This window comes from Leptosomus discolor, chromosome 21 (genome assembly GCF_034619465.1).
Source record: "Leptosomus discolor isolate bLepDis1 chromosome 21, bLepDis1.hap2, whole genome shotgun sequence".
Classification (NCBI taxonomy): Eukaryota; Metazoa; Chordata; class Aves; order Leptosomiformes; family Leptosomidae; genus Leptosomus; species Leptosomus discolor.
This window is the reverse complement of record NC_141411.1, coordinates 1339224-1618493: the sequence shown is the minus strand read 5'-3', so window position 1 is coordinate 1618493 and position 279270 is coordinate 1339224. Positions and strand designations below refer to the sequence as shown.

The following is a 279270-nucleotide window of genomic DNA, read 5'->3' as shown; positions in this document are numbered from 1 at the left end:
GAGGGACAACTCGTTTTTTCCTTCGCTGATGAGGAAAAAAAAAAAAAAAGCAATGCTTAAAACCATAGAAAGGATTTCAGATTGTAAAGCTGCTGCTAATAAGGGGGGAAAGAGGTTGATGATATGCAACTGTCATCACAGTTAGAGTTAGGGCTCAACCTTCAGTTTGAGCTCAAGTTTGAGGACCTTCTTATCCAAACTTCTTCTCGTGACCGCTCTTGCTGGAGAGCAGAAGATCAGAGTTCCTCACCTGGAGCAAACATACGTTAGCTACCTGGGGTTTTCATTTTGTTGAAAACAGCATCTTTGTACGACATGTCACAGGGGGCTGGGTAGGAATGGGTAGATTATTCACCAAGAATAATTGAGCTGATACATTTCAGCATTTTTCTTTGAATAAATTATTTGCAAATAAACATTTTCATTATTCGACCATCTCTGATGTTCCATTAGCATTCAGTGAATTATTTATTCAGCAGCTTTTCCCATCAATCACTGAATAAATTATTCGCAAATAAATTATTCTACCAGCTTTTGCTTTAAAGATGTCCCTTTGAGAACAATAGCTTCCCAGAATAGCAAACAGGCGAAGGGAGCAATTTAAAAGGCCTGATTCTCATCTCAGTTGTCTTGGTAGAAATCTGGAGGATTATCATGGAAATTCCTGGCCTTTTTCTGTATTTACACGTCTGTAAGTCAGCTCAGATTGCAGTACGAGACTGCTCCACTTTGCGGAAGCCAGCACAAAAACATTCAGTGCCCTCCGAACCAAGTCTTTGCCTGTATCCTAACAGGCAGGTTCACTTCCAGCTCACGAAACTGAGCTGGATTCAAGTGACCTCTAATCAAACCAACAGCTCAGCTCCCGTAAGTGTCCAGGGAGAGACGGGCATTGTAGCACTACCCCAGATATCTCTTTCTCCCTCCCAGTCAGCCAGGGAGCTCCATTACCACACCTTCTTATGCATAATGCATTCAAATCTCGTCAGTACACCAAGCCCCAGTGTAAGTCTTGTTTGTGTCTGGGCCAAGGAGGATGAAAGCCTGTTAGAACTAAATGAAGGCTACATTTATGCCAATTTTAAGGAATAATTGAGGTGCAGCGCAGGGGAATTTGCTGAACTCCCCTGTCCTTCCAACAAGAAAGAGCCTCTTTTGTTAGGCAGCACAAAAAGTCACCCTCATTAAAACAAGCCATCTTTATCAAAACCATATGGAGGATTTATCATCTCACCCATATGTTGGTGTCTTTCAGAGAGATGCAGGAAAAAAAGTCAGGGGGAGACCAAATATAGAGCCCTTATTTCAGGAGGGCTAATTATCAAAGCACCATGATCCCCACGTTGATACCAATCATGGCAACACACGCAAGGTTGTGCCAGTTTTAATAACACCAACCCTACCTGGGCTGCCTAGTAGTATCACTGCAATAAATAATTGCTAATTTGCACTGAAAGAACAAATGAGACACAGTGTAATTGTATGAGGGGGGACAACTGAACAATAACATTAAGATATATAATTGACTTAATATCAGACGCTCTTCCCCCAGTGAACCTTTCTTCATCCTCAGAGTAATTGTGTAATGACATTTATGTGTAATAGACTTGTGACATTATAAATGACACTTATGTCAGGATTGTCAGGCTGTGACAGCCTCAGAGACAGCTCCAGTGAGAAATTAATCACTTCTGAGGCTTGAAAGTTGCTCATTTATTGCTGCCAAATAAGATCTTGCAAAAACAAGATCTTGCAATGAAATGTAAGCTCCCATCCACCTCACCCTCCGAGATGTATTTTCTCCCTACAGAAAATCCTCCTGGAGACCACGCAGTAACCGTGTCCCTCATTAACAGCAGCACTCTGCAGAGTCAGCCTACTCGAAGAACACCACCAAAGCTGTTATCATCTTCTCCGTTCCTTCCCCTCTCAACATCACAGCATCTTTTACCAGCTCTTACAGCGCACATACCTCTTTAAATACACGTAGGTGTTCTATATGCGTATATTAGCCCCTACGTGTTTCACATTTCTAGGACTGCAGGATGGAAAAGGGTTAAATTATTTGTTGGGGAGAAAAGGACATTTTGAAATGTACTGTACATAATGAATACAAAAAAGAAAAGAAAACCTTCTCCAAATCAGCGTAGGGGCTATTATTAGACTATCAAACTGTCATTTTTCAAAGTATTTCAATTGTCACAATTTTTTCTAATGGCTTCTAAAGCATTATCTAATGCCTGGGCCAAAAAAAAAACGAAGAGGATCAAAGCGCACTGAAAAGCACTAGTCAGAGCCTGCATGACAAATACGTGTTTGCAGGCTAAACTCTCCCTATCCCATTTGCCTTCACAAATATTTATGAACTTCAAGATGGCTTTATTTGTATATTATTTTTTAAAGATACAAGTGTCCTTAGGATTTTCATTTTCCTGGGTTTTTTTTAGTAATACGGAAACATGTTAAGGGAAAGGATGACCTGTTTGGAGTCCTTCAGCATTGCTGCTCTAGCTGCCACTACTGACACAGCCCAGTGGAAGTCCTACGGGCAGGCAGGGAGAGGTGGAAGGCTCCAAAAGAAAACCAAAAAGGTTGTGTTGAGGATGGAAGCAGCTGGATGGTAGAGGAGCAAACAAAGAGGAATATAAGGTGGATGCTGCAGGGACTGTCCTGCTAAACTCTACGAACTAAGAACATTTGTGTTCTGTATTTGGTGTACTCCATGGTCTGGGGGGGTCCGAAGCACCTGGGAACTGCAGCGAGGCAGTGGTGACTGTGAGCGGCACAGAGGGGCAGGTGCCCTTCCTTCTGGTAGCCTGGTACCCTCCTCCACCAGGATGTCAAGAGACACAGAAGAGATATTCCAGCCACTGCTGTGAATCTCCCTCCTCCTTTACTGTTCCCAGATCACATCGTTGCCATCTTGTTCTGTATTTTTAAAGAAGTTAATGAAGTTATGATGACCCTGTACAGAACCAAATAAAAGAGATTAAAATGATTGGAGTCACGTAGAAGTTTCCTGCAGGAATACGGAGGAGTTGCCAGTTCAGGTAAGACATTTGATCCATTGAACTTGCCATCTTTACAATCCTTGCACTTCGGCGAGGTCTTCAGAAGAAGGTTAACCCTCCCCACTGTGCTCAGCGGAAGGCAGTGCAGAACGGGGACTGGGGAGGGCAGCAAGTCCCTCCCGCACACACTGCAGTCCAGTTCCAACACAGCATCAGGCACCTTTTCCCTTTGCAAGTGTCACAGGAAAGAAGCAAAGAATCACAGTAAGATCAGCTTTCTACTAGTGATGTACAGAAGTGCCGCAATTTTCCCTAAACCTCTGTGTGTGTGCGCGCACACGTGTAATAGTCACGAGAGTACGCACAATCACAAGTGTGTTAATGGACATCTCCCCGCAGGACTAGGAAATGAAAGCATTCCAGTTTTCCCTTAAAGTTATTGCCTGGCTCGTAACTACGGTTGTCTCGCATCCACAGCGAGAGGCAGGCGACGCTCACACCCCTCTGGCAGAACCTCGCGGCGGAGGCTCACAACTGGCCACACATTTCTGACACGGAAGCCACACCGGTCAGGGCAGGATCCTCTGCCCCACCCCGGCATGAACCTGCAGAAGGTGCGCAAACGTCCCGCGACATAGATGTCCCTCTGGTGCAAAATCCTATAGCCCCTGGGTACGTGGTGCTCCACTCTCCACCCTCCCATCACAGCCAGCTCATGGGCTATGGGGTCACTGGTGCAGAGACTCGCCATCTTTCTCTCTGTTGCCTTCCCGCCTCCGTTCAGACCGCCTACCCGCAGCATCAGGGGCTGTGTCCTGCTCCTCGGATTTTGCTTTCCCCCGCAGCCCCATGCTCCTGAGCAGGCAGGAGGGCAGGGCAGCTCGCTGCCGCTCTTGGCCACTCCAGGCACCAGGCGCCACGAAAGGCTTCACCTGCAATCCCCCTCCTAATCCGCACGTAAGATCAGGCTGCTAATGGAACGTGTATTTTTTTTCAGCCTCAATGACAATGGAATTTACAAACTGATTCAGCTTAACCGAGTGTGACTGCACTAGACTAATTCCACATTCCTAATTAAATTACATTATTTTCTAGGTGGAGGTTTATGAGCAGAGGTGAAGAGTAATGATACGAGCAAGCCACAGAATCACATGTACACGTTAGACCCAAGGCTCTTGTCTAGATTGCAAAATGAGTTATTCTATTTGCATCTTTTTTAAATGTCACAGTATTTTCCTGTGTTTAATCTAGGGCTTGTTTATGCATAGAGTCATTCTCAGAAGAGGAAATGGGAGCTATTCAAAGGGAAAACTACAGACCTGACTGCAGAGAGGGAATAAGAAGTATCTGGATTTTCTCAAAACCACCACTTCCTATGTACAAAAAAGCTGCTTTAAAAACAGCAGCTTAGTGCTGCTAGATGAACTTCAGAAGTTATTGAACAGTGGTGCAGAACTGATGGCAGGGATAGGAAGAGGAGTCCTGAGGCTGGTCTCTCTGCCTATAACCACAAGCTGCCTCTGCTGGGAAGAGAGCCCAAATTCCCCGTCTGCCACCCACCTCCAGAAAGCCACACTGCAAACTCAGCCAGCTTTTCTGCTGATGCTTTCTTCAGTGAACAAGAGGTTGGAATCCAGCTTTGCATTATGGATGTGCAGAGGCAAAACATAGATTGCAGGCTTAGAGATTTTTCTGAAATCATAAACAAAAAGGGAAGAAATGCAAGAAGTGGACATGTAACTTGATGGCCTGTGAAACTGAATTGCCTTTTACAGGTCCTTACCTTTGGTGGACGGTGAGAGGGTTTGTCATCTTACGGGAGGTGAGTATTAAAACCTACCAGCGAAAGAGCAGATACTGGGCTGTCTGATTGAAGGTGAATATTCCCCAGGAGCTCAGGGAGCCTGGATTTCAGAGCAAGCTTTTACTTATTTGGTCTCTGCTGAAGAGGTCCAAGAAGTTTCAGACACGCTGTAATTTCAGCAGGAATGTGCCTTGCTTTGTAGATCACCAGCACTAGAGAGCCATAAATACCCGATGGGACGGCGCAAATATCCACATCCTGAATCACTACAGAGAGTGAGAAAACAGGCCAGTGGAAGGAAAAACTTTGAACCCATCTGGAAGCGTTGCATATCCCTCCAGCGCTGTTCAAGCCCAAGCTCTCTTCTCTTGATGCAAACTGTTCTCTGCAGTGGCCTATCAGGTATTGACAGTGAATCTGTCTATGTGGAAGTATCTGGATTTCACAGAAAACCAGTGTCATTTGATGGAACTGGTACTACAGATAAAATAAGAAAGACTGCAACCAAACTTTATCACCTAATAGGCTTTTCAAAAGTTGCAAGCAAGTTACGTACCCAAATCCTGTCTTATTTCAGTCAGGAGCTGAGGTCCTAATTTCACCACGTGAATAACAGCCCAACACATCCCATGCCACGCCCCCTCTCAAACTGTGGTTCAATTACCTAGAAAGATGATTGACGTGGATATAAAGGTTGCAAGTGATGGTGAATCTACTCTATTCCCTTAGGAATTTACTCCAGAGGTCTCTTCTCCTCATTTAACCAGTATGTCTTACTACTCAGACATCAGGTTTCGCAGCATCTACTTTCATTCCATTAACTGAGCTTCAAAACCCGCCTGTCTCACTCTTACTTTACCCTTTGGACCTGACAGAGAAGCGAAGGGCTATTCAACATCAGAGATTTCAACATCGACATTTGAGAGAAAGCACAGCCAAACTGAGCCAAAAATGACGGCTCTGTTGAAGTCAGCTGTGTTTCTGAACTCCTCTATGACAGTAAAGAAGTCAGAACCAAGCTTTTAAAAGCCCTAGGGATAAAACATATAGCCTCAAGTTATATATGTAATCATCAGAGAAATAACTCAGAAAAGGAAGTTGTCACCACATTTCAGCTCTAGTGTATTTAGTCTGCCCTCCTGTAGCTGCTGTTTCATACTTCAAATCACTCTGGCTACCTTCTTTGTAGCGTTTGCTTCCAATAAATTGATTTGGATGATCTACTGAGAATTAGGCAGATACTTCATCACATTGACTTGAGATCAAACTTAGGATGATATAACTGAACCTTTACGAAACCTGCAATCTCGTTTAGACAATAAATTATTTTGTTTATCTACTTAAGCATGCTACTGGGAGCCAAGCAGGGTAGCAGGAAAAAACCAAGGCACTTAAGCCAGTGTGAAGTTTGTAGGTGTAGCTGAAACAGAATTTTTAAGCTGGGGCAGGTGGGCAACAGTATGTATTTAAAATGGTATCTAAACCAGAACATAAGAATAGTCACAGCAAGCTTCTCCAGATGCCACAAGCATCACATAAATGCAGCATCACAGTAATAAGCATCTTTTTATGTAAAAAAGCATACACCTTAACTGTAGCCACAGAGAGCTGTATCACGAAGACAAAAATCTAAAGATGCAGATAGGTATTTAGTGGAAAGTACAAAAGCATCTGAGCAGAGCAGGTACCTAATTCTCATGCAAAGCCCCTGCACTTTCCAGAGCTTGAAAATTCAATACTTTTAAGATTCTGGCTGTAGTTCTTAAGTGCTGAGAAAGGAAAAGCAGCAATCAGCATAAATGAGAGTGGCTTTCAGAAGCCCAAACCACAAGGTGAAAAGAGGAATGGGCTGCAGGTTTGACAAGGGATGCAAGGGGCTGACCCTGGGGATGCTGCAAGTGACTCGATTCCTGGGGCTCCGGAGGGCTTGGCTGCGAGGGGCCACCCCAGCAGCTCTGTGTCACCCGCAGAGAGCCCCCCTTGCACCGCGCCAGAGCCGTGCTGCCTCTGGCCTGGACATGCAGGAGGAGAAGGAAAAGTACCTCTTCCCACACTCAGCAGCTGTCAAAAAAGGTGGGAAAAGCGCAGCAGGGAATTACAAGTGCGCCAAGCCCACAGGGGGGTGCTCGTAACGAACCACGGCAGGGAGCTGCCAGAAGCGAGTCTCCACGGACCACCCGGTCGGTGCCCGGTGACAGCCCACGCTGGCACTCGCTCTGCTCTAATGCCGGGTCCTTCCCCAACAGCTTCTACCAGGCAGCGCCAGGGAGAGGTGACCCACGAAGGCTCATGCTCCCATCCACCCCGAAGCTGCTCCACCCCACGGGGAAAGTGCAAGGCCCTTCAAAGAACCGTGCATTTTACCGAAGTAGTAACTGGGGCAAGACCCAAAATGAAATGAGTTCTGTGACTTAGTGTCTGTTCCCGTCATGATTTGTAGCTGGAATTTTCAGAAATGTCCAAAAGATGCAGACAGCCAAAGTGTTTCAGAAACTGAGTTAACTCATTTACACGTTTTAAAACTTGCAGCCATAATAATCCTTATCATCATATAGTACTGTTAGTACTAACCATAACAAGAATAACAATTATTACTGCTATTAGTTACCATTATTGTTACTGTTATTACTTCCTATAGTACTAGGGATCAGTTCAGCTAGGAGACAAATGAGCATCAGGCTAGGAAGGTAAACAGGAAGGCTAAAGACAGAAAGTGAACGCTAGAATAAACAATCCTATTCCTTTTTTTCTGGCAGCAAATGATAAAAGATATCCAGCTGTCCTAGCCCCAAGGAGGGGCATTAATAGATCACCTGATACGGTTGAAAAGCTTACAAAAATCTGGTTATATTTTTTAATCATCTTGCATTTTAGACCTTTAAAGTACAAATATGGATTTCAAACATATCAGGGGAACAAATTAACTTAGAAAAATGGCCGTACTTTCCAAGGTTGCACCTGCCATGAAATTGCTCCAAGTTTGCATTTTCCCTTAGTCTCTAGTGTGTCATTACAGCAGATTGATCGCCCTCCTCTCCCCAGCAACTCCCCCATTAGAGGGTTATTGTATGGAAATTAATGGGAGGCTAGAAACATTTCTTTCGCAGCTGCAGTAGTAGAAGTCAGTTTTGATTAAGCACTCGAAACCCAGCAGACTGGGGTGATCTCTTTGCTTTAGTTCCCTCTTTTATTATCACTGGTGTCAAGTTTTGTTACTTTAGCCATTCCCCTGGTACTCCCACTGCATCCTGGTGTAATAATAGGGGTTATTTTTTTATGTGCACGTCTATTTACTTTAAATATGTACAGACTGATTCTCACTGGTGCAAAGTCCCTTTACACCACCCTCAACACAGCCACGGAATCATTTATGCTCATTTCAAAGGCCTGTTTACGCTGGCTGAGTGCAGTAAGGAAGCACGGATGTAAATGACTATCAGGAGCGTGGATACACCTCTGTTCAATTACGCCAACAGTACTTATATCTGATGTCACATTTAATGTGTACCTGCTCTGTCTCTCATTCATCTTGCTCTTTCCTACCTGCCCAGTTTGATCCAGTTCCCACTGTCAGCTAGCAAACAGCAGACATACAAAGTGGCTCTTATGAAAAGAGCCCATATTTTTTAAAAGCCAGATATTAATCAAAGCCATGATGGAAGAGAGGTTGTAAGAGACTTGTAAAACGCATGACCAGCTACAATGCTCAGAGGACAGCATTCCGCTTCTTCTATTGTCCCGACAGTTTTTCTTGCAAGCAATAAACTTGGTGGGTATAAAAACATAGGGAGGGAAGTTCCTTTAAACTGATCCCACCACAAATCACGGAAAAAAAAAGAAACTTCACACAGAATTAGAGTCTTGGAGTTTGAAAAGGAAACCGGAGTCATTCCGACTGTCCGTTGCACCGAGCCACAGAGCGCAGCACGGGGCAGGAGTGGGGAGAGCTCTGGTGCTTGCACGTCCCCAGTCCCTTCTTTGCAGCTCCCTGCACGTGGCCTTCACAGAGCAGTGACACTTGCCCCTGGATGGAGCACACGTACCTCTACAAGGTGGGTTTACAACCTGCCTGCAAGTGTCACAACAGCTGTTGCAGGTGTCTCTTGACCTTGCTGCTGTTTAAAACCCAGAAAGCCTTCAGGTTCGGGGAAGGTTCCTGCGATGCACCGCAAGAACACTTCTGGTTTAGCAAAATGTGGCACTTTCTTGATCAAGAGGCGTGGATGGCTCTGGATGTTGGGAACGGCTCGTGTGTTTTTTTGCATACACAACAAGCTTAGTGACCAGACTGCCTACCTGCTGTTCACAATTCAGTTTTCCCTTCAATTTTAATTTACAAGTTTTAGAGTAGGAAATTTGTCTCCATTCCCCCCCCAACACAAAGCACCTAAATTACATGCCAATAACCACTGACGATAAAAAGCCAAGTTGGGCTTCCGAGCACACAGCACAAAGCAGTGCCCAGAAAGGCCAGTCCTGCCGAACGCCGAGGTGCCGTATGCCCGGAGTCCCTGCAGCCGTAGCCGAGTGCCAGGTATGCTCAGAGCACAGCAGATACAGCTCAAACCACGAGCAAGCCGAAAGGCGTGGCAAGGACCATGGCTTGGAGAAGTGATTAAATGGCACCTTTGGAGGGAAGAAGAAAAGAAAAACCTTTAAGGGATTATTTATAGGGCTCATAAAGGCACCTTTTGAATATCCATCAATCAAACAGTCAGTTAAAAAGTCTGCTCAGCACACAAGAGAGTAGAAGGAGTAAAGAAAATTGGATATGGCGTACATCTGAGATGCGCAAGCTATCATCCATAATCTTCAGCGAACTGCTTCAGATGTGAAGCACTGCAGTTGGGTGAACGGGATGCGAGCGGGACGGTGAAGCACTCAACAAACAGGTGCTTGGCTCACAACCGACGTGGCGGTTTCTTTCGCTGCCAAAGACAGGAAACGTCAGCAGTAAGTTTTAACAACCTTGGTAGGAATAATGGAAGACAGGAAATAATCTACACAAAAAAGGAACTGAAGATATTTGGGAGCCAGCCAAAGGGCCACAACATGCCTTTAAGGAGCAAATAAAACCAGGAAGACAATAACAACAAAGCAGCGGCTGCCTGCAGACAGAATAGAGGGTAATTGCTGGCTGAGCATATGGCCTGCTAAGGGAATAGAGAGCGAGAGGAGAGGAGATTCACAGGCTGTTACAGAGCTTACCAAAGCTGCAGGTCAAGAGCAATGGGCTCATGATGATCCCTGATTTTATGGCTGGTTCCTCTGCACCCTCGCTACCGCAGGAATAAACTGCCGTTCCATGGCAAACGTTTTTTCCTAGGACTCCACTCCACCTCTTTCTTTGTACTGGTTTTGCAGTGGCAGTCATTAAGTGTAGTATTCCAGTAGTTATAGCAGAGCAAGGCCCTTCCCAGCTTCCCTCGTTACCAGGAGGCTCACTTGGTCTAATTTAGAAAATAGAGGGGCTTTTTTTTTTTTTTTGAGAAGCAGAACCAAGAGACAGAAGCTGACGTCTGAAATACGGTTCCACCACTGCACTGCCCTCTGCTCGGGCAGCCTTTGGGAGCAGTCGCGTGGCTCATTCCAGCAAACAGCTACGCGAGGCATGGCTTTACACTTCTTTCTGATGTGACTTATATATTTAATGGCAAAGTACTGTACTACAACTCCCCATTTATCTTACTAAATGGTCCCAGAACAGCTCTGAGAAATTTATTTAACATGAAGACATCTATTAATTAATAAGCACATTAGTCAGCAATCAATACCCAGTTGATGATATTGTTTAAATTATACATGGGTAATACGGGTATGTTTCTGCCTTTCTCATCTGTTTTATGACATATATTGAAAATGAGTAGTGCAGAACAGCTTTGCATTGAAAAAAGTTTGATTAAAATTATTTTTAAATAGACTAATCCTATGAACATATTATATTGCATAGAATTAGCCCTGAGCATAGTCAGTTTATCACCTCAGTCTCTTCACAGTCCATTGATTAACCACAGACTGGGAGCAGTCTGTTCTCTTTACTGCGTTTGTATTTTATTGTGGTGATACTGTTATCTGTTCCAAAATCCTGAGTGAGGCATTCCTAGCAATTACTTCCTCTTGGTCTGCATAAAATGCGCAGATAATTCTCAGGCTGATCCCCTATTGCCATCTGTACTACTTGAAGACAACAGCAGCAACCTTGAACTGCAGACCCCTGTCCTCAGGGATGCTCCCAGACCACACGAACACTTGCACGAGCGTCTGCACGACAGCCTCCGCTGCGCATCCTGCACGCAGCCCAGCTCTCCAGGGCACACCTTACCATTCCCCTGGCACGAGGGGCTGGACTGACACGCTCCCAGACACACTCATTTTGCAAGATGAGCCCCCTGTGGCTCTCTGGGCCGTTCGTGCTCACCCAGGTACCTCAGAGCCTGCCTTTGGAGCAGCACAATTTGCTGTTCTGCTGTCCCAGAGGTGTGCTCCTCGTGCTCACGTTCCTCTCTAAGTGATAACCAGAAAGCAGCTTTGGCCTAGCAGCAAACCCAGATTTCTCTGCGATACGCACACACACGCACACTCAGTTACACTTTCCTTCAGAAAACCCAGTTACAAGATACATTTTGTTCTTGCATTCACCCCAAAATCTGCCTTTTCTTTTTTGCACAGGTCGAACAAGCCCAACTAAAACCCAGGACAGAATCAGTGCCGGTGCTGCTCCTCCGTGCAGTTCCTCCCCGCGCTGCCCGCGCAGCTCCTTCTGCTCCCACCTCGTCCACTCGCAAACCAACCCTCCAGGCCTGGCCCGGGCTGGGGTCAGTTGGGGCAGAGCTCCCGTTCCCGGGTGCCGCCCCGGGGTGGGTGCCGCTGCAGGGGAGCCCTGGCCAAGCACTGCCTTTCCTCGGCAAACCTCCTGCCTCGCCATGGGATTCACGAACCACCACCACAGCTGCTGGTTTTGCACGGCCAGATGACACCAGCCTAAATTTTCTCTTAAGCAGGGCTGCCATAAATGGGAATAACTTAATAGAACTGAAAAAAGTCAAAGGAATTATTCTGAGGGTTTTGTCAATATGGGGATTTGCTTCAGTCCTGCAACTACGGTTTAATAGAGCTTAAGTTCTCAGCCTGGGCATTCTCAAAGTGGATTAAAAAGTATTTATTTTACATTAAGAAGCAGTCTGCTTAAGTGTAAAGTTAATATATTATAATATTTAGTGCACTAATATTTATATTAAAATGTTTACGTTATATTAAATTAATATAAGCCATTTACACAAGTAGTTTTACCTGGAAAGTTTTAACTAAATTGGCTGAAGCTCATTTACTGTGTGTACACAAGCCCTAGAGCCAATGGGTTTACCACTAAATTATCACTCTGTGTAAGAACAGCGTATGTCCTCTCTTCCTACATACGCACCTTAAAGTTACTGGGTTTATTAGCATAGCTGTCAAAGAAAACTTTTGTCTGCTTTGCCTTCAGACACTGAGGACTGATACATCCCCATTTTTCTCCCAATTTCGGCACACGATAGCTACATGACCTCCTGACTTACAGCAGTATTTTTCTGTTTTCTCTTAAAGACAACGGTATTTATTTGTTGGCATCCTGGCAACCACCCTCCAGAGCAGAAAAGTATCTCAACGTGAAGATCTTTACCAGCCGATGGAATTACAAATTACACAAGCGCTCAGAACTTACTTACATTAATAAAAGTCATATTTTAGGGGCACGGGCTGGTTTGACAGACCAAATTAAAGGCGGGCAGAGGCAGCAGGGAGAAGGGGATGATGAAGACAGGGGTGTCCCGACAGCCCTCAGCTCTGTCCTACCAGCGCCGTGCATGAGAGGGTGCTCTGCTCTCACCTAACTCCTGTGCTCTTTCGGCCGCTGGGGTACCTGGGTTTACACTTCTCCTCGCTTTCAGCCGTGTCATGAAATGGCACAGCAAAACCGCGGGAGCCCAGAGCCTGCAGCGGGTCCCAGAGAAGGTGGTGAAGGAGGGTGTGGGAACTGCTGGATGGCAGAGGTGACCCCACGGGCAAGGAAGTGCATTTCAGAAACAAGTGCTGTAAAAAACAAAAAGATACTCTTCAGTCTGTGTAGCGCCTGTGTCAGAGCTACTGGGCTGAGCAACGAGCCCTGAGCGTTCCCAGTTCGTGCTCTACCCCTTACATTGTACGTACGCACAGACGCAGCACACTGAACCAGTTGCTGGGCGATGCATATCCAGAGCCAGTGAGCCTCACTCAAACACTGAGATTTTTGTGGGAATATTTACAGTTGTAAATACCAGATTCATTTCCTACAAATGTGTTCCAGTGTTTCTCTAAAACTCGCCCTTTTAGCAAAGGCTTTTACCAGTAAACCCCTTTGCTGCAATCTTCTTGGCACGTGGACTTGGACACGGACACTAACCCAGCCAAACAGCTTAAAAGCTAAAGTGAGCCTTCACAGAAGTATTCACTCAGCTCTGCAATTATATTACTTCTGCTTTGCAATGAGGAACATCCTTTGTCAGTAAAACTGTCCATGAGCTACAGGGACCAAGTGAAGCTCCCCCAGCCTGAGGAAGCCAGGCGAAGCTTCTCAGCTTCCAGATGGTTCTGCACACCCACAAATACACTCCTTGGAAAGTTCTCCTACAGCCCAATACAAAGCAGCACGTGTTCACCTGGAACCTCTGTGAACTAACGGGTTTGGCTCTGCCTGAACCCCAAATGCAGAGCAAAAACCAGCCTGTGTCAGACGACCAGAAGAAGGACTCACACAAACCCACGGCAACTAAACCAGAAACGGATTCTCAGCCACGCTGCACGTGTCTGGCTGCCGGATTGCTTATGAACACAGGCGGGATTTGTCTCTCAGTCATTCAGCCACCGGGCTAAAGCGGTTAGAGAGGACAGCGCAGCTGCGACTGCACACCCAGGCTGGGATCTCAGCTCTGCTCCAAACAACAGGCTTCTTACCTGGACAGCAGGACTGAAACGGAACCAGGAGCCCCAGCGCACGCAGTGCTGATCGTTAGCCGGTGAGCACAGGGCGGCTTCATGGCTTTACCTCGTCGACTCTGAACCATCACGGATCAAGCAGTTCTGGAGGTCAGCACAGGCTGCTGCAGAGGATGTTGCAATACCTGTGATAAAAATAAAAACATAATGTGTTCTGATAGTTGGATTGAAAATGAGCTTTAGGGTCTCCATGCATTGCTTTCTTAATGATGTGAAACATAATAGCCTCAACTGTAATAAAGATGAATTACTTTTTAATAAAATAATGAAACTCCAGTAAACACTCAAGGTTTATCACTTAATTTATCCCCAGTGCCCACACAGAAAAAAAATTTTTTTGCTCCCTCATTTTTAATATTCTCCGTGATTAGATTTCAATAACCCGCTCCATAGTAATGTGTGTCTCATTTCCCTGGACGGACAAAATAGGCCATAACTTCCTCTCCGTTAGAGCACTAATGCTGTAATTTAGAACTTCTGTCAAGATGAAAGATCTTTCCAGGGAGTTGCAGCAGGCCCATGGCAACACTTTGGCACAGTGCTGGATAATGAAGTTTTCATTATTAAATAAAGATATTTTAGGAATGTCATAACCCATAAATCCATTCTTCTACAACGCATCAGCACATTATTTTGTTTATTTCTCATCCGCTGACTCCATCCTGCCCCTCCCCACTCCCCTATTTTTTGGCTACCTTGCGAGCTCTCTCAAGTTGCCATAGAGATCAACTCCAGTACCTCTCCCTGCGGTCCTGGGGCGCAGGGATTGGATGCAAAGGCCGGAATGCTGATGGGGAGGGCAGGGGCTCCCACCCCTTTGCTGGCAGACAGTCAAGCCCTGCAATTTGATGTTTCCTGCAGGAAATGCTAACGTGGATCATCAAGCTCAGAAGCATCAAGAATTATGGAAAGAGGGTGTTTTTCAGGAGGAAATTTAGTACTGCTGAATGGTGCCACGCTGGCTTTCAGGTGAAGGCAGCAAGCGAAAGCAAAGGCAGATTTGCAATAAAAAAGCTTCCCAGCACTTAAGGCTCACTGAGATGAATCAGTAGATAGCAGCAGGGGAACTTGTTGTCTTCCAAAGACACGAGGAAGAAAATTATGAATTGCACAAAGACAGGCCTGCTCATCTATCAGAAAATCATGTTTGTTTCTGGAGTTTAGAAACAAACTGTAAACCCTGTCAGCACTTGAATCAACCAAAAATCATTTTCCCCTCCAGTGTTAAGCAAACAGGACAGTTCTGTATGACAGCACGAATGCTGTCTGTAGTGGTTTGCTAAGATCCTATCAATTAAAAAGAAAAATCTCATTTGAAGATAGTTAATGGATTCTGCGCTCCTACAAATACAAACCCTTAGGAAGGCAACATTTTGCCGAACTTGGGGCCTGTGCTGATCACTGCTCAACTAGTTGTGATTCAATTCATTGAAGAAAAACGCCCATTTCATTAGCACAAAGGGATAACCACTGGCCACAAAACACGCTTCCTGGAACTGTTCCATGAACTGGTTTGATATTACGTTAAGTTTAGAACTTTCATGCTGACACAATGCTTTAATTGTAGCCCTGATTTCACATCACTGGGCTCAATTCATCCTACCAAGGCTCTTCTCCCTTTCCTTGAGACAACCCCAGCGAATATCACCAAATCAGGAAGTTTTTTCTATTCGAACTAGATGCCAGCTTAGAAGAACATTCTACAACACAGGGGTAAAAGTATTTAGGATTTTGATCTGCTGCATTTTTATGACGGAGCACCCTTTGCCAAATTAAGTTGTTGCCTTCAGCACCATTAACAAAGGGTTCTGGATTCTGCAGAGCAGATGCGTCCTCTGCTGCTGCCAAAGACAGTAAGTACGGTTGCACAGGTAGCAGAGATGGCATTTGAAAGTAGCCGAGGATGCTACGCTGGCTGCCAAAATAAAATCCCATCACCACACTGGGACTTCAGAGCTTAGGGCTATCGGTGCGAAAATCCTACTTTTCCACATATGAGAACAGATGAATCTTGGTGTCCGTTCTTGGGGGGCAGGGGCAGGTGTGCTGGATAGGACAAAACTAGATGCAACCAAACGGAACAAGAAGCTTCCTGTGTTGCTTTGTTTTTGCTGGTGCTATTGGGACAAGCCTTGGTGGGCACTCTCTCTAGTATTATCTCATCGTTTGTGTTGTCTCACAACACATCCCATTCTTCTTGGGGATCCCCCTCTTTTAGCAGTTGTGGTTTAATCAATTTTTAATCTCACTTCCTCAGCACAGGTAAAGTTGCACAAATTGATTTCAATGTCAGTGCTGAGATATGTCAAGTTTCCAGAAGGGAAACTGTATTCCTGTGAAAATAGCCTCGAATTTCAGTGTAGTGTTCCCACGATAAAGCTCAAGAACAGCTCAAGGCAAATCAGGACCAAGGAAATGCAGCACGTAGATAAGTATCAGCATTAACATCTTACTTTCATCTTCCCTAAAATAAACAAATAAATAAATATGAAGGAAAAGGAAAGGAAGATAGTGCAAGGAGAGAATCTCCCCGAGGAACAAAGCTTGGGGAAATTCCAGCTCCCTGGCCACTAGGTGTCTGTCTTGACTCAAAATCATGACCTGGTCCGAGGGAGCCACAGAAGCCCGGCTGGGGGAAGCTCTCGGGTTCCCAGCAGCTGGCAGCTCAAGGACGTGCTTCCCATCTTCCCTGGTCTTTATCACATTGACACGGTTCTCAGTCCTGGCCTTCTCGGTCTCTCGTTATGGTATCGGCAGCACCTCTGGGGATAAAGTTCAAGCCCCCCTTGCTCCCCACCTCCAGGAGCACTGATCTGGCCGAGGTGGTTCTCACCGTGCACCTCGGGGTGGGTGGCTGGGCTGGAGCCCTGTGCTGTTCTTGGAAGCTCTTCTATTTATGGAAATTAACGTCTTTCATTTCACTTAATTAAAGCACCCAGGAGCTATCAGGCTTATGTTTTTCAGGAGATTAAAGTGTGCTTTTAAAAGGCAGAGAAGGGCCAAAGCCTGAAGCTTAAATCTGAACCAACTATTTAGTGGGAAGAGACGACATGACTCAAATCCCTGCTGCTGGGATTCAGCACTACCCCTGCTGAATTCTGAAGTCCAACTCCTACCGAGAAGTCTAAACTGGACAAAATGACACAGGAAACACATTCTGGGGTATGTTTCTGTTTCCACTACTAGCCAAAACTGTAAGTATTCAGAAAAAAGACAAATACAAATGACAATACAAACTACATTCCACTTTTCTGATTTATCCAGTTCTACAGCAATTCAAATATTCACCTGAAATACACATTCTTCATTTCACAGAAAAATTGTGTGATAAAATTCTACTGACACCACAGAAGTACAACTCATAGCAGTAAAAACAGAGAAAGATCGAACAGCTCAACCCCACTACTCTTCTACTAGACTGACTTACAGAAGATCGATTTGCGTAAAGGAAATTTGGAATTTAGCACAGGTACATGCTGGGAGTTAGGCAGGTGAGGCCATCCATCAGAACCTCAGTACATTCAGTTTCCACTCCATACCATTATCTAGTCGAGCATCAGGCTTATATTCTGATCTCATTCACAGCATGGCAAGACCAAAACCAATATTAGCACCGCAGGAGACAATGGACTTTTGCCAGTGCAACTGTGGTGAGATCAGCTTCGAGCCCTAGGCCGTTCTGCGGTACGAGTGGCTACCCCAGGCAAGCACCTAAAGCCATTTTAAAATGGCAAAAAGCAGCTACATGGACGATGATCTATTTGTGTTTTCCAGCTAGCATCAGAAATACCTAAATCTGATACATATACAACGTGGGGTGAAGAACTCCTTGCAATTTAATTCACCTAACCTTTGTGGGTCCAGAGGGTGCACACTAATGACCCGTTCACGTACAGTAACTGCTTTCTAGCCTGCCAAGCTGCACAGAAACACATCTGCCATTTTGACATTTTCAGTTTCTGTCTGATCACACTGCTGTCACTCCCAAGACTGTTACGCTACCCATAATAGACCGTATGTACAATAAAATGTAAATATACCCACAAAAGTTGACTTAATTTTGTAACTTCAAACTGCACTTAAAAAGGGAGCAAAACTGCTCTTGGCAGAAGGACCACGAGAAGTCATGCTTTCAGATACAGCTCATCAGCAGAGACAACACCATGAGACACACGCTTTGCCACTCTCTATTTCTTATCAGCCAGTAGCTGACTTTCCCCAGGGTTCCCCTTGAAAATGCCGCATGAAAATACTCCGTGGTTCCAGTTGGCCAGCTAGGCGTTGGAACAGAGAAACGAATCTGCTGAGCTAATGAAGCTTAGGTCAGAACTGTGTAAATATTGTACAAAAGAATTTGCAAACATTTGTTCAAATGTAGGCTTGGAATTAGTTTCAATAGCACCCACGAGTCATAACATCTCTTGTACGCTCTCCTGGAGAACTCACACAAATGAACTGTTGTTTAAAAGAATATTCAGACAAAGCATCATAAAAACACAGGCAAATACATGCTCAAATCTGAGCAGTTACGCAAATATTTCCTCTGATGACTAATGACACCAATGACTTTCATGCTATTTGTGAACTTGGGAGTCTAGAATATACCATGTGGAAAATAATACAGCTCAGTAAAAAGCAGTGTAGTTTGAGAGAGGTGTTCTTGCAGGATTTATTAGTATTTCTACTAAGATGCAATCCAACATCTTTCACCTGATTAGAAAGTCACTTCAGTATCTTTGGAAACTATTCCTCATATCACCCAATTTATCTGAAAGCCTCTGAATTCCTTTCTGCAGGAATCTCTATATCCCAAGGCTGTTGCACACATCTGTCGTGTTAGCACCTGACAGCAATTTCCTAATATCACAGCTTTAACAATGCCAATATTCCTCCAACAAGTCAACTGCCTACCTGAGCACTAGATGGACCAAGATGATGCAAAATCAAAGCAGGGCAGGTGTTACTATATAACAGACACCGTGCCTGAACAATATGGTACTTTTAAGGAACAAGAGGAGGTAAAAAGTGGAAGTCTAGGATGTCTGCAGAGCACTAGTGAGAAATCAGCAGCAAGACACACAGGTGGGGAGTCCGGAGGCCCCGCACATCGCGGAGGTCGGAGATGGGAAGAAGATGCACTGCAAAGAGCTTCTGCAGGGTTCTGGCAATCGCCCACCCGAAATCAAGCTCCTACTAGCTCAGCTGAGCTCAATAAACCTGACACTTAGCCAAAAGTCTTTGACAAGCTGGATCTTGAAGAGCAAGAAAACAACGCCCTGACAACATTTGTATTTGCATAAACATTATTTAATCAGTTCTGTGCCATCTCATTTCTACAGTAGGCTGTGCCCAGACAATTTCCAAAAATTAGTTTAAACGCATTTAATTCTGGTGGGAATAGTTTTCATTGTGACAGTTCCTGAAGGCTAGAGGAGAGGCTACGCCGGGACAAGTAGCACAAACATCCTGCTGCTGCGCTGCCATTTCAGACGTGGCTTGGAGAGACACTTGCATTCAGATGCAAGTTCAGCCAGCACCACGCAATGAATTTAGCAGAGGCGAGCTGGTGGATACTTTTATGGCAACTTCTCTTCCAGGATTTTGAGATAAATAACTCATTTCTAAGAAGCTATTCGACAGACATTAAAATTATGTATTGTGAGTAGTATCGATGACAGTTCCTGAGCTAGCAAATAATCCCTGGGCTTTCTCCAGGGCTTCTGCAGATATCGTTTCCAGAACATTCAAGCACATTCGACCTATGACACTGTGCTGCTTTCCTTGAAAGAACAGACCTTCCTGGCTTGGTAGCTGCAGTGGGAAAGCTTGCTAAGAGGAACTCAAAGCCTTTGAAGATAATTCATACTTTGGTCAACAAAAGTAATAACGTAGCTAAAATTACAATGTGCTCCAAGCACTGCACATTAAAGACCTTGCATTTTATAAAACTAATAAATCAAACATGGTAAGTGCTCAACTTCTGGCTAAATCTAGATAATAGGTGCAGCTTCACTTCCCTGAATCGCAGAGAGGTTATGCACTTGAAATAACTCTGCCTCCAAAAATCATTGAATCAGCAGTAGATTTTGCAATGTCTGGTCAGCCTGTTTGATGTTCAAAGATTCACACAGAACTGTTTACGATGAGAACTGATTACTGATCAAGAGTGGCCTCCTCTCCTTTCTTTCTCTCTCATGTCTGGCTCAGAGCATTATTTTGTTGATACAGACAGGAGCACCTTCTTCTGAAGCCACGCATTGGTGGTGACACCTTGTTGAAAAACAAACCATGTACATGTTCCCATATACAAAACAGGAGGGTTTTTTCTGACTTTAGCTAAGTTAGCAAATGTGTATGCAAAGACTGCCATCAACTTACAGATAAAAGTAAGGCTTTTAAGGACAGGAAGCTGATGCTTACATTTTCATGGTGTATCTAGTCTGTTCTCATGAGAATGCATAAGCAGCCTTCTCCCACCAACCTGAAAAAGTCCTGGAAAAGCAATACAAGCTAGGGCTAGTTTCTCGCTTTTTTCCCTTGCAACAGTAATAATATTGTACATATAAAAACAAGGAAGATGTGGTCTTTTTCCTTGAACGAAGGATGAGCCCTTTGCCTAAGGTCAGTACAGCTGCTGATCTAGGTCCAACTGCAACCAGAGAGTTCAGCCGGTCTGTGTTACTGACAGGTCTCAGCGGTACACATGTGGCTTCTCCGTGCTTCTAACACTGAGAAAGAAGTAAAAAAGAAAAGTACATGACTCCTTATGTTGTCACCTTGAACACCTTTTCACTTTCTTGCACCCTCCGATTCCGTATCGGCATCACAGGCGCTCGAGTGATGGTCGACCTGTGCAGTTCAACTTTTTGAAGGAGCCGGGGATCCTCAGCTCAACGGCACTAGAGAAGGCAGTGACAAACGCATGAGCAATGCAGTCAGCAGGCACAAGGGCTGCCACTGCACTCCTCCTAACCTGGCTGCATTTATGCACTGTCCTGCGCATCCTCCCGAGGTTGTGGATTTGCTTTGTTGAAAGCTGAAGTTCGAAACAAAGGGAATGGGGAATGGAAATTTACTTCCATTTAGCTGTGACTGGGTTTTATGTGGAAAATGCACCCCACCCTCTCTATCTGAGAATCAGCAGGAGCACAAGTCCCAGTGCAGTTGCTCAAGGGGAGATCTGCACTGTCAAATTGATTTGTGATGCGTTTGAGTTGACAGATTGCCTTGGGCAAGGGAGGAGGTGGGTTTGCAAAGGAAGGAAGGAAGGAGATTAAACCTCCATCAAAATGTGTGGTTACCTACTGGAGGGAAGGGGAGAGGCAGTGGGGGAGGGTGGAAAGTCAAAAAGCATATGAGAAAACTGCATTACCAAATAGGGAAAAGGTGAAAAGACTTTTTTTTACACAAGATCTCTGGCTTTCCAACCACTTCTAGCACAAAACTACACTAAGGCTCCACAAGGTGTCAAAGACTCTCCTACAAATCGGAGTCGAGCACCTTAAGAAAAGTTTCAGCAAGAACAGAGTCGGGAAGCACCAGACATCTTGATTTTAAACAGTAGCGTGCAGACAAGGCAGAAAAGCGAGTACGTCCTAATTGTCGGATAAGCCAAAAATGTGCAACTCCATCTGAAGCTGCCAGAAACTTTGGGACTGTTCAGTGGTACCCCTGAAAACAAGATTCCAAGTGATTCCAACGCTGTCCTCACGCTCAGAGAAGGGTAACACACTGTACGTGCTGGAGGCACACAGATATTCCCTGTTCTGGAAAAAATATGTTGTTACCACTAAGGCAAATCTGTATGACTCTTTCTGGTTGAAGGGGCATCCAAAAATAATACCTTGAATGACACTGAAATCTCAAGAAAAAAATCAGTATTTTTTTAGTGTTGTGCCTGCAGAAAAGTACATGAGCATGATCTCAGAGGAGAAAAATTAACAGCTCCTCCTTCATGGCCACACACTCGAGTATCCCCAAATTTGGCTTATAAGACTTGATCTGCGATTGAACCAAATAAAAACCTGAAGTTGTTTCCATCAGGTGGTTAAAATGCAACCACCACACAGGTCTGTTCTTCATTCACGCATTTTTTCAGGTGTGGCATCTGTCACCATCTTTGAAAATGACGGGGATGAATATGGGCCCCGGAAAGGATTGTGAAGCTGCTGGGCTCCTTCTTCTGTTGGTGCAGTGTCCTCTCTCTCAATGGAAGCAAGTTACTACTGGATGTTAAACGGGGTTTGATTTTCAGCATTTCTGTGGGTAAAACCTTCACTTCTCTGGGTACATTTCTACATCCACAATGCTGAGCCTTCTCTGGTTCGTTCCCTGTGAGCGGCACTTCCACTCGCCACACCACCATGAAGATACGCAGGGTACAGCACAGGCAGCACAGCAGATTGTCAAGAACACATGATGTAGCATTATGAGCCATGAAGCCAAACAAAAAATACCTATAGCATAGACAGGGAAAATTTGAGAACCCTATGGATCCATCTCACACCTTCTCTTAACGCAGCTATCAAAGGATGTCACACATGAGGTATTACCAAAAACCAATACCTATCTAGAAAGACACAGGCTTCCCTTATGCAAGGAAGTCAATAAATTTAAGTCCCAAATTCAAAATATGAATGTTTCAGTAACTCCATTCCTGCTCCTAACTCCCCCAGCTGGCAGAGAGGATTACGACCTACGGCTTCCATTCCAACTCCATCCTAACGATGTGTCCAAACGTGAATATAATACCTCATAGGAGTCTGGGTTACAGGTACCTCTGGGGTTTTGCTGTGCATTTACTGGGAAAAGGGCAAGGAGAGAGACTGAAATTGTCTAATGGAAATGCAACAGATATTATGCTTGGAACGTCCTACTTCAGTAACTCAGCTGACTACACAGGCCTAGCTAGAACATAATCATCCTGGAGGGAAAATGTAAATATGGGATTAAACAACAACAGAGAAAGATCATTTAGAAATTCAAATTATCTATTTTGCTTTTATTTCCATTATATTGCTATGTAGTAATTTCATATTGGTAAATATGAAAATATTATTACCCAACCACTATTTTTTCCATAATAATTAATTACTTCCAATTCTTATTCTATTGCACATGCACTAATTCAGTTATATTCTAGTTCAGCTCCTGTTGAAAATACACATTTTGTGCTAGTCTGAGGTTTTAGTGCTTCAACATATTTATTTTACATGGCTGTGCACTGATGTCCCTCAATTCCCTATTAGATCATCCTCATAAATCGCTTCTTTATTACTCATCCTAGAATTCATCCAGTAATTTACTTTTAAGATAATTGTTTGTAGTTTTGTTTTCATGTAAAATGCTAGACTTTGTAACAGTCCTGTATAGCAACCATCTTTTCCAGTAGCTAAACAACCTGAGACAGAGACATAACAGACATTCCTACGCTCTCGCCATGCCTTAGCTTCTTTCCTCAGCAAGTTATTATTAGTAATTAATGTTTTATGTATTTAAACTGTCAAATATGTTGACATCTATTGCTATCAACAGCCAGATAAACTTGTCCAAGATCTTATTGACATTTTACAGCTGTGTATTTGGTACTATCTCTACTGATCTTAAATCCATTCTTTGTTACTCCCTCCAATGCTTCAAACACTCTTGCAGCTCTCTGACAGTAACAGCACAATCAAAAAATTGCTACAGACTATTTAAACTTTCTTCATCCTGATGCTTTCACAATCTCTGCTTGTTTTTTTTTTTTCCCAGTGGGATGTAAAGAGAAGCAGAGATGGAGTGTGTAAATCCTGTTACAAGCTCTGCCTTTTCAGCATTAAACAGGAAGCTAATAATTTTACTGGAATTCTAAATTGTTGTACAGCCAAGAGACACCTTGAGGAATAGATATATATTTTTTAAAAGGTCTATGAAATAATATATATTTTCAAATTCCTCTAAGCAGCTGAGAAACATAAAATTCTCTGAAAAAAATTCAAGTATTTATTTTTCTAGAACTCATAACCAATACTTTCTTCCCATACCCTTTATGCAAAGGATAAACATATCAAAGACAAGACAGAACAAACCAAAAATGGGATTTTACAGATCAATGTAAGAAGGAAGCACCAAGATGTCCAAAGTGACTACAAGGAACCACCCCAATCTGTGTTTTGAAATCATACTACTTAAATATCATGAAGATGAGAATGAGGGCATGGTTTTAGAAAGTTATCTTGTCTACTGAATACGCTGCACTGAAACACCCCCAGTGGTAACTGCGACCAAAGCTGGTTAAGAGAAGGCCGCCTTAGGTAAACTTGCCACCAGTGAACGCTTTGGCATGACTGCCCCATAGACTTAACCCTTCGAAGACGACAAGGATTTCGCTCCTCCCGACACTATGACCAGGATTCAGTTCAGATGCTGGTGACACGAGGCTGTCTGGGAGAGGGAGTTTCAGGGGCAGGTCCTCAGCTAGGTGCCAGGACAACTCTGACCCGCAGTTTGTTTCTATTGATCACAGTTTCGGTGGTGGCTTGTGAGGGAAGTCATTAAGAACTGGTAATGATTGCACGCTGAAGGATTACCTCTTAAAACCATGAGGATCAATAGAAAAATCTTTCTGCTAAAAGTTCCATTGATAACTTAAGACCCCAAACACACAGCGGCATTGTTCTCTGTCTCAACACCCAACATTTTTCTTTTTAATTGCCCGGTGAATTAAAACTTTTGAAACTCCTTAATTACTGGATTTATACTTCATGAAAGGATCACTTGTAATTATAGGTTGTTTGGGGAAGGGGGTTTCTCTTTTAATTCTAATTGCAAATAATTGTCGGTAAAACATTTTTGAACATTACATTTAGAACAAAGATGTATCCTTTGAAGTCAATATCTGGTTTATACCTTTCTGCAAAGGGGATGCACAAGAAAATACGCCTTGCTTCTAGTAATATTAACTTATTATTATGGTAGCCATTGCAGCACTTGATCAGAGAGCTAGACCTTTCTGTGCAAAATACACCAGGAAAATAAAATGGATTGTCCCTGCTCAAAGAGATCACAAGGCATTTACAGGGTGATTCAGCAACAGGTATCAAGCAAAGAAATAAACAAAGAGGAGATAAGCACTGAATCAGTCCTGGCCAGTTCACAAAGTATCATTTTCCATACTCTCATTTTCAAGTCTCCTTACGCTGTTTTTAAACGACCTGTCACCACCACGAATCACTTTTAAGCAGGGATGTGGAAGGAGGCACTCTATCACTGTGGATTGTAGTTCCCATGGGACCACTCAATCCGGTCTCCTGGAAGAATGAGGCTTTCAACCATCGTTACATTACCTGCTTATACAGGGAGAAGAGTTCTCTGGGTAAGAACCCCACACTTGAACACAAGCATTTCAAGGGACAGGAGAACTTGAAACAAGCCACCGAAGGCTTGGGAAACATCAATGCAGTTTGGAAACCTTGACATGAAGTACAGAAACCAGATGGTTTAGAAGTGAGTCTGCTCTGGTAATCTCTTTGAAATTTGTACTTAGAGGAAGGCATGAGGAGCTCTGGAGGCTGTACACAGAGGCAAATTATGTGTTTATTTAGACAAGAAAGAGGCCAATTAAAGACAGTACAGCCTGAAAGGAACACTGCTGCCTATACTGTCCCGAGAAAAAAAAAATAAGGTGGATTTGTTCCGGGGAACAATTTATTTCTCTCCATTTTCTACCAGTAAAGTATGAGGCTATTCAAAGACATTTGATCATTCTTTTCAGTAAAATAGTAAAATTATTCAAGATGACTAGAAAGATTTGGGCCTAGGCTTGCAAATTTTCATTATTTTCTCCATGGCCTTGAGGCTGTGATTCATCTGTCTAAACGTCTGGATCTAAACTAGTCACCTTAGGCTCCCTTGGGAGATAAGAGAGAGAAATCAGCACTTGCAAGGTGTGATTCATCTCATCCTAAGGTAGACATCTAAAACTCGTCCCACGAAGGGCCCTTTGGAAGCATCTCTCTCCATCTCAGTTGAGTATAAGCAGAGCCTGGGCTACCCAGCCCTGCCTGGCCACTACAGAGACCTCGGGGAAGGGAACTTCAGACTTTTCGAGGGGTCAGACTTTTCCTGACTTAACGTCTGTTTTCAGACGAGGAAATGCGTATGTGCCTGTGGTAAGAACAGAGACAGCCTGAAAAAAATACCCAAACCTGTTAATTTACTTCTGAAAAACAGAAAGAAAATCAGTCTTCTTTCATCTCCCCTGTTTGATTGTACTCCTTGAAATCTCTGGAAAATCAAGTTTTGTCACAACTATTGAATAAAATACCTTTCCTTGTTCTTGGCTGCTTAAATTTCAGTAGCCAGCCATCATCCCTCTACTTTATTAGCTCTCTGACAAAAAAGGAAGTCAAGGTTTTCTGGATCTGATTCCCCCCTATATCCTAGATTAATGTATCCTAGATTGTTTGGCAGAACTAATATTAGTTCGACTGTTCCTGGAATATCTCATCTGTAAAATGAGAGGAGAAATCAATTCAACAGAACACCTAGGGGAAGAGAACAGGAGAAAAGGACTCCTTTGTAAAAGAAGGGTTTGCCATGATGAGGAAACAAGAAAAAATTCAAATAAGGGGTTGTTTTGACAATATGCCTTTGCCTGTAGGAATGCCCATTTCAGGAAGCCTGACAGTTATGATACAGGCGACTGGCTGTAGGAAAGTAGCAGAAAAAAAATGGAAAAAAAAATACAGCAGAGAGAAAAGAAGGCCAGTGAGAAATAATAATAATGAGAAAAATGTCACATTAAATTTTGAGAGCAGCATCAGCAGCTGCCTACACCTGGAGGGTGAATGAATGCAGACGGCGGCCAGGGCAGCATGCTGCGTCTTGTGAGCATTCCTGCGGCGAAGGCAAGTCCCTGCAGCCCCGGGAACATTCCACCGCCCGCCCTCCCGCCCTGCACACGGCACTTCCAGCTCTGCTGCTTTTCAAAAAGAAATAAAATACACATATGCTGCTAACATGGCCTCAGCCCTGCGCTTGATGGTTAGCCGGGTCTCCTTAGACATCCTGGAGTAGCACCGCAGCATCTCCTGGTTTTCAGATAAGGCGGAAGCTGCAGAGGAGCAAGGCAGAGCCCTTGCAGGACAGCAAGGTGGGACAGTGTCCTGACCCCCCGAGCGACCTCGGCTTCCATCAGAGGTCACACTGACTTTGCATATTCATTTGTAGGAGAAAGAACAATGCGCAGTGGTTTGCTCAGCCTGTTTCACCTCTGCACACACATAAGGAAGCAGAGGAGACAATGCAGCAGCTGTAAATGATCATGGAATGCAATCATTAAAAGATAAAATGAGCCTTTATTTCCTACCCCGTGCTTTACAGCCCCCTCTGCTTCTCTGCTGTGAGAAACTTTGCTCGATTTTTAATCAGCTACTGACCTAGATGTGGGCTGCACCTCAAGAAAATGTTAATAAGCACTTCATTATCCTGATGCTTACTGTTCCGTGTCTGTTCCTGGGAACACAGCACATTCACTCTCCAGTACCTTATCTATATCAAAAGGGGTCTAAAGCACACACAAGGAAATCTGATTAATCTCAGGACTCCACCAGTTACAGTTCAACGGGATCAGAGCATCAACCAGGAGCGTCGTCTCCTTGAACTGCTGCGGTCTGCAAATTTCCACAATGCAACTTCCAGGACCAGCCTGGTGCAGAGTTAACCGGGTGAATTTGTCTTCATGTATTCTCTTAGGATCCCCAGCTTGTACTAAAAAAAAGCTGGAAAGAGTAGACGTATGTAAACAGAAAGCAAGTGTATAAAGGCTCAGTTCAGCAGATCTGTCTTTGTGCTACCTCCTTCCAATTCTCATATGCTGCCTGCTGAGCTGACAAGAGGTGTACTGGAGCTAGGGCTGGGGTTTTTTCTTCCGCCTCCTGTTGTCTTCACAGAATTTTAGAATATGCTGCCAGATGCTCATTCATGCCAGAGCAGGATGAGTAATAGTTTCTTCATTCCTAAATGAGCCCCTCTGATTCATGCTACGTGCTAGTCATTTTCTCCAAACGCCGAAGGAATCAAAGTTTCTCATGGGCCCCCTGTAGAAAGATTAACATGCTAGCAAAAGCCTGATTGGGAATGTGGGTAAATAATGCTGTTTTGTGTATTTGTTCTTCGCCTGCAGTTCTTCCTCTCTAAGCAAAGCCCATCAGCATTTCCATGGATATTACATCCATTATCATAATGAGTATGAGGTAAATCTTGCTCACCACCTTCTTGCTAATTCTGCCCTGACTGTGCTTCTGCAATCTTCACCAGATTGCATCTTCTGTAAAGCTGCAAGAGCTGTAGTTAGGAGATCATGTCCAAAGAAGCCTTAGGTTCATATGCATTGCTTTACACATTTTTCCAAAGAAAACATGCACAGAGGAAACTCATAAAATGTCTGCTCTTTCTTATGTTGCTTCAGAACTAAGAGACTTGTAAATCACTGCTGAATGGGATGCTATATGCTTTTCTGCCTCTATTATGTATTATGGGGAAATTAATAAGTAATGGGATTTGCAAGATGAAAAGCAAGGAAACCCATAGGGTAGGTGATGGAGAGGCATAATTTAAAAAGTCAATGAAAGGTTCTGTTAAATCACAGTTAAATTACACTGATATTCACCAAAGTCCTGTGGTAAAATGCTTTTTTCATAAAATATTGAGACTCCTTTCCGCAATGACAAATGAAAGTTCCCACAGTCCCAGAGGATCGAAGAAGCTGGAGACAAGCCATTTTTGTATCATGTGAGCAAGACAACATGGTGTGCCTTCAGAGCACCATCTCACCATGCCCCAAAGCTCCTTTCTGGTGCACTGATCCTCAGGACAGGTTCAGAACATGTACAGCGTGGGTTTGAACTTCCCAGGATATGTCCTCTCCCTTCTCACCTCTTGCTCCTGACAAATTTGGTCACATTAATTCAAATATCCACATAACTTGCCTTTAGGCTTTCGTAAAACCAGGCCTGTTCTACTCCCTTAGGTCCTGCCCTCGCTCTGCATTTTTGAGGGAAAGGGAAGCTCTCGGAGCTACCCTCCACATTCTCTGCAGAGGTCTGCAGGGTCATCCAGCCATCCATCTAGTTTACTCTGCACACTACTCACAGTAGCGAGTGATCTCTTGCTTCAGCATGTGCCCCACAGCACAGCACGGAGCTTGTCAGCGCAAGTGAAATGTAAATACCCCTCCAGGCATTCCCCTGCAGTCCTTCCCCTTCCTGCAGGTACATCGGCCTCCAAGTCTGGCATCACGTCTGCACAGCAACGTACCCGTGTGAATGAAGTGCTGTGTCGGAAGTTGGCGTTAACGTCATTTTACCTTTAACCACACTGCTGTTGTAGGTAGTACCAGATAAATCCATTGATTTTTACAGTTGTGCCATGTCATCAGCACAGGCTGGTACATAAGCTTTCTCTTGCTTGTCTCGCAGACCAGAAATTCCTTTCACTGAAACTTTAGAAGTTTTGCACTTGGAAAACCGTTTTATCAATTTGGCAGACCAGGCAACGGAAAGGAAGGGAATTGAAGAGGGTCAGTACAACAGTATTGAACATCAGCTTTTTGATTGGTGAGAATGGCGCAATTCCCAGCCCCAGTGACAAGCACATGAGGGAAAAAGCCTGTCAGGTGAGCAAGTGCCTCAACAGACAGAACACAAATGCCTCTTCTTAACACCGACGGATTCAGAACCCCACTGGCTTGATCTTCTTCTCATTTACATCAGGACTCTTTACATCATTTACACGGCTCTACAGCAGGGTCCTCAGATTGCAGAGGTTATGTTGAATTCAGTGAAATAATGTCGGTTTGCGTCCTCCGCGGCTTTACCCTGTTGATGTCACAGCTAATTTGGCATTGCACAAGCAAGGACAGACTCAAACCCTCTCTTACACGCAATCTCGTAATATCTGCTATCTGCTAAATGAAGTCTTGTAGAAAATGGTTCAGCAGTGAAACTCTACCTTAGATCACATCATTTTAATGCCTTTTTTCTCCTCCTGTTAAAGCTTGGAAGAAGTAATCTCTGTCTTGTGCAGAATTGTTTTGCATTTTTGGATCTTGGGGAATTAGATGGGGCTAAGTAATTATCAGGAAACTTCCATGAGTTGAATAGAAATGGACTAAATGGGCAGAAAGCTACACAATGCATTAAGATAAAGAAACTAAAATTCAGGAAACGACTAAAAAAAATAGTCTAACCTTTCTGTGGGCTTTAGCCCATTTTGAATTCATTTGAATATGTATTTTAGAGGCTGTTTAAAACTGTCTGCTCGAAAATGCCAAAATACCTTTGTACATCAACGCTGCCTTTGACCCAAAGGGGAAGAAACCTGCCACAGATCTTTTCAAATATTTATAGACATATTTTCCATTTTGACCTTAATTTGAATTTCACATTTATTTCTAATAAAATTCCAACATCTCCATTGTTGGCCAAATCTACTGAAATACAGGAATGGGAAGGAGGAAATGAATATTGAGACAAGAGTTAAAATTTGGAAGGAAATTTTGGCTTCACGTGAGGGTATGAGCAGAGGCAAAGTACTTCTGGAATAAGTGAATATGCCACAGTCAAGCACACGGATCCACCAGAAGCCAAAGGTGGCAGAGTGAGCTCACAGGACGGAAGCCATCCGGAGGAAATTCAGGGGCAGAATTAGCGCTGCCCCGTGAGAGCGAGCACGTGCTGTCACAGGAAACAAGAGACCACAGAGAAAGTGAAAAACCACACGTAGAAAAAGACAAGTCAAAGATTCAGGGGACAGAGGCACACAATCTTCTGAGCAGTCTCAAGAAGTCGTATCCCCTGCTCTCAGCTTCATAGTTAAAACAAAACACCAATATTACTTTCCCTTCCAGCGTGTCATTCAGATCCAGACTGTGACTCCTGCACAGCTGCCTTGCTGGCTCTGACCTGTGCTCCGGTGACAGCACAGAGAAGGACGCCACCTCCAAGCTCCTCTAACGCCGACAATAAACGATTATGTGCCCTCCAAGTCCTTCACGTGGGGTACCGTCAGCAATTTATTGGGGGTTAACGATTACATGGGTACAAAAGCATGGCACCACCAGTGACATTGGTTACTCTACCTCCAGCAAGCAGTGCAACCAACACCAGATCGAGCACGGCTCCAGGAGATGAGGGAAATCAAACCAAAATTTTATGAATACAACTATTTGAAAAGTCATCACCTACAGACAGAAAGAGAGTTGCCTTCAGCCATTCACTCAAGCATTTCCTACTACTTGTCACATCTCTTTTAATGAAAAAAGAAAGATTTTTTTCTTCCTTATTTGAAGAGAGACAGAAGCTGTGCCCTTCAGGCAGACTGTGTGGAGGAGCGCCCATCTCCACATCGAGATGCTGCAGTGCCTCACTGCTATGGCCACTGCTTCTCCTCCGAGGTCCTGCATAGGCAGAGGCTGCCCGAGATCACACTGTCCCCACGAAAGACAACAGCGTGGGGAGAGATGAATGGGCAGTGAAACAGAAGGCGAGGAGGGAGAGACACCGACACGCTCACCGCGCCGCTGTGCCTGGCTGGGTAACGCAGGGCACAGCAGCTCAACGCGCAACCCTTTAGAGGGCCCTACACGGGTACCGTTTCAAGACAACTGATTTCTATATTGAAGAAAGGTGATCACCTTCACTAGCTCCTCCCAGGCAGCAGCCCTGGTAAATAGCGTGCTACAGCTGAAATTTGCTCTTATGCCAAGGGCTAACACAGCACCACACCCACCCCTCGTTTCAGCCTCCTCTGAGAGCTCCAGGTCCCGTGCAACCTCCTCCATACGCTTCCCACCACGGCCCAACAGCTCTGGGGGCCTTCAGTGTCCTTCACTGCAGGCTTCTGAAGATGCAGCCGAAATAAAGTCCTTTTACTCACGGGCACAAGGGAAGTTCACATAGATCTCATCTTAAAGCAAGTTATTTGTAAAGAGAGATCATCTCTTACTGGAGATGAAATGCCAGAAGCAGAGCATACAATGGCAACAGGGATTTTAATTCTTATTAAGTTCTGTAGTTTCATCACTTTTTACATTGAATATTTATGCAGTAATACAGCATTAGTGACTCCTCTGTCTCTAGTTTCTTCACAATACTGCTGTATTTTTTCCAAATAATTCCCCTGTGTTAAAGGTGAAACCTGAAAAAAAAACCCACCCTAACTTCCTACAAAAATTTTCAGTATATCTAACATTTCCTCTCACCCTCCATTTGGGTCAGCAGGTATCACACACGCAAGGCACAGATGAAGTAACTACACAGAATTTAAGCACGCAACTCTGATGCAGATTTAGAAATAAATAGGGATTTCTGTGCTACTGGAGCAGCAGAACTGATGCAATGGAGCCCAGCAAGGAGGTGTGTGTCGCCCTCGGAAACGTCAGGGAGCGCCCGGTGCTTCCACTGGGCCCTGCAGGGACGCCCATCGCCGCCCGCCCACGCTGGGACGAGCCGTGCCCTCCCCGAGCAGCAGCCTGGCGCTCTGCTGTTCAACTCGCGCTGAACCGCACGCCTCCCTGTTTCGTTACAGCCCGTAACATACGTGTAAACGCAGTCAAACGCTAATAAGGTCCTTAAGACAAAAAGAATTCGTTGATCAAATATGAATTAAATATTTCTTGCCGTAATTAACCAGAGCACATTTACCATAACTACAGTGAAAAACAAAACGAGGTTATGGTACTGTTTAAATGCTTTCCTCTAGTTTGTTTTATCCCTTATATAAGCACAGTGCATGAACTTACAAGTTGTTATTATTGCACTTATTAAAATTCACACCAATATTAATTTTAGAGAAGACTGAAAGGGATTAAAGTAGTAATTGTCTTACTGTCTAAAAATAACTGTCTTTCCAAAAGTAATCACCCCTCAACAAAAGTATCTCTAAGATTCAAGATAACACTTCAGTCTTGCAGAGTTATGCTCCTATTTTTGCAACAAAAGCCAGTGTCTACCACTTGATTTTTACAGTCCAACAGAGAGCAAATTTGCTTAGAAACAGCATGACAAGTGAGACTGAAATTTAGGAGCTTTACGACACATTTTTACTGGGTGATTCCACTTTTATCACACTGGCATTTTCCTAAGATGCTGTTACAATTACCCATTGTTCTTTCTTCAGTTTTCACTGGGGCAAATCCCAGCGAATTAGCAACTTTATATTACCCTTGTCACCAAGAGAGACATGCCGCATACTCCCAAGATGTAAATTTAGAGTGCCACCGGTAGCATCTCGAGAAAATACAAAGGCCTTATTCTTGTCTCCATCGTGAACGGCTCGCAATCACAGGAGCATAAAGACAACACAGGGGAAGACTAATTACAGCGAGGTTAGCGCTGCCTCAGGAAGGCGTATCGTGCTGTCCCTACCGCGCTCCCAACTCTACTGCTCACGTTAGAAAACTGCAATCTCACGCCGCTGTGGAAGAGACTCAGGGCGTAGAGCAGGATCAGGCCCCATGTTTTCATAATTGCTGCATGAGGTGTAACGTTAAAGTCTCATCCTGCTTTAATTCCAAGACACGCACACACATCCAGGATAGCTGTAGGGAATCTTCCCATTTCAAGGGACAAACGTGCAATTGTTTTTAATTTCATTTTCTAACGAAGACAACAAGTCTCTTTGCAACGATCACTGAAGGAGATGGGGCATTTTCCAGCCCTCATGCAGCACCTGCCAGCAGCTTCTCCGATATATTTGGATTGGCTTTGGATCCCCTCCGTGTAACCCCCAGTGACAGGCGTCAACTTGATTAGAGGGGCTCTATGTGCATGTGTGCTTAAAGGGGGCTTTCAATTAAAACTGTAAGAAAACATCGGCCAGGAGAGAGGTTTTCATTAGGGTTACATATTCTCTTATGTGTGTGCACACCTGATCTGGGAGGAGGAGGAGCTGGGTGTTGTTTTAAGCCTCCCTTTTCTTTTGTGCTGTGTCTGGGCAGGACCCATGTGTCTGGAATGCACCTTAAAACAGCCTTATCTCCAGAACCGATCATTACATGGCAGGTGGTGGAGCCTACTTTATTTTCTCATTTCTTTTCTTCTTCTTCTCCTCCCTCTAACTTCCCCCTCCACCCCAGGGTAGGAATTTCTGAACCTCAACCAGTAAACGTTGGGCGCATGGCTCACACACCTGGAATCCACTCCTCTCCATCATTGCTCCAACACAGAAAAATAGTGGGAGGGAGAACATGAAAAGCCACGACAGAAACACCATAGGCTACTCCAGAAGATGAATGCCCATAATATTTTAAACTTGCATAGAAATTTAAAAATTAATGTTAACTTGTCTTCCTATTTAGTTGCCCTAGTCCATGATAAAGACAAATTGTTTCACCTTCTAAAAATCAGCAGAGGCCTCAGTGACATAGTGCTAAAGTGCTAAAACGAGCGTTTACTACCCAGCTCTCCCAGCGAGTGCTGCTCACAGAGAGCTGCTGAGCATCCCAGGGGTACAGCTCAGTTCGGCACCACATTCTGCCTACAGCCCGAGCCAGCCAAGTCCATGAGGTTTAAGTAGGACAACTCAGTTTTGACCTGGACAACACGTAAAACGACCTTCCACCTGCTCACGATGCCCTGGAAAGCCTGACATATATAATCCTTTTAAAATACGAACACGTTTTGGTTCGGAGGTTTGTAATTGCAAGCGTCGGTTTAGAATCATTTACACATTGAGTGTAAACGGTGCATTTCTGCTGCACAGGCAGCCTTTCCCATATTTCTACACTGCAGCATAACCATCTTTAGCCTTGGTTTTCACATTTGCATCCCAACCGAGCCCGGTGCTCAGGTGCTTCATCTATTAATGCACAAATTTGTGTGCCTTGAACAAAGGAGGGGCAAGTGCTTCAAAGCCTGGACTAGTCTGACTATTAAGAACTTTTCAGATCTAAGATTTGGGTGCAGGATGGGCATTTGAATGCCATATCCTCCAATGTGCAACAGGTCAACACTAACTGTACCGTATCCTGATTGAGTTAACTTGAAAGCGCTGCCATGATCAGCTTCGTGGCACTGCCAAATTGCCATAGGGGACTGATAAGCAAAAGAAAATCTGTTGAAGTCACTGACAGTTATTTTTGGTTATTTTCTGCTTTGAACTTCCCTTGTCGCACATCTGGATTTTGACAGAGCTGAGCACGTCCGTAAAGACAGTCCACAGCACCAGGAAGGCAGAAGCCAGCCAGAGCCCCAGCCCCAGCACCCCCGTGGCCACAGCACCTTCCCTCAAACTCGGCAGCTCCCGGGGTGGATTTAGGCAGAGGAGGGCCTGGCGTTGTTGTAACTTGTGCAGCAACAAACCGGCACAGAAGAGCCTAAGGATTAGGAGTATGCAAAAAGGCTGCAACTGTATCACCCTTGCTCTGCCACCCCTGAAAACATAGCCCACAGTTATACTTTCTATGCTGGAAAACCCCAGAAACCACAGCACACGAGTAGCAGCAGAGCTGGAGGTTCTGGTTTAATTAAAGGAAGGGTTTATCACTTACAGAATTCTCGGGGCTGGAGGAGCAGGGGTGGCACAGAGCTCACTTTTGGAAGGGTTCAAGCGCCTCCTGACCCAAAGCCTGGGGGAGGACGGCCAGGCCTGTCAGGCTGTCTGCTCCCAGCTAAATCGTCCAGCCTGCAAACGGGTGCTGCGACTGCCCTGAAGGGAGAAGGGCGACAATGCTCTCAGCCTTTGCCTCTTCTACTTTTTTTTAGCATAAGGGCACCAGACCTAGTTTTCTCAATCTGGCTCGTAAAGTTACTTCAGATCTGTGTTTGAAACAATCCCAGGAATAAATGAATCAATGTAAGAAGCTGAACATACAGAGGCGTTTGGTTTTGTCTGATGGAAGAAGTCTGAACAAGGGATGAAAAAAGAAAGAAAATAGCTACAGACTTCATTTATCCACAAAACAAAAGTGAACGGTGGTAAGCAGCTGTGTGTGCCTGCACACATATTCCTGTGCACACAGCCAGAGGCCACTGAAATATTTCATTCTCTCCCGCATGTCACTGTGCCTCGTCCTTGCTTCCTTTATAAGCACTTACACTGAAGGCATTAATTGTTTGGGATGGGGGAGATCCTCACCTCTCAGAACGCCATCAACTTTGATGAAAGTTGTGGACCTGGACCACGTGTTCCTGAACCTGTGCCTTTCTTCTTTCCTACACTGTGTATTTGAGAAGAAAAATCTATTCCTTACACCTAACCGCACAACAACCACTCATCCACTCACGCTGGGCACCAATTTCAATCCAGAGGTGGGAGCAAACCCCTGTTTGTGCTGCATGTGCAGAGTCTTTGGGGATTTTCACTTAGTTTTATTGTTACAGCTGAAATGCAGAAAGAGAAATTCAAATCGGGGAAATGCAATAATCTCCGAGCCTGCTGTTCATCAGTGCATCACCCGTTAAAAAGCAGAGTCCTTTATTAAAAAGGACATGTCTTATTAAAAAGATATGAAACAAAAGTGATTTTTAATTTTATTGGGGAGACAGAGTCATTGCCAGAGACAGCCTGTGGCTACGTCTGATGATCAAGTCAAGAGGGAGGGCAGTGAAGCACTAACACAAATATGAAGCTAATAACTTTTTTACTCTTAGGGAAAGTGCCGTTCAATTTCTGGTGCTCCAGGCGTGTGCAGCTTGAGTGGAAATTTAGAGAAATTACACCCACCTGCTTCCATTTCTTACATCCAGGGCCAGATCTTCAGCCAGCGTAAATCAGTTTATCTCCATGCAGCCAGGCAGATTTATGCCAGCTAAAGATGTAGCCCCTGGTCTCGCACTTCAGAATAAGCAGCTTTAAAATACAAATGAGCACGAACCCCTTAAAATATTCTCCACTCATAGAACTCGGGAGGAAAAACAGACCTCCTGGACCATCATCCCACAGATCGTGCTGTCTTTGGGGTAATGGATGACACCACCCATCAGGGCGTGGGGGGGGGGGGGGGGTGTCAAGTATACATCTAAACCTGAAAATACTGGTACTAGTTTTTGGGTGGTGGGGGTTTAATTTATTGATTTTTATTCTTCACTATCACCTATTGGACCAATGTTTTATTTATGTATTTGGATACATGCAAAACTAAAAGGGATCGTTTCCCTTCAGGTCTGTGTGCCTGCTCTTAACCTGAGGAACTTGCTTGGCTGTCCACTACCTCTGAAGACGTATGCACCCACTGAACTTTTTTTGTACATTGTATTCCATACCTCTGCACGCTGGCAACAGGAATAAATGAACAACAGAGACACAAATATCGGTGTCTCTCCCTCCCTTACCAGACTTTTCTCAGAACAGACACAGAGCAAAGGTGAGACCACACCGCTGCTCCTCTGCAACCCACGTAACACTCCTCAGAGTCACCAGATCGCAAGCAAGGCCAGCCACGGGCAGAAGAACTGTTGCTTATCTGCAGCACGCTGCCTACGCATCACATGCACCCCTTCTCGTGATGACGACGAGATCTGAGCGTAAGGCACGCACGTGCTGAGCTCTGCTCTGTCTTTCCAAACAGTCACCTGAGCCCAGGCAGCTGCCACCAAACACTGCTCCGCCACCATCCAGCACACGGCCTAGTGCAGAGCTCCTCAGCGAGCCCCCGAGAGCAGCCCAGCTCACTGCACGCTCGTAGGCAGACACAGCGCTACACAGAGAATGAAAAAACTGTAAATAACAAATGTGGGATCTGGCGAGCCCGGTTTACTTTAGCTTTACAGCAGGAGGGAATACCAGCTTCTCAAAGTCAGTGGCTTTGCACGGTTTTGCAAGTACAGACAAAGAACAGTTTGCATGTGATTGAGAAACTGAGTATACCTGTAAGTCAGGGACTGATGTCAGGCTCCCTCGGCTGCTTGATGCCTCTGCTACAGTAATTTCAGAGCAATACATTGATGAAGCAAGTTGCTTCACGTTTGCTGCCTAGATAAAAAAGAAGTTAATTCAAAGTAGATGAGAATTTAGCTGTGGTATTGAGTGCTGCTGGATGTCTAGTGAAGGACAGCTGCTGCAACGTGTGAGTTGTGGACCTGCCGCACTCGTATTCAGATTTGTTTGAAAAGGGGAAGTCTTGTGAAATCAGAGGCAGATATTTTAAAACTGTAACGAAGTCAAAGACCAGCCAAGGACCCCATCCTGTCACCTTCAAATCCACGTGTGCAGCAGGTCACCTCGAGTCACTGGCCTGGCTCAGGGGCTGGTGACAGACTACCTGGTACTGGGGCACAAGGCACTGACATGGTACTAAGGAGGTTCTTTTATCTGAGCCTGGGCAGACAGGCAGTCACCTCCTGATGCAGGAACATCACTTGTTCAAGTCAGGTGAGATGAGCAGCAGCTGAGCCGCTGCTCCACCCGAGAGCTCGTGGGCAACACAGTGTGATCTGGAGAGGGTGCAGAGCTGGGTCCTGCTGCAAACACCCTCCTTGACCAGGTCTAAGCCCTTGCCAAGAGCCTGACAGCCCTGAGCAGAGACCACATCCCATCCTGATCCTGCCTCGACTCTCTCCAGTGTCAGCTGAAGATGTCACCCCCAGCTAATGCCATATTCAGCCCTGAAAAGCCTCAGGCAGAGGCAGGGTGTGGAAATACCTGCAGCGTTTCAGCTTGACTTTCTAATTCCTTGCTTTAGTAGAGATATGGAATAACTCCCTCAAAATGTATTCAGATAAAGGAGTTTAAATAGGGCAGAGTGGCGTCAGATAAAACTCTTGTTTTCTGAGAGGTGCCTTGAGGACAGCCTCAAAAGCAGGTTATCCCCCAGCGCAGCGAGTGGTCCCGGGACACGGTCCCTGGCACAGCCAGCTCAGTGCAGGCCAGCGGCGCGTTCCCCGTTTGCCGGGATATGGCTGGGCGCGCGCGGACAGGCTGTCAGGAGCGTAGCCGGGACAGAGCAGGAGCAAACCTTGCTCCCGAGTCCCAGACTATTCCTTAAGAGCCACAGGGGCAACCTTACGCAGGACAAGGAGACAGAGCACATACCCCTTCCAGTTCATGGCAGAGTCTCCAGCATCAGAGCCTTGCCTACACAGCCCTTGTGAGAAAAAGCATAGCTAATCCAGAGGGAGCACGGTTTGGGTGTGAACTGTCTTGATAGCTTTTAAGCTCAGCCCCTAGGGGCTCTGGCTGGGCTTTGAAGGGGTAAAGGAAGAATTCTGTACTTTTCTCAACGGAACGGAGGGAAGTGGGTCTTGGGTTTTTTTATAGGAACACCTACAATGTCTGCAAAATTACCTGCTGCCCAGCCCGAGCCAGGGAAAAAATCAAAACCCAAAACTTTCTAACTGCAAAACAGCTTTCATTCTTGGCTGAATTAGACACATTCCCCAGAGCAGCATCTATGTTTATATTTAACATTGGTTTCTTACACATCCAAAATTGCCCTCTCAGAACATGAAAATGTAAGATAGCATCAGAAAAGGCAAGCTAATGCCTCACTCAATCATTAATAGAACAATGACATACTGGGATTCTGCATAGAGCCCCTAGATATCAGGTCTGCAAACAGGCAGAATGTAAAACACAGTCTCACGTGGTAGGGATTTTGCTGAGAGTTAGAAATCTTCAATTTTTAAAAAGGCAAAGGGATCCAAATCAAACCTGAGCTGCCTCTCCTCCTTTGTCTCATTATAGTTGTCATCATCAAAAATCCAGAGCGAAGATGTCACCTTAGACACGAGAGCATGGGAATACACATTGCAACAGTAAATAATGCAAGAGAAGAATATTAGTACATAGCATCTGCTTTATGTGTTTTGCTGGTGTGATGCTGGAAGGTAATAACAGCCCATCATTTGCAAGCAGAGTACCTTGCAGCTCTTAATTTTTTTCCCAAGGTGTAGTCAAAGTTACTGAGGCAGCCCTGAAGGTATGCATCCCACACAGAGAGGCAAAAGACACTGGGAAAAGCTAAAATGGGAGCCACAAGCCCCCAGAGGTGGCAGCCAGCGCACTGACACTTTGGCTGCTACTAACACACACGGGCCATCCCTGTCCTGATTCAGCGAAGCACTCTGACATATGCAACGTAAACTACGTGCTTCAGACCTTGCCAACAGTTTCTTTATTGCCCCAGCTATCCCAGTCCGAAACCAGTGAAGCCTGGGCAGAGCTTGGTGCTACACTGATGCTATTCCTAACACAACCCGTTTTCAACTCAGAGCTCCACTGGGGTGAGGCAAGCTTGCAACTCGCCACCCGTGGGGACGTGTCTAAGTAACTACCCTGGTAAAAACATCACACTTCTAACCAAAATAATTAAATTAGTATTATTAGTGTTGGCTAGGCCTCAGTCCCTGTGACTTTCAGCAAAGTTGAGGCATATACTTTAAATACTTCTCGGAACCCTTTCATCTCCTGCTCAACTAAAGCCGCACATAGACGAATATTCCTCTGTTCCCCCCAATCTACATAAAGATCAGAACACCAGCTATTATGCAGAATGATTAAAATTATCCATCTCTTATTTTAATATACAGCTCTGAACAGAAAGGTGCAATTGTTCCCACACGCAGGAAGAGGGGAGGGAGCTGTAGGGGCACCCTTTGACAGCCCCAACTTGTGAGTTCACCCAAGCCCCTCCTGAGCCCCGCTGCCCTCCACCCTCCAGTACAGCCTCTGTACTGGAGAGTACACCTCCTCCTTGCGCTTTCAGGTGGGACATTGCACAGGGTTTGTATGGGGCCTCCCTTCAACTAGAATTTCAAAGACAGACACTTCCCCCCCCCCCCAAAAAAAAGAAGGTGATTTTGCCTTTGGAGTTGTCGCCTACAGACACACAAATGGAAACTAGTGGGTTTTCCCCTCAGCACAGCAAGCTTCAACTTTCAGACTCTGCCAGTCTCCATGTACACATTCCTAAATGCTGCCAGTACTTGACTTGGCAGAAGAATGAAGCTTCAAATTAAAAATTATTTATTTAAACATCATATAAAAGAATCCGGGTGTTACTTCAACACACCCAACTAAAGCCGGGGTCCACGCACACGAGTACATGCTATCCACAGCGGTGTCTGGATTGCCCCAGCTCTTCAGAAGCCACCGTACGTGGCACACCAACTGACCAAAGCCTGGCTACGCTCACATGCTGAGTCGTTCTCTTCAGATTTGAACCGGCATTTCCAGGCACAGCAAGCTCACACGCGGGGCTCGCTCACAGATGCCCTGTTAGCCTAGAGAGCATCGCAGAACAAGTCGAGACAATGCAAAGCTGAATAAGGCTCAAGAAAGGAGCGTTCCCAAAAGGCGTGTCCTTGGCCCAGGCTGGAATTGCTGCTCAGATAAACCAGCATGTACCTTCATGTCCGGGAAAGGGAAGGGCTCCAGTTACTCACAAACTGCACTCTGAGCTGCAGACAAAAGCCCAGGAATGACAAAGCCTGGCAGCTCAGCGTGCTGCAACAGCTCTGAGGAGCCGCTTACAGGAAGGTCTGTCTCTGACCCACCAGGAAGCAAGGAGCCCCCCACAAAGCGAGCGGGGCAGGGAGCAGGCACTGGGGATGAGCACCAAGGTCGTCATGGGGCAGGGGTTACGGGGGGGAGTTGGTCAAACCAGGGCCTGCGTTGCTAAGTCTGTCCTCAACGCGGTCACGTCTCCTGGGACCTCTTAATTCTGCACATCAAATGCTAGGAGAGACTTTTCCCCCAGCACACGGTCACAAGTAGATGCGTACTCAGTGGCTGCAGAAACTTTTTTAAAGAGTTGTTTCCTACTTCTAGTCAGTAAAAACGCAAAAAGAACCCAAAACAGAAAATGTATTTCTCGGTATTTTCAGCTTCCCTCAAGCCATAAAAACCCCACATCCTGACTACTTCACATCAGTAAATGGATTTAGAAAAAATATCAGAAAAGGCTAGACCATTACGAAAAATCCTCCAGCAGCCAAGGATACTTACCCAAACTAAACTCAAATTTTTCACTAGTACATTTTGAAATTCAGCTTTATCAGACTTGTGGTTTTATAAGGACAGAGTCAGCACAACTGCTGGTATTTTTGGTCTGTGAAAACATACACGCTCACAAGCAGCGACTGCACAACCCCAGTGCAGCAGTGCACACCATTTCATAAGAAACTTTAAGTTTCCCAGAAAACAATCAAGATGTCACAAGTACCAAACAACACCTCTTTATCTAGTAATTGTTTCATACAGACTGAGGGATCAACATTTTTCACCAGTGCAGGTATTTATTCACTACTTTAGACTGGCACACCCCTTTCTACAGAGCAGCAGAGCAAAGCTTACGATTTCCCCCCAAGCCTGAGCTCCACCAGGACAGCAAATCCACGACGAGGGGTCTGAAAGATGTTTGTGCCCTAATCCATTATTTGGCGCAGAAAGAGCACAGCCATGGCTGCACGGCTCTCTGCATTCCTCTTTAAAAGGAGCGTGCTGGCACATGCTAAAGGTAACAAAAGTGTCACTGCAGGAAACAAAACCTAGCCTGCACGGAATCACAGATTATTCAAGAACTAGGAGAAAACTGTATCTGCAAATAACGTCAGCCCTGCCAGTAGCGTTCCCATCCATGCCCTAAGTATGAAGATGCCAGAAGTCAGGCTTAGCTGCTTCTGAAACAGTAAGACCAGCCTCGCACACTGCAACACCCGCCTTACCACCGTGCTGTCCCGCTCAAGGTTAGCCTGCCTGCTGCAAAACTGCCTTCACGCTGCTTTGTTCCCCGAATTGCGAAATCTAAGGCTCTCCTCTACCACTTGCACGCTGACGGACCTGCCCAGGAATGGCCGGCTTGAGCCAGGCAACAGGATTGAAACTAGACCCCAACAACTTCGAGGAAAAGCTTTCTGAAAGAGCAGGCAGTGCATTTCGTTTAGGTGTAATCACCAGCATACTGACTCCTTCCTGAGGGCCGCAGGGCTTTGTGCAATTTTTGGGCCTAGGTCTCCTCTTATAGTGCATTTACATTAAATTACACAATTCATTTCTCTTCCTCAGACACGCTGCTCTCTTACGGTTCGTGCACCTACAGCTGTACACCCATAGTGCTTTCAAACCGGCTTGGCTTTACTGTGTATGGCTTTCCTGGTTTAAAAAAATTGTGCCTGTAGTCCACAGATTCCTTGGAAAACGAGCGATCCTCTGTCCCTCCCACCCACAAGAGTTATCAAATTCTTTAAAATGCCTGTTATTGTGGAATGTAACTTTTTAGTGTTGCTCTAAACTACAGAACAGGAGGAGGAATATTGCCTCCATATTTTACAGGAAATAGGTTTCTGCGTAATTTCATTTTCCATCCTGTGCTATGTTTCTCGGCACATTTTTATAGCATTAAATAACACAGATCTCTATAGACATGTATCAGTGTCCGTGATTCAGTCACATCAGCTTCCTGATACGTTCCCTCCTTAGCCCTGAACTTCTGCCATCAGTTATTCCACTTGGTTGGGAGCACGCAGCAGGCTGGGAACAGGCAAACAGGGCTCTTAAAACGCAGCTGCATACAGAGAGGTAGAGACCTCCACAGACCGACAGCTAAACCAACGGCAAATGTTTCTTTCAGGGCATTAGAAGGGCACTAAGGCATTAAAATTCACAGAAGTCCGAGATTTCATCTTTGCTGCTTAAAAGTTTATTCCCTGTGACTAGATGCCAAGATTGTTTTTCTTGCTTCATTTTTTTTTTTGTTTTTTTTTGGGGGGGGGGGGGGGGGGGTTGTTTGTTTGTTTTTCGCAGACATGACACTGGAAAGTATACTCCTTAGCAGCGCTCGGGTGGCTTTAGGCCACATACATCAGCTTAAAAGGTTTATTTTTAAATTACTGTTGCATTAGTATTGTCAGCAGGATGACACGTTCTGGTGCCTTGCTGTCAAACCAAGCGAGCAGACCCGAGCGTGCACCCAGAGTTTTAATTCTGAAGTGACCTGTGCCTGCAGAGTCTCTTCTGCCGGATGGCTCTGAGGCGTGCGGGTCTCGGACACACATTTCAGCACCAATATCTTGGTTCAATAAAGTTTAGACAGACTTTACAGCTGAAACTCACTGAAAGCAGTGAGTCCGAGCTACTCCAGCCAAAACACTATGTTAAGATCGGTTGTTGGTCTGAGCAATTACTCAAGTGTGGTTCGTGGAAGTTCTCACACACACCGATCCATTGCACCGTGCATAAAGCAGTTTGGCTTTTAGGGTTCCTCACAAATGCCAGACAGGGAGAAATGTGTTATTGCAGAACTGTAATAAATGCAAGAGGAGATAAATTGACAACCAAAGCTTGCATTTTATTCATCTTCCAACGCTGCCGGTTTTAAACCCAGATCTAAAGACCAAGCAAAAATTTAATAGCATATAGTTCAAGAATTACTATAAATTTCAGTTCTTGACCTCTCGCAGACGCAGAAAATGCAAGTAACCTTCCAGTAATTAAAACAGGGCCATTCTATCTTATCTTCAAAGGCAGAGGAGAAAAGGCCTGCTACCCTTAGAGCCTTGGGATACTGCTTTACAATTAAGGTATAATCAATTTCTAATCATTTTGTTTGGAGGTTGTTTAAGCCCTTCCCTTATGACAGCCCCTTTGGAAAGCCCTAGCAGAGATGAGGCAGCAGCTTCTGAGTCTCCTCACCCCAAAAGTGCTCCGGAGCAGCGGGACGAGCCAACATGGCCACGCCGCAGCTTCGGTCCCCGCGCAGATCTCGTCCCGGTGCAGCTACGCTGGCAGAGCGCGCCGGTTTGGCACAGAAATTAATGGACACCGGCACATCACCTAGCAAGAGAAGATACGTTGGGATGGAGGCACCTCGTTGTCTTCTCAAGCAGCTTTATGTCCATACCAGGTCACTTCAGCAGCACAAGTGCATCCTGACACCTGCACCATCGACAGCTTCAGACCCGGCATTTCGTTAATGCTCAAATTTATGTACTTTTTCAGCTGGTCCTGTCAAAAGTCACTTTTTTCCCCCGAACACAAACCTGTATCACATGAACACTGCTCCGAGGCTGTTATTTTTCTAGTTACTGAAACAGCAGAAGAGACCATCTTATCTACAGTTAAAGGTTGTGCTTCCTTCCTTTTCCTGGTTTAACACATCAGGATTTAGCTGGATAATACTTCATACCTCTGAAAATGTGCAAGCTTGAAACAGCAAACTGAAAAACACTATGGAAGAAACAGCGAGGTTTCCAATTTTCTACTTCACTGAAAAGGCAGAAAGATTCCCTCCACTGTCTCGGCACCAGCAGACGTGCTCTTAAGCCCAGCCTTAGTTTGCCATCCCCTAAACGGTGGTGAGAAATACAGAGCTAATGTGATGTGTCACCAGCATCCTTTTGTAAGCCCTGAGCGCTGTGTTGAAACATGGATGTGGCACCTAGAAGTAACAGTGCAGGACAGCAGGTTACAGCTTGTTGGCTCTTTTCAGTGGTGTCCTAAAGTGAATGATACCTTCTGAAGCAATCAAGTGAAGCCAAGCAAAAAAATATGTACGAATAGTTTTTCCTCAAAAACTTCCTTCTTTTAAAGAAGCAAATATTTTCATGGAAGTGTTTCTTGCTGCAAAGACAGAATCAAATCTCCTGGAAAACGGTTTTCTTCCTCCTCTATTTCCCATCCTCTCCTTTTTCTGCTTACTTTTTTTTGGTTTACTTCTTTAGTGATGAAAGAGAAGAACAAGGGGAAAATGGTAAAACCAAACCTAGACTAAAAGATTCTAAAGTCTCAATTACTATTTTTTTTCAGAAGTCATAACAGAATGAGCAGTCCAACGCTCCATTATGCTACCATGTGTTTATTTTCACACTGGTTCAGCTTGAGAGGAGCTCTGCTGAAAACAACAAGGCAAGACCTCTACCCCTGTGCAGGGAGCCCTCTGCAAGGAGCGCAGACTCCGCAGGTTATCCTGCCTTAGCACCTTTTTGTAACCTCTGCACTTTGGAAACACTACCTGCCATTTGCCGCGCACTCGGACTTCTCTGAGAGTAGCCACCGACCCCAGCTCCTCCGGCGTGCTTTGCCATAGCCCCCCCTCAACCTGAGGCGGCGAGAGCTTGGGCATGAAAGACGCCCTGTTCCCCGGATATCGCAGCGAGAAGCCAGGAGCCTTCCTGCTCTGCTGCGGGCTCATTCACACCGAGCTCTCAGGAAAGCTGCACAGGACTGCCAAGGGTACACACTGCCGCGGAATCGGATGCCTCTAAAGGAAGAAGAGAGCCAAACGTATTAATGTGGAAGAGCCAGGTACTTAAGCACGCTGCAGAACCAGGTGTGCTCGCTCATGCCAACTCCCATTGCCAAAGGGGGAATGGGAACAGAACAGAGGCAGCCTTATCTTCTCAATTTGGAAGGGAAAGGGAGAAAGTAAACTCGCACGGAGCCTGGGGATGGGGTGAAGACGACAAGAGAGGTTGATGCAATCAATTTTCTTTCCCCTGCAAGTTACAAAGGAGTAATTATGGCTGCGAATATTTGAAATAAAATTACTGGAACCTGTCATCAGTTGATTGACCCCTGTACAGATGTCTTGTTGAATGAGGGTATGATTAGAGTCTTGACTACATCGAGCCATTAAGGATCTAACGCCGTTTAGCATAGATGTGAATTTATTAGGACAAGTGCCCTGGAAACATTTTGGCACGTTCTGCCTTTTTCCTTGCAAGCTCCAGTAGATGCAGTCTTAAAGCTGCTATAGGTGCCCTATGTCATCTCAGAAACATCTGCTTGCCAGGGATGAGCAGAACTCCTCTGAATGGCAAAACACTCCGTGTTTCCTATACTGCTGTGATGTAAATGAGCACAGGCGTTGCTGAGCAGCCACCGTCAGAAAGCCAGGATACCCGTGAAAGCCTTTAAAAAGAACTAACGGTAATCGGTAATTCAAGGGATAGGTCTGTAGTCTCAAACAAGCGGCTAGGCAGTGGCACAGGGCCAAAGCCCAAAGAACCCTAAGCAAGTCCCAATTTTCTCCTTTTCTCTATCATTATAGAATGCAAAGACCATCTCTTACAAGCTTTAACTCTTAATTTTGCCACAAGTGTTTCTCACTATTCCAGCACTAAGCTTCAGCACATGCCCACCTCCAGAGACAGAAGCAGCTGAAGAAATGGACTGACTGACTAACGCACGTGCTCACGTCAGCGCTGAGCAAGACTGAACCGCGCTCCCGCAGACGACTTGCCAGCACTACAGGTCTCACTACAGCTATGGTTTGGGGAGACTGCAGGAGAACGAAGACAACTCCCTATGATCAAACACTGATTTTTGGCTCCACTTCAGAAAGGTTACAGGATGGTTTTCCTTTTATGCACGTGGGAGAGTAAAAGCTGCACAGGGAAAGGGTGCAGGACAGCTGGTTACGCTGCAGCACAGCGGAGTCGGAGAAACCACGCAAAAGAAAAGCAAAGCATGGTGTCACTCTGGGGCATTTTTCTGTGACGGGCAGCATTAAGAATGCATAGTCTGAGGGCTCCATTTAATCCTTACTCCTATGTAGGCAGTTGCTTTACAAAGATGTTTTTCACAATCATAAACAAACTTTGGAGGTGAACAGGGGAAAACCCTCAAGCAATTATTTCTCCACCTGCTCGTGGACTGAATTTACAGTGGGCAATTTCAGGAGACGTGGCCCTGAGCTTTCATCTGCTGTGTTTGATGTCTCAAACCTGCAGACCAAGTAAATAATTTGATTCCATTTATTGGACAAATTTAGAGGTCAAAGCTGACAAGCCTTCAAGACCACACAGGTTTCCTCCTTGGAAGCCAAACAGTGGAATGTGCCTTTCAGACACTGCAGGGAAGAGCCTTCATCCCCCGACATATTTCCATCACCAGGGTTTGAAAGCTTGCAGCAGCAGTTTTATGATGTGTTAGCAGCTTTTTTCGCCTAACAGGTACGTGTTGAAAGTTGAAGGGAACAGATAGTTGAAATGACTGGCTCTTATGGAACAACATGATGTTCCTACCCAGCTATCCATGCCACAACCAGTCCCACCACCCTCTCCTTGACAGTAGGTTTGTAAACTTTGAAAGTATTTGTTATTTTGCCGTAGCAAATAAAACAAAGAACTGATTTGTATCTAAAAAAACTACCGCCCTGGCTTCAATCTGTGCAGCAGTGCAAAATGGTGGAGAGTTTGGCTTCTTGTTTCACACAGCCCTAAGAAAACAAAAGCAAGCATTGAACAGTGATAACCTTCAGTATGTATTTCTCATGTGAAAAACACTGACTTCCTTTCCTCTAAAAGCATTCCAGTAGTCACATCTATAGACTGATACGCTCACCTCCACATTTAATATGTGTGGCAAAAAAAAAATCAGAACTTTTAATTCATAACTGTGGGTAGTCATGATGGGCACTGCCGCTCAGGGCAATTCGGCACAATCAAAATTAAAGCAGCAAACCTTGTGACCTGTGCAGGGACCAAAGCAGCCTGAATTTAGGATCTCTGGAATACCCAAGGAACAAACGGAAAAGCAGGATTCGTGGGCAGTCCTTACATGGAAAACAGCGTGGAAGGACGGCAGTAAGTCGTTAGCACTATAAAAAGAAATATTTTTTCTTTACTTAGTTACTTACACTCTGCTTCCCTGGAAAGGCAAACTAATCAGAACAATTTGATTCATGCAGATTAGGAGACTTAAAAGACCCACAAGTAATCTGCCTTCCAGAATATTTCTGCTAAATGCAAAGTACGGGCACCTCCAGCCCAGCCTGCAGAGCTCTCCCGCAGCAACGCTTTGGGGAGCTGAAGGGCAGACCCTGCTCTGCGAGTGCCGTGCCCACTCCCATGCGGCACCACCAGTGCCAGTCAGGTGGTTGGGCAAAGCTTTAAAAAAAAACAAAAAACAAAAAAAAAACCCTCAACAGATTCACGTCATACGCGATGCAACTCCAGGAGTCTCACTATGAACCAACTTCCTTTAGGGCTCGAAGGAACACCAGGGCATGGAAGCCCTCTGGCAGAGCATCCCTACGCTTGACAAAGTTCTTCCATCCAAATTCCTTGCAAGGAGATACCCCCACAGCAGGTTTTTGCTGATGAATTACTGGTTCAGAGGGATGGCATTATGACCCCAACCTCACAACACATTGCGTGCTCCAGAGCTAGCTCGGAGTGGGTTTTCCGGTTCCTTAGCAGCTCTGGAAAGGCAAAACGATGAGTTTCTTACACAGAAAGGCACATGCAGAAGGGAGGCAATTTGACCTGACGAAAATTAAAACGTTCTCCTTCAAAGCGGTCCCTCACAGCACCAATGCCTTAAACACAAGCCCTCCGAGGGCCAAGGGCCGCCTAGCAGCGCGCCCTGCTCTGCTGAGGTGCCCTCAGCGCCTTCCGCCCACCGCGGGACCTCGGGGGCAGGAGGGCGGCCCAGGGCCCCGCCGCACCCTCCCTCCCCACCCCACCCTGGGCTCAAGCCTCCGGCTCCGCCGGGCCCCGGCCACTGCGGGCCCCGGACCCCCGGGCGCGGCGGGGCCGCTCCCCGCTCCCCCAGCGCCCCGCCGGGCCGGGCCGGGCCGGGCGCCCCCGCGCAGGGAGCGCGGGCGGCCGCGGAGCGCGGGGAGGAGCCGCCGCCGCGCGCCGCCCTCTCCATTGGCTGCGCCCGCGGGAGAGCGCGGCCTCGTGAGCAGGCGCGCGGATAAAGACCGCACCTGCGGAGCGCACCTGGCAGCGGCAGAGCTCCCCCGCGGCGCGTGTTCGCAGCGCCCTGCGCGGCCCTGCGCGCCCCTCCGCGCCCGGGCGAGGCTCTGCCTCGCTGCCGGCCCGGCCGGGACAGCCAGCGCCTAGTGCCCCCCGCTGCAGGACCGGTCCTTTGCCTCTGGGTCACCTCCTCTGGGATTCTGTTCAAAAGAAGGACGAAACGGAAGAGACGAAACAGTCCCCGAATTTCGCTCTTTACCAGCTGTTGCCTTTAGTCTCCTGTCTCCGTAGGCTTTTTTTGTTTTTATTTTGGCTTAGAGTTAAGTAAAGCGGTTGGCAAGACGGGATGGGTACCAGGGTGGTACCTAGTTACCGAGCCAGGTGAGTGAGCGGGGTGAGCACGTGTGCTTGGGTGTTGTCGAGAACGGCGTGAGCTGGGGGAGCGTCGTGGCCGGGATTCCCTTTGCGCAGAGGCGGTTTCTTTGGAAGGCAGCTGCGATGGAGAGGAGATGCGGGGGGCTGTAACGCGGCGCAGTGACACCCCTCATGCAGCAGAAGTGCTGCTCGTTCCCTACCAACGTCGACGCAGCTGCCCTGCGCTATTTGGAAACAGAGGCCAGGGCCAGGAAACAGCTTTTAAAAGGACCAATGCAAACATCTTAAGCATTTCCTGTGGGCATTTTAAGTCATAAATATTAGCAAAGTTATTCAAAGCAGTAATTGACAGTACATGGAGAGATTCCCAAAAAAAAAAAGTATTTCCTAAACTGGCAAGAATTTTGTGGTTATCGTGGGCCTTCAAGAACAATGTAACTCAATTAGAACCCATGGAGTTGCTCTGGATTTACACAAGTGCAACGAATACCAGATGTGAGCAGCCATCTAAACTACCGTTTGTAAGAATTTAGCTTAGCTTCAATCAGTTGATTCTTCTCTCCATTTTCTATGCAAATCACTTAAAGTGTTCTCTCACCTATATAGAGATATCATGAAAAAGTGAAATATTTATGAAAGTAGCTGTATTTGTTATTTTTCTTTCTAGAGAAAGTTTTAGCTTGCATTATTTTGACGCATTTGATAAGTACTTTGAAGTCCCAAAGTCCTGTATTGCTGTGTGGCATTATGGATGCTGCAGTATGAGGCTAGGGGAGCGCTCTCCTGAAGAGACAAAGCTGATCTCTGGGGTTGGAGGAGCCAGGGGGATCCGGTTGCTTTTTTCCCCCCCTTTCTGCGGATGCGGTTGTTTATGCTGGCCATTGTGTGCCAGCAAAAGAGTCCAAAGGCCACCTCACTCGCTTTTAAAACAGAGAATCATGAGCTTTGTAAATGACTTCAGCTACTGCTATAAAATCAGGTTCCTCTCCAAGAGCAACGCACAGTAAAGCCAACCACAAATCTTATTGCTGTGTTGTAAGACTTGCTCAAAATCAAGAGGTACGTGGAGCCGTTTTCCCTTTAAAAACCAGTAGCAGCCAATTTCAAGCAAAGGAAAAGTGTGAGAGTAACAATGGAGTAAGGCAGAAAAATGGAAACCCCCGAACTACAGCAGAACAAGCTTTGAGTAGGAATGTCTCCTAGAAAAGTCCCAGACATAACACCTGGATCAGGTAGGGGCTGCAGAAGAATGTTGCCTCTGGAAGTCACACTTGGTGTCAGATCTGAGCTTCAGAAAGCAGTTTTTACTCATGCTTAATTTTAAATACAAGCTTATGTTACAGTGAAACAAATTATTTTATACTTTTCTAACCAGGATTATGAGCTACTGGCACTCTTGAGAGCACACAGGGCATTGCACTGAAAATTTCAATGGCTGGCAATCACCAGGCCTACAGCAAAATCCATTTAATGTAACAAATGCAATGAGCTTTGGCTCAGAGCATCCATCTATCTGTCTCTTAGTTCCCCTATAGACAAAGATATATAGAAACATTTGCTCACTCTAAAGTTCAGAGAAGTCCAGCACAATTTAGCTGACCTTTAAAGGTTTGCCACTTCTGAGAAAGCAGCAGATCTTTGCTAGTGCTCAGGCAGATGCAAAAGACTGCAGCCTGACTCTCAAGACTTCTCCCTAGGAAGATGCAAAAACCAAGTGGTATCACATTAAAAGGTTGATAAAAACTTCATACTGGTAACCTTTAATTTACTTTAAATTGGTTGTTGAAGACTGAGGGGTAGTTGGCCGTTGGAGGTGGGCCCCTGGAGCTTGTATTTCAAGTTTTTATTACCATTGTTTTAATGTAAGATCTTGTTGATAAGCACCTTTACTTAATAATCTGAGTTGTTCCTGAAGGAAGCCAAAGCCAGACTTGCAGCTGCTAATTTTCTCTCCTGGGCATGCTGGCTCCGTGAATTCCAGGCACTAAGCAGTTAATAGCCCCAAGGTGTGCGTTAGGCATTTATGGTGCTAAAGCCCGTCGTAACTTGCCTGATAAAAGGCATTTCAAATAAGCCAGGATTGCACAGAGGAATTTCAGTTGATGGGTTCCTGCCTAGGCCACCCTTTCTCAGGACTTACCCAAATGCTTTTAACATGTCTTGACAAAATGAAGGGAGAGGCTTCAGTGCAGCAGCAGACAGCAGGTTTATATTCAAAAGCAGAAGTGAGAGAGAAACACCTAAGCTACAGGTTCTGTTAAATCCTCTATCAGCACCTCCATAGTGGGGGCTTTTGTGGGTGGGCTTTTCTTTTCTTTAAGTACATGCAAGCATTTCAGTTCGTCTTCAAGTCACATTTTTGCACCCCCAACCTATCTTCTCCCAAGCTGCTTGTGCTTTTCCCAAGTACAAGCAAACTAAAAGTTGAAATATTAAGTTTTCCAAGTGCGTGGGAGAGTTGCCAAAGTAAATCTGAACTGGACCCTTCATTTCACTGGACACTTTGAAAGTGCCAGTTTCCCAGGTATCAGGCCTGGGTCCCTTAATTTGTCATCAGGTCCCTGTGAAGCAAAGCCACCCAAATTGGAAACAATATTTGCTGTTGCTTGCTGGGATATGGTGAACCTTCATTTCACTCATGGGACTGATGTATTTCAGGGTACATTTTTTAATGTTTTCAATTCTTTAGATGAGAAGCAACATGCAATGCTAAGTATATGCATCGTATTCAGACTTCAGTATTAATTTTACAGGTAAACTGGGATATATCTAAAAAGAGTGAAGCATTTCAATCTATAATTAGATTCCTTTGCAAGAATCTCAGAAACACCTTTACCACATAGATGCAGGGATAGGTTGGTTTTTTTTTTGGGGGGGGGGATATTTCTAAATCTTAATTTTCTTCATATTTGTCTCTTTCACAGATTGGAAGTTCTTCAGAAGAGGCTACACATCTTTTAGAGGGTTTGGACAGTGCTAAGCTTAACTATTTCAATTTTCCTCGCACCTTAGGGCAATCCCATAGCACACAATCCATTTCAGAGACCAGTAAGGTGTGTGCATGAGCAGTGGCAGCCTGGCAGTGCCATGTTGGGACAAGTGACATGTTCCTCGCTCTGCTACCTGCCCCTGCTTTACAAGAAGCCTGAAGCAAGCAGACTCCAATTGCCATATCAGGTGGGGCTGTGACTAAGTAAGATTATTTCTTCCCTAGCTAGGCTAAAGGGAAGCAGTAGCTTAACGCATTTGCATTATTGCCAAAGGTCTTTAAGAAGAACCAGCACCTAGAAGGAAATTGCCTACTGGCATTCTTTAGATTTTGCAAATTCAGGGGTTTAAGGCCCGAAGGGCCTATGGCAATTATCTTGTTGGACCTCCTTTGCAAAAGTCATAAAAGCTCAAACCTTTAAGCACTTAATTTGGAGAAGCTCCTGGTAGTTTAAGACCTTCAAAAGATGGAGAACTGCCCTATCCTTTGGTAAGTTGTTCCCACAGTCACCATTACAAAGTGTACCCAGTTACTTTGTTACGGGCTAAAATTAAAGTGAATGAAAAACACAGATATGGGGGGGGAAAGTGCAAATGAAAGCTTCAGCCCATAGCATCCCCATAAGCACTGGTGGTAGAGTTTCATGCCTCCTACATAAGATTCAAACATCGCAGGTTACCAGCTGCGCTTCCCTAAAAGGTACGTTAACACGCGATAAACTCGCCTGCGATTTCCGAGTGAAATAAGGACGATCCATGGGTTCTGTTGTCCTTCATTCCACCGGAGTCTGTCTCATACCTAACCAGATTTCAGTGGAGTGAAGCACAAGAGACATGGAGATAAATCAGCAACAAGAGGAACTGCTTCTCACTGACAGAGAAGGGAAACTGCATGGAAACTGGGATACACCAGGCATCCAAACAGAGATGGAGCATGTTGGGAAATGGAGAGGAGCAGTACACCAAGCATTTTAATAACCTGAGTATTTCTTGAAAGTCTCCAGTAAGAACCCATTTTGAGAATGTACTTTCTGCATAATATGTGAAGATTAAAAAGTCTAGTAAAGACCACAAGCTGCTTTCTGGAAGGCTTAAATACCTCATTAGTGGGAAATTAAACCCTAATGTGGATAAATTAGACATGTAATCTCATTGCTTTCAGTCACCTTCCCTCTAGGACAGTATATCCAGTAAAGAAATCAGAATGTAACATTGTTCTGGTGCACATACACCACTCCACCTTCCCTTGAGGATCCTTCTCTAAAGAACCACACCAGCAAAGCCTGCTTCCTTCTAACTCCCCTGCCACAATGCCTTCAGAATCTGGCAAAACTCCATTAAAATTTTAGGCCCATTTATTTTGTAATAAAATTAATGTAAATAAGATTCAAGTTGAGGGAGAATTTAGATTTTTCAGGCTGAGCACGAGCTAGAGCTTCTAAAGTGTCAGTGTAAATTCCTCAAAGGTTAATGCAGTTTAACATATTTGATACATAAAAGTGTCACATCTAACACTACTCATTCACCAATTGTAATTACCTTCTCAAAGTCCTCACCTCCCTGAGACAAATGCCCAAAAAAATGTCTGGCAAATTTAAAAAAAAAACACAAATAATGTCATCTTACCATCAGGACCTATTATTTGCTTCGATAGATTTAGGACCAGATTTTGAGAATTTATTGTCCCGTATTATTTCTCAGCTGCCTGCCTAATCCTTCTTCCCCCCTCCCATTTGACTGACTGCAAAAGCATTCAGAAACTACTTGCTGATGGCTTTGCTCCCTGAAAAGCCACCAGCCAGTTTCCACATACAGCGGTGCTGAGCTCTTCCAGTCAGCGATGCAAGTGCTCAAAGCTTCTGACATTTATTTCCAGGCTCATTCTTAAGCATAACACACACTGTGCTGGACAGCTTACAGAAACGGATTTCCCTGCTTAGTGTTAGAGTTACACTCTGTATCAAATCAAATCATTACAATAACAGGACCACAACATATTTTCAAATCAGAAGCTACCCAAGCCTATACTGTTTCAGTTTGCTGTACTTTCTTAGCCATCTAATACACCGTCTCTGTAGGTATCTTGAAATACCTAACAAAAAAGCTCCTGATATCTTTTCCTGAAGTATTTTTCTTCAGGGCATCCCAGAACAACTGAGACCTTAGCAAGCCATTTCTTAAGAGTTCTGGTGGTGACTAATGGTGGATGGTAACAAGAACATTGGCAATAAACTGGGGTTTTTCCCCTGTATCTTTTTTAGTGAGACAGAGGGCAAGTATCACATGTCAAGCATAAGCAGATGAAAAAATGCACCAGTTTGCTTACTTACCAATTAAGGGTAATAAACCACAGGTACCTCCATTCCCACTGCCTGGGCAGCCACAGGTCTGGAGGGCAGGACCCTGTGCTGGGAAGCTGCTTGGTTTTGCTGAAGATCCATTGAAGCACGATACCGCACTCGCTGCCTTCTTGCCCTTCCCTCCCTGACCGGCTTCAGCTTCCCACGTACAAGAGGCCTTAGTTTGTAGGGCACTGTGAGCTCTGTGGATGAAGACAGAAACATAGTTGGGTATTAATGATATGCTAGGGAATATTTACAGCACTACAAGTAATATATTACTTAGCCATTTGTTCTTTTTTTCTTTTTCCATATGAAGGACATTTTGGCTAACAGCTTTCCATACATTAAGGCAGTGAATATAATGAGACAGCAGACAAACTGCCAGAGACACACATTGCTATGGACAAGTCTTTGTCAATACACTGTGCAGTTAACAAGACTCCTCTAAGAGATGACAGGTGCTATGTAAATGCAAGCTCGTTATCAAAGAAACCATGGCTTGTTGCTCACACTGATGTAGCACCAGAGACAGAAAAAACCCTCAAGTTACTCTTTGGAGTAATATGTACAGTCTAAAGACTAAATATTTCCAGACCTTAGAAAGCAGCTGATGATATAGATCTGGCAATTCAGACAAGAAAAACCTACTTTCAGGCAAAAGGAATGTGATCAAAGCAAAACAGTCAAAAAAGTACCAGCCACAAGTCTTTGCTCGTGCATTTGGAAGCTGCTTCTTGGTGCTGCCAGCACCGGTACTTGGGGCATTACGTTAAACCTACACTTAACAAAGGGGCCTTATTAACACCAGGTATACCCACACAGAGGAACACAGCCCTTCTGTAGCTGCAACACCCACACGCTTTACTATTTGTGGGCTCACTCTCCATGACACAAAGTTTATGTGCACAGAAAAGCTTAAAACCTGGTGCCCCTTCCCGGTGCTATTTGTGAATACCAAGTGTCACTGCAGCTTGGTGAGGGGGAGCTGACAGCTCTGTCAAGATGGGTTGATTTGGGGCATATTTATTTGCAGTGTTGGTTACCAACAGCCTCAGTACCGACTTCACAGAGCACAGAAGATAAGCCAGACGAGGGCGGTAGCCGAGTCCATCAAGAGTCCTCTTTCTGGAAAAGGGCACATCAACAAGAACAGGAACCATGCCAACTGCTCTGACTTCAAAGACAGCATTTCTTACACTCCCATTACATGGACACACAAACCACAAACAAGCACTTTGACACTTGTGGCCTCTCGCCACGCGCTTTGCAACCCAGGAGCTGCTCCATCCCCAGAAAGGGCTTTGGCACAGAAGCCACAGCACAATCCTCTGTAGGTGCACGTCATCTGGCGTCTTAGCTGGTACAGTCAAGGAAAACGATTTCCAACAACTGCCCCAAGCAGGGCAGTGCTTTCACTCAGGAGTCATTCACTGGGCAGCACAAAACCAGCAAGTGCACAGCCACTCCAGCTTCCCTGTCAAAAACTAAAGCTGGCATAAGCTGAAAGATGCCTGAAATGGCATGAAACCAGGCTAGCCTATACCAGCAACATATCCATGCTTTTTGTCCTTTCCTTCCGTAGGGAGGAAGATAAGAAATAATACTATTGAGCTGAGCTGAATGCCCAGGGAGACAGACAGCTAGAAAAGCTAAAAGTTTTCCACGTTAATAGTTAATTTCAGTGTTGTGCCTAAATTCCGTACCTAAAGTCAGGTTTTCCCCAGCAGACAGCTAGGCCTCAACCGTCCTCTCAATACAAACCTTATAGCCCTTGGAGTTGCTTCAAATAAACATTGCCTTGTATCTGGTGTTAACTTCCCAGAGCTCTGAAGCAGAGGGGAGGCTTGGATGAGAGGCCCTTTAGAAACCCTTTACAAATGTAGATTTGATTGACTGACTGATTGAACTTAATTGCAGACATTCTCTTAATTGTACACTTAATTACTGACACTGTGTCAAAAGACTTCTGATGCAGCACCTGGAGGACAACCTTGCAAGTGCCAGTCAAAGCCAGCTGCAGAAGACATCAGGGAGGTGCTGCATATTGCTCCAGCTTGGAAGCAGAAAAATCATAATATTTTAATAATATACAATTAGGGCTTCACCCACCCTCAAACACGCGTGTGCACATACACACAATCACAAATCTCTTCACAGGGAGGGCATCTAATACATCAGGAACAGAAAAGAAACAAAGAGTGATAATTATGGGACCATGTGACGGTTCCACCCTTTTGTGGTCTCTCCTAATATCTACAGTATTGTGAGCTGCAGAGGGAGGGCAGTATGCCATTGGGTTTGGCAGGAGTGATACAGCTGCTGGCCATTCTCAATTTAGTAACTCCAGATTTTGTACGTTAAAATTGTAACCAGAAATAAAACCCATGGTATTTGTTCAAAGGTTAAAACTCTGAATATTCTCAGCAGTGATTTTGGGTCACTGCAGAGGTCCTCCTGAAAACAGCTACGCACAGAGCAAAGAGAACAGCATTCTTAGTTTGTAATAAGAAGCATCTGCAGGAACTCTGTGATTATGGCTCCTATACTTCTCAACAGACAAATCAGTATTTTCATGAACACAAAACTTAAATCCACGCTACAACAGCTTGCACGTATAGCGTGTATGATGAACAAATAAGCAAAAACTAATCTGGATGTCCGCATTTTTTCCCTCTTAGTATTTTTACCAATAAAGTCACATTTACAAAACCTTGTTATTAACTAGATGTGCTAGTCAATAAAAATGAGCAGCTGCAGGGTATTAGAGACTTCCACTACTGCTACATGCAAATCATTGTGGGAATCACAATATCAACACCGCATTTATAAACGTTGTAATGTTCATAAATAGGTAAAGGGCGAGCGTCAGGAGGATGGAGCCGGGCTCTTCTCGGTGATGGCCAACGACAGGACCAGGGACAACGGGTGCAAGCTGGAGCACAGGAGGTTCCACATGAACATAAGGAAAAGCTTTTTCACTGTGAGGGTGACAGAGCCCTGGCACAGGCTGCCCAGAGAGGGTGTGGAGTCTCCTTCTCTGGAGACATTCAAACCCCACCTGGACGTGTTCCTGGGTGACCTGCTCTGGGTGGTCCTGCCCTGGCAGGGGGGTTGGACTAGATGATCTTTCAGGGTCCCTTCCAACCCCTGACATTCTGTGATCCTGTGGTTTATCCTCACTACATTTCCAAGCAGTAGCTCTATTATTCCTGCCAAGACTCTGAACACAGAGACTGACCAACCCATAATTCTGATCTGGGTCTCAAAGATTTCCTGGCCAGTGGTCAGCTAAGGTCACTTATGAGGTCTGTGGCAGAACCGGAGCCAAGCCCTGGGTTAGTGACCGAGGGAAGGATAATTAGTGCTCCCCAAGGAGGTTTTTAGGGTCATCCCACTGCCCCATGCTGCCTGGCTGCACACTCCCATGCACGTGTTGGGAAGGAGGTGATTTTCTTCCCCTGCAACACGTCCTGCCTGTTGACACGTAGACCAGCAGAGCTCCACACTTCTGTTCAGAGGTACGAGAGGAGGTCAGTAGCCTCAGGTCAGTTATAGCAAAGGAATCACAGATGCAGGGACCAGTACGTGCTGCACAAGGGAGGCCAGAGCCACCCCTCGCTGCAGCAGCAAGACCTCTGCGTTAGGGAGGGGAAAGGCAGCAGCTGAGCACCAAGTGAACGGCAACAAGGCATTGAGATGCGAGGATCAAAGGGAAGCTGAATGATGGCAAGAGGATGAAAACGAGAAGGTTGTCTATTGCAAAGCACAGAGGCTGCAGTGGCATTTACAACCTGGGCTCCTGCCTCAGCAGACACTCTTCACACCCAGATGCATGCAGCAGCTGCTCACACATCTCGTTCAAGGCCACGATAAAGAGGCACCAAAACTCTCTAGGAATGAAGGACTGACAAGGATGTGGAGAGAGAAAATTAAACTTGTTGGAACACTGGTTACCAGTTACTGCCTCAATAGCTGGATCTGCCTCTGAAGCACCTCTTAGTCTAGAAAAGCCACAGAAACTGGCACAATCTCTGCTTCTGTTGAATCAGAGCAAGTCTGGAAACAATCTGGATACGCAGGGCTAGTTAGAACAAGGAACATCTTCCAGGAAGTAGTAGCTAGGGATTGCAAGCATCTCTAAAGTCAGGGTTATACAATAGATAGCATATCACAGAGCTCCTTTAAAGAACAGCCAGCTCAGGTGCTGATGCATAGCTACCTGCCTCTAAAAAAAAAAACCCACCAAAAGCTAGAAAAACAGAGCATACCAAAACTGTACAGACAACTAGCAGAGACAATCAGAATTGTTTTACACCCACATTAAATGCAATTTGCTCAAAACACCTGGAGTCTCGTTAATTTACCTGTGACATGTTGCTACACTTAATTGCCTTTGACAATTAGTAACATTTCAACACCTCCTTTAATGGCCCAATTATGAGAACACTTGTCTTCCCCACAGCAGACAGAAGAAAATAGATGGGTGAACTTGCAATGCAAACTCTTCTGCAGGTATTTTAATGAAGAGCTTAAAAAACAACCCCCAAAGAGGCCATTCTGATTTTGTTTGGCTCACACTGTGGATAGACAAGCTGCGTTTGCTCTGCTCTCTGGTTGGGGCCCTCCTGCTGCAGGGCTGTGACAGCCACTGCTCCGAGAACCGCGCTGTGAAATTAATTACAGGGCATTTGGTCCCTCCAATCCCTTCCACTTGATGTTCTATCGATCACTTCTGTATGCTAAACAAAGCGCATCCTTTGTAAAATATATCCTATTTCTAAACTGGGAGAGGCATGACGAGCATAGGAACACAGAACCACCTCTTCCTTCTACACAAGCTCCTGCCTATGTAATGGAAAATGTTTGCTAGACTAAAATTTTGCAGAATTACTCTGATGAAACACGATTGCAAGTGCTGGCTGCAGCCTGGTGGCCATTCTCTCTCAGAAACAAACAGATAACTTCACACACCATTTCAGGCTGGGCACAAATGCTGGGTTTGACAACTACATTGAGTGGAAGAGACTGGGGGAACCTTGCTGCTGCTTGTAAATTTGAACAAAACCCTGCTGATAAACACTGCAGAACTCAGATGTAAAATGAGAGCCTGAGAGGGAGCCTGACAGGTCCAGCCCCACATGCCGTGCTACTGCTGGTAAGTGCAAGTTCATTACTGGGCCCATTCTGCTCCAACAGCGGCGGCAAACGAGCGCACTGCATAAAGACAACTAGGTTTTGCTCACGTTTTCAGTTCTGCAACATGCATGAGGATTTTCTGTGCTTTCCTTTTTCCTCCCATCCTCACATCTTTTCAAGTTCAGTTCTGTCCCCAGAGACTCTCAGCTGAGCAGCACGATTCATCCTCAAACTCCTGAAACGCTGTTGTCAACTCCCGATTTCCTTTCAAATCTTTGCTTCCTCTCACTTTGGTACCTGCATTTCTCCTCCTCTAGATTTATTTAGTTTTGTGAAGTGTCTGGAGTTTCAGAGGTTTAAATTCTCCACCAGCATCAATCACTACAACCCCACTGATACCATCAAGCAAGCCTGACTTGCACCATGCACACCAGTGACAGACCACAAAAGGTTTCACTGAAAGCTTTCCAGCCATATCTTGCAGGGATTGTGAGGTCTCACATCACCAGCATAACAACTATCACTCTTTTGTATTTCCTTTTTAACAGCAGCTCTTAAATTATTTGGGTCAGGACATGATCTGGATGCTGATGAGCATTTGCTGACCAGTCTGTGCCCAGGCCCCAGATGGCTGGAGAGCAGCAAGCACCAACCCAGCTCCGGGAAGCACCCGTGGGGCTGGATGAGGCCACGCACTCATCCCGATACCATCCCTTTGATGCAGTTCTAGCCACAGGCAAAGCCTGCCGTGGGACTCGCCATCCAAAACATGGGGTGCAATTGTAACAACTCATTTCTACCTCTGATGGAATTTTCTCTGCTGGATATTTTCTTGCCAAGTGTACAAATTCCCAGGACAGCAGCCCATTCCGTCCTCCCTGCAGGGCAATGCCTCCAAGGAAGGGGATCCTGCCCTCACTCACTGTGATCTCCGTGTGCTTTCTCACCAGAGCTGTGTAAAACAGGAGCAAGGCAGAAGAAAACTCACCAGCCACAAAGCTAACACAACCTGGCTTCTCCCAAAGAGCCCCGGTAGTCTTAAAGCTGAAGAGTGTTTATGAACAAAACAATGTTTTATTAAACTACTACTACATTTTGATGGAATAGCATTTGGACTACACAGGAGCAGACACATTCCTGAAAGTAATTGGTTTTCCACATCTGCTTTCCTTTCTAATTGGACTAATTACTTCAGGGTAGGATCATGTTCACTACTCTCCAGAAAGCAAGAAACCTTGATTTACAGTGAGAAGAGCAGCAATTAGAGAGAATTAATCCATACGGCAACATCTAAATAAATCATATTATGAGAAGACAGCAATGTAATTATTGTGACTGGTGACTCCCTTGTGGAGAAACATCATCCTTAAGCCCAAATCAAGCAGCTCAGTTCTCCAAGGAATCCACCACAGCTCCTCCAATTTCACAGAGCATGTACTACCACTTTTATTTTTAAGACTAATTGAGGTGCATTGTCAGAAACAATAGGGTCTAACACTCCTCAGGCAGCTGAGAAAAATAATCAAATCCTTGACAACCCAGTGTTTGTCCTCTGAATCAAATGTGTGTTCAATAGCCATGGATAACATATGCCAGCAGCAGCTTCCAATCAACAGTGCATGCATTTTATGGGTGTAACACCCTCCACGATGAGCCAAGGCTTTTCTTACTCTCCAAACCCAGTCTGCCCCATCCAGAGGGCTGATTAAAAGGCCCAGTGAGGAGAACATGCTCAACTACGGGGGGTTCAGAAGGTGATCCTGCTCCACACATTGATAAGTTCTCTTCCTACTTATGCATTAGCAGTCTGGTCCTACCTTCTTGATGGTGATCAGACATTTCTTTGCTACTTTGGCAAGTAGTGAAAGCCATTTTACCAAGGCACAGCTCATTTCATCTCCTTGTTGTTAGTTCTGTCCTTGACATCATTCCCATCACGTCACTAGGAACTTTGGTGTTGCTCTCACAAATGCCTCCTGCCATGGAAAACACTACCTTCTTATCATATTTTCCTGTGCTTCCAGAAAAAAAAAATCCAGAATGCCTTTTTTCGGGAGGAGGAGATCATTTCCATGCATAAACCAGTCAGCACTGAATTTTCTGTGCAAGAACTCCATGGCTTAGGGTTTGCCATACCAAGAGCTAGCTCTGGCCATGGAGGCAGCAATAACCACTCCACCTCAGTCAATCAGCTCCTTTATATGGTTGTTCTACTTCCAGAATGTGTCTCTCAACTCTCACCCTCTGAATCAGTAGTGGGCATTCCCCATTTCAGAGGCACCTGCTACTTTCACACATCAGAGAGTCACATTGTCTTACACTGTCATATGACATGCATAAGCATGACAAGAATTAGTATAATAGGATGTTATACTTTATGTCCACAACCTGACACATCATAAATCCCTTGCATCAGAAAGCCAAGTCTCACATCCAAACAATTACCCTCTTTTAGCAAATGCTTGATCCATTAGGAATTAGGGTGATAAATCATCAGTTCAGAGAGGTGGAAACATATCCATCTCGATTTGCCATTCTTTTGCCACGGCAGATAAATACAATCATCAGTTACGGCGCCTGCTTGCTACAGGCAAGGGTCCATGATTTGGAGGGAAAGGTTTAACATTAAGCCTGGAAAAAAGCAAAGATTGTAGCTTCGTGGTTTTAAGCACACACATTTAGGAGCTCTAGGTGTTTCTGGTTTTATTTACTGCTACTCAAATCTTCTCTCCCTTTCCCTCTGAAAAATTTCCATTAAATCTCTAAATGTTTTCAACAAAAAAAAGAAAGAAAACTAAAATCAAATAAAAATTAAGTACCCTCTGCTCTGTGAGCTGATCCAGACTGTCAGATGTTTGCGTACATCAAGTAAGAATCCCTCGGGTCGGATTCCCTACACCTGATAACCTCCAGGCCATTTATATGCAGAAGAAATACACAATGAGAGTCAAATGCTGCACCTCACTCCAGTTCTTTCTGCACTCCCTGTGCGAGTGCCACAAGCGGTAGACATCTGGACTGCAATGACGGTAAGCAGCTCAACAGCTCAGAACAGAGCCCACCTCTGCAAATACCTGCAGAAAAGATTCAACGCAGTACAAAACTAGCCCCTTCAGCTTCCCCAGACTGCTTCATTTTTATACTAATAATTGTTGCATTATCCCAGCCTAGAAAATCAATAATGGAAAAATGGATCTGATTACTCTGGAAGCATGGAAGAAAGTAGAGAGTTTTAATAGATTTTAGCCCCATATATCCATAACAAAAATATGGATGCAGAATTATCAGAGGTCCTAAAGAAAATGACGACCACAGGAACCACATGCACACTAAGAAAAACCAAAACTGTACAAAAATAAATACAATCAAGTATCACAACAGTATAAGAACTATTTTGAAGGTAAGTGGAACAGCTAATAATTCACAGCCATTCTTCTTTTATCATTGTTCAGCTGAAGGATGAGAAGATTTTAAAACTGCAATTATCAACAATAGATTTGCATTGAAATAAGCTGCTTTGCTGCGTTCCTCACGCCTCTCCCCTCCTCTTCCTAAATAAAGAGGTGGAAGTAACAGAGAAAGCAACATCTTTAATACAACAGAGAACGATTTTTTTCCAAGAAATACCCATGCAATCAGATATACCAAAAAAATGAAGAAAAGTGGAGCCTGTCTGGGCATTTTTTAAAATCAAACCAAGTAGGACATTTTCTTTGTGTCAGGCTGGTCAAGTAAGAAAATAGGACAAACTCCCCCTACACACTATTTAGCTACAGTGACATATCTTGGTATCTTTTTACTCCTTCTAGCCAAGTTTCAGTTATTACTCCTTGTGGGCCTTTCTCATCAGCTCACCAGTAAGAGGAAGTCTTGCACAACTGGGAGTAGTGTAAAGGAAAAAAAAAAAAAAAATCAGATCCAAGAAACAAGGCTGAAGAGCCAGACTGGCTCAGCACGGGAGCAGGCAGGGAGAGACCTCGCTGCGCTTTGCGGAGAGGCCGCACTGTTCTTCCACCTCCCGGCCTCAGTCCTGCAGACCAGCGACAGCTCTTCTGACTATAACCTACCCCCCTTAAATAACCCAAGAAATTGAAATTTATTTTCTAGTAAAGGTATCACAGGCAAGATACTACCCGCTTTGGGTTTGTTTTTCTTTTCTGGTGCTTTCTTCCACCAATCTCCTAATAACCATGGATTAATAAACAATTACAAGGCTTCATTCTTACCGCCATGTAATTCCAAGAAAGGAAGAGCATCTTTCTGGAACATTATGCTTGAAAAACAAAGGAGAGCTTTGACTGTCAAGTCACTGATGTTCCCTTTTCACTTAAAAGCTTTCCAATTTACTTACAAATTATAGTGTTTTTAATGCAAATTAAGCACTAGAGAACATTCTTTCCTTCCCCCAGATTAGCAAGAACCAAATTGACCAAGAAAGCCAAACATGGAATCTGGAGGCAATGAATATTTAAAATAATGAGCCTGTTTAATTATTCTGATTGGTGAAGTATGAGGTTATTAAACGCCTCTGAACTGATGACAGGGTTTGAGCATATGGTTTTGCTTTCTGAACACAGAGAAAATGTTTTCTGATACTCTGTGTTCCAGTATTCTTTGCTGAATTAACTACAGGGATGAAATACAGCTACACACGCTCCGAGACCTTTGGGAAATGTCTCTTGCTTCAGAAGCAAATACCCCGCTGTGGAAGGCAGAGGCACTCCAGGAAACAGCAGACGAGAGCACACAATCAACCAACTTCTGCGCAAGTTACCTGCCTCACTCTAGCTACCGAGGGAAAAACAAACAAACAAAGTTCATGCAGTCCTGCTTTTGCTCCAACACCTCACCAAATTCCCATTTGCATGGTAAGCTTCCACCTACTATGCAGGAAAACCCGAAACCAGAGGGACTTAGTTACAAAGCTACACTGGACTGAATCTGACAAGAAAATACACCAAATCCTCTGTATTTCCCGTTAGTATCACGGTGAACGTTACCCAGCTGTTTGAACCCTGCAAAACCTTTTCAGCCATCAGGCCTCTAAATGCCCGTGAGTTCAACCAGCCAATTACGCCTTCTGTGCCAAAACCAGCTATTACGTGGCACTTGCCTCCCAAGATCCTGCAACGAATTACTGAGGAAAGCACATGCTGCAAAAGGAGAGCCTAAACAGGGAAAAGATGTCATGCCCAGAGACCCCAAACAAGCACACAGCAAAGTTATTTCCTTGCTCTAACACCAGGGTAAAGTTTTCCCTGTATCCATCTGTACAACTCAGTTAAGATATTACCAGCTTGTCTTTGCTCCTTCCCCACTGCACGCAACAGTTCAGACCCTCCCCTTTTATTTTGGGATTGAAATTCAGGCGTTTGTTTACAAATGCCCTCAAGGTCAGAGGTGCCTGTCTCCAGCCAAGAGGGGAAAGAGGTGAACAAGCTTCTACTGGAGGTCCTGATTTTTCAAGGTATTGAGCACCTGCTGCTTCTCTCAATTTCATGGACCTTTGAGTCGGCGCTTTCCACTTCCCGACAGTCATCCATGTAGGAAACCTAATTACTCTGAAATCATGAGCGTGCTTTGCACAGAACCGAGCTGAAGCTGTGACCCACCCGCTCTCCCTGTGATAATCTCTCCGCCACCTCCCTGTCTGGCTCCAGCAGCGACCTTCCTAAAAGACGGCAGTTTCAGGACCACGCGGTGCTCTCACAGGGCCCATCAAGAGGTTACGCGGGTGAAACAAGTTCACATCCCCGTGGCAGCTCATTCACACCTCTCGGTTCCTAATGCCATCTGCTCCTCCTCCCTGAACCTCTCTCTGGCTTTAGTCAGAGATTCTGGAACTTCTGGAAACTGAAGGGCAAAGAGGTGAACGAGCCCATCTGGTCCGTGCCCGCCGGCTTGGCACCTTGTACTTTAAACGTCGCTAATACCCAATGACTGGAGCACAGGGTGACTGCCTTTGCCCTTTGATGTGCACAGAGAAAGGTCAGAACCCAGTGGAGAAATTCACTGTTCTTGAGCTTTTTAGTATGGACTCCCATGCTCCTGGTTTCCTATGTTTTGGCTTAGTCAGTGTGCACCTGACTCCCATCTGCCATCCCACCCCTTGCACGGCACCAACTGCTTCTGTTCCCTCAAGGAGGAAGCTGGAAGCAGCAAAACACAAGCCGCTGTGATAATTACCTTGTCGACATCTTTCCTTCAGCTAGCACAGAGGAGCAGTTGGGGATTCATCCGAATTAAACTCCCCCTTGCTCTTCTATTTCCTCTTGGCTTCTTCAACTCCCAGGCAATGTCGTACCATGGGAAGAAACATCTTAACCCCAAGCCCCAGACAGGTGCTCCGAAACAGGACAGGGGAACGCAAGCACGAAGGGACAGCAGGCATTGCCATGGGGGCTCAGAACGACCAGACTGGAAACAGTTTCAGTTGCTGAGCAGATTTCACCATTATTTTGCCAAGTTTACAACTACTGACTAATCCCAAATGCTTTAAAGCAGCCTGGTGCCGAAGGGTTCTAGCCCTTTCCCCGAGACCCAGGCACTCAGCTGCCGTGCTGGTAACACCACGATGCTCCCCAGCACAGGCAGAGCCTCGAGTGGCCGCAGGCACCTAAAGCCAGGTCTGATGTAGTCCAGCTCTAGCAGCAAAACACAGCCTCGTGCGGTTCCCACCGAGCTTTCCCACCGCTAGCAGGGCCTGGCAAGTTTCCCCTCAGAAAAAGAGAAACAAAAAATTCAGGCTTCTATCTACATGAGCTACTGAATGGAAAAAAACCCACAAAACCCACAAAAGCCAACTAAGCAAACAAAAAGGAGATAAAAGCAGTTTGCTTTAAGGCAGTAGCTTTTCTGAAAGCCCACGGTAAATCTTTAAGATTATCAATAATGAACACATTCAATGTCTTTTTTTGTCGTCTTTTAAATCACTTCTTCCAGTGGAAAGAAATCAGTCCGGGGGGTTGTTCATATGCGAGCTGCATTTATTATCAAGGGATTGAGACTGCTAGAGATGGAGAGAAGTAAAATGAGCCTCGACAAGGCTTGGGAAAAAAAAAAAAAGGCACACTGCCACTTCATAGTCCTTCCTCCACCTATTTGTCACAGCACCCCAGTAATGAGCACTGGAATTCTTCTCTCTCTAATGACACTCACAGTGGTAGATGTTTTCCCAAATTTAGTCAAGTGACAATACAAAGTCTTTAATATGCAAAGGAGCCCTTTGTGTAACTCACCATAACTTTGGTGTCTTGTCATGCCTTACAGAAATTTCAGGAGAAACAAATTGCAATAATCATAGGAGCGAACAAGTCGGAAGGAACGTGTCATGGCAATAATGAGATCTTCTGTTGATTTTCATGTATGTGCAGACATACATTACACAAAAGCAAACATCGTTCCCTCAGTTCCTTATGAACCACAACAGCTCAGCCCCATGGAGGCCACAGGCACTTTGCACACCCCAGCAGCAGCAAACACAGGTGTCACTTCCTCACTCCCCGTTTCTCACCTGCCTCAAATCCAACTACTGTGCCTTAAGCTCCGTCTTCTATTCCTGTCACATTAATATTTTCCTCAGCTACTGAGGCAGTATGAAAACCACGGCTCACGCTCTGTGCATATGTCAGACATTAGCACGTTTACAAACCAAGACGGCTGCTTTGCAAGATCGTTTCCAAGCCACAGCAGAAGCGGTGCTGCCAACCCTCACGCTACGTAAAGCACAAGCTGGGCCTCAAACCGATGAAATGGGCTTTGCAACCACGGAATTGAAAAAAGAAACAAATTGTACATTTTAATGGGGTTTTGGGTTGGTTTTTTTTTTTTTGCTTCTAACTGCTACCTGCACTCCGCGTTTTCTCAGCCCACCGTGTACCAGTGACAAAGCGCAGCACAACTGGTGCCGGCGAGCGGGCTGTACACGGAACTTCACGCAAAGGCGAACTCTGCCGGGCGACTCCAACTGCAGAGAGAGGCGCGAACCCCGCGGGCGCTCCCGTACGAGCGCACGGTGAGACGCTGCCGCCCTCGGCCACCTCCCGCCCCGCAGGGCCCGGCGCAAAGCCGCCCTCAGCGCAGAGAGCGGGGCGCCCCCGCGGCGAGGCTGCGACAAGGGGCCAACCCCTCCCGCCCGGAGTCACCGCGGCGGAGCAGCCGGCGCCGCCCCGCCGGGCACCGCGTGTTACAACTCACGTCTCCGGGCCCGGTGCAGACCCGGCCGCAGACCCGCGCTGAGGGCCCTCGCCCCGGCCGCTCTCCGCCGGCGCCCGGGTCCCGGGTCCCCGCTCCCGCCGCAGCCGCCGGGTCACCTCCCCGCCACGCCCGCGCAGGCTCCGCACGCCCGCGGGGAAGCGCAGGTGACTCAGGGCGACGCACGCGGCAGCGGCCGCGAGGCCGGGACGGAGTTTCCCGCCTCCGGCTGCCGCCTCCGGGGCCGGGGCCGGTCCCGGTCCTTCGCTGCAGGCCCCGGCAAGGGCTGACGGGGAGGGACGGGGTGACAGCACGCTCGGTGGTAACAACGACCTGGTGTCATCGTTCTGCTGAGGATCCCCCAAACCTGCCTGTGCCCGCAGCGCTGGGTGACACCAGCGAAGGTCAGACCCACGGCAGAGACAGGCCCCGATGCTCCCACAGACACAGTTTATGCCACCCACCTACCAGCGCACTCTGAAATCCATTTGGGGTCCCCCCCTGCCCTATCAACCCAGCTTCCCCCTGATTTTGCCCCTCGCATTCCCAAGCAGCCTATAGCGGGACACAGCACCATTTCCCTTTTTTCCTTAAATGGGGAGGAAATGAGACAGACCCTCTCCTTCCGGCCTCTAATCCTTGTTAGAAAATCCTTCTGGCTAAACACTTCAAGTTAAAAGAATGTGTCATTTTCTCCTGATAATTTTTAATTGATCACATTTACAACATAGGTGGAGCTGCTTGGCTAGCAAGGGTCCTCACCAGACAGTGTCCTGTTTGTCTGCGATTTCCCTAAGGCATCTTTTAAACCATTAAAATTTACAAACAATGTGATTTCTTATTAACAGAGATTCTTAATTGCTTCCATGGGAAAAGAGTAGAGTTATTTGCATCTTCTTTCTTAGGGCTCCAGGGCTTTAGCGCAAACATTTAAGGATAAGCTTTCAAATGAAGCACAAGCAGAAGTACCGCTCCAGGCCTGGTCCAGGCTCAGATTTGGGGCTGGGATACAAATGGAGCCATCTCTGCTCCTGGCTTGCTTGGACACTCGCACATCCCACAAGGCCATTTTGAACCTCTTTGAGGCTGATTAATTTGACAAAGAAATGGTTCTTGGGCACATTCTTAGATGATATGTTACTGGCAGCTTACATCAAGCCAGCTTTCTTGTCCCCCCCATCTGCCAAAAGCTTTAAACCAGGGCAGCACCAGAGACCTCCATCTCCAGAATTTAACACCCAGCAGCAACATTTCAGGAGAACACCCCCTTTGAATCTACAAAAGCAGCCCTGTAGCTCGCAACAATCCAGTGTGGATCTCTCAAGCACAGTATATTACAGAAAGCTTATAGGCAAGTACATTCTTATTCCAACCAAGTACCTCATCATTTTAATGTGTTAATCAAATCTCCGCGGTTCAGGACTGAAGTCCTTGCATTCATCATCAATTCGAGATGAACCTATTATTTAGGTTCAGAAAATTACTCACTCAACACAATCAAGCGTTACTTCTCTGAAGTCTTTCTAATACGAGTGTTTTCATTGTTAAGAGCCCGGCAGCAGGTCTCCCTCCGGCTGGTCCCCCTGCAGCTGCTCCTGCGCCCTCCCGGGTGCCCGGAGCAGGTAGCAGAGACAGGGCAAGCAGCTGAAGAGCCACTAGCAATAAGACTTTCTCTCACTTCAAGTTTAGCTCTTCACCTGGAGCGCACGTCTGAAGCGGCCACTCCAACCAGGCCATTAGACCAATTTTAGCATTTTCTGTCTGCTAGAGGCCCCTTCGAAACCCCGCAGCCCTGCTGCGCCGCGCTCCCACACCCCCTGCCACGGGGCGGCCGCACAGCCTCGGCTCCAATACTCAGCAGAACTGAAACTGGAGTTTTCCTCACCCGTCTTTTTCCCAGTGGGGAGCTTGGAGGGGGCTGTGCGAGAGAACAGAAAAACATGTTGCCAGCTGTTAAAAACAACAACTTTCCCATGAGGCTTCTGCTGGCTGTCAGAGACTGGGAGATACATTACTTTAATTCACCGGACAGGCTCTGCCGGGCATATTCAGTAATGGCATCGGGAAAAGGCAGCAGCGAGACACCTACACAGCACCTGCCAGGGGAGACTGCTCAGAGTGACCCTGCTCCCTCCTCGCCCCAAATCCAAGATCCCCAAGGACTTGTAGGCAGTTTAAAACTGCTGAAAATTTTTCAACAGCAAATGGTGTTTCTCTAACCGAAGTGTTTGTGGAGAGTGTTGCATTCTGAGGTTTTTTTTTCACATAGGCTTATCTGTTCCTTTGATAAGTACTCCACCAGGGTTTTCAGATGCATCAGCTGTCTGTGGGAACAGATTTAAAGGAAGTACCTACATCTGAAATGGAAATCCCCAACTCCTCCCACACATTTTCCAAGGAGACCAAGCACTGCTTTAGCTGGTCAACTGCATGCTCTCTCAGTCAAAAACTTACAGCAAACAGCATCTAATTTGCCATAAGCTGATACATTTCACAAATGCCCTCTACATATAAAGACTAAAAGATAAATCCCAGGGCTATATTGAAATTGTGTCACCCAAAAGTCAGGAGTCTATTTCTTGGTTTTAAATATCACTGAGAAATAGAAGAGGATCCTTTTAGTTAATACTAATTATTATTCAGTCTATCATTAGAGCAACTGCACACACTTTAATAGATGGGTTGAAAAGCAGCTTTGAGTTGTTTTTTTTTTTTAATAGCTGATCCCATGACAAGTTGCCAAACTTTTCTCGTTACTGACAACTGGATCCTGTTAGTCTAGCATCTGCTTCGGCTCCAGCACCAAGTTCAGAGGGCTCCTTGTGCATGAGAGAGGGGTCTGTATCTAGGCCAGGCCAGGCATCTGAGCAGACTTCCCGAAAATTTGGGTAGGTAGGAACTGCTGCCCGCACAACGGCGGCAGGGGAGGGAAGATGACATTCTTTGCTTCCTTGGCCTGAACCAATTTTAATGATATTTGCAGAGCACCAAACTGCTCATCTTCTTTCCCGTATATCACAACATATATGCAATAAAATATTGTCAGTTGCAACATGTACCTTTCCTGCCCATAAGTATGCAATGGCTTAAGGGGCATTTTTGCACTTCGGACCCATCTATCAGGGTATGACAAAGAAAGCTGGGGCACAGAGAACGCTTTACAGGAGCCTCTCTCAAAATTCCCATCAGCTGATTCATGCTTTCATAAAACACTCTGCTGATGTCTCCTCAGGGCATAAGAAATGCTTATAAAATACCTATTGCACACAGGGATTACGAGCAATTTGGAGGTTTATTTTCATACGTAAAATTGATAAAAATCACCAAAAATTTAAAACATTCATTTCATGAAACATCAGTTTTGCAATTCCTTTGTTCTAACGGACAATGGTAAACAATGTTCCAGTGACCTCCAGTGGGGACCAGGGGAAAATACACCCATCCTCGGCTTGGTGCAGCAGGACTCTGTTTGCAAAACCTGGAGCAGCGACAGCGGGGCTGAGATGCCCCTGCAGCGGCTGCCCAGTTCCACTGCCTGAAGAACAAGCAGGCCAAGCGGTCCGAGACATCCTTCTTGGCACTTGTACCCAAGGAAGTTCAAACTCACCTTCAGATCCCCCTGACCAGCCTGTACGTGGCTCGGGTGAAAGCCTTCACTGTTCTGACCACAGGATAAGGGGGGAGGGGGGAAAAAATCCCATGGAGACCTTGCTGCTCTCTCAGCCTGGGTTCATGTCTTCGTGGGACACAGAAAACACAAGAAATCAACATGTGCCAACATGTGTGGAAAGCACATGAAACAACAGGTTGTTTGATGCCAGGAGCAAAGCAGCATTAACTCCTTTCAGCTCAAGAGCATTAGTCTACTGGAAAGAGGGACACTTCATCTGTAAGTAAGTTCATTCTTATGGTCTAAGTTCAGAATTATTCCATTTGGGCACACTGCTACAGCATCTTCAGTTGTTTTACCCTAAATTTTCAGTATCTCAAGACAGACAAGCCATGAGAAGTCTACAGAGACCCACTAACCTCTTCAGTCTCTCCAGTGGGGACAGGTTATCTGTGCCAAAGGTATGGAACACATGTGGTCTGCAAAGATCATCCCCATCAGCAGCTGCTGTTGTAAGACTGTGCTCCATCTTGTATGAAGCAGCCCAACCTCAACAAAAGCAAAAACGCTGCATAATCGTTCACCCTCTCTTCTGTCAACACAAGTCAAGATCTCTTACATCAGTCTCATTACCTGGTTATCTTACTAATGAATTCTGGAAGCAGGCATCAACTGAAACACTTCCAGTTTAAGATTAATCTCCTCCCTTTCTTTTGTTGGTGGGGGCCAGAAAAGGAGGAAGGTAATTTTTAAAGCAGAAGTCCTTCTTATCACCATCTGGCCCTGATGAATATGGGAAGAACTCTGATACATTAATAAATCCGGTATTATAAGGTAGAACAGATAATAGGAGGAACACATCAGTCACCAGTGGAGAAGCCTCTGCTAAACTGAGGAATGACCTTCAAATTAAAAAGAAACAGTAATAGAAGGGGAAATCCTGTGTCACATAATGCATATTCTGGCCCCGATTCAGGAGCCATTTGCCTTTAGTCAACATGACTAAACAAGCCAAAAACCTTCTCCTGATCTCACGTTTACATAGCCACCATCTGGGCCTGAAACCTGCAGCAGAGTTTATCTACAAGTGAATGGCCTGGGCCACCGTTCCTTTTAACACGCCTATAGAAACACACCGCGACTTCTGCGGCTTGTTGTTCTCAGAGGGACAAAATACCCACCGGCTAAGTCAGCTGGGCTCCGATAGCCACACACCCAGGTCTAGCAGTACACTGTTTTCTAAGTCATCCCCCAAAACTGAGCAGTGCACACAGAAGACTTCTCCCATACCGTATTCACTTTACACCATTTCTTCCTGATAGCACAAGAAAATTAATTGTGCATTTTGCCTGTTTCTTTGTATAATGAAAGAACTAACATTTCCATAAGAAATCATTTAATGTCTCAAAACATCATTCCTCACTGAAATGAAACTTCACGGAAGGGCAATTCTTCATCATGGAAAAAACCCCACTAACACTAGCGCAGGGTCTCTATTTGCTACTGTCTGCACAATATTAACGTAGAAAATAATGTATTGGCTTGAATCAATACTTCCCCGACTTCTCCATCCATCAGCCCCCCCTTCATTTGATAAAAGTCCCTCCATGTCACGTTCTCCTAGACTGATGAGATCACAGTGCCTCTTTCCAGCATGAGTGATGGCGTGTAGATGTATAATTGCCCAATAAATCACACCCTCTGGATCAAAGATCTGAGATCCTCTGGGTGCCAAGGAGGCACACCAAACATCATAAAATACAATAAGTTAATTAATTACAGCAAGATTTTTACCACCTTTAGACAGGTTGAGTATTACTTGTCACATACAGATATCCTGAAAGATTCAGCCAAAACCACCTTACTGCAGAATCGCAGCCTGAAACTAAAAACACATCGGGGTAAAGACTGGGGAAGCAATGTGGGCAGAGGGCTCCAACACAGAATCCCCAGAGCTACAAATAAGACTGAAGCATCGCTGTTATTCCGTGCCCACTTCACTGACTGCTTTAGTCAGGGCTTCCAGCTGTTGCAGAGGACCACCAGCATCTCGGGCATTTCATCACATGAACCACAAGAACAGATTGGGCAAGGCCAGGGAGAACAGGTCTGCAAAAGGTACATCTTGTCCAGTATCTGATTTCCATTAATTGCCACAAATACCTGCTGGAATGACCCTTTCCCTGGTGTAACCTCCCTGCATGCAGCCCTGGAGCAAGCTGGGATTCACAAGGTGCCTCTTACTTTCTGCCAACCCTCACTCATGAGCTGCTCAGCATCCCAGCACTATGGAAGTGAGCCTTCTGGTTTGACACGGTGGTGGAAAAAAATGTGTTTCTGGCTGCTGCCTAGTGGACCTTGTGCAGACGCTCAGTCTCATCACCAGGGCCCTGCCAGCCTCAGGTCACAGGAGTTCGCAGGAATAGGGGCTAAGATGCATGTCCTGCGCCCGCGCCCCACAAAGCTTCCTAAGGACAGCAGCAAGGCCGTTTAGAAGACACATGAATTGAAAGATTGTATTTCATAGCCACAAGGTGCAGGCATTATTTCAAGTGTTTCTGATAGAATTGATGCCATCAAAGCTGGAAGGAATTAAACCCTTCCTGGCAGTTCCCGCCCTTGGCGCAGGTGCAAGCCACGCATCTCCGTCTGCTCCAGCTCAGACTCACACCAACAAGCACGCTCACCCAAGCAAGCGAAGCCACAATCTGCTAACTTGAGCTCAGGAGAAACAGTAGTGCCCAGAACCCTCTGTTTCACAGGCATCTGATTCCACAACCTCTAATCCTTTCTGTCAGCCCTGCAAGATCAGGTATTAACATCTCTGTAACCTCTTGTACTAATTAAGATAGCAGATCTTTGGTATTGCCTCCACACTGGCTTCAAAGCCGAGCACTGACAGGCTGCTGAAGTGTTTGTGCATTTCAGTGAGTGGCCCTTGTAAAACAGAAATTGTAATGAACACACCGCAGGAAGCTTTAATAAAAGTACACAGTCATTACAGAACAACTGGAACTAGCAAACCTGAGCGAAGCTTTGGAAATTAACAGGTGGGAAGCTTGGTGCTACGGAAAGCAGCTCCTGCTCCCAAATGCTCTGCAGGCACTTGTCAGAGACCTGGACACTCTGTCCGGGATCGGTCCTTTCTACAAAGCCACATCTAAATGGCCCCAGACCTTTCGCTTCTCCAAACCATGCACCATAGTACAAACCACCTTAAGAGCAGCAATGGCTTCCAGTAGACCCTGGAAAGAGAAGCCAAAGCAGTCTGAGGTAAACACATGAGCAGACAGTCTGTCTTCTCTGAGCTAAAGAGATTTTTAGCAGTACTTCAGACATGCAGACACATCCCCAGCGTTTTAGTATCTAGCTCATTTCTTAGCAAGTCCAGCCCAGACTTTTGCAGCAGTGAGAGATTTTTCCACTCCAAAAGATCACCAGCTCGTCTCCTCTGTCAGTGACCCCTCCTTGCCCACACGCCTGCAATAGGGCTGCATGGGCAGGAGCTGAACTCCCCCAACACAGCCCAAGGCTTTTGGATTCAGGCAACACTAACCAGGTCAGGAAAGTTTGACCCAGCTGTAGATGAGGTTTGAGCTTAAGGCACAGCTCAGGATACAGGATTGAATAAAGTTTAAATCCCAAAAGCTGCTTAGGACTTAGTATTGCTATTTTTTGCTTGTCCGTACCCAGACACACTGCACTGGGGAGAGACTAAGCACTTTCTCAACTTGCAGTTTGAGGTACCACAGAGTTACAGGGAGAGGGAACTGCGAGAGATGCCTGCTATACAAACATCACCAGCTCCGCACAAGCAGCATGGGGGACAGCTAGGACACAGCTAAGACAAGAAGAAACATTTGTAAAGACACAAGAAACGCAAAGGAGGTTACGCTAGCAGGAGCTGGAATGACTCAGGATCTCACAGAGCAAAGAGAAACCTCACTGCTTTGCAGTTTCCTTGGTTCCCTAAAACAAGTTTGGTAAATGGGTCCCTGTCTCATAACCCCAAGCACAAAAGGAGAGTTCCCGACTCCATCCCTTCTCCAGCTTTAAAGAGATAAGTCAGTAAACATGAAAAATGTTGTGATTTAGAGAAAAACAATCCCTCTTCCTCTGGTTACTCACTCCAACAAAAAGGTTAGAGCAATTTCCTTCCAGACTTCCCCAGCCGCACGTGATATCAAAGTTACATAGCAACCAGATGCTCAGAGATTACAAAAAGGCAAGAAAACATAAAGGAAAAGAAAGTAAAATCCCCAAATACCTTTTCTTCCCCAGCTTTTGCAGTCTTTCAAGGCCCTGAACTTCCATGTCTTCTTTGCTCCTCCACCACAGTCCTTGCTAAATAGGGTTTGCTGCACATGTCACTGGTGGAGCCTCCTCATTTCAATGCAATTCACCTTTCTCCCATGATTGTACATCTGCTTCACCTGCTGGGTCTCAGCCAGGCCAACCCTGCCCCAGAGCAGCTGGTTGCAATACCACTAATTTGGCCACAGAAGTTCATACCTTCGTGCCTGCTGTCCCTGCTCTGCCCTTGGCAAAGATGCAGAATTAAAAAAAACAAAACAAAACAAAAAAACCCAGAAAAACCAAACCCCAAAAATCCTTGGGGAAAAAAAACCAACATTTAATTGGAAATTTCATTACTTTTCTAAACATCTCTACTGGATTTCACTTTGTGCTACTGTCTGCTAAGTTAACAGCATACTTGGCCAACTTAACCTTTGAAAAGGTTTTTTTATTGATCGAGTGTTACGCAGACGTTTACATTTCTTGGAGGGAGGAAGATGCAGGGAAGAAAATTAAATTACTTTGCTTAGTGATCTTAATTATCTGAAATAATTACCTTCAGTCAATCCTTAAACAAGAACTCTCTGGAGAACAGTGTATTTTATTTTGGATAAAGGAAAAGGAATTGAGTCCACAGGAATACATTTTGTAACTTATTTAGACATACCTAATTAACCATCTGAGTGAGGAATCCAATCAAAGCTTCTCCATTATACTTAATTATTAAAAGCCATTTGGGAGGGAAAACCCAAAAGGAGGGGTCTAAAAGAGCTCTCTACAACTCAAAGGATAATTTTAGCAAAGAACTAAACAAATGGGTGAAAGGAGACCAGAAGTAAAGCAATTAATAAAATCGATTAATTTTCTAGCTAGGCTGCAAGAGAGAGACTTGGTAACTCTCGGGTTGTGCATACAGCTCTACGCTGGAACGAACACAAAGATTTTCAGGCTTCCCAGAAACGGGCAGAGATTCATTAAGACCTTTTCAGTGGAACGCAAGGGAGATGCTTTGTTCTCTGTGCAGCAGTGGCTGACAGCTTGCAGAGACATTGGCCGATTAAAAGAAATGATCCCCATTATGTTCACTACAGAAAGCATTACAGAGTCCTCAGAAGAGTTTTCACGTGGAGTTGTGCATCCATATGTGCACCTCCCAGCCCGGAGAGCGAGAAAGCAAGTCTTGCTGCTGAATGCTTGCGGTAACGAGCAAGAACAGGCTTCGGCTTTGTTATTTATCTGAAAACCGATGGCAGGATTCCTGCAGCGTGGGGCAGTTAGCCTCTGCAGAGCCAGGAGCGGGGCGCAGAGGCCAGGGGCTGGCGGAGGTGCTGCATTTCACCCCCCTGAGCAGAGCCTTGCTCCCAGCAGCGTGCCTCTTTCCTCGCTCCACTCTAGTTTTTGACAAACTCGTAGGGCACAGTATTACTTTATTTATGGGTGAATATATTTAGCAGGAGTAACCCCTTCCAGATATGGAACAGACTCCGGCACAGCGGGATATTCTAATTTTAATGCAAAAATTCCCCGTCTGCATCCCTGTGCTCCAGCGGCGCTGCCTCACTGTCCCATCGCCTCTCTCCTCCTCCGCAGGAGGGGTTTATTCGATTAGCAAGGCCAACAGGCCATTCCACTGCCAGCACACCTCATGTCTCATGCAAATAATGGCACCGGAGGGTTGAAAAGTCTGAAAAGCCCAGAGGAAGGATAAATTGATCTCACTTCCTTTATTTTCCTTCTAAATTGCAAGGAAGTTCTTGGTGTCTACGGCTCCCCTCGTTCAGACAAAAGAAATGAGCAGGTTTGTATGTAACTGTTGCTTTCCCAGAAAAAATGGTGTGCACAGGATCACGCAAACAGGGGTGACATGCCTGTCTTAAGGCCATTTGACACATTTCTATGTCTTTTGTGGAGAACTAAGACTGAAGATGACCTTACACGCTCATCCAGCCCTTACTCATTGCTCAGCATGCCAGTTAGCAGTTACAGCATGCTCCAGGTCCCCTGGCTGAAGAGAAAAACACTGGTTTTATGCAGCCAGGGTAGTTCCTCATCACAGGCAGTTTTGCTCCTGAATTTCCTTGTGCAGAAAAGTTCAGCTTAGCTTGTTAGCCCTCAAGGTAATTCAAGGACTTAAAAGCAGGATACTGTTTATGGGTTCAATCAAAGCAAACAAACTGCTAAAAATAAATTGGCATCCCATCTGTTGCCAGGCAGAGAATTTAGTGTCAACAGTCAGGGGACAGGATGAAAGGCTGTAATAAATACCTTGAAATGGATATCTGAGATACTTTGTGGCCTCAGGAAAATGGTCTGGTTTTCTCTTCCTTCTCTCATACAAAAAGTTTTTTAATTCATTTTTCCTAAGGGAGAGAATGAGTGTAGGCTTCTGCAGTACGGGGAGGGAGGCAAACAAGTACGGAGCCTCCAAGATTAATAATGTTCAAATGAACTGTTGCTGACAAACATGATTTCATTGGCAGAACGTGACATGACCACAGCGCCAGCCCGGCCTGCTGGACTGTACCTGCTCCCAGCGAGCCGCACGGCAAGCAGCGGTTGAAATCCCATTCCCATAACATCCTGGGAAACTCCCCCATATCCTGCTCTCTCCTGACTGCAAAAGCCATTCTGTGGCAAAACCTCGGCTCAAGGAGTAAATATTTTGCAGACCAACAGCCACCACCGCTGCAGCAAAACGTACGGTCCCTGTGAAAGTTCATTTCCGCGGGAAGAGGCAGAGAGCAGCAGCACCCTGCACTGTGCTTCAGTGAGCGGCTTGCAGAGAAGCATCACTGTCTGCTACAGGTGCACCCAAAACACAGTAAAAGGACAGCGAAGAGGAAAGGGCAGCAATCAAAGATCATCCAAAATGAACCTGCCAACAGCGGCGTCAAGTGCAGCTGCTCAGCAGGACCGAAACGCTGGTAAAAACTTGCATATCCCGTGTCCCGCCTGTGACTGGTGCACCCCAGTGCTGGTAAAATCGTTCATTTGGGTTTAATAAATCAAATATGAAGTCTGTTGTGCTGAACAAGAGCACAAAGTAAAAACATGATGAAAAACCAGTTTTCATACTAGTGAGATGCCTGGCCATAGCATTTGGGATATCTCTGCAAATTCATTAGTAAGTTCTGGAGACTATCTTCCTTTTGGCAAGTGTCCCTCCTGCCCCCGAGGAGCTGGCATCCGCATCCTCCACGATACTCGCTGCTTGGCTCCTTACGCTGGCAGCGATCTGCACTAATGTATCATATGTGATTGGATCTATTTTTTTAAGCAGAGTAGGAAAGCAATAGAAAATAATAAGGAGAAAATGCTTTGCTAGGAAGTATCTGGTAGACTGGTCTTTGCTGTTCATCTGCTTCTCTGTTAATTATCCGCAGAAAATATTAACATTTTAATTCAGTGAAACACCACGTGAGAATGATTTCAGGTCCACATTTGCATCTACAGAGGCCTTTCTCTTCCAGAAGGACCCCCTTTTCCTAAGAAGCCTGTTTTTCCTGGCTCTGAATCCCATGCCTCCTTCCGGCTCCCATCCTGTCTGTCCTTTCGCCTTTTTTTTTTTTTTCCAAATCTGGTTTTACACTGTAACTCAAGAGAAGGCAGCACTGATCACATCAGCCACGTGCCCTCAAGAAATAAAAAAATCGATGCTGTAACCGTGAAGCTTTCGTATGAAATCCACCCGCCCCTTGTGGGGCGGCGGCTCTGGTATGCTATCACCATCTCATACTTAAACTCTTTCTGTGATTTCCCCCCATAGCCCTGCGTGAGCTGCTTAGAGCTTCTGTTGTGATTTGAGCAGTGAGATTATTATGAACCAGCAGCTTGAAATGAAACTCTAAGATGTAAACCAGTAAGGACCACAGCCAAGAAACCTATTTACCAAGCAAAACCAAACCAGCTGTTTACACTCAGGAGAACCTTGCAGACAAGGTCAGCAGAGCTCAAAACATGCAGACGAGTTGAAGCAGAGAGGAGAAAAGGACTAAGTCCTCTCCAGTTGTCTAGAGCTGTTTGTGAGGGTCCGGGTGGTGGTAAGCAGGACGTGCATCCCCCCACAGCGCGCTGGTCTCCGCATGCCAGCACAGGAGTCCCGAGCAGCATCTCACAGAGATATAACACTTTCATTCCTCATTTTGCTCCTTTTAAGGTGACTGCAGGTAGTTTCTCTTTTACATCTTACAGGGTGGTAGGGACACTCCGAATACCCCGTGTTCCTCTCTGCCAACGCCAACCTGAAAATGGACACCTGACAGCTATTTCTAGTTCTTCGCAACATAAATAATGAATGGTTTCATACTGGGAGGAATCAAATGGCACCAGATGACTCTTGTAATAAATCAGGAGACAGGCAGGTGGTCTCTTGTCTGGCATCTCAAAGCTGATGTACAGCTTTATGAGGAGGGAGGTGGCTCTGGTACAACACCCATCAATATAAATCTCAGACGTTAGAAGCTGTAGCACTCTTCACGCTGCTTTTAAGTGTCGTCATAATTCTGGGCTTATATGAAAAATCCTTGGCAAAGGGCTGGGCTAAGGAACACACCTGCACCACTCTAGCTGTGGGGTTTATGTTCATCCCTGCACCCTAAATCATTGTTCATTGCGGGACAACTCTCTCGCTGCCAATTTCACTAAAAAAAATTGAGTATTTGTGAGCAGGAAAAATGGGCCTAAAAATCACTTTCTTCCCCTTGGCCACCTAGGTAGCTTGACTCACTTTCAGCCCTTAATAATAAATAATCATTTTCACCACATTGATATCTAAGCACCTCTTTCATCACTGCCATGCAGTCCCTGATGTCCGTACGTGTGTGCCCGTGCGGGATGAGGGGACCGGGGGGTGCTGGGGAGGGGACGCCCCCGCCACGGGCTCTGTGCTTTTGCGGGTGTGCGAGGAGCAGAGACAGCGTGTTTGGAAACCGCCCCTGCCTGAAACAACTGCGAAAAGGGTTTAGCTAAAAAAAGGCTGCAAACCCGGGGGTGTGCTCGTCTGCCTGCCGACAGCGAGCAGCTCCCCAGGCGCTGCGGCTCTGCGCCCTCGCCACCTTCTGCGCTTCCCTTCCCGGCGTGCGAAAAAGTCCCAGGGACGGTCAGCACGTATTTGAGTAATTTCTCCCTCTCTTTACTCAGCTGTTCTAGCCTCATTCGCTAATGTGCTTAGAAAACTTTACTTCTGGGGGGGAAGGGGCTGTGTCACCATCTCAATTACCCACTTAGACAGCGTGGGTGAGGTGGGCTGCTGGGTCACCAGAGCAGGAAAGCCATTAGCTGCCGTGTACACCGTCATATTCCATAGGAAGGAGGTGGGAAGGTTCCTTCTGACAAGAAGTGGTTTTGATTTAGTGCTGCTATAACGAACTGCGTGGTGTGTCTAAAGATGACAGAGTACCTGGAAGGTAGTCTATTTACCCGTAAGGATAACTGCCATCTCTTTAAACAGAGCAGAGAAAAGATCATTTAAATAGGTTTGGATATATTCCCTGTGTCATAGCAGACATGTTAGCTGCCAGCAGCCATCCCACAGCTATTTTCAAATGGTCAGAAAACAGATATTCTGAATAATTACATCTAGCAGGATCCAGGCAGATAAAAATTTCTCTGAACGTCACACGACCGGGGTAATGGCCTGTTACGAGCAACAGCACCTCGGGAAATTATACTAAACCGTGTCTCTGGTCATCTCAGGCGTAACGTGAACACTCCAAGTGCTGATGGTCAGCCAGGTCTGGGGATGATACCCCAGAGCTCCAATCAAGGGTTCTAAAGTGCAGTTTACAATTTCAGGCAAAGCCAGCTTTTATCAGTACTCCCACATGCCAAGAGATGGACTCTGTGACTGCTTATGAAATGTTTTGTCATCTAGCTTCCACTTTTCAGCAAGCTGATGAAAAAAAAGCAGAAATCCATCAGACATGTTGTCTTACCAACTCCTGATATGTTTTGGCTACTTACAAAGAGTAAGGGAAGTCTTTGGAGCAGATGTGAAATTCAGATCTTGTTTGCTCACTTGTCATCACTCAAAAAGCAAAACAAACACTCCTGCTCCTGCAGAAATTAGCCCTCGTGTCCCACCGCACTGTGCGCTTGCTTGATCTTCCCTGCGGATGATGGTTCCTTTCGGTCCGTAGCCCAGTCCCACGTTCTTTAAAACTGGCTGTGAAGCACCAGAGAAGCAGCGACAGCGAGCCCGGGAAATGGTGCCAATCAGCCTCTGCGGCAGTTACGCTGAAGATCGCTCCTGTAAAAAACATCTACGACGCCATCATACCGTCCCTGAGAGCGAAAGGTAACCCAGAGAGAGTCATGAAAAATCACCTCATGAACAACCTCCTAAACACTGATCTCCAGCCAGCGTGTTTGTCGGTGTTTTCACTGTGTGAGTCCCTCTGCCTCGAGAGGGGTATTTTAGAGGTACTGGAGCCCCCTACAAAAGCAGTCAGGGCATCGGTTTATTACAAGGGCCCGTTTTCTTTCTGATACTTCAACGTCCTCTCCAAACTTCTTTCTCATGGGATACCCCAAAACATGGAGCCGGTTTGGCAGGACTTCCCCCCACACTGCTCCAGCAGTGACAGAAGCAGCTTTTCAGCATCTTTCTCTTACCCCTTGGCTGCCCTTCCCCTGCCCTGCTGTGCTCCCCAGGCGCGCGCGGAGCTGAGGTGCAGCTGGCCCCGTGACCAGCCACAGCGAGGGAGGGAAAGGAAACCCAGGGCCAGGCTGTCTCCCTCCTCCTCTGGGGCTGCTGAGCAGAGCAGGAGGTGGTGGTGGTGTATCACTTACAGGAGGGTTTTTTCTTCTTGTTCTTGTGCCTGGAATCACAGATAAAATAGAAGAAGTGATTTGAAGCTGCTATCTGGCCCAAGAGGAAAAAATGTTAACAGAAGCACACGTAATCCTGTACGAGACAAGCCCCGAAGAATCTAATTGGATTCTTTCTTAAGCTAGAATCTACAATACCGTTATCTCCTTGATTATTTACTGCACGCAGTCATAAGCAGACAGAGAAAAATTGCTCTTGGTAAAGTCTCTCAGTCAGATTTCAGCATCCTGAAAGATTTCTTTTTTACCCGAAAAACCAAATCTGTATTTTTACTGGGAATGCCTTAATAGGTTTGGGGTTTAACAGCCATCATCACATGGTGTAAAAGGAATAGTTCTGGAAATTCTGAATTTTATTGCTCCTGTTATCTTTTTTTTTTCTGTAACGACAGATATATTTAATCTTTTCCCCATCGGGATCACCTAGCAGGGAGGTGTCCTGCCATTTGGAGGCAGCCAGATTCCCATTTAGAAGAGGCACATCACTGCCGACTTCCAGAGGGTGCTGCCTGGCGCAGCACCGAGGCCGAAGCCGCTCTCCACCGCGGTCCCGGTCCCCGGCCCTGCGCCAGGGAGCCAGCGGGAGCCCGAGGCCGAGAGGCAGCAGCGGGGAGCGGAGCCCCAGCGCACCGGCGAGGCGGCCGCGGGACCAGCCCTGCTCGCACCCCCGGCTCTGCTGCGGCCAGGACGTGGGCAACGAAGCGAAGCGCTGACCCGGGCGCTCTCTGTGCTTCGCGTGGGTTCTCTCCATCTCGCCAGCAAGAGCCGGTCGCTCCCTCTGTGGCTCTCCAAAGGGACGAGCGGGCACGGCAGCGCTTGGAAAGAAGGAACTGTCAAGGCTTCACCTGCCTCCCCAGCCGGCAGCCACCGTCGCTTCCTGCGCCTCTCCTCCCCTGACACACAAAATTATGTTTTGCTTTTTATGGATGCATAACTAACCCCTTGAGTAAACATCTATTCAAACCTACATAATTAGTACTTAATTTTTCAAAAAGCTAATGAAAGGCCCTTTTAGGTTCCTAATTGTCTGCTGCTTCCTATTAGTCAACTCTGAGCATGAACTATCACCAGGGGAAATGCACTGTACGGCAGGAGCTGGGCAGCCCGGGAATGGGAGGCTGAAAGCCGGGAAGCGGGATGGCCGAGTGTCGGGGTGCGCGATCAAACATACCTCCCGTGGACTGTCGTTGTGCCATACAGGCTAAACGTGATCCAACAGTAGCCGTCCTTCAGTTGAAGAAATTCAGTCTCAAACCCAAACCCGCAATGTTTGATCTTTAGGTCACTTGGTGGCTGTAAATTTTGGGATGGTGGTTTGTACAGCGAGTCAGGACATGTCCCAGAAAGACAGTTTTCTAGGAAAACAATGGCAGTGCAAGGGACATGCTGGCTGGGATTATTTAGGGACAAATAATCAAGCTGTACAGCAAACATACCACTGAACAGCTTAATTAACAGCACACGCCTATCAGGAGCTAATTACATTAGTCTTTACCAGTTTAAAATGAACGGTCACCCCTTAGTTCCCAGGACCATAATTACCAGGTTAAGAATTTGCAAAACCTGCAGCTGAGTTCTTTGGATAACTCAGTTACCAATTTAACCGCTTTATTTACAAAAATAAAGCCAATAGAAAAGAGCAACCCTTTCCAACGGAGACAGTATCGATGTGAAGAGGCAGCATCGAGTTCCACAGCAACTCATGCCCGATCACGCTATAAATGAAGGAACCTCCTCGCTTTACAGCCAGTGTTTGTGTGTTAAGGCAATAAAAGAAAGCAAATAATGCTTTACAGATTCCAGCCGAGAGGAACACGCTATTGAACTGCACATTATTTCAAGGAGCTCATCTGGAGTAACACCTTGCCCTGACCAACCGCTCAGAAATCCCAGCTCATCACTTGCAGCAGTCCTTATTTATTTATTTTTGCTCCAAAGTCCGTGTTGTTTCCATTGGCTGTGCTGCAGTGCTCTCTGCTGGCACCAGCCTGGGAGTTCCGGGGATGCTCCAGCCGAGCCAAGGCGGTGACAAGGCTGTCACACCCCTCAGCCTGCCCCTTGGGGACGGCACTGCCGGTGCTGCCAGGCCCAGGGATGTACAACCCACGGGTCAGGCTCCTGGAACCCCCCGAGATGACCACCACTGGCTCTTTGGGTTTCCTTTCTGAGTCTGTATTTACATACAGGGCATCACGTCTCAAAACTTCTCTGCTTGAAATCTCCAAGTGATGGCCCTGCTGCCCTGTTTGCCCCCCCACTGACGACACTCAGGAGAGATTTTCTTTTCTCCCGTTGCAAAACCACGCAGAAGTGTTCCAGGTCCTTCTCACCAGAGGATACCTGAGCTACGTCCCACATTTTATTTATTTCCAAGGCAAAGGTCTCTGGCATTCTCTGATGAACAGCACCCGGACCAGGATCAAAGACCAGACGTGATTTCCTTGAAAAATCTCCTTCGCACGTTTTACCTGGCCCCTGCGCAGGGCCCGCGGGGACGGGGCTGACGGCGCCTTTCGAACCCCTCTGCAAAGGGGCTGCTGTGATCTGCACGTCGTGCTGTTGGTTTTCCCCACACCTCCTCGCATCTGATTCATGCCGTTAAAAACTAGATTATTGCTTGCTCTGAGTGTCTTTGGTTAATAACTGCTATTTTAACTGGAGCCCATTGAGAGCTCAGCAAAAGTCCCTGAACTGAATTACCTGCTGTCCTAGATTTGTCCTAGATTTGTATCAGGCAAGGTCAAGAGCTGCCATCTCGATTGATTCTTTCCCCAGCAAAGCACAGAAGGAGCTTTTCCCTCTCACTCCCGCTGGGTCGCTGGTGTTTTTCTCGGCGCGTTTCCGAAGGCCAAACTCCGAACGCTGTTGATGTGGGCAAGGGTGTGCCCGTGCTGCAGCAGCACCAGGGGGTTGACCTGCACCATGTTTACACCGACGTACGCGTAGGGCCTGTATCTAAATACACCCCGATCAACGACCTCCCGTACTCTGATTTGGGTGTCTCTCGCAGGACGCCTGCAGTGGGACTGGCTCCCCCGCACTCCAAAGGGGTACGGACGAGGCCGCGCAGCAGCTCGTGGTGCTGCCGCACAGAAGGCGTTAAAGGGAGGAACAGGTGAAGCTTGACAAGGGTTTCAGGGTCAGATCAGTGCAAATTCCACTGAAATCTGGCATTAAAGAAACCCTTAGCGTTCAAATCCACATCCAGAAATTCTGACCAAAATCCCCAGCGCTGTGGGGTTTGCAGTGACGGAGCCCAGGCAACAAAGAAACGGAGAATATCAAACAGCCTTTGCCTTGGAACTAAGCCACTGAAGAAAAAAATATTAAGAAAACTAATGTGGTTTTCTAGTATTGCCTCAGAGTTGATTTATTCCTGATACAAAGCTAAACTTCACAATGATATGTACTTTTTTCATGCATTATTCTAGATGGCAGTGTAAATCAACTGAGAGTACAGTCAGTAAAGTTGTTATTGCCATCTCTAAAAATCCTACACTATGGAAAAGATTCAAAGAATTATTAATACTTCCTATATTCATGTGTGCCGTGCTTCTCGGGAAGGCACGCACACAGCGGTTTTGAAAGTCAAAACAGAGCCATTGTATGGTTTAAAACAGTCCCAGACTCTGCTGATGGAGATTAATCTCTGCTGCGATGATTTTTCTCCATGGTTTTGTACCATCCAAAAATGGTGGAGAGCATCACCTTCCCGGTGCTGGAGACGAGAGGGCTGGGGTGCTGGAGCAGCCCGGCAGGGAGCCTTGTCCCGGTCCAGTCCCGCTCCACCCCGTGCGGCCCCACAGAACAGAACTCCCAATGTCATACAGAAGAAAACGGGGCATTTTTTTTTAATACCGAGAAGTAATTTGTTTGATTAAGGCAAATTACATTTGTGTTCCTCCCAGGACTATTTCAGTCCCACGCGTGGTACTTGCGAGGAGCGGCGGCTGCTGCACACCGTGCTCCATCCCTCCCGGCAGCAGCCGCAGGGATTCCTGCCGCCGAAGCACTCGGGTTCCCGCGTCCGCTGCCAGGTACCGCTGCCGTTACTGCCAGCGACGCGCACGCACACGCACACCCACCCCCAGCTCGTGCTCGTGGCAATTTACTCCCCGTGAAGTGCTGCCTGGTTACCACCACGGCAGAGCCATCTCCTCCTCCCCGCCGCCGGTGAGCACCCAGGCAGGCTCTAATCCCCGCAGACCGCGGGAGCCGAGCGGAGCAGCAGCCAACAGGAGTTGCTTTGTGTGACTCGGGTAAGCAAAACATTATTTCCTTAAGAGCCATTTGCTTTTCGTGTCTGTTCTGTGCAGCGAAGCAGGTGGGATTCTGGCTAACCTGGGGTTTTTAAAATTAATTTTATCTAGTAACAGGAAAATACCAGAGGACTTCTCTGCGCAGACTGTTAGTCTAGTATCCTACGGCACTCGTGTTATATTTAGCAATTTCATAGAAAGCTGCCTTCTGACATTTTACTTCAAAAGTATTTTAAGGAATCTGAAATATTTATAATGAAAATTGTGCTTTTGCAAGCCCACATCGAGGACTACTAAGTTAACACACTGCTTTTGGATCAATGGAGTGGTGGGATGAATACAAGATGTTTAACGTGGATTTGTTTTTCATGGCGAGCTCATGTTTTTGATTTCTTGTTCTTTTGTCCCTGAACACAGAGGCTGGCCTGGCAGTTAATTCATTCACATGCAGATTGCTTGTTGTGGTGTATTTTTCAAAGCAAAGCCCTTTGACTTCGCATTCTCCTTTTTTTTCCTGTGAACTTCTTCCTAATTCTAAAGGCAAAATCATGAAAGCAGCATGTATCTTCCCCCTCCACATGTAACTTTGTCACAAGACTATTCATCATGTCTTACAATAATTTTGCTAATGCGGTATATCCATTCAGAAGCAGAGTGTCTGTCTGCAGATGGATTTGCTACTGTGAGGTATGAAAGCGGAACAAATTTCTTCAGGAAATATTTAAGCAAGGTCATACTAACACTGATTAAATTCTGAGCACTGGTGTGTCATTTGCTGGATCAGACAGAGTATAGCAGCAGTCACGTTTGTTGACTTAGTCTGTAGAAAAGCCCAAAGGTTAGACATTAATATCAAAACTATTTACTACCTGCAGCATATACTCATCAGATTGAATTCCTGCACATTGCTTAATTTGCTGTAATGGGGAAGAGGAAAGCTAACCAAACGAAAACGATATTATGTACTTCCCTTTCATCCCCAAAGGTCTCCACCTACATCGACTAATGAGCATTTCCATTTTTTTATGCAGTCTAAACACACCGCTGTTCTTGTAGTGTCAACAGGTGAATGGGCAAAAGGGCGGACACGGACCCTTCTCTAGATTAGGTGTTTAAAGTGACGCGGTTTTCAAGGGCCTGCGGGGCACAGGCTGTCTGTGTGTCCCACCGCTGCGCTCCCCCAGCCAGGGGGTGACGCGCCTGTGAACGGGGTGTCAGGAAGGAGCTGACAAACAAAGTATGTCGGGAGCGCGATGGAAGCGCGCAGACGGACGCATCATATGGCAGGAAAACCTGCCAGTCCCAGCACAGAGTCTGTTGGCTTTTGTTGTGATGTTTTCTGTTCCTGAGGAAAGGAAAGGAAAGCTTCTCCAGCTACACGAGTAGATACCTTACACCCCGTTTACACCCTGTTCACTAACACCAAGGAAGGTCAGGACTTCACTGGGCCAGGGCCTGAATAAGTAACAAAAACCAGACCACAAAAACATCACCCAGAGCTTTCTTGGGAACTGCTGCGAAGCACAACAGTGGCTTAACCAGACTGAGAGACAACGTAAAGGGTTCCCAGAGCCTGCGTCAGGGCGGCCACAGGTCTCAGTCCCGTAATCACGGCTGGACCGAGAGGCCTCTGCGTCCCGCACCAAGCCCCTCTGCAAATACTTTCCTGTGTGTCAAAAGAGGAAAAAGCTCCGAGAAGAGTGTGATGCAACGTGAGGAAGGAGGAAGGTGGGCAGGTATTCATCACCCGAGCACATATGCAGCTTTACATTTTCAGCAATTCAAACATTTCATTATTTTGCTCTGAAAATAGCAGCACTTACTCCCCTTCCCGGCAGAAAGGCGAGGGGAGGCAGGAAATGACTTGCTCACGATGGCAGAGAACAACTGAGCAAGCAGGAAATCAAACACACGTGTAGGGAGTCAGAGCTATTCATCCCGCCTTCCCTCCAGATACCAGCAAAACCAAATGCTGTGCACAGAGAGTGACAGAAGGAGGAACTACAAGATGAACAGATGATTCACAGGAGACCAAAGAAAACACGGTACTACCTTCCTCGAGAAGCAAAATCCATTTTAAAAAGAAACTTGTTGCATTCGCGAGGAATTACTCATGAGAATACTAAGGGAACCGAGCTTAAATGAGCAAATGTCGGGCAAATTGGACACTTGTGCTGGAACGGGCCAAATTCACAGATGTGAGTGTGTGTGGCTCCACTGTCACCTCCCGCCAGGGGGGACAGTCACCTCTGCCCTGGTGCCTGTGGCACGGTCCAGCCTCCCCAGGAGGGATCTCTCTGCCCTGTGCCGCTCTCGGGCTGCCCCCAAAGAGCTTGTGCCAGCGGGGCTGCGCTCGGCGCAGGGGCTGCGCGGGAGCGGTTTGTCCCTGGGGCAAGGCTGACCTACTTGCTTTTTCTTTTTCCCCTTCACATTCTTTCTTTGACAGTAGGCTGGGAAAGAAATGGAGAGGTCAGCCGAATTTCACCCGTCATTCAACACTGCACTGTCATCGTGTATTTGACATTTATTTAAAGTGGCTAAAACTCACCGTCCGCCAGCAGCCAACCGTCTCTGCCGAAAAGTCTCTTTTTGTCACATTCCAGATCTGTAGAGATTTGGGATGGGTGGATGGCTGCGAAAGAGGACTTCATTTGGGGGCTCAAACTATTAGCAGAAAGGTGTCTACTGATTGATCAGTATTTTTGTGACATGCTGAAACTTTTGGTCTTCGCTGATTTTGAACAGCAAGATACGGCTGGATTTTATAAGGAGTCATATTTCTAGGAGTTACACGTGCATCGGAATCCAGGAAGCAAATAAAGGTCAAGTGCACGCTGGCCTTTGGTGATTTTATGGACTTCAAAAGTTTACAATTGAGTCAATTTTGTTTTCAATAACGTTAAATTAACCTTTAAAAAATTGTGTCAAGGAGCTCAAAACCCTGAAACCGTGCTAATTAAGGAGACAAACTAGGTTCAGGAGGAATTCAGTATCTCAGCTGTCTGTCTTGAAACAGGATCTTTCAGCTTTTTCTCTGCTTTAATACTTTTGCCTTTCCAAACGCTTCTTTTACACAAAAGGTTGTGCTTTGTCTTTGGAAGCCTCAGCTTTGAGGCGGCTGTTCCTGCTCTCGAGAAACGCGGTGCTCCACGTGCCGAGGGGACGCTCCACGTGCCGAGGGCGCCGCTGTCAGCGCCCAAGCCCCTGCCGCCTGGGGATATTTTCAGCGCGTTTCTTTCATACCCTGACAGCGTGGACAAGCCAATTTTTAATTTTTTTTTTCTAGTCTTAGGGCTTCTTTCTCACTTTCCAGCGTACTTCCAGTTCTGTAACGTCAGACCTGATCTCATTGGGAGCGCTTAGATGCTCGTACAACAATTCACACCTCCCAGACCTTGTGCAAGCTCCAATTCTCCCAGGCTCCCCCCAGGCGGACAGCGCTGCCTCCTGCACCGCCGCGGGGCTGCCCAGCCTGCGTCTGAAGAGCTCCGTGGTGGGCGGGAGGTGGGCGATGGGCGACGGGGACCTGGCCAAGGCCAAGCCGCCCGCGAGCGGCGGCAGCAGCAGCAGCAGCTCGTGTCTCAGACGTGCGGATCAGCCGGGAGCCCCGCGGCCGCCTTCCCCGACAGAGCAGGTTTCCTGCGGTTCCACCCTCCAGCGCCGACACCACGCGCTCGGCCACCGCCCCGCAGGGCAGGGGGGACTCCAGAAAGCTGCATTTTCTGGGAGCTGCTCTCACCACCCCCTGCACGCCGGGACCGCCTGCCCCACGTCTGCGGCGCAGAAGCACCGTCAGGGCGGTGCTCTACGGGCTGCGCCTCGCCCGCGGCCTCGCCCCAGCCAGCGCCGCGAGAAAGAGGCAACGGGAAGGTTATGACTCAGAGCAAAAGCAATCTGTCAATTAACAAAAATTAGAGATGACAGCAGCACAAACTGTACAAGACAGATCAACAAGACGTTTTATATCAATTCCCCTCCCTGCAGTCATGAGCTCTTTAAACTATTTATTATTTGAGCAACAAAGCAGCTCAGCTATAATCCGTCTCCATTGCTAGTTGTACCTAACTTTTAATCCATTAAGTCAGGCTTTGGTTAAAATTAGCAATGTTCAGCAGGGCTTTTTTAACCACTAAATATGAAGCACAATATAAACATTTGTAATTGCCAGCTCGTGCTAAATGAGTATACTGACAAGAGAGTATTGCCATATGGTCACCAGCTCCTCCCCAGCTGATCTGGTATTACTGCACTGACGGCTGGAGCGGGACGTAACAGCAGGGACACGGTCAGCACGGACAGTGGTGAGCAGCAGAAGCACCACCAAATTTCACACCCTTGAAAAGTCTGAGTCCTCTGACCTTTCACGGCATCCTGAATCCAGCCAGCTCCTGGGTAGTCCTGTTCTGTGTGCACCACTCACCTCTCCTCCTCCTCCTCCTCTTCCTCACAGCGCTCCCTGCTTCCACTCTGGAGGAGATGGGTCGCAAGGAAGAGGACGACAGCAGCTCCTGGAAGAAACAGACGAGCAACATCCGAAAAACATTCATTTTCATGGAGGCCCTGGGATCGTAAGTACCACAGCTGCCCTCCAGGCAGAGCCACTGTAGGCACCGTCTCTCCAGCCCAGGGCAGCAACTCCCTCCCTGGCACCGGCCCATGTCACAGGGAAACAGCCCCCTCCGAGCCAGGCACCAGCCTCCAGGTGAGGGGTGGGCGCCCCATCGCTGCTGCCTGGTTGCTGCTGGTGCTCCGATCCGTGGCTCGTGTTTGCCACCAGCCCCGCAGCAGCTCCTTCCCAGGCAGCCCCGCAGCACGGCTCCGGGTCAGCTCTGCCCTTTCCTCCCGTCCCTCTACACCCGCACGGCAGCTCAGCGACGTCCCTGCTCTTTTCCTGCTGAGCACACGGGTCTGCGGCTGCTGCGAGGTCAGGCAAGGTCAAGGGATGGCTCTGAGAGGGGTATTATAATGATAAGTCGTGTATTTAGCTCATAAACCCTGACTCAGTTGAGGGATGAAACAAGAACAAGGGTGTTCAAGTTGTATGATACTTCTCTATGAGTTAACAGCTTAATTTGCCTGTTCATGCAAATGAGACAAGGAAACATTTCCAAGGTGGTGGAGGAGGAATTGAATTACCTCCACCAGCAAGTTCTGTCATGGCTAAATTTTCTGTGACTTTAGAACCCACGGCAAAGCCCCCAAAAACCAGCTACTCCAGGGCTTTTAAATGATCGTGTTCCTGGTCAGCCTCAAAAATTAGTTAAATTATCCAGCAGCTTCCTCTGAAGGAACGAGGTTAGAAAAAGCTTTGTTCTCTCCTAGCCAACTTGTTGATTCATCTTTTTTTAATAAGGGGCATAATTATTACAAACTGTTTGGGACAGATATATAGAACAGATGCCCCAGCATCTGAGTTGTAGGTTGTTCATTTCCTACTATTGCATTAATAGGAAAATTTAGCATTAGAAATTGGGATTATTTTCAGCTAGCTGAAGAATATAAATGAAGACCTGGGACCTAAAAGTACCTGAACACTCACTATCACCTTCCCCAGCATCCACAACTGTTGGATTAGGGACCTTAGCGAGAATGTCCCTGCCTGTTCCCTGAGAGCTCTCAGGAACTTGAAAGGCATTTCCACCAAACAGCCTTCAGAGTTTATATGGATAGAGGGAGAAAAATGTGTGAAACAAGGAAAAGGTCCCACCACCACCTGCTTTTGGGGCCCCAAGAGAGAAGACCATCACATACAGCGCACTGAGCAAAACAAAGATTCAAATTCATCTGTTGGGATGCCTTCCCAAAACCGATGGGGTTTTTTGATTTGGTTTGGTTTTCCCCTTGCGAGGAAGCAGCCCTGGCACAGCCTGATTCCTCACAACCCCAATGGTCTTGCACACAGTTTCGGCAGCACCCAGGGTCCCGCTGGAGGAGCAGGAAAGCGGAGCTGAGCGAGGAGCCGCCCTCGGCCCCTGCTTCCCCCTGCACCATCGCCGGCTGCCACCCGCGGACAGACACACGAGCAAAGCGCCCCCGGCCAGATGGGTACAGCTCCGTGCCCAGCACGCCGGACCCTGTGTCCCGTGGGTTACAGGAGATACTGGTTTTCTGCCCTTGTTTATTGGGTTTGCTGTGACAGCATCGCAGCCAAGAACGTGCTTCCACCGCGCTCACCTGCCTCGCTCTGCCCTCCAGCTCCCTGCAGGGCTTTGCAGGCTCAGTGGCAAGTTCCATTTAAACTGCCATCAATTAATCTGTTGCTCATTTGATGAGGACTGTTGAGGACTGGACTGGCAAAGTATGCACTGTCACTGTCCCGAGACACGTGTCCAGCTGCCTAAGACAAACCTTTAACAGGATTGTGAGCTTTAGGCATGTTATAAATACCTGCTCATCGCTGCACTGGGCTGAACCCTCATCAGGAAGGTACAGGGCACTCACTGTCACTTTGTCACTAAGGGTACGCAGGGATTAGCGGTCTCTGCAGAAAGGAAAACACAGCAGATGCTGAATGAAAATATTGACCGAGGTTACCCAGTTATTTTGCACTTTAGATACACAGACCACTGGTTGATCTGCCCAAATGCAGCATAGCTGGGCTCTCCCCACTGCAGTTCGGCCAGCTCAGTCCCCAGGGCAATGCTGAGCAGGGAAAGCGAAGGACTATTTTAGGATGATGTGAGCTTTGAGGAGACAGAATTAAGCAGGATTTGGCCCCGTTAGGGTGGAGGCTGTTGAGGTGTTTCCACGGGGCCCGTTAACCCCAACGAGGACCGAGCTGCAGAGCAGCCCCTGGGCTGGGCTTGCGCTGAGCCCGCGAAACCCCCCCAGTCCCAACGGATTCAAGCACAGAGGTGCCTCGAAAGGCAGCGAGCTGCGAGACCACGGGCAGTGCCTCCTCCTGCACCCACCCGAGGCACGTGCTGAAAACCGTGCTTGCCATCTGCCTCCCCGGAGGAGGTGTGCTCTGAGCCGGGCACGGCTGAAGGTCACCCATAGCCTGGCACAGGCAGGAGTAAAACGCTTGACTGTCTTCACAGACGGTCCTGAAGAATGTGATTTAATTTTCTACATCTTGTATAACCTTGCATCGAATATCCTGAGTTTGGGGGTGCTGGAGATGCAGCTCTAGCTTTACAAGCAGCATCCACTTAGAGTTAAATTACTACCGTATTGTTTTCTCTTGCTGTTTTCCCTTTGTCTTTCTAAGTATCCTCCCAGTTCACAGCAGTAGCATCTACTGAAATGCAATTTGTACTCCTCTCTCCAGAGGTGCCTTTTCGGAAGTTTTCCTAGTGAAGCAAAGAAGCACTGGCAAGCTCTTTGCTCTGAAATGCATCAAGAAGTCTCCTCTCACAAGGGACAGCAGCTTGGAGAATGAAATAGCAGTGCTGAAAAAGTGAGTGTACATACATCGTAATGGGAAGTAGAACAAACATCCTTTCCTAAGATGTGGGGCTCTACAGTAAGAATAATATAAAGAAATAAGTACTTCTTTTTAAAGAATATATGAACATTACTGTGAATCAGTGGGTTCAGTTTCTTCTCTCATTCTTGGCTGGGTTTGTAACCCCAACGCAGCCGCACTGCCCCAGATCTGTGGAAGGAAAGAGATGAAGCTGAGCAGGTCGCAGGGGAGGGAGGACCAGAGCGGATGCTTTTGCAGCGTGAGCAACACGCCTGACGCAGAGCGGGCAGCTGCTTAAAAACAAAGGGTCTGGTCCTCCGCTGGTGCTGCCTGGTGCTCCGAAGGGAGTTTGCAGCGGTGTCAATGCTCCTCTGCCATGCAGGGCCGGGGAGATCGGCCACAGATCAGCCCAGTGAACTTTCACTGGTGATTAAAGCAAAACAACTGTTGGGTTTTCCACTTGAAAAGCCACTTTTGTCCTTGCCAGGTTTGTTTCTGACCCACATTTATCTTTGCAGAATAAAGCACGAAAACATCGTGACTTTAGAAGATATTTATGAGAGCACAACCCACTTCTACCTGGTCATGCAGCTGTAAGTATCCCCAGAGCTGTTTCTTTGTGGGCCATAGAGGAAGAAGAGTGGCAGGACCAGGGTGATGCACCGTTTCTCAGCACCCACGCCCCGGAGCCCCTCAGGTGCCACAGCCACACGCACGGGAGCCCTTCAAATGCTCCTCGCTATTGGGGCGAGAGCCGCACGGATTGAATGATCCTGGACACTCCTCATGCTGTCTCGGCCCGTGCTCCTTGTAACAGAAAGTTTCTAAACCATGATGAGGATCTATTTATGCAAATTAATTCATCACAGTTTAGCAGGGCAGAGACAGAAGTATTTCTAATTAAAGCTGTGCCATGCCGGGTTTCTAGAAATGAAAACGGGCAACGTGTCAGCTGCAGAGAAGGCAGCTTGCTGTGGGCATCAGCTCCGAGCACCCGGCTGCTACTGCTAACTTGCAGATTTAGCTAAAGGAAGCAACCACACAAAACCACGTATCTGCTTGTGCAGCAGAGCCTGGAGGCAGTCCTGCCCGCGGTGCGGGATGCCTGCGGCGCAGACCTGCCGGGAGTTGCCTCGTAACCTCACCCAAATTCCCCAGGGTTACCAGCAACGCTTACGGGCATCCTGAAATTGCACCCAAGAGCATCCACCAGCCTCAGCCTCACAAAAACTGCTGCCCAAGGAACGGTTTTTCTGCGGGAGGAGTCATAAAAGGACCAGAAAGTTACCCTGCCTGACACAAAAGCACGATTAGCTTTGTTTAATTTTTTTGTTTTTTCAGTTTTTTTCTTTCTGAACTACCATTTCCGCAGGGTATCTGGGGGAGAGCTGTTCGACCGAATTTTGGAACGAGGCGTTTACACCGAGAAAGATGCGAGCGGGGTGATCCACCAGGTCCTGACGGCAGTGAAGTACCTCCACGAAAACGGAATAGTTCACCGCGACCTGAAGGTGAGACCTGTCCCTCAGCAGCAGCAGCGCCTCGGCGAGCTGGCGTGACTGCAGGCTTTACCTGCTCTGCCCGGGACTTTCTGTGCCTCCTTCCCGTTTTTCTACCACAAATTTCAACCTCTGACCGTTCTGTGTTCACAGCCTGAAAACCTTCTTTACCTGACTCCCGAAGAGAACTCCAAAATCATGATCACGGACTTCGGCTTGTCCAAAATGGAGCAGAACGGCATCATGTCCACTGCCTGTGGGACGCCGGGATACGTTGGTAAGCCAAGGACCAGGAATGGGCTTGTGCTGGTGGATTGTCTGGAAAAAAGGTCGAGCACGTACAGTACCTTGCCTAGCAGAGAGGAAAAAAAATACATAATTATGTTAACAACACCACGCTACTCACAGGCGCACTGTGCGGACCACATAAAGACTGGATTACACTGAGTGTAGAGACTGAAAAATCCCAAAATGTTGACAAGTACAAAGAGAAGGATAACTTTAAGAGCAATATATTTCAGCATTAGTCAGGTATTTATTGAAAAATCACAAAAATAATTTTAACACAATGGAATTTTGTTTAACATCCACCAGACCGCATCGGCTTGATCCCCAGCTTGCTGCTTAAAACCTCAGGATGCAGAAACTGCCAGTGGCTCCTTCTAGTTAATGGCATAAAATAGATAGGAAAAGCACAGACCAGTCCAACTGGTAAACGGGGCTGTTACTGGCTGATTCCCTGCGCTGGCACCTCAGAGGCCAAGCGTACAAGAAAGTACTGCTTTTCCCAATGTTGGAAAACGTATTATTGTTTGGAATTTTCATTTGGTTTCGCTGTTCTGCAGCGCCCGAAGTCCTTGCCCAGAAACCGTACAGCAAAGCCGTAGACTGCTGGTCCATTGGAGTCATCACCTATATCCTGTGAGTAAGAGCAAACAGCGTCCCACTTATCTTTCCGTGAGTTTCCCAACTCCTCCGTCACTACACACGCCTCTGCAGAGCAGCAGTAGGAGGCCCAGTATCCATTTGGCTGCGGCAGCACGGCAGCGCTGCGTTTATTCATCCTTTACACAGATTCACTAGACCATAGAAATGAAAGAGATGTGGGGAATCAAGTACTGGAGCGGAGATGAAAGGAATCACGTTTTCTCTATTATGTGCCTCATCCTATGCTTTGGTTTTCTTCAGCTGCCTACAAATACATTCAGCTTCCTCAGTACTTTTTGTTTCATTCCCTCCCACACCACCAGCTATGTGCCAGCTGTGGCTTTGTCCTTTCGCGGCTGCAGTGAAGTTTTTAACTCTTCTGCAGCTTTACTGGCACGCTCAGACGCGAGGGACAGATGGATGGAGAGAGCAGACTCCTCTGTTACCCGCTCCCTCGTGCTGCCCACGTGCCCAGCCTGGCCGGGCTGCGGGGGAGCCGGAGCAGCTGAAGGACCGCTGGCTTTCTGCTCTGTTCCAGGCTCTGCGGGTATCCTCCTTTCTACGAGGAGACCGAATCCAAACTGTTTGACAAGATTAAGGAAGGCTACTACGAGTTTGAGTCTCCGTTTTGGGACGATATCTCCGAGTCAGGTAAAGCTCCGCGCTCCCTCCCACACGCTGCAATCCAGAGCCCTGCGGCCCACGGACACAAGCCGGCACCAGCCGAGCCCCCCGCCCCCCGGCAGCCCCTGCATGCCTTTCGCTCGGCGCGGCAGGGAGGGGAAAGGATGAAGCCTTGAACTGAGTCCCTCGCCCAGCAGCAAACCCCTAGACGCTGGGGGGATCGCAGAGGCTCCCGGCGCCGCAGTAGCCGGGGGATGACGCCAACGCCGAGCGGCACTGGCAGACTTCGGGGTACTCTGCACCCTGCCTGTGCCGCAGCCGCCTCAGCTGAAGCCCCTGTTACCGTGACCCCGGCTTTCGCAGACGATTAGTGAGCTCAGAGCGGGCTTAGGTTTCCCCTGGGAGCAGAGGCACTCCGGCTTTTTTTTCACCTTGTTTTTCTGCCATTTTTTTCTTTCCCCCTTCGCTTTTCTCCCCATCAAGTCACACGTCCTTACAGCAGCAGAGTGAGCCCGATCAGCCACCGCCGCACCCTTCCACCAGCCTAACTTGTTTGTGGGGCTCACAGAGTTTACCGAAGCCAGCCAGCATCTTGGCAGCGTATTTTGAACATCAATCTTCTATGCCTACAAACAAAACTAGCAGGAGGTCTGTTAGGACTTAATAACAAACACCACAGTCCTCCCTGCAAAAAAAGAAAACAAATAAAGAAAACAAATGGGAGGGATGTAAGTGCTCTTTAGGACAACTTCTAAATCTGCTATTTTACACTTTCTTATGTTTTTCAGAGTTATTTTTTAGCTGAATAATTCAACTCAAATTCATGTAATCTAAGCATGAAGTTTGGTACCTCCCCAGTCAACATTTTTTCACCTGGAGCCCTTCACTACAAACACCTCCCGTTCACGGGGGAACGACGCAGTACGAACCCCTCCTCCTCGGGGCTGACCTTTGCGTGCTTATCCACCAGCGTTCACCATGTCCTCTTAGAACCGTGTCTTGGAACGAGGAGAAAATAACCTTTTCTCTCTGCTTCTCCTCCCCTCCCAAACAGCCAAGGATTTCATCAGACATTTACTGGAGAAAAACCCAAACACGAGGTTTACCTGTGAAGAAGCCCTGCGGCACCCATGGTGAGAGGACCGGGGCCCCGGCAGTAGGTGGTGGCCACGGGGATTTACCCCCGCTCCACGTGCTCAGTGGTAGCTGAGAACAGGGGCGTCTCCCCAGTCCCCGTCACTAACGTCACCATCTGCCTCCGCGTGGCCCTGGGTGTTCCTTTTTTTGTGTGCAAAGAAAGAAAATGATGAATAATTAAAGATGCAATTTGTGCCTATTTGCCTCCGTAAACAGAGGCAAAGAAGAAATCCCGTCCTGAGCTTTTCCAAGCTTTGAAGTGTGTGTTTGTGTTACATTTTGTTGCTGTTTTTCCTTTGGGTTTAATTATTGCTGATTGAACGTACAAAGCAGTTAGTTGCCTCCAGAATGTGGAATGCCTTACAAATGCCATCTGCCTACGAGCCCATTTTCTTCTCTCCCCATCTGCAGGATTAATGGAAATACAGCCCTTCACCGTGACATATACCCATCTGTCAGCGCTCAGATTCAGAAAAACTTTGCAAAGAGCAAATGGAGGGTAAGTTGTGTGCTGGTGGGAGCCTAGAGCCATTTCACGAACAAATGCCCGTTGCTGCCATCGAAGCCATAAGCAAGGCTTCGGCGGTGGGGGCAAGCACCCAAAAGCCAAGATCCTGCAAACCACTCGCAGTTGCTGTTTGGAGTATGTTTGGACAGATACTCCCTGCTGCACCGCACGCGGCAGATCGCCTGCAAACATGGCACTGTAGCGGCCTCACCAAGAAAGTAAAGGGGAGGGGGAAGGGATTATATTGCCCTTGTACCGAGGGAGTGAAACTAGTGCTCCATCAGCAGGTCTTTTTGGGAGCTTAATCCAGCTTTTCCTCCCCTCAGCCTTGAAGATAAATCGGTACTTCATTTATATCAAAAGTTCCAGTAAGAATTTAGGTGGAGAGAGGAAAGCCAGAGGAGCCCCGTGTACAACAGCATTTTAAATATTGCGTTCCAAAGCCAGCTCTAGTCCCCAGTTCACAGTGTGGGGCGATTTACAGCTGTTCCCTGATCTCTCCTCCTGTAGAAGCAGTCATAACGTCCAAAAGCCTCAGCGGTTTGCACCCAGGAAACCACGGGGCTTATCCCTGGCATCCCAGGTGCTCACCGGGGGGTTTTGTCTTCTTCCCCAGCAAGCCTTCAACGCCGCCGCCGTCGTGCACCACATGAAGAAGCTCCACATGAACGGCCACGCGGCGGCCGAAAGCACCCTCCCCGTCGTACAAGTCTCAGAGGCGTCCAGACCCGACACACCCATGGTGGCCACCCGGCCGGCGACCCCGAACGAAGGCAAGGACGCATCGCTCCCCCTGGTCCCCACGCAGGCCCGTCCAAGCCCTCCCACCCAGCGGGAGCAAGACACGGAAACGAGAGAGGCAAAGCTGCAAAGCCCCGCGGAGAACGGGCGGCTGCCCGCCGGCAGCAGCCTGGCTCTGCCGGATAACTCTAGCCCACCAACCAGAACTTCTTGTGGCTGCAGCCCAGCCTGCATGGGGCACGAGAAAACAAAGGCGTCCTTCTGCTCCGAGACAGTGCTGCTAAAAAAATCTGCAAAATCCCAGTAGGTATCCAAGTCGTTAGCCCTAACTTCCAACAAAGTCTATGGGAATAACCACCTCTGGAAGGAGTTGCTGGCGCCTACGTTGCCAGCCCCAGGTGGAGGTGGAAGGGAGGGAGGAATAAGGACAGACGCAAACGCTCTGACTGGGAGAGGCAGGCTGCCCAGGCCGCGGGGCACAGTGCAGGAGCTGAGCAGCAGGGCTCCGCTGCCGCTCTGCACTGACTTGAGCCCACTCGCTTTCCAGAAGCTGCAGCGGCCTGTGGGTTCAAGCTGCTGGTGCCAGTGACTCAGCTGGCACCGAGCGACCGGACCCTCCCTTTGCTGCGGTGCTGCCTCGCAGCAGCTCTGCTTTGCTCCCAGCAGCTGAGGTGCTTTGTGTTCGAAACGCAGTTCCGATTCACCTGCAGAGCGATCACAAACGTTGCCATTTCTCTTCTTTCTTCTTTCTCTTCTGATTCTGCCATTTCCAACCAGTCATTTCAAATCAGAAGTTCTTGTTCCAATGAAAGCCAGTAAACACTCTTCTCACTGCGGCACTGGGCAAACTGGAGTTTGTTTGATCATGTGATGAGGAGGCAGCCGCCGGGCTCCCCACGTTGCCAGCGGTAAGTACGCCGCAATCCAATCACCAGCTGCTTTTAATTAATCCCATTATGGCATGAGAAAGGGAAAGGCACAAATAACAGAGTGATTGTACATGAAATAAGTTGACTCCCAGTTTTTTTTGCAACAGAAAAAGGCCCAACTAAACCATCTTTCAAGGAAGAAATCCTCTTTCAGCTTCCATTAAGGCCAGTCCAGTGAAGCTGAATCCACCTTTCACAACAGAGCTGCCCAAGGAACATGTGAAAGGAAGCCAAGCATGCACCCGTCGTATCAAACTCTACAATTATTCAAAGCTACTCACTAGGAATCACACTGGAACCAAACAGCTTCATCAGGTGGCATTAGGGCTTTTCAGCTGGGTCTCGGCTGTGACCATGAGCAAAGGGCTGACACAGGCTGCTGGTCCACGGCTGAGCATAGGCAGGACATCGCCGCAGCCTGAGGGGCCATTCCCTTTCCCAGATTCAGTCCAGGCAGGTCAGTTTAAGGTTCTTTGTTACCAGAAAGTAGAGCCTGGAGATGTTCGTTTAGCAGGTGAGCAGGGTACAACCATGAAAGTTTCATCCTCTTTGACCACAGCTTGGATAAATCCTGGACTAGCTAAATCGTGATCATTTGCACCACCTTATACGGGGGCAGGCAGAAGCATCACTATCAGATACTGCAGCAAAGAATGTTCCTCAAAGGTGAGCACATGCTGGCACAGCTCTCCACAAAAGCTACATACAGTGAGCCACCCCCATCATCTCTTGGGACACTCTCTACTGCTGAGATTGTACAAACAGAACTGTAATACACAAAGGATTAATAAAAGAGACAAATGCAACTAAGATCTACTGTAGGCTCCAAAAAGGTTCATTCCAGTGACCAGCCATGTAATAACCCTTGGTAACTGAGCACATGAAGGGATCTAAGCTGTTCCTAACCCCCATGCCACTGCTTATTAACAGAGCACACGGTGAAGGTAGCAGGCTAGGGAAACAAAGTTCAATCCTCAGCTGAAATTCTCTCTCTTGCAGAAACAGAAGGGCTGTTTTACTCTTTGCTGCACTTCAAAGCCAGACATCAGCAGTGCAAGCAACACAGGAGGCTGCGTCCTGCCAGGAGCAGGTGGGCAGCAGCGCCTCAGAGAGCAGCGAGCGACTGGTGACAGCAGCACGTTAGTCCCAGGAATCCATCAACGCAGTGACCTCGGGGTGTTTCTGGATCGCTACAGCTGGGAGGAGGCAAGGGGAGGTCTGAGGCTACTGCTAGTGCATTCAGTGTATATCATCCACACGGCACCGCTCAACGCTGTCAGCTTTTGTTTTCCGTACACTGTCTAGTTGTCCAACGCATAGTAACTGCGCTGCACAAGGTAACTCCTATAAACCAAAGCCACGTGGAGTTTTACTCAGTGGCAGGTCCGTCATTTTTACAGTCTTCGCCCTACCCACTCCTTGGGTTTTGGTTAGTCCCAGGCTTTGGCGCTCTGAAGTTCAGCATCCACCAGCTGCCCAGGCCGCGCAGTTCTCACTTCAGCTGCAAAAGGGGAGACAACCTGCTAGCAACCTCCATATGTCCGATAATAATCACAGGAAGGTCTAAGTTCCCTGCTTCCAAGTCTGTAATTGCACAATAAATTCTTGCTTAATAAAGCCGAGTTTTGTTTTGTAAAGTGCCTCTTGGTTATTCATAGAAATTTGATGAGGAAATTGTCTATTAAGTCCCTTCTAAAGCATTCCCCACGCACCTGCAGATCCGCTCCCTCTGGCATTTTTCTGGCAAAGCGTTACGTGGCAAATAAGCAGTTTGTGGCAGAAATTCAGACAAGACATTTGACTTCACCTTTGAGTACGAGATTGAGTTTCTCTATTTTGTATAAATACAGGTATGTTGTACAGATATGATGGAGATTAAATTCTCCATGTCTAGGAGGGATCCAGGAGGGAAGTACTGAAGGCACAGCAAGTTTCAAGGATTAACTGCAGCATAGTTTTAAGGGAAAGCACATGAGGATCTTAATTTGAACAGTGAAATTCAGCTTAAAGAGCTTGAATTGGCTAAAACAAGAAAAAGAAAGAATTTTTCAGTTTATAAACCCCTCTGGAAATAACAGTTTGGGGATGTTTTTATTTGCCATGGAAGACTGATGTCTCTCCCCCCGTTTCCTCCAACCACCGGAAAGCTTCAGCCAGTCCACCCAAGGTCAGCCCTCTCCATGGGGCTGCTCCTCTGGCTCGGCGCAGCTATTGGCCAGAGGTACGGACACTCCATTTGCTAAGAACAGAGACGTCAGGCACATGGGAACTCCAGCCAGAAAATGGGAATAAATACACAAGTCCGTGTCTGCAGAGGGGGATGGCAACGCCACTGGAGTGCGGGCAGCTCGCTCAGGAGCAGCTCTCGTAGTAGGCGACTCGCTTGTTGATGGCGTCCCGGATCCTTCCCACCCGCTCCTCCAGCCCCGACAGCCTGGCCGACTTGGACATCAAAGCCTTGTTGCTTTCCTGAATTTCCGTCTCTAGAGCTGAGGACAGAGGGCAGGAAAGGGTTACGTGATGGTCAGAGGGGAGGAAGGCATCATGGCCATTACCCTCCCCTGTAGGTTGGGCTGAGCCTCCACCTCTCTCCTGCACAGCTCTGGTGGGGCGAGAAAAACGAATATCCTGCGTTCCCTCTGCTTGCCCTCAAAAACCCCAACACGAGGGCTCCGAACAAAGCCATTAGTTCTGAAAGCTTAAAAATGGCAGCGACACCTGGAGTGAAACGGGGGCACATGGGCGTTGCAGACACGGGGTCCCTTCCGCGGCAGCACATGCACCCTTGCAAATTGTAAATTTACTGGCAGAGCACCAGCAGATACAGCCCAAATCCACACCACCTCGCTGCCAAAAGTATGTGGTCTTCCTCGTGATTTCTTTCCCTCACCCCTCTGGGAGTCAAAAGCGCTTCCCCAGTGCATGAGATGATTACATCGAGTTCACAAAGAGTCTTACTTTCCATCCTGAGCATCATGGCCAACGATTCCTCAAACAGGGCCTGTGCCTCCAGGTCTATGCTCTGCACCCTGCTGCCCTGCACCCCCAGAGCTGGGCTCTGCTCCGTCCTTCTCTTCAGCTCAGCGTACATTTGTTTCACTTGTTCGAAAGCCTGTGGAAAAGCAAATAAGCAGCGCAGGTAGGGTCGAGCAAACATATCGGGGGGAAGGGGATTTTCCAACGTTGAATCCCTTCTAAATATTACATGGGTTCTGCACCAGAGCTTTGTCACTCTGTTATCGTGCAAATGCAAACCAGCCTGTGATGCGCCCGCAAAGATGCTGACTGCCAGCTGCATGGGCTACTGCACCCCAGGTGGGAAATACAGCAGGAATACGTTTCCAGCAAAGGGCATTAGGATTGAGAAAGGTCCTGGACAAATTCCATAGTGGGATACTGCATCAGATCAGTAAGAAGCAACACAACAGCGCACAAGCCATGGCTTGACCAGGAAAGCCTCCTGCCTTAACTAAAAACGTGCCAGGACAGACCTGGCCTGGCTCTCTGATGACGGCGGGGACATGGAGCACAGCTGTGACCCCCCCGGCCGGAGCCCGGTACCTGCTGCGTGCTCCTGGCCTGCTCGCCCGCCTCCCCAGCCGTCCGCTGCGCGTCGGTGGCCCGCAGGCGGTTCTGGTCCGCGCCGTGCTGCAGCCGGGAGAGTCTCTCCACCAGCCCGTCCAGCTGCCCTGCGATGGACTTCACGTTCTTCTCGGCTGGACCAAGAACAGCCTCGATCTAAAAGCAGGGTGCTCCACGTTAAGAAGGAAATCGCGTCCAGCCGCCACCCCTCGTGTTTTATTTCCTCCGTGCAGGGACCAGCTTCGCTGCCTGACAGAGGGATGGCAGAAGGGGGGTTTTGGCGGGGAGCGGGGACGGCTCCCTGCGCAGCGGAGCACAGCAGCCCTGGGGCTTCTCTCAGAGGGCTCCGGCATGGACTGGGACGGGAGTCTGGAGAAGCGCATGGGTGAGGCACGGCAGAAAGAAGGGATTGTTACAGCAAAAGCTTCCCCAGATCCCGTTTCCCAGCTGTGCTGGTGCAGGACTCTGCCAAGCAGGGAAGTTTCAAAGGAGGGGTGAGCAGGGCACAGTACGGTCATTGGGAAGTCACTGCGCATCACTCACTTCATCAACGCGCTCCTGGATGAACCGAAGGGAAGAGCCAGAGCCCCTGATAGCGCCCCGGGCCTCCAGGAGCGCCGTGTTCGCTCGTCGCAGGTTCCCGACCACCTCTTCCACATTGCCCTCCACGGCATTCGCCCGGTTCCTGGGGAAATGGGGGAAACAGCCAGGAGTGAGGGTAGATAACTGCACGGACTGGAAGTCAAAGTTGCAGAGGCAAAATAAGGAAGCTTGAGAAGCAAGACAGCATTGTTACCAGGAAGGTTGCAATCTCCCTCTCCCAAAAGCCACCCCACCCACACATCTGGACACACCGCACTGCAGCAGGTTTCCTTTCAAGAGAAGTGCTCCTTCCATTTCATACCCCCAAGCAGAGGAAACAAACCGAGAAGGGGAGAGAAACACCTTCCTTTAAACTAGTTAGAAACATTTATTTTGCAAGTGGTGCAAGGAAAAGTATGGAAGGGAAAGCAATAACCACTGAACCAGTTTCAATGAATACTTTTCTGCTTGCAGTGGGACTATTCAGGCCGGGTGACAGAGCTCTCCGTAGAAAGCCAGACTCCCTTGTCTCATCGCTTCCAGCAGGTTAAGCAGGTGTCAGACACTGTCAAGGAGTTTACATCCTTATCCCACTAACCTTCTCACTGGGATATTGCTGCAAGTCAACATGTGACAAAGTAAATGCTCCAAATTTGCAAGGACGCTCTGTAATTACTTTTTAAGGGACCATGGGATAATCCTCCCAACTTTCACCCAGAAAACAAATAGCCCATTTAATCTCCTCATGCTCGCTTGTGCAATTAGGATGTAGGTCACCAATATCAAGTAATACCAGGGCAACCCTGTCATCTCCCATCACAGGGACTCAAGAGAGAGAGAAAAGCCTCTGTTACTTTTGTCAAAGACCTTCTCGTTCCAGTATCTGTAACAGGATCTACGATTGACAGCCAGATTCTTTATTAGTACTGGGGCAGCAGGGGGGTGTCTGTAGAGGTTGCAGACTCATTCTTTTAGACACTGTACAGACATAGAAGATCCCAGCCTAAAACTTCAGGTTGTGCAAGTCAGTACAGCTCCAGCAGAGTGAGATTTCAACCCAACTGAGAACCACGACGTTCGCTCCGGCTGAGCGACTCTCAGCTGCCAAAAGCCCTTGAACCCCAACCGACCTGGCTTGTTCTGCTTCCTGCTGGAGCTGCTTGGCCTTAGCGATGTCCTCGGCTGTCTGGGCAAGTATGCTCTCTGGGCACTGCAGCTTCGTCGCCAAATTTTGGATCTCAGTCATTTTTCTCAGGACTGCAGCAGCATCCGTGGGGAGACGTAGGGAGAGAACAGCCTCACTGATTTCCTGGAGAGTGGCAGGGTCCGTGTCCTTGTCTACAGAGCAGACAGACAGACATCATCAGAGACGGGAGAGGGGAAAGGTGGGAGTGCAAATGCAAGGGAGGACGAGGGCAGACATCCAGCCGTGCACACTCTCACACACAGTCTCTTCAATTCAGACAGCTGCCAGGATCCACCCCGAATTTAATCCCCTTGAATTCAGTGTACTTCTCATTCTCATCAGTGAAACTTTCAGGAAAGGACTCAAATGATACCTTTAATTTGGCAACGAGAACACCACAGCTAAGCCCAGAGCACAGTCAGGTAGACCTCACCGAGCAGATGAGGTTGTGTTTCAAGACAGGCCTTTTTTTATTTCACAAATAAAAGGTAATAGATCTGAGGAACCAGAAGCGGGCAGAGCCCGAAGGACATTAGCCCAGCGATTAGCTCAGAAATATCTTCACTCTTCATTAACACCAGGCAGCACCAAATGACCTGATTTTCTTATTCAGCTAATGCTCGTGAGGCTCATTATGTTATTACAGCCTGTCTGTCAACAATAAGTCATCCATTGGTTTATAGGACAACGAGGAATTCTCGGCTGACTAATAGTCTGCTCCAGAGAAGAGCTGTCTGTTTATCTCTGGTCAGTGAGCGTGGCCAGCAAACTTCTCTGCATCGGGTCGATGCCCACTGCAAATCCTCGGAGAGCACCAGCCGTGGGGATGGGCTCGTCCTCGCGCCCCGGAGATGGCACAAGGCTCCGCGGTGGAGAGCGGGACTCAAAGCAAGCAGTTGTCCTACAGACAAAAGATGGCCTCCTCCACAGCTTTCCACTTGTGTTAATGCGGTTCATTGTTTTAGAGATAATATTTGAGAGCAGTTCCCGGGAGGATGTTGGCGACCCCTCCCCAAAGCCCCACGCGCAGAAGGTCAAGGCCGTGTGGTACCTCCTGCCCCATGGACCTCACAGACAGCTCCCGAACGGCTCTGTAAGGAAGCAGTGAGGAAGCAGGCAGGGTTTGCCCTGGTGACACCCCACACATACACAACAGCCAGGACTAACTTGGGTCGATCGGAACGGCGTGGTTAAGCCTGAGCAAGTCAGCCGCCCAAACTGCATTTGCTGACAAAGTCACAGACTTGTGGGCTGCTGAAAGGTCTTCTCTGTTTTTCAGAAAACACTGTCCGAGCCTGCCTTGCTGCCTCGGAGGATGTGCGTTACCTTTGCTACGTAAATACCCACGTGCAGATAAACTGGATATCCGAGAAGTTAACCAAGGTGAGCTACTCAGCTGCCTCTCCCTGCACGGTACTCTCATACACGTTATCCCTGTAAAAACCAGCTTTCTCCATGCACAAACCAGCCGGCGTGCACACGCTCCCCAGCTTGCAGAGCTCTACCTGACAAGAAGTTTCGGACTTGCTGGATGAACTGCTGGGTGCGCCGCACGTCTCCTTCTATCTGGGTCCTCGTTACACTCATCTGGTCCACAAGCCGCCGAGTATTGCTTTGAATCTGGTTTGCAGACATCTCTGTCGTTTTAATCTGCAAACCACAATATTCTGATGGAGCCATTTCTCCCTGATCTGGAATCCCTGCAGCCCTACCTCACCTCCCAGTGAACTGGGCAAGGCACTTTGAAATCATGCTGCTCCCCATTCTTAATACACCACCACTTTAAAGGATTGTAAACGTTAAAGATTGAGGGTTGGGTTTGCAAAGGAAGCTCTCAAAGAGGGAAAGTGCTGTTTAGCTTTTAAAAACACCTTCAAAATGGATTTTGAATGACTTTGAAACCTCACTTTATCTTTGCAACCACTCGAGAGGCCGTAGAAAGAAGCTGCAACAGCACTAACACATGTATTCTAGCAGATTGCCTCAAACATCAGAGCAGACACACCTGCAGAATCAGAGAGGTTTCCACACCCCCACCCATTCTGCCATACCAACCCCAGACCAGGGGGAGGACAGGCTTCCTTGGGACACTTCCAGAGCCGCTCGCGTGCCTTCAGCTCTGCGGCTTCTGGGCAGGGGGAGGCAGGACCCACGCACACAGCAGGGAGTCTCCCACTCAACCATTCCCGAATTTCTGAAGCTGTCCAAACGATCAAGTCTCAAAGAGAGTTTGAGACCGGGTATCCAGCACAGCTCGCTCCCCCCACAGCTGTCCCCTGCCCGGCTCCGCTGCTTGACGCCAAAGGACCGAGCGCGGGGCTCGGCCGCGGGACGGGCAGGGCTGCCCACACTCACCAGCTGCGCCGCCTCCCGCAGCCGGGCGCTCAGGCTGCGGAACTCCCGGGCAGCTTCCCCGGCTGCGGCCAGGGCCCCGCTCGAGAGCGGGACGAGGCCGCGGCAGGGTTGGCCGGCCCCGCAGGCACTGCCGTTGTCCCGCGGGCAGAGCAGCCCCTCGCACCGGGCGGGCGTGCACGTCTCCGCTCGGAAGCCACCGCAGATCTGGAGAGGGAGAGAGCAGCGGGGAGGTGAGGGCACTCGCCTCGCTGGCGAGACCTCACTGCCCTCGGGGAGGCAAACCAGCACAGCACAGGGGCCAAAGCTTCGGCAGATCCCGCCAAGAGAGCTGGGGAACCTGCTGCGGGAGGCTCCGCGTGGGAATAGGGATGGAGCCGGCCCCCCCCAGCGGGGCTGATGGTGATGCGTGCGGCACAGCCCAAATAACTGGAGAGAGATCATGACTCTGTCAGAGAAGGGCAGACAGGGCTATGCACGTGTACCGCAGCGCCGAATGCCCACACCTGAGACAGCAACGAAAGGTCGCATCTCCTCCCCACCCCAAGCCGGAGCAAACAGGAGCAAAGCAGGAGCTAAACCCCAGCGGCTCACGCAGAGTAACAAGGCGTGTCTGCACGGAGCAAACACCTCATTTACTCGCAGGACAGAAACTCTTCCCCTCGTGGCAGGGGAACCCCGTCCAAGCTTGCAGTTTGCTTTGGGATGAGATGACCCTGGACGTCAGTGGTTTTAAGCGCTTGGCATCTTCTAGAGCTACCACCCAGCCAAGAGGGCACTGCAGCAGGGGCACGCGCAAACCCAGAGCCAGTGCAAGCACAGGCTGGTCGCTTGGGAACGTGTTGGTGCCCTGAAAAGCAGAGAGGGGAGGCTGGTGGTCTCCACAGCAACCGTGCATTAGGAGACACCGAAATGGATCTCCATGGCAATAACAAAGCAGCGAAGGAGAAATAAAAAGAAACCTCATCCAGAAATTAAGTGGGTCTTTGAGATATAAGAACGGAGACATGAGAGAGTCCTTGGAGGAAAAAGCGCGTGCCTGGGCGGGGGTGGTGGGCAAAGCTTCGGTGTCTGTGATCCCAGGCACAGGATGCTCACCCACTGATGTCCCAAAGCAGCAGGTTGCTTGGATGCCATTTCTGAGTCGCTCTGGACAGAGACTTTGTCCTGCCAGGCCGGACTGTTTGAGGAACAGTGCACAACTGCAGGATGAGACTCCTGCCTCCCGCGCACTACAGGGCCCTCTTGAAAACTAGATACGTGCAGCGGGGAAGTCAGAAAACCACTTTGTATCATCACCTTATTTATGGCAGGCGTCAGGTTGGGAGATGAGGCTATCTCGCCCTTCAGGGTCAGCAGCTTGGAGGTGGACTCCGTAAGCCCCCCCTCCAGCCCCGCAGCACTCCTGCGGCTCTCCCGGGACTCGGCCAGCAGCCCGGCCACACCGGCGACGAGTCTGCTGGCATTGGTGGACGTCTGGTAAGCAGATCTGATTGTCTTGAAGGCTCCTGCAAGAATAAAACCGACAAATGACACAAAAGCTTCCATGACTCATAAATGCAGCACAGCTACCTAAACGAAGGCATTGACTACACCCTGCGAGCGGATGGTGCACAGGGAGGAGCAGGACCCAGCCAGTGTGATTAGTGACTAAGGCACAACGGAAAAGCTCCTATTATTTCCAAATGCCTTTCAGCCATTCCATCAGTGAGCTACAGGGCTCTCCTGAAGGACTGAACCCTGGGTTGGGGTTAAAAGACTGAAACAAAACTAAAGCAAGATTACATGCTCATGCGCTGACCCCGGGCTTTGCTCCGTGCAGCCCCGAAGGGCTTTGGTGGGGCAGGACAGGGCTTTCGGAGCCCTTTGCCTGGCCCCCCGAGCGAGCCTCCCCATTCCCCTCCAGCACGGCCTGGAAGGGGAGCAGTCAGGACACGGACCTCTAAGCCCTGCTCGGCCGGGGAGGTGCAGAGCCAACTCGCCCAGGCAGCGGCCGCTCGCTGCAGCTCGCACGTCCCCGGCCGGCTGAGCCGTGCGCTGCAGCGGGGAGGGGGAGGCAGCAATGAGACACTGGCAGAGAATTAGCTGCAGCGGGGATACAACGGCAGCCTACCGCCAGCATCATCCCAGGGCTTAATTAGCTCTTCTCCTAAGTGCCTGACAGCCGCCTGGCTCTCTTCCCCACCCCTCCATCCCCTCCATCTGTGCACAACCTCCATTATCTCAGTTTCCTCCCGAGTTCGTTGACACGTTCCCAGCGGGGGTCACCCCCTCCCACCCCTCCCACTGCGCCCCAGCAGTGGAGTTTGTGCTGGCCAGGGGACAGGAACGCGGTGCCCACGGAGCGAGCCGCCCAGCCCCAAAACGACAGAGCGAACAACCCGACAGTGCGAAATCCTGGTCCACGGACCAGAGGCTGGGTAGAAAGCATCCCTCACGTTGGGGAGGGAAGATCTGTTTGCTGCTCCTAAGCTGACAGCAGGTTAAAAGCTCCATCTCATCCACCTGGCCAGTGGGAAACCACCAGGCACAGTCACGTTGGGGTAAATTAACAGCTACAAATTAAGAGATATTACAGCTGCAGCGCTGTACCTGACAGATCTGTGCTGCGGCTGGTGTCAAACTGGGTCTTCTTGCTCTGATACTGGGCGCTAGCGATAAGCAAGCTGCTGTTGAGGGCTTCGAGCTCCCTTGACAGAGAGGCAGTCTCATCCAGAAAACGAAGGTCAGGATTTATGCCTTGGACCTGCTCTCTGGGAGAGAAAACAGAAAACACAAATTCAAGCAGAAAGCAAAGGACCTGTAGATGGAGCGCAGGGCCCATCTGTGCTGGGACACTGCTGACACCCAGTGACACCTCTGGGCCTGGAGAGCTGACGGCCGAGGACACAGCATGGCCTTGCAGGTTGGCAGAGGCAGCAGGGAGCGGCGCTGGGCTACGGCTCTCCCACGCCAGGCCAGCTCGCAGGGCCATGGCCACGCAAGGACCAGGCACACTGAACACGCCCTGAGCCAGAGCCTGCCCGCCGGCCTCCTTCCTTTTGCCCAGGATGGGCACACGTGGAAGCGCTGTTCTCTTGCCTCCCCAGGCACCTTGTGAGCAGAGCAAGATTTTCGGTTACAGAAGCAGAGCAGAACCTGTGCAAGCGGCTCCGTGTGACAAGTGGAGCGAGCACAGAGAGAAGAGCCAGCATCTCCTCCCGGCTAAGGCACGCACCCCCCTGCCCCTCACCTGATCGCAGCGAGCGCGCTGCCCACCCGGGCCAGGCTCTGCTCCGTCGCAGAAGAGCGGCCGAGGATGCCCTGCGTCTGCTGCACGTCGCCCTCCGCCTGCGAGAGGCGGGGGCCGAAGCGGGAGCCCTCGCTCCCGAGGGGCAGCCGTGAGGTGGAGTTGCTGAGGCCGGCCTGGCGCAGGCGCAGGCGCTGGATGTCCCCGTCGTAGGCGCGGAAGCAAGGGTGGCACAGCTCGCAGCCGGGGTAGGTGCTGCAGTGGCCCCGCTGGCACTGGTCGCAGCGGGGGCCCGTGACACCCGGGCGGCAGAGGCACTGGCCCGTGGTCTTGTCGCACCCCACGTCCTCCGTGCCCTGGAAGTCGCAGTCGCACTCTGGGAGATGGAAGGGTGGAGAGACAGTGAGGTGAAGCCCGCCAAAAGCAGGGGGAGAAATAAATTCACGTGTGTCTAAAATCGGACCCTGTCAATGGGACGCCAACACAATTTGAAGCCCAACCCCACCCGTCAGCCTCTGCAGCATCCGCGAAGAAGGTGCCACAGGCAGAGGACCAAGAAGAGCCCCCAAAGCCCAGACACTTGCCCAGCCCCAGACCAGTGGCCAAGGGGCTCACCCAAGGCTGCCGGGAGGGGACTGGTGGATACCTGGAGATGGGGATGAACTGGGAGGCTGTTCCAGAAAGGAAATTTCTCTCACAAGATAACATGGAAAACGCTGATGTCAGGACATGGGCCAGGTGCTCTTTCCCAGATAACCCATGATTTCACAGTGCTAAAACACCAAGCCAAAATACAATGGATGCTCCCTACCTGTGCACCCTACCCCGTCGTCTCCGTAGTGTCTGTCTGGGCAAACCTGCTCCTGCATGGCAGCAGAGCACGTCCGTCCCGTGAAGCCTTCTCTGCACGGACACTGTCCTGTGAACTGGGGAAAGAGAAATACCTCGGGGAGACCCAGCTCTGGGCACTTGCCTAGGAAACGCCTTCCCTCGACTGCTCTCGAGCACTAAAGCCAGCACATGGACAATCTTCTCTACTCAGCCTGTGCTGTTCATGCCGGGCTGCAGGCTCAGCCACGGTGATGCAGTCTCCCAACAGCCCAAGCATTGCAAAGTGGTTTTAATCTTTGTTTCAGAAACAAAGGAATCTCCCACAAACAGCCACTTCATGATGCCAGGTCTCCCTGCACTGGGTTTGTTTGGGACCTACCTTTGGCTCTCAGAACGTGTCAGGGTTTTCTTTTGGTTTGGGTTTTTTTTTGGGTTGGTTTGGTTTTATTTTATGTTTAACTTTAATTTTCCCAGTTGTCTCTTAAGCCTGGAGTGACACGCAAGCTTTTCATTGACAAACAAGGATAATGAACTTGCCTTGTGTGTACGAAGTCTCTTACTAGGACTTCCTTGCTAAATATCAGGCCTTTTAAAATGGCTTAATCTTGCCTCTATAATTACCACCTTCTTTCATTTTCCTGAATAGGCAAGCATAGTGTTTTCTACAAAATGGGAAAAGGAAAGTAAGAGCAGGACGTGCTCGGGAATGTACAGCCCTTTTTCTGGAGGCTCCCACCGATGGGATGGGATGACAGAGCCATCCAACAGCTGGTTTCAAAGCTCTGGGCGATCCCCAGTGTGGTGCTGCCCAGTGGGGACACCGCTCTGTAGGCCATGGGGCTCTCTGCTGCGCAGTGTGACCCCTGCTACTGGCAGCCTCTCACAGCAGCGTTTGCAGCATTGGGAAAAGACAAAAAAAGAGGGCAAGCTTGCAGATGCATGCAGGGAAACGAAAAAGAAGTATTGCTGAAAGATGCTGAATCTGCCCTGAGGAAGCTCTGGGTGGGCTGGGCCGTACCTGGTTGCAGTGGGGGCTGCGGGAGCCGCGCGGGTGGCAGCCGCAGGGCCGGCAGCCCTGGCCGCTGCCCATCTCCCAGTGCTCGGCCGCACACTGGTCACAGTCGTTCCCCACCACGTTGGGCAAGCAGAAGCACTGCCCCGTCTCGTCGTCACAGGGCATGTCCTGCCGCGTTCCCAGCACATTGCAGGCGCATCCTGAAATGGGGAGGGTTTTGCCATATTAAAAACGGGTGCAGAGCACCAGCCCAGCTTCCCACGAAGCCACGTCCACAGAAGGACCTTGCAGCCACCCAAAGACGAGCTCTCCTGTCTCTCCCTTCACACCCGAGCTCAGCACAAGGGACCCGCACCCCTGCTCTATCACTGCGCTGCAGCAGGACTGGGCAGCGCAAGAGGCCTCAGCACCCCTCAGCACCCCTCCAGCCCACCTGCATGAGGGATGATGCCCTCCAGCCTCAGCACCCCTCAGCACCCCTCCAGCCCAGCCGCATGAGGGATGATGCCCTCCAGCCTCAGCATCCCCCAGCACCCCTCCAGCCCAGCCGCACACATGACGCTGACCTGAGCCGCAGCTGCCCTCAGCCCCGCTGGCCCGCACAGCATCGCCTCTGGCATCCCCTGCAGCTTCCTGAGCCCTGCACACCCGGGGAGGCACTCGGGAAGGGGATACAGCCCTACACGCTCCCCAAACTCCACTTTCTCTGTGCTTTGTACCACATTTGTTCCCAAGACAGGCCACAGCCTGAGCAAGGAGGTTTTGCAAACCTTTGCAAAATCAGCCTTTGGCTTGGAAACCCCAAATCAAAGCTGGCTAGAAACCGGGTCCCTTTCAGAGCCCCTGGGGATGCTGAGCACAGAGGTGGGGTGGGAGCACCCTGGGAAGCAGGGGATGTCTCGGGGAGTACTCACTGCGGCAGCCCGTGGGGTTGGCGTTGGCCAGCTGGGCAAACCCCGGCTTGCAGAGGTGGCAGCGGTCCCCCTGCACGTTCTCCTTGCAGACGCAGCGCCCCGTCAGCGGGTCGCAGATGGAGCCCGGCACGGTGCCGTCTGGGTCGCACTCGCAGGCTGGAAATGTGCAAGAAGTGGCACTGCTGAGGGGCACGAGGGGCAGATGGGGGGGTCCAGGGAAGGTGCTACCCGGGTGTAACCAGGCACTCACGCAGACAGACTTCGGGATGGGCGAGATCTTGCCGCTGGTTGCGAAAATAGTTCGTTTTGCAGCGCTCGCAGCTGTTGCCTTCGGTGTTGTGCTGGCAGTTGTCACAGACACCCCCGCTCACCCCTCCGCTGGCGCGGTACAGCTCCGGGTCGAAGTGGCATGAGGCTGAGTGACCGTTGCAGTTGCATTCTAAAAAAAAAAAAAAAATTAGAAAAACCCCAACAAACCACGGCTGTGCTAGCGCTGCAACCATGCAAACCCCTCCGGCAGCAGCAGCTCTGGCACTAGAGGGTGCCCAAGTCCCCTCCGTGACACGGTGACACCCGCTAACCGCTCCAGGACCAAGCTGGCACCACTGGGCAGCATGGCCGAGCACTGGTGCAGCCCATGAGCTGGCATCGCCCGCCGCAGCCCCACAGAGCAAAGCCCAGCGTGCAAACGTCGGGGGGCCTTTCGCAGAGACACCCACGTTAACATCCAGTCCCAGTGAAAGGTGTCGGAGCTCGCTCCCGCTCCCGCCACTCGTGGCACGGAGGATTTCAGAAAGGCCTCAGGAAGAGGAGAGGAGAAAGGCACTCGCCGTACTCTGGCACTCGTGGGGATTGTCGTCCTCCGCGGGCGCCCACGGCCGGTCGTTGTAGAGGGCGGCGCAGCGATCGCAGTTGGGGCCGGCGGTGTTGTGCTGACACACGCAGTGCCCGTGGACCTGCTGCAGAGACAACACTTTACCCCTCCTGGGTGGTAGCTGCTCGGTTCACAGCTTCATCCTCCCGACACCTCTCCAGCACGGGCCCAGCCTGCTCCTGCCCCGCGCAGCCCCCATCCCCTGCGCAGAAGGGGGCAGACGGGGCTGCTGCAGCACTGGGACAGGCTGCTCCTCACGCACAGTGACAATTCCCACCACCTCTGCCACCTACCTGAGGACAACCACGCTCAAGGCAAAGCAGCCAAGCATAAGCTGGAGACAAGAAAATCCCCTAACAGCTAAAAACCTGCACTAGCAAATCCTCTTGGACACGAAGGAGCCTGCTGAAACTTTCTGCATGTCCCCCACCCAGCCAAGAGACCCAGTGCTGGAAGGAGCAGTTCCCCCCAAAGCACAACCCCCCACAGCCACTGAGCTTCATAATTCAATTATGAAATTACATACAAAAGCCCCTCCACATTCTTGCAGACACAAACAGGGCGTAGCACAGGCTGCTGTCTCACAGCCACCACTCCATCGCTGCAGAAAAAACGGGGCATCGTTTCCCCCAATTACGAGCAGCCTCCGGCCAGGGGAAAGTCTCACACTCTCCACCACTGGTCATACTGGTCAAGGTCTCCCAAGGAGCATTTGGGTCAGGCTTGGTGGAGCCCGATACCACAGAGTTTGTCTTTAGGCTTTTCACTTCACCCCAACACTCACCGCGGCGTGCGGGTCTCCCGAAGGGGCACAGCGGTCGGCATGGCCGTGGCAGAAACAGCTCCCCAGAACCCGCATCTCCGTCACGGCGTAGAAGGTGCTGGGCGAGTGGTAGCCCTGGCGCGCAATGTGGGGGAGCCCGGTGAAGTTGATCCGCAGGTTGGTGAACTGCCCCAGCTCTGTTGGGGACCGAGGAGAGGTGTGAGGGGGCAGCAGGCGCCCAGGCACTGGCTGCAGAAGTGCACTGCAATTTGCGTGGAGGGCTCGGAGCAAGAGACAGAGGCATCGGCACAAAGAGCAGGAGCTGAGTCACCAGCCAAGACCAAACGCTGCTCTTTGACACCTCGGAGGCACCAGGGCAGCAGTCTAACAGGCAGCTCGAGGCCTTGTTTGCTGAGGACCTGCTCCCCTGCAGGGTTACCCCAGCTCAGTGCTCTCCATCGCATGCAGGAAGAACCACGAGGTGCATCATCCCCCTCTCCCTTTCTCAGATATGAAAGAGGCCAGTCACTTACTATCGATGCTCTGGCTGTAAGAGGTCATGATGGTAGATGCCAGGTCTTGGACACTGAATTTCACCTTAGCAGGAAAAAAACCCAGTAAGTTGAAAAGCAGAAAACAGAAGGTGCTTTCTTCTCATGCTCTGGGCAGCGTGTGCTCTGGACCTGCCTCTGCGTAACGTCACTTCACACAGGGAAAAGACTTCAGAGTTGCAGAGGATTTTGCAGGAAGACCAACATAACACCTGCTTGTCACAAAGCAGCAAGGGCTTTCCTCCCAGAGGAGCAGCAGTCCTCCCAAAGACCCCCCACAGCAGTGCTGGATGTCCACGGGCTCCATCCCTCGCCAGGCGTGATACGTGTAATGGAGGGCCAGGCCACCACGTGTTTCTGCAGCATTGCACGGGCCACCCGCCCTGAACCCAGGGTCACAGCAGGGGTCCCTGCCACAAAACCCCACAAATCCTACCTTGCCCCCGTGCAAAGGGTGCCCCTGCAGCGCCTGGCACCGAGCGTCCTGCCAGCTCTCGGGAGAGCCCCGGGGGACGTGGGGGAAGGCGGCGGCGCAGTCGGAGGCCAGGTACTGGTACACCTCCCAGGTCTTGCCGAAGTCGGTGGAGCGCTCAATCAGCATCGCAGCGGGCAGCGGCGACTGCAGAGCGGGGAAAGAGGCACAGCTGTTACACAGTGCCCCCCCGCTGGCTCCTGCCCCGGGGATGCCTGTCCTCCTCCTCCTCCTCCCTCCAGGCTCAGGTCTCTGCAGGCTGCTGGGTTATCAACAACTTCTAGGTCCCCCCCTCTCCCCTCAGCCAGCCCTGCTGCAGCCACAAAGTACACATCTGCACCAAGGAGGTGTTTCAGCAGACAGTCATGGGACGGGAACCCACCACCCTGCTCTGCTCCTCCAAACGCCCAGGGGAATGGCCATGCAAACAGGGAAAACAGAGGGACCCCGGCGTGCTTCCTATCAGGACCCCAAAGGGAGCTGCGCACTGAGATTCCCACGTCCCGCAGAGAGCCAGCGGGGCCCTTCCACCATCATCCGTGTCCCCCTCGTGAGCAGAGACGCTGCACACAAACCCTGAAGTGAAGCAAGATGCTGCTGAGCTGGAACGTCTGGTCCAGGTCCAGCTGCAGAGAGACGCGCTCGATGCCTGCAGGCACAGAGAGGCAGCTTCAGAGGCGCAGACTGCGGACTTCGGGAAAACAAACTGCTTCGCTGCCTGAGCCAAGTCATTTATTTCCTCCTTTCCTTCCAGTCTATCAAATTCAACACCTCCTCCTCTTCTCCTCATGCTGTTTATTGTTGGGGACCCGGAGCTGCGGGCACTCACCGTTCTGGGACTGCCACCAGCGCGAGTGCCCAGCGGAGGACAGGACGTTCTCCACGCGGTGGTCGTTGTAGGCGTGCGGCAGCCGCGAGTCGCACCGGCAGCATCTCATGCTCCACTGGAAGAGAAAGGGCGGGTGGAAGTGACCGTCCCGGCTCGGCCGGAGGGAGAGACCCTGGAGAGGGGTCTGCAGGCCCCGGAGGTGAGAGGCCCAACTGCAGCGTGGACTCACCGAGGAACAAGTGGCATCAGTAAAGCTGGTTTATTAGAGACCTGAAGAACCCCGATGAACAAGGCTAACGATACACAGGCCTCAAGTGGTCTCCTTCACACCCCGTTAAAAAACACAATTCATGGCGTTACGGACTAAGAATCTAGAACCAAAATGCTTTCAACTAAAACACATTTTTGGCAAACCATCAAAAACGCCTTTTTTTAAGCAAACCCCCTGTTTTCCACACTGACAACACCTGATAGAAAGCCCTTTGCAGCTCTTCAGGTCCAGTTTGCCTTTTCCACACAGCCAAGGGGGCTGTTTGTTTGGGTGAACAGAAAGGCCTTTCTCTCCCACCTAAAAGCCCTGGGCGATGCTCACTCCCCTGCGCTCTCCCCTGGGAGCAGAGCGGGAGCAAACAGCTCAGTGGGGGAGAAGTCAGTGGGTGGGAAGTCGAGTGGCTCAAAGTTCAGCCCTTCACTCGAGCAAGTAATTCAAGGAGCAAACAGAGACGTGGCAAAGGGAACGTGGCGATGGGAGAAAACAGGGTCCCCAAGGACTAAACAAATACCCAAATTTTGACTAACCAAGCGACGCTCCACGCAGCCGCTACCATGGGCTGTCGGGTGCGCGCAGCCCACGAGCAGGCTCAGAAATGTGCAGAAAGCAGCAGGAAAGCGATTGAGCAAGAGATGGGGAGCGGGGAAGGTCCAGACACTGGCCAAGGGGAGAGGGCAAGCAGGCTGGGTGAGAACCAGCACGAAACGGGGGGAGACACCCAGGTGAGGCCATGGTGGGGCAGGGCAGGTCCCGCAGTGGCATCCCTCGGTAGCGGCCACGCTCGGAGTGGAGCGAATGCAAGGGCTGCAGAGGCCAGCAGGAGGGGAAAGCTGGTATTCAGGGTATGAAACAAAGCACTCGGCATCTCCAGCCTGGTGAAATGGAGAGGAAGAGCAGATCCCACACTCCGGAGAGGGTCCTGGGGCTGTGCAGAGGTGGGCAGAGCTGTACGAGCTATGGGATAACGCTGTCCCAAAAGCAAAAGTGACACGAAACATTTCATCTAGAAATGGAAGCTGTCGGTGGCCTGAGCAGTAAAGCAGCCTCCCAAGCAGAGCAGCGGGACACGCGCTTCACAGCAACACGCCCCAAAGCCTGAGAAATTGGGGAAAATCGAGAACAGTGTTTGCCAGCGATAGCAGGTGCCGGCCTTGGTGGCACAGGGCAGGACGGCTCAGAAAGGTCGTCCTGGGAGGAAAGCGGGTTTGGGGGAGAAGAGGGGACTGTGTTTGGCACAAGCCCTGACAGCGGACACCGGGAAGGCAACGAGATACCCCGCTGCGGGAGCTGGCAATCGCTGGGGTGGCACAAGGTGACCCCAGAGGCACTGGCATGTTCAGGACCCCGGTGATGAGACTGGCTTTCAGTGGGGGAGACTGGACATTGGGTGACAAGGGACAAGAAGCACTTTATATCCACCTCTGTGCTAAAATCTCCCCTCCTGATACTTAAAACAAACGAGCCAATTCCAGCCTGGACACTAAGCCTGATCCCACACCCGTGCTGGGGTCGGTAGAGATCTGTGCCTCGGAGAGGCAGCAGGAGGTGGAGGCCAGTGGGCCAACAGTGGACTGAAGATTTCTGGTTTCCCCTTTAAAAGATGAATTCACAGTTTACACGTATTGCCTGACTCCTGAAAGGGGCTTCTCTAAGCCAGCCAAGTCTCTTATTTCTACAAAAATGGACTTGGCTTCCTAAAAACTAACTTTTTTTTTTAAAATATAAGGAAAAATTAATGGAAAATTTTGTCCAGAATTACCTTGTTGCTCGCTCTCTCACAAACCCACACATAGGCTGGCCTTGACCAGCAAGCACTAACTGGTACCCCACCAGATGCAGAGCTGCCCGGCAGTTCTCCCTGACGCCCCGGGAGCGGACGGCACACAGCGAGGTGGCCGGGCAGCAGCGGACAGATGTGAGCTCAGGCCGCGGGTTGGTTTTAGTTCCTAACACAGCCCAGACCTGACTCTGCTCTGGCCTGGGAACCTTTCAGCAGTTGGGCAGATATTGAGGAGAGCTCCTCACTTAAACTGATCCATTTCCATAATATTTTCCACAGTCTTTATGTTCTCTGTCTATAAATATCCCAGAACAGGAGTTGGCTAACTACAATATTTATAACAATATTGCAGAGTAAGCAAACAAAGAATTCAAAATATATAATCATGCAATTTCCCTGGCTCTAACCAACTCCTCCTGGCTCTGCCAGTAAGAATCAGAAATAATATAATCGGGTCCAGGCAGAAGAACTCATTTCAGATAATGACTACTAGCAGCAAATTGTCAGGAAGCTACCGGAATTACCCACAGAAATAACGTAGCCAACAATTCCCAACAATGATTAAACCTCACAACAGTTCTGACTGTGATTAGCAAAGGGAGAAGGAAGGCTTTCAGCAAGGGGAAAGGTTAATCTCAGCTAAATTATTCATTAGGACTGATTCACGCATAGTTACTAGACCATTCACACAGCCAGAGACACAAGTGCCTTCCAGTAGCCACAATGCACTGTTGGCAATGAAGCTGCAACCACTCTCAAAATGCAGCACTAAGTAAAAATGAAGCTTAAACTGTGTGAGACAGACCCTCCCCCAGCCCAGGAGCTGTGCTTGGGGCAAAAATCTCCTATTTTTTTTCTTTTTTTTTTTTTTTTTTCCCCCCAGCTTTGTAATTAAGGCTAAAATTAACAGCGAATGCAAAATTCATTTCATGTCCTTGGAGCAAATTGTGAAACCCCTCTATTGCGTAACAGGATTTGCTATTACTGACTGTGACTATGTGTCTCAAAGTTCCTTGGGACAGAGGGACTGACCAGAAACGACAGCCCAGCGCCAGGCTGAGGGGGGATTCACCAAGCGCACACCTTTCCCCAGCTCTCCCCTAATTTTTTTACCAGCATAGCAGCAGGCTCAGCAGATCCTCTCGGAGCTGGGCTTGCCAGGAATAGACCGGGACTACGTGACAAATGGAAGTGAAGAGGTCACGGTCTAAGCTGAGTCACCGACCCCCAGGGCAGCCCTGGCTCTCTGGCACGCTGTCCCCTCCCCGCCAGGCACCGAAGGCCCCAGCCCATGTGCTACTGCAGCCACAGAGAATCGGGAGGTGTTTGAGCAGGTACGGGATGTGGGGCCGAAAATGCCTGTAGGAAGGTCAAAGAAGTTGTAGGTCTGCATGGAAACCACTAATCAACCTCTGTGCCTCCAAGCTACTCTTAAGAGTCATCCAAAATACAGGTTGTGGAGGTTCAGAGATTAAAGGAAATTCATTCCAGCCTTTTGGAAGGGCATTCACAAGGCACTCGGTGGGAAAGGTACCATGCTGAGAATAAACAGATACATGTCTTAGAAATAAGTGGGGGAAAGAAAAGAAAAGAAGAAAACCACTACGTAGAAGAACAACCAGGTATTGTAAAAACTGCCTACATACTACATGGCACACCCGGGACACTGCTGTGCAGTGCGTGCAGGGACACGGGTGCAGACCCAGCCCTCGCCCGGGCGCTCTCCACAGCTCTGCTGCGGGATTTTGCTGCTCTCCTCCTGCTCTGACCTTGTGAACCAGTTGCTGACCAGCCTCCCATGTTTCCCCGCTCAGGTAGGGGCAGAAAACCACAAACAATTTTAAGCTGATGGACTCAGACCAAAGTATTTTAAGTAGCTCTAGCTGCCATTTTAATATGAGCAGAGCGCCCTTGAAATAAAACCTCCTGGCAAAGGTGCAGAACCCAAAATAAACTGAAGCTATTCATCAGCAGAAATGGGAAGCTGCTGCTCTCCAGTCATGAAATTAAGACCTTTCATAGCTGCAGAGACCTTGGTGGTCCTGCATGTAACCCAGCTCCGTGTCAGTGAGAGGCACTGTGTCAGTTGGGCTCCTGGCATGCAGCCTCCCATATGGGAGCCTTCTGTGGTCTTGCACAAATAATATCGTATACGGACAGTAACTATTGTTCCACGTTTGTCTGGGGACGATCTGGAAAGCAGTGGGGATTTATATGTATACAGAGAGATTGAGGGTTATTAAAAAATAGGGTGGGCAGCAAGAATAGGTGGGCAAAGGCACCCGTTAAAGCCAAGTTACACAATTCTCGATTCCAACCCATTTTTATTCCCTATTATCACCGGCTGCAGGACACTGCTACGCCAGGCTCGCAGAGCAGGGCTTGTCTTGCCTGTGAAGGCCTCTATGCATTTACCAAGGGAAAAGGCGGCACAAGTTACCCATGATTATGTCATCATGGTTAAACTTCTCAGTGAGCAACTGGTGAACTGGACTGTGCTTCAGATTTTGAAACACAAAAACCCTTAGCCATAACATCCCTGCTTGGCTGGTCAGAAGTGACACTGGCAAACGAGCTCCGAGGTTACACTCAAAACACAAAGAGAGGACTCTGAGCCCCAGCTTGGTTTTACCGGTGACTCCCAAATTCAGAGGCAGCAGCAGAGACGGGGAGAAGACACAAGCCGGACAAACATCCTGGGTACGGGGTTTAAGGAAGTTCATTTCTCCTGCTTAAAAGCAAGAACGTGGGTGCCTGTTTTCCTCACCCCGTCTGTTCTCACATCGTCCCCCCCTCAGCAAAACTTCATTTAAAATCTGCCAGGATGACAGTCTGCAAAGCCCGTACCGCACCAGCTTATCTCCACACCCCGCACGCATTGCCGGGGTCCTGTTGCCTCTGCAACTTGTCTGCGAGGGAATGACGTGATGTCTCCCAGCATATGTGTCAATTTGCAGTCATGTGGCAAAAAAAAGATACAGAGAAGGGAGGAGAAGGAGGGAAAAATAATGGGAAATGGGCTTTTTCTTCAGTACATTCACTGCAGGTAAGGACATATCCCTGCAGCAGAGAGCAGGGTGTGTCTGAATGCCGGAGTAAGATGAGATAAGCACCCAGCAGCAACTCGTGGTTGCTGTATTACCTTCAGCAGGTCAGGAATATGAATTATTTGGTGCAAAACCCTGACGTGACGAAGCAACACCAAAACTAGGAGCCCTGCTTTGAGCAGGGGGTTGGACCTCCTGCCATCCCATCTGACCACAGTTATTTCACGATTTTGCGGATGCGTTTTTCTGTGTAAAAAAATGAGTTTGACTGATGACGTGGGTCTGGAAAGTAAACGAGCTGGGAGGCACAGTGGCTTTTCAGCGTGCTCTCCCCTGCTCCAACATGCCTAGGGCCTGCTGAAGCACCCGGCAGGCAGCATGTTTTGGATCAGCATCAAGCTCCCTGACTGACTCATGCAGGAGGACAAGCAGGTGTAACCATCAGACGGCAGCGAGAAGGCAGACAGAAGCATTAGTCTTGCACATATTCTCTTCTGCAGACATTGGTCTGTATTTTTGGAAGCAGCCGAAGACTCGGCTGAGACACCACAGGGAGAGATGCTGCAGACCAACCCCTGCCAGGCAGCTGCGACCATCCGTCAGCAGGAGGAGGAATCCTCTCCCATGCCAGGAGCTCTCCTGCCCAACGGGCTCAACTCCCCTCGCACTAACTCATTTAGGGATCAGGCTTCTCTGGTATCTCTCAACTCCTACCTGGATGACCCCATGTCACCATGACACAAGGGGTGATAAAGGTGACTTCCTACCCTTCGTCCTCATATCCACCAAGTGCCCATGAAAAGCAGGTGAGAAAAGGCAGAAAACCTTGGTCCTCGACCTTATGCAAACAACACCTTAACATCCAAAGCCTCCGAGGGTCGTGGCGTGAGGACCCACGTAGTGGCCGCGCACACAAACTGCTCCCCTGCAGGATGCAGGAAACAGCAGCAACGCAGGCACAAGGACACCCAGCTTTGCTCCTCTCTTGCCTCTTCCTTGGCAAAAGACTTCACAGCACCGTGCAGGGTGTTCGGGGCACTCCTGTGAACCAATAAAACAAGTCTGTAGCTGTTTTCTAGTTCTGAACATGCCTCTAAGCTGAAAGCATTGCAGGAGCCCAGAGGAAAGCAAAGCTCTCCCTCCAGAGAAGCGTTAACCTTGCTGGGTGCGAACACGGCACAGGCACGGCTGCTTCCAGCGGCCAAGCAAAGAGCCGAAGGCGTGCGCAGCCCTCACGCTGTCACTCAGAAGGGCCAGGCCAGGCGAGGGGACCGGGAACCTGCTAATCTGCATGACAGCCACGCCGTGCCTTCCCTCGGCTAGAGCCAGGCAGCGTGAGCTGCTCCATACTCCTGTCAAAGCGCTATGCTCAGCATTTAAATAAAGCGATGAGTTAACGGGGCCTTGAATCACACCTCGGTCAAGGAGAGTCTTTCCACACACATCAGTGCCTTTACGACTCCAACTCCAGGCTCACTTATTTTTCTATTTTCAGTTTCCCTCTTGCTTTTACTTTCCCTGCTGACTCGAACAGCCATTTCCCAAGCCCGAAGTGATTTCCAAACCAGACGATTGCTCTGCCTGCTTTCCACCCCCATCACTTTTCTAATCACCGCTGCAGTCCCCGGCGCTATAAATGGCAATGCCGAGCGTCCCTCCTGGATTCCACTAGACTGAGCCTCCAGCCAAGGAATGGAGCAATCAGCCGTGCAAAGTATAAAGGTTAGAGGGATGCAGAGTCAGAGCAGAGGCTGAATTCAAGTGACCCACAGAATTACAAAAGAGGACTCTGGGGCCAGAGTGGGCTGGTGGCGGGGCCAGACAGCACGTGCCTGCCAGCTGGCACAAGGCCACCAGCAGCCAGCGACAGCAACCCCTCATCCCGTGCCCTCTGCCGAGATTGCAAAACAGAATCCAAATCTGCACCTATTTGGCAATAAAACGAGAGCAAGACTTGTCACAAAAAAAGTCATAAGAGTCAATAAATTAAATGTGCTTTCTTTTTACGGGATGGGAATTGGACAATGGAGTTCAGGGGATTAATTTTTGCACATATACGTAAGGAAGCAAAGACCCCCTTCCCAAAGCTAGAACTGGAGAATCCAACTTAACGTATCACTGTTAATTGTTCCATATCCCTTTTAACCTTAGTACATGTAAGGCAAGGTATAAGGAACATAAAAACTGAATAGTTTAGGGACTTGAAGACTAGAAGAGACTGCTGCAGTCGTGCCCTCTGCCTTCCTCCACAGTACCTCCATGAGACCTCACTCATTCTGCACCAAACGGATCATTTCTGCTCGAGGTACGTCACAGCCATCAGAGCGATGCCCAGTCCCCACTTCAAAGATTACAAACAATGCAGATGATCACAACTGAAGGCTCTTCAAGTGATCTCTCAAGGTCAGGCAAGGGGAATAACTAGCCCACTCCAGCTGGTATTAAGATGACCACTTAAGGTCTTGCAGGCGCTCGCTTCCTATAGTACAAGCCCCCTCTTCAAGTAAAACTCACTGTCAAAAGGCAATGTTAAGCGAAGATTTCAGAGGTACATTTATATACAATTTTCCTCAAGTATAAACAGAAATTGGGAAGAAAAAAAAAAATGAAGTCAGAGCAGAAATAATTGTGTGCTTTTTTCCTGTCCATGGGTCACAGCACCCGTGAGGAGCAGCGGGGGGTTGCTGGGGAGGCGAGCGAACAGCCCTGCTCCTTGGGAGCAGCAAAACAGCTCCAAAAAAGTGCGTGGGAGCCTGAATGGAGGAAATGCCTGACCGCAACTGTCAGCCCGGAGAACAACCTGACCAAGGACAGATACTGCAGGAGGACGAGATTCTCACACCCATCAGGGCCAGGGAGCTGCCTCAGCTTCCAACAACCAACCAACAGCCCCCAGCCATCCCTGAGAAAGCCACCGGCTCCGCAACAAATCCACTTACTGCCACATCTTGGCCTTCATCTCGAAGCGGAATTAAAACCAGAAGAAGGCTGGCTCGCTCAAGCTGGATGTCAGAGAACACTGCCTCACTGGAGGTCTGCCATTTCCTTTCCTCTTGAGCATCGCTTCCAAGACCCTTTTTGCCTGTCCTGCAAAACCCGCTCCCTTTTGAGCTCCTCCCGCAGCAGTTACAGAGTTAACATTCCTAGACCGACAGAGAAAGGCTTTAGGATGTGCTCACGTCAGGGACATCACCCTGTAGGTTTTCATCTCTGTGCTCAGGCAGACTTATCCTTAAACTCTTACTCCGATTTGGTGGCAGCTTTGGAGCCTGGGAATCTGCAGATGGCTGAAACGTTATCCTCCCGAGCACAACCTCCTGCCCCCGCACAACCAGTGTAATTGAAAACAGTTTTCGGTTCAGAAGCTCTTCCAAGTCTTTGTGAAAGACCTGAAATATTCCCGTTTTTGACAAGTGAAATATGAGGTTTCCTTATAACTAAAAACTCTGGGGATAGGAAGGCTTGGGCTATTTTGGATGCGAAAGCTTCCATTTTGCCTCCAGTGCTTCACGCCAGAGCTTTGCTGCCCTTTCCCTGCCACCACGTTCGTGCTCAGCTCCTCTTCTCACCCATGGGGCTGGAAGAGGAGGGCTCAAGGGGACACCACAGATGGTGCAACGGCCCAACACAATCGGCAGAGGGATAAGTACCTGCAATACCCTCCCTGCAAAAGGGTAGGAAGGGTAGGATGGGTAAAGGCATTAGCATCTCTGCGTGCGGATTAGGAGGTGAACGTACCTCTCCATGGGGCGTGCAGTACGTCTCGGGCTTGGTGAGGCCGCAGGTGGAGGAGGCTCTCAGGAGATGGGCTCGCCCCAGCAGGAGGTCTCCGGCGGGGGGGTAGCAGGCTCCGTGGGAGCAGGTTTGCTGGGCATTCAGGAGCCGCGGGGCAGCTGGAACAGCAAGAAAACAGGACTTGGGGTCGTGTTTGGGGGCACACAGACCTCAGCCAGCATGTCTGCTGTTTTCTGCAACAGAACAACTACAGGGTCGTGCTTGGGACAAACCTACAAAATGCACATGCCAAAAAGGACAACAGTATTTTACCTCAAATTACCTTTTTTTAATTAAAAAAAAGGCCCTTTTAAAGTGCTTTGTACTAACACTTATTTCTGGAACTCTTCTTTGCCATGACCCCGGTGTTTGGGCTGCAGGGACGCTCAGTTCCTTGCCCATCACACTGAACAGCCGTTTGGTGTCCCCTGTTTACCTGTATGGCCACCCCTATAGCCGGCTGCTCAGGACGGAGAGCAGCCTTTTGCCAGACACCAGCACTATTACCAACTGCCGGTCTCCCAGCTGCTGCCACAACACTGCTCTAACACAAAGCTTACATTAGCAGCACTTCTATTTAGTCAGCTCCCCCCATACCCTTTAGAAACACCGTACGGTGAGCCTTACCCAGGAGGGCAAATAATGCCCACAGCCAAAACCAGCAGCGAGACTCCATACTGCCACGGACACGCCTAGGGAAGAGTTTGCAGCATGAGTGAAAATGAGCAGAAAATGCCAGTCTAAAGCTCAGTCCAGGTCTTTCACACTCCTCAGTTTACAGGGAGATAATTTTAATTGATCTACAAGAGAATAACAGGGGCTAAAACTCAAGAATGGCAAAGAGGAAGATCAGATGCTCAGGTTGTATTTGTTTTTAAGGTACAAACAATCCCAGCTTTTCATCTAACTCATGAAGCGTGCACAAGATTCTCCTAAACTGTGTAAGAGATTGCCCTCTTCACCAACCACTATCTTTGGATCTTTATGTTATTGCTGAGGTGAACCACAGGTACCAGCATGGCACAGAGCTGCAACTTCTGACTGCCCGGCTCCCTAGGGACATGGAGAAGCCGCAGCCCCCAGCACCGCCGATGCCAGGTCGCAATGCACGGCTAGAAAAGACACCCTAATGAGTGTGCACCCCCCTGCACCCCCCAGACACCTCTTCCCGGGCAGGCTGCACTTTGTGTTCTCCAGCCCCACCCTTCGCCCTGCGTTTCCAGAACCGATTCCAGACCAAAACTCGCCAGCGCACACCACGGCCCAACGTCTTGTTCTATGAAAAGAAGAAACCCGTAAAAATCGCTGCAGAATAAGGATCTCTCGCAGGGTCTCTGCGGGGAAGCCCTGCAGGAGAGCTGGGTGGGGGCAGAGCAGCCAGAAGCCTCACCTGCCCTCTTCCCTGCCTGAGCAGGAGCGCCTTCCCGGTCCCCACGTGTCCCCGGCTCGCAGCGAGGGCTCTCTCCCCCCGTGCCACCCGGCAGCCGATCTGCAACCGCAAGAGCCCTCTGAGCGCTGGCTCTCTCCTCTCTCGGCTTTTAACCGGCAGCTGCCTCACCTGGGAGAGAAGGTGCCTGTGGGTGTAGTAATGATAGAGGGAGTGATTCAGGGATCTCCAGACACACACACCCAGTTACCGGATAACTCACGACAGCTCCTAGACAGGGCGCACGGCCACAGACATAAATCACTTCGGACAAGGATGACGGCGGCATGAACCAGCTGCTCTGCAGGTGACCAGCCAGCGAAAGCCCATCTGTAGCTAACCCTCCTGGGGCCACCACCAGGACATCACCAGGTCAGCCTGAAACCAGCTCCCTTCCAGAGCGCGGCACCGGGTGATACACCCGAACGTCTGCCCACACTCTCAGACAGGTTTTGCATATCGCGCTCAGCACCGCAATGACAAGGCAGTGCCCCTGTTGGTACCTCAACTTGATCATTTAAAGCCTGATTCGGGATGCGAGTTACAATCACACTGTGTATTCACATCGCAGACTTCAGCCTGAAGGCAACCTCGAGTGCAGCGACTGGGCTTCACAGGCAGACCCGGTCACGCAGCCCCTCTCCTGTCTGCAGCACTGGAATTCCTCAAGACACAAAATCACCTAAGATGTGCTTGAGAGTTACCTACAAAATGCAACCGTGTGAACTCACCAGCTTTGAAAGCAGTAAGAGAGTCAAATTACTTTAAGAAACATAATTCTCGTTTGGGTACTTAGTTGCAAGCCCAGGTGATGAGGAGCCCTTCTCCCCTCCTTCGGACCCAATTCCGAGCTCTCTTGCACTTGACACATTCCAGTGGTCATTGTGCTTTACATGAGTCTTAGTGGAAACAGTATCACAAGTTTATTTTTTTTACTGTGCCAGCAAAGTAACAAAATTTGAACGGATCCGTTTAAACTGGCAACCGTTCAGCGAATGCAGCTGGGAGTGCAGCTCAGCAGCTTGCACACGCAGCCACCACCACCCCCCCCAGCGCTCCCAGGCACCGCTCACACGCTGCATTTCAGCTAAAGCACAGCTTTGCCTCCTCAGAAGAACTTGCATCGAGCCTTTTCCATTTACTTTACTGAAATGACCCCAAAATCACGTCCTCTCCCATACAGACAGGGGCTCAGCAGACCACATCAGACGACTCCGGACCTTTGCTCCTGCCGCTTCGCTGGTGTTGCGCTACCTACCTCCCCGTCCTCACGCTGAGCGACACAGGCGCGTGCGAGCTGAGGATCAGGAGCTCAGAGAAAGGGTATACACAGAGCTGGGAAGAAAAAATATTGCCCCTAAGGCTACAGTACGTGAAATGTTGGCTCAGCTTCCGCCTGGCTGAGGTGTGCCCCAGCGCAGGGTGTGCCTGCCCTTCCCCTGGTACTGCTCAGCAATGCAGTAACACCACATTCCTGCTCCTGCAGCCAGGATGCCTCCTCCCCATCTCAGCTGGCGGCAAAAAGGAAGCGGGAAGAAACACTGGGACGTTTTACAGAGAAAGCGAGAGACGAGACGTGCCACGAGCTGCCGACACCACGCCTGCACGCCGGCTGTGAGCGGAGCCCCGCGCAGTCAGACCCCCCGACAGCGTAACCTCGCGCAGCACAGCGCGAACCGCCTACCCCAGGCTCTGCGAGAGACCACACCATTGCAGCACGGTTTAGGCTTGGAAGGGACACTAAAGGCCATCTAGTTCCAACCTCCCTGCCATGATGCCAAATTGCATCGAACTCTCTAACTTCCTCCTCTGGTGGAGTGACTACGTTGGAGAAGGCAAAGGGAGGAAGGTCTGATGGGTTTGGGTTTCTGCAAGGCTGCCGGCGGTTCTGGACGTGGCACTCCTGCGAGCCTTGGCTGAATGTCCGCTGCTGGGCGCCTGTTCTGCCTGGTTTAAAGTCATACCCTGGTAGTCAAACTGGGAGGCTGAAGCTGCTCTTGGAAAGACTGTAAATGCCACCTGTCAATCCTGCCAAAGCCAGCAATGCTGAGCATTAATACGCTCTGAAACGCTGATGGCTCCACCTCAAATTACCGTAAAGCACAGGACATTGCAATTCTGCCACACAAACAAGGGTAGGACTGGAAAATGCTACCTCAATCGCAAGCTGTTCGAATGAATTATCCAAAAACACCTTGATCCATCTTTTCCTCCTCCAGCCTGCCAAAGCAAGGTAAACCATCCCCTGGAATTTCAGGTGCTGCAGGTTCAAACAAGAACAAAAGCAAGGAATAGTCTCATTTACAGAATATCTACTGCAAGCCAACGAAAGCGTAAAAGGAAAAAAAAGCAGCTGTGATCAGCTGGGTGCTCAGGGACAGCGTGGCTCAGCGCAGGGGATCCCAGACACAGCCCTGTGCCCCTGATGGGACTCAGGGGATTCAGGCTCAAACGGTGCTCCAGGCTGTACTCTGCCCGCTTTACCACGTTCAGATGGCAGCGGTCTCCCGAGCATCAAGGAGTGAAGATGTGTGAAGACTGAGAACATAAAGACAGCAGGGCTGGCTAAATACAGAGGGGACATAATGGCAAAAATGCACTACAAAAAAATAAAAAAAAACTTGGAGCAATCCTCTGTGATGAGCGGGAGGTCCAAGAAAGATGCTCTCGGGACCTCCAGTGCCTTTGCAGTTTAGCCTACAGCTGCACCAACCTGTGCTGCGCTGTTGGAGCCCACGAGCCTCGGGGGGGCTGGGTAAGACGTTCCCTGGAAAACAAATAAAACAAGTTCCTGCAGGAAACTCTGCCCTGAGTCATGAGACATACCCTGCCCTAACACGGGTTAGGGGACACCACTCAGCTAGAAGCATCTTCTCCAGGACAAGATGCACATGTAGCCCCCAAGGGGCTCCCGCTCCCCACCACACCATCACAGAGCTGCTGCCTCCTCACACCCGGTGACGTTCCTGGGGGCAGGGGACTTTGAGGGCCTGCTCCGTGGTGTGTGCGTGCGATCCACGAAGCAGCTGCTCTATCGGATCCCAGAGGTGCTCGCCAGAGGCAGAAGAGCTCCACACCATGCGATCCTGTACCTGGGGCAACGGGCTGGTGTCAGAAGGTCTTGGTGCCAGCAGTGGGCTGAAGGGGACACACTTTAGAGGACCCTGTCCCTTCCACGCCGGCAGCAACCAAGAAAGTGCTGCTGGGCGGGTTTTAAGTTTCAGGTGGAAAGAGGTCAGAGCATTGAGAACAGAAATGCATCACAGCCAGCTGTTTAAAAGCTAATCGCCCCCTAAAAAACGAGGGAGGGGGCAGACAGCCCTGCCAGCTGGGGACACACGTGTCACTCCATGTCACAAGCTCACACTCCGCAATGGCTAGTACCTGCCAAGCCTCTGCTTTTATAATGAGGGTCCTTCGCTGGACGGGCAGCCAGAGCCCCGCTGCCACGTGCGGTCAGATTCCCCACGCTCCTTCTAAGCTCCGACATCAGTGACGGAGCGGGATGAGCCGTGGTGGAGGGAGGCACCGTGGGATCCTCACCCCGGGGCAGCTCCCCGGGTGCTGCACCCAGAGTGAACTTGGTAACGAACGCACCCAGGCGGCATTGAAAAGGATGTGACTCCTGCATGAGTAGCTTTGTTTTTCTTCCTCTGATCTGACGTTTGCTTTCTGTCAGAGTAAAGGCACACGAGTACTTTACTCCTTTGGGAGCTTTCCCAAGGACACCAGCCGAGCTCAGTAGCCTTCAACGTGGTTGTTGAAGTGTGGTAGTAGTTCGTCAGCACTGACCAGTCTGGAATGATCGTGCTCAATTAGCTTTTAACTTCTCTTTCTGGAGTTCAGAGGAACACAAAGGTGACTGGAAATCAGGGGCAGAGCACCGCATGTGAGAACACTTAATCCCTTGAAACGCAAAACCTCCATCAAGGAAAAAGGATGCTAATTGGGTATTATTTTATAATTCAAGCATATAAAAATTAAACAATACTTAATGCTGCTATCACATTTTTCATTGAAGGATTAATAAATGCCTGAAAGCACATTTGCTATATGGGCAGCTGCTATTACACATGGAAAAACAAGGCAGAGGGGTGATTGGCTTAGTGATGCTGAGCAGGATCTTGGCACAGGGGAGGGCAGACTCCGGAGTCTGGAGACCCAGTCCCCTGGGACTCCCCCACTAGGCCTGCATTGGCTGCTGCCTTCCTTTGCAGCCCCACTATGGCACGTGCCCGGTGCTGGCTGCAGGCAGGTCCAGGACACGGGCTGCCTCGGAGGTGCCTGGTCCTCCCCGGCACAGCAGCGTGGGACCTGCTACATACTGGCTGCAATGGGCCAAATGCCAGAGGGCAGCTGGTCCGTGCACAGCAATTGCCCCAAATCCCAGTAAAGGCGGCACTAGCTCTCCTTCAGGAGCGGTGCACCAGCTGTAGGTTAAAGCTAAAGCAAAGGCTGTCAGTATTTGCCCTTAAGTCAGGCTTTTCCTTTCCCTCTCCCCAGCTCCTTTCCACATCCAGCCGAGTTTCACGTGCCCAGACACACGCAGGCTCAGCACAGGACTCCGCACGGTCTGTGGCCGCCCACCTCCCGCGGCACAGCTCTCCCCAGGCACACACCGGTACAGGCAGCAAAACCAGCAGGGTCAGCAGGCTGGGAAGCCTGCCTGCTTTCCACTGGGAGGTTTGATAAAATTATCCTTTCAGGGGGACATCTTTATTTTTGTCTTGTCCCCATTTTCTACAGGGGAAAATATTCCATTAGGAAAGTGTTCGTCTGCTCTCTGGAGGATTTCAGCTTTTCCAGGCTACAGTGATGAGGCAGGGAGGGGGTCTCTGTGCTCCCACTGCTGCCGGCCAGCGAGCCCCTTGGCCCAGCAACCCTGCCTCCACCTGCAACCACCCATTGCAGAAAGTTTAAACTAAGAAGGTATTTAGGAGCCCACTTGAAGCCACGTATCCTCCTTGACACCACAAGTGGTAACTGAAATGGAGGTCTTGCTGTTCTCTGCTCCTGGTTGCTGGCTTGTTTGTCCCCTCACCTGCTGGAACTGAAGAAAGGAGCTTGCTGCACACAGGGTTTGATTCTGCCAGGGTAAAAATACAAGTGTTTTGCCCCATCTTTGGTCCCCTCCCCTGGTGGCAGGTTGGGCTGGAGCGGGTGAGCACAGCCCCACGCGTCCCAGACCACACGCAGAGCTCACAATTGTCATGGACAAAGTCCAGCAGCGCCGACCCTTGTCCACGCATGGACCGGTGGAAGATGAGTTATCGCACTCGAGTGCTTTGGGGGGAACAGCACCTACAGCACATTTGTGCCCGAGCAGACCAACTGTCCCAAAGATTTCTTGGAGCTTCATATGGGGATGCTCTGGCAGCAGGAGCTGGTCCTTATGTCATAATCGTTTCCCTTCCCGCACCTCGTGCCAGCTCTCCTCCCCGAGCTGCCAGCACGCGCCCACGGCATGCCCAGCGCCTGCCGTGCCCCTGCCTGCGGTGGGCAGCTGCCCGTGGCCGCGCTGCCAGCATGGAGCTGTGTGCCGGCCAAGGGACACAGATGAAACCAGAGCCGAGCCTGGAGAGCCGACTCCTCTCCACCCCTTCTGCAGAGCTGCAAACGCTCACCGCTCCTCTCCTCACGCACATCCACCCACAGCAAGGGCAGAGCTCTCGCCCCCGGTGCTCCCACTCCCAAAAGCACCACCAAGGTGATCCCTGTGCAAAGCAAGCCACGCCAGCAGGAGAGTTAAATTTGGGCTCCTGCGGGCAGAGCTGCCCCAGAGCAGCGGCAGTTGCAGTGTGGTTTCACCTGCGCCCTCCAAAGAAATGTCCAAGCAGCTTTACCGGAGCTGGTGGCTCCAGCGCTGCGCACCAGGCGCCGGCTGAGCTCGGCACATGCAAAGCCCGTGAGCGGAGCATCATCTCCCTGAGCTGCTCCGCACGGTCACACGTCTCAGCCTTCCCCTGGCCGGTGATATTTAGGTTAAGCCTTGGGTGCTTACGCTGCTTTGCAAATTCAGGCAGAGCTCTTCGTCCAGATGACGTTAAACTCATGCAGTTTTCCCAGCTATAAAGCCTGGTTTAATCAAAGTTGCAATTAAACCTGACAACCTCCTTGTGCACGCTCCTAAATAAGATTAGGAACAGCTAAAATTAGTCTAATTTAGTGTTAATCATTAATCCTTTTATCCACTCTTAATCCAATTTAAATGTCCACACAACCAGCTTGCACAGACTTTGTTACTCAAATTTAAAACAAAATTGAATTAAATATTATTTAATTAAATCAACACAATCCAAGTGCTGCTATAAGAGGCATTTGCCACAGATGATTATCAGCATCTTGGTTAACCCTCAAAATTATCCTGGGCTCTGTGCTCTCCCTAATGCTCCAGCTCTTAGTACTTTGCAATTGCATGGACAACTCCATCTACATTTAAGGACAAAAAGTACCCTTCCTAGCCCTCAGGTTGGAAAAGAGACTTTCAAACTTAAGGTTCAGGAGGCCAAGAAAATCCTGCCTCAAAAAAAAATCCCACAACCTGAAAAACTTTTTTTCAGGCAAAACGTCATGATTCCGACACTTCCCACTGACCTTTGTTTCTGGGATTGCAGCCTGCACAGACACGCTGCTTGCTGGTGGCTGTGCAGGGCCCGAACAGCTTACGCTGCTCCTCGCTCTCTGGGGCTGGAAGGAGAGAGCCCACCTTACACTGCCAAGAGCCGGCAGCCTTGCTGCGCAGCCAGCCCTGGACGAGGTACGGTGACCTTGAACTTTCCAGGTCTAATTGCTGCCTCCTCCAGCTATCTTTTCTGCAATGGTCGTTTTTCAAAGCATTGCAAAAGAGAAAAACACGGCTTGAATGCAGGAATCAGCTGCAACCTTTGCTGCCAAGTTGGCAGAGAAGATAAGGACCTTTTATTTAAAGAAAAAACCCCAGACACCAGGGAGGCATAGACAAGTCTTTAGCAACTTTTACAGCCACCCTTGCAATACAATTTCCTAAGCACAGTCAAAACTTGCAAAAAACCCCCAAGTTTTCACCGGCAGAGTTTCCCTGGAGTGCTCAGCTTGCTGCGAGCGCTCTCCCGCCCGGCGCGTGTGCTGCAGGGGGAAAAGCCTTCAGCCTCCCTCCGACGTGCGGGATGTGAGGAGTGAAGGGTGACTCACTGCTCCACACATGCCCACGGTGGAGCTCAGCAAGGAAGGCAAAGAAAAACAAACAACAAATTCAAGCACTACGTCCCTGAGCCCGGCAGCGTGCGGGGCATCAACGCCTGCGGCCCAGGGAGGGCAGGAAGACAGCAGGGTGCTCGCCCGGAGGACTGGAATCCACAGTTTGGAACGGTGACCCCAACACAAGGCAGATTTTAGGCCGGTTTTAATTACAGAATCAGAAGATGGTTTGGGTTAGAAGAAACCTTAAAGATCGACTAGTCCAACCCTTATGAGCCATTTCAGCGATGCTAGGGCAGGATTTGGGCAGTATCACCTCATAGGGCAGTTTTTCAGAAGGGAAGGAGTTTAAATCCTCCAACAAAAGAAAAAAGGGACCCAGCTAACTAACACTCCAGCAGTTCCCCCATTTCTCAGAGCTCTCTTCTGCCGCTTTCCCACACTCAGAGATGAAACCGGTGCTCGGCCTCGGCTGTGCCACGCACACAGACGTGCCAGCTGCAGTGCCACAGGGGTGGGAAGGGGAAACACGGCACCAGTTATTCACATCACAAGTTATTCATGTCATAGAGAGGTTTCTCCTGGGCAGGCTGAGATAAAACCCAGCTCAGAGGCCTCAAACCCCCATTCCCTGTGCAATCATCCCTCCTTTCCATGTGCTGGGGACAGGGAGCAAGAACCACCTCCCTGGCTTGAGGACAAGCCCCTTTGGCTCCAGCTCACTTTGGGGGCTGCCTGCCCACCCTTCGGGCTGCAGAAGATTCAGCCTGGGGAGCCACCAGGCAGCAGCCTCCTTTACAGCACCTTTTGCGAAGGCTCTCTCTGAGCTTCGCCTCTTTCCACATACACCAACCGCTCGAAAGCGCTGCTATCACATCAGCTCACACCGTATCGTGATTTCTACGTACTGCCCCAGCAGGGCAACTCCATCATCTCAGCCATATGGATCAGACGGGAAATGTGTCCAGACGCAATCACCTGCTCTGCAAAATCAGAACAACTGATTTTGGCTTTAGCAACTTCTCTAGGGTCAGCAGCCGCTAAATGTATATCGTTCTTCCAGCCAGAGCAGTACACGTGCACCGATGGAGCTGGCAGTGGAAGCAGATGATGTAATCTGCTGTATGTTATTGATGCAATGCTCTGCAGCAGCAAGCCAGGGAAGAAATGTGACAGTATTGCCTTCTGGTTTTCCCCAAAAAGGAAATACGCTGTCCTTTAGGTGAATCACAAGCAGTGACACGTACAGTGGGGTTTACAGAGTTTCAGCATCAAGCGTAGGAAAAGTGAGAAACAGGGTCTTAACTAGTTGCCTGTAACTTTCACTAATTTAGGAATTTCCAGTTATCCTCTTACCCCCAAGAAATCAAGGTGCTATCACACGCTGCATCTCTTCGCTTTCTAACGGTTCCCCTTGCCGTGAGCCACCTACAGAAACCTGTAACAAACGTCTTCACACCTTGTCCCGGGTAACGCCTTTGTCACGCTTCACCACGGCACTTTCTTTTACCCGCCTCACCGCAAGAAAGGGCAGCGAGGCAAAAGCGTCTGTTTTGCTGAACGAGACTGTGCACAAAGCCCTAGATCCAAACCCCGCAATATTTTACGAGCTGTGGGCACAGACCCCCTCCCCCAGTCCCAAGCACTAGCTCAGGAAAGGTCCTGCTAATACAGTCAATATTTCTTACAGAAGCAGCCACGGAGCCGCACGGCAACCTGCACATAAGCTCTGCGGCTCTGAAATCAGACTTTGGGGTAAGTTGTTTTTTTAGGGGGAGGGGCGGGGACGGGACAACACCAACAAGTTGTTTTTTTTTTTTTTTAAAAAAAAAAAAAAAAAAAAAAGAAGAGGGTTTTTTTTAGCCTGGCCGGATTAAGGGCAGGCGCTGCCCGGTGGCGGGGGGGGATGGCCCGTGCTGGCGGCGTGTTCGGGGCGTGATGCCCGGCCCCGCCCGCCCCGGCGGCGATATAAGGCGGCGGCGGCGGCGGGGCCGGGCAGCAGCTGCCGAGCGGAGCCGAGCCCAGCCCGGCTCAGCCCAGCACAGCTCAGCTCAGCTCAGCCCGGCCCAGCAGCAGCAGCAGCCGCCGCCTCTGCCTCTGGGTAAGGGGGTGCGGTGGGATGCGCGGGGCGAGGGGCTGCCGTGCAGAAGGCGGGGACCTGCCGCGGGGGACCCCCGGGCATTCCCACCCGCCTTGCCGCCGCCCGGCGAAGGGGCTGCGGTGCCGGGCAGCTCCCCCCAGCTGCCCCGACAGACAGCGGGGCGGCGGGTGGATGGGTTTTCCTGAAGTGGGCTTCTAGCAAAAATCAAAAATCCCTGCTTAGAGGAGGGAACGGGAGGGTCTGCGGAGAGCTCGGACTGCCTGGAGGGCTCTGACCACTACGGGAAAAAGCAGATGGATTTAACTAACACCCTTCCCCCTCTCTCTTCTCTTGTAGAGCTGACATCTTCCGAATCTGCTGCAAAAAAAATGGAAACCATGCATGAGCTGATCCCCTTTGCCAAAGAAATGCTCAGCCAGAAGCCCAACAGGAAGATGGTCAAGCTGTACATGCTGGGCAGCATGCTGGCTTTCTTCGGTGTGATTATTGGCCTGGTGGAGACACTGTGCAGTCCTTTCACCTCTGAAGGGAGGCTAGAGGAGGAGGAGGAGAAGAAACCTGCCCCCGTGCAAGAGCAAAAGCTTCCCCAGAAACAGGAGGATTTGATCTTGGAAAAGGGCAAGAAGCCGGCGGCGATGCAGAGGGCCCTGGTCACCAGGCAGCACGGCCTCTGAGAGCCCCGTGGCTGGAGAGGTGCCTGCTGAGCAACCAAGCACGAGAGACTCTGCTGCCCTGTTGTACCTGGTGGTGGTTCCAGCAAGAAGAGAGAAGCGTTGGCTGAAGGAGGAGACCGCAAGTGCAAGACTTGAAAGAAGCGAACGGTTATATTTGCTGCTGTGCAGCAGTGGGGAAAAAATACCTTTTGTTGGTATAAAAATGTGCAAGATGCACAGCACGGTTTCTTATTTTTATTACCAGATGCATTTTACAACATTTTGCAAAATGAATAAATATTTTATATGGTACCAATGCTCTCAAGCTGCATTTATTTTCAAAGCCTTCTCTTATTGATTTTGCAAACAGGTTTCACTCGTGCCTCAGGCTCTTCTAAGGAGTAGCTGGGGGGACCCAGGGAACAGTTGAGGGTAGTGGCTGCACCCTCCCACTAAAGCCCCGCTCAGTGGGGCTGCTCTGGGACCGAGGGGGTGGCATTTCCCTACCTCTAGCAGCTGCCCCTTCCACAATGAGCCAGCCGGGGTGGGGGGAGGAGGCAGCATTTGTCTCACACGGGTGACAGATACATGTCCTGAGTTGGAGGTGGGGTTGTACTTCATGGGGTTATCTGGGTTTAATGACATGGATTGGTGTCTCTGCCATGGCCATGCATGCCCAGAACTGTTTAAAAAAAAAAAAAAAAAACAACCCCTGTCCATCCCCCAGCAATCCTCTAACAGGCTACGGCTGCTGCACAGCTAAAACACTTTTGAAAATCTTGTGCCTTTCCTCAGATGCTTCAGAAACCCACCACAGACACCTAATTGTGCAGAGTATTAGCTTCCAGTATTATAGGGATGTCACAGATGATAAAACTCAAGCATGGAGAGACACGATGGCACTGTCAGCCTGGAGGGTGTGGAAATGGATCCAGGCTTCAGGGATGTACCCGGGACACTGCCAGACTCATTAGAGGACTTTCACCTATTTAAAAATCATTCTGGGCTTAGTAAGAAGCTGTTGCGTTCAGGACTATGTCATGTTAGTGAAATAAACCCTCCAGGCAGCCACAGCTGAAAGGTGACCATGCTACAGAAGGGCGGGAAGGGAAATAGTCCCTGCCAGTCATGACTGGGGCAGAAAATCCCTCTTTATCTGCTCAATGGCAAAGGCACGGCCAGCGGGGCAGAGGTAGGAGCAGGCTGCACACCTCACACAGGAACTGGGAGAGGTACCAGTGATGTGCCGCTATCTAGCTAAACGCAAAACAAGGGATACAAACAGCAGATCATAGAAAATGAAAAAGCGTGGCCTGACACCAGTGCCGAATGTGTAGCTCCTCCCAGAGCTGCACGAGTTAAGACCAGAATCCAAAACCATAAGAACACAGCTGAAGTTCACCCTTACGTTTTCATAATACATAACCAACAATTCATGTTGTTGACAATTATTTCTACCAAAAAACCCAGCAGCATATTGTGCAGGAGGAATCCTACAGGGTCTGCACAAAAACTCTGTTCAAGCCTTGAATCAAGTGTGAAGTAACTTTTCCTCACAGGGAAAAGAGTAGAGTCCAGTTAACTTAAAAACAGCCTTTGAGAAATACTTCATTTAGTCCATAACCAAGCCTTCTGGTCTCTGGCAGGGCCGAACAATCCAACACCTCATTGATACCAATGGAAATTTCACGGGCAAACGTGAAAGGAGAATTCAGGTCTGAAGAAATCCATCGGCTGATGAGCATCTGTCACCTCCCCCCCCAATTCCAGCTTGAAGCAGGTTATACGTTTGCAGCACGGCCTCAGGCCCAGGGAAGGCTGCCCCAGGATTCCCCGTGGCACACTTGGTGCACAGATAAACCAGGGACCTGAACGTCCGTGGCTGTGTCAGGCATGAAGACATCGCCAGGGCTGAGCTCTCGCGCATTACTGCCATTCAGAAGCATCGCTGCTGCGGCAGAGCGAAACAACTGATAAATGGATTAAACTGAGGTGAGACTCGTGTCTTTGTCCAAGGCGGCTGCAAACTCTGTCAATCACACATCAGTTGGCAAGATTAGCCCTTCTCTACAAGTTGTAGGTGTCTCACCCTGCCCTATGGGAAAGGGAAAATTTTAAAACCGAGGAGACAGACCTTGGCTTAAGCAGCTCAGCTTGCAAGTCCAGGGGTGACGAGGAAGCTCCAGGCGAGCCCATCCAGGATGACCTCCACCCACCTCTGGGTCTGGACGTCAGGTTGTCTTCACACCATGTACACGGCCTCCTCACATCGTGCTGGCACCCTGCTGCCCACACCTCTTCACAGTTATCCAGTCACAGCGTTTATGAGCTTAAAGCAAAGAGGTTTGTGGAACAATGAAAATAGTTCCTCCTAAGACAGCTAATGGGATTAGACAGCTAAACCACGCGCTGCGCCGGCCGTTCTGGAGCCAACTTGGTAAAATCATATCCTGCAGAAGACAATCTCCTGCCTCCTGACGCACTGCAAGCTCAGAGGTCGTTACCTCCGTGTATTACCCTGAAAGGTCAGGCTGAGAGGTCAAGCCTATGCGTTACCACCTCCACAGCAGATTGCATTGATGTTAGGCAGGACCAGCTCTCTGCAGAGTGGTGAATTAGACACGTATTAATGGCTGATTTTACCACAGTAACGATATAAAATCTTATTTAAACCACACAATGATAAATTCAGTGTGCGTGGAGGCTTAGTAATCCATTTAACATCACTTTAACTATGATGAATGACAGGCTTGCCAGATGCAGCAGATTCAAAGACTTCAGCAAACCTCCCTGTCTTCAAACCACAGCACGACTTTCCAAACCTGCCTGTTTCCCAGCCCTGTCTCCTGGGGCCCCTGACAGCTGTATTTCAACAACAGGCAAACCGCAGAAAGCCCTGGACAATACAATTGCCACAAATACAACCTCATGCAACCAGCACCCCCCTACACCGGCAACGGAGCACAGCAGAGTCATTCTGGAAGCCCCTGCGTGAATGCAAAGAGAAATTTTAATTATAAGTACTGGGATATACCAGAGAGCAACCAGATAGAATAAGATGTACAGTCAGTACTAGTACGGACACCTCAGGCAAGTTACAGTGTAGAAGCATATGGAGCATTTAAGACAGAGTTAAACCAGAGTCCCGAGGGATAAGCTCTGGAGGAGGGCCACACATTGCCCAAGGTGTGAGTCAGATTGCTGAGCGTTCTGTGAGGTTGATTTCTGTAAGACTTAGATGAATCCAGTTAACTTTAACCTGTAAATGTGACACCTTCCTGGTGCATTAAACCCTCAGGAAAATTGCAGCTGGCATGAGATGTGGGGAGTATTTGTCTTTACCCACCCTGTAACACCTCTTCAAAGATCTTATTTCAGCTTGGATCCGTTGTCCAGGCTTTCATCATACGGAGTTGAAGGCCACCTAAAACCCAGCAGCCCTCCCTCACAGGCCAATCACTTCAAGGGCATGAGCTGAATGTCTTCAGAGAGTCCTCACTCTCTATTTGCAGTTTGGATGTTTCAAGAGCTTCCAGGCTAAAATTAGGGGCCCAGATAAGCGTATCAGCCTCTGCCACCCAACACCAAGGGCATTGGGAGCATGGACAGCAGCCAAGACTTAAAGCAGCCACAGTACCAACAATCAAATATCAAGGCAGCAATCCCTGATTTGGTCACACAGGGAAAAAAAAAACTCAAGGGAGCTCCAGGCAGCAATAAATGAAGAACCTCGGTGAGCCCAACGCTGAGCATCACCTCTTGAAAAACACGGCTTCACAGATGAGCAATACAGAAGCGACCTGCAGCAGGGGGATACATCCAGGACAATTCGGGTGAAGCCATTTCAGAAGCAACAGGCTGCTCCCCCTTGCACCCAGGGCTCCCTCTCACTAGCCAGGGCCGGGCACGCCACTGGGCTCCCCTCTGCCAAGGCATGAGGCTTGGCAGCAGCAGGGCCAGGACCAGCTGAGATCAGAAAACACTTCTGTTGTCATCCCTTCCTGCCCTCCTCTCCCTTCCCTCACTCCCCGCCCCCAGGAGAAGGTTAGAAATAAGTTCTTAAGTTGCACACAGCAAAACAAACCCAGAAAAAGCTGCGAGTGGGAGTGAGGAGCAGCAGGGCCCTGGAAGGCGACCGGCGGCCAAGAGCAAACCCACGTGGGCAGCGAAGCACAACCAGATCCAGCAGCTCCTGCTGCCGCCACAGCCCCCAGCCCTCCTGGGGACCACGCCAGCACCCCCCCGCGCTTCACTGCCACACAGGACACCCTAAATGGCACATAACTGAAACTTTCCATTAAAAAAAATTTGCGTATGTCCAAAATATCCAGTATTTCAGTCCTTTATTATCAGCTACTTTGTTTCACACAAAAACCCCAACCAAACCCCAATTCTCATTAAACAACACACCAGCAAGGCGAGCGCAGCGTTTGGCTCCATACCCACGGGGCTGCCCCCGGCCCCGTGTCTCCCTGCGACAACGTGGAGCAAAGAGCATGACACCTTCCCGACACGCCTGCGGTCGGTGCACAAAGGTTGACAGTTATCGCTTTACTGCAGTACCCTAACACCAGAGATAAACAACATCTGAAGAGAGCCTCTCTCCCTGCTGCCAACACAGACAAGATCACAGCTGAGGTAAGGTTAATTAGTTCATTTATTTTCAAGCCAAGGAATGAAATTGTTGCCCCATGATCATGAGCCAAGTTAGGAGCAAAGGGATGGAGGAACAGGCAGAGTGACTGTAGTGGTGCTACCTGACCAAGTGTGGGCTGAGTGCTTCTTACCGGAGGGGAAGTCCACACTGAAATAGAAAGGCAGAAAAGAAAAAAATAATCTATAAAGCAGAAGCAATGCCAGAGAGGTATGCCACTAAATTGCATCATCTTTATTTTGAAGCTGCAATAGAGGAAAAAGAAATAAAAAAAGAATCTTTAAATTATGCTTTTTGCCTGGTTACAGTAGAGGGGTCTGAGAGGGACAATCACGGCATTGTGCCCACGTAAATCAGACCGTGGTGCAGCCCCTGGGCTGCAGATCAGGCTCTCGTCCCAGCAAACACGGCTTTCCCTGGCTGAGAAGGCAGAGGCTCTGGCAAGGCAGCTCCAGGAGCACACGTAGCATGTCCCTAACCCACGTGCCGCAGCAGGTACTGGTACTCTGCGATGAAGATCCCAGCGCCAGACTGAAGCTGGAACACAGTTTACACCTATTGTGCAAGACCAATGGCACTGAATTTGCTGCTGCCGAGACTCGGGGAACTAGCGGACGTTACAGGGTTTTTCCTTGGATTATATTCACTGAAGAACAAAGCTCTTGCAAAGCTCAAAGCAGGAACCACAGCAGCAAGGACCCTTATTTCACTGCAGAAAACAACATTCAGCATTTCGTTGCAAACCTCCCTGTGCCTGAATGGCCCGTTGGAGCTGGGGTGGTTGCACCCCCGGGGATGGGTTCAGCTCAGCCCCTGCTCCCTCATCTGCTCACATGAGTAGGTAGAGACGAAAAAATAAACCCTGCCTCAGCAAAGCATTTTTGGAGAGGTTTGGGGGTGGCACACGCTGCTGCTCAGCATCCTGGCGGCAGGCAGCTGTGCCCTAAGGAGCAAAGGACCTTTGCTGCATGTCCCCCCCACACACACCGCAGCCCCCAGTCCCTCCACCCCTGCAAGCAATCGGACCCGGATTGCATCTCTGCATGCACCGACACACAGTGCCAGCAGGAATAAAAGACGGTGTTTAACCACCTGCACTAGGCTGCCTCTTGATGTTCTCGAAGTGAAACTTGACGCTGCTCAGCAAAGACACACCTCTTCCAGGGTGTTGTGCAAAATTCTGCATTTTAACGTAGGACAGGAAATATGAAAAGAGCCGGGCAGAACCCAAAGAGCACTGCCGGTTAGGCCGAGGCTCGCCAGCTCCAGTGGGGAGCAAATCAAAGGGTTTGCCTTGCTTATCCACCCACCCGTGATTTTCCAGTGCTTTGGAAGTTGCAGTTCCTTCGCCAGCAGGTTTTAAAGGACTGGCACTGCTGCTTCCCTCTGGAGCAGCTCTGCAGAGGGTTTTTTCCTCCCTTCTCTTTCATGGTTTATTTCCTGACTCCACAGTGGGATGGGTCGGTTGCAAAAGATTCTCATTCCCTTTTTGGGATTGGTTTTGGCCTTCTGGTTTTATTCTGCGAGGGAGAATTTCAAACCGGGTAAGTATTAAAAGTGAATCTGCCTTTAAGGAAAAATCTTAACAGCCATATTTGAGTGTTTTGCATAGAAACTGTGCAGAGCTTGGACCAAACCACGTCCGAGGCTTTGTGTGGTGGCTGATACTGGAAAGTTGTTTTAACAAAGACTTGAAATCAAACTGGGCACATAATACGCAGAAATATTTTGTGAGGGAGCAGGTGAGGCAGGGGGTCTGAGACACAGAGGGCTCTCAACACTCCACTTCCCAGAGCGTAGCAAAAGAATTTATAAACATGACTTTTAAATGATGGATTTTAAGTTTTGAAGCAAGTACTTAGTCGATTTTTATTACAAAATAGTCGAGGTGTTTATAAGTTGTGCCCTGACTTGTGGAAAAAACTGCTGAAAGAGTCGAGCACTCTGCCCGTGTCAGTGCATTCAGTGAGGAGCTGCAGCTGCTCCTCAGCACAGCTTTTTCCAGCAGATGGAAGAGACGTCCCAGTGCCGGAGGCTTTGCACTTGCAGGCTCACTTAGCTGCCACTTAACTGCTTCCTCTGAAGGGCATTAGGGTTGTGGTTGGTTCGGTGGGGTTTTTTGGGTTTTTTTGTTTGGTTGTTTTTTTAAAATAGTGTTTGGATAAATTAAAACCCTGCGCCTTGGTCCCCAGAGATGCTGAAAGGGAAGCGGGTGATTGTCACCGGAGCAAGCACTGGAATTGGAGAGCAGATGGCATATCACCTGGCACGGATGGGATCCCACATCCTGATCACTGCGCGGACAGAGGCCAAGCTACAGCAAGTAAATGGCAAGCTGAGCACTCGCACACGCGTGTTCATGGCGGTGCACACACAAACACAGGAAAGCCAATCTCACATCGCAGGTACACACACGAGCACATGCACGTGTAACCACCACGGCACAAGCACCAGACAGGCACAGCTGCAGTCACGGGTGTGCATACCTGTGCTGTCTGGGGCTCCTGCCCGCACAGAAATCCCTCTCCTGCAGATCCACGCGCTCCACGTAGCACATATTGGGATATCTGAACTTGCTTCGTTATGTACACATATGCCTACACGCAGGCTCCCTCGGCACACACACGCCCTCATTCCACTGCAGTGATATCCAAGCTCCTGCTCACCCTACACGCATGCAGTTCCGGCACAGGCTGCACCGACAGCCAGACTGCCTTGGGCAACGCGTTCACCAAAGGGATAATTTTTCAGGCTCCCTTTGAAGGTTAAAAGGCTCCAAACCGCTGTTTTAAGGCGGGGACACATCTCAGGGAGCACAGACACCCTCTTTTGCTACCGCGCCAGGCTTCCCAGGGCAGGGAAAGGGGTTTCTGACCCGTCGTGTTGGTGTGGCAGGTGGTGGAGCGGTGCCTGGAGCTGGGGGCAGCCTCTGCACGGTACGTCAGCGGCACCATGGAGGACATGGCCTTCGCCGAGCACGTGGTGAAGGAGGCAGAGACCTCGCTGGGTACGTTTACAGCCTGCTCTCCGCAAGTGACAGCGGAGCACTGCATCTCACCTTGGCCCTGCTGCTTTTTGCCGTGCACCCACTAAAAAAAAAAGATGGGAGATGGGATGAGATGGGAGAGATTTTTCCCTAATTCTGCCCTTTGCAGCCCCGCGTCATCACTCCAGCTGAAACTGCACTGCGCTCTTGATTTCAGCTCTGCGCCCTCATGACATCCTGTTCCTGTATCATAACCCTGGATTTCAGCACCCCCAGTTACTGTGGTCTGAAACCGTCCATCGAGCCCATAGCAGCCTTGCTACTGTGGTGACGGCTGTGGAAACGCAGTATTTCAGCTCTCCCTCTCCCACCCCGGGCCTGCAGACAACTCACAGTTGATCTCCCTTGTGCCATGGCATTTGTGTTTTGAACCAGGGAAAAAATTTTAAAAATCACAACGAATATTTTACTGGCAGCCACCATCCAGTCTATATCCCTACTCCAGAGATGGCAGGCCGCAGCTCTGACCCAAACACCTGATTTCTTTTGATTACATTTACTCCGCTCCCCGGAAAGGCTCTGCTTTGCCGGTTGTAGCCCTCTCCCACCCAGCACTAATGCCTGCTCCTCTGCTTGCAGGAGGCCTAGACATGCTGATTCTTAATCACGTCGGCACATCGTACTTTGGTTATTTCAACGGGGATGTCGGGCACGTACGAAAGCTCCTGGAGATCAACTTCCTCAGCTACGTGGCGATGACCACGTCTGCCCTGCCCATGCTGAAGGAGAGCGAGGGCAGCATCGTAGTGGTTTCATCCATGGCAGGTGAGTGGGGAGCGAGGTAGGTGACGTGGGATTCAGGCAAAAGACACCGTGGGCTGAATTTCAGAAGCAGCATGCAGAGACACCCACCATCCTAACGGAGCCATAACTGCTTAATGCACGCAAAAAAAACGGAAACCAAACTCAAATCCAGATCTTTTTAATATTTTCTCAATGGAATTTGTTCTCTGATGCAATCCAATCACCCCAGCTTGCTTTTTGACCAGCCCTGTATCTAAACCCCACACCCTAGTAGTCAGGCTCATTGGAGCAGCAGAGATCACGTACCCCCAGCTCTACGGAGCAGTGGAAATGCAGTAGTTTCTCACTGCATTGGCTCTCTGACTCTTCATCTTGGTTTGGTAGGTCAAGTTCCTGCTAATATTTGTAGAGTGAGCTATTGACTGACTATTCACAAAAACATGACTCTAATGGATTTCTGTTAAGTCAGGAAACTGAATTACTAACAGATGTCCCCCCTCGCAGCTGGTGTGTCGGTTAGCCTCCTGGTGATCAGCTTAGCTCAGCTTCCAGAGACAAGAGTTTAAACTTTGCTCCATCTCTCCCCTCCGAGGGTGTCATAGTTACTGCAGGTTGCTCCTACCCTGAGCAGAGACCTGAGCCATGGTGTTGGCCTTAAGACCTTCAATGAGCTGGAAGCTGACGGGAATATTTGTAGTGCTGCTGTTCAGGTGCCAGAATGACATTTCACTAACAGTAAAGTCCCTTTGGGCAAAATACTTTCTCTGACAAAGAGAGTTTAGGCAGAGCAGCTTTCTGTGCTACAACAAAACTTCACTCCATGTCCAGGTAAAGTCGGGTTTCCCCTTACGGTCCCCTACTCTGCAACTAAGTTTGCCTTGGACGGATTTTTCAGCTCCCTGAGGCAGGAATTCAGCATTCAGAGCATTAATGTTTCCATCACGCTCTGCATCCTCGGCTTCATTGATACTGGTAAGATCAATGCTGTTTGATCTGGCCGATCAGGAGCCGAGCATCACCTCCTCGGCTTCTGACCTGCCCTTCAACTCTCCCCTGCCACCCCTGCTGCTGCTTTTCCTCCAGCCCTGCAGAACCTGCTCTGGTCTTGGGGGGACCCCACCTCTCTTCCACCAAAAATAAGAGTCTCAAAACTCATTTCTTTCTCCATGCTACAATAAAACCAGCCACCCCATACAGGCTGCCACAGCCTGGCATTCAATTAGTAGGAACAGGGATGTGCCAGCCGCCTATCTCCCATTAATACCGACGCAACAACTCTGGGAACGTAATGGTTAGGGCAGCTGGAAGAGCCCCGCCCGCGTTGGGCAGCGGAATTTAATCTCCTGAGTTAACCTCTCTTTTGAGGTGCGTACCGCTACGCCCCACTTGAAACAACCATTTTGTATGCCCTGCTCTGCCCGCTTCGTCTTAACGAGAAGGCCTTCCTTGGCCCCTCACGCCGCTCCCTCAGCTCGCCCCTCAGGCCACCCCCTCAGCCCCTCAAGCTCTCCCCTCAAGCTCTCCCCCTCAGCCGCTCAAGCTCTCCCCCTCAGCCCCTCAAGCTCTCCCCTCAAGCTCTCCCCCTCAGCCCCTCAAGCTCTCCCCCTCAGCCGCTCAAGCTCTCCCCCTCAGCCGCTCAAGCTCTCCCCTCAAGCTCTCCCCCTCAGCCGCTCAAGCTCTCCCCCTCAGCCCCTCAAGCTCTCCCCTCAAGCTCTCCCCTCAAGCTCTCCCCCTCAGCCCGCCCCCGCCTGACGCCCTCCCGCTCCCGCGCAGAGCGCGCGGTGCGCGCCGCCGCAGACCTGCTGCTGGTGCGGCCGGCGCCGCGGGAGGAGTGCGCGCTGGAGATCCTGAAGGGGGCGGCGCTGCGGCGGCGGGAGCTCTACTACCGCTACGGCTCCACCCGGCTGCCGCTGCTGCTGCGGGACTGGGCCGCCGAGCTGCTGGACTACCTGGTCAGGAGCCGCTACCGGCTGGAAAGCCTGCAGAGCGCCCCCCCGCGCCCCCCCAGCACCGCCCTGCCGGTTAACTGAGCGCTCAGGAACGGCGGCCGCCGGCTCGGGAGGGTTCGCCGGGCCAACACCCTCCTCTGCCGGCGGAGACGGGCCTTGCAGCCGGGGCCCCCCCGCCGAGGGCTGCTCCTCGCACGGCGGGACGGGCCTCCCGTCGGAAAGCTCTGCTTGCGCTTCGAAAAGTGAAGGGTTTGGGGTTTAAGCAGATCGCACCGCCTCCGGCGGGGCGGGTTGGGACGGCCCCGGGGTGCGGTGCGATGCGAGGTGGGGAAGGGGAGTTCCCTGCCGCTGCAGTACCCCGCCTGGGTAGACACGTTCCCTTCCCCAGGATGTGCAGGAGCAAATTGTTAAATAAAATGTACTAACCTAACAGTTTCGTGCGTTCTGTGGGCCTTTTTAATCCCCCTTTCTCCACTACTTAATGCTGCTGTGAATGTGCACGACTCCTCTGACTTGCCTTTCACAGGAAAATCAAACCCTAGCAAAAAATCCTTCATTATTTCATTTTGGGAATAACTTTTTAGCCTTTTTTTTTTGTCAGCTTAGCAGCCAAATTAAATGCAAGTTTTTACCCCAAGCAAAACTTTCCAAACTTGGCAGATGGTCTCTTACACTTATTAATCTTTCTGATTAATAAATCCTTGTGGCAGCCAGTGGGGAAGGGAAGCATTGCCTCCCTTTTAGATGAGTGAATAGAGAGGGAAGTAAGCCGATCCCACTGAGATCTGCGCTGAGGGGACGTGGGTGTCCTGGCCCCAAAAGCAGCCGCCAAACAACACGCCCACCACTCTGGAGCCAGAAGCTTTTCAGTGCCTTTCCTTCAACGCTCTCAAAAAGCCACGCCTGAAATTCCTGGCAGTACAAGGGTGCAAAGGGACAGCCTAAAGTCCAAAGTGACACTCCCCGTTAGGTTAATGTTTGCTAAATCACAGGAAGCGCACATACTAGCCGTCTTGGCCAAGATAAGAACCAGTTCAAAACTGCGATTGCTCTCAGCCCTGTTTGCAACCTACTGACGTGTCCACCTCCCCACGGTCAGAGCCACGGAGTTTGTCTTGCTGCTGCCTGTACGTTTGCAGAGGGATGGGTCTGCTCCTGAAGATTTTCATCCCCTTGCTGGGACTGGCGCTGGCCTTTTATTTTTATTCAGCACCCGAGAATTTCAGTGAAGGTAAGTCATTGGAAAACCACGCTTTAAAACTACACACAGTCGGTGAGGCTGCAGCCAGAGCAGCAGCGGGGGCCCACGCAGAAGAGCACGGGCCATTTGAGGGGTCTTTCCAAGTGCAGCTGGAAAAGCCAAAGCATGGGAGGGCTGAGGGCTCGGAGGGGAGCGCAGGCTGACCCCGGTGCCAGGGGTCAGAGCACGCTGCACCGCACAGGAAAGCCCACGGGATTGTGGTGGGTCTGCTGGGATGCACAGTATGTGTCTGATCTCAGTAAATTATTTCTCTGGGAAACATACAGTTTTAAACACTTAAGCCTTTTATTATTCGGCTCTCGCCATTTTCAAAAGCCACTCCCAGACCAGGCTGGACGCAGAGCTCAAGCCTTGCACATACTTCCCATCAAGCTGGGATTAGTGACCAGGCTCCAGTGAGGGCCTGCACGAGTGGTGCACGCTGCAGTGGGGCAGCGCTGCTGCCTGCAGCTCCCCGCACCTGAGTGCCCGCATGCGGGGGGACAGCGTGGGCTGTGCTGGCTCTGAGCTCTGCGCCCTCCTCTCCAGAGATGCTCCGGGGAAAACGTGTTATTGTGACCGGAGCCAGCAGCGGCATCGGGGAGCAGATGGCGTATCACCTGGCACGCATGGAGGCCCACCTACTGATCACAGCGCGGACGGAGGCCAAGCTGCAGAAAGTAAATGGCAAGCAGAGCATGCCGGGCCAGCAAAACACATTTGCAACCCAGAGCCCCACGGGCTGGCAGAATGCAGATATTCACCCCAGCCTGGGCACGCGGGGATGCCAGATACCCTGCAGATCCACCAGCACAAGCCTGTTCTAACACACACCCCCCAGACCGCAACAAATGGCATTTTCAATGCTAACAGCACGGCATTGCTCTCTCCGCAGTCTTCAGCTGTGAATGCTGATCTCCACCACCAAGGACAACGCTATTCTGCCCAAGCCCTGGTCTGATCAACCCTTGCCCTTTCTCAAAGCCTGAACTGTCTTTTGCATCCCGTATACAACAGAATCAAAATTAAGCAGTCATAGCCCTATTTATAAACACTAAACATTTGCCTCAGATGTGCTACTGTTTAACTCTGCAGCCAGAAACATTTCTCTCGTCCCCTCCCATGAAGGGAGAAGGGTTTCCAGCAGGACAGGGAGACGCACTGCCCACCTGCCCTGAGGCAGCACAGCCTTTGTGGGATGGGGGTGGGCAGGGGGGTGTCCACAAAGGGGGGTCCATTGCCAACACCGTTCTCGCTGTTGCCGCAGGTTGTGGAGCGGTGCCTCGAGCTGGGTGCCGCCTCCGCCCGCTATGTGAGCGGCTCCATGGAGGACACCACGTTCCCAGAGGTGGTGGTGAAGGAGGCTGAGAACACCTGGGGTAGGTGGCGGGGAGCTGCTGCTCCTCACTCCCCAACGCACCCCGTGCTACATGTTGGGGCCATTCCAGCCACCAAGAAGCTGCTTTATTTTGAGATGCCGGTCGCAAACATTCTCTGCTTCCAGGAGGCCTGGATATGCTCATCCTAAATCACATCGGTTACAGCTACGTCAACTACTTCGATGGCGACGTTGGGCACGTACGAAAGCTCCTGGAGGTCAACTTCCTCAGTTACGTGGCGATGACCATGTCTGCCCTGCCCATGCTGAAGGAGAGCGAGGGCAGCATTGTTGTCGTTTCATCCGTGGCAGGTGAGCACACAAGGGGCCAGGCTCTCCCTGCCCACGTCCCTCTTCTTCAAAAGGCAGAATAAGGACCACAAGGCAGAGAGCTGCCCTGCTGGGAGTCAGGATCATAGAATCAGCATATGATTTATATCCCAGATGCGCAATTCAAGTCCTCTGAGGGATTTACATTCCATGCCCCAACCGCGTCTCCGTGCACCAACTAATCACCTTCACGCAGTGCGGCCGAGGTACGCCACTGCAGGTTATTTTATGTGCGCAGCCGCATATTATACAGGCATCTGCTACACGTGGGTATGTACACAGGAATACCAGAACAGTATCACCCACAACTGAAGGCACTTTGCGCCACTGTATGCCACATGTTACATTTTAAACATTCCTGCATTTGTTTATTTCTCCCAAGAATCCATGACAGATTACTCAGTCATCCTAAATCACAATACTGTGGCTACTTGAAGGACAAGAGGAAGGGAGAGCTGTGCAGCCTGGTGTCTGCCCAGCACACGAACCCTGACATTGTGTTTCTGCTCCAGGTAAAGTTGCTCCCCCATTTGTTGCTCCCTATTGTGCAACTAAGTTCGCCTTAGATGGATTCTTCAGCTCCCTGCGACAAGAATTCATTGTAGACCAGGTCAACGTCTCCATCACACTCTGCATCCTGGGCTACATCAACACAGGTAAGCTCAGCATCACCAGGGCCCTGCCACTCTGTGTTTCCAGACAGAGCTAAGCCAAGCCAAGCCCACCACCTGCCCTCTGGCCCCAGGCTGCTCAGCACGCTGCTTCACCACCACTGCAAGACCCTCAGGCTGCAGTGGCTGTGCAATTGCAGAAACAGGACCCCAACTCTTTAAAGTGTGGCCCAAGACCTTTGGCTCTGCTATCCTGGCAGTAAATCCAGGGCAGGTGGGGATTCCATCCTATGGTCACTCAAGAGGTGGAAAGGAATGGGAAGGACATCACTATAGTTGTTATTTACTTAAACTATTCTAAGCCTTGTTAAGTAGGTCTGATCCCCAGAGTTTGTCCATTTGTTAGAGGAAGCTACAGACACCCTGACTGAGCCGGCGGGTGCCTGTGGCAGCCTCTCCATCCAACACTGCTCCTTCCCTCCCTGTCCTCCCGTCCCTCCAGAGAGCGCCGTGCGAGCGATCTCGCATGTCATCCAGGACACGCCAGCGCCGAAGGAGGAGTGCGCGCTGGAGATCATCAAGAGCGGGGCGCTGCGGCAGCGGGAGCTGCACTACCCATCCCTGGCGACAGGCAGCCTGCTCTTCCTCCGGGCCATAGCCCCCGACTTCCTCGACTCCTTAATCAGGAGCAGCTACAAGGTGGAAAACATCAGAAGAACATAGTCCCCGGGGCAGCAAGCGCGCTGGGACACCTTGGGTCCTGCACAAGGGCTTTGGGTGTTAATCCAGCTACTCAGGTGCCCTTTTCCATGCTGCCGGGGCAGCCCCACGCTCACGCCCCTGCCAACCCGAGATGGGATGCACCAGAGGCCTGTAACACACAGCATGAAAATGTCCTTCTCAGTAATGAACTTTTACAACTGGCTTCTTCTGACCAAGAGGTACTTCAGGGAAGTCCCTGGCAGGATCTGCTGCCAGTGTCCCGCTCACCAGCAGGTTTCCTGCTCACGCTCCAGGAACCGTTCCCCCCACCAAAAGCCACAACGGCAGCGGTGCTGAGCACTGTGGGAAGGAGCCGAGCCATGGCCCGAATGAGGATTTGGGACAAACCACCCCAAGCCATGAGAGGGTCTTTGAGCCAGGAAATTTTGTGTCATGTATCCCTTCTAGGCTGGTCTTTGCAAAAATAAATCCTACGTTACTTTACAAGATCTCTGCTTTTACTTGTGTTCGTTTTCCATGTGCAGAGGCACAGAGCCCTTATCAGCGCCCAGCTGGTTAAACCGACCTCCCTGCATGATTTGCATTAACGCAGCTTTCACTTCTCTAAAGACCTTAATGAATTTCTGCCATTCGTGACCTCTCCTCAGCTGCTGATACACACTTTTTTCCCCTTTCCAACCTGTGAGAAGCCGTAAAATAATAGCATTACTGTACTTCCCTAAGTCTGGATTTCTCTACCCCAAAGCAGCCTGGGCAGTCTCGGTCACCGAGTGCCACCAGCAGCTCCATGAACCAGCACTCAACCTCCGCGTGTCAGAGACCGATAAAGGGAGATGGCCTGAAAGATAATTGCTAGCTCTGCGTGGAGAGAAGCTGGAGACTTTGGGGTCCCAAGATAACCCCAATCCCGCTGCGAGCTGGGCCCCTGCGCCCCGCAGCCAGGCTGCGAGCAGAGACAGGAACCGGGGCTCGGCTGCGGCTGCAACGTTTCCTGTTCTAGACAGCGAGAAAGAGAGCGAGAGCAGCAAAATGAGGGGGTTGGCACGAAGATGGCAGTTGGAGCGTGTTTGCAGCCGATAACCCCCCGCTCACCCCACTCCTCTGCAGCAGTCGAGGGGTAGGACGGGACCCCTCGGGCCAGGTAAGTGCCTGCAGCGCCGGGGCTGGCAAGGGATGGAGGGGAGCGGAGGCTGCTGCGCTCAACGCAGCGGTGTGCACCTTTTTTTGCTCTTTTTTCACCCCACTTTCAGCCTATATGATTGACACCGGGAGGCTGTAACATGAACCAGCAAGAAGCACTTTTTTTTTTAATTTCCCTTGAAGCACAAAGTGTAACAGCTTGGAAAGCAAAGATAAATGACATGTTTGTTAATTAGAGAACGTAATTTGGGGTAACAGAAGGAGGAAGTAGAGTATTAGCTCGTCCAGAAGGCCTCAACAGTTCACTCAGCTTGGGGTGAGTAATGGACTGTGCATTTCTTTAAGTTTTACCTTGCTTTGAAGTGCATTTTTGGTTAACTGAGGCTAGTACAAGAGCTGCTCTGGGATGCAAGGTGACAGGCTGGGCAGCCCAGAGGCAGCGCAGGTGGGAGAGGGGCTGAGCTATTCCTGATGGGAAGAGCTGGATGAGCAGGGACTGAGCAGGACCCCCAAGGTCCGGATGGAACGTGCAATCCAAGAAAAAATAGTTGAAAAATCCTTTTAAAGTGTCCTGAAGCGTTTGGAGCAGTTTGGCTGCAGCTACACGCTTTGTCCCAAGCTATGGAGTTCGTGCCCAGCTTCCAGGGAGCACACTGTGGGGTGTGGGCGCACGCCCAACTTGCATTTCTCGGTGTGAAGCTGTTGGCCAGATCTTGCCTTGCCTGCAGGGCCAAGGGAAGCATGTGTGCACCAGGAGGAAAGGCCCTGGGTGAGCACAGTGGGATTGCCATTGCACGGACATGAAAGCTGCATGGGAATAACCTGCTCAGCCATTTACACCCCCAGACTCCTCCAGCTGTAAGTGTATCACAGCAAGAAAGACTTGAATAGTGAAATACTGTTGGGATCCTTCAGTAAATTTAAGCTAAATTTAGAGACTCTTCAGAAGCTGTTCAAAGAAGAGAATATTCAAATAAAAATGCATAGGAGTGCACTAGCAAGTGCCACACTTCAGGGGTCTCAAAGCCCACATCCCATGCAGGCTCAGCATCGGGAGCAGTGACCTGGCTGTGAGTTTGCAGGCACCTTGCCTGCCCAGAGCAAGAGCTGACAACCCTGAGAATGCCGTTCTCCTTCCAAAGGAAGCCCCTGCAGTGAAAAGATGGCACTAGTAAACGAGCTTTGAGTACACCACAGCTAGCACAAGGACAATAAAAAGAATTATGGAGCAGATTTTAATGCAGACTAAAAAACACGGAAGTATCATCTACGTAAATGGGGTTTACTTGTTCCAATTTTTTTTTTCCATTAGACTCAACAACTTCCTAATGCTTGAGACAGAATGAGACCAATGAAGTTTTGGTGGTTTTGTTTGACAATGAGCAACATTTAGTCTGAATTTTCAGAGACTAAAATTCCTTTTTCCCCCCTTCTTTGCTACATTAACATGATTTACTAAACAGGAGAAAAGCCCCACACCAGCTACAGCAGCTCCCAGGCTGAGCCCCTCGAGGATGGGCACCCCCTGAGCAACGCTCACAGGACATGCATGGGGGTGACAAACCTCTTCACTGCCGATGGGGCAAGGGGACAGGAGAGGGGGGTGCAGCTATTGCTCGAGGTGGGGAAGGAAGAGGAACAGATGTGGGTAGTTCCTGCTCAGCTTTCTTTTCAACCGATGCTGAGGCAAAGGACCAAACTCACTCAGTATGACCAAAGTCCAGTAAAAAACAACGCACCAGTGGCTTGCAAGTGCGCAGAGGAGTCAGCAGGAGGGAGGAGGTTTCATCTCCACACCCTGTGTGTGCACACAGAAGGTGCAATAGTGCTGAAATGGAGGAGGCTCCTCCTTCAGCCAAGCCACAGCCTTGTTTGGGCCAGAAATGGAGGCAGAATTCATGCCTGAGGCAAACCGGTACCACTGAGAGCCTGCGCCCCGGTTCTCGAGCACAGCTTAACAGGAATTAACCCCAAAGTGTAACGATCAGTTGCTACGCTTGTATTTGCAGTGAAAGAACCAAGTCACAGCTCGGCTAGCACAGAGCCAGGGCTGCAGCCAGCGAGGCTGTGGGAGGACCAGTGAAGGTGAACAAGCAGACAGCAAAGTGCTACCCAGCATCTGAACCCAGAGCTGGGGAGGGAGGGAGCAACTGGGATAAGAGAAAGCAGCACTCTGCAGCTGTGGTCTTCAGAGGGTGGGTGCACTCAGACCGGCAGGGACTTTGCCAGATACTTCATTGGAAAAAAAAAAAACCAAACCCCAAAACAAAACAAAAAACCAAAACCCACAACAAACCCTTAAAATGCTGCAAGATTTTCACTGCTCCAGATCTCTCTCTGCACACAGAAAAGGCAGCCACCACTAAGAAATACAATGCAACTGTTTAAAAAGTCAGTCACACCACAGCACCACTGTATGTGGACCTATCAAAAAAAAAAACCTGGCAAAAGAAATGCACACTTAAAAGTTTCCTGCAGAAATAGCAGCTATCACTTCTCCTGTTTTCATTAGGTTGGCAAAAGACCTATGGCAGCATGCAGAAAAGAATCAGATTGAGTAACAGAGGGATTTTATTTTATCAGAAAAGGAATTCTCCCAGAGGAAGCATCCTTACTCACTAGCAAGGCCAGCTTCACGAGGTTGTGTTGAGTGTTCAAAACTCTGTTCCCTGCATCCCCCAGGTCAGCACCCACCTGATGGAGGGGCAAGAACAGCAAGGTGTCTTTTACATAGCCAACACATACGAGTTCATGGACAACAGATTTCTCCAGGAACACCACTTGCACCTATTGCATGAGGGCCCCATCATCAGTGTCTGATCCCTTACATTCATTTAACCTTAGAAATAATTAGTTTTCACTCAAATAGTGTCTTTTCCCTTGGTTTCATCAGGCCAGAGGATCCCAGAGCAGACCAGTAGAGCTGTGCCCAACATGATCAACCAGCCCGAGAAGGCACGGCCGCGGTACAGGCGTGTGAGCGAGAGCTACGATGAGAAGTGCGAGCGGCGGCACGAGACGCGGGAGAACCTGCGGCGGCGAAACAACGCGACGACCTGCCGCCGCCTTGGGAGGGGAGCGGAGGAGCCGTCGCAGAGCCCTCGGCAAAAGGAGTTCCTGAGGAGGAGAAACCTGGCAAGCGATGCTGGAAGGACACCACTGGGACAGGAGGCTGAAGCACGCATCCCCCTGGACCCCTCCTCGCAGGGGGAGCCGAGACTGCCCATCCTGCTCCAGGTAACGCCTGCCCCTGGAGCACAGCTCGGTGCTCGGCCTGCTCCAGCTGGCACCCACTAAAGCCCCCACATGCCCCACCGATGGCAACGGCATCGGGATCCAAATCAAGGTACAGCCAGAAAGTGAGTGCACGGACAGAGACGTGCATTTTGTTATAAACGGCCGTCAGGCACGTGTAAACGCTGCTGCCTCCCTCGCAGTGTGCTCCTCTCCTTTTCCAAACCCTGAACCAGATGGAGATTTTCTGCTGTTCCCTCAAGTACAACCCCACATCCTACCTGCCAGATTACAGTTTTACACTTACACAAATTACGTGTACCCTTGAAAACTGAGCTCTAAACACTTGGCTTCCCTCCGTCACCTTCGCTGTTAGCAGAAAGGGTGCAGGAATTAGGAGAGCACTCCCTGCCTACTCACCGTAACCCAGAGGGCTCATTGCCTTGAACAATTTCTATAGAAAGATGCAACGCGAACACCCCAATCCGAGAGCCAAACAGATTTCCTTCTAAACTTACATCCCCTGCAAAAGGAACAATTCCTCTGGTACGTTGGGAGTTCATCCTGGGGGCCTCACAAACCCCTGTGGGCAGAGGCAGCCGAATGCAAGGTACGCCCTTGAGCTCCCTTTGCAGCACAGGAGGGTGCAGAGCAATTACCTGCCTCCTGCTGCCGTTCGGTTCACCAGGTTTAATTGCCTGCTAGACAGCAGGAATCTGGAACAAGCACTTACATGCACAGGGCCCATGCACACTGACATCTCCTGTTTGCTTTTGCAGAGGGGCAGGAGGCTGGGGAGGGGGGTGCAGAGGGGCGATGGGGTGAGCACTCCACTCCCCCAGCCTCAGCGAGAATCCAGAGCAGAACAGTACCTCTGCTCCATGGCAGCCAAATGGTAGCAGGGATCCAAGGTAGGACCCAACTCCCTGCCACCAGAAGTCCTCATCTTTTCCAAAAATAACTCAAGACACCTTGAGGGGGTTCCTTGTCCTGTTCTGATATAGGTTCCTCTCCCTCCTCAGAAGCCAGTGGGTTTTCTCCCACTTCCCCCCAGAGCTCTGGTGGGAAGATCCTTGTGGATTTGCCATGGTTTCTTGGCACATCCTTGATGCTCTTCACCTGGTCACCGCAGGTACAAAGCCTGACCTGGCCACAGCCTCTTCCCCTCCATTCCTCACAGCCCATTTTGGGGAGATGCTGACTCGCACTGCCCTCTCGTTCCAGCGCCCGTGGAGCTGCCCTGTGCTCCCCCCTGCACACTCCCCACTCAGCCTCAGCGTCCCCCTCAGCATTTCGGCAGGAGCTGCCCCCAGGAGAGGTGCCTCTGTGAATACCCAAGGTAGGTGAGGGATGCTCGGGTCTCCCAGCCCAGCAGCAGCCACGGCATTTCCCTCCCACCTCTAAGTCTCCATCGGGTGGTTTGGGATGCGAGCTGGTAGCTCCGCTCTAACCCGAGCTCCCCTGCCAGCAGCCCCACTGCACTGTTTTACCATCCCAGTCAGAGTTTCCCCTGTTAAGAATATTTTTCCTGTGGAGGGATAAACCAGCCCAGCCCACAGCTCAACAACCAGGGCTGCTGAGCAGATGCTCTGCCCTACGGCTTCCCTGTAAGTGCCCCAGATTATCCAGGGGTCCGGGGGCTAACGTCCGTCTGCAGGATGACTGAACTTCCACTTCTCTGTCCATCTGAGCAGGACTCAACTTTGCCTCTTGTCCCTATTGAGTTGTGTTACTGGACACTGTTTAAGCAACTGTTCTCCATCCCAGACGCGATGCCATCTCCGAGAGCCGAGACGGACAAATAGAAGAACTTCGCGACCCCTCGTGGGGGGGATCATTCACATCCTTTCACTTTGCTTTCACAGGAACCCAGACTCTTATGAATCCAAGTGCAGGAGTGAAAGACTCGAGCCAGCAGACAGAGTAAGCCAGTGCTCCCCTCCCTCCCCAGGCTCGGCATTCAGATACCCGCAGGGCAGCAGCCTCTGATGCCAAAGCCCAAACGCGTTTCAGCTCGGCACAAGCTTTCGCTGTACAAACACCCACAACTCTGCTTGGGCGGGGGGGGGAGCGGCTGGTGTCCAGAGCCACGGACTCCTGCAGACCCCCGCATCCCACTCACCTCAGTAACACGCTTTCTTTTTTATTTTAGTTGTGGAATAGCAGTTTTAAATAAGGTAAGCAAACCACAGCAATAACTAGCCTTGAACTCCTGCAAATGAAATCAGTTTCTAAAATTTCTGACCAGGACTCTGACTGGTGCTGAACTTCCATAGTTTCAAAAATGATGACATTGCTGCTGCAGGAGAGAAAGGCACCTCTGTCCCATGGGAATCTACTGTCCTCGTTCAGTTACTGCCCTGATTTGATACACTACATAGCAAAGATGCCATAGCTCCAAGGCTGTAAGTTGCTGCAGAAATATTTCCACTTCCCTGGAAAAACCAAACAAAGCAGCAGGCTCTCCTCCTCCACCCAGACACAGGCTGTTAATTTCAGTTTTATTTCAAAATATTTGGCTTTTGTAGACAGTTCCTAAAATGTTTATAAACTGAAACAATCCTATTATTTTTAAACATTTGCCCTTTCCCTTTCAGGAAATAGTGCAGCTGTCCAACTACCTGAAGGTAGGTACCACATATTAAGCACCACTGGGAAAGCAGGTCTTCAGCAAGTACAACAGCACCTTTTAAACTATTGTATGCACGGGTGTTACATACCCGATTTTAACGTGGCCAAGAAAGCCTACAGATAAGCCACTGAACTCAAAGACCTGTCTGAAAACCCCCAAGTGGCAGAAGCCCTGACCCAGAGCTGGAGGGGGGAGCCAGGCTGTCTCCACCAGCTCCAAGGGTCCCCACTGACCAGCTCTCCCCTTCCCCGCAGGAGGCCCTGCACCGCGAGCTGCTGCTCAAGCAGAAGATGGTGATTTTGCAGGAGCTTTTCTCCACGCTGCTGCAAGCGTCGGAAAAATCCTGGCAGGTACCAGGGAGCTGCTGGGGCTGGGGGCAGGTTTTGCCTCAGCGGGACTGGGCTTATGTGCAGAAGCAAGAGCAGCCCACGGGTCTCCCTCTCCTCCTGGGAGCTGAGCTCTAGCTCTGCCTGCCTTCGGTGCGTTACAGGTACAGGTTTACCAGGCAATGCTGTCGCCTGGCCGACAAGACATCCCGCAGAACCGTTCCCTGCAAGCAGCTGCTTGCCTTGCCTCTTTCCTTGCTGCCGCCTTGCTTTTTAGGGAGGGCTGAACACAAACTCAGAAGTTTGGGAGTCGCTTTGCTTGAAGTTTTTCCCTTTTGTGCCCTAAAAGAGTGTTACAAAGTGTACTTTGCTCTCAGATCAACAGGAAGTGTAAAACCCTTTTCTTCTGTAAGGTTTTGGGGGTTTTTTATACCTGCCTTTCCCAATTTTTCTTAAATAAAAAGCAAACAGAAGTGTCTAAGTGGGGAAAAAAAAAAAAAAAATTGAATAAACCCAACCAACCATATTCCACCAAGTTTTCTTTCCTAGTCAAAGGAAGTTTCAAATATTTTTAATTTTTTTTGTCCAAAATAAGAATTTTAGATGCACCTAACTGGCACGCTGAACTGCTGGCAAACACTGCCTTGGATGGGAAAAAGACAGACTGTTTCTTAACGTGGGAACGCAACAGCCAGAAGCGCCCACCCAGCACCGCAGCCTTCCTGCCGAGCTCCCGGCCACCAGTCTGCCCCTCGCCAGGGCCCGCAGGGACACCCCCACACACACTGCTGCCCCGGTGCCCCCGGGGATGCGTTCTGGGCCCCAAACACGGGTCAGGGCACCCGATACCACGACGCTCTGGCACATCTGCTTAACCTGAGGGGCACAGCTGAATTGTGGCCTTGTATCAATCTATTTCCCCAGAGCTCAAACAAAATCCTCTGGGAAGCACTGAACCAGGGCCCGTTTGTTTTTTTGCTCTCAAGAGGCAAAATTAAGGTCATGCATTTTATGCAACATATGAACTGTTTTATATAGGATTATTAAATCAAATATTAATTTACAGTTCATTGTGCCATTAAAAAAAGTGGTTTGAAAGTTTGGTTGGGACAGAAAAGCAAGTGATTGGGTGAGATGGTGTAAAAAAAACTTGTGTTAGACATTCTGTGGTTAGAAACTTCCGTCTTCACTCGCTTCTTCAAATAATATGAGCAGGAAAAAACACCCTGACACACTCTGCAGGAAGCAGCCATGAAACCTCAGATTAGAAACAGGTGGGTGCGCTTCGCTTCTTGCTACCTCTGCTACAGAAGGGAGACTTTGCTGCTGCCTCTTGCATTCAGCCGTTCGTCACACTGAAAATTACCTGCTGCTGGCGCTGGAGCCAACGGGGCAAACAAGGCAGATGCTGCCTGCTCGGAGGGGATCCCCTGGGAGCTGCGCGGAGGGAGGCGGCTGCGGGCAAGTGGCTTCTCCAGGAGGGGCTGGCAAAGGGGGGTACGAACAGGTCCTACACCATAACGCCGTGCGGCAGAAACTGATGGTTGGCTGCCTGTTTCCAGGCCTAGGTGAGATGCCAAATGCTCGTTGTAGCAGCTCTGTAATCCTTTCTGATTTTTTGGGTTTCAAAGAAATGCATACATGTGAGTGATACGGCCAGTAACTCTTGAAACGACTACAGAGTCATTTCTGAGGTGCTGCTTGTGTTGGTGGGTGCTTCTGGCTTGATGGAGCAAGTGAATATTCTGCAGGAGGATGGGAGTGTCATTAAACTGAAGGGATAAAGCATTTGGTTCCTTCCCCCTCCCATTTTACTTCTCAGTTAGAGACCTTCCTGCCACAGGTCTGCACCTTAAACCCCCCATCTGTGGTGAAACTTGCTTAGTTGATTGAAAAATGCTGCCAGATGAAGGAAGCTAAGTAAATCTCAGTTATGATTATTAAGAGTAATTCATTTTAAGCTGTTCTCAAGAAAGTTGCTACTTTGTTTTCTTCCCTTTCTGACCTCTAAAGTTGAGCATGACTTTTGGAAGCACCTTGCAGCTCTGCAGAGTTTAAGCACTTTGTCATTTCCAGTGCATTACTGCTACCACATGTGTTCATTTTTCCAGTGCAAACACAGTGTTTGTGCAAACTGGCAGCCTTCCAGAAACAGCATTTATTATTATTGCTTTAAACCAGCTTTTAAAACTTACTAAGACAAGGAGTATTACAGAATTCACTGATCACAGGACAACCAAAACACTATAGCTGTCATCCAAAACCAGTTTAAAATACTTATATGGTGCTTAAGTGACAGCAGTAGAGAAATGCAGAGGAGTTTGAGAGAGGTTTTGGAGCTGCCCATTCAGGCGACCTGAGACTCTCTGAAGAGGGCTATGGAGGATTCAAATCTGGTATTTGCTAGAGCGGGTGTATTTTGAGCATGTTAGCTCTAACCCTTTCCTCTGCCTGGCTTCCATCAGGTGTCTTTGGGCTCTCTAGCAAGGCTCAGTGCAAGGACGGTGGTCAAACGGTCACCCGGGACACTGCAGAGGAGAGGAAAACCACCACCATCTGATGATGGTGGCTATTGGGGGGGTGGTGGTGCTGTTGTTCTGTTTAGTTGTGGGTGGGGGTCTTTGGTTGGTTGTTTATTTTTTCATATTTTGTTTGGGTTTTTTTAAAGCAGCCCCTTTCGTGTAGATAATCTTCAACACAAAGGCTTGACCAAGACTTGCTCACATCACTTTTCTGAGCAGAAGCATAGCAATTTCTTGTGCCCTCCCACGTATGCGCACACGCTCACTCACCCGTCACTGCCACGCTGTTCTGGTAACTGCCCTAACCAACAGCTTATTCCATTTAGGGAAATCTTTATACTCTGTTCTTTTGCCAATTTATAAGCTGCATCTCCATGAAAGGAGTTTGCCAGCACAGTTCCGCTCTGAAGCGTAGGAAGGGCCCAGTGCTCTGTTGCCTTGTGCTTTGCACAGTCACTTACATCTGTGAGCAACTGCTGTAACACCACCAACCTTTGCAGATAGCAGGATAAAATAAACTGCAGAGGAAAACTAGGCATAATATTTCACATATAAAAATGCTTTCCAAAATTCCACCTACTTCTAAGAGGACAGAGCCTTTAGTTCTTTGTACCAGCAACTGAACAGGGAAGATTTAGTCTTTGGGACTGTAACCTTACTTCTGTGCAAATTTAACCAGTGCTAAGACATCAGGGAATCTAGTTTTCCTCAGGTCTAACAGCTATTCCCGTAACATCAAGGAGTTGCTTTTCAGAGGCTTGGCTTCAAGCAGCCGTAAGCAGAGAAGATAGCGGCGTTCTCAGTATCAGTGGTGGAAAAACAGCCTACGTGAACTCTTTGCTAGAAATTTTATCTGAATTTGCATGCAGTCTGGTTTCACAAAACCCAAGAAGCCTGACTAACACTGAGAGGAGATTATAATAAGGAAAATGAATCATCACTGTTGCCCTCTATCCCCCTGCCCAACTGCTAGATGTTGCAACGCAAACCCAACCTATTTCCTACGGGAACCAGCAAGACAAGACCTTAACACCAGCTGGAGCTCCAGGCAAGGAGCGTTGCAAGGAGGAACCATCAGCCGGGGAACAGGCAGCAGCTACGCTTCCCCAGACCCACCCAGACTAACCTGAAATCCCCTTGCTCCTAACTTCTCACTGCGAGTACCTGCACTCAGTAACCAGTGGAACTGTCTCAGGGGAGTTTTTCAGTGCATCAAAGTTTTACTTCCCCCCATACCCCATTTATGCAGAGATCACGCAGGATTGTGTGAACTCTTAAGCACTCACTGAAGAGACTTTGACCAAATTCGCCACCATATTACAGATGAACAGAGAAAATGAATCAACACACAAGCTAACAAAACATTGGGGGCATATTGTATGGTTCATGATCCCACACATTGGTTCAATTGTTTCTTCCCCAGGGTCAGCTGAATGAAGATAAACTGAAGTGTAAACTAAGGGCGCTTGAAAATCAGCTGCAGGCTTGCACCCAGGTAATGTCTGATTCACTGAGAAACAAACATGGGTGAAGAAAGGCCTAAAAACAAAATACCAAACCACATAATTAGGTCAGGTCTCAGTTTCTAGAGCAATCTGATTAGATACGTAACTGAAAACGATTTTTCCTCTTTGCTGAAGCAATGCTTCACAGCAAATGAGCAACAGCCTTTACACACTCTGGATTTGCTAATATTCAGGTTTAGCAAGATTAGGACAATGCCAGGCAAGACCCTTCAAGCACTTTAATTCTTCCTTTAAAGAGTTACTCGAAGGAGTGTGTGAAGAAGATCTTGATAGAGATGGAGGACCAGAAACAGACCTACGAGCAGAAGGCAAAAGAGGCTCTTCAGAAGATGCTGGAGGACAAACTCCAAACAGAGCAGCAGCTGCAAAACTCTCAGGTAAACAATGTGTTTTACACCCGCCTTTGCTTTAATCTAGTCCAACTGTGATAAAGAGCCCCCCCATTTCAGGGAAAGGCGATGACTAGCTTACCATTGACAACAAAGATGCATAAATACCACATTTTAGCTAAGTGGAGCCTATGCTTGTTTTGTGAGCCACACATCAGGTTATTAAAACCAGCACACAGCTGGGGAAATACACCACTGCTCGGCAGTTTGAAGTGTAATCTCTCCTCCTCCACCATCCCCTCGTCCCATTCCCGGCTCCGCACACACACAGGGAGCGACAAGCCGCACACGCAGCCATCCAGGGCATGAGGTCTCCAGAGATGCTTTTCCTGGAGTTGCTCTTATATGAAAACGGATTTTCCCCAAGAGGTAGCCATTTGCTTTGACCCATAGCATAACTGGTATCTTTAGAAAAACCAAGTAAATCTCATCCCAAATACTACCAGGCTTCTTAGTCCTCTCGGCAGCGTGGGAACTCCCACCACAAACCCTCTGCCCATGTTCGCTCTGTCCATCAGATGGCATCAGCCCCACGCAGGTTATTGTAACGCTGGTGCAGGCGGAGGCAGCGCTGCCCCAGCCCCGCGCAGAGGCCAGGACGCTGTTTGGGGCAGCCTGGCGTGGTCCCCCCGGGCCACGGGTCCCAGCCCACCCGTGGGTCCTTTCTCTCTTCCCTAGAGAAGCCTGGCAGCAACGAGAGAGGACCTTGCCTTTTGGAAAGAGCACTACACCACACTCAAAGCCGAATTGACCAAGGTGACCACGGCGCACACCGAGCTCCAGAACAGCTTCCACGTTCTGCAAAGCGAACTGCAGGTGCGTGAGCTCCGTTCTCCCATTCGCAAGCAGGGAAGCCCCCAGGATGGGATCACCATGTAGGAAAAAGCCCCTTCGATGAAGCGCAGTGGCCACGCGCGCAACCCAGTCCCTCAGCTCGGGGCTGCCTTGCGTGGCCGGAAAGCCGGCGAGGCCGGGTGCTCGTGGGCTGCCCGCGGCGTGGTGCCGGGGCTGGGCTCACGCCGGGGCTCTTCTCGCCCCCAGCGAGTGGACGTGCAGAAGGAGCAGCTCGGCCAGGCCCTGCGCAGCCTGCAGAGCGAGCACGCCGCGCTGCGCCAGCACGCCAGCGCCTTGCGGGAGGACAATGACCAGAAGGCAGAGCACATCAGCGCCATCGAAGGTATCGTGGGCAGGGGAATGGGGAGCGAGTCTTGTCCAAATCAACAGGGGTTATGAGGAAAATACTCTTAATATCCTCATCCTTAAAGCCAAGCGCACACGTATGCTAAAGGCTCTCGCTCTCTGCGCACCTCAGCTTGCCCAGAAAGCTTCCAAAGGGCTCCTGAAGTCGTTTCCAACTAGATTAAAGGATTTCAGAGAAGTCAAGTGACTTTTCTAGAAGAAAGGATGGAAAGGGAGACCTGAAAATAAAATCAAAGATGAGTCCTCAGCTCTGATGAGGACTTTGCATCCTTGTCAGACCCACCAAGCGCAGCAGTGCGAGCCCGCCCCACGTCAAGGCAGCGCCCATTACCGTCTGGGGTGCTGCTGCATGGGGGTGGATATTAGCAGTGGATGAATCCATGCTAGTAGTGTCTGAAAGTACCAGTTCAGATAGAGGCAAGGAAACTCACACATACTTCACGTGGCTATTTTAAAACACAATTAGGGAACAGTAAATGGTGGCAGTTCTATTTTCATAGCAGGTCTCACATGAGCCGCTTTAAAATAAACCATAAATTAATAGAACGTAAGGCACACTAGAAAAAGCTACCAACACTGAAAGGGCAATTAACAGCTAAAACCCCTGTCTGTACAGCGTAGCCAACGCTATCCAGTCCACTTTACACATGTGGAGAAAGTTGCCATCCTTGCACAAAGATACCCAGAGATTTACAGCAACCTTGATTTTCTTCTATCATTATTTCAGATAAATTGCAAAAAGAACAAAAGCAGAAGGTAACACTGGAGGCAACAATCAGCCATTTGCACAGTAAGTAACACAAAGGCAGGCAAAGCAAGAGACCCGTGTTAGCACCATGGACAATAACTGTGGCTTTTTATGTTCCCAGACTTGATACAGAACCAGACCAGTGAACAGAAGACCCAGGAGGCAGCAGTGCAGAGGAAAGGTCAGCAAACTCTGTAACCCCCACCTAGCACTCCTCTCACTGGACACAGGAATGTTAGACCTGACTCTAGGAGAAGTCCACATTGTTTTAGAATAAAGGATTACTTTAAAGCTGCACAAAGCGAGTTATTCTATTTTGCTAGTTACCTTTACAACATAAGTGTATTTATGATGCAAAAACACTTTAAAAAATAAATGGATTTCATTGCAAATTCTACTTCAGTGGCTATGCCATTTTTTTTTTTTCCAAATAAAATACATTCCCCTTTATAATTGCAAATATAGGTATACTTGGGAAAAAAGGCACTTTAACTCTCCCTCCCCTCCATTTCTGGGAGCTACTTAGAAATACTCCTCTAAAGATGATTAACTTGTAGCTACAGCAAAGGCAGGCCTGTGATAACTAACTCAGCTCCTGTGTCCTCTGCTGGGTGCGTAGCATGCAAATATTATCTTTAAACTGTGCTGAGTAAACAAGATCTAAAGCAAACTGAAAGCCTAGACCTGTTTCTCATCAGAAGCCTGACTGTTTTCTAGACCAGGTTTTCACCACGCAGACCCCACCTCTCACTCCTGCCAAGGAAAACCAAAATGCTCTGTTAGAGCACCCTGAGGAGGAGGAGGGAGAAGAAAGTCTGAAGGATGAGATGCAGAAAAGGACATCCCAGCTTACAGCAAAGGAGAACGAGGTGAGGAGGTCACTGAATCGCAGCTGGGATCCAGCTGCTCATGTAAATGCTCCAAGAGCAGCACAACACAACCAAAGCTCCTGGAAGTAACCTAAGCTTGGTGCCTCCTGTCAGGATTCTCTCCAGTGAATTTTTATCCCGATACCACGTAAACCCCCAATGCAGCATCTGGGTGCCAGGGCAGGGCGCCCGCAGCCTGGCACCTGGGGCTGTAGCAGCAGAGCCCTCTCCACACAAACCCATTTCTGCTCGCACACACAGGGCAGTCTCACTAGTCTCACAGGGAAAACTCAAAGCCACACTTTAAGAGCCAAAACTCCTTTGGTGGAGAGGAGGAAAAGAAAAGGCTTGCAAATAACAGGAAAGGTCTACTGACAAAAGCAACGCCCTTACAACCGAGCTGCAAAAAAAAAAAAAATCAATGCTTTCCAGCCTGTTACACGCTCTCTCCCATCAAACTGTGCCCTCTGCCAACCAACAGCCCCACAGTTCTTACAGCTGTACTCAGATAGCAAGGACTTACAAAAAAAAGAAATTATAACTTACTGTAGCAGAGTCACACAGGAGAAGAGCCTGTCCTGCCAACCCATGCTGGTGAGCGCGCCACTGCCATCGGGCATCACCCAGCATCACCCGGGGAGGGGTTTTGTAAAGCACAATCGCAGCAAAAGGGAACAGCTGGGGCAGCTCTTGCAGCCCCCCAGCACAGGCAGCCTCCTTCCACCGCTGCTGCCGCTCACACCCCGCTCGCTGGGAAGGCGGCAGGGTCTCATGGCCGTTCAGGAAAAAAGGTGCTCCCTGGGTTTTGGGGTTGCGCAGCACAACCAAGGTGCCTGTCTCGCGCGCCCCACGTGCAGGGGGTTTTAAGGACTCTGCAACTGCTCCTGCAGCCAGTGAAATGCAGACTGAATTTCACAACGAGAGGAAAAGCCTGCCACAAGTTTGCACTCTGCGTCTTCTTCCTGACCTGCACACGCCTGTGGTCACAAAAAATAACTATTGCTTTTCTCTTCCGTGTGATGTGAAAGTGGCAGCAAAGCGGAGCAGGTCACAGGCTGGCAGCAGACCAGGCATTGCCTCTATCCCCGCGTTCCCAGTAACACCGAGATCTGCTCTGTCCTCTCTAGGTGGTACACGGGGACACACGGGTGGCAGAAGTGAAAATCCCCCGTCACCGCAGTGCCCGTGCACGGGCGAAGCGCTGCAGCTGCTGCGGGAGCCCTGCTGCGCTCGGTGCGTACGAAAGCGAGGGGATCCCTCCTGCTAACGGCCCCTCGCTCTGCTTGCAGTGCACGGAGCTGCGCTCGGAGCTGGAGGCCCTGAGCGAGGAGTACCGCTCCTGCCTGACCAGGCTGCGCCAGTGCCGGGACGAGCTCAACCGCTTCCAGAGCAAGCAGGCACAGGTGGGAAGTGTTCCTCGCTCCAACTCCCAGTGCTTTCAGACCGAGGCTGCAGATCAGTCTGGGAAAACTTCCCCCATTTGTTGGATTTCCCCCACGTGCTTGCTAGGGATGAGATGAGAAGTTTCTTCGCCCCATCCATTTCCTAGTAACACTTGCTTCTCCTTGCAGAGACGGCGCGGTCACTGGATCCCTCTCCTGGTGGCAGTGATAGCAATGGCCGTAGCCACCTTCCTTGCAAGTTACAGGCTATGAAGGACCTTCTCGATGACTGACTTCATTGCAGGAACTGACTTTTGCTTCACCAAAGTGCCCTTGCTGCTGTGCACCCTCTGCTTTTTTGTACTGGTGTGTTTGGTTCATAAACTGAGCTGGTCGCAGCACTCCCGACAAACTCCTGCGGCTCCAATAAACGCTGGGAGACCACCCCTTCCCTCGGCTGCTTCCGTTACTCTGCTCCAGTCGAAGGTTGTGCTGCCCAGTTCCTGCGGTGCTGAGTGACAAAGCTGCTCAAACTACCACTGCCAGGGCTCACGGGGGCGGGAGGGAGGGAGCAGCAGGGACAGGGCATCCCGTGCCCTTGTGATCCAGCCTCCCTGGTTTTCATGCCTGGTGGCCGAGAGGACTGCAGAATTCTCTTCCTTTCCTTATTGCCTCCCCAAATGGGAGATACTTGACCCTGGACCATCTCTACTGGTACCTGACAAAGAAACCCAGCTCAGGGAGGCTTTTTAGCGCAGTCCCCATACTCCCCCTGTGCTCTGCCTGTCCTGAGCAATTTTCCCACCTCCCTCCCTGCAGGCCCAGTTCAGCCCACCGCTCTTCCAGCCCATCTTGCGGCCAGGTGTCCCCACAGCCACGTCCACTCTCCTTTCACTGCCAGCACCTATTAATTCACATTGTGACACCACCTCACACGAGTAGTAAATATCACATGGAGCCTACAGTAAACTTCATGGATTCAAAATACTGCAGTGTTCAGATTTTTTATTAAACCTCAGCTGTTTCCAGCTGACTTCACAGGGCACACTCTGCGGTCTGGATAGAGGTTGCACAGCAGCTGTGAGCACCTAAGTCCACACACTGGTCTTCTGGGAAGCACATGTTTGATTTGCAACTGGCCTACAAGGTCCAGAGCCGCAGGATCATCAAAATTCAGCCTCTTGAGAGAGTCTCAGTGGGCCGCGCATACGGGAACCAGATCTCTTGCCTCAGTCCCTGATGGAAGTGAGAAACAGGCCAAAAAGTCTGAGTTGGTGTTTTACAAGGCAACCACTGGAAGAGACACCACCTCGCTCGTAATGCAGAGATCCACAAAGTCACTCTGCGCGCTGAAGGCCTCCTTCAGCTCATCGCGCCAAGCATCCAGCACCTCCTTCAGCTCCGTGCAGAGGCTCTCCGGGATGCTGAAGGAGTAGATCTGGACCCTGAGACCATCCCTTATCCTGGGGCAGGAGGCCTGGACCGTGTACACCCTCAGCGGCGTCAGCGCCAAGCAGTTCTCGGCTCCCTCCTCCGCGGCGAAGGCGTACGCCGCTGGGTAGCCCAGCAGCACCCCGATGATGGTGCAGAGGTTCCAGCCCGCGGGGACAACCTCACTGGAGGACACAGGGCCGGGGCTGACGGCCTCGGCAGCCCCTAAGTGGGCAAGGAGGGCGGCGAGGTGGCCCCTGATGGCCTCAGCCTCCGCTGGCCCGCAGAGGACCGGGCAATGCCGCCCCGCCGAGACGTCCATGAAGGGTGCGGGGTGGGCGTGCAGCACAGCCGCCAGCCTCCGCCGGGCGAGCCCCGGGTGCAGCAGCAGGGCCGAACCCTCCAGGCTCAGCAAATGGAGGCGTCGCGGGGCCAGCCCGGCCTCCCTTAGCCGGGCCAGGTACCGCCGCAGTTCGGTGGGGCCCGCCGCACCGCAATCGTACAGCAGGGCCGGCTTCAGCCCCGCCGCCACCGCCACCACCTCCCCGGCTAGCTGCAGGGCTCGGGCCGCCGGCAACCGCCGCCTCCGCCCGGTCCCCAGCTCCTCCCGCGCCGCCGCCACCAGCCGCGGCGCCGACAGGGCGCTGCCCGCCGGGGCCTCCACCACCTCCGCCCCGGCCGACGGGCCCATGGCGGCGGGGCACTGAGGGGAAGCCACCGCCGGGCCCACCGCTTCCGGGTCGGCCTCGGCGCTAGAGTAGGCGGTGGCCCGGGGCGGGGCGGCTGGAGCCCGCCCAGAAAGGCCGCTCCGCCCCGCTCTAAGCGTAGGCCCGGACCCGCCCGGGAAAGCCGCTCCGCCCGGTCTCGGGCGGGTCCGGGTCCCGGCGGCCTCATCAACAAGGAAGAGGCCGTTTCGGAGGAGGCCGCTGCCACCACCCTCGGCCAGAGCTTGGGAAAGCAATAGAGCGGGTTTGGGGGGGGGGGGGGGCACACAGTACAGAGCCCTCTCCCAGCTTTGAGAGCAAGGCTTTCAGCTTTAGGTGGCATCTCAAGAGTGTGCAGAAACGGTTTTTTTTAAAATATATATGTGTATACAGCTGCATATATATTTATATGTATGAAAAAGCAGCATCAGCTTCCCAGCTTGCAGCTACAGAGTGGTTAGAAGAGAAAAATAAAACTAAACAAGGTGACATTCTCCAGGCGGTTTTAATAAAGCGCAGATTATTATTTTTTTTTCCCCTCTACTGATCAAGTATTTATATACAATGTCTCAATAGTGGATTAAAAAAAAAACCCTACAGAACTGAAAATCTGATTTATACATAAGAGGTTGCTCAAGCAAACAGCTGAAAACGGCGAAGGAGCTAGAGGTATTTTTGTAATCCGCTCTGTTTTGAACACTTTCAAAACAAAAGTACCATAGGCTGCTGAAATTGAATCAGATGACCAGATTTACAGATTTTATTGATATTTAGGCAAGGCACTCGTTAGGGAACACTTTTCTGTATGTACAACATAAGAAACCATGGGGCAAAGCAAAGCATCTGTCACTGTGCAGGGAGCGGCTGCGCCATGTGCATGGCGGGGGCCTGCATCGGCCACCCCTCCTGGTGGTTCTGCAGCAGCCGGTACAGCTGCTTCAGGTGAGCCACGATGTTGTCCTTGATGTCGGGCGTAGAGATCTGGAGGCGCACACTGCCGCTGTCAAAGGAGCGCGTGAAGTCACCAGAAAACATTTCGTAAATCATCCGGGCCACAACTGGAATGACCTGTTTAAGAAGAAGTCAGTTGTTAGAGCCTAACAATCACGCAGTATATTCCTGTTATTTTGCAGGAATCCCCTGTCCTGGATGCAGGGGATGGTTTCCACAATAACCTGAAGCACACTCAGAGACTGATGCTATTTGGCACACGTAGCATTTCTACTTGCCGTGACAAAACCCACCAGCCTTACTGGGGGTTCCCAGTGTCAGTAACCACAACAGAGAAGAACAGGTCTCCAGTAACCATGGGCATCAACCCAGAGCCAAAGCACCGGGCCCAGCAAAGCCAGCACGTGTTGCTTCAGAGCCTCAGCTCCTACCTGAACCACAATCAGCTTCCTCTCCCTGGGTTTTCCATCAGGCCATTCTTCTCCAAAACAGAAGTAGATCTCATAGGGAGGCTGTTTCTCAATTTGTCCTTTCTGATGGGAAATCAGCTCTAGGAAGAAAAGCAGAATGCTGCGGGGTTGTCCTCTTTCGGTTAGAAACAGTCTCCACATCTCACCTCATTATATCATCCCAGGCCTCACCTACACACTGTCCTTTGCCAGAGCCACTTCTTACACACAATTACGGCTTATTTCTTGCACCCGGAAGAGCTTTCTTTAAAGGCAAGGCCTTCCGATGTTTTTCAGAGCATTAAATGAGAGCACTTACGCTTTCTTCTGACGCACACCACCTCCATGGTCCACGGAAGCCAGGGAAGTGTTGGCCCCTACCCACGCCCCATGCATGAGCAAACCAACTGGTGCATCCAGGCTGAGCCCCAGTGCAGACCACCCTTTCCAGTAGTGCCACCAAGCCCCCAGACCAGTATCCAAAGCTATTTTCCAGAAGCAGAAGTTACCTACCACTTAGGAACGTTTCCAGACAGAAGAGTTTAACTTTCTTTTGCCTCTCGATTAAATTTGGTGTGGTGGAAGAAGGCGCACAGGGACCAGACCAGTACACCTTGCACTGGCAGAGCCGGACAGCGTAGATGGCATGGCCACTGACCTCCAGGATCAGTCCCCTGTCCATAACATCCAGCAGCCGACTTGTGAAAATCTTCTGCCTTTCGTTGGTGATTTGCTCTGCTCCTGGAAACTTTACTTGCTCCAAACTAATAGGCCCAAAGAGCTCTTCCTGGTCTGGCATAGGACCCAGCTCTCCATAGAAGAGTCTGCATCCCTGCGGGTTGCTTACGGTCGTCGTCGGTCCAGTCTCCTTTCCTCGATATTCAAACTTGATTTCTAGGTCGGTCACTGAAAGAGAGACTGTCAGTGTGGTTTTTCCTGGACCTTTGCATGTACTGCATCAGCAGTCGAGACACACCACGCAATCCATGCTACAGTCGCAGGGACGTTTAAACTATACACCGTTCTCCACGCTAACAAGCAAACAGCCAGAGGAAAAAAGTCTAAACTTTTTTTTTTTCCCCGAAGTACAGCGACAGAAGCACTACAAATCCATACACATACTTGGCAGAGAGCTGATCCAGAGCTCAGGGCTGCTGAAGAAGTCATGCTGCAGCACCGTTGGGGGCATTTCCATATCTAGAGGTTCATTCTTTGGCCACACAGCTTCAGGGCTGCAGTTTTCCGCACTGGCTGGAGCCATTGGAGAATCTGCAAAAAGGAAACAATTCTTCAGTAAACCAAGATTTTATTTCAAGCATGCACCAACTTAGAAGCAAATGCCTTCACTAATACGTTAGTCTATGCCACCAACCATTGATATTAAGAAATGGAAATGTCTCTTGAATAGGGACATGCTGAGATTGATTCAATTCTTCCTCCTCTTCATCATCAAGATCATTATCCTTTTCATCCCACGGAGCGGAGCCAGTGGAACCTGCAAACAAGCACACTCTTGTGGGCAGTCGATCAGTGGGAAACACTGCAATGCGTTTCTTGAAAAAATAATGTAATCTTCATATTGGCTCTGCATAGTAATAAAAATCTATTTGTGTATTTTCCAAACAGAAGTAAAAAAAAGCAAAAATCTGATCTGTACAACATACCATTTTCAGTTTAATACATAATTCCAGACAGCTAAGGATACAGATAAACTATCGCCAACATTGGACTGTTTAGCAGAGAACGTGCAACTGTGTACAGCTTTACTAACTTTAGTACAGGTACACTGCGGTTCAAAGTCCTCTTAGCTCAAGTGCAACCGGGCTTACGCACGGCAGCTGCTTTCTGCTGCACACAAAGGCAGCTTGAGAGTTAACGCCGGGGAGGGGAAGGAACATTGGACAAACGCCTGCTCAGTAACCAGCCCCGTGTCAGCAAGGCCCTCACCTGGATTAATGATTGATCCCTGGGACTGCGGGATATCGCACACTTCATAAATTTTAATAGGATTCATGGGCACCTCTTTGGTGCCATCATACATCAAATTAAATTCCCGGCTTTTGTTAAGAGCACATCGGAGCTGGGCTTTCCACTTTGCAGGGTCTGGCTCATCGACTCCTTCCTGGTATTTTCCCGTTTCCACAGCCCATGCCTGGGGACAAAGTACACTGTGCTCAGTCCAGCCCTCTCAACAGAGCACCTTTTATCAGAAATCAAACTTCCAAACAAATTCACTGTAAATCTGTCTCTTGCAGAAGTCTTAACTATAGCTCTTCTGATAACAACAACGGAAACATTCACTTTAATGGTTTTTCCCATTAAAAGGGGGGGAAGATGTAAATCCAGGTTTCCAAAAGCCATTAGCAATTCCGCACATGCACCTTCATACGAGTTAAGAAAGTATAAATTCTACAGGATTGTGCAGTGACTTTTTCCAGGTCTCTCAGGTTCAAAACCAAAAGTCATTTTTGACAGGGAGCCATAGCCTGCACAGGAGGAACAGGCTCGGTTAAAATGGAGTGGAAGAGCAGCCACAGCCATCCAGCTGGCCCTCTCCCTCTCTCACCCCAAAATCAGACTATCAGCCCAAGATCCTCCAAGGCAGAGGTCAGAAATTCCTCAAAGGCATGTAGGAGTTATAATGAACCCCTTGGGATAAGGATATGAGGGACAGCAGCAATGAGTACTGGAAGTTTGTGGTGGACCTCTTAAGATTTACGTAATGGTATTTAATGGCTTGCTGCTAAGAACAAGCCAGCTACCACATCCTAAACCGAGCAGATGAAGCAAATAGCAGTAATCTTCCAGAGTCCACGCAATCAGATATCGTCTGGCCTTTGGTGGTCAGAAAGGGTTAAAGAACTCAACACCGTTTCAGGCAGTGCCAAGCCTGGCATCCAGGTGCACAAAGTGGCTTTTCTGAGGTCAAAGAAATAGGACAAAATGTGCCTGGAAACAGCTACCGAGATGCCTGTCCAGCTCCCACGCCAACAATTCAACCCTTTGTCTCTGTTTAAGAGCCGTGGTATATCCGAGCTCTCCGTTCCCTCACCTTGAAGATGGTGTTCTCCTCCTCGTGCTGCGGGCTGTGCCGAGTTGCGTGCTTCCAGGGGATCTGAAACCTCTTCGCTTCTCGGTTTAGCCAGATAAGGCCGGGATACATACCACTATCTACCTGGGCTACCAGCCACGGCTTCAGGCGAACTCTTCGTGGATGCAATGCCATCGTCTACAAAAGACAGGGATAATAGTAGACCAACTGCAAAAGGTTAGTTGAAACTCATATGCTTTAAAAGAAAAAAATATTTTCATGAAAAAGGACTCTACACCGTGTTACTGCTATAGTTTGTTACGTTACTGCACGCAGAAACCACTAATTCCGATTCAGCCAGATGACTCTTCTGCCAGGAGGAGTTACAGACGCATCACTAAGCGGGGACTGTAATCGTCGCAAGAACGTAACTCACTACTAAATATTCCAGTAAGCAGAGACGGCGCGTTATTTGTGTTAACTGAGCGCACAGAGGGCGAGCCCCAATCCAACTGGGCTGTAAACGCTGCGCAGGAGATAAAGCCACAAACAAGCCACAGCAAGAACAGGCAGCAGAATTTCAAAAGCCTCCACGAACGCCTTAGCAAAGGGGCCTGATCCAGTCTTTCTTCAGACGTGTCAGACTCGCATCGAGGAGGAGAAAAACTAACATGTGCCGAATCAGAGGCTTCTGCCCCGGCCGAGGTAAAGGTGGAAGCATCAGGCTGAAGCCGAGGGGGCCGTTTTATCAGAGACGGATGTTCCTCTGAAAGGACTTTTTCATGAGTGCTCTGAATGCAGCGTAATCATTCACAAACATCACTGACCTGTAATAACCAGGATGTTTATCCAGAAGGACATGAACTGCAAGTCTGCCTGCACTCGTGCTAAAAATCAAGTGATGTTGACTTAACGTTTAGGTTTTTTTAAAAAACCAATGCTGTAGTTAACTGACCAAATCTGTTGTTGTTTAAGTAGCTCTGTGTGGCTACTACATTTGCAGCCAACCAACAACACCGTACTTGTGCAGAACAGATTTGCAAAAGCCAAACAAACAAAATTAATGACTGTCCCTCTGCAAGAGGAGGCAGCAGCATTTGGTATCTTTAGATTTTGGGAGGGGACTTTCACGCTACATGTGTGCTTAGAACGTGTCTCTCCCATATTCAGTTGTAAATCTTGACACAGACGTGAGCAATTACAAATATTCCCATTAATAAAGCAGTTACAGGATAAATAAAAGCTTTGCCATAAGCCCTGAATACTGCTGCAGGAGTTGCAAAATGTGTCTGGTGGCAGAGATAAAGATTAAAAAAATCCTATCCAAGAACTAGTCTATGAACAGGTTTTATTTGCTCAAATACCTGCAGATCCCCTTCAGGTGCAAGTGTTCACACAAAATTAATCTGAACACAACTTATTTTTATCTGTTAAGTAAAGATGTTCAGATTCAACTGCAATTCATCTTTAAATAATAGTTTGAAAACATGCTTCGTCAAGGCCCCGGGCATGTTAGCAGACTGCTTCCCAGGAGCTGCAAAAGGATCAGGAAGCAATCATCAAAATTGGTTTTGTTCAGAAGTTACAGCTTCTGAAACTCTGCCGTATTAGCTATTCATGTTGAAAATGCTATCAGAAGCAAACTTCCAGCAGCATGTTTGCAAAGACACAAAGTCCAAGTTAATCCTGGACTTAGAATTAAGACCAAAACCGGGTATCAATTTCCCTTGCAAAGGATAAAAAGTGACTTCTCATTCTAACAAAGAAATCCTAACTTAAGCTTGTTTCCACGGTCTCTTTACACTTAACTTTACAAGCAGTCCCCTCTGCTTCTAACGACAGACACTCTGCACACACACAATTGCAAGCCCATAAGGAAATTCAAACCCACACACCAGGGAGAAAAATTCGTGCTTCTCGCAAACAAAATAAATTCGGTCACATGGAGGGTGCGCTGGCACCGCCATATGAGGTTTGAATTGTCCCTCGGATCACAGACAGCGTCTGTCAATACACGACGTTACAATGCTTTATGACCTTTTATCACCAATGACTTGTTGACACAATAACCGAGAGCAAATCAACTTGAATCCCATTGCTCGGCTCAGACGGTGAGTCAGCCTCTTACAACCTTCAACTTCGATCCAGTGGGGTCCACTAACACCAGAGGCTGCTCCCACTCCAAGAGCTGCAAGGCTGAGCTCAGGGAGCATCTTCACCCTGTCAGTTGGATTTGCCAGGGGAGGCTCGGCCCTCACTCGAGCTCCTCAGCGCACCTACCCAGGAATGTGCCAGTTTGCTTTATTCCCACTCAAACTGGCCGGTGTGGGGGGGGGCGGAGTTAGCACATCCCTGTGCTGCTAATGCATCTCTGGTCAGTGATGTCCTTAGTTAATAATAATTGGGGTACAGGAAATAAGTCGGACGTTTTTCCTTACAGGGGAGACACGCACCCCAACAAGGACAACTCCAGCAAACTCAGGAATGAGCAGCCACCTCCCCAACCACCCCAACGAGTGACCAAGGTCAGGGCCAGCCCCGGTTAACTGCGGTGGCTCTCGGGGCTCTGGCGAGGCCCCAGCCAGTGTAACAACGCGCAGCCCACCAGGAAAACACGACCTGGAGCCTGTCTCAGCCTCGCTGCACCGACGCTTTCGCTCTCCGCCTGCGCACCCAAGCGTATTCAGTTCTCCTGCTCCGCCCCGCTCACGAAGCCTCCAGGGAAGGCGGGGGGCTTCTTGGGTGCATCGTGGCGATAGCACAGACCTCGCGCCTTGCTCATTACCTCCGTTTGATTACGTTACCCTGTATTTAGTGGATTTGTACTAATTTTTTCAAAAGCAAGTGGCTCAACCCCTCGCGTTAGCGTTCCCACAGAGAAAACAGGCTGGATTTCCATCCGAGCATCCGCCACTCCATCACCTCCCCACGCCGGGAGCCGACGGCTCCCACGTCTCGGAGGTCTGCACCGCGCTCGCCCCGCGGCCACCCGCGTTCCCCTGCCCCGGGCAGGGCCGGCAGCGCCCCCCGAGCACAATCCACCCCGACGGTCCGCGGACCCCCTGCCCCAACCCGGTAACCTCAGCCCTCTGCCGCGCCCGGACAGCCCGTGAAGCTGGAAGGGGCCCGAGGCGTTACCGGTAATTGGGGTGGTCACAGCTGCCGGTGAACGAGGCGGGGGGGCCAAATCTCACCCTGGCCCTCACTCTAGGCCGCGGCTTACGCCAACTTGAAAGACGTAGCCTAGGGCTAACGCTGCACAAGCCGCGGGGGCAGGTGGGGAAGGGAGCAATAAACAGGCGTTTGCAGCGGGCTTTACCCCCCCCCCCCCCCCCCCCCCCCCGCCGCCTTCGGACCCGTACGACACCCCCACCCCCCGCACCGCCGCCTCCCGTTCCAGCCGGGATCGGGCCGCTCCTGCCGGCCCCGGGCCGCGAACCTGCTCCGGCCACCCGCGTGTCCTCCAGTCCCCACCGAGCTCCCCCCGTCCCGGCGCGGGACTACGGGAAGGAACGGGGCTTCGCGAAGGGCGCTCCGCGGCCCCGCCAGGCCGGGCGGCTCCGCGGGGCGCGGCGGCACCGGCAGGAGAAGGGGGGGGGGGGGGGGGGGGGGGTGTCGGGCCGGTCGCCGCGGCACCCCCCCGCCCCGCGTGACTTACCCCTCCGGCGGGCGGGGAGCGGCTCCGCCGCCGCGGGGGCTCTCCGGCCGCCCCGCGGGGCCCGCGCGTGGGCGCAGCGGCGGGGCGGCGCCGGGCAGCGGGGCGAGGGGAGCGCGGCCCGGCGCACACTCGCCGCCCGCCCCGCCCTCACCTGCCCAGGTGCGCCCGGCGCAGCCGCGCCGCCGCCCGCCCCGCCCAGGGCCGCGGGGGGCGGGAGGGGGGGTCGGCCCCGCGCCCCGGGGGGGTCGGGGCGAGCGGAGCATCCGCGCCCGCCGTCGTTTCTTTTTTTTTTTTTTTTTAAAGGAATCTTTAGGGAAGAAAACGATATTCCTGGGGTTTTTTTCGCAGTTCAAAGCATATTTGGCCCAGCCGGTCCAGAGCGCGGAGCAAAGACGACACGTCCGCTGTGCTTAACGCCAAGCCAGGGGCACGCGGTTTTCTCTGGAAAGCGTAAAAATGTTCCGTTTCTCCCCCGTCCAGCCCCTCCGCCTCCAGCCGCGCTCGCACACCTACCTGGGGCTGCGAGGGGCTCCGCAGCATCTGCCCCCCGGCCCGCCCGCAGCCTTCCACCGCCGTCTCCGCCGGCCTCGCATCTCATTTCTTACCCTCGTAGGTGGAGAACGGTGACTCAGTGGTGAATCTTGGTTTCAAGAGATCATACAGTACAATACCGCTCAGTTTCAATGAACTAGGAAAAAAAAAAAAAAGTGGGAATTTCCCCGCTCCTTCCCATCACAAACACTACGGATACTGCTGGATCCTGCTCTCGGAAAGAATGACTTACAGGCAAAGCTCTGTCCTGTGCCCAGACTTTGGAACTATTCAAAATCTTGAAAATCTTCACGCACAGAGGAAAATGTAGTTCTGCCTTTGCCTTGGAAAGTTTGCCTTGCGAGACAGCTATTTCAGGCATCACTGAAATGGAGGCACTCAGAGGTAACATTTAGCAGGAGTTTGTCAGCACATAATAAAATCTTTCTGGCAATAAGCAAAAGACAGTAGGTGACACTCAAAGGATGGCACTGCAAGGGTGGATTTGAGATGGGTTTGGTTAGTTGTACCTGACCATTTTTGATATGCAAAACAAGGGGCAGCTGCTTCTGCAATAAGACTTTCTACCCTGTCGCCATTCCTGCTGTATGAAAACGTGCAGCGATATGGCTGATTTTGTGAGCAACTGGGAAGAGGCTCACAGAGACGCTGAGCTGAACTCCCAGCCAAAGTACGAGGGACCTTCAATCTCTCCTCAGATGGGTCAGGACAAAAGCTGCCGTTCACCCTCCCTGCATTCCTCCTGTCTATGTGTCCGTCCTGCCCGGCGATGGGTAAATTTAAGGATGCTTCAGGTTTGCTTGCTTTGTGGTCGGGTGCTCAGGGAGCTTTGGAAGCAGATGCCAACAGCGATGCTGCACACTGGCCCGCACGCCCCGGGCCATCTGCGGCAGCGGGTTGGGAGCAGCCCTGGGCAGAGCTTTGCTCTTTCCAGGCCCTCTGCAAGGGCACTTGGGATTGCCCAACCCACGAGAGGGGTATTAGGGCAGGTCAGGGCTGGGGCATTTAAAACAATGGAGCAATGCAGCCAAACAACTGGGCAAGGGCCACTCCAGCGTGGGTAAAGGGTTAGTCTCGCCTCCCCTTTCATTGAAGTCGGTCCTCTCACGCCAGGCAGCTGTGCCTGCCTGCACCCTGCCACCACTGTTACAGCCTCCGCCGAGTGGTAATGCAGATGCCAAACAAATGAGTCTTCCCAGCCCTCTGCAGGGTTTGGTGTTTTGTTTTGTTTTTTTCTTGAGTTTCTACCAGTCTCTGCTGAAGCATGTGGCAGCACGTTGTGTTAGTGAACTGATGGGAAATAAGCTGTCTTTTTCCATGCTCTTGGCTGGGAAACTGCAGCTTTTGAGCTGTATAGGTGATAATCCAGGGATAGCTCATTAGGCAGGAAACATAATCAGATGGTACCTGTTTGCAACTAATCATCCAGAGAGTTCACTCTGACATAGTGGATAAAGCATTGATCCTGACCCTTCAGGCAGCCAAACAGCACCAACCTATTTATTGTAGCATTTTCTAGAAATCATTATTTTTATTTTTAGTTCTATCTGCTTGTATTTACCTCTGCCTGCATTTTTTTTTTTTTAATCAAATTAAGAAATCCTTTGGCTGATAAACTGCACTTCATAAAGTGACGTTCTACTGGCTGAGAGACAGCAGCTCTTTCAGCACAGTCTGCAGAGCACACTTTGGACAATGAGAGTATACACAGAAGAATTTTCATACCAGGAGCTATAGGATTTACTTTATTTCAGTGCCAAATTAACATCAGTACTTTTATCAACACGATTGTCATGATACCTGCGATAGCACCAGCTAAGCTTCGTAACCCAGGTCTCTTGCAGTCCTTTATTCCTGGCTGGAAAAGATTGTAGTCATCCAAACAAAGGGGAACCATTTTCTCTCCTGGGAACAGATCACTAAGTTTCCATAAGGCGAAACAGAATTATGCAATGAGGGAAGACAACGTCCTGGGCATGTGGAGTCTTGTTGTGTGCTCTCAGCGCTCACATTCCAGTGTGCAGCCTCGGTGCAGGAGAGCAGCACAAAATGGGGGAAGGCTTCGCGCCAGCGCGTGCAAAACTCCCCAGCTGGGCTGCAGGGAAAAGCACGATGAGCCCTCCCCACCCTGTCCCTGCAGCAGGGCCTCTACGTCTTGAAAGCGTTTGTGACCCAGAGAGAACCCGTGTCCTCACAGATACTAGCCAAGACAATCCAAGAAAAATGAGAGAAAAACCATTTATTTCTGCTGTACACGTACCTGAGCATGGGGAAACGGAGCCTGCAACAGAACTACTTTATGAACACCGCAGTGACCGTGGCTGCCACAGGCCTCTTTCTGGCAGCTCTAGCTAAGAGACAAACGCAGGGCGATAGAGCTGATACAACTGTTTTTGATGGGCCAGGCCTCGAGCTGCTCTGCTGCGACAAGCGATCTCAGCGTCAGGGGCTGAAGCATTTACAAAAGGAAGGACTGAGTCTATTGATGGTGGTGTGTTCTTCTGACAGACAAACAGGATTCTTCTACATTAGAAGAAAAAATATACCTTTTCCTTGAAAGAGAGCAGTCTTAACCTTTCTGGCAACTCCTCTGGTCCTTCCCACTCATCTCCATACTCCTGCTGTACTGCCTATGTCCCCTCCTTGCTCAAGGCTCTAAGTGAAACCACGCGTTGCCTGGGTGTCCATACGTGCAGACACACAAAGCTGCGCTATACTCCTGCGATACCACTGATGGGTTACTTACAGACATGAGTAGATTCAGAGCAAACCTTATTCTTACAGTGAAGTATGAGTTGCTGCGCTGTTCTGCCCTGTCAAATTCCAGACTGATTCTTAACTAGTGTTTTACCATGTGAGAAACTCTGCTTTCCAAATTGATTAAAAAAAAAAAAAAAAAAAAAGCCAAAAAAGCAAACAGCTTAAATCCTTCTGTGCCTTAGCATTATCATAATAGGGAGCCTATTGTTTCCTATTAATGCTGCCCCAATCCTCTTAAAACAAGAGCCCTACCTGGATGTCAGGCTGGCTCAGACACTTTTATAGCTACAGGTCACTTCTTTCCAGCTGACACAGATAATGGTTGGATTCAGAATGCCTGGTGTGATATGGATAAAAGCTGGTGGCTCCAGTAAGCAAAGGAAAGAGCAGCAGGTTGCTTGCAGAGGGGAGACTCTGATCCCTGGCAGCATGAGCCTGATCCCTGGCAGCAGGGTGGCTGTAAGCTGGCTGCTGCCAGGCTGGGGGGAGCTGCTGCGGAGCAGAAAGAGGCTGGGGGCAGAGCTGTGGGTTGTGCCCCTAACAAAGGGGGTGGGCAGCGCTCAGTGGGAAGGGTAAGCAGGAGGGTTGTTTCAATAGATATGTGCACAAAAAGGGGAAGGGGAGTAAGGAGAACTTGGTGCTTTAAAAAAACAGGGAAATAAAATGTTCCTGTTTTTAACTGAGAGCTTTAAGAATGGATTGTGAAAATGAGAAATACATGTATCTGTATTGATGTGCATTTACTAGTTCTCTCAATGATTCTGTACAGAGTAAAACCTATAGTAGGCAGTTAATTAACTTTATGCATTAGCAGGTTTATTTTGTGTAAGTGGTGTTCGTTGTATGTGCTTATTTTTTGGGGGTTTGCTCTCTGTAATTGTTTTACTGTGCCCTATTTCACTGAAACATTGAGTATCCCCCACGAGCAGGTAATCTGTGCCAATATTGGAAAGCTATTGTTAGGGAAGTTCACTTGCAATACCTTTTTTTTCCCCTAGAAAAACTACAGTAAAGTGAGTGGGGTGAGTACATTGTGTGCTCCCAAATTCTTTGATGTGGTGGTATTAATGTGCAGGAGGACCCTGAGCCTCTGGAGTCTGCTCCTAAATAGGGCACAGCTCAGAACGTCTGAAGGTCTCTGTGGCTCATGGGTGGGAATCTCCTAATGATCTTAGTTATTTTTATACATGCCTGATACCACATGTTATACTGCCCTAATGCAGAGAGGCAACTCTACGGTCACCAAGCGAGCACACAAAACTGATGGTGAAAACGGTAGGAGAGAGAGGAAGAAGTGGAACACAAAACAAAGAAGGTGAAATAGCAAGACACAATATTAACATCAAATAAAGGTGCAAGGCAGTGAGAAGGAAAAGAACAGAGAAAAAGCAACTGAAGGTGATAAAAGGACAATACAAGCAAAGGATTGTCAGGGTTTTCCTTTTGTTTCTTCTTTTTTAATCTTTCTTTGCGGAGCAGAATGGGACAGCAGTTCACCAATGCTGAAGGGGAGCAAACAGAGATCGATGTTGCGGAGTTGCAGGAATGGTATAAGAAATTTGTGGTAGAATGTCCCAGCGGGACCCTCTTCATGCACGAATTCAAGCGCTTCTTTGGGGTCCAGGATAACCATGAAGCAGCCGAGTATATTGAAAACATGTTCAGAGCTTTTGATAAGAATGGGGTAAGTGGTGAGGAGTTTTTACAGTTATTTGTCTAATAATTCACGTGTCTTCTGTGACTTGGAGGTGCTTTGGTGCAGTTCCCACCCCTGCTACCGTGCTTTGTGAGACTAAGGCAGGGTGATGGACCTGCTAGAGCGGGAGAAGGAGCATACGCTGCACTGCTCTGTATGGGCCAGGATGGATTTATCTTCTCGTAAATCCATACCTGAATTAAGGACAGAATGTCCCCTTAAGGGACTACGGATGGATTAAAAGGTTGGGATTTAGGCAGTTACATTTTGAGACAGTATTGTTGAAAGATTCTCAAATAGCCAAGGTTGCTACATGGAAAACAATATTTATCTGTTATGATAGAGGGGGAATTGTAGTGGAGGAAAGTCCTACTCAGGCTTGCTATACATTGGAGGAAGCGTGTGTATACAGTATGAACGGGTGGCGTGTAACAAAATATTGATTTTAGCTGCTCGAAAGCGAAGGAATGCTGAACCATTCAGACATTCTGGTTTTGATTCTCTTTGCTGTATTTGTCACCAGACACCTGGGAAAGTGGGCTTTCTGGTTTAGTAGCAGGTCGTGCATACCCATGTATTGGCGCAAAAGATAGGCTCATACTAGCCTGTGATATTATAGATAGTCAAAAGAAATGCAATATGTTTGCCTTTCTCATCTTGAAATGGGCAAGCAGTGCTTGCTGAATAGTTCTTTTTTTTTTTCCTGAAGCACTTGATCATATTCAAAGTACGGGGTTGTTTGTTGCTGCGTATCAATATAGGAAAAGGGGGGACAAGTCTGTCTTCCCTAAGATACGCCAATTTCCCTTAAGCTTCCTTTGAAACCAGTGGCAAAAATGACATTGAGGTGGCAACAAAAGTCAGTTTGTGAGAAAGGATAAAAAAGCTACGGAAGATGTGAGCAGGTCAGACTTGTCTCAGGATTTGTAGTTGGCAAAACCCAAATGAGTGCAAAAAACTGAAGGTCCAGGTCCAAATTCTGTTATGAAAGCTGTGCAGAAAGGCTTGCAGAGCAAATGGTGTGCATAAAAGGTGAAGTCCCATTCCTAGTTTATAGGAGTTTTCCTAATAAGACTGAAAATCTGTTTTTAAGGGATGCTGGTACTTGCATGTGTTAAGAACACTAAATTAGGCCTGAGTTCATGTTTTTGCTTACATGTGCCCATGGTAGATAATCAGTTGAGCAGGACCTAACAATATAAAGTATTACCAGTAACACGGTGAGAAAAGAAAACAATTCCTCAATTGTCTTTGAATGCTTGCTGGCCTTCCCAGGCCAGCCGCAGCCGTTTTTGCTCACAGGGACTGCAGAGCCCGTCAGTGCCCGCAGCGGAGCGTGCTGGGGAGGAGATGCGCAACCCAGATCTTCCAGGGGTGTTGCTACCTGGGTTGGGAGGGCTGCAGGGTGACATGGGGCCCTGGCTTAGCCCTGGGGAGGGTGGTGATCTGCCTGATCTGCTGGAGGCTGCCGAGGGAGCCCTGCACCCCTTCGCTCTCTGAAGGTTTTGGGAGGATGAACACCTATATAAATGCTTTATTGTGGGTGTTCTGGCTGCTGCCTTCCGAATGGTGATCATTTCATTGTCATAGTCTTCCTCGGATAGATCAAGATCAAACAAGGGCAAAGGATGGGAGAAAGGGGTAATGGCTGGGTGTTGGTCTCAGTGGTGCAGCAGCTGAGGTCACTGAGAATGTGACTCCCTTCCCCAAAAGTCAATACCTCCTGTACTGATCCTCATCTGCCTCCCCATCCTCCCTGTCATCCGTGTTGTCTTGGGGTGTTGAAACCCCCCATTTCTGGAGTCCTGGCAGGTGTCCCCCCCCTTACTGTGCTGTAGGACAATTGCTTTGCTCTCTGCTGTCCCACTCATGCACTCATCCTTGGTGCAGAGGGGTGTGGCTGTGCCTGCCCATGGTCGTGAACTGCCACAAATCTTCTGTCAAATGGCAAACAGATAGCTGTCCCGTGGATGGGTTTTGGCAGGTTTTATCCCGGTTTTGGAAGCAGTTTTCTGTCAGCTCTACCCAGTTAAGTGTCGTTCAGCTGCTGCTTTGCTGTTTCTACAGGACAATACCATCGATTTTCTGGAATATGTAGCTGCCTTGAATCTTGTTTTACGAGGAAAACTGGAACACAAGCTGAGGTGGACATTCAAAGTATATGACAAGGATGGGAATGGCTGCATAGATAAACCTGAGCTGCTGGAAATTGTTGAGGTAAGTAGGCATTGCCTAATCACTTATTGAAGCAATCGCTGCTCTTTGGCAATGTAATGATGTATATGGGGTTTGTGATAATTGGGTTTCAAGGCAGCTGTGGATGGTGATGAAGTGAAAATGCCTGACCTTGGTGAAAGGGCTCTGGGCTCAGTGGTTTGGTGGAGCCTGATGGGGTGGCTGAGGGATCAGTTATACCCACTGCGGGCAGCCTGGCCCCTGCTGCTGCTGAAGCTGTCCAGAAGTGCAGCATCGGGGTGCTCTTGTGGAGTTCCTGTATCTCTGCTCTGCCTTTCCTTTCAACATTTCTACACCAAGATGCATTGCACTGGCCAGTGGAAGAGGGTTTCACCCCGTGCTCCTTACAGGAGCCAAGTTTCCTGCCTGGGTAGCTGGTGAGAATACAGAGAGGCACAGACTGGTACAGAAATCCCTTTTGTAATTATTCCTTTCTGGGTTTCTGTTATGCTCTGCATTTAGCTTTAATTAGGGACTGTGTGAAGGTGTGAGAGGAAGCATGGGGCTGAGCAGACAGTCAGACATGGGCCCTTTGGGTAAATATCTTGGTGGTTGTGCTACAGTCATGCCTGCACCACAGGTGCTCTTCCCCTTGCACAGCAGTGCTTGTGAGGCCTAATCAATGGTTATTAAACATTTTAGGACCTTAGGTGAAATGCAGTATCAGGAAAACATCAGAAATGGATTCTGTGGAAAGCAGGTCGGTTTGGCTGGGAAGTGTGACCAGCTGCAGGTGTGGGAGCATCTGGGGAGCTTGTCTGGGGCAGGTTCAGTTATAGCTTTGAGGTCAGCCAGGAATTGGCCAGAGCTGTGTTAGGGCCTTGCTAATCCCCTCTCTGGGAAGACTTCAGACAAAACCCTTCAGCCTAAGGAGTGAAGTTAATAATGAACAGTTGGTTGTTATGGGAGGAATAGATAAAATCTGCCCCTTTCCAGTGACAAAGCGGAACAGAAACTATGGGTCAAAATATGTGCTAATACAGGTTTGATCTTGCAGCTTGGGCACAAGTTCCCTGGGAGAGAGGGCTGGGTAAGTCTAGATGTGCCTAGCCTCAGATGTTAGAGGAAAAAAAAAAAAATCATACTCAAAAGTCAGATGATTTTCCCATCTATGAAAGTCTTGCCGCCTTCTTTGCAAAGAAACCCTGAGGTCTGACCAATATGTGTAAGGAAAAGAGCTTCAAAGAGCGAATGAAGTAATCCGCAGTGTGTGAGAGCATAAGGTCAGAGGCTTCATTAAAGGTCTGAGGCTGTGGAGTGGCAGATCTTTCTAGAAAGGTTAAAACCGCAGCCTTTGTAAAAGACCTTTACACTGTTGGGAGGATAATGGAGTTCCCTGCTTTTCATTTGCCAGTCCTGCTCCTAACCTCTGAACTTCTTTTCAGTCCATCTACAAGCTGAAGAAAGTGTGTCGGTCGGAGGTGGAGGAGAGGACCCCATTGCTCACCCCGGAGGAGGTTGTGGACAGGATATTTCAGTTGGTGGATGAGAACGGGGATGGTAAGTGATCAGCAGCTCAGATTGTGTTTGTGCATGATGAGAAGTTATCTGTGCTGGGCAGGCTAGCTTTAATTACCGCTATCAAGAAATCACTGAGGACTATTGTGTTACTCAGACACAGTGGGCTTGGTTCTGGGCTGTCTGTCAGAATCAAGAGTAACTTGGTGCAGCAGGATGAAATCCTTTCCGTTGGTATTTTACTGCAGAATACAGAGGGGTCACTATTCTGTCTGGATTTTGATCTCATCCTCTGAAAGCCCCCAGCAGCCAGAGTGCAGGTCCCTGCACAGATAGCCTGGGTGAAGACAGTGGCTCCAGCCAAACTGGAGCTTGCAGGACCAGACTTGCAATCCTCCTGGAGGAGCATGTGTGAGCTAATGCAACTTTTCACGTTAGTAGGTGTGAATGCATCAGGTTACAGCGTGGTGGTTTGTCTTTCAGCTGGCTGGCCTAAACCAAGTGGGGAAATTAAGTATAGCTTTTGTTTTAGAAGCATGTTTTCTGAAACCTGGATGGCTTTTACTTCCTGCTGTCCTCTTGTCTTATCGGTCATGTTTTGTCTCCCCTGTCTTACGTCCTTCTCATCTCCTACACAGGGCAGTTGTCTCTTGACGAGTTCATTGATGGGGCAAGGAAAGACAAGTGGGTGATGAAGATGTTGCAAATGGATGTAAACCCTGGGGGATGGATCTCTGAGCAGAGGAGAAAGAGTGCTTTGTTCTGAGAAAGTTAAGTTTTGATACAGCTGAAAATGTGATGCTGGCTACGACTGTGTCTCTTACTCTAGGGTGGTAGTGGCTTTCCTTTTTAATACAATCTCAGCATCCAGATGAAAACCTCAGTGGTGTAAGAAGCCATATCTCAATCCAAAACCCATGTGCTGCATACTGCTGCTACCCAGAGACTATTTTTGGCCCAATTAGTAAGTCTTTCTGTGTACACAATACTGTGTTGGCCAGCTCTGGTTTTTGGTTACACCCCAAGAAACAAACTTTTTGTGGCTTCTTGCAGTGGATCCTGGGCAGGGTTTTGTTCTGATGACCGATGGGATCGGGAAGTGAGAAATCCTGACACAGTGGTACTGTCTCCAGTGCAGACTCGTGTTTGCATCATTCGTTCCTGCAAAGATGTAAACACATCAAACCAAAACTGATAACAGCAGAGGAGCTCTGGCAGGATCATACCTTCAGGATGGCTGTACGCGTGTTTGGTAGACTGTGCTGCTGCTAATGTGAAATTACTGAACACCAACATATCGCTGTCAGAAATGAGAACTGGGTTACAAGCTGTTGCCAAGACAGTACACAGAGCTGAGGGAAGCATAATGCGTGGGCTGGGCAGGTGGAGCAGTAACTCCTGCATCTCCCTCCTGTGGAGCAGAGTCTGCTCCTTCTACCTGTTCAGAGACCTGGGTTCTGTGGGGCTGGAAAATGCTGTTTCCAAACACTGAGCAGCAGTAGAGATCGTACCTCTTCTCAACGGCCACGTTTAGAGGGCAGATTTGCGCAAGTGTGATTCTGCTCCTTTTGAGCCCCTGTTTCTTGCTGATTCGTCACTCTAGAGCAGCTTTTCCTGCCCTGTGAAGACTGAATGAGCTCAAGGAGCTCCAGGACTTTCACTGCACTGGCAGAAGTTTTGTGTGGAAGGAGAGGTAAGGGAAGAGCAGAGTTTTGCTTGGCAGCGTCTCTGCAATGAGAGGATTAGTGCTGCTTTATCGGCAGGACCGCAGAATGGAACAAGTGACAGAAAATCTGAGTTACTGAAGCAGTACAGTGGTTTTACACTGGACTTAATTTAGCCACAGACTATAGATATAAAATTTGCACAGGTTGTAGGCTGAGCTCTGCCATTCTAACCCATGTCCCTACATACATACATGTACGTGGAAAGAGAATATGGGTTGAACCAATATTTTGGTTCACCTTTACTGTATTTACTGGTTTATTTGCAAAAAAATCTCCCCAGGAAAATAACATAAGTTTGCCTGTTTTATTTTAATTTTCCCATGGGATCAGTGGGCCAGGTCATACCCATGAAAAGATTTGCAATCCCTTTTTTGTGGCCTTTAATTGTATCTTTCATTAGTTGATTAGTTTGGTTTGTGGTCTTGTCAATTTAACCAAGGTTTAAATTCAGAAACATGAGAAAGTATTCAGGATAAGAGACAACAAGTGCTAGAGTTCAAATGCATATACGTTTCCACTGCTGAATAGCCTTTCAGAGTGTTCTCTGTAAATACACACCGGCTTGTGGCATACCTACTTATCAGAGCTGATTAGACTTCCAGTTTATGCTGCTCTAAGGCAGCTGTTTAAAGCTTGTTCAAGTCAATAGCTTATCAGCCGAAGATCTGAAATCTTACTTCTGACTTGAGGGCCTGGAAGAAAAGATTCATTTTACTGATTTTTTTTTTCCAACTTGTGAATAAATGTTTTCATGGGAGGATATGAATCTCCAGGTCCTTAAATGTCAGCATCTCAACCAACATAACTCACTCTGCTTCTTGCACAATTCTTAAGTGGATGTTTAGTTACTGTAGTTGTGTACTGCAGCTTTACTTAAATGCTTTAAATTCTTATTCTGTTCACCCGGTCAGATCAGGTGTGGAAGGAGCTGTTTGGTGTCCCTCACACCAGCAGTCCTCTGCTGAGGTGGTAGAGGGCATCCTAACACTGAGCACTTGTACGGTTGTTGGTAGAAATTTTGTAATGCATGAATTTAATAAATAATTATTTTTAAAAATTCATATCTGTTTTGTAGTATTTATTTTTCACTTGGAATGAAGGTGAAGACCTGTGTAAGCACCTGAGTATCTGACCAAAACTGTAGGCGTCGACTGATGTAATGAATTTAAGGAAGGTGTTATGTGTAACAACTAACCTGGGCAAGACAAATACAGGGCAGAGATGGCGATGCTATTGCAGGTGCAGGGTAGGGAAGGAGTCTCTTCTGTTTAATTTCTGTGTAATGACAGTGAAAAGCATGAAAGTATCATTTAAGAAAAATTCTCAATGGAATCTGAAATCGGTGCTTACAATGGAGTGAGCTCACAGTGCTGCAGTCAGAGGGCCCCTGTTTTCTCTCGGCCAGGACTGAAACAGGAACCTCGAAGAATTTAGGGCTCAAAGTATTGGACTCGGCAGCTGGGTGGTTCCCCCTGCTCTGGCCTGGGCAGCCCGAGGGTGGTGGCGGCGCACACGGGGGGCAGTGCTGTGGTGCTGGCATAGCCCAGTGGAAAATTGTTCCTCTTATCAATTGTGTAATCTTTTGTCAAGGTGCTTTAGTCTTAGTCCTATTTTTAAATCCATAGGTATAAATACTTTGATCTCCTCCCAAACGCAATTCAACATTCACATCAAGCTGTTCATGTCAGATGTTTTGCATAATCCATTTTTCCAGACTTAGGGCCCAGCTAGAATTGGATTTGACTGATCGGATTTCTTTTTGGTCTAAATCGGGAAACAGGATGGCTTGGAAAAGGCAAATACCATGTGATTTTTTTTTTTTTTTTTTCTGAGCTTCTACCATCTGCTCTGATGGTTCATGCTCCTGAAGTTGGGTAGGATCGAAGGGGAAATAACCAGGTTAGAAAGCTGAAGGGGGTTGATGGGGAGCGGCATGAGGGAACAGGAGCCAAGGAGGCATCACATCCTGAAATACTCTGGAAGGTGCATTCCTGGGGGAAGTGCTACTCTGAGAAGGAAGGAGGATAATTGCATTTATCTCCATGCATAGCCATGCTCACTATGCTCTCTTGCACCTAGCTGTGCGCTCAGGACACCTGATGTTCTGAGAGGGGATGTTCACCCACGGGTAGCTGGGGTGGGTGGCTGTCTGGAGGAAAGGTTTGTGTCCAGGTCATTCCCAAAGCACCCATGTGCAGCTTCCCCTCGAGGATGTGTTGGAAAAAAAGAATGGCCGTGCCAGGACTTACACAGCCCCGTGCTGATTGCTATAGGGACTTTTTGGGGTCTTGCCATACTCTTGTTTTCGCACAGCCCCAGTGCTCAGCTCTGGCAGAAGGGGGAAACGCTTCTTTCTTTCCTCCTCTTCAAAGGAATGTGCACCTTGGAAGTTTAGGAAGTAGCTCCAGCTTACTGCCCTTAAAGACGCCATACCTAAGGTAATGTAATGGTGTTCTGGGACCTGGTGTGTGACAGGGGAGCACCGGAGCTGTGCTGCAGGGCAGCTGCATCCCCTGGGCATGAGGGACCTTCAGCAGCATCTGCCTGGGAACCTGCTCTGTGTTGTCTCTTTGCCTTCTGGGCCTCCCACCCCGACACAGAGGGGTGTGAAAGGAGATGTTTGTGCCTTTTGCCGCTGTCCCTTCCTGAGCTCGTCATCTCGCTCCTGTTTGATTTTGCTGCCGAAGAGCCCACGGGCTCTGTTCCCTGCTGGTTCCTTGCTGCTCCTCCACAGACCACAGGGGATGGGGACCGGGGCAGCCCCGGGGGCGAGGGGCAGGCAGGGAGCCGGGTAGGGGGATGGCAGGGCTCCGGGCTGGGCTGCCCGGCTGTGGAGAGGCAGGAAAGGCAGAAGTGCTGCTCCAAGCCCTCCCTCCAAAGCTGGGCTGGGAAAGACCCTGGGCAGCCCCGCTCCCGGCTTAGCGCAGACCCTGCCTGAGACCCCTCCCAAGCTCAGGCGCTCCGTGGGGCTGTGATTCCTGCATCCCTCGGGAGGCAGATGTGCATTGCAGCTTTTTCGATGTTTTGGCACCAAACCCTGCCAAGATAAATGGCACAGCGCTGCCAAAAGCCACTCGCTGGGTGGTTTTCATGTGGCTGCAACTTTCCTTAATGCTTGTGACTTGTCTCAGGTCACCGCAAAGGGGAGGCAGAGCTGGGACCTGATGTCAGACCTGCCTCACAGGCCCGTCGCCCCTCTGATGGCAGCTCCCAAACAAAGCCTCTCCCACGCTCCCCAGAGGGGCTGCGCTGCTTCTCATTCACGGGTGGTGGTGTCACCAGGGTGAGCAATGCGTCTGAACAGCTTTGCTGGCAACCGAACAGCCACCACTGGTTTGAAATAAATTAATTATGCATGAGTTAGGGCAAAGAGAGTCACAATATTAGTTTTTAATTATCTTTAATTTGCTTTCTTAGAGGCTGAAAAAACATCCTTTGGAGAGAGACGCTGAGGTTTGAAAGGTGCCTTGGGCCAGCCGGCAGTTCTGAGACAGCCCTTTTAGAGGAACTTTGTCTTTATAAACAGAAATCGGGCTTGTCAGGGCTGCTGCTTGCAGCTCCCAGGGCACGCAGAGGAGAGGGAGGCTGAAGGAAGCACGGGTGGGACTGGCTGCGTCTCTGCAAGGGGGCTGTGCCCAGAAAGCCCGCGCTGACCTCGGCTCCCTCCTCGCTGCTGTTGTAACCCTGAAGCGTGGCCAGTCCCGTGCCAGTTGCTTGTGGGGGAGTTAGTCCTGCTGCAAGGAGCGGTGTTGCACACTGAGCAAACAGCTCAGCCCGGCTCTGGGAAGCCAGTTGCAGCCTGCTCTCTCTTGCACTGGTGCAAGCGGGGTGGCCGGACAAGCTGGCCCAGCAAAGGCTTCGTCCCGTGGCCTGTCCAATGCCACCGGAGCCCGAACCAGGCTGTCGGGGGGCCGTGGCCGCGCACCCCGCACTCAGTGTTGGTCTGGGCGGAAAACAGGGTCGGGAGGGAGCCGGGGGGCTGCCACCCATGGCCCAGAAGGCAGCAGGGAGGAAAGCAGGAGGTGCCCAGAGATGTGGGTGGGTGAGCTGAAGGACTACCCAGGGGGTGAGGTTTTATTAAAGCAAGCTATGCTTGCTCGGCGCAGACGAGGTTCAGAAGAGCAGGCAGCGCCCACCAAACGCGAGAACCCAGGAGCAGCCCCTTTTCTACGCCGATGCTGAAGAACACTGAGCTCTCCCTGCGCTTGTGCTGTTCTTGCAAAAGAACTACTTTAATGAAGCCAGAACAAAGGTTTCTGCACTTGCACGAGACAGTTCGTCTGTCCTGCTGGGAACAGAATGACTCGTTGGAAGAGAGAAAAAAACACAACCTGAAATAATCTTGTAAAATATCTTTATTAGTTCGCTATAAGATTGGAAGTACAAAAGCTTCCAGGTAAAACAGTGTCAAATGAAAAAGATGCACAGGAAAAATGGTCAGAAAGTTGCTTGTGAAGTGCGAGCATCCAGTGCTAAATAACAAGTCTTTCAGCTAGGCGAGAAATCCTCCCTGGTGTCCTGTATTGCCTCACCACACCTGAAACTTGCTCCCATCAGATGAGGAAACTCCTCTCCAGGAGCAGCCCCGGCTCAGCGCGGGGATGGCGGGCGGTGCGGGGGGGAGGCCGCTGCTCTCGCGGCCTCCCTTGTGCGTGTGCTGGGTCCTGGGTGCAGCCCCTGCTCGTGGCACCGGTTGTCAGCACCCGCAAACGGGGTTGCTGTGCCCAGGATGCTATAATAAGGGGGGGCTGGGTTTTATTCCATGGGGGACAGCACTTGAGCCCACCGTACCATGGAGGCGATGGTACCCATCGCCTGCTCAGGAACACTCAGGTGCTTGCGGATGCTCGTGGCACGGACGCGGCGTCTGGCCCGTCTCTAGCAGCAACCCCCTCCGAACCGCATGCAGGTGATTCGCTGCCGTTGTGGTTAAAACCACCTGATGCTGGAGGGTGCCAGAAGAGCACAACTTGCAGGAGAGCTTAAGTTTGTTGTACAGGTGATAAGACATGCAGGAATATTCCTACAAGCATGCAAAACTTTTCCCTCTCGGGTTACTGCCATTGCAGCCTGTTGTGGTTTAACACAGCCCTTCCAGATATTTCAAGGAGAAACATGCCCTTAAACTTCAGATAGTTGTTAAAAAAGGCACCATTCTGTGTTTTTAATGCTTTTAAACAAAGAAAAGCCACCGCTCCCCTTTTTCTAACTTATAGATGTTGTTATCTTTCATTCTCTCTAACCATCGCTAGCAGAATCACAAAGAATCAAAGAACGAGTGGCCAAAACTGCTGATCTCATGCTCTGGAGATAGGTACGGAAAGAGAAGGTTCAGGTCTGCTTTCTAGGTTTTGTATGTGTGTCCTTTTGGGACCCCCTCTCACCGGGGCCAAGGGCCGGGCAGCCCCCCAGAGGCTGCAGACGCTGGTGTTGGCCACGGCCTCAGTGTGAATTTTGAGGCTCTCTTGGTGCGTTACCGGACTGCATCGATGGTGCTGCTCCCCCTTCCCGGGGAGGTGAGACTCTACCCCCTCTCTGCTCAGCAGCAATATCCAGCGGCCCCCGCCCGAGCGAAGGGCCCCGTCGGCGGTCGCGGGGGTGGCCGTGTGCTTCCAGCGCGACGAGCCACCAGCGCAGCACCCCCTCTTCGCAGCAGCCTGTCCTCCCACCGGCTGGCGTGGTTGTGCCGGGCAGGGCCAGGGCAGTGCCCGGTGACCCCGGGCTCCCCCGAACCGTCTGCCAGGGGAGCGGCGCCTTCGGAGCAGATCCTGGTCCCTGCACTAGCGGGATAGTCTATCGCTGGTCTCACTGGTGCCGAGACAGCTCACCAGCTCCCACAACCACAACCCGACTTGTTTTAGTAATGCGAGGGGGAAAAAGTAGAGAGGAAGGGGAGGTGTCCTGGGAGCCTACTCGGCCGCCTCCGCCGCCTGCTCCGGCTCGTGGGGGTTCTTCCCATCGTTCTGAATCAGCCGGACGATGTGTGTCAAGTCCAGGCTGCGGGTGAGGATGTCGAGCAGCACTTCATCCTTCTGCACGCCCTCCATGAACTCTTCCAGGGAGAGCTCGCCTGCGAGAGCACGGTCAGAGAAGGTCTGTTAACTCCTGCAGCCTTTCTCCTCCCTCCGCCGGCAGCCTCAGAGCATCCCCCCAGGAGCTGCACGGACTCTAAAACGGGGCCCTGCCTGAGGTCCCGGGTCTGTGCTCTGTACACCCCAAACCCCACCACAGCTAACCCCACCATGCACATCCCCACCCTGCCAGTATGACAAGGGCCAGTTTGCAGGGTCCCCTCGGGCCGGCTGGAGCCTGCGGAGGGGATGGGGAGCTAAACCTTCACGGAGAGCCGCTCTCTGCCAGCGCTCCCCATGTCCTGGTGTTTTGGGACATCCAGCATCTGGGTTTGCTCTGACAGGTTGAACTGCGGGTAAGGGGGAGAGCGGCAGCAGTATTTGGCATTGCATAAGAAAGTTCCTCACCATCTCCGTTTATATCAATTTTGTCAAACACCATGTTTGTGAATTCCTCGGCCGTCATCGTTTCATTGCACCGGTTGATGGCTCGAATAGCCTGGAGGGAAAGACAGAGGACAGTTACTGAGCGTTGTGCAGATTCTTGTATCCATCAGTACAAGAGGCTGAGTGACTGGACGTGAGAGGCCAAACGTTTTTGCAGACAGTTAGGTTCTGAGAGGAAGAAATCCTTTCTAAAATACTGGAGATTACAGTCACTTTAAAAGGCAATTAGTGCATTAAAAGATTAAGTGGGCATACTGGGATAAGCCAGGAGCAGTCCACCTCTGAAAATCCTTAGATTAAATTCAAGTGCTTATCTCAGCCCGGGTTTCAGTGGACAGGGTTGACCAGCCTGCAATGGGAAGACAAGGGGTTGCTGCGTGTCGGAGCGTGCAGGTGACGTGGGGAGTGTGGGGTGTTTGAGGCAGGTCCGGCCGGGGAGGCCAGCCTGGTGGGAGGACTAGCAGAGGGCAAGCAGCAGGTTTGGCCAGTGCCTGCTCATTTACCAGGGAGTCGTCTTTTGGGTTGGGATGTTCCTGTTACAACCTTCCCGTCTACCTGCGTCTGATGACCACTGTCTGCGACAGAAATGGAGAAAGCTGAGCCCACTCACTTTGATGATGTTCAGCAGCTCTCCCCGGTCAATGCAGCCGTTCCCGTCCACATCGTAGAGCTTAAAATACCATCGCAGCTTCTGATCCACCTTCCCTTTCAGGACCAGACTCAGAGCTGCCACATACTCCATAAAATCTATGTAGCCATCCTAAAAGCAGAAGGTTAGAAGCTAGATGAGATTAAAAGCAAAGAGTCGGGCAGTAAGTGATTTTCCTGGTCACTTTTGGAGTCCCTGCTACAAGACTTCAGCCACGACCTTGAGAGCAGGGGCTTGGGGAGCGCAGCAGAGGCACGGGGGGCAGGTCCCCACCAGTTAAAGCCAATGCACCGTCTGGTGGGGGCTCCACGTTAATCTCTGCAGAGTCGTTATGGGCTGATAACGAATGAACTCGGTGCATGTACCTGGCCTGGGGACTAATGAAGCCTCGAAAGCTAGCCTGTGCTAAAGGGATCTCTTCATGCAAAGCAGTGGCAATTCAGAGGTCAAAGAGGAACAGCCTCACGCACCTGAAGCCCGAAGGATTACCTGACGTTGTCCTGCCTGCACACACCTACAGCTCTTTTCTGCTGCAAGGGGGTCTCTCGTGCAAACCTCCAGGAGAGGAATGAGCTCAGGAACTACCCCAGCATGCTGCTGACATCTCGGGAGGGCAAGGCGCTGCTCCGTCCCTGTGCCATTTGTGTGTCTGCTTCACGTTTGGTCACGCCAAAAGCACGAGCAGTTTTATCTTTGACTTTCCTCCCAGGTGTTTGCCCGCCACCAGCTCACGCCACGGTGGTGGAGATGTTCAGCTGGGCCAGCAGACAGCTCTCAGTCAGGGTTACGGTACCGATGCCCCGCTGTGCTGGCGTGAGCACACGTGCCACACCGCTGCCTCCGGACGCCGCCCCGTGACCTTCACAGCTTGTAGGAAGGTTGCTGAAACGCGTCGCACTCGCCACAGAGCATTGCCGTGGCACTGAGATACAAAGCCCTTTCAAGGAAAATGGTACATGCTATAAGCCACGGCACGTCTTTGGTCTTTGGGAGGGAATAAGCCAGGGTTTTGTCAATGAACAAAGCCACCGCACCACGGGGCAGGTTCAAGAGGAGATCATCTGCTTTATCCCACTGCTGCAAGAGCCAGATTAGGTATAAATAGCTATGGAGCCCCATTCCCAGCAGGATTTCCTGTGCATCAGTTCCCTTTTCAGGCATTCATTCAAACACGGGGCAGAGAGCAAGGTAAAGGCCAAGGCACAAACAAAATACCCGAAGGATTTAGGGCCTAAATTGTATTAGTTTCAGTGGGATTAAGCCCACTAAGCCCTTCGGGTTCCCATAAAATATATTTCTCATCTCACATAAGGTGCAATTTCAAACCATTTGCAAGTCAAGGAGGGTGGTGTTTCCTCCCAGAGACACAGCACCCATCTGCTCCTGTGGCACGGCCCTGAGCTGGGAAGACAGCGCTCCCGAACGTGGGCAGGTGCCCCAGGACTGCCCCGCGCCGGGGGTCCGGCACAGCGACAGCCCGGGGTGCCAAACCTCTCCGCAGGGAGCACAGGGCCCGAGCTCCTTATCGTGTGGGACTGAGCACATGTAATAAAATCAATGACACTCTAATCCGTTTATAATTTAAAACAATAGCAAAACAAACACGGTCTGTTCTGTAAACCACAGCTCACGCCACGCCGCATGGCTCGGGAACTCGCTGGTTCTGCATGAATGCGGCGCTTGTTCTCACGCCGCTCGCTCGTTCCTTACTGTCACAACATTTGATATGTAAGGATTAAAGGGCACTTCATCTTCAAGGGATGACAGACTACCAGATAAAACCCCATGGTTTTAATAATTTAAAGCTAAAAGGGAAATACCAGGTCTGGGAGAAGCCTGTTTTCTCCCACAACAGTCAGCAGGTGAGGAGATTTTGCTGACATTTTTTGCCGACGTTTTTTGCCTTACAGAACAAATTTTACAATTTCTGAGGCCATGGAGAATCCGACCATACATACTAGATACACGTCTAGGCTGCACACACCCAAACACACCACACGTGATCCCACGCAGGGAGCACAGCGCGGCCGAGCCCTGCGCAGGCTGAGCGGGAAGGACAATATTTACCTTATTAAAGTCAAACGTCTCAAACATTTGCTCAACGTATTTGTTCGCTGATGGACTCAGGTTTTTCAAGCCAAAAAACTGTTTGAACTCGTACAGGGTGAGCTGGCCAGAAGGACACTCCGTCATGAACTTCTTATACCATTGGTGGCACTCGGTAGTGCTCAGCTCCTCCACGGCTTTCCCGTCCATGTTCCCCATCTCCACGCCACGTCCTGGGCACGTTGCAGCCAAAAATGGATGTTTTTCTGAAATGCGAGGGCTTTCTTTTAAATTCTGCTTCTTGCCTTTAAAGTCCAAGTGTCCCCAGCACAGCAGGGATCACAGTATCAGTCAAACCCAAGCTGCCTCGTGTGTGGGCTGTACCGATTCGGCGTTGGTGGTGATGGACTCCAAAGGCACCTCTCCTCAGGAAAACTCAAAAGCACAAAACCCTCTTTGGACAAGAGGGTGACATTTAAGTACCCAGCAAATCCCTCCCCAGCCAATGAGGCTCAGGGGGGTGATGGGCTCCTGCCAGGCATTAAGAGTTCAGAGTTAAAATAGAAAGGAGGTAAAACGGGAAAGTCTTGCAGATTACAGGCCCAGCAGGAGATTACGAGGGTCGAATTTTCTCTGTGATGATGTAATCTCCTAATCCACTTCATTTATGATTTTGTGTGGGGTCCCATGACCAGTAACTTTTGCACCAAAGTCAGAGTAAGAAGAAAGAGAGAAAACCACTCGAAGTCTGTGCTATTTACTGTCTTTTTGGCCTCCCTTAGCCTTCCTCTGGCTGGAGGATTCCCAGCAGGGCTGTCGATTTGAGCCTGAAATTCAGGGAGGGGGAAGTATCATTTCAGCTCCTGTAAGAGGTACAGTATGGGGGTAGATTTGGCGTGCTGAGACAAACACAGAAACATAATTGCTTTAAGTGCTTTAAAGGCAGACACCAGATGCTATGATGACCTTCTCCCAGGGAAGCTCCCTCTCCTCCCAGCTGCTGGGTCCCCGTGTTCAGTCCCTCTGGTCCTGCCAGTCGAGCGTTTCTTCCAGAGAATCGCCCCACGCATGGCACGTCCCGGGATCAAGTCCTGGCCATCACTCCCAGAACTCAGCTGATGCCAGTGGAGGTGAATGCAGCTGCAATTTTAATTTATGATGAATTACCATGAAAAATTCTCCATGTAAATATGACCAAAACCAATGTTGGTTTTACTCTGACGCAGAGCATTCAGAGAAGGACAGGGAGATAAAAAAGTATATCCTCAGAAAGCAGCATAGGCCAGATCCTCTAGCGGTGAAGTGGATGTGGCTGCGGGTCTCTACCTGCAGGCAGTCTGTCTTTGTACCTGACAACTTTAAGACGAAGAGCCCAACTTTTAAGTGTTGGGGAGCTCGGTATGGCTTCTGCACTGGAGTGAATTAGGAATAACTCTGCTAAAGCAGGCAGCATTACACGAGACTCAAACAGTTACGAAAAAGGCATTAGCCTGAGGAACACTAATTGGATGTGCTAATCCTGCGCTCGCCAGCAGCAGCAGCAGCCACAGGTCCCTGCTGCGCACAGCCCCTGCGAGCAGGGTGAGCCTTCAGTGGGTGCCCCGGGCCTGACCCACCACCGCAGGGGACACGGCTGGGGCAGCCCGTCCTGGAGCACAGAGAGGGGCTGCAGTATCGAGGCACTCATTCACAGCACAGAGGGGGCCTTCAAACGTGGGTACAGGCTCGCCAACTGCTCCAAAGAAGGAGCAGAGTTTAGGCTCAGCTGAAGAAGCTGGTGAAACCTTCCCAGGTTTTGCGGCGTGCGCGGAGGCCAGGCTTGTGCAGGCGAGCCTGGCTCGGTGGCCGCTCATGCTGCGCCGTGCGCTGCTGACACCCAGTGCCTCCCTGCAAGCGGCTGGCAGTGAATGACAGGACAAGTCGGACCGGGTTTTTAGAGCAAAATCCACACTGCCTGTTTTTCTGGTGGGCAGTGACGCAGCCTCACCACCCATCCCTCGGCTCACGCGCTCACTGCCAGTCGTAACTCAGACACTCGATGGGAAGCTGAAGCCACACGGGTCACTGGTTTCATTGCTTGGGCTTTGTTATTGGTCACTGGTTTTATTGCTTGTGCCCAGGACAGGTCTCCATTTCACAATGTTTGCACTCGAGATGTCCATCACCTTCCTGGTGTGATCGGTGTCGCGGTGGTAGTGGTACCCGCAGGTTGGCTTCTGCGCGGTGTAGAAGGGGCTGTACGAGTTAGAGCATCTTGGTGTGTAGAAGAGAAACTTGTAGGAGTTGGGCTGATGGCCCCCAAAATGGGCAACCAAAGGAATGAAGTGAGCGGCCGAAGGCTGGTCCCTGTGGTGGCGCGGTGGAGACGGCTGGCTTGTTGGGATGGGTGGCGTGGGAGAGACCTCCTGCATCGCCTTGGCCTCCTCCGTTCCCTTTGGTCTCTCACAGTCTTTGCCGGGGGCTTCTGGCGTTTTAGTCACCTGTGGGTCGAAAGAGCCAGACAGATGCGTTGCAGTTGCCCCCACGCTTTGCCATCCTCACCAGTGCTGAAGGCCCCGAGGCAGGGGTTGTGTGCTGGTGACCAAGGAGCAGCAAGTTAAACAAACCAGCAGAGCTTAGGGAGCGCCAGCCTGCTCCCACTCACTGCAAGGGCAGCCAACACGCAGCATAAATGCTGACAAGTCAGGTATTTACATTTCTTCAGCTAAAAATCTAAGGTGGTGTTCCTTAAAGAGAAAGTGAGTTTAAAATCAAACGATGTGCTGGGAATATGGAAGTGACGTAGTGAAAATAAACCAAAGCCCACTGGGGGAAGGCACACGACGAGACTCGAAGGACTCGACTCTCTCTTGGCTTGCATTTCAGCTGCTTATTTGTCACAGCGCAGAGGGAATACGAAGTGCCACCCAGCTGCTGGTGTTCCCGCTGTCAGCACGCACGGCGCGGGGGACCGGGGACTGCAGAAACAGCCCGTTCTGCCCCTGCCCTCGCACGAGCCCCGTGCAGAGGAACGGTGTGGGGGTGCCCCCCAAGACCACATGGGGCTGACTTGTCACCCGTGGCTGCTCCGGGCTGCACTTGGCTGGGAAAGTTTTTCTGCTGCTGTTATTTAACCATGACTCAGTTATCTTGTTTTCATTGATGACACCTCTGCGCTAATGGAAACTGGCTCTTCCCCCAGTGATTAGCCGCTTTAGTCCCGGGCGTCCTAAATAAACGCTTTGCTGTCTGGCTTTATTTTTAACCTTGTAAAGAGGTTTCCTAGTTTCCGTGACGCCCCGGCTTACTTGGTGCTCTATTTCTGTTCCCTGTAGCTGGCTCTGAACACCAGCTCCTAAACCTATTAGGAGGGGGACACCCTCAAATTATTTAGAAATCTGCTTAAAGCCTTTGAGGGAAATGACAGGATCCCCACAGGTTCACCACCTCTTTTTGTCACTCATTTCCTCGGTACAGCCACCAGCCAGATGCTTGGAAGGCTCCGTTGCTGGAGCTCAGGACAAGCATTATTTCAGCAGTTGCTGCTGCAAGGAAATAGTCTGTATTTTCCACAGGGGATAAAATAATGGGATTTTGACTCCTGAAAAGCAGATTTTGTACCACTACAGTAATTTCAGTGTGGTTGGCGTATCCCTGCTCTGAAAACACTTAGATTTGTTCAAAAATTATTGTATTCACGTACATGCACGATTACAGCTCATGGCCTTTCTCGCTTTGGAAGATAAGAGACAAGTACGCACACGACTGCGCTGCTGCAACTGCATCCACCCAGCAGGGAGGCATTAATGTCATTAAGGCATCTGGGGTGTGGGGGTGAGGCCGTAGTTGCTTTGAAAACCCAGCTGCTAAGTCACGTAGATGCTTTCGAGATGCGCAAGCCTTGCACGCACTGGGCGATAGAGGGCTGACAGTCATTTCCATTGACGGGCAGGATACCGTGCCAGGGAGCGCTGAGCTTTGGGCTTTGTTCTTGTGATGGGGTTCGTCTGCCCCGGGGGTTCCTGCTCATCCTCTGGGGCACCTAAAGCTTGGCAGAAACATCTTTCATGCTCAGGTGAGCGCACCCTGCTTACGTGATCACTGTCTTCGAGGGGAAGCACCAGCTCAGTGTGCACAGCACTATTTATGGCACTGCCGGAGCTCTGTGCCTGAATTAAGAGTCCTGCATAATCATATTGCATCCAGTCATACTTTTAGGGATCCCTAATCCCTCCCGAATTGCCTGTTGTCTCTCAAAGAAGATCCTCACAGGTGAGGTCACGGAGAGAAGACTGACTTCAGTCACCAAGGAAGCACAAAGGGTTCAGACATCCACCCCAGAGGAAGCGTTCCCCTGCGCGGCTGCCGGAGCTCTGCCGGTGCTGCCCGTCCTGCCCCTGCACCGCTGCTGCCCTCCTCGCTCTGCAGCAGGGAGTCCCCCCTCCTGCAGCTCCTCGCTTGTCCCCGCAGAGCCGGTGACACCAGCACTGTCACATGCGGTTTGCTCTGAGCTCTCAGTGGCCGCATGGGCGAAGCCGGCTGGTGGCGGTGCAGCCTGGTGGATTCGGGCAGCAGGGGAGGGACAATGCATCCCACCGACACCACCAGCACCCTTTTGTCCCGGCCACCCTCAAGGCAAGGGTCTTCCAGCCCCGTGCCCGCAGGAAGGGGACACGGTGGGTGGGAATCCCTCCTGCCAAACCGCTAGCCCAGGGCTCCCACCTGCGAGGTCATCTTCCCGGCGGGGACCCCGGCATGCAGGGCCGTCCGGGGTGGAGACCGGAGGCAGCGCTGCTGGGATGGGCAGTGCCGGTCACCAAGGCCATCAGGGCCATTGTGACCTCCGGGGTGTCACTGGGGTGGTGGCTGTCATAGGGGTGCCCAGGTTGAGCAGGGCTGCTCGGGCAGAGGGCGCGGAGGAGCGCGGGGGCTCAGCCATGGAGACGAGGAGGGTGCTGTTCCTCCTGGTCTGATGGGACCGGGGAGGAGTCGCATCCGACTGGAACCACCACCACCGCTGCCTGTCCAGCCGGTGCACGGCTGGGGCTGCTGGGGGCTGCTCTGCTGGCCCTGCTGCCCCCACCGAAACGTGGCCTCGGCAGCGTGGCCTCGCAACCCCTATAGACATGAGTTGGATCTCTCTCCGGGAGTGCAGTTTGCTGTCCTGCAGCCATGCATGAGGGTTTCTCCTCTCGTCCCTCCCGTCCCCTGCTCCCTCCTTCGGGTTCGGCCGGGCAGCCGCGCCGCACAAGCGCTTCGCACACTCGCGAGCGCGGCAGGGAAAGATCCGATCTGCAGGGAGCAGCTCCTCACGCTGATGAAAGGCAGATTGTTCTGGGGTGTTTACCTGTATCAGGATCAAAGACAGCCTCACACTGCGGTGTGTTACATCACAGCAGTGCTCACATGGCTATTTCTATGCCATAAAATCTGCTGGAGATCTTCCAAGTGCTTTCCCGTGCTTTGCGCCCAGCCCAGCCCACCTGCCCCTTCAGCTGTGTGGCCTCTGTCGCTCAGGAGATCACAGCGAGCGGCAGTCGCCCTCCCTTAAAAATACAGCCACGCCACCAAGCTGGGCAACTTTTCTGTGTCTTTGGAGTTTGTCTGCCCAGCAGCACGCCTAGCACGCTCTTCTTGCTAGTGCTGAGCTTTTTCCAGTCTGCTGGGGGAAGGCCCGTGCGTTACTGGGAGGTGGAAGGTAAAGAACAAATATTTTTCACCTGGAACAAATACACGGGTGTGTGCACACGAGCTCTCACAGGCTTGTTTAGCAGCTTGTGTTCACTGGGATAATAAATTCACTCAAAACACGCATCCCTTCATGTTGGGAGGAATATGTTTTCCTGTGCTCACCACCCAGGGCGAGGCAAAACCATCGTTGGTGGGGTGGCACAGGTACAGCTCACCGCCCCCGGAGCTCTCGGGTGCTGCTCTGGAGTCGCCCCTGCCCCGGGGGCAGAGGAACACCTTGGAGCAATCCTTCGGAGCTGACTCGCACTTTCCTGCTCCCGCAGAGCATCGCTGCAGCCCTGTGGCCCCTCTGAAGTCTCTTGGGTGTGACCACATTTTGTGGGACACCTTTGTGCACAAGGCCAGGCTTTCACATTCCACGGGGTTTTATTGGCTTCTCTTCTTAAAATAGTTCCTCTTCTCCGTCTCCTTTTCCTTGGCTTTGTCTCTGGTTCAATTTGTTCAGTCAAAGACTGAATTTCAGCGAGCACACATGACTTCCCTATCTTGCAAAGATACCGTGTCCTGTGTCTTTCCAGTAGCAAGTGGGTCCTTCAAGAATCACAGAATGACAGGGGTTGGAAGGGACCTCTGGAGTTCAGCTGATTTCTGCTTTCAGGACGTGCCAGTGAACTTTCTTTAAATGTCCAGGGCCCAGCGAGATGGTTTCCCGCGGAGAGCTGGCTCCTGCACCACTCTCAGGAGGAGTGTTGCTTCTCCGTTTCCATCCTGTTACTGCTCTTATCCGCAGGCAGGACTATCCCCTTTCCTGCGACCTCGGCTGAAACACGGCTGCAGGTCCCTCAGCAGCTCAGGGCGTGCGGCAGTCACACTCGTGCGGATGTTTGCAGGACTGTTCCCTTTCCCTGTGTCACGAACAGCAGTTAAGATAACTGTCAGAAAGGGTGCGAGTCCCACTAATTGCAGGCCTTGAGCGCGGCACGAAGCCACCCCTTCGGCATCGCCCGCTGCTCCTGGAGCGGATCTGGGGAGCGGCCGCAGAGCCGGGCACCGGCTGCCCACGGAGCCTCCCGCTGCCGGCTGGGGAAACGTTCCGACCAGCTGGACGGAGCTGCGCCTCTGCAGACAGGCTGAATTCTCTGGAAACTGTCTTCAAGGGTTAGAGCCCCTGTGCTACACCACGGGGCTGAATCCATGTGGTACGGCATGTTAACTCTCCTTGGCTTTCTCCATTTGCCATTCATGTTAATTCACTTTACTTAGTGCTGCCTGACAATCTATGTCATGATTAGATTTTCCTTTTGAAATACCATAACAGTGCTCATTTTTCATTGCTTATGAGTGATTCGATGTGTGGCCCTAATTTGTACTTTGTGGCAAAAAAAAAAAAAAGTTGCGAAAAGTATAATCTCAAAGTGATTAAATAACTAATATTTATTACTGAAAAAAAAATCTAGATCATTTTGACTCTCAGAGTGTGGTGGAAGTAGAAATAGATATGACAGGACAATCTTACCCTGAGGCTGTGTTTCAGAGTTAATGTTTTGATGGCTATTTTGGGTTTAAAGTTCCCCAGAAATCCCAGCATTTATTAATAACCAATGTTACTCATTAACTCTCAATTTTCACTTGTATGACAGAAAATTGTTGGCAGTACTAGACACTTGCTTTTGTACCCGAAACAAGAAATGATTTGGCGTCACGTCCCACTCTCTTTAAGCTTTAGTATCAAAAGAAATCCCAAACCCTAAAGACGCGCAGGTCGCACCGGGGAGCGGGACGCTCCTGGCGAGGCGCAGTCCCGCTGGGGGCGGCGGGACCCGCAGAGGGGCTCATCTGCGGGGGGAGCGGGGGCTCAGCGCTCAGGAACCGCTGCCCCAAACTCCCGGGAAGTGCCGGTGCCTCCCGGCGCCCCCGCGGAGAGGGGAGGGGAGGGGGCACCTCGGCTGCCCTTAATGACCCCTCCGCGTCCCGCAGGGACACCGCGGGGCGCGGGCGGGGACCGCGGGTCCCGACGCGCCGCACAAGCGGGGCCGCGGAGGGTCCCGGGGGGGGAGCGCAGCCCCCGGCGCGGCCCCGCGGCAGCAGCGGCCGACCGGGCGGGTGGACGCGGGAGGAAGATCCGAACTTCCCAACCCGACGCGCTCGGTTTGCGACCGGGATCGATCGTTTGTGTCGCGTTGGGGTTTTGTTGAGGGGACTCGAGCGTTCGGCTGCGTTTCCACTGCGGACCCCGCCGGCCCTCGGGGTCCCCTTCCCTTCGCCGCGCTCCCCCCACAGCAGGGGGGGCGCTGACAACCCGGGGACCCCCAGCCCCTCCCCGGCTGCAGCAGCCCCTCGGGCTCCGCTCCAGGGGACCCCCCCGGGGCCGGCCCTGCCCGCAAAGACCCGCGGGGGTTCCCTCCGTCGGGCGGGAGCGGCTGCGGGAGGCACCTGGGAGGAGGAGGAGGAGGAGGAGGAGGAGGAGGAGGGAGGGGCAGCAGGTGGGGCCCGCTCCGCCCCGCCCCCGCCCCGCAGCCGCCGTGGCAGCGGCCCCGGCCCCGCTCCCGCCCGCCGCGGCGGGGATGCCCGGGTGAGGAGGGCGGCGGGCAGCGCCCGGCTCCGGCAGGATGAAGAAGCACCATCATCACTCCGTGCAGGGCACCTTCAGCCGCCTCTTCGGGAAGCGCCACGCCAGCCCTGCCGCCGCCTCCCTTTTCGCCACCAACCCGCCCTGGATCTTCACGCAGGAGGTGACCGCGGAGAGCGCGGGCGGCACCGGTCAGTATCTGCCCCCCCAGCCCAGGGGCTGCCCCGGTTGGTATCTGCCCCCCCGCCCTCCCCCTCTGGGGGCTGCCCCGGTCCGTATCTGCCCCCCTCCTTGCCCCCGGGGGTTGCCCCGGTCCGTATCTGCCCCCCTCCTTGCCCCCGGGGGTTGCCCCGGTCGGTATCTGCCCCCTCCAGCCCGGGGGGGTTCCGGGCCGGGGCCGGGGAGCGGCGGGGGCTCGTTCAGCGCCCGGGCAGGGCCGGGTTGGGGGGTGCGGGTTGGGGCCGCGCCGCTGCGGGCCCGCAGGTGGAGGTGCGGGGGCTCCGCACCCGCTGTTTCGGAGCGGGTCGCTGCCGGGTGGCTCCGGAGCTGTTTTATTGCTTTCCAGCGGCGCTTTCCCACGCCATGTTCGATCGGCGCCTTCCCAGGTTTTAGGTATTTGCTTGTCGACCTGTTTCTTGAAGGTCTGCGCGCACGGGGGGAGCTGAGGGCTGCATATTCCTCGGAATTTATTTGTATTTCTTTGTGGTTTTAATTGCAATACTGTGCCCTGGAGGCTCATGTAGGAGGGAGCCAAGTTAATAGCAGTGGAGCCAGGTAGATAAAAGATAGCAGTTTGTGGATGAAGTTTGATGGCTCTAAGACTCCGATAAACACTTCCAAGCTTAAAAGTGGAAGCGCTGCTCGCTGAGCTGTGCGGTGTGAAGCAGTGTCCGTGAAAGCTATTGCGAGGTGGTTACACCCTGCAGGCCAAGCTGGTGAAACCAAGATAAATTGAAAATGTGGCGGAGAGTTTCGTGCAACTCTCCAACACAAAAGGAAAAGTGCTGATTTCTAACTGTCGTAAACCCGAGGAGGATTCAAGCTTCTCTCTGATGTGGTTTGGGTTTAAAAAAAAAATCCTCCCTGTGTCTGCTTATTACAAGCCTGACTTCCGTGGCTGCAATTGCAGTACAAAGGTATTCCTTTCAGGTGTGGGGAACTGCTGTGTGGATCAGCTTGCAAAGTAAAAGCCGGGAGTCCTTGAAACCTGAGCGTAAATAAAAGCTGTTGAATCACTCCTCAGCATTCTCTTGGGATTTACATCGTTAATTTGATTTGTGTAGGGTAGTGTGACGCACAGATGAGTGACCATGGTCAGAGTAACGTGTGCTGAGGTGTGGGCTCATCGCGAGGCTCGCAGCTAAGCAGTACAACGGGCAGAATTTATTGTACCTTGATTTCCATGGTCTTACCCAGTGGAGCCCCATCCCTGGCCCTGGTTCCTGACTATTTGCTGCGCAGCTTCGTGCCGTCGCTGCTGCCAGCAGGGTCCGCTGCTTCTGCGAATCCCCACCTCAGTTTGTCATACAAAGTAAACACAAGTTAAGCAATGTGGAATGGGTGTAGGTTTGCATGTCACTGACTCAGAGATTCCTGAATATAGTGACTGGTGCCGCCTCCTCTCTGTGAGCAGTGGATACCCCAGCGTCAAACCAGCTACACCTACTCCAGGTGTGGCAAGCCCGAGGTAGGAAGAAGTCCCATTACGTGTGTTGGGGGTTGCTTGTTTCATTTCCCATGGCTGAGAGGACACGCGCGTCTCTGGGACGGGCTGAGCGTGAAAAAGTGGCCAAAGCATAGTCAGGGCCAGCCGCTTCCGACAGCCTCCAAAGGCGTTTCCTGATACCTCCTTCCAGGAAACGAAGCTGGTGGAGCACAGGTCTTACTGGTGACAGGCTCTTAGCAGGCAAGTCCTGTTTATCTAGCAAAGAAAACACAACTACAAGCATTTCATTTTGCTTTAATTAAATGCATTCAGGTTGGCGATGCTTAGTAATCTAGGATCAAAGACCTTGTGATCTTTAATCCAGTTTCTCACTGAGTTTACCTACCGTCTTGTTTAATATAAAACTCTCATCATTTCAAGTCTCTGAGCTACTCTAGCGCTGCGCCACAAGGCTGTCAGAATCCAAACTCTCATGTTGCCTTGGCCTTAATTCTTGCTGCTTACTTGCCAAAAGTGGGGTCACCCAGGGCGTTATGCAAAGACACCAATAATGTGCTGGCATCTCTGCTCTCCTGGGGACTCCAGCAGCTCCTCCTTTGCGCTTGGGACCCTCACAGGCAGGGAAGTGTTGCACCCTTGGTAGGACCACGCTAACTGAAGTGCAGGCTGATTAGGGTTTTGAAACCTGAAGAAAACGTCCTTTTCGTAAAGAATCCCTTGTAGTGGGAGAAGTTTGGGATAAGGGAGAGGAAGTTGTGACTGACCGTGAGGACAGTGATAGGATGATGGATACTCCTGGGTTTATCCCAGGGTAACTTGTGGTGTAGTGGGTGGGAGAAAGGAAAAGCTTGCGTGCTTGCTGGACTCAGTGGCATGTTTCAGGGTTGTGTGGAATTCATCTGCCTCCAAACCCATAACTTCAGCAGAGGCTGCGGTAGCTCACACCCAGCCCCTGGCGTGGTCAGGTTCTTCATTCCAGGTGTTCATGCAAGCGCTTTCTTCCGTGGGAATACGCACATGCAAGCATTTGCCCGCCTCTCTTTTTTTCCCCCTAAATTCGGTGCAAAGCTCTGTTTCCTTGGGAGCTTCTTGCCTGATCTCTGCCTGTCCGAGGAGGGCAGAGACTTAGTGACAACCACAGCTCTATGCCATGGCAGTCCATGATGGGTTGGGGACCCCAGTCACCGGGTCTGGCAGCGTATGGAGGGCACGGGCTGCGCCCTGGGCCAGCGAGGGGCTGTGCGGGAGCGGGGATGCTGGCTGGGGCCGTGGCAGCGGCCGGTTGCTTGCACAGTCTCAGTCAGGGACTCTGGGGTGCAGCCGGCTCCTCGAGCGGGCAGTCCCGCTTCGGCAAGCGCTGCCCTCGCGTTTCGAGGCTTAGAAATGCAGCCCAGCCCCTTCGCCGGTGTGCGGAGCTTACACAACCTCCACCTTTCTGCTTCTTGGCTTTTGACCGCTGTGTGATACTTGATAGAAACTGTTCCTGTGCTTCACAGTTTCGCGTGGGGTCACGTTTGAGGGCCAAACTCTTTTGAGGACCAAACTTTTTAGAGGGTAAAAAAAAAAAAAAAAAAAAAAAAAGCTATTTACTTCATGGTGATGGTGTTTTAGGGCTGAGGGGGAGGTTGGTGGCTTCTTCCTTCTCACTGAGACCACTATTGAAATCTGTTGGGTGGGAACACTCCTGCAGAATTTTCTCTCTGATCCCAGCCATTTTGCTCACTTTCCCCCTCCTTCCTCAAACTCTCATATTTTCTTTAATCTTGGTCTCCTTGGCTACGAATTATTTGTGTGTCTCCTTCTAGCCAAGGTGGGGTTTACATGCTTCAGTGCTTCTGCTTGTTAATTCATGCTGTTAATCAGACACGAAGAACGTAATTAAACTAGTTGTCTGAGCTTTATTACTGTCAGAAATAAGCTGGCACAAAAGGTGTGGTTCAAGGTAAAAGCACAGCGCTGGGAACCAGGAGTACCTGATGGCTTCTCCTGCTTGTAGCGCTGGGGCTCGGCAACCGCTTTCCGCCGCAGCGTCTCCATTCATAGCAGTATTTCATGGGAAGGCGCTCGGAGCACTCCTCCGTAAGGCAGGCTGGGCTGTGACAGCACTGTGGCAGCACGATTTGTCCCCCAGTGCCCATTGCATCAGCGGTCAGAAACAAACTGTCCCGGCAGCCCGCAGAAGGAGGCTCTGGGCCCTGGTGGTGTCTGTCCACGGCAGGGACAGCAGCTGTGGCACTTCCCTCCCGCTGCCCTCAGCTGATGGCAGCGACACAAGGAGGGGGAAAACCTCCTCGGGAAGCCCCAGCGTGTCCTGTTTCCATCGCTGCGTCCGAGCAGTGCAGCGAAGTGTTCCCTCTGCCATCCCGGTCCTGGTCCCGTTCGGCACAAGCCGGGGGGCAGCCGGGGCTCAGGGACGCCTCTGCTGTCCCTCTGCTGCAGAAGTGACAGGGACCTGCTGTCGCGACAGGGCTGAGTGAAGAACCAGGAACTAACTCTGCGCTTTGAGGCGGCAGCTCTGCCCACAGAGCGGTCAGCAGGCGAGGAAGGGCAGGGGCTTGCGCTCTCCAGTTGGTGTGGTTGGTGGTCAGGCTCTGCTGCTGCTTCCCCCCCTCAATTCTGGCCGCTGACAGGTTAACAGGTAGCTACTGCTTGAAACAACCCTTCAGAACAGACTTCGACATCTGTGCTCATGAAACTCAGTGTCTGGAGCCCTGGGAAGGCTCTCTGTGCCTTGCAGGTGTGCCGGGGTTGCCAGTGCCTGCCCAGGGGTCCTACTCCCCTGGGGCCTTTCTCCCCCCATCTTTAACTCCGCTCCAAAACACCCAGATACTCATCAGAACCTGATGGGTTTTGCCTGTTCCTGGGAGCTGGTACTGCAAATTCCTCACGGTGCTTTTTGAAATTACGTGGTGTCCAGCGTTGTTTTTCCTGTGGCCTCAAACGCAGTGCTGCTGCTAACAGTCTTTCTCTTCCCCTCAGGTGACGTGATTGAGGTGTATTATGGTGACAATCGCTTTGGGACAATGACCGACTCTGGCACAGCAACGCTTAAACCTCGTCCGAGAGTCCGGCCGCTGCTGACTTTCTTACCCCTTGTGAGTATTCGGCTCGTCGCTGAGGTTCGTTACAGCAGCGTGTGTAACTGGCGCCCAGAACCAGCTGGGCTGGCTGCTGCTCTCGTACTCTACCCGAGGGAAGAAAATAAATGAAAAGCAAAACCACTCTATAATAATGCTGGATACGAGGGATTAGGAGGTGATCTGAGTTCAAGACTTGTGTTGGACATAGGCAGGATGCTCAGGCGAGAGACATAAGCATCATCCAACTTGTGTTTTCAATCAAAACAGAAGTTGCTGAGCATGTAGATGAGGGATGTGGCTTGCACAGCGCTTTATCTAAGCGCTGCTGGCAGTGTCTCCCTCTGGATCAGGCGTGTTGCTGGAAAGCGCCGCAGCAAAACTGTCCTGTGTGGAGCAGGGGAGCGAGGAGGCGATGCAGCGGGTGTCTGTGCAGAGGCTGGTTTTCCAGCCTCTGTATGGGGGAAACCATTCCCTGCAGAGCTGCCAGTGCCCCAGCAGCAGCGGGCTGCAGGGACTGAAGCAGCAAGTGCCAACACAGCTGCACCCAGGGGTGGCTTTAACCCAGCTGGGACTCCAGAAGCCGCACGTGCTCGTTGCTGGCTTCAACACTCCGCTGCCGTGTGTGCTGAGCAATTCCTCCCCCGTGTAGCACACCTTTCCGGAGATCTTATCCCCTGGAGAGTGCATCGAGGCACGGGACTGCTCAGAGATGTTTTGGAGATGGCAGTAGCTAAATCTGAAGTGATATGCGCAGGTCACTGAAGGTCAGTGAAGACAGTAAAACACTTAAAAGCGTTTGGTCTAGAGAAAGAAATCCTCTCTGAGGCAAGGGATGTCTTTCCTCCTATATCCGTGTCCCTTTAGCGCAGCCACCACCTACAGCAGAAAATGGGCTGCTCTGCTGTCACCTGGGTGCAATTAGGAGTTAATGGGGCTGTTCAGGTGTCACTTGGAGGACAACTGGGGGTAGAGGGAGTTTGTATATCTGAGAGCATCATTAGGAAGTTATGGGGTTACACAGGTCCTACAAAAGGGTTGTGCCCTCTGTGATGCCTTCTGAAAGATCACAGCAGGTGAAAAATCTCGCCTGGGCTCTGAGTCGAGTAACCGTAGCCCTGGCGCCCGAGAAACTCCTTTGCAGTAGCGCAGGCGTGGGGGTGTGACCATAGCTGGCACCCCATGTCACGGGTTTTTAGAGTGCAGCTGGCAACTTTTGCATCTTCTTTAGTGCTTTACTAGTGGAAGTGTGTGGGGTCGAGGAATAAACAGCACAAATGTCCCTGGGATAAATACTGCAGGCTGTCACGCTAGCCATGGTGCTTTCCTGCTGCCTGCAGAGGCACGGCTGGCCCTGGGGCTTTTTTCCCCTCAATTGCCCTTGCGAGGGTCCCTCTCGCTGTGCTTCTCTTTCAGGAGCAACAAGTTCAACTGAAGGAATCGGTAGGAATAAGCAATGCTTTGTGAGCGCCAGTCCGTGTTGGATCTTTGCATTATTTTGATTAGGTGTGACTGCGATTTGATTTGGCACAAATGCTTCTGCCGCCACATAGATACTTGCACTGGGCTGTTCTGCAGGTCCTGCCTTAACCCTTTCTTTCCACCCACCCGCTCCCCTGCGTGGGGGAGGCTGAGCAGCAGCTGCCCGGGTAGCCGGGAGTGGGGAGGACACACGCACCCTGCCCGGCAGCTCTGCCCCCACCGAGCAGCTTCCTTCCCCCCAACAAGCTGAGCCGAGTCCCCCCAGGGCTTGCAGGAGAGGGGCCTTCTCTGCCTGCCTCTCGGGTACCACCACGGCCCCCTGCCCACCCGCTGTCCCAGGCACTGCGGGTGCAGGCAGAGCTTTGGCATCCTGGGGGGATAAATTCCTTCAGTTGACACCAAGCTTCCCTGGCTCTGCTTCAGCAAGGAGTTTGGGGGTAGCTCTTGATATTTGGAGAAGTCCTTGGCCTCTCTGAGACCCCAGAGCCTTAAGTAGTTGAGTTTTGGTGCAGTTTTTGTAACAGGCAGCCTCAAACCTAGTTCATTCATAGGTGGGAAGCGTGGGCTCCCGAGGGACCAGGGGAGCTGGGGACCATGAGGACAGGCAGGCTCCCCTTCACGGGGCGGGCAGGGGGTATCTCACTCTGTTCCAGCACTGAAAAGCAATTCCTGGTGGCTCCAGTGAAAGCTCCCCCCCCCCCCCGCAACGGGATCCTCAGCGCACACAAATGTGATGCAGGTACCACAAACTGGAAATGCAGGTTCCTGGCGCTCAGCCCCGAGCGCAGCCGCCTGCTCTGAATCAGCTGGAGGTTTGCTGGGCTGGGCACACCCCTAGCAAACACAGCAGAGGGGAACAATCTTTCTAGTCATCTCTGGAGACTGGCAAGGCGTAGTGGAGATGCTTTCCATTTTAGAAGCCAGCTCATGACGTGAGGATGGGCGGTTTTTGAGACATGCTGAACGTTAGCAACTGCCACAGAAATTTTTGGTGTGAAACAGGCTTGCCCAGTTCTTGGGACCTGTTGAAATGACATGTCCAAAATTACTCCTCGTTTATGAAATGTGGACTGTTTCCTCCAGCTTTGCATAGATCTCTTCCGACTGCCGTTCCCTTTCTACTCCTACTCAAACGTGTGATGCAGATGTTGGTTTTAATTCAGTGCTGAGGCCTCGTCGTTTCCCTGTAAATGAGCAGGTATCTGCAGTGCGCTCCGGAGACTGGCGGCAGTGAATTTCCATAGCAAATGGGAACTGCTGGGATTTTTTTTTCCTTTGTGGTTTTTGGGATGTCATTGCTCTACACAATTTCATTATCAGCTTTTGAAGTGCCTCTGTAAGCCCTTGTCTTTGCCCTGGCTTTCAGCTGAAGTTAAGGATCTTTCCTCTGCCTTGTGCTGTATCCTTGGGACCAGTAAAGAGGTCCTAGATGAGGCTACTGGGCTCACCTGGTCTGATGTTTTGCCACTAACAGATCTGTCCCAATGCCTTAGCAGACCTTGGCTGCTCCAGACCAAGTGGTCTGATCAGTTGTGCAATCCCAGGAATGTGAATTCCCACTCACTCTCTCCTGGCTCACCAATAACTGGCTCATTCCCTTGTGGTTATAGAGGATCTTTGGTCATCTGCAGGGTGATGGACTTTGCATGCAACGCATGTGCATTTTCTTGTTGTTTTCTCAAAAGCTGGGGAATTCTAGGGCTCTTCTGTAGGAGCCCGGGCTGCTGCTGTCCTGCCCCAGCAGCTCCGGTGTTCCTGAGCTCCCTACACCCGGGGCAGTGTGTAACGATAATGGGCTGTCTGAGCCCTGGATGGGGCTGGCTGTATAAACCCAGCTTGACCTTTCATCAAGGAGACTTTGGAATCCTGTAGCAGTCTCTTGTAAAAATAGTGATAGTGCCAGTGAAAGGCAAAGGACCCGGGCTCAATCATTATCTCGGCTTTTGTATGCAGAAAACCCGCGGCGAGCGGTGCAGGCTGAGGGTAGGATAAGGCTTCCTTTGCACAAGGGGCTGTTAACAGCCAAGGCAAACACTGCCTGGGGTGAGTGGGAGTGCACCAGGGAGGACCCTGGAGCCTGGGAACGGGGCGGCAAGTCCCTGATCGCTGCCCATGGGGCCTGCGAGCTCCTGCCGCTCGTGGAGCGTTACTTCCTCGTCTCTCCCACCGCTGGTATGCGAAAGGCCAGTCCGCTGCCTCGGTCACTTACGCCTGTGCTGGCAGCCTGATTCAGCATCAGTTTGTGTTTTGGACGTGGGTGCGTTAGCGTACGTTTCACGAGCAGCTCCAGTCCCTCTGCAGAGCAATCCGAGCAGTGAGTCACTGGAGGAAAGGAGAGGCTTTCTGCTTCTGGCGGGTGTACGGGGCCGTGGTCAGCACTGGGTGAGTCAGTGTGCCATGAGCATCTCGTGGTGGGTGGCTGTAATTATCCAGAGTGCCCTCGCTGTGAGCATCCTCGCAAATGTGTAGGCTGCTAAATTGCATGGTCCCGTACCAGCTAAATGCACTGCTGAGTGTTCAGGATGAATGTGGAGGGAGTAATTGGGAGTGAAACACAAACCACACAAGTAGCAGTTTTCCCCAGAGTGTTCAGATATGCTGGTGCCAGTTTCCCAAAAAGCTGAGAGTCTGACCGCGACTTCAGCGTGGTGTGTACGTGACTGCGGCACGAGCTGGCAGTGCTTGCTGGAGAGCAATACCCACAAAACCCGTGGGAGCTATTAAATTTGCTTGGTATGTGAATGGTGAGAAACCAGTGCTGCTGATGTGGGCTGGGGAGCCCTAAGCCTGGGTGCGGAATAGCCGCGCTCCTCTCCAGCCCCTCTGCACCTGACTAGCGCAGGGAAATTGTGTCCATGGCTTGTGCAACCTTGATCACTCGTCCCCGTAAACCTTGTCAACAGCAGCTACTGCAGGGACCTCCGTGTCTCTGAAACGGCCCTGGATCCCATCAGGCTCCTGTTTGTGTAGACAAATTACCAGCTATACAGGCTAGGGCCTGCTTGTTGGCGCTTTGCTCTGGTACCCTGGGCGTAAAACTAACAGCTCCATTTTCTCAACTGTTGCAGAATGCCCAAGAATCCCACGGGGTGGCTGTGCCAACGCCGTCGGTGCCAGAAGACTTTGAGGAAAAAGCGGCACTGGGTAAGGGATCTTCCCTGAGTCCTGGACGGTGCTGAGTGCTCAGCAGTACCGTGCCCTCGGGGAAGGAAGCGTGTGCGCGGACCGAGCTCTGGAGCAGACAGTCTGATCATGAGATTTTCAGGCTAAAATAGTCTGCTATTAATTATTTTTTGAAGTAATTGAAAATGAATTAATTTTACGGTTACAGTTCAGCAAGCTTTAGACAGCTGCTGGGAAAAACCCCTGGCTTCCTAAGAGGGTAGCTGGCCGGAGGCGATGCTGGCCGTTGCAGTGCTGATGGAGAAGGTGCTCACACCGCCGTGCTCTTGCTCTTCCCTGCAGGCTCTGGCTCCCAGATCAATGGGAACTACCGAATGTACAGCTCGGTGGGGGACCTGCGCCCACAGGCTCTTGAGGGGGATGACCTGGATGAAGACATCCCTCCGCCGCCATCGGTACCGCCCCCACCTCCTCCAACGGCACCTGTGCCACCACCTCCGGCATCACCAGTGCCTCCACCACCCGAAATGCTGCCGCCACCGCCACCACCACCACCACCTGAGACTGTGCCGCCACCTCCTGCGAAGGCACCTCCTCCACCGCCTCCAACCTCCGCCTTGTCCTCCCCCAGCACACCGGCCCCTCCAGACTTCATCCCACCAGCCCCACCGGGTGCCTCGCTGCTCAGCAGGGCCGCGGCACCCTTCACCACCGGCATCTCCAAGTGGAAGTCCGAGACGGTGCTGAACACGAGGCAGGCGGATGCTGAGGGGCCGCTCTGCCCTGCTGAGGCTGGGGTGCCGCCTGCCCCCGGCCCAAAGGAGAGTCCGCAGCCCAAGCCCTGTCCCGAGCCCCACCTCACCTTCCCCAGGTCCTTCAAGGTGCCCCCGCCAGCCCCAGCCCGCTCCTCCTCCATCCCGGTGCAGGAGAGCCAGCCCGTGCGGCAGGAGCCCTTCCCCAGGCAGCCTCACGCCCGGCCCCCGCTCCCGCCCTGCTTCACCATCAGACCCGCGGCCAAGGCTCATGCAGGAAGAGAAGCCGAGCAAAGAAACTCCCCACCGAGACAGGCCCTTGCCAAGCCGGCCGTGCCAACACCCCCGCCCCTGAGCCCCAAACCAGGCCCAGGTCTCAGCCAAGGGACGAATCCTGCTGGTCGCCGATCCCCGCTGCCAGGCTCTGAGGTGGAGAAGGTTCCCCAGCCGAAAACAGCCGAGAGAGACTCTCCTCCAAAATCTGAGTCTCTCTCTGCCAATGACCTGGACCTCCCCCCTCCAGACTACCCGACCTGTGAGGATGACTGGAGGGACGCCAGCAACATGAGCAGGCTGCGGCATGAGCTCTCGGCCCTCCTGCGCTCCCCACGGAGGGAGGAGAGGCCACCGGAGAAGCCGGCTGCTCCCCGGCCCGTGGATGTCAGTACAGACCGCGCCAGCAGCCACGAGCCCAGCCTCAATGGGCCCCAACTCACCGGACCTGCCGGGAAGGATGTGGGGTTACCTGCGGGAGGGGAGAGCGAGAAGAAGGAGGTGCCCAGCAGCCCCCCCAGTGCCAAGGGGGGCTCTCCCAGCGCGGCGCTCCCTGCTCCGGAGAGCAACCCTGCTGTGCAGACCCGCAGCGTGATGAAAATCAGGAACGAGCTGGAGGCTGTGCTGTCCCTGAAGAAAGAAGGGAAGCCTGCCCTGGGGCTCGGCGGCCAGAAGCAGGGCACTGAGGATGGCGGCAGCACCCCACGTGTGAGGAAGAGCCCTCCTGACCTGAGGAAGAGCCTCCCTGTTCCGGGTGACTCGGTGCTGCCGAAACCAGCCCCAAGCCCGCTCCCAGCACCAGTGGCTGCAGCAGAGAAGGATGAGACGGAGCATGAGGACCATCCCGCTCCTGCTGCTAGCAAGGCCACAGAGAACTTGACCCCTGCTCCCGGGTCCCTCAATGACAGTGTGAGCCCCCCCGACCCACCTCAGGGACCAGCAGAGAAGCTCCCTGCTCCCACCTCCCCCTCGCCCCCCGTTTCTCCAGCACAGAGCCCAGCAGCGCAGCCCAACGCAGCCATCTTCCAGTACAAAGTGCACCGGGCTGGGGCCAGCTCGGCCGAACCGCCCTGTGCCTCGAGCTCGGCTGAACCGCCGTGCCCCACAAGCGTGGCCAGGAGCCCACCGGGTGCCTCGGGAGCGGGGCAGGAGGAGGTGCTGATCCACCCCGTGACGGGCGAGCGGGTGGAGCGGGGCTCCCCCATGGCGCTGCTCCTGGCAGCCCGGCAGCGTGCCCAGCGGGGCCGGCAGGGTGGTGAGGTGGGAGCCGCGCCGCGGGTGAAGCCACCTCCGAAACTCAGCAGCGCCTCGTCGGACACCACCTCCACCACCTTCTACCGCCACGAGTCCAAGCCCTACTCCTTCACCGTGGTGCCCCGGCCACCCGTGGCGGGTACAGAGGGGTCAGGATGGAGCAAACCTCCGTCCTTCTCCAGCTCCTCGGAGCAGGGCCGGGACGTGCGGGCAGCGGGTGAGGCGCAGCCCCCGACCCTCCCTGGGCACCGGCGGGCGGCTGCCTCCAGCCTCCTGCGGGGCCTCCTCGAGTCCGGGCAGCTGGACCAGCCCAGCCCGCCCCAGCATGGCGTGCCCAGGGAGGAGGAGAACGGGGAGACAGTGCTGGACTATGGGATTATCCCCCCACCCCCCGAATTCAGCAACGAGGTGGACGAGGCTGAGGGGCCCCTTCCAAGTCGGGAGGAGAACCGCAAGTGCCCCAGCTTCCCCGACTGCAGCCGGGGCTCGGAGGCGCCGCGGTATTTCAGGTGGCCCGGCTACGGCCGCGGCTACGGAGGCAGCCATGAGCCGCCAGCCCCGCTGCCCTCGGAGAAGAGCGGGAGGAACGGCGACTTCGCGCCCCAGTACCCCGGTTACGGCAGCTCTGCTGGTTACTTCAGCCGCTGCCCGAACCCCCGCCCGCTGATCAAGAAGCGCCTGTACGTCTCTGAGCCTGACAGCTCCTACCCCCGGGCAGCTGCAGCCCCCCGGGGCACGGGCACCCTGTCCTCCTACGGCCCCGGGGGATACAGCTCCCCGGCTGGGGAGGGGGTCCGCCGCCTCAGCTCTGCCCACAGGAATGGCCCCACCAGCGCGCAGGGCCGGCGGACGTCCGTCGATGCCGCTGGGAAAGCGGCACCTTACGGCAGTGCCACGGCCGATGCCAAGTACAAGGGGCAGAACGGGGATTTCTCGGCTGCCGGCGTGGTGGCACCCAGCAGGTATGTGCCCCCCCCCCCCCGAGCTGCCCCCTTCCCTGTCCTCTGTGTCCCTTGGATTTGAAGAAGAGGAGGGCTGAGCTCTGGGCTGGCACCAGAGCAGCACAGAGGCCCCAGAGAAGTTGTTGCCCCTTGGCTCGTGCGGTGCTGCTGGCTGGGGTCTCCTCTGCTCCTCAGTCCCGGGCCACAGCTCTGGCATGGCTCCTCCCTGGTCCCAGCCGTAACCCGGGCACCCATCACCCTCTCCTCCCCATGTCGCTGAATGGAGATGTGAGATGCCAAAAATCACCCTGCTAAATATATATAATTGCAATGTTGGATAAACCCAAAGGGTTTCCTTGGCTTTCGGTGACTTTCCCTCTGTTTTCCCTCCAGGCCTGCCCACGGCAGCTCGCAGTACGGCGGACCTACCAACACCTTCACGGTCAGACCTGGGGCGCGGCAGCCCATCTCCTACGCCTACCAGAGCGGCCACCGATAGGCTTGTCCGCAGGGCTGCTCCGCCACCTTTGTCCGGCTGGGAAGGGGTGAGGAGGCGCCAGGTTGGTCGTCTCCTTCTCTGCGGGCACCAGGGACAGTCCCAACCCAGCCAGCAAACGCACTGCCTGAAACTACTGATGGAGAAGGTGGGGAGTGAACCTGGGACTTGGACTCTTCTGGAAAGACTGTCACGGAGAGTAGTTACTACAGAGGACAGGCTGCTGTCTTGTTACGTGAGCAAACATGGTTTTCCTTCTCCTATGCCCCCCCGCCCCGCCCCCCGTATTATTTTCAAAATTTCAGCCTGATAGGTCTTCTAAGAAAGCCAAAAAGCATCCTTAGTTCTCTTTAAAGAGCGTCACCACTGGAGAGATTTTCTGTTTGGTTTTTTTTTTTAATTGGTTTAAATCCAACATGCTTGGGAGTAGGGAGAAACCAACTGGGAGATGTGCATAGTGGAAGCAAGCCAGTGTACAGCTAAACATAGGGAAATGAGAATAAGGATGTGAAGCGAAGGGGATAAAATGGAGTTTGGGATGTCTAGGTCCTAACCTCCTCTGTCCCCACCTCCTTCAACAGCCTTGAGCAAATCGATTATGCAGATGCCTTAAACACAGCTCCTGGCATTCAGTGCCTGTCCTGCCGAGCCGGGAGCAGCTCTGCCGCGGAGTCTGAGCCCCTTTCTCCAGGGCGCAGCTCGGGGGCAGCAGCTTCAGGAGCCCTTGCTTTCCTGCACCTTTTTGTCACTGTAATTTTTGTTGGTCATTACTGCTCGTGGAAGAAGGCTGTGAGGCCTGGAGGGATGGATAGGTGGCTGTAAAACACTTTGGCGACTTCAAGACATTGCGCAACCCTTCTTTATCAGCTGGTGGGCGTCAGCGACCCACCAGGGTGCTGTGCTGATGGTGCTTTCCTTGAGGGCTCTTTTCCCACTTCACACCCACGTAAACCCCACCTCTGAAAGCTCAGCCACGGAGTCCTTAAACTATTACACCGAGACTTGGCTTTAGTTTGTCCGATTGGGGCACTGAGCAGCTAAATTTCGGTGTGATTGCATTCGGTGCTCCTGGCGTGTGGGACGTCTGCGGTGACGTACCGACGGGAGCTGGCTCCCGCTGTTTCCGTAGGCGGGTGGGCAGGCAAGCCTGTCCCCGCTTCCTGCAGCGCCGCCCTGAAGGAGCTGGTGATGGCTGTGGGGTGGGAGACGTGAGTAGCCTTAACGGGGGTGTTTTGTACTGCAGAGTGAGCAATACCGTCTCATGGCGGCTGACCAAAGTTTTCAATAGCCAACTTCCTGGCATGAGAAATACGTAGTGTTCCTCATAGGTAAACTTGCTGAAAATCGCTGTAAGATAAGTGTAAAAAACTTGTAGAGAATGTTTTCTAATCACTGACAAACTAAAAGCACTTTGAGACATTAGTCTTCTTTCCTGGAAAGCACTTTCTGTTTTCAATACTATGCAGTGCCATTAGTCCCACTCCAGCTTATCCTGCGTTGCGCTCACATGCGTACCGGGGTGTGTGAGCAGATTTTGCTCTACAATTCAACTCAAAAATCAGTGATCAATTTTCCTTTAGGGTGAAATTTTCCAAAGAGTTACCTTGATGTTAATGTCATGTCGTTGACGTTCTATGTTTTATGTTATATCCAACTATACCTAATAATTTAACAGCTGTTCCAGGTATTGCAGCAGCTTCAAAGTATTCTGAACTTTACCTTGCTGTGAATAAAATGGAAACGCAAATACCATAATCAGTCTAACAGCCAATTCAAACGGCATTTTTATGCCAGTAAGTTGCAGTGACTTGGAAGATTTCCAGACATGCTCACCCCAGCAAGTATCAAACACATTTTAAATATCTGGGTGTTGGCTTTTAGAAAATGTTTCTGGAGAAAAGTGACTACGGAGTAACTATCTGGGTGTTTAAGCGTGTCAGTGTCATGTAGAACAGCCCCCCCCCCCCCCCCTTAAAACATGGGAGTTTCTCCATGCAAGAAGCATCTTGAGGATTCCCATTTATCTATGGAAGTAGCCATGATCCTCTGTGAGTGGCTTCAGGGTCACGTTTGGATGAAGTTTCACCAGTTTAACTGAAACAAAACAAAGAAGCCTCTCTGATAAGATTACAACCTAATTGTTTTTTCTTCCTGATGCTTGTTTTTTCAAAGTAGTAAGTTATAACTGCAAATTCATTCTCAAAAGCTGTTGTAAAATTAGAGGCTTGTTGGGAGACTTCAGCCTTCACGATTGACTTTGCCCAGAAATGAGGCGGGGGTGTACAATTTCCGCCCTCAAGAATTCTCCTAAATTTGGGCATATCCCCAACACAAGTTTTTGGTGGGTTGTGGATTTTTTTTTTTTTTGAGCAAAATGTGAAACTCCGATGGTGGCACTTGCTTTGAATTTCACATTTACTATTTCACCCAGACACGCAATTCATAGGTAGTTGTAATATGGTGTTACGTGGTGTGGAGTGTCTTGTTTCTAGCAGATGTGTATTTGTTTATATTAAATATTAGGAGCATGATAATGTAGGTCAGTGCTATGAAATAGCCATTGTTTGTTCAAAGAACAGCCATTCTGGGAACGCACAGTCGACTAAGGTGTAACTAAATCAGGTAGGACTCTGCTCGCAGTTGTAAAACTGGTTAGCATGACTGTTTTGGGCAGCGGAACTATTCTATTCTTAAAACACTTTGGGCTATCCCTGCTTCTTTTGAATGCATTAAGCAGGATTCTAGTATTTCAGTAACGAGACCTCTACGCTGGGGCCACTGGGAACTGTTTGTGTGACAAAGAAGCCACTGTCAGAGCTGTTGGCAGCCAAAGCACTTATGGAGAGAGTTAAATCCGTAACCAGGAGCGAGGACCTCTCGGCTGCAGGGATGGGGAAGAGCTCCCTCTTCCTTGGTCGGGGCAGCACATGGATAAACTGTACCCCAGTTCCCGCTCCTGCTCCTCCCCAGCTCTGTGTTGCTACACAAATTCAGCAATAGAAGAGGAAGAAGCTAAGGGGTAGTGAAGGAGCAAAGCAACTACTTTACGGCCCAGTCTTGGCACTGAAAGCAGTCTTGAAGCCTGACAATGGAACTATTCTCACTTCAGCCCTCTCTGATGCAGTCTGGTCATTCAAGGTACAACTTAAATTATCCCCTGCAGCTGCCTCTGCCTCAAAAGTACCTGCTAATGCAGTATAACCGAGAGCTTTACTTGTAAAGTGTTGAACAGTCTCTTATTTATGAGTGCCATTGAACACCAACCTTCTTGCATTAAATATGTCTGGATATATTGTTTTATTACATGCGTGGTCTGACTTTTTTTTTTTTAGTATTGCTTAAGTGGTCTGCCTGCCGCAAGACTGAGGTCTGTGCATGTGAGCCTAAAAGGACAAGCAAACATCGCTCGAACTGGCCTCAGCAAGTCTGACTTTCAGCTTAGCCAGGGCTCGCTCCAGTTGTTGATCTAAGCCCTGTGGCAGCTGCAGTGTTTTGAGAAGCCCGAGCAAGGCCCGAAGGGGCAGCTGGCCCGAACTGCCCCGCCACTCCAGAACCACCCTCGCACCCAGCGGGTTCGGCGGGCTGGCGGAGGAGCTGGTGCAGTTCAGCCTGTGCTGCTTCTATAAATAGCTCTTGGGTTTGAGCTCTTCATTAGCAATGGAACTCGCGTCCTTACTCACAAGTCCTGACTCGACTGTTGTGCTCCAAGTTGGAAAGGCAGCGTGAGCAATGCAAGCAGCACCGGAAGAGGCAGGCTCGTCCTCACCGGGGCTTGTCCTCTCCACTCCTCAAAATTACACTCATTGGCGTTCTCCTCTCTTCAATCCAGCTCCGGCGACAGAACCAGGTTCTTCCCGAGGGGAGCGTGCGATGCGTCTCTTGAAGCTTTTACTGTAGCCACAGTGTGTTTATAGAAGCCTCCCCAAACCCCAACACGCACTCCAGAGACAGCGTGAGCCTACCACAAAACCCCCAGACTTCACCCCAGTTCCTCTGCAGCCAGCCACGCGTTCAGCGGGCACTGGTGGGGCGTTGCCAGCGTTTCTGCCGCACCGCCCGCACGAGGGACTAGGAGCCAACGTGAGCAACTCCTGGCTAAACCATCGCTCTTCGGTGCTGCTTTTACGATGGTAAAACCCCCCAAGTCTAAGTGGTAAAAAAAGATTAAAAATGATACTGTTTGAAGAAGCGTGCAGGTGTTTGGGGGATGCTGCCTCGTCGCTGGTCAGGCTGGCAGCTGCTGCCCTCCCGTGGCAGACGACACAGCTTCACCCAAAGCTTTGCCAGCGGCTGAAGCATTTATCATTTAGTGTGGCAGCACCAAAAAAAAAAAAAGTCTTTTAACGACTGAAAAACGGGATTAATGCAGCGACAGCGGCCTGTTGTCCATAGGGGCTTCACAGCCCTGCCGGGGGCTGCTGTGTTGTGCTGCAGGGTGGCAACGCGAGGAGCTCAACGCGGTTCTTGAGACGGGACGTTCGAAACTTTTCTTTTTAGCTACGCATGATGGAAACCCTACTTCAGGTTTTGGGAAAAGCAAAGCTTCCTCCAGCCAAGCAGGCCTCGCGGCCTGCCTTGCACTGCGCAGCACCCTAGCATCAATCAGGACTACGGTGCACGTTTATTTAAGAATGGTTTAATTTCAGGACTGAAATCACAAGTTCACTTCAACTGTGGGAATGATCCCAGCTGGCTCTTCAGCCGTACAGAAGTGGCCCGGTGAAGCTGATATACCCAGTTACAAGTGAAAACTATCATTTATTTAAAAACCGTCTTCCACTTTTCCCAAGACAACTTTTTCACAAACAGCACAAGACCTGTCTCAGTTTCAGTACTCCATCAGAGGTCTGCAACAGGTAACTTTTTTTGGTTGTTCGAGGGGTACTTTTGAGGAAACTTGTCAGTTTTTATCATCGCTTACCTTTTCCTTGTCATACACCACTCTAGATCAGGAAGCTTGCTCTGTAAATGCCTTTACAACACGGGAATTACAAAAGCAGCAAAGGAGGTTTAAAAAGAGTATGAGACAAGTGCGGAGCCTGGGAAAGCTTAGTCTGCCTAAAAGTTGTGGGCTCTGCATAATTTGGATCAACTAAAACCTACGTTTATGCGGAGATAAGCCCACTGGAAGTGGTGTACGCTTTAGTGTTGCTATGGTGCTAAAGGAACAGGAGTAGTGTTCGTGCCCACAGTATTTTTTTGTTCCATTAGTCAGGACTTGCTGTGCTCTGTCTAGGCAAGATGAGGCCAGACCAAGCCATACCTGGAGCAGTGGCAAAGCATGCAATGGCTTTTTTTTTTTTTTTTCCGTTAAATACATTCAAGGGAAACAGTTTAGTTTGAAAAGTATGTGGTATGTGACAAAACACACCTCTTGGGGATCACGTGGAGGCTGTTTTGGGGATTGCGGGGATGCCTGGCCCCCTCAGTCGCCGGCACAGAGTCGCTCATCACAAGTGCGTAAGGAGTCTCACTTATCACTAAGCGGAGTCTGTTTATAGGAGCAAGCACACGAAAGCTGAAGTCCTTAGTCCAGTTTTTCCCTTACCTAAACTTTTGTTCACAGGTCTTATCTTTGAGTAAGTTGCCTTCAGCACAGAGGAGATGAAACAGGTGTCAAAGAGCGCAGCAGCCGCTAACGTCTCTGGGCTTTGGGCGTGCTGCGGCACCAGCCCCTCCGAGCTGGCCTCCGCTGCGGAGCCGCCCTGAGCACCCCAGGTCCCGGGGCCGCAGCCCGTCGTGCTCCGTGACGGGGGTGTTTCACGACAGGGCTAAGCTGGGGTCCCCACCGTGCACCCCCCGACATGACACCAGCGCATAAAACGTGCTCACCAAAGCCCAGCACCGCCCTCAGGCCTGGCTGCGTTGGGGACAACAGCGGAACCCTTCCAGTCTTTACATGCCAACGCCCCTTCCCAGGTGGGTGGAAGAACTGATTTATATAGCAAGGAACTTCGCTCACGGGGGAGGCTCTTGCATCCAGCTAACAAGAGGTGCTGTTTTTAACCTCACCCCAAAAATGTTTCTATTCATTCCCTGGATGGTTTGGGGAACTGAGGGAGGAAGAGAGTCTTTTTTTTTTTTTTTTGACCTAATTCCCTGTCTCTCCAAGTCTCCTCTGTGCTTGAAGTCATTTTTTTCCTGGGTAAAATACCGAAGCCTTATCACAGGTGAAGCCAACTCCTGAGGAGAGGGTAAAGCTTGGTTTATAACTAAGTTATGCCTAATTCAAAATTACTACAAGAACCTTCTTAGTCACAAGCTTCAAGGTAGACAACAGAGCATACCCGCTCCAGCTCACACACACCTTTGACTTCAGCAGAATCAAAGTCATGCCAGGAAGGAATTTGGACCATGAGTTTATAAAACTATTCTTTTACACAGTTGACTCCAGAAGCTTCACCAGTTGGTAGGGGGACAGTGTGATGCAAAACCTGGTGATCCCATCCAACTGTAGTGAGCAAGGCATCGTCTGAAGGAGACCACGATAAGCCTTTTACAAAGTCTCGATGAGAACGGTTTCTGAACCTGGAAAACAGGAACGCTCCATCAGCCATAAAGCATCGTCACCAAGAGCTTATGGGCTTGGGCAATTCCTAACTGCGAGGTTGTTGGGATGATGCTCCCCTGTTTAAGGAGTATTTTCACCTTCCACTCAGCATACGGATAAATAATTTACTCGATGAGAAGTCAACCAGACAAACAGCCACAGCAGCGAACACATTCTGTCTAGTACTTACACCTCTGAGAGGTCTGAGTCGAGAACAGCTACTGAACAGTCTTCACTGATTGAAGCCAGTAAGGGTGAGCTAGAGGACAGAGATGAGACCACGGTTAGAACAATCAAATACAAGCAAGATTCTTAGGGATAAACATGTGAAAAGCACACTTCTTATGGAGCCTGACCAGGGACAGTGAATTAACAGGCACCAAATCGTACACAAGTGTTTTCTACATCATGTGGCAGGTTGCCAGCACCCTAGCAAGCAAGAACATTCTATCAGTGTCAGAAAGCAAGTACCCCTCTTCAGGCAGAGGTGACTAATTAGGAAGATGCCCACAGGGAGTGGGTCAGTGATTCTGAATACTGCAAAAGCGTTCTCATGTACATTCACACACGTCTTGGCGGAGTGTGGTTTACTCTGTTCTATTCTTCACTACAGATCTTCTCGATAAAAAGATCAAAACTAGTGCTCTCACAGGTTTTATTCTAAAAACAAATAAGGCTTTCAGGGGTACGTAGTCACACATTCCATGCCAGTGCATCAGGCTGTACCTATGTGCAGAAAACGCAAACCCCGTGACGCTTCGGGCGTGCACAGTGGAGCTGAGGGCAGAATCAGGATTCTTTGTGTCTACTAGTGCAACTGTTCCGTTTTCATCACCTTTGAGAGAAGAAGGGAGAATGATGTTATTAGCAAAACTGTCAAGTGAAAAGAAAGACCTTGATTTGTCTGGTGAAAGTCAAATAATAAGATCACTTCCTACCCAAAGCAAAGATGTCACTTTTCTGTGGATGCCACATGACTGAGGTAGGGAGGTGATTACAGGCACTGCAAACTGTGAGGAAATAAATTGGGATGAGCGTGAAAAGAGTCAGTATGAAGATCTCCCCACACGACCTCACTTAGCACCGCTGCTGCACTAAGACAAATACTCAAAAGCTTATTGTACTTCTGTCATAGAGTTAACACTTCCTGGGGTTTTAAGCAGCTTTTCTGCCCAAATGATCCCATCACGAGGTCTGCGGTTAGACATAGAAACGTCAGGCATAAAATAATTTATTTCTCTCAAAAAACTCGCACAACAAGCAGTGACTGCGTACAGAAACATACCAATTCGAGTAGCTGGTTTGGGGCATCTGGTGTCCCAGAGCAAAGTTCTGCTGTCCTATAAATCCAAAGTGAAAGAGAAGGGTTTTTTACAATTTCTTTGTGGCAGGGGGCAGGCAGAAACTCAGATTCACTGCAGAACTGCTACTGACCCCCATTCAAAACCACACCACCGCCTCCTTTCTGTTAAAATGGTGCTGCCATTAACTGCAAGTCAGCTCCTTCAGTCATCCCCAGAACAGACCTAGGAGCTCCCCCATTTTAATACAAACCTGTAGAAATCAGCTCAGTAAGCTCCTTGTCAACTTACCGGGCTGGAACATTGAACTAACACAGGTATGCAGCTTGTAACACAATAGGTGGTTTCTCAGTAAGTGCATTTAACTGTAAATAACTGAAGTTAAATCTCATTTTTATCAGGTAGATTTAGACAGAGAGGGAGCTTTACCTCAGCACAGGACAGGAACACAGTGTCCTTACCAGGACAGGAAGCCACACATGTCACCGAACCGGAGTGAGCTACCAAAAAGCACAAAAGTATAAAGAGCCTCAAAGATTGTATCCCACTTTCCCGCGCATCCCTGAGGACCTCCAAAGGCACAGCAGTATAACAGCGAGTAGTTTACACCCAGATACAGGGTAACCTCTACTCAGCCACAGACAGCTCCTTCCTACCGAAGTGGTGAGCTGCCAAATGCAACCAGAGCTGCTGAGTCAAGCCCCTGGGACAGGCACAAGCCTGAGGAAGCCTGAGCAGACAAGAGGTCAGTTACAAAGGGGCTGGGAGGGAGAGGATCCCAGTATGGCCTCTGCTGGGGCTACAGATCCCGATATCACATCTCCAATGGGCTGTTGTTCGGAACAAACGGAGGTTCGGAGCTCACACAATCACACGCAGGCAGAAGAAGGATTTCAGTGCAGAAGAAATACTCCAAAATAGACTTAGAGATGCGAGGCAAACTAAGCCTAATAGTGTTCATTTTGTGGGGAGAAATGAACAGGCAAAGAAATAAGGCTGGGCCAGAAACTTCCCAGAAAGTACCAAACATTAGATCATGGCCCCGCTTGCGGTTTGGGAGAAGGGAGAGACCAGCGGTGCTGCCGGAGCGAGCTGAGCCTGCAGCAACCGGCGAGGGGCCGGGAGGACCCGGGGGACGGCGCTCACCTCTGTAGGAGTGCAGGACCGTTTGCTGGGGGAGGTCCCAGACCTTCACGCTGCGGACAAGAGCGAGCAGTCAGCACCCGGCCCCGGCCCTGGCGCACGGCAGCCGGGCTGGGGACACTCACCAGAAGTCCCTGCCGCCGCTGACAGCCTGGGTGCTGCCGGCCAGGACGGCCACCGTCGTCGCGATGTCATCGTGCTCGTATTTACAGAACTTGTTGACGATGAGGGTTTCGTTCTCGTCCAGCTCCCACAGCTCCACGGCGCCTGGGGGGCGGGGGGGGGGGGGGGAAGAGGGGGGCACCCACCTCAGCGGGGGGACACCCACCACAGCGGGGGGGGGGGCGGGGGAGGGATCCCCCTTGCTTACCGGAGTCGGAAGCCACCAGGATGCCCCTGTCAGCCACCCAGCACAGGTCGGCGACGCCCGCCTCGGTCTGGACGCCGGCGGTGCAGAAGCCCTCGCTGGGGGCGCGGCGGGGGTCGGCGAAGACCCAGAGGGAGCCGGCCCAGCAGCGCCCGCTCAGCCCCGAGGCGCCTAGCAGCAGGGCCCCGTCTGCGGGAAAAGCGAGGAGAGAGGCTCTCACCGGGCCGGGGCGGCCCGGACGGGTCCCCCCGCCGCCGCCGCCCCCCCCCGCTCCCTTCCCCCGGGCCGGCGGCCCGCCCACGGCCCCGCTACCTGCGCGGTAGTGCGCGCCCTCCAGGTGCCGCTCCATGCAGGCGGGCGCGTTGGGCGGGATGTTCCATTCGGGGCCGGCCGCAGCCGCGGCCTCCCCGTCCGCCGGGGGCGGCGGGGGCTGCTCGGGCGGCGGCTCCTCCATGGCGGCGGCGGGAGCGGGGCCGGCGGCGCCCCCCACGTGCTCCCGCGCCGCGCGCGCCGCCGGCTCTCGCGAGACGCGCGCGGCGGGGCGGGGCGGGGAGGGCGCTCTCGCGAGAGCTTGTCTTGCCGCCATCTTGGCGCGGAGGCGGCCGGCGGTCACCGGGACGAAGGGGGTCGTGTCGCTGCCCGCACGCCCGCCATGCTCTCCCGCCTCGTCCTCCGCGCCGGTGAGCCGGGATGAGGGGGAAACGCCGTCTCCTCGGGGTGGGGGCGGCGGGCGGGGGGTTGTCCTGGCTGGGTTCTGCCCTGACGCGCTTTCCGCCCCTCTTCTTCCCTCAGCCCCGGCCGCGCTGAGGAGCCTGCCGCCTCCCGTCGCCGTGGGGTGAGTACCGGGAGCTGGGGCAGGCAGCGCTGAGGGCTCGAACCCCCGGCTGCGGCCTGGCGGTGCCTCGAGTGCGCCGGGCGGCCCGGGCTGGCTGCCGCCCCCTCCTAGCGACGGGCCTTGGGGGCGCCTCAGAAACCTGCCGGTCGTGGCTTTTAAATAAGGTTGTTCCGGGGTTTTGGCTTTATCTTCCCAGTTAAGGTTGCGGGTTTATAAAACAGTTACGGTCGGAAGGAGTCTCTGGAGGTTACGTGGTCCCACCCCCCTTCCTCAAGGGAGGCGTGTCTGGGGGATGCACACACCCCCCCCCCCCGCCCCCCCCAATTTGAAATGCGTTTGAGCCTCGTTTAAGGGTGTTTTGGAGTTTGTTTGTTTTTTTTTTTTTTTAATAAAAAGCTTAATAGAAACTTTCTCATTATTTATAGCGTATTGCACACCACAAGACCACTGCATACGAGTCAGCAGTGTTTGGCTCCTTTGCCACCTCTGCCTGAGAAAGGAGGCGAAGTGCGTTATGGTTTGATCCCTGAGGAGTTTTTCAAGTTTCTCTATCCTAAAACAGGAGTTACAGGTTAATGTTTACTTCTATTTTTTAAAAAAATATGTGTTTAGTTAGGCTTATTTAGTTCTCTCCACCACTTCTGGCTGCTGAAAAGGTGAGATGTCGGGGGGAAATTATTTTTTGTATGTGCAGAAAGGGGTTGTGAAGAATGAGGCAGTGCAGCACTTCCTGGCTCTAAAGCTGGGCACCTGTGCTTGAAATAAAGGCTAAAAGAATGTCATGAGTTAGATCTTACAGGAAGGTTTATTTGCCTACTGTCCCTCAGAGCCTTTAGATGAGGGATTTTTGCCTGTTTGTGAATGTCCCATGCAAGGTGCAAGTTGCTTCCCCTACTGGTGAGTGGCCTCGTGACACCCTTCCCCTTGGTGGTATTGGCTTTTTACTTTTTGTTGTGGTAAAAGAGATCCCTTCCTGATCTTCTTGTAGGCCTTAAGCTAGCTGCCCCTTAGGTGTTGGACTTCAGTGAGCCTCTTTCTGCTTTGTTCCAATAATGCTGCTTTCTTTTTTCCTTAGGGCCTTACATGCTGGGAACTGGACTCTTGCTTTACTTGCTCTCTAAGGAAATCTATGTCATTAACCACGAGACAGTTGCAGCCATCTGCATATTATCAGTCATCATTTACGGCGTGAAAAAATATGGGTCTGATGTAGCAGCTTTTGCTGACAAACTTAATGAGGTAAGAAAAGAAACCAGAACCTAACTTTGTAGTAGTTAATAACTGTTCTAGGTTACCTCCTTAAATATTTAAAGGAATACTGTGTCCAGGCTGTCACAAAAATCTGAGTCTGGCACTGTCAGGGTGTTGCTTAAACGAGGCAAGTTTGAGGTGTTAGGCTGGTATTGTTACATACACCTTCAAAAATAAAACACCTCATACCAGCACAAATGATTTTTTTTTTTTTTTTTTTTTAAAGTACGATTGATTGTGAACTCTAATTCTTCCATCTTGGCATCCTTTAATCTCAACCCTGGCCCGATCCAGCTCATGCAGACATTTCTCAAATCTTACTGCAGAATTTCAGAAGTTAATTGCAGACCAGTTGCTTCCCTTGCATCTTGCTTTCACTCTGAAGCACGTTTTTGGTTTCTTTCAGGAGAAAGTTGCTAAAGCTTTAGCCGTGAAAAACGAGACTATTCACGATCTCGAGACTGCCATTGAAGAGGAGAAGAAGGAGCAGTGGCGGGTCGAGGGCTGTAATTACCTCTTTGACGCGAAGCGGGTACGCAGTCCCAGCTCGGCTGCTGGCGTCCACCACGTGCTCTGCTGCCCGCTCTGGGAGCCTCTCGCGTGGCCAAGGAGTAACGGACCGTTTGCCCTCTGCCTGATGCAGCCAGGGCAGGTTCCGCTGCCTGATCCCGTATAGGAGGTGCGGTGCTGCTGGCTGGTGTTCTTGCCAAACGTTAACCCTTTGGTCTCGTCCTCTGTCTCTAGAACAACATTGCGATGTTGCTGGAAGCGAATTACCGAGAAAGGTTACTGATGGTGTACAACGAAGTAAAGAAAAGGCTGGACTATCAGGTGGCGATGCAGAACCTGAAGCGTCAGAAGGAGCAAGATCACATGATTCAGTGGGTAGAGAAGAGTGTTGTTCAGAGCATCACCCCTCAGCAGGTACTCGCTTGTCTTCATCCGCCTCACGTTTTATCTGCGCCAGTACCTGCTGTCCAGTGACTCTGGCTTAAGCCGGGAGGTGACAGGTCCTCTTGGGGTGACTTCTGAGCGTGGCTGCAACGTGTCCCTGCTGCTGGCTGGGAGCAGCAAGCCCAGCTCCTGGGCACCGGGTGCTTGCGTGGCTGGTGCTTGAAGCTGGAAGCACACGTGGTGTTTGTGGTCGCAGCGTGGGGCTGAGCTCCAAGGGATGAGGTGTGGAGCCGACGGGTCAGGGAACTCGCTTGTAAAATCCTCGGTGTAAGGCTGTGGAGCTGAGATCTGCAGTGGGCTCGAGATGCTCTTCTCTCAAGGAGTGGAGCCGAGAACAAGAAAACCTGTTCCTGGCACTGCATGCAGGTGCTCTAACGTGGGTGGTGGTTTGGATTTGAATGTCTGACCTCACGAGCTATAATTAAATCTCTTTTAATCTGTAACTCGCGGGTCTGAAAAGGGGTATCTAGAAGGCACTAGAATGTCTGTCCTGCTTGTTTAAATGTGTTTCATAAAGTCTTTCTTCTGAAAGCCGTTCCCCTTTCTTTTGCAGCAGAAGGAGAGCATTGCAAAGTGCATTTTGGACCTGAAGGCGCTGTCGAAGAGCGCGCAGGCAGCGGTGTAGCCACGTCCGATCCACGGCTCCGTGCCCGTGCGCCTCGTTGTTTACTGTTGGAAGCTGTCTGATTCTGAAGTCTCATTAAACAAACCAACCAACCGCTTTGCTGTCGTTCACTAGCAGCAGCAATTGTTGTTTCCTCTTTGCGTTCGGAGGAGCTGGACTGGTCCCATAGCCCGCTGCTGGCGGTTTATAGCGGGGAATTACTTGCCACAGCAGCACGTGCCGTTCTCTTTGGTCAGGAATGCTTCCAGAGTGAGAAATAGCGGTGTGAATACAGCGATGGGTTTTTATTTTGGGATGCGGTGTGGTAGCGACTGCAGATGCCTTCTGTAGTTCTAAACATGATCTAAAGCCACAGTGAGTGCCAGTGCTCCCATTCCCCCGGTCCAGTCCATGGAGGTACTCGGAATGTGTCCTCGTTTTAAAAATGGACTGAAACCCCCACTTTCATAACAAATAGTGACGGAAGTGTCTTTCTGCTCTGTGGGAAAGAGGGTGTAGCTGGCAGGAAATGTATCGAAAGCTACTGGAGAACTTGGCTTCGACTGAACCTGCCAGTATTTCGTTTGAGACAGTGAAATGGCTAAGTTTGTTCTAGAGGGTGTTTTTTCTGGATTTTCATAGGAAAAAAAAAAGTTGCTTGCTTTTAAAGTTTTTTTTGTGTAATAAGGAAAATAGTTTTCTGTGTATTATGGTAATACACAGTGTAAGCTTTTTCATTTTCTTTTTATAGGCAACTGTCTCCCTGAAGGATTTTGTTGTATCACCAGTGTTGCAGCTGAGCAAAGCCCTTCCCTGGGCTAATCCCATCCTCTCTGCCTTGGGAAGCCATTTACGTAGTGAATAAGCTGAAGTAAGCAGACGGGGCGTGCTTACGTGCCTCTCGTAGGTGGGGTGGTACTACAGGAGGGAAATGGTTATTTTTAGTGGAGTTAGTAAAATAGCACCGTTTCCTACACTGTTCAACAGTTTGCCCCCCAAAAGGTGTTCTTTAGAGGGGAGGACCTTACCTGAAAGCAGGCTAACTGAAGCTGACTCCTTTTAGATCAGCCGTTGCTGAGAATGCAGGTGTCTTTCATAGTTTCCTGTTTCTTTTAATAAAGTGAAGTTGCTCAACTTCCATATTTGTGCAACTCGGCATTTGAGTGACGCTTGGGCTGTAACGGAGCTGGGCAGAGATTCTGCCCGCGGCGCCGGCGGTTACGGGGCTGCGCTGTGCACCGGGGGCTTGGCAGCGGGGCGGCAGCTCGGCGGGGCCAGGTAAGGTGGAGCCGTGTCGCTCCCTGTTCCCTTCTCCCCGCAGGCACCGCGGGCCGCCGGGCCTGGCGCAGGGAGCGGGGAGGTCCCACCCCTCTGGCGCTTGTGGAACATGGGCAGCAGCGGGCGAAAAGATGTTGGCAATGGAGAAGGGGATGTTGGCAGCGCTTCCACGCCGTGTGGGGAGAACAGCAGGGTAGGGATGTTGTAGTGGGCTGGTATTGCCCTGTCTTTAAGGGGTGCCTCCAAATCTGAGAAGATTCCTGCTTTGGTGGAAAAGGTCAGTGTAACTTGAGAACTAAAAACTTAAAGGGGCGTTTTTTTCAAAGCTTCTGGTTATGAAAAGGCTCACAAAGTTCACTCAGTTGTAGCTGCTGCAGTAACACCACCGTGGTGCTTTTTTTAGTTCTTAAATGTACTCCATCCTCTTGAATTGGGCTGGTGATCTCCAGAGGTCCCTTCCAACTCCTGCCGTCCTGTGAAAGAAGGCAGCGTGTTCACCGAAGTGTGGTGAACGTGCGCAAGCGTGCACAGGAACAAGACATTGGAAAGGGGGATTTGTGCTGAGTAATTGTGGTTTTGCTGCTGTGGCTTTGTGGCAGTTTGTAGAAGGTGCTTGGAAAATTGATTAAAGTCTGTGAGTTAGAAGAGGGGGACAGGTTCGTTTTGCTCTAGGGTGTGTGTACGTTTATGTATATAAATATAACTTTTTTTTTTTTCCCCTCCCCTCCTTTTAGCTTCTCTTACTGTTCATTAGTGTTTGGAGAAAATGGGAGGTGGTTCCTCAAAAGCAAATGCAGGTATTTTTTTCTTCAAGGAATTTTCTTAAATGCGGTGTTCTTGACCAAGTCGATGCTGTCCTGACTGAAAAGGGGCTGCTGGGGGCGTAGCTGAGCAGGAGATTTGTGCGTCTGGGGAAGAACCCACGGCTGCCAGAGGCTGCTGTGGGACAGTAGTACTGTGAATAACTTCTTTTCTACTTGGTGTTTCCCCTTTCAGCCCCTGATAGAGAAATGTTGCACTTATAATTATTTGAATAGGTCTGTGCCTCGGTGCGGTTCTTGTTGCTTCTGATATTACGGGAGAAATTAACACGCTTTAAACCCAGGTTTTGATATGTTTTTTTCTGTTCGGTTCCAGTTACACCAGAACCCATTTTCACCACTGTCCCCGTACATACCACTGTATATACCTCTACAGCTGCCTTGAAAGCTTCAGAAGTCAAATGCTGGATTGATGAGTAAATGCTCCACCTTTATTTCCTGACTTCAGACCCCGTCCCCTGAGACTGCAGGCTCCTTCTGCAGTGGAGGGGTCGTGTGTAATGCATTTCATGTCTTGGGGTTTTGAAAGGTTGCTTACAATTTCTTAGTCTGTGCACTAAGAGCCTAGTTCCGAGGGATGTGTAATGCAGATACACGCCTTTTGATCTCAGGGGGCTTGGGACAAACGGTGTGTTACATTTCATAAAGTCTGGTGAACCTGAGCACTGCTGATTCTTCAACGCCTCTCGTAAAACTGGGGATTCTGACACAGTTTTCTGTATATCAACAGCCGTGAAATCCTCTACGTGTCGCTAGCCTTTCTCTCTGGCCTCCTGTCGACCCTTCTGGTTTTTGCAGTTATCTGCCTCTGCCGAAAAAGTAAGTGTCCCAGCGGAGGGGCCAACGGCAGCATGAGGATCCAGGCCTGGTGGCAGAGAGGTGCTGCGCACCTGAGCACGGATGGTGCTGAGCCTCCCTGCTCTCCGGGCTGCATCGTGCAGCACGAGGGTTTCAAAGCCGCTTCTACAGATCATGTCTCCTGGAATAACTAACGTATCGATGAACAGGTCACTCCTGGCAGGAACTCCTCACAAACCATCCCAGGGGCTGTTTTCAGGGGAGGATTAACTTTAGCCCCGATGAGTGTGGCGGCTTTTGGCGGGTGTGTTTGTTTGGGGGGTTTTCTGTCCTAATACCAGCCACGCAGAGTTCTCACCAAAGCCCTCAGCGGCTTTCATCCCAGCCGCTTCCACCGGGTGGGCAGGGACTTGGGCTGCCCAAGCGCTCGCCTGGCAGCAAAGCTCTGGGGCGACGCCTAAGCCACGCGCTCGCTGGTGCTGCTCTGTCACCCCGCTCGAGCCTCTCCTGCGCTGCTGTCCCCAGGCGGTGCAGACGGCTGAGGCGGGTATCCCTCTCCTTCCCAGAGTATAAGAGATCCCACCAAGACTTTCAAGAGCAAGTTCCCTCCCAGGCAGCGACTGAGGAATCTGCGATGAACAGCCAGGTAAAGGGCACGTACTAGAAATAATAGTCATCGTGGAGAAGCTTAGGTTCTTGATAGAAGGGTAAACGTTAATTGAGGGGGGGCGAGGTTTGCTCTTACGAGGCTGGAGTGTTAGCCAACAGTTCTTCTGGCTGAGGTAAAATGCTCTCTTTTGTGCAGCCAGCGCTTCAGCCCGTGTTTGTGGGAGTTCAGGGAGTCGCCTGAGGAGGTGCCTGGACAGCAGTTCCTACTGGGAAGGCTGTTCCTCCTCTGTTACCAGAAGGGCTCAAGTGCCATACTCCACACATGTTTCAAGGATTCTGGGGCTTGACTAAACCACTGATTAGGCAGGTTAGGGGAAAATCTTTCTAAAGGGCAAGCATTTTGGCAGTTTTCCTTCATGTTATTGATTCCTTGGAAGCCCCTAATGCAGAGTCGACCCAGGATCCTGAGCTAGACTGACAACTGGTCTGAGCCAGCGCAGCGTTTACTGCTGTCCCATGTGCAGGGACAGGCTGTGACTGCTTATGGTCTGTAGTGCGGAGGACAAATTAAGAGCAGGACATTAATGCTGAGATGTGATACTTGCCCACTCTAATGTTTGTGGCTTCTTTCACGTCCCCAGAATGAGGTTGCCTACAGCAGCGTGGTCTTCCAGCGGAATCGGACACCAATGGCTGTGTGATGGTGAAGGTTCTGTTGAAATGAAGATGCTTGCACTTTCTGAACATCAAATGCTACCAGAATGTTCTATGAAGGCCCGTAGTGCTCTGAGAAATGCCAGCGCTGCCGTATGTAACACCAGCTCATTTTATAGCTATTAGGGGAAACGAAATGTCTCCTGTTCCAAACTGCCAGCCAAGGGTTGTGGGCAAATTGCTTTTTATACGGTATTTCCTCATCTGTGGAAATCTCAGTGAGTCCTTACAATACACTTGTGAAATTCCCGTCTGCGTGTTTGCAGTTGCTTTGAACTACCAAAGAGAACCGAAAAATGGGAATGTTGCTCTGCCTGTTCATGCCTGTGCCCTTATGTTTCCCTCTTCTGTCACCGGCTGTAGCATTTTTCTTGTTTTCTTGATTGCCAAGTGCTCCAATTAGTTATTTTCTGCTTATTGAAGTTACGGTGATGAAATGTTTGTATGCAAATGTCTGCTTCCTGATTGGGCCACATAAATTCATAATCGCAGTGTGACAGTTAAAACTTCTGGAAATGTTCATGTATGTGTTATTACCCCTAGTATTCTAAATACATTGTAAAAAGTTAAACATCATCCCCTTTTCGTAAACGGGGGAGTAAGTTTCCACTAGTGACTCAGTCTTGGCAGCCACGGGGAAGCTTCTCTGCGTGTTCCTGTGCCCACGGACGGGAGGTTTGTCGTCGGAGCAAGTACAGCGACCTCCGCCTGCCCCACGCTTCTGCAAGGCTGTGGGTCGGAGCGGAGCTTCGGGCCGCCTCGGCCCTCTGGGCTTCCGAAACCTCCTCGTTTCTGGTCACCAGAGGGTGTGAGATTCCTGCGGGTATTTCTCTTTTTCTGAAATGCAGCTGCTGTAACCACCTCTCCAGCGGAACCCCTTGGGCTGGACAAGTGCCTGGGGTCCTCCTGCCGCCGGAGAGCCCGGCTGGCCTCCAGCCAGCGGGACGGATGTGCCGCCTGATGGCAGCACGAAGCCGCAGCTGGGTTGGGCTCCATCCAGCCGGGTTTGGGGTCTTCCCCACCAGCCGCCCCCAGAGCCGGGGCTTCCCCCCCCCCCAGCTCCGTTGGGCTGTGCAGCCTCCGTGACCGCAGGGGCTGGTGGAAGGCTGGGGCCCACTGGGAACCAGCTGCACCAGCACCTCCTGAAATCCGGCCTCAGCCGTGCCCTGGTCAGGGTGGTGGCTCTTCTGCGGGGTCGGGAGTGGAACTTGCAGGTAACGGCACAACAAAGGCTGCTCTCATCCCGGCCGTCAGAGTTTCTTCAAGCATGTTTAATAAAGGAAATGCCGTGTTACTGTGCAGCTGCTGAGAGGTTCATGAGGGGTGATTGTGGTTGGTGCACAATTTTCTTTAGTTATTTATCTTTAAAATTAGTAACGATGTTATTCTGCTGCCTGACGGCAACTGAGAAATAAGACAGTTTGAAAATTTACCTGGCTTGCACAAACGTTACTTCGCCAACGCTGCCTTCCCCTGTTAGAGGCTGTTGGATCCTGCGTTAAAGTGTAAGAAAAGCTGACTCGCCACCTAGGAGAGCAGCTAGGGTGTTGGGGTTTTCAGGTAGATGTTTTCTCACCGTGAATTGTACCGAGACCTGTCACAACCATTTCACCTACTTTGTGGAACGTTACTAACCGCAGCGCAGCAATTTTGTGTGCCTACCTGGAGAGCACAGTGTGGTACGGCCCTCAGAGATGGGGGGTGACAGAGAGCCTCTTGCTTGTTACGTGGCTGCTAACGAGTCCCAGACTCATCCCAGAGCATCCGTCCGTCTCTCCCTTTCCTATGCCGAGAGCGCTGTAGAGTCATGCACGGCTTTTCCTGGTAGCCATCAGCCAACTCTTTGTTTTGGAGAGGAATTTGGGACAACTGCACCTGCCAATTGGAACAGAGGAGGGGTTGTGTCCCCTTTGTTTTGCCATTCAGGCTCTCCTGTTTGCACCATTTCAGTAATGGTATTTCATCTAGAGGTGTCTGTGTTTGTGGTCTCCCTAAAAACAAACTTTCTCAGCAGGAATTTGCCTGGGTATGGGAAAGTCCAGTACCGATTGTCCAGCCCTGGGAGGGTGGGTTGAAACGGCTCACGGGTTAAACGGTGCTTGGAAGGATGCATGGACAGCAGTGGCCTATGACATTCCTTGGCATTTTTGGAGTTGACATCTGGTTGCAGTGTTAAAAGGGTGGATTGTTAGAGCTCCAGCAGTGATGTTGACAGGACTGTCGGGCTGCGCTTCCCTCAGCCAGCGATGAGTCAGATCTTGTAGGAGAGCTGAATCCTTTGCTCTCCCTGGGTGATGCTTGTATGCACGTGGACTGTCGGTATGTGCCTTCGCCCATCCTCACAGCTAGTTTGGGCATTATTCAGCCTGTTCGATCTCTGCCTGGGGCTGAAGCCACAACTATTTCCAGAGTAACCGCTGGAAGCGAGAACCAGGGACCCGGAGTAACCGCTGGAAGCGAGAACCAGCGACCTGCAGGAATATTTTCCAGCCAGCACCACCTCTGGCAGAAGCCCCTGATGAAAGCAGGGCAGCTCCTCCTCCGGTGGCCTTACGGAGAGGGGCCGGGTCCAGCTGCGGTGAGCATCCTGCTTTGCCGCTGGAAGGTGAGCTGTTGCCTGGGGCTCCCTCCCGGGGGGCTGTGCAGGGTCAGGCAGCTGGCTGAGACCGCTCTCCTTTGCAGCTTGCTTTCGGGAGGCAGGAGAGCGTCCCCTGCTCTCAGCCCTCTCTGTTTTCTGTTCTTTCTCTGTATCCTTATGCCTCGTTCTCTCGGAGTTTGTCGGGCAGCCTGCTAGGAATTTGGGGCAGTGCTGCTCCCTCTCTTCTCAATTTCTCCAAAATACATAGGCAAAGTTTGCTGTGCGTCATTCTAATGAATAATTTTCTGATCTTTGGGTGGGGCCTGTTTTTGTGCTGAAAGCAATCAGTTCTATCAGCCGATAATGAGAGATCACGGAGCAGAATTCTGATGTACTTATGCAGTGCCTCCTTTGGTGTCCTGTTTATTAATGGAGCTGAACTGTGTAACAGGGCAGAGCTTTGGCCCGTGACAAGGGTTACATCAGATAACAAATTGCGATGCCTGATCTCAGCTAAAGGAGCAGATGCCAACCCTTTCTGAGATAAATAACAGAATGATGTGCTCCCTTTTCTGCTTTTTCTAGACCACTTTGGTTATTTAAAGATGGACAAAAAAGAGCCTGGTCTTTAATAACCTATTTGCACCTTGACCCGTGTTCCCTAAAAGCAGGCTGTGTGAGCTGTGGTGTGATATTTACTGCGATTTCTGTGCCGGCACGCCTAGTCAGGACACTGACTGAAACAGCGTGGAGATTTCATGCAGGCTGCTTTTTTGATTGTCATGGGAGATAAGCAGGCTGAGTTAATACAAAATCCATCTAGTATTTATTGTTATGCATGAAAATGTGACAACACTGACTGCAGCACAAATTGACCAAACTCAAATTTAGTCTAAATTGACAGAGAAGACAAAGGGCACAAGAACAGTCAGTGAGGACGTGCCAGGACTGAGAGCTGCTGTATTGCCAACAACAAAGAACACCTTTATCCTATTTTTCAGTGAACCCAACCAATCCTTATGTAAAAACCCAAACAACACTGGACAAAATTTCTCTTCAGTATCTCTTCTGTATTTGAAACCAATACAAAGACATATATAGACACATAAACACATACACCTTTAGTCTTCAGATCTGTAACAGGTTGCTACAAACCAACTGTTCTTCAGGTTTACAGAGGAGCCTTGCAGCAAATTACATCGAAATCGGGTGTTAAGAAACCAGCTTGTGAATGTAGGGAGAATTAAGCATGGGAATATGGTGTGCAGGAAGAATCCCCAAATGTATGGTTTTTAGTAACAAGTTTTGGAAACGTGTCCTTGATGGTTTTGCGATGGTCGATTCTATCCTTGGACAGGCAGCTGGGGGAGGAGGGGAGAACTTAAAGATATCACTAGTTTATTTTTTGACAGTTATGGCATGCTCCCCTGTCCCCCGTGTGTCTCACTAATGAATAGCTTCAGTGTGCTCGGCAGGTCGGCTCTCGCTGCTGCTCTATGTCTGAGGTCGATCTTGCAGGCTTGGGGAGGGGGAGCGTTGTCTTAATTGAAGAGCAGCGAAAGTCTCCCACTGGCAGGAGCTCCCCCAAAGAGGAGGAAGGTCAGCAAAGTCAGTGCAGCTTCTGGCCTTCCAGCTGAGATGGTCAGCAGCAGGACCTTTGGCAGCGGTGAGGGTAACTTCACAACGCAGGTCCTCTGCAGGTGGAAGGGTCGCAGGAGATGCTGTAGTTTTATTTGCCTGGTGCCACTGGACTAAAAAAAAAAGTCAGGGCAAGTCTGGCTGTGTGTGAGCAGAGGGCCTATAACTGGGCAAAAAGAGAAATCAAAATTATAACAGACTTCTCAGCCTTGAGTTAGAACTAGGAAAGTGCAAGCACTGGTTTTTACCAGCTAGTCATGGATCCAAGCTGGGGAGCTAGGAGTAAAAAGTCTGCCTCGTTAACAGTGCTCTGGGTCGCTGGTCTGCCAAATAGTGCTCCAGCCAATAAATAAAAACTGGAAGGTCCTGTGAGATGAGGTTCTTGCCTGGCAGATCTGGGCTTGGTGCTGCGACCACCGAACAGAATTCTCGGGGGTGCAATAATGCAGACGATGATAAAGGATCCTTTCGGGCTTAAGGTCAAATGCACATCAGCTTGAGTGAGAGGAACCGGCCCTTATTGTAAAGCAGTTTGTCAAGAGTAGGAGTAGCTGAAACAGAGCACGCGTTCTCCCATGAGTTTCTTAACAAGGCAAAGTGGTTTGTCAGGGGCCTGAGGCATGCTGCAGGTCAGCTTTCCTTCTTTATGACGGTTGGTCTGTTGTTTGCTCCTTAAGGACTGGGTCTGGTTTTTTGCACAGGATGTAGGTCCTTAAAATTAAAAGGTACGTGTTCTTGAACTTCTTTATTTTGCACGCATAGACAATGGGGTTCATGGCGGAGTTGGCATGGGATAACAGGATTCCCAAGTACATCAAATACGGGGGGATCTGACTCTCAGGGTAGAAGTAGGAAACGCAGTTCATAATGCACAGAGGCAACCAGGACAGCGCAAACAGGAAGAGAACAAGTGCCAGAGATTTGGCTGTCTTGAACTCCTGTCCGTAAAAACCTCCTGCCCCTCTCGCGTTGGTTGTACCTTGACTCAGCTTGGTCCGGATGATGTAAAAGATTTCAACGTACAGAGCGCACATGATGAGCAGGGGGACGAGGGTCCATATGAAGAAGCCGAAGTACACCATGTAATCCATCCGCATCACAGAGGTAAATCGACACCTGAGAAAGTCGGAGTTTCTTGGGTCTGCCTTGTTCCATCCAAACATGGGGACGAATCCTACCAGCAGGGACACAGACCAGCACAAACCCAGTGCCCACCAAACTCTTCTCTCTGTAGTGATTATTTTGTATCTGTTGGGGAAGAAAACAGAAGCGTTTGAAACAGATAAGGATGGCTTCAAGAATTCACGTGTTCAAATAGTAGAGGTTCATTGTTGCAAAATGGGGCGGTAACATTTTGGAGGGGGGGCAGAGGGGAACCAAATCTTATTTTGAGACAAACCCTAACTCTTCATTTGTAATGGCTACTTCGCAGCACCCGTAAGAACTATGCTTAACTTCCCCTCTTTACAATCGGATGTTTTCAGCTATTTTGTTTCTTGTTTCATTATGATCTTAGTGCTCCTCTCGCCTAGATACTGCTTTTCTACTATTAGCAGTCCTATCTTACTTCTAGGCTTCCTTGGGTGTACCTTTCTCTTTACACTTGGTTTATGTCATTTGCAGGACCCAACTGTTCTTTCATTCTTCAATTTTATAGGTCCTTTCCCCATAAAAAAATATTACTTCTTTCATGCTTGAGGTTATGCTTTGAGTTTCTAGCTTACATACTGTTCCATTCAAATATTAAAAAGTAAATGACTTGTTAAGTTAGCCCTTAATAAGCCTCTTATTTCTTTTGTATTTTCAGCACTAAGCACTAAAAGGAATTTTATTTAAAAGACTGACCTCAGAAACCCAAAGAACTCTACAGTACTCTCACCATCCTGCGGAAATAACAAGCCATCTGAAGACCTCAGCAGTTTGACCACAGACTCATCCTGTGACCGAGCTGTGGTCAGCAGTAACACCGAGCTCTCGGCCCCCCACGGACGCCCCGGGGGCTGCCCGGGCTGCATTATGAACTGTAGGCAGCCGTTCCTGCTGTAGAAAGCTCGTCTCAGCGGGTTTGAGGCACAGGTACCTTCTCCGTGTGCAAGCGGGCGTTTGGAGTAAATAGTTCCTAGAGAAGGGCCAAGTTGAGGAGGATGGAGGAGGAGGTGGCACCCCTGGGGCAGCGGCTGGGCATGGGAAAGGCGGCAGGAGCGGGGCGTGCGGAGGGGCCGGCGGTGGTCGAGCGCTCACCTGGTTGGCAGCTTCACTCGCAGGTACCTGTCGATGGCGATGGCCAGGAGGGAGAGGATGGAGGCGGTGGTGAAAACCACCATCAGGCAGCACATGAACAGGCAGGTGTAGAAGGGGACGCTGATGCCCAGGCTCACCACGATGGCCAGGGGTACGACGAGGATCCCCACCGCGATATCAGCCAGTGCCAGGGAAACGATGAAGTACAGGGTCATGTTCTGGAACGTCGAGTTCAGCTTCACCACCCAGATGACCAGGATGTTGCCCAAAGTGGAGAACAAAGCAACCAAGCACTCGGTACTGATGTAAATCCCATCCAGGCTGCTCAGCGCCAGGCTGTCGTTTGGCATGGCGAGCTGCTGGAGATGCTCCCGCCCTGGCTTGAGCTACAGAAGGGAGCATGGGCATCAATGACCATGTGTGGGATTCATCCTTGGTGTACGGTGCTCAGTTGTTCCAGTGACACTCTGGCGTGCAGATCCGTTCCCGTATTTCACATCCTTGGCACTTTGGCAGCAAATTGGCTGTTGCCTTTCTACAGAGCATCGAATACCTCAGCATCCAGGAAACGTTCCCCGCTCTGGACACACCTCCTGAAGCTCACAGCATCCCTTCAGCAGCCTGGTATCCGTAAACGAACTTTGGAAAGCTATTTTGAAGGGAAAATTGGAAGTTTCCCCAAGCCTGCTTACTGGCAACCTGAAAACAATACTTTAACTGCTTCCTCTTCCAAGCCACAGCTTTAGAAATGCGAGAACTGTAACCAGAGCTGACTGTGCAAAGCTGCCAGATATCGCTCTAGATAATCACTCTGCTGTAACTATAGGAAATGAGGCAGCTCAGGGCACGTTAGCAGGGTGTTTTGTTAAGTTCCAATACTTGATTCTTTACTTGGACCTTTCTCAGTCTGACAAGAACACTCGTAATGCAGGTGAGGTTTTCAGTGAGAGCCCTCATTTCTGCAAGAAATCAGTGTGGCGACCGACCAGGTTGTGTTCAGAGGGTGGCATACTTTCCTATGCTTTGTTGGTGGGAGACGGAGAAACTGAGGAGAGGTGTGGGAAGTGATGGGAAGCAGCGGGGAGAGGGAGTGAAAGCTGCGATCCGCTTGCTGCGGGTGAGCCTGGCAGCGCAGCGCCTTGCTCCCAGGCGTGGGTCTGCGGTGAAAGAGCTGCTCCCATTTCAGATGAAACTGAGAAGAGAAGTGAACACGTGAGCTCGTGTCAGCCTGCGAGTGGCGGGGTAGCCTGGCTCTTGGGCGAACAGAGATGCAGACTCTTCAGGAACGAGCAAAGAGCAAGGAAACGACCGGGCGGATGGTGCCACGTTAGTGTAACGAAGCCTTGTGGAACCGCGGGCAGCGTCTGGTTCCCTGGACACTGACTCCTCCGTCTCTTCCACCCAACTTTCTGGCAAAACTGAGGATGGGGAAGTGAAATCAGCTGCGGGAGAAGACAGAGCCAGAAATAAATGAGACTTCTTTATTCTCTGCTGCCAAAAGAGCTGGACAAATTCTGCTTCCTTGAAATCCATGTGAGAGCTGCTTGCTCCCTGACTGGAGGGCGTTTTGGTGCAGTCGCCGCTGGGGAGATGGTGAGCTGCCTGTAGGCAGTCCCAGTCTGCAACCGAACTTGGCTGTGCTGGTTTTCTGATGAAATCTGACACAGGGAATCTGTGGGTGCAGGAGACAAGTCCCGGGAGAGGCACGGGAACGTCACAGCGGGGGTGCGTGCTAGGCTTTTGTAAGCCGAAGGAGTTACTTCTCCGGGAAGTACCTGGGAAGGAGCGGGCAGCCGGCACTTGGCAGCTGGCCGCCGGCCCTGCTTGGGTACGAGCTCCCCACTTCCCTCCCTTGACCACAGCTGCCAGCTCCTTCCTTCCGTTGTCTGCTCCTGCGGCTGCAGCCAGATGCCGCTTGCAGAGGCTGCGGACCTGAGTGACGGGGGCTTTGGCAGGGCCCACCCGCCCCTGCTGCAAACGCAGCTCCTGAGGGCAAGAGCTCGGCGCCGCGGGGGACCTCAGGGGAGCAGCTTGTGCAATAGAGTCCCAAGAAAGCGTTTCTGCCTCCATTTGCCTTTTGCTCGCCCAAAATCCAGCAGAGTGCCTTCAGAGCTGCGCCCCCCCCAGCCCTTCTTTGTGTCAGGGGAGCAGACTGGCTCACTCAAGGTCCCTTGGTCCTGTTTTCTGTGGTGCTACCCCTACGCTGCGTGCTTTAGAGAAGCTCAGAGGCAGAGCGCCGCAGCCGCAGCGCTGCAGGGCCGTGCGCTGGGTAATTCACCCTGCTGGGCAGCACGGAGCACCCAGCCGGGGGGAGCGCATGCGCCTGTGGCTAAAATAGTCTGGCAAGATGGCCACATGCCACAGGTAGCCCCTGTGGTTGGTTCATAGCACGATGCTGCCGCTATATGACTCCGACTCTTCTACAAAAGCGTATGTAAATGTACTGAAACCCCAAGGAGACAGAAAGAAAGATGTTACAGGGTTTGTTACAGAAGGTCTGATAAATGGCCCTTCATCGACAATTTGCTCTACTCATCTTTAGGGAGTTGTGTATGCAGGTTGGGAGGTGTGCAAAACTCTGAAGGAGGGACTTCATTTAAGGCAGGTCAGGGAGGAGCTGGCTTCTGAGCTGGCTGTTGGAGGAAAAAAAAAGAATTCAGCGCCACGTTTCTTACTTTTGTGTCCAAGATGTCCATAGACAGCCTGAGTGTGATCTATATTGCGATGGAGTCTGTTATTGGGATATTTGCAGCAGTGGGCAACGCCTTGGCGATCTGGGCAGTGAAGCTGAACCCAGCTCTGCAGAAGACCACCTTCTTTTACCTCGTTTCCCTGGCACTCGCTGACCTTGCCGTGGGGATTCTTGTCATCCCGCTGGCTGTCTTGATGAGCTGGGGAGTTGTCATCCAGTTCTGCTCCTGCCTGTTTGTGTGCTGCCTGATGATGATCTTTCCTCACGCCTCGATCCTGTCTCTCCTGGCCGTCGCAGTCGACAGGTACCTGAGAGTGAAGCTGCCAACCTGGTGAGTCTGAGTGAAGGTCCTGTCTCATCATCTCTTCCCCATTTCTCTCCTCCCTTATATTTTCCTTCTCCCTTGCTTGCAGCATCGTGGGGCTTCCTGGGCATCGTCGGTTCTCTGAGAGAAACTCACTCAAAGGCAGAGGTTCCCCAAGCGTAGGCAATGGAGCACCAGCAGCCTGGGCCCTCCTGGAAATTCAGCAATACCCGAAAAAAGCTACAGAGAGTCAGGGGAGGGTTGCTCATAAATTTGGATATGCCTGAAGTCTGCATAAGGTGGTGGTCTTTAGGTTTTCCCCTGGGAAGTGCCACACTGCTCTGCTGATGCAGGTCGAAATGAACCCATATTTCCGAGGAAAGGATTTGACCCTGTATTTGTCAGTTCTCATTTGAAAGGGGTCAGTGACCGTTTGGATGTTCCCCTGTAGTTTCAAAACACATTTTAAACGTCAGAAGCTGCTGAGGACCAACTGCACAGAACTGTGCTTAACTTGAATGAGGCCAACCAGAAATGATTGCTTAAAAGCCCAAGTTCCTGAATATTGTTGTAGTTTTGTTGGTTTTTTTTTTCCCTGAAGAATCGCATCTAACATGGCTGATGCTTCCAGTCCACCCAGGTACAGGGCAGCCATCAAGAAGAAAAGGGTTTGTGTGATTCTGGGACTCTGCTGGCTTGTGTCTGTGCTGGTGGGGCTGGTCCCCATGCTGGGGTGGAACCAGCACACTGACGGCTCCAGCTACGTCGAGTGTCACTATTTGTCTGTGATGAGAATGGATTATGTGGTGTATTTCAGCTTCTTCGCCTGGATCCTCCTTCCCTTGCTCATCATGTGTGTCCTCTACACCGAGATTTTCTACATCATGTAGGCAAAACTAAGCCTGAGCTCAGCAAGTCCCCCAGGAGGAGGAACGGCTTGTGGGAAGGAATACAAAATGGCCAAACATCTGGCCCTCATCCTCCTCTTGTTTGCGGTGTCCTGGCTGCCTCTGGGCATCCTGAACTTCATTTTGTACTTCTGCCTCTCCTGCCCCATCCCGCAGCCTCTGATGTACCTGGGCATCCTGCTGTCTCATGCCAACTCAGCCATGAACCCTGCCGTCTACGCCTTCAAAATGCAGAAGTTCAAAGAAACGTACGCTTCCATCGTGAGGACTTGCATCCCGCTCCAGAAGTCGGAGCCGGTTGTTTCTAGCGCAGAGCACGGAGCGAACCTGGGCGCCAGCACCGTCTGAGCTGTGTCCTGCTCGCCCGTCTGTCCGAGCTGGATACCAGCACTGAGACGGCGTGGGAGCAACGAGGGGTGGGGGGAAACGGCGCAGGCACCAGGACGTGTTTCTCTGACCGTGCACGCCGGGTCACCGGCTGCGTGTGCATTTCTGTGCCGAGCTAACGAAGCTCTGGGCAGTGCGATGCTGAGCTCGGGTTCCCAACAACGTCCCAAAGCAAAAAACCTCCTTTGTGTTTCCGAGGCCAAAGGTGTGAGGGGTTCGGAGCAGAGTGGCAGCTCAAGGGGGGAGTGCTGGGTGCAGGGGAGAGGTTAGTGTTGCTCACGCTTGCGGGTGTTTTGCTCTGAATAAAAAGCATTTCTGTGCCCTGGGGCAGGCGGTGGGGTTGGGCAGAGCCCAGGCACCAGCCAGCAGCTCCTGGGAGGCAGCAGCAGGTCCCCGTGGGTCCGAGTCCCAGCTGGTGACCTGAGAAGATGCGGGGTCTTCCTCCCCCTCCTGGGGCACCCATTTCCCAAACCCCGGCTGCCTCTCTGGGTCTGGCCCAAGTCTTTCTGCAGCTGCAGGGTGAGCCGGGGCAGGAGCCACCTCTGCAGGAGCTCAGACTGACCACGAAACGCAGCGCGAGGCTCTTGCACGCAGCCCACGAGCGTGAACCGCAGGCTGACAGGAGAGCTGACATGAGCCCTTGGCCCTGCTTTCGCCCCTGCGAACAGCTCTTCCTTTAAGAGTATTTGCTTTGTCTTTTCAGCTCTATTTAAGGAAGCTGTTTCTCAGATCGGTGGAGCTACAAAGAAATGCTCTGGCGGGCTGCCACAGCACAAACCTCTCCATAAATGCCAAGATACTATGGGCTGCAACAAGAAGACAGACCCTGGCTGCCCGATTTCTGGTTTCACAAGGAGCAGCACAGCCAAGTGCAGTCAAGGGGACCCAGGCCTGGGCGCTGGCTCAGAGGCCAGCTGCTGGCAGGAGAGTGCTTCACCGTCTGAAGATGCTCTGACCCGGCTGAATGAGGCAGCAGCACCCACTTGTGGAAAGGTGCTTTGGAACAGCAGGAAAACGAGCGGCCTTTGCGCAAGGTTTTTTTTGCACCAGCCCGTAAAATGTTAATAGCACTGGATCAGCTTTTTCTTAGAAGGCAGGTGCTTTCCCAGGGGCAGACTGTCTAAACGATGCCCGCGATGCTGCTGGTGCTGCCAGGGCACAGGCTGTAGGTTTTCTTTTTGTCTGTCCTTTTTAGCAGCTGTGGACCGGAGTTGTGTGCAGAAAAACGCCCGTCTTCAGTGACCCCGTGTCCGTGTGCCTGTGCAGGTGTGTGACCTGGCACTGGAAACCCGCTGGCGCAGAGGGAAGGGGTCTGCTTCGTACCCAGACGGCACAGTGCGCTGAGCCCACGTTCCCTGGGCTGTTGGTGAGGCGAGAAATGCCTCATCAGCTCGTTGCACAGCCCTCGGGGCAGCTCGCACAAGGGGCTGCTGCAGCCGCCGCTGCGAGCGGAGGGGACTGGGCTGTGGGGTGCTGCCCCAGCTCGCCCCACTTCTGCGGAGGAATAAAAGACCCAAAGGGAACAAGCCCTTTGGGCCCCCGTCCCCGCTGATGCAGCCGCGGGCGATGCCGTTGAACCCAGCTGAGCTGCACCTGCCCTCGCTGGGGCCGAACCGGGGTGTTTCCGACCTGCACCCCCTGTTCCCACGGGGCTCCTGCCGGGGAAGGCACAAGGTGTGCTTATGTTCTTTGGACGTTTCCTCCGCCAGGCAGCATCTGTTTCCTGCCCTAAATATGAAAGAACCAGGTTGTGGGGCTGCTGCGGCGCCTCTGGCACCAACGGGGGACGAGCCAGTGCCCTTCCGCCGGCTCTGCCCCGCACGAGGGCAGCGTCGCCCCCAGCCCAGGGACTCCCCGGGGGGCTGCGGGTCCTGCGTCCATCCTTTCAGCCCCACGTCCTCCTTCCATGGGCGCTTGGCTCTTCTCCCACAGCCCTCCTTCAGCCCCAGCGTCAGCAAACCCCAGGCTGGAGGTTTTTACGGCTTGCAAAGTGATTAAACACTCCCTGCGCAGCGAAGCCAAATGGGGCCGGAGCGTGGGATCAGGGAGAGTTTTGGTGTGGAAACCAGCTCTGCTCTCCCCTTCTCGCTATTTATTTACAGGCATCCAGGTCCTGACCGAAGGGCTTCCTCCTTTGCTTCTCTACCAAGTTGTTCTCCCGTCAGCACGTGTTGTGCTCTCCCCGAGAGGCTTAGGGAAGCACGGGGCTGAGCTCAGGCAGCGGAGCTCTGAACACTGGTGCGAACAATCCTCTGCCTATCGCTGCGGGTGGCTGCTCTCCCTGCTACTCTCCCTGTGTGCGCGCACGTGTACACACAGAAGGACAAGCTGCCGTAATATTTAATCCTTCTGCTAGACGTGCCAGCGTGGTTGGAGTGTTTGGACACCTTTGGTGCTATGTACGGTAATATTTTTTCATAAAAACAGCTGTGATTTGAAGTAGAGCACCTTGTGCAGGCCCTTCAAGTTGGCCTGTGAGTAAGAAGGATCAGGCTCGGCTGCACGGGGGCCCAGGGTTCATTTTCCATCCCTGCGTGGTGTCTGGCGGGCATTGCTTGAGTGAAGGCAGAGAGTCTGTCAGGCATCTCAGCAGTTGGCTCTGGACAAGTGGGAGGATGATGCTGAGGCGGATGACACAGCCTTCATCAGCCCTGGGTTCATGGCTCTCACTGGGAGCTTCAGCACCCACCGACCCCCAGCCCTCTCCGGTCACCCGGGGCAGCCCTGTCCTTCCCTGCTGTCCAGAGCTCCCAGCTGCAGCTCAGAGCTGCATCCAGAAGTGCTGGTGTGACCCAGCCCGAGGTGGAGGAAAGGACCAGACCCCTCTTTGCTCCCCACCACCTTTCTCTCCCAATCCTGCTGCATGGCACCCAGGTGGCTCTCCTGTCCCCTGCTCCTGCCTGGGCTCTCGGAGCTGGGGCCACCCCCGGAGCACTCGCAGCCCAAGGGAAGCTCAGCCGTGGATTTGCTGCCCCACAAAACTACCCGATGCCCTCAGAGCTCTGCGGAGAAGGCAGCTCAAGGAGAAGACCGTACCCGGGGCAGGTTGGGCTGTGTGCTGGGGCGGCTCCGACGTGGCAGACCCAGGGATGTCGTAGTTCGATGGGGTTAAACAGCTTTTGGGATCCTGATCCCCGAGCACTCGATGGATTTGCCATTTAAAGGCTGTAGTCAGCTTGCTCGTTTCTTGGATGGCTCCAGCGAAAGGCTTCCAGCTATTCCCCCAGGGTCCTCCTACATCCTGGTGAGATAAGGATCAGGAAGGGAACGGTCTATCTGCAATTTCAGCTGCGGCTTTGAGCACAGATTCCCTTTTCACATTGGGGGTGGAGGGGAGGGGAACAGATTTTCTAGAAAAAAAAAAAAAAATTTCTAAGTGACACACAGATGCAGAAAAATCCTGTAACAATGGTCTTGTCGTGTGAGTCAACAGCAACGCCAGCCGCCTTTGTTCTGGTGGGGCTGTAAGACGCTTGCAGGGAGCAGCGGGCAGCCCTGCCCACGCCCCCGCCGGGGGCTCCCAGCCGCCCTCCCGGACCCCGCACGCGGTGCTGGTGTGCCCCGGCCACAGCCGGGCCTCGTCGCTTTGAGGCATCAACGCACCACGCTCTCATTCTGCTTTCCTCGCTTCTGCTCTTGTGCCCGGAGGTGAGGAGGAGTTTGGTTGTTTTTTTTTTCCTGGAAGTTTAAAATTTAGTTTTTACCTTAAAGGAAAAAAAAAAAAACAAACGCAGCAGCTCATAAAGCAAGAGGTGGTGAGCGGCGAGTGCTGTCCTGGCTCTTCCCTGCCTTGGGAGGAAGTGAAAGCAAAGCAGAGAGAGGATGAGAATGTGAAGCAGGGTCACATCTGGTTTAACAGAGGGTGATTGTGGTCTGGTGAATAATGAGCCAGAATGAGAGTCCGGAGCCTGGCAGTGGTGACCAATGTCATCTCACTGCTCTGTGCCTCGGTTTCCCCATCCATGGAAAGAAGAGGGTGACTCTGGTCTCAACAGGGTGCTCTGTGAGCTGGGAAAGGGCTGGACAGGAGTAGGGTACTTTTGGTTTCCTTCTCAAACTTCCCCTTGGGGCATCGTTTCACCTTCCCCTTTGGATATGGGGGCACAGTGGTGTTAAAACCCCTCTGTCTGTATTTCTCGCAGGTGGGGAGACCTGAAGAAACACGTGTCGTCCATCCCCCCCCCGCCACACGTACAGCTCTGCTGAAAGAGAGTTCACTGCCCATAGAATTCAGATTTTGTTCCAAAGATGATTTCAACCCCTGTCAAAAGCAAATTGTCAGGGGAGAATCGGATCTGGAAAGCTCTTCTTCCCTTCCACATCCCGTTCCCCGAGCTTGGACTGTGCTGGAAATCTGGGGATTTCTCCTGGTGACTCCCCCGCAGTGTTCTGAACAGCCGGAAAAGGTGCACATGAGTATCTGCTGCCGGCTGCGCTCCAGTGCAACAGCGGTGCGGAGGCTCAGCCTCAGCTGGTCCTGAATGTTATTTAAAGCAGAGCTGGAGAGTGTGTAACACGCCAGGCTCTGGTAGCACAGCGGGGGCTGGAGCCGGCAGATGATGCTGCGAGACGTGCCGGTGCCCGCGGCAGCCGGTGTCCGGCCGTGGAGCAGCGTGGGACCTCCCGGCCCCTGCGCTGCCCGCAGCACGCGTGTCCGCAGCCTTAGCCCGGGCTCTGACAGCGGGAGAGGTCAGGGTGGTGACAGTGTGAATGGCACGAGGCCCGCGGCAGCCCGGGGGTACGCTGCATCGCTGACGTTCTCTTGGTATTTTAGTTCCTGGGAGAATCTGTGGCTGTGCCCGATTTCTCGAGGAGCGTGCGTGGAGACCTGGGCGCCTCCCGCAGAGGCGGCACGTCCCTCCTCCCCGCCGCTGGGCACCGCGAGCGGGAGTCGAGCAACCGGCGTCGCTCCCAGGGCGGCGCAGGGCGCTGTGAAGGACGGGCGCCCGCCGACACATCGCCGGTGGCGGGAACCGTGGCCCAAACTCTCTCCCTGGAGAGCGGGGAGGCTGCCATGAGAGGTGTCCTGCCGAGCGGGTTTGCGCCTCTCCCGAGCAGGCTGCCAGCTCCTGCCCCGCAGCCGCCGCAGAAAGAGTTTGGCTCCTTTTAAGTCCAAGGGGTCGGTCAAGCTCCCCCGCAGCAGCTGTCCCCACGTGTGGGGATGGCATCACCTCCCCGGGACGGGGCTCGCCGCGGCGCTGCCTGCAACGGCCGCTCGGACTGTCCTGCGCTGGGCCGGGGGAGATGCCGCTCCAGGAGCGACGCCTGTACTCGGAAAACAGCAAGAACTGGTGCGAGGCTCCTGCTCCCTGTGTGGCTTTGCTTGGCTGGATTGTGTGGCTTTGGGTTTTAAACCTCCCAAAACCTGGGAGTGAGGTTTAGAAGAGTATCTGCTCTTCTCGCTCAGCTCGTTAGGGAGCGCAGCGCCTGCGTGGGAGGGCGATCGGGCTGTCAGACCAGTACAGCTTGGTGGGTTTGCCCGCCAGGCAGCAGGGATGTGGCTTTGGGATGGCTCCTGGTCGTCAGCTCCTGGAGCTCTGACTACAAACAGCGCAGGGATGCAGGGACAGGGGCTTGGATGAATGATATTTATGTGTGTTTCAAAATTAATTTCATTATAATTGGAGGTTTTTACAGTTTTCTTCAGGTATGGCTACGGGTGAAGCCACAGTCAGGGCAGAGCAACCGGCACAGGACCCCATTTGATGCCAAATCCGTGCACCCACACAGCAATGACCTTTCCCAGCCCGTGGGAGCAGCGATTGCCCCCGGTTATCCAGCTCTCCTTGCCCAAGGCTGCTCCTTTCTCTCAGAGCACTCCGGGCCATGAGCGAACTGCATCGCGCTTGTTTTCCTTACGAGCCAAAAGGCTTTGCGGGCCACAGCGAACAGCGAACGCCTGTTTGCGCAGGAGCCAGAGCCCTTCCATGGTCTGGCTTCTCACCTGTCGTGTTTTGTGGAAATCTCCTGCTGCGGGCAAGTACCCCGCGACGGGGAGTATCTTTGTGTAACTTACGGATGAAACAGGACTCACTCTCTGACTGGCATTCGGGGACTAATTCATTATGGTCAGCGTAACTACTTGCGGAGGGGGAGCTTGTATTTCTTCTGGATGTCTTTTAAGTGCTTTTCCCTGCCTTTAGTTCTCTAATCAAACCAAGGTCTTATTTATAGTACGGCCATTTATGTCTGGGTAAGCCCAGAGTGGCCCCAATGGCTTAAAGGGATTTACTCCAGATTTACACGGGTGTAATGAACAGAGGGATTTGGTCCTGTGGCTGCAGTAATCCTCTCGGAGGTGGAAGTGGAGGCTTTCCCCCGAGGAACAGTAATTCACACGAACATGAACCAAAGAAACCCCACAGGCCCTTTTCGAAGGCGCTGACGGCTCCAAAGCAAGAGGCGCAGTGGTCCCGCTGCACGGGGTGTCCGCAGGGCCGGTGCTCCCCGTGTCGCCCGAGCCCCCGCCGTGCCCCTACGCGGGCTCCCGCAGCAGCCGCACTCGCTGGCCGGTCCCTTGGCTCCGGCTCTGCTGGGAAACTCGCTCCTGCTTCGCAGGGCGGCGCGCCAGCGGGGCTCGAGCAGAGAAGGTGCGAGGCTCAGTGCCCAGCACACAGCAGCTTCCCGGGACGGAGAGCAAAGCACAGTCACAAACGAAGGTGCCGGGGAGGAAGGGAAGCCCTTTGGTCTTTATTTGATCAGAGACGTTACTGAAAACAAACTTTCCCAGGGAACTGATCCTGAAAGGGTAGAAAGTGCCCGGAGCGTCCCCAGGAGCTCGGCTCCGCACCGGACCAGCCTCTGCAAACAGGAAGATGAGCTGGAGGCAGCCGGGCTCGGGAGGCTGTCAGGGTCCAGGTCTACCAGAGAGGCTCTTTAGGAAGGAAGCGTTGTTTATCCCTTTTTATTTTTAATTTATGTATATTTGGATCCAGCCCTTTCATGATGGATGGCAGAAGTTGAGGCCTCTTTTTTTCTACAATTAACATGGAGATATTGTTTGGTTCCTTTGGAAAAAAAAAAGGACTTATTTTTCTTTACTGTCTATTTGCAGCAAAACACACGCAGATCTCTCACTGTAGTAGAAAACAGCTTTTGTAATGATGCTCATTGCCAAGATTGCTGCCCTGAGTTCTGCGGAAAGAAACACTTGCTCCAATACACGGCTTTGGAATCTCCTCACGGTGTATCTGGAGTTTGCCTGTAAGACAGGTTAGCATTGGAGGAGCCGCAGCGCACTGACTCTACAGTGGGAGGGGATTTAAACTGAGCACATTGCTGGCTAAATAGTAACAGAACATTTGTTACTGATTTAGTACCTATTTTGTGCAGGTTTACAGCACCTCAGAGCCCCAGGAGGAGCTGCGAGGTGATGGGATGGCTGTATTTATGGGAGAGTGGCTAGCACAGGCATTAGGTTTTTTGCTGAAGAAGAAATATGGGAAACGTGTGTCTGGAAGGATGGTGAGATGAAGCATTGGTGTTTCCATCTCCTCAGCTCCTTGCCGTTTCCACTCCGCTTCAAAGGCGTGGGGCAGGGGAACGAAACTGCTGCGTTGGGCTTTGCTCACCTGGCAGGCGGGAAATGCAAACCGTGTTTGCTCAGGGTTTCCGTGAGCGGGGGGAGCCCACGAGCCTGCCCGGGACCCCGGCAGCAGGAGCGGGACCCCTGTGAGCTGGGCTCGAGGAGGGCGCCTGAGCTAAGAGCTGGGTTGGACACAGATACACAGAGATGGATGCATAAACCCGCTGTTATCAGGCAGCAGGATGGAGCCCGGGCAGTGTGGGGCTTGCATCGCCCTGGCCCGAGCTGGGAGCATGTGCTGCCTCCAGGAGGGATGGCTGCTGCATCCCTTGAGCCAGTCCTTCTCCCCAAAACTCAGCACTCAGCTGCAGGGCAGAGCGGGGAGAAGAGCTGCACCCAGAGCAGGCAGACCCATGTCCGAGCGCTGTCCCTTTATGAAGCTGTTTGCTGCAAAACCAGCAAGTGTTGGATTTCCTTATCTCGTGGATGTTTCATTTGCAGAGGAAATCCTGTACCCCTCTCGCCTGCCTGGCATCGGCACAGCCTCAATGCCGTGTTCTGCCGTCGTTGGGGCAGGGAGGATCTTCAGGGCAGCCCCGTTACTGCCCGTCTGAGGAGCGCACGGCCAAGGGTCCACAGCAGATAACGCCGCGCGAGGATAAATCGCAGCATTTCAGGTTCCTTGGTTACCCGAAGCAAACATTGTAATTGGCTCCCGGAATAGTGAGGCCACTGACAAGGGGGTGATTTATGGTCACCTTGAGCTGCAGCCGGAAAGGCTCTTTGCCACGCCGGGGAGCAGAGGCTCAGAGATGTCCACTGGGGGCCTCTGCTGGAAACACACCTGCCCTGGACCCAGCTTTGTAAGGCTGGGGGGCTCGCTGCCCTGCTGTGGGTCCAGCCCAGCCGTGCTGCGGCGCATCCTTGAGGGAGTGGGTCAGTCTTTGTGTTACAAAGGGTGGAGAAGCCGCAGCTCTCGCTAGCATCGCTCAAGAGCTGCTCTCAAAGGGCTGCACCTCGCTTTTGCTGTGTCCTTCTGGCTCCAGCTCCTGTGACGTTCTGCCGTCCAAAACCGCCTCATCCACACGGTGCCATTTTCCCGGGTGGGTATTTCGAAGCCGCAATTACCTCACTTTTAACTCCTGTTAGAGCAGTCCTGGTCTTTTTGAGTCTCGACCCAAAGGAAGATTTTCTGGGCAGATGGAAGTCGCTGGCTCTTCTCTCCCATGTTTTCACACCCAGTTTGAAGTGTGGTCCAGGACCCAGCACTGTGGTCAGCGCTGGGGTCCAGTGGCCCTTGCAGACCTGCAGCCAGCTCCCGACTCCTGCCCACCAGGAAGGAAGAAGCAACGCCAGCCACACGCGTTGCTGTACAAGGTGGGTCGCTTAGCACCAGCCGAGCAGCTGTGGGCATCGCCAGGAGGAGGTGATCCCGGTGTCTGCAAGCAGAGCCCACCTCAGCCTCTCAGTTTGCTTGGGATGAGGGGCTGGAGGGTGCCTGCTGCCCCTCCACACCACCCAGCCGGGATGGCACGGGAGCTCAGCTCGGAGCAGGCGAGGAGGGTGAGGGAGCAGCTCTCTGCTCTGCGAGATGTGGGAGAGATGAGTCTGAGGGAGTGGCTCTCGCTTGCTTTGGGGTCATGAAGGTTGCTGCTGGCACTGCTCGCTCGCTCACAGCCCAAGAAAAACATCCTTGGCAGAGTGTGGATCAGCCAGCGCAGAGGCAACGTGGCTGTGGCTCCGCATCACCGTCCTGCCATGCTGCCTGCGGGAAGGGCTGCTGGACCCGCTCCACCCCTGGGTGCCGGCTCTCCAAGGCACCTCTACCTGCTGTAGGCTTGACCGTGGCCAAGCGAGCGGGAAGCTCCTCTCCTCCTCCTCCTCGCTGGCCCAGAGGCTGTGGGGTCGGGACCACAGGCTGTGTCCCCAGCACTGGGGGAGTATTGGCTGGGTTTGGAGGAGAAACAGCTCCGAATCAGAGGCTCCAGGGCTAAACCCGCCTGTTGTCCTCCGTAGCTGATGTCCTTGCCACCAGCGGTGCTCAGCCAAAAGCATCACGGATCTGACAGGGTGATGGCGCTGGCAGCATGGGGCTTTGCTCTGCGGGGACTCGCAGGTCGCAGCACAAGTCACCGTGCACAGAGGAGACGTGGTGACACCAGAAGAACCGCACTGAGGAAGTTTCTTAGTAATTGCAAGATATTAGTCACTCTCGTTCTGAATCAAAACTCAGTGGAAAAACCCCGGTGACACCTGCCAGCTGGGAAGACTCCTGGTCAAGCAGCAGAAGCGACCGAGCCCCAGCAGAGCCAACGCCGAAGAGCTGCTGCTGTCCTGCTGGCGCCGAAGTGGCTGCAGCGGCGTGCCTGGGTGGTCCCAGTGGGAGCGACAGGGCGGCCACAGAGGGCACATCCCCGGTTCCCGGCCAGCCCGGAGGCAGGCTCCCAGCACAGGGTCAGGGCGGAGGGGCTGGAGCCTGCCCTGAGCTGCCCCTCCGCTCGCTGCCGAGGGACGGGGGGCACAGAGCGGAGCAGATGAGCAGAGGACGGGGAGCCCTGGCTCCGTCCCGGGGACGTGCCCCGGCAGCAACGCGCGGTGGTGACAGGAGCCATCAGTGAGAACCCGTCAGTCTGGTATGCGGCACCTCACCACAACATACAGCACAGGCAGTAAAACAAGTGATTAAATGGCCTGATATCTTTGCGGTTTCTGTAACTGGAAATACAAGTGGAGTTTTCTGTTATGAAGGTAACTCTAAGAACTGGCCCCAGTCACCCCAGGAGCTCGGCACACATTCTGGTATATCAAATGGGACAGCAGCTCTTGGGAAACTTCCTGGCTGTTTTGAGCAAACGTGAGCTCTCCTGGCAGATAAATGCCCTCATCCCCGGCATGCTCCTTCCTTGAGAAAACAGCCCTGGGAGCACCGCTCCGTCCCAGCCCTACCCACCACGCAGGTACAACGCCAGCGACCTGCTCCTCGCTGGCACTGCCTGCTGCCCGCAGCGGGGCTCAGGCTGACGTCCACCCCTCTGTTTTAGTGGGGAGCCAAGAAACTCGGTGACCCAAAACCCGTCTTTTTGCCCCCACGCTGCTTGGGTTGTTGCTGGGCTCTGCGCTGTGGGGTCAGCGGGTTCAGCTTTTTTTCCAATACCTGGCATTGCCTGGCATAAATGCTGATACAGCTTCAGTCCATGAGTCCTTAATCTCCACCGCTGCCTGTCCTACACCTGCACCATCACCACGTTCGTGTAGAAGAGTTTGTCGTAGCCAAGTGGGCCCACCTTTGGACGGCAAGAAGTTGTGGTACAAATAGAGAAGGAAACCAAAGCGCTGCGCGTGAGAACAAATGGCTGCGTTTGTTTTGAAGGCTTGTGAGTCGGAGGAAAAGATCTTGAAGCTTTTGCATGTTAATACGGGGAGAGGAGCTGCTGCTCTGTGCAGTTGGTCACAAAGCAGTGCCAGGCGTAGGCCTGTGCCGAGGTAAAGCTTCTCTTCTCAGAGACAGCCACTAAAACAATCCTGCTTCAGTGGGAGTTCAGAGTTGTTACACATTTCCTTGTAACATGGAAATTATTACCAAACAGTGCTTTTAGGAAATGCTCCGTTTCCCACCTTCTGGGCTCACTTACTAGTTTTGCAAACCCAAGCATGGGTGACCAGCGAAAAACCTGCAGCTAAAAGCACTTTTCAGCTGGTGCTGAGTCCCGGGGGGAGCTGCTGCAGCCCTGGGTGCTGCTTCTGTGCAGGCAGAAAGCGGCCGAGTCCACTGGCGCTGACACAGACAGCGCAGGCTGGCCTGCTTCTCCCTGCAAACCCATCTGTTGGGTTTCTCACATCATATGCAACTGTTTTGTCTTTGCTCATTTCTATTGCTAAACACTGGCTGGGAGATGAGCTATTTTAAAATGCATCTGCTCTTATTTATACAAACACTTTCTTTTCAAAGGGCGACAGAGGAAAGTGTTGAAAACCAAAGCCCCCCCCAATGTTTCTAGGATGTAATTGGGCTTCTCTTCTGCTGGCGATGCAGACATGCATGCTGCTCGCCAGCGACAGGCACGGTGGCTCATCGTTTGAAGAGTTTACCGCTTTCCGCGATCTTTAGCTGCGGAAAGGCAGAGCAGCGTGTGCTGCCGCAGGTGTCCGGGCGCTCCGGGGTGAGCCTGCCCAGCCCTCGCGAGCCAGCAGCAGCGCCGACCTGCCTGCCCGCGGGGAGAGACCTCTCGAGGGCTGGAGAAACGCGAACAAGATAGCCAGCCCTTGCTCAGGCAAAGTTTCCAGTCAACTGAGTCATAACTGGAGTGGAAATGACTCATGATCTGGTGAGGAGGCAACAGCTGATGTCAGAGAGGAATTGGTGGCAGCGCTGCCGCTGGGATGGTGACTGCGACACGCTGCTTCTGCCCCGAAGGGCCAAGCACTGCCGCGCTTGGGAGGGGAACGTTTTCTTTTCAGCGCAGGCTGTGAGGACACACAGGTGCCTCGTGCTCCCTCGTATTCAGCGTTTGCTTTACTGTGAACATAAAGCAACAGCCTTTCTGCAGGAAAATACCTCCCCTTCCCCGAGCAAGGAGCATAAAGCCAGTATTATTGGCTTGCATTCAGGAAGCAATCAGAAAATGAAGAGGGCTATCATAAGGCTAAGTGCTATTGTAATAGTAATTATAGTGGAGCAACTAATAAAAAGAGCCGAGAAACAGCCTCTCCTGAAAGAGCTGTTTTAAGACAAGCTCCTGCTAACCCCTGAAAGCAGAAGGAGTAAGAGGTTGCCAGAGCATGCCGGAGGGTCTCCAAGGCTATGGAATGATTAAGGCCACTTAGGACAGCAGAGCAGTGCTAATTGGAAACACCCCTCTCTTATCCAGGTACAGGTGAGTTCATTCTTAGCTCACTGATGTCTTTATAAAGCCTGTCCTGCAGCCCTGGGCCTGCCCTGACGGGCTGTGCTGGTGGCTGGGGCTTGGCTGAGGGCAGAAGGGCTGTCTGAAGGCTTGTGGTTCCTGCCGTGCCTGATCCCGGGATACTGGCAATCACCAGGACTGGCCGTGGAAGGGACCAGCTATTAACTTGAGGTAATCTCACAGATCTCAAAGAGTTTCCAGCAGCTTGTAGTCAAGCAGCTGGATTGCTACTCTTGCCTACTACTCAAAAATTACCCCCGGCTATAGCGCAGTCAATGTGTGGCCATGTTTGAACAGAACAAGTGTTTGAAAAAGAAATGTGGGATCAAGCACTTGTTGAATTAGACCTTCTTCCATTTCACTATATATGATGTTTAACCTCAGGTCAATGTTTGCCTCCCTGCGTGTGGTTACCAGCATACCTACAAAGCTGAAGGAATGTCTCTGACTTCCTCTAGAACGTAAAAGATTAAAATTTTTTTTTTTTTCCTTTTTCCCCATACTTCCTGTCCCTTCTCTATACTGACTGATTTTTACCAAATGAGAGGAGAAAAATGGAAGCTGCCTCTGTCCTAGAAACTGGTGAAACCAGCTGGGAGCTGCTTGTGGAGGATGAGGTTTGGTACCTGGGTGACACACGGAGGCACCACCTAGTCATGCGGGCTGAGTGAGTGCTCTGCTCCGAGGTGCTGTACAGGAAGAAGCTGGGCAACAGCAGAAAATGGGTGGTTGCAGCTGCCTTTGGGCAGCGAGCGCAGTTTGTCAGCTGAAAGAACAACACTTGTTATTGCTCGCTTTGCACTCTGCTGTCCCGGCCTTCTGTGCCTGAGACGATGCCTCTCCTGCCATTGCTGCACGGGGGTCTGGGAGCTTCTGTCTCCTCTCATTTGGCTTTGTCTCACCCAAATCCAGCGGGTTTGATCAAGTCGCTCTGCAAATTGTGCATGGGATAAGCGAGGGCAGAATCGGGCCCTGGGCTGTGTTATGTGGGTCTCCATGGGGAGGTGCCAGCCAGACCCGCCAGGCACGCGTGTCGGAGGATCTGTCAAGTACCCTACAAACGTGTGTCGCCATGTGCTCCATTCTCCCCAGCCACTGTTGGGGGACTGGATCCTGGAATGTACTGCGCAGCCCTCGCCTGGGGTAAGTGACTTTCCTCTTCATGGAGCAGTAAAACCTTTTGTTGTTGTTTTCACTTTCACTGGCCGGCACAAGCAGGAGGCAGGTTTCTGCTTGGCAGCGGGGTAGGACTGCTCCGGTGTTTCCCCTTTGCTGGTACCCATGTTTACAAGTGGGCTGGGAGGAGGGATGAAACACCAGTAGCTGGAGGAAGTCCCAGGGTAGAGGAACCACAGGCAATACATCCTCCAACTTCCTCACCAGAGAAGAGCTGAGTTTCCAACTCGAAGTGGGATGTGCAGGGAGGATGATTTCTTTGTGAGCCTCCAGGCTGCTGCCATAAAAATTATACAGACCTCCCCATCACCCTCTGAGGTTCACTGCTGTGTTTCTACTTGGCCAGATGCTTTGGGCAGGTACGAGCTGCTGCTGGGTTAGATCCCACCCCAAGCTTGTGTCCCAGCTTCTGAAAGACAAAATCACCTCTCCCATCCAAAACCAGGTGCGGCGAACAGCTTGGCAGCAGCTCCCTGCTGTGAACAGACTGGCTAGGTAGTGGGGAGATGCGTGGATAACAAACTGCTTGGAAGACTGATTCAAATATAGCTCCACAACCAACAGCTGTGATTAAAGACGAGGGAGGTACACAGGCTAATGTCTTGGTTCCCGTTTTCGCGCGTTGAGGGTCATTTCCTTGCCAACAGTTGCCTCTGCTAGTAAAAGCCAGGCTGCTACAGTTTTGGACAAGCAAATTACTGCAGGAAGCAAACAGTAAAACTAGCCCATTACGTTGCCGTTAGACTAAAAGATGGGAAACCCTGTGTATGATAATAAGCAGTCCCCTGTCATAGCTGAGCAGTGGGAAGTGTCACTTGTGCTTCCTTCCCCAGTGAGTTTCACGGCCTCCTCTAGTATTTATTTATAAAACCCCTGAACCAGAAACCCATATCAGCCTCTGCCTTTCTCCCTACTCTGCAGAATTGCAAAGAGCAGACACCAGACTGACACCAGGCTTTTCTGGCATGCTTGCAAGGTAGGGTAATGTTTGGGAAGCTGCATAAGAAGCCTCTGTCCTACGTCCCTTTCAGAGCGACCAGTGACAGTCACAAAGGAGGAAAGGCCAGGTTTGCTGGTACTTCGGATAAAGGGAGCCCTGTTCCTGCTGCCTCATCCTTCCTGCAATCCCTGTGCTCGCAGGGGGGCACATGGTCTTTAAGGCTCAAACCTGGAAAGTGCTTCAGTATTTGCAGCTACCGGTTGGGGTTCAACCTTCTCTGTCTTTTCAGGCAACTTTAATGATGCTGGCTGAGTCGGGAGAGGAGGACGGCAGCAGCGCTGGTTTGTAGCTCATGGAAAAGCCATCCCAGGGTTTCCCTTTGGATACCTGCTAGACCTTTTGTGGAGCACTGCCTTGGGGCCAGCCATCCCTCCCCAGCTTCCACACCTCCCAGCTCATCTGCCTAATTACCTGGTAGCTTCACCCAGCCACACAGTCAGTGTGGAAAAAGTAGGGCTGCTGCAGTCCGAGGAGGGATGGTGTCTTCAGCAGAGGAGTCTGGTCCCGTCCGCCTGCTCTGGTAACAGGCTCATGGCTTGGGAGCTCACCTGCCTCCACAGAACTTGGTGTGTGTTGAAGGATCCTTTACGGCTGGATCCCTGGCAAGGGCGCCGCACCCTCCGGAGCGCAGCATCGGGGTGCTGCACGGCTGTGCCTGCGAGGTGAAGGGCATGCTCAGTGACCCCTGCACCCACGTTGTCAGCCAAAGGAGTCGCTGTCAGTACAGTGTCAGTGGTGTGGGTGTGCACTGCTAATAGCATAATTAAGTCATTATTCCTAATGAGACACTGCAATCTCATCTGTAATGAAAATATTATGTTTGCACTTCAAAAGCTCCTGTGGAGCCCTTTGTAATGAGCATTTTTCCTGATTCTTCCATGCCTATAGTTTAAAAAAACCCTGTTATTGGAAGTTTGGGGAGGACCAGTTCCTTACTTGTGCGGTTTAAGTTCAGACAATCAGGACATGATCATCATGCAGTCAGCATCTTTACTTTTAATGACTAGAGCAATAATCATGTGTTATTAGCCTGTACAGTGTCAAACACTTTCATTTAAATGTGCTGTTGATGTGTGTTACCGAGCTGACTTCTGCTCTCTAGTCCTGTGATTCTACCAGCCAGGAATCCAGGCTCATTATGCAATTGCAAATTGTTTCTGGATTTCATTAAATCAGCAAATGGGCATTAGCTAGATATTTACATCAGCTGAACTTGTGATAATTTATCCAATTGGGCAATTGTTATTTTGGAATTAAAAAAAGTCCTGAGGGATTATGATTCATTTTCATTTATCTGCATAAGTCTCAGTGCAACCCCTCAACTCAGCTGCAAAACCAGGCAAAGAGTTGCAATCCAGCTGCAGGTGCTGGGGAGAAAAATGTTTCCCCTTCAGCCTTTCGCTGCTGCCACATACCAGGTGAAAGGGGAGCGCAGTGCTGCTGTAATTATACAGCATCAATGGATTTGGATCAGAGAGTTCAGAAAAGATATTCCTGGGGCAATATGTGGCATGGGTTTTGTAAGTAGAATGGTTTTGATAAATGACAAGGTGGGGTTTTTTTTATAAAACTGCAATGTTAAGGGCCACGGGTTATCTTGGGCTGTGTCTGGCATGTAACAGGTCGTACCCTGTAAGTGACAGGATGTAGAGACTCAATTCTATTTGCCTTATAACCTTGTGGTGTTGCTGAGGTGGTGTGGAGCAGAAATCTACTGTTTGGGGATGTCGGCAGGTTTTACCCACTTCAAGCAGGTGTAAGTGATGACGCCAGTAACACTGTAGATGTCCCTGAAGTAATAGGATTTGTTATAAATTGGAAAATGCACTGAGGGAGAGACAAGGTGTGGACACAGGCTTTAACACCCTGTTGACAGACTGAACTTGCTGATGAGCAATCCCCCATTGCACAAGAGAGAAGGTGCCGCAGTGAAACGGGCTCCAGCGCTGGCAGCCTGTCTGTGGGGCCGCATCCCTCCTGCTGAGGGAGAGGGGCAGCATGTGGGCTGAGAGAAATGAAGATCCAGATTTATTCCCTGGTGAACTCGGTAGGAAAAGTCCCTCTGGTTGCAGCTGAACTTGGGCCCCTTTCTCCTAATGGTTTCATGACTGGGTTCACATTCATCCTGATCCATGTACTTGCAGATCCTTGTACTTGTACATTCATCCAGACTTCATGTACTTGCAAAGTCTGACTCAGCAATAAATGTTATCAGCTTCCATTCAAACCTGCATAAAACTGGAAAACAGACAACCTTCCCAGAACAGACATTAAACAGGTGCTTTGTCTTGCTGAGTCAGGCCCTGAGTGTGCCTGGACCCCTATTGTTTTGGAACTTAAAAGGTGGTCTGCAACCCATGAAAGAGATAAGTGTTTGATCCATCGCATACCGTAACGTTCCCACTCTGAGTGGGAAAAGCTGCAGATGCATTGATATTTGGGGTGAACTTTATGAAGCCTGTGATTTAAAGGAAACCTTGGATCAAGCCTTGCAAAATGTTTGTAGACCTCCATGTATAGTGAGCCTTTCAAAGGACATGAGAAGAGTCTCCTTGTGCAACTTCTATCTGCAGGAATTAATTTTTTTTACAGACTTAACTGCTGTTTTAAAAGCTGCGATTACTGGTATTTTGTGCCTGTGTGTTTTCCAGATACAGCCTCATGCTTTTAACACAGAGCTAGTAACTTTCTAGGGTCACAGATTTTATGATAACTTTTTATTCCGAGGAAATCCGTTGCTCAAACACCAGTGCTAAGCATCCTTGAAGGCAGATGCTGCTGCCACACGAACTGCCCCTGCAGGGAAGAGTGGCTGAGCCCTGCTGCTGGGGCTGGCAAGGCTGGGTCCTGCAGAGAAATAAAATGTGGAAATCCCTCTGCCGAGGTAACCCTGCCTCCAGCTATACAAATTGAGACACGGTGATTCACCGGCTCGCTCCCAGCATGGTGGTCCCTGGGGAAGGAGGTACCTCCCCAGGACCTGAGCCATGAAGAATGGAGATTTATAGATCAGTATCAGCAGCTTCGAGTTGTACCTGGAAGCAAAATTCTCTGCACTGTGTGTTTCTAATGCATGCACAAAGAGCGGGAGCGGGAGAACGAACTCTAGATTAGGGCGGAGGATGAGACTGGGGACTCTGAGCTGTGTTTGTCTCCTGGCCACTGACTTGCTAGGGATTTTGGATAAGTCCTTTAATCTCTTTGTCTTAGTTGCCTCATCTGTAAAGCCAGATGAGTAATATTTAGCATTTTTGTTGGAGTTCTGGATGAAAGGCAGTGTGAATGCAAACATACTATTGTGCTAGTCTTGGACTTCACCAAATCTCCTGCTCGTGTCCCTGAAGCTTTGCAAGTGAAGAGCGTCGGGTGCTGGGGAGGGCAGCCGGTGCGCTGCCCGCTGCGGAGCAACGCCGCTACGAGTCCTTTGTCTGCAGCCTCACCTTGAGCGTCCCCAGGGACGGTGGCTGCAGTCCTTGCCCTGTGCCCAGTTATGCAAGGAGGTGATGCTGCGCTGGCGAACGCGAGAGATCCCTTTGCGTTTTAATTTAAGTAATGCTCGTGGAGAGTGAGGCATTCAGATCAGGGAAGCAATTACAGTGCTTCAGGAGGTGTTCACACATTTTTAACCTGGAAAAAATATTTTAAAAATTACTGAAATTTATTAACTCTTGACATTAGCTTTTCTTGGGTACCTATTTTATAGCTGAACTATAGTTTATGTTAGGACGAAGGGAGCAATCTAACAGCTCATGAGACCCTGCGCAGTGACTATGGTGAACTTCTGACCTGATCCTTCATGCGTGGCTGCTGTCACTCGCATAAAACGCGAGAACAGCACCAGGACACATGTGTGTTGTTTCCTCTCTCTGCATTTCATCTGTTTCTCCTTGATTACAGATAAATTTCACTTCAATGTCATGGTTCTTTAGGCTTTTTTAAAAAATAAATAGTAGCGTGGATATTTTTTTTCCAAGTGTTGTGTTGCGGGAAACTCTTTTGAAGGGGTGAAGGTGATGATGGCAGCTCTGTGGTGGGGAAGTCCCGTGTCCGGGGGCCTCGAAGCCGCCACTCGAGTCCCGCACGGCCCGCGGAGCATCGCACCCCACCCTGCGCCGCCGCCAGCGCCTTCCCCTCGATAAGGAAACGCTCTCGGCCTCGTTATCGGCCGGGCCCCCGCCCTGTTTGCTGTCACCCGGTGCCATCGCTTGGCCCGTTTCCGTCCGCCCCCCGCAGCCTCGGCCGGCTCTCGCCCGTGGCGGGGGTGAGCGGGGCTGCGTGAGGGGCTGGTGCCCGGGCGGGAGGGAGGGTCCCCGCGGGCCCCGGAGCCGCGCGGCCGGTGAGTGACCGAGGGGCGGCGGGAGGCCGAGGCCCAGCTGCCGCCATGGACCCGGCGGCGGAGCCGGGGCTCCCCTTGCGGGTGACCTTCGCCCGCGGCGGGGAGGGCGGCGAGGCGGGGGCCCAGCGCGAAGGGGTCCCGGCACCTGCCCGGGCCCGCGGGCGGCGCCCGGAACTTTTCGCGGGCCTCCCCGTTCGCGTCCCCTCCCGCCGCTCCGGCTCCGCCGGCTCCGCGCCCCCGCCCGGCCCGGCCCGCCCCGCTGGCTCCTCCCCAGGCCGCGGCCGGTGAGGGCGGAGCGGACGCGGCGCCGCCGCCGCGCACAGCAGCCGAGCCCCGAGCCGAGCGGCGGCGGGAGGCGGCCCGGAAGGCGGCGGGTGAGCGGGGCCGCGGGGGAAGGGAGCGGGAGCGGTGGGGCCCTGCGGGCGGCGGCGGGCCGGTCTTCGCCCCGCCGCCCCCCGCCCCGCTGGGGCCTGGCCGCGGCGAGGCCGCGGGGCTGCGTCCCGGCGCCGAGGCGGGAGCGAGCGGCTCGGGGGGACGGCCCGGGGGCGCGGGCCGAGCGGGCGGCGGGGGTCCGGGGAGCGAGGCGGTGTCAGCGGGGCCGGGCTGAGCGCTCCCTCCCCGGGGGCGCGGCGAAGCCCAGCCGGCAGCGAGGGGGAGGCGGCTTCTCTCCGGCTCTGGCCGCGGCGGGGCGGGAGGGCTGCCCGCGGGAGGCGGCTGCCCGCGCTGGGCCCCGGCCGAGGCGGTGCGGGGCTCCCCGCGGCCGGGCCGCCCGTCCCGCGGCGGCGGTGGGGCTACCCCGTCCCCGGCGGGCGAAGGGCGCAGGCTGGACATCCATCTTGTGCGGCGGTGCCGGGGCCGCCGGCTGCCGGGCTCCGGGCGAGGGAAGGCGGCCAGGCGCCGGGAGGCTGCCGGGGCCGAGGCGGGGGCGGTTGGCCCTCGGCGTAGCGAAGGGTGTCGCCGTGCCTCGGGAAATAACCAAAATTCTTTCGGTGTTTCGTATAGTCAGGTGTGCGCCGGGCGTCCCGGGCTCGAGGGGAGCGTGCGCCGTCGCGCTGTTCCCCGAGATGTAAAGGGGTGCGAAAGGCTCGCACGCTGCCGTCCTCGAAGACCACTGGAGGTAAAGGCCGGAGGGGTGCGGGAGGGCGGTGTTGGGGCGGGCTGGGCCAGGTGGTCGGCGGGCGAGGGCCAGCCTTCGCCAGCCACCGCGCTCCTCTGCCCGGGATGGAGGCAGGAGGTTTGGGCAGGAGGCAGGTGGGACGAGGCAGGCCAAGAGGATGGCTCTGTGTTCGAAGCGGGTGCTGAGCAGCCCCTCGCGAGCCGTGCGGAGCGATGCATTGGTCCATCCTCGTCCTCTGGGCCCAGGGACCACTTGTCTCTGACCGCTTCGGCTCTGAAGTGGTTTCTTGCGCTTCTTTTGGTCGCTTTAAGGAGAAACAGTTCTCTGTGTAGGGAAACTTTTGTGTTTAGATACTTTTTGTTCATTAGTGTCTTTGCTTACGATATTTGAGCTACGATACGGGTGATTTTGGTGCAAGGATTTTTGCAGAGCTTTCTCAGTGGTAGGGTTGGGGTTTGGACACACGGAGTCGATACCGACCGACACAGAACTGGAATCGGCTCTTGGGCTTGGCTTTGCTCACAGCTTGGAAAAAGCTGCAATCAGGAAGGACAAACCGTGAAAACGGTTTCTTTTTTCCTTTCGGTAGCTTAACAAGGGAGATAATATTTCTTAAAATAGTTTGACTTGAAAATGCCTGACTGCCGTCGGAGTATTATATCAGCACTCTATAATTTTGTTGCTTTTGTGATTCTGTCTGAGTAGTGGTATTGCTCCCCGTAAAAAGAGCCACCGGATTATTTGAAGAGTTAAATTGAGGAAACCGGCTGTTTAGTTGAGAGTGGCTGTCTGCCATGAAATGTTTCACTGTTGTGATTTTTGTTGTTGCTGTTTCGTGGTGAAACAGTATGTCCTTAACTCTCACTGGTGCTCTCAGATCCCTTGGATTCTGAAAGGGTTTTCATGTGGGAATTCATGAGGCTTTTAGGCAGTACTGAATGAAGCTGGGGAGAAATAGTAATGCGTTAGCAGTCAAAGGTCCGTGCCTTTAATGAGAAGTTATCCGAAATGAGGCGACTTAAAGGGAAGTTTTAGACAGAGCACACTTGCCTTTGTGCTATCTGCAACTTTTTGAACTTACAGAAGTGGTGTGGTTCACCATGTCGCAAGTATGAAATGCTGTCTGATTATTCTGACATCATTATCACGTTGCCATAGTGACTTCATTACTCTGGGAATGCCATGTTCACATCCTGTTGCTATGGAAAAGATCAGTGTCATAAATAAAACTATTTAATGTTCCGTTCATCATTGTGGCAGAAAAAATGCCATCGATTTATTGACGTGGTTCCCTGAAGACTGACAACATATTCCAACAAAAGTTTTTAATGCCAAGTTAGAACCGGCAAATTGTCACTTGCCGTTCTCAGCAGATCGTCCCTTCCCTCTCTCTGTCGTGCCGGGTAGCAGAAGTTGTGAAATCCTAGTTTTGGAGATGAGAATGAGAATACGAACGTCGTTCTTCAAGGTGGAGTCGACAGGAAGTGCTGTGCTCACATACACGGCGTCTAAAAATAATCTGTTTTCATGCTCAGTATTTTCTACGCAGCAGGAGCAGAGGAGTGTGTGTGTTAGGCTAAGATCACCCACAGAAAAGTGAGTTAAACTTCTCAAAAGCAGACGTTTCTTACGGCCTGGGTCGGTGAGTCTATCCAGGCGGGTGTAGGTGCTCTGATCAAGGGACTGTGTCCGGTGCAGGAGAAACCTCGCTGACATTTAGTAGGCCCGGCCGGTGCTGGCAGACCCAGGAGCTGTCATTCTGAAGAGTGGAAGGGAGCTAAGCACAGTGCCTGTCATCACGTGTCTTGGCTCTGGTGTGGCCGTTTTGAGGGTAAGTAGCTTTGCTGAAGGTTTTGAGAGGACTGCGTGCCAAATGGACTACATTACTAGCACAGTGTAATTCCAGTGACACGTTAATGCTTTTATTTGGAGACTAGTGTTTACGCAGTTTATCAACATTGTTTATATTTGAAACCATAAGCTGCAAATACACAGACATAGACTATTTGTGATACATTTCATGGCTGTTCGTCCAGTCTGAGGACTGTTCTTAAAAAAGTGAAATGTAATAGATAGCAGTAGCGTAACGTGTGGATGTAGGCTGACATAAAAGTTTTAATTGTGTATTGAGTCATAGTCTTAGGCGTAACAACTCTGAACGTTTGTACTATACGTTGCAGTGTTTTTTCTTGTGCCACGAGCGTGCACAGAGTGCTCGGTGGCACTTTGAACTTGCACTTAGAGGACAGGCTGCTGCTGTGCAGCTTTGCAGAGACTTTTAGAAAAAATCATCTTAAAGAGGAATGCTGTTAGTGTGAGAACAGGAACATGTTATCTGTTTATACCAGAGAAAAGGAAGTGAATCTTTTGAACATATGTGAAGTTCTAATCTTTACTCTTTGCATTTGAAATGTGTTTCACTTGTAGCTGTTTGGAATTCAGAATTCCCCTTGGCCCAGTGTTGCTGTCAGCGTTGCTGAAATCACTTCAGCACAGCGCTGCTGGGCTTGGTCAGCCGGGTCTGGCTGTGGGTCATGATCAAAAGGGTTTTTTTTAGGGTAATATGGGCGACTTCCTATTTTATCGCTTTTTTTTGTTTCTGATGAGCCAGATTAACGTTAAACATCAAGCACTTTGGTAGCTTTGTGTGTGTAATTCTGCAGAAGCAGATTCAAGAGGGACCTAACCTTTAAAACTCAGTCAAGTCCTGGAGCTGTGTTTGGATTTTATTTTGGCCTTGATTTCAGTTTTTGCGTGTGGGTGGGGTTGGTTGGTTGGTTGGTTTGTTTGTTTGTTTGTTAGGAGGAGAAAGTGGGGATGGTGGTTAGAGTACAGCCTGAATTAATTTTATGCTGAGCTCTGAAGTAGTTGATTTGCTTTTACTCTTTTATTTAATAGGTAATAGGAATTTTAAAAATTTAAAACCCAGAATTTTAATGAAGGTAGCTTCTTAAAGGGGTGCTTATAAATCCCAGGGTCAAACTTTTACTTAGGCATTTTTGTTCGCGCTTTGCAAAACCTTCTGATCCTGGAAACATGACACCTAATGGCTGAAATAAGTAAGGATGTTAGAAAGTCGGCAAGAAAAGGTAATCTTGCTGAGCTATCTTGTTTGATCCAGTCTGTCTTGTTCAGATGCTAAAACTTGTGTGAGGTGTTCCGTTTCATTTGCTGCAGTACTGAAGTCTGGTGGCAGCCAGGATTCGAGATTATTCACGTTCCTAGACTGCTTTCTGGGTATAAATTAATGTCCTAAAATGTTAGCTTCTCAAACAGGTTTCTCCTTGGATTATATCCCAGCACCACGAGTACGGAGAGGATGAAGGAGGACCTAGTGTTTCGTTCCTAAAGGACAGGCTGGAACGAGACTACAGCTGTATTCGCTCACGGCTGTTATTCAGCAGACTGAAAATACAGCGTGCTTTCCACTGCTGGTGTTGCAAATACCATCAAGTTTGGTGTATTTCAGTTAATGGACGTGGTTCAGTAGAGCATAAAGTTGTGATGAATTTATTTCAGTCCTACATGTACAAGTGATAGATTGCATTATTCAGTCCAAGAAGAGGGGCACAATATTTGTGGGTAAAACATTTCCTGGGATGGTTGACTTTCTTTTTGTTTTTTTCCCGTACACTTAGAGTAGCAGTGGGTTATCCATCCTCTGCAGCTGTACGGTAAGATTAGAGCTCTTAGGTGAGTGGTAGATTTAACTCCTTTGCTTTCCCATTGTTGAATTTTTATTGCTCAGCGTTCAGGAACACTTGGAAGCAAGAACTGAGTAGGAGTCTAAGTTATCCAGTTGAGTGTCTACAACACTAATATTAGAAAGGAAAAAAAAAAAAAAAAAGTTGGTTAAATGAAGAACTGTTGAAATAATATACCAGAAGGGAAAGGATTAAAATAAGTGTGAAGAAGATACACTTTCACTAATAGCTTCTGAGTAAGAAGGATATTAAAAAAAAGTTATCTAATGTAAAGTATCTGTGGGTACACTTTTTCTGTTTCAACATATTTATGTAACTAACCTTTGGTTAGCCTGCATGTACACTTGCAACTTAAATGTTGAAAAAACGGTATCTAGGCATATGACATGAATTTTGTATTTCAGTGTCGCTTTCAGCTTTCTTCCCTAGAAGACCTATTCCACCTAGGAAAGTTACTGCAGGAAGGATAACTCACTTAAATATTCTTTGATGGCCCAAGCCAAATGTAGTTTAGATTTGTGTGTGAAACAAATGTGTGTTCCAGGTGACTTGGTGTGAGGTTGTCGTGCCCTGGTCTTAGCTCAGTGACCGGTTCTCCTCCAAAGTGTCCCCCACTCTGTTGAGTCCCTGCCTGTATTTGTGTCCCTGCCTGTGGGCTTCCAGGGAGGTCCCAGCTGTCAGAGGATGGAGCTGCCTCTGTAGGGAGTCAGCAGCTTTAGGGCTGGATCTCTCAGGGACCAGAAAACAAATTAGGAGTTTGAACTCCGTAGTGTGATGTTACTTAGGTGAATATTTTTGCTCTCTGTCCTCGGTGGTAACGGATTGTCATTTGCAAAGAACAGCCTGCATTTATGGGAGTTTATATCAAGCTGCCTTTCTGTTGCAGCAAATTTAGGGTCTTCACTGCTTGTTTTTCAATTGGCTTTGCTTGTTGTGTTGGTGACTGTTAAGACATAGTCTGTGGGTTGGCTTTACTTGTCTGCTGGCTGACTGAAACCATTTGGAGCTAAATGGCTCGTTATCAATCAGCAGCTTCCTGTTCTTTCCTGTGATAGTGATTATTTGGTTAATTAATGCCTGTTTTCTGAGCTCCCTTCTGAAGAAAGGGGAGTGCAGGGGGAAGCTGTGTAGACCCTGGTGACAGTGGAGCATCAGTCAGGACGCAGCAGGTACCTGCTCACCTGCTGATACCTGCTATTTACACTGAAGCGCTTTGTTCTGGTGCTAGAGCTGCTGATGCCGTTTCACTTCCAGGTGTGGTGTGAAACAAGTTTTGATCTCCAGAGCCCTGAACGGGACGGAAACTGGTTACTGAGAGATCACTTCTCCCCTTGCAAATACTGCAATAATTAAGGTTGCCTAAAGTAGTCCATTTAACGATATTAAAATGAAGAGGCTGTGGGAAGATGGGTGGTGTTCAAGGAGGAGGCACTGAGTATTACATTCCTAATCAGAAATGGTGTGTTTAAACTTAAATTGCATTCATCTGCTGTGGGAAGATCCTTTGAGGTGTGTGTGGGAAGAAATGGGACACCAGAAACATTCCCTTGTTTTGATCACCAATCATTTTGGGTTTTATAACTTTTATATTTGCAGATTGCACTCACGACCCTGCAGTAGCCGGTACATCTAGTTAAAGGTGAGGCTTGGACCTGGGCTGTCTCTGTTTCTCCTGTGATAGTAGCCCACAGGGCACGACAAAGGGCTCTTTTCTCACCGTGTCAGCTGGCTGAAGCCGGTAGGGTAGCTCTGTGTGAATCTCAATGTGGCCACATGAAGATGGTGTTTTGATGTGTGTTGCTGCTCCGTGCTGCAAGTGGTCCAGCAGGTATTGGGTGTTGGGAAATACCTGCTATACCTGAACAGGCGCTTCCTCCGTGCAGCCACAGTGGCTTGACGTGAACCCAGGTGAAGGCACATATTTAATTTTTTTGATTGAGAAATCCAGATGCTGACAAAAGCAGACCTTACTGTTTTGAAAGCTGCTGTTTGTTTCTTTTTGATGAACAAAATCGTTTATCTGGGGGGAAAGTCTGACCCTCCAAGGTGCGTTTGTAACAGGGGAGAAGCAGGTAACAGGACACGGAGCACAAGAGGAATCCTCAGGGGTGCTTACAGCCCAGGGCTGCAGGTGGTTGGCTCGGCTTTCTCACCCTTTTCACTTTGTTTGACTGAAAATATGGGGAGCTGGGCAATAGCAGTCCTGTTGAGCAAGTGGCCTGAGTCATTGTAGTTTGTTATTTATTTTGAATATTGATAAGATGGGAGGTATTTAAGTCCATCTGGGATACTGAAACCAGGCATCTGGATATATCCACAGCAGTGGTTGTGTCATGGCTGAAAGAGATCTTTATTAATCGCTTAAATGAGGCAGTCAAAAATACATGCTGCCCTGGTGCTTCGTACACTCACGTAAGAAGTCGGGCGAGCATTTCTGTAACAGGTAATTGTCGCCCTGTCAAAAGTTACTGGAAAAAACCTGCTTTTTGGAAAGGCACAGCAACTAGTAGCACACGTCGTGTTTGTCAATCGGTTGCGTTGCGTAACTGCTGCTTGCTGGAGCATTGCAGAAAAACGGACAGTTGCATTTCACTTGTGAGTGGCTGGAACTGCAAATTCAAGGCTGGCTGGAATTTTTGGGGGGGTTTTGTTGAAGTATTTGTTGGATCCAATGATGTTGTGTTCTGGAGTATTCTAATACTGAAAAAAATTGAGTATTTCATGTTTAAATTAGGGTATTGTGTGCTAACTCACAGCTATGAAATCTGCTCTTTAAAAGATCTGAGCATCTGTGGCTGTAGCTGGCTGCAGTTGTAGTTGTGAGTGCTCCGTGCTTCTAGAAGCAAGACCGCGGTTAGTTTTTGTCCAAGTGAATAATCTGTGTGGAATTGGGCATCTCTCACATTTTTAACACGTTGGTTGGAAATGGACCCTTGCCCTGGCAAGCACCGAGCGTGCGGGAGGAGCAGTTCGACTGGATGCATTGGTTGCAGTGCCTTTTATGTTGCTTTTTATGTAATATTCTGTTCTCTAATGCAAATAAACTTGAAGTTGTAGGGAGGGGCTGCTGAGAAGAGGAAAACTTTCATTACAGACAGCTGACATGCAGAATAATATCTTTTTATATGCCACCTACCACGTGACCGTTTAAAGTAAATCATAGTTCACTGGGCAAGGTTATTTCTGGCGCAATTCTCCTTTTTGCATAAGTAGTCTCATTCCAGCACATCTTGCTTTACCCTGCGATTTGATGTGCTAGTCCTGTGCTGGGGAACCGTTGCTGGGTATCGGGCCTGTAGAACAGGAGTCTGGATGGATTTAGGAAATAAATACAGGTGAAGATAAAATAAGTTTAGCCAATTGTTGCTTTCTGCTTTGGATTATAACACTAATTGTAGTTGAAAATAACATTAAGATTAAAGATACAGACTGAAATGCTTGCAGACAGCCTTTCTCATGAAATATTCATGCATGTAGGGCTTTTAAGTCGTCAGATCACTTATAAAGTCATGGGGATTACGGTATTATTACGACTTTGTCCTGTTTCATGAACACACGGCATTGGCATATTGATCACTAGAACGCACTCAAATTTAGAATAAAGCTTTTTCAGGAATCTCATTTAAAATGATCAAACAGATGTTTTAATGCTCCAGGGCATTTTCCTCAATGGTGTGATTCCGAGAAAGTGGGTCTTTTCCTTTACTCTGTAATTTCAGTACTTTGTAGCCTTTGTCTGTTAAATGAACTGTTTGCCAAACCCTCATCAGAAGCACAATATCAAGTGCAACTCAATTTAGCACTAAAGCAAGCTGGAGCGGGGCAGTGGGGTAGCTGAGCGTGCCTTTAGCAGGTGTCAGAAAAACTAAATCAGTCTGCAGAGCGGCGAGGCTGAAACTTCTTTTATTGTCCTTTTCATGCCAAGTTCATATTAACTGCATCTGCGTGGGCAGAAGTTTAAAAAAGTTCCTAAATATATTTTAAAACCAGTGGCAGTAGCTCCCCTGCCTTTGCATGGCTGATGTTGTATTTGTAGAATTATTCTAGAAAAAACAGCTGAATGGGAGTTTCCACTTCGATGGAAGGATGTCCTCACCAAAACAGAAAGCACAGAAATTGTGGATAATGGCAATTAACATTGAAATTAAGCGTGGTATGTTCTAAGGTTTTGCTCAGAGTGCAGAACTGACTGTCTCCAGGCTGTATGTTTAACAAATGCGCGCGCTAATATAGGAGAGATTTTCTTTTTCCCTATTGCCTTATGTCTTATTTCATAGACACTTGAGAAAAGATGACTTTTTTGTTCCTATTTGAATACTGTTCATGAGGTAGAGGGGAAGAACTGTCTGATGCCAGTGGTGCTCATCTCATTAGCTACTGTAGGATGTGTCCTCCCTTCCTTGTGAGTTAAACATAGCATCTCTTCTTCTGGGAGCAGGAGTCCAACTGCCTGTGGGTTTTCTGTTGTTGTTTAAAGACAGCTGTATAATAATCTATTTTGGTTGTAATCAAGCTCGACCTATAAATACTGAAATAGCTCACATAAAACTGATTTAAACTATCAGAGCTATTTCCTTTAGGCTTTAGTGTCACCTTTTATTTTCCATAAAGGAAATTCCAGGATGAATTGTCAAAGTAGTTTTACCCTTTTAAGCCTGGCAGATTCAGGAGGATTTAAAAACTTCAGAGAACCCCCAGTGCGGAGGTCAGATCTGCCAGCGGTTGGGTTCTTGACCCTCCTGGCCTGAAAGTTCTCACTGTGTTGCCCTTCAGGCTCCAGCACTGAAGTGTTAATAGCATTTCTGAATATTCCTTCACGTAGAAGGAAATTTCATTTTTATTGTAAAAGAAGGCTTGGTTTCCATCCCCCTCTGCCCACAGGTTCCAGGAAGCAGTGTGAAGGGACAGAGCTAAATACTGAAGGATTAAGTACCATATAAAATTCCATCTCTTTATAAAAAGTAATGAAACTGTTACTTTTTCCTCTGTTTTAAGTTAATTCTGTATGTTAACTTGCTGCTACTCACATTCCTAACAAGCCTTAACATTTGCCGTGGAAACATTTCAAGAGGTACAGCTCTACTTTGCAGTGCTAAAATACATCCGTCGATAGCTGTATTTAGGTACTCATTACGTGGATACGTGTTGCTGTAGGGGTTTTATTTGAACTGATAAACAATGTAGTATTAATAAGTGGCCATATGGTTAGTTGGGCTTTTCATTCAAAAAATCATTGTTAAAACAGGCGTTTAATGGGCTGCAGTTGCGTGGGAACGGTGGGTGTTGTGGTTGCTTGTGGCTGACGCACGCTAAACAGTAAAGTGTTTTTAAGGCAGTGAAAATCTCTGGACTGCATATGCAAACCTGACCTTTAGATCCGTCTACATGGTCAAATCCAGTGTATACACACAAACTGATTATTGCAGCTTTGCCAGTAAGATTTAAAGAATCTTAATATTTTCTGGAATTTGTAAGTTAGCCCAGTCTCCTGAAAAGCTGGGCAGTGGTCCATGCGAACAGATGACGCATTTTTAGAGGCTTAATATTAGCCCTAGAATTTATCACTGATGGGTAGAAATACATTTGAAAAGCAATTTAAACCTCTGCAATTTTTTCAAGAAGTTTCAAAGAAACCGTAATCGGGAGGAAGCTGATTGGTTTCTCCACCAAAGATTCAATGCTGGAGACCGAATAAGGACAAACTGTATTCTAGCCCCCGGCAGTGACCAGTGCCTGGGCCTTGTGACCAGTGTCTGGTTGCTATTACTGCAGAAATAAAATAATTAAAGTGCAACCTGAAATTGCAGTGACAATCTACCTAGCTCATGTCACTTATTTACTCTAATTGTATAAACCAGGAAGAACATAGTTAAGAACGTTGCCAAGCTACTATCAGCACAACAAATTATTCTTACCAAGTATAATGGAGTTGGTGTTTTGCTGTGATTGAGCCTCCTAGAGTCTGTCTGGAATTTGTCTTAAAAAAGGTCAGAGCCTTTTTTTTCCACTGAAGAAAATGGAGGGAAAAAAAAAAGTATAGGTCTTAAGAGTCAGCGGCAAGTTGTGAATGTGGTAGACAACAGATGGGTGAAGTCCCATGACCGTGTCTGATGGTTATGCCTGTAACATGTACATGCTTTGCTGCTGGAGAAGGGGGAAAGGAAGTATTTTTCTTCTTCTGAAAAAGCTGTTGAGAACTCAGGATTGTGTAAACCGCTCTGCTGAAAATACCTGAGTAGCTCTGGATGAGGAGAAGTGGCTGAGTGGGACCGTGGCTTGGGAGGACCTCTCTGTTGTGCCGGCTGTCGGCTGCACGGCGTTAGCCGTGTGATGCATCGCCGTTCTGTTCCCATAATGTGGCCGCACAATACTTCCTATTAAAGTGCTTTATGTATATAATTGAGAAAAGCCTATTTTCTCCTAAATCTGCACAGTTTAGGTGGGTGACTTTCCTCCTGTTTGCAGCTCGGTGCTCATTAGTATGAAATTTGCAGCAGTGCCGCAGTCCGTTCGGAGGGGAGGCTGCCAATTACAGCGAGTGACGTAGCGTTTTGTTCTAATTTGGGGATGCAGTGTGTGTTGGTCTTTGAGTTTTGCTTCTGGCTTCCCTTCCCCTGGCTTTGGCTGGCTGGCACATGTCCCTAGCAACTTTCTGCAAATGCAGACTGATGGGACAAAAAATAAATTAGCCGTTTCAGCATGGCAAGCTGGAGCTGCCCAAAGGACTTGTTCCTCGCCTGGAGTGCTTCTATAGCAAAGCAATTTAAAATGAGTACGGGGTCAGTCCCTTCCATGGAAGTTAACATTATGATATTTAAAATTGCAAGTTCAGCGTGAAGCTGCTTGCAGACAAGATTACCGGCTGAGGAAGACCAGCCTCAGTTCGTTTATGCATAAAATCACTTTTTCAAGGTGCAGAATTACTGCCAGTCTCAAAGAAGTTTGTTTCTCTGACTTGTTTGTGTGTGCTGCAGTGAATTTGCTCAAAGCTCCAGTTCGGCACAGCGCTGAAGTCAGGAAGGACAACGCTGTTGCTAGAGGACTTTACTCTTAGCCTGGGCTTTTATA

General features: G+C 50.4%; 16 protein-coding genes across 19 annotated transcripts; 10 read left to right on the top strand and 6 right to left on the bottom strand.

Annotated features, from left to right (window-relative positions):
- Positions 1-91951: 91951 nt before the first annotated feature.
- CAMK1G (calcium/calmodulin dependent protein kinase IG) lies at positions 91952-101190 on the top strand. Its single transcript, XM_009952502.1, has 11 exons — positions 91952-92043; positions 94746-94874; positions 95402-95476; positions 96256-96394; positions 96536-96659; positions 97228-97303; positions 97848-97960; positions 98988-99066; positions 99482-99569; positions 100195-100622; positions 101097-101190. The coding sequence occupies exons 1-11, from the start codon at positions 91952-91954 to the stop codon at positions 101188-101190; spliced, it is 1437 nt and encodes a 478-aa protein (XP_009950804.1).
- A 2410-nt stretch (positions 101191-103600) lies between these two features.
- Positions 103601-127976, bottom strand: LAMB3 (laminin subunit beta 3). Its single transcript, XM_086476476.1, has 22 exons — positions 127928-127976; positions 127265-127419; positions 118429-118543; positions 118175-118248; positions 117564-117746; positions 117110-117173; positions 116598-116773; positions 115775-115898; positions 115190-115378; positions 114940-115095; positions 114029-114225; positions 112991-113105; positions 112183-112555; positions 111543-111703; positions 110250-110458; positions 108954-109157; positions 108104-108248; positions 106543-106750; positions 105374-105515; positions 104810-104986; positions 104207-104360; positions 103601-103737 (listed from the first exon to the last, which is right to left on the bottom strand). Exons 1-22 carry the CDS (start codon positions 127974-127976, stop codon positions 103601-103603), a joined length of 3507 nt encoding a protein of 1168 aa, XP_086332602.1.
- A 10395-nt stretch (positions 127977-138371) lies between these two features.
- Positions 138372-138677, top strand: G0S2 (G0/G1 switch 2). The gene has a single exon (XM_009956167.1). It carries the CDS (start codon positions 138372-138374, stop codon positions 138675-138677), a length of 306 nt encoding a protein of 101 aa, XP_009954469.1.
- A 6089-nt stretch (positions 138678-144766) lies between these two features.
- On the top strand, positions 144767-149130 carry LOC104350353 (11-beta-hydroxysteroid dehydrogenase 1). The gene is made up of 6 exons (XM_086476732.1): positions 144767-144854; positions 145503-145633; positions 146206-146317; positions 146936-147121; positions 147929-148072; positions 148874-149130. The coding sequence occupies exons 1-6, from the start codon at positions 144767-144769 to the stop codon at positions 149128-149130; spliced, it is 918 nt and encodes a 305-aa protein (XP_086332858.1).
- A 1062-nt stretch (positions 149131-150192) lies between these two features.
- LOC104342589 (11-beta-hydroxysteroid dehydrogenase 1) lies at positions 150193-153331 on the top strand. The gene is made up of 6 exons (XM_009946233.1): positions 150193-150280; positions 150839-150969; positions 151557-151668; positions 151794-151979; positions 152510-152653; positions 153111-153331. Exons 1-6 carry the CDS (start codon positions 150193-150195, stop codon positions 153329-153331), a joined length of 882 nt encoding a protein of 293 aa, XP_009944535.1.
- A 1088-nt stretch (positions 153332-154419) lies between these two features.
- On the top strand, positions 154420-169743 carry TRAF3IP3 (TRAF3 interacting protein 3). Of its 4 annotated transcripts, none has more exons than XM_086476728.1 (16): positions 154420-154472; positions 157365-157708; positions 158930-159044; positions 159571-159628; positions 159858-159882; positions 160303-160332; positions 160592-160687; positions 164609-164680; positions 164948-165088; positions 165779-165916; positions 166142-166277; positions 167028-167090; positions 167170-167229; positions 167766-167917; positions 169045-169320; positions 169489-169743. In XM_086476728.1, exons 2-16 carry the CDS (start codon positions 157406-157408, stop codon positions 169570-169572), a joined length of 1749 nt encoding a protein of 582 aa, XP_086332854.1. In that variant the 5' UTR covers positions 154420-154472; positions 157365-157405; the 3' UTR covers positions 169573-169743. The 4 variants fall into 4 exon arrangements, with proteins under 4 accessions (XP_086332854.1, XP_086332855.1, XP_086332851.1 ...); XM_086476729.1 differs by lacking the exon at positions 154420-154472 and adding an exon at positions 154758-154787; XM_086476725.1 differs by lacking the exon at positions 154420-154472 and having other exon boundaries at positions 157371-157708; positions 169207-169320.
- Positions 169744-170530: 787 nt separating this feature from the next.
- Positions 170531-171421, bottom strand: C21H1orf74 (chromosome 21 C1orf74 homolog). The gene has a single exon (XM_009946231.2). The coding sequence runs from the start codon at positions 171419-171421 to the stop codon at positions 170579-170581; it is 843 nt and encodes a 280-aa protein (XP_009944533.2). The 3' UTR covers positions 170531-170578.
- Positions 171422-172280: 859 nt separating this feature from the next.
- IRF6 (interferon regulatory factor 6) lies at positions 172281-176060 on the bottom strand. Its single transcript, XM_009954335.2, has 7 exons — positions 175887-176060; positions 174782-174986; positions 174207-174329; positions 173957-174103; positions 173348-173740; positions 172817-172935; positions 172281-172502 (listed from the first exon to the last, which is right to left on the bottom strand). The coding sequence occupies exons 1-7, from the start codon at positions 176058-176060 to the stop codon at positions 172281-172283; spliced, it is 1383 nt and encodes a 460-aa protein (XP_009952637.1).
- Positions 176061-184315: 8255 nt separating this feature from the next.
- Positions 184316-188990, top strand: GUCA1B (guanylate cyclase activator 1B). Its single transcript, XM_009956158.2, has 4 exons — positions 184316-184519; positions 186599-186748; positions 188152-188266; positions 188863-188990. Exons 1-4 carry the CDS (start codon positions 184316-184318, stop codon positions 188988-188990), a joined length of 597 nt encoding a protein of 198 aa, XP_009954460.1.
- A 6870-nt stretch (positions 188991-195860) lies between these two features.
- On the bottom strand, positions 195861-199383 carry GUCA1A (guanylate cyclase activator 1A). The gene is made up of 4 exons (XM_009956159.1): positions 199186-199383; positions 197080-197229; positions 196431-196521; positions 195861-196021 (listed from the first exon to the last, which is right to left on the bottom strand). The coding sequence occupies exons 1-4, from the start codon at positions 199381-199383 to the stop codon at positions 195861-195863; spliced, it is 600 nt and encodes a 199-aa protein (XP_009954461.1).
- Positions 199384-207443: 8060 nt separating this feature from the next.
- C21H6orf132 (chromosome 21 C6orf132 homolog) lies at positions 207444-220470 on the top strand. The gene is made up of 5 exons (XM_086476687.1): positions 207444-207594; positions 212049-212164; positions 216697-216772; positions 217094-219992; positions 220365-220470. The coding sequence occupies exons 1-5, from the start codon at positions 207444-207446 to the stop codon at positions 220468-220470; spliced, it is 3348 nt and encodes a 1115-aa protein (XP_086332813.1).
- Positions 220471-226752: 6282 nt separating this feature from the next.
- Positions 226753-230282, bottom strand: WDR77 (WD repeat domain 77). Its single transcript, XM_086476571.1, has 10 exons — positions 230141-230282; positions 229832-230017; positions 229587-229728; positions 229465-229514; positions 228748-228818; positions 228303-228357; positions 227956-228027; positions 227744-227852; positions 227208-227276; positions 226753-226995 (listed from the first exon to the last, which is right to left on the bottom strand). Exons 1-10 carry the CDS (start codon positions 230280-230282, stop codon positions 226836-226838), a joined length of 1056 nt encoding a protein of 351 aa, XP_086332697.1. The 3' UTR covers positions 226753-226835.
- Positions 230283-230462: 180 nt separating this feature from the next.
- ATP5PB (ATP synthase peripheral stalk-membrane subunit b) lies at positions 230463-233586 on the top strand. Its single transcript, XM_086476491.1, has 7 exons — positions 230463-230508; positions 230621-230663; positions 231089-231234; positions 231739-231902; positions 232321-232446; positions 232659-232838; positions 233422-233586. Exons 1-7 carry the CDS (start codon positions 230481-230483, stop codon positions 233491-233493), a joined length of 759 nt encoding a protein of 252 aa, XP_086332617.1. The 5' UTR covers positions 230463-230480; the 3' UTR covers positions 233494-233586.
- Positions 233587-235405: 1819 nt separating this feature from the next.
- Positions 235406-238114, top strand: C21H1orf162 (chromosome 21 C1orf162 homolog). Its single transcript, XM_086476597.1, has 5 exons — positions 235406-235547; positions 235888-235987; positions 236302-236390; positions 236936-237015; positions 237620-238114. The coding sequence occupies exons 1-5, from the start codon at positions 235517-235519 to the stop codon at positions 237677-237679; spliced, it is 360 nt and encodes a 119-aa protein (XP_086332723.1). The 5' UTR covers positions 235406-235516; the 3' UTR covers positions 237680-238114.
- A 4438-nt stretch (positions 238115-242552) lies between these two features.
- LOC104345629 (adenosine receptor A3) lies at positions 242553-244499 on the bottom strand. The gene is made up of 2 exons (XM_009950147.1): positions 244150-244499; positions 242553-243156 (listed from the first exon to the last, which is right to left on the bottom strand). Exons 1-2 carry the CDS (start codon positions 244497-244499, stop codon positions 242553-242555), a joined length of 954 nt encoding a protein of 317 aa, XP_009948449.1.
- A 2338-nt stretch (positions 244500-246837) lies between these two features.
- On the top strand, positions 246838-248401 carry LOC104345628 (adenosine receptor A3). Its single transcript, XM_009950146.2, is given in 2 exon segments — positions 246838-247163; positions 247777-248401. Coding segments are annotated over 2 exon segments (951 nt in total).
- The last annotated feature ends 30869 nt before the right edge of the window (positions 248402-279270 follow it).

Coding starts and splice junctions, on each gene's coding strand:
- TRAF3IP3 (XM_086476728.1), top strand. CDS start 157,406: ATGATCAACCAGCCCGAGAAGGCACGGCCGCGGTACAGGCGTGTGAGC. Junction 159,045..159,570: donor TGCCTCTGTGAATACCCAAG/GTAGGTGAGGGA, acceptor TTGCTTTCACAG/GAACCCAGACTCTTATGAAT. Junction 160,333..160,591: donor AGCTGTCCAACTACCTGAAG/GTAGGTACCACA, acceptor CCTTCCCCGCAG/GAGGCCCTGCACCGCGAGCT.
- C21H1orf162 (XM_086476597.1), top strand. CDS start 235,517: ATGGGAGGTGGTTCCTCAAAAGCAAATGCAG. Junction 235,548..235,887: donor TTCCTCAAAAGCAAATGCAG/GTATTTTTTTCT, acceptor GTTCGGTTCCAG/TTACACCAGAACCCATTTTC. Junction 236,391..236,935: donor TATCTGCCTCTGCCGAAAAA/GTAAGTGTCCCA, acceptor TCTCCTTCCCAG/AGTATAAGAGATCCCACCAA.
- LOC104345629 (XM_009950147.1), bottom strand. CDS start 244,499: ATGCCAAACGACAGCCTGGCGCTGAGCAGCCTGGATGGGATTTACATC. Junction 243,157..244,149: donor CGAGTGAAGCTGCCAACCAG/GTGAGCGCTCGA, acceptor CTTCCCCAACAG/ATACAAAATAATCACTACAG.
- LOC104350353 (XM_086476732.1), top strand. CDS start 144,767: ATGGGTCGGTTGCAAAAGATTCTCATTCCCTTTTTGGGATTGGTTTTG. Junction 145,634..146,205: donor CAGAGGCCAAGCTACAGCAA/GTAAATGGCAAG, acceptor TTGGTGTGGCAG/GTGGTGGAGCGGTGCCTGGA. Junction 147,122..147,928: donor AGTGGTTTCATCCATGGCAG/GTGAGTGGGGAG, acceptor CTCCATGTCCAG/GTAAAGTCGGGTTTCCCCTT.
- C21H1orf74 (XM_009946231.2), bottom strand. CDS start 171,421: ATGGGCCCGTCGGCCGGGGCGGAGGTGGTGGAGGCCCCGGCGGGCAGC.
- IRF6 (XM_009954335.2), bottom strand. CDS start 176,060: ATGGCATTGCATCCACGAAGAGTTCGCCTGAAGCCGTGGCTGGTAGCC. Junction 174,987..175,886: donor AGGAGAACACCATCTTCAAG/GTGAGGGAACGG, acceptor CTTTGTCCCCAG/GCATGGGCTGTGGAAACGGG. Junction 172,936..173,347: donor TCTGGAAACGTTCCTAAGTG/GTAGGTAACTTC, acceptor TTTTCTTCCTAG/AGCTGATTTCCCATCAGAAA.
- LOC104342589 (XM_009946233.1), top strand. CDS start 150,193: ATGGGTCTGCTCCTGAAGATTTTCATCCCCTTGCTGGGACTGGCGCTG. Junction 150,281..150,838: donor ACCCGAGAATTTCAGTGAAG/GTAAGTCATTGG, acceptor CCTCCTCTCCAG/AGATGCTCCGGGGAAAACGT. Junction 150,970..151,556: donor CGGAGGCCAAGCTGCAGAAA/GTAAATGGCAAG, acceptor CTGTTGCCGCAG/GTTGTGGAGCGGTGCCTCGA.
- ATP5PB (XM_086476491.1), top strand. CDS start 230,481: ATGCTCTCCCGCCTCGTCCTCCGCGCCG. Junction 230,509..230,620: donor CCGCCTCGTCCTCCGCGCCG/GTGAGCCGGGAT, acceptor TTCTTCCCTCAG/CCCCGGCCGCGCTGAGGAGC. Junction 231,903..232,320: donor TTGCTGACAAACTTAATGAG/GTAAGAAAAGAA, acceptor GGTTTCTTTCAG/GAGAAAGTTGCTAAAGCTTT.
- G0S2 (XM_009956167.1), top strand. CDS start 138,372: ATGGAAACCATGCATGAGCTGATCCCCTTTGCCAAAGAAATGCTCAGC.
- GUCA1A (XM_009956159.1), bottom strand. CDS start 199,383: ATGGGGAACATGGACGGGAAAGCCGTGGAGGAGCTGAGCACTACCGAG. Junction 196,522..197,079: donor AGCTGCTGAACATCATCAAA/GTGAGTGGGCTC, acceptor CTTTCCCTCCAG/GCTATTCGAGCCATCAACCG. Junction 196,022..196,430: donor AATTGATATAAACGGAGATG/GTGAGGAACTTT, acceptor GTGCTCTCGCAG/GCGAGCTCTCCCTGGAAGAG.
- LAMB3 (XM_086476476.1), bottom strand. CDS start 127,976: ATGGAGTCTCGCTGCTGGTTTTGGCTGTGGGCATTATTTGCCCTCCTG. Junction 118,249..118,428: donor CTGGTGGCAGTCCCAGAACG/GTGAGTGCCCGC, acceptor CTGTGCCTGCAG/GCATCGAGCGCGTCTCTCTG. Junction 104,987..105,373: donor TCCAGGAGCGCGTTGATGAA/GTGAGTGATGCG, acceptor CCCTGCTTTTAG/ATCGAGGCTGTTCTTGGTCC.
- C21H6orf132 (XM_086476687.1), top strand. CDS start 207,444: ATGAAGAAGCACCATCATCACTCCGTGCAGGGCACCTTCAGCCGCCTC. Junction 207,595..212,048: donor GGAGAGCGCGGGCGGCACCG/GTCAGTATCTGC, acceptor TCTTCCCCTCAG/GTGACGTGATTGAGGTGTAT. Junction 212,165..216,696: donor TGCTGACTTTCTTACCCCTT/GTGAGTATTCGG, acceptor CAACTGTTGCAG/AATGCCCAAGAATCCCACGG.
- WDR77 (XM_086476571.1), bottom strand. CDS start 230,282: ATGGAGGAGCCGCCGCCCGAGCAGCCCCCGCCGCCCCCGGCGGACGGG. Junction 228,358..228,747: donor TGTTCCTGTCCTGTGCTGAG/GTAAAGCTCCCT, acceptor TTGGATTTATAG/GACAGCAGAACTTTGCTCTG. Junction 226,996..227,207: donor GACTCAGACCTCTCAGAGGT/GTAAGTACTAGA, acceptor CCTGTTTTCCAG/GTTCAGAAACCGTTCTCATC.
- GUCA1B (XM_009956158.2), top strand. CDS start 184,316: ATGGGACAGCAGTTCACCAATGCTGAAGGGGAGCAAACAGAGATCGAT. Junction 184,520..186,598: donor GAGCTTTTGATAAGAATGGG/GTAAGTGGTGAG, acceptor CTGTTTCTACAG/GACAATACCATCGATTTTCT. Junction 188,267..188,862: donor GGTGGATGAGAACGGGGATG/GTAAGTGATCAG, acceptor TCTCCTACACAG/GGCAGTTGTCTCTTGACGAG.
- CAMK1G (XM_009952502.1), top strand. CDS start 91,952: ATGGGTCGCAAGGAAGAGGACGACAGCAGCTCCTGGAAGAAACAGACG. Junction 94,875..95,401: donor GAAATAGCAGTGCTGAAAAA/GTGAGTGTACAT, acceptor TTATCTTTGCAG/AATAAAGCACGAAAACATCG. Junction 100,623..101,096: donor AAAAAATCTGCAAAATCCCA/GTAGGTATCCAA, acceptor ATTTCCAACCAG/TCATTTCAAATCAGAAGTTC.